Raw genomic sequence first — 288358 nt, forward strand, 5'->3', positions numbered from 1 at the left:
CACTGTGAGAATGCTTAGAATGCTGCTCAGTTAATCTTGCCCAAGTGTAACTATTTGTCATTTACTATCCATTAGATTAACCTTGAGGTTTATAGACATATTCTAGTTCTTAGAAATGAAGGAAACCATGAAGTGTATGTTACTCCGGGTCTAGCTTACTTTGCTTAATATAATTTATTCCAAGTCTTTCCATTTACTTATGAATGGGGAAATGGCATTCATCCACTGAGGAACATGTGGATTGATTCCATATATTAGTGATGGTAAATAATGCTGGAATGATCATAGTTGTGATGGTGGCTTTAGTGTGGGCTGCTTTGTGCTCATTTGGGTAAATGCCCAGGAGTGGGATTGCTGGGTCATAGGAAGCTCAATATTTAATCTTTTGAGGAACTTCCATACTGCTTTCCAGTACTGCATTGCTCTAGTTAGGAATTCCAGTACTATATTGAAGAGATATGGAGATAGTGGACATCCTTGTCTCATTCTTGATTTTAGTATAAATGTTTTTTTAACTTTTAATCATTAAGTAAAGTACTGGCTGCATGTTTGTCATATATAGCTTTTTTTATATTGAGGAATATTTCATGGATTCCTAGATTCTTCAGAGATTTTATCATAAAGGGGGCTGGAATCTTGTCAAAATATTTTTCTGTATTTGTGAGCTGATCGTGTGAATCTTGTCCTTGCTCCTGTTGATGTGTTGAATTATATTAATTGACTTGTATATATTGACCCAGCTTTGCATCCCTTGAATGAATCCTACTTGATCACAGTATACATTTTTTTTTGCTTAGTTATTGAAGTTGATTGACCAGAATTTGATTGAGGAGATTTGCTTTGATATTCATTAGAGATGAGTCTGCGAGTCTCTTTCTTTGATGAGTTATTATCTGGCATTGCGAAGAGAAATGTGCTGCCTTCACAGAATGATTTTGGTACTGGCTTTTCCCTTTGAATTTCATTGAAGAGTTTGAGGAGAATTAGAGTGATTCTCCTTTGAAAGGCTTTTAAAATTTGTCTGTGAATATATCAGTTCCTCAACTTCACTTGAATGAGAGGTCTTTTATTGCCATTTTCTAGTCCTTAATTTTTATGGATGTGTTTATTTGGTTTAAATCCTCTTGTTTTAGATTGATTATACTAATATGCACTAAGACTTCTTCCATTTCTTTCAGGTTCTCCAATTTGTTAGCATAAAGTTTTCCAAAGTGTTACCTTACAATATTCTGAAATGTGCTTGTTTCTGTTGTTATGTCCTCATTTTCTTTTATTTTTATTGTAATTGTGATGTACAGAGGGGTTGCAGTTACATAAGTCAGGTAATTAGCACATGTGTTTTTGAACAGTATTGCCACTTACCTCATTTTCTCCCAGTATTTTTTTTTCTTTTTCTGAGATGAATGTATATTCTGATTGTGCTAGGAGAAATAGCTTGTAGATGTCTGTTAAGTCTAGTTGGTAAATGCAGTTATTTTTATCTGAAGATGATCTGTTGAATTTTGGCTGGTAGATATATCCAGACACGACAGCGATTGTTTCGAAGTCACCAACAATCAATGTGTTTTTAATCGATGGGTGTTTTTAGGGTTAGTAGTATTTGTTTGATGAATTTGGGTGGTCTGGCATTTGGGGTATGGATATTTTGAACCGTTATATCCTCCTGTAAGAGACATTACATTATTAATATGTAATGTACTTTCTTGACTCTTCTTACTAATTATAATTTGAAGATAATTTTTATTTGATGTTTATATTGCTACTCCAGACTGTTTATGGGGCCTGGATGCTTGAAAGGTTTTATTTCAGCCTTTCACTTTCAAAATTTATATGTTTTTGTGGCCAATTTGTGTCTTTTGAAGACAGCAGATGGAAGATATATAGGTCTTGTTTTTTTTGATCCAACTAGTTAATCGGTGTCGTTTAATTGGAAAGTTAAGTCCATTAATATTGAGCATTAGGACTGAGGAGTGTTTGGTAATTTCTACCATTTTATCCACCTTCTTATTTTTTTTTTTTTCCAGATTTATGTCTTCTCTGGAAAGGGGCCTTTCCATTGCCACCATCCTGCTTTTTGTTGGTTTTCTCTGTATAGGATGTCTTTAAGTATTGTATGTAGGATGGGTTTGGTAGGTATTTTTCCTTTTTATGGATAGTTTTTATTTGTCCCTCAGTTATGACGGAGACTTTTTCTGGGTTCCCAATTCTTATTTGTAAGATGTTTGCCTTTAAGGCATATCATACTTCATTACAGGCTATTCTTTCTTTCATGGTCTAGGCTGAGAAATCTGCAGTTATTCTGAATGATTTTCCCTTAAAAAGTAGTCAATCTTTTCTCTCTGACAGCTTTAAGAGTCCTTTTCTTGGTCTCCATTTATCTTGTGTAGATTACAATGTGTCATGTCAGAGAGGTGTTTTTTTTCATGGTATATTCTGTTTGGAGTTCTAAAGTATTCTCATATCTGAATGGGCCTATCCTTTTGGATGTTTGGGAAGTTCTCTGCTAGAATTCTGTTAAATATATTTCCTATCACTTTATTTCCCTCTCTTTACCTTCCTCAATATCTGTCAGTCTTAAATAAGGTGCTCTGATTTAGTCCTGAAGTTCTTGCAAGCTGTTTCTTGTTTCTTGGATTTGTTCTAGATAATTGTCCCCTGTTTTTCTGGAATATCTAATCTGTCTTGGATTCCTGATACACTGTCTTATATTTCACCTATTTTGTTGTCTAAAGTTTCTAATTTGGTTTATATTTCCCTGTCTTTTAATTGGCCATTTTTGATGGCTTCTATCACTTCATTGGAGCTTTCTTTTAGGTCTTGTATAGACTTCTTCCTTGACATAATTTTCTGTATCTTCTCTCATTTGGCTTAGTGACTATTTTTTCATTGAACTCTCTTTCTTTCTCTTGGAACTATTTTAGCATTTTCTTTGTGGACTCTATGAATTCCTCTAATAATCTTTGGTTAATCTCATTATTCTTACATATAGTTTTGTGTAGCATTTCTACCTTTTCTTTAAACATATTTATCAGTAATGTTTTTAAAATATTTTTTTCTTTATTGTCAAAGTGAAGTACAGAGGGCTTATATGCAGATACCGTGATAGCAAGGGTAAAACCATGGGAAGGGAATACGAGAGGAAAAAAAAAAAAGAAAAAGAAATAAAAGGGTACTGTTTCACATGGCATGTTGAAAATGATTACAACAATGATATACCACTTGTTTCCATAACAGGGAGTTCATGTCACTTAGCATCACTTTATGTGTTCAAAGGGGTATAGCTAGGGCTATTGTGATCTTTTGAGCACTGTCTTCTAGATCCCTCACTGTATGTTTTATTGCCTGGTTCTTTTCTGTAGAAGTTGAGGTTCTTTGACTTGCCATTTATCTTGTGTTTCTATCTTTGGTCTGCCCGTTTGGACATGTTTTTAATTTTAATGTTTGATGGGCTCTCATCTTCCAAATGTATTGTTCTCTGTGTTCTTGATTGAGAGCTCATTAATGGTTTGATAATCTGTTGGGATTTGTTTCTCTTGGGTCAGATTTTGTTGAGAGAATTACGTGTAGGTTTAGAGTTTAGTCATGTTGATACACTGCAATGATAACACTTGCTACCAGTGTTACTTTGGACTGTCCACAGCTGGTGAATTGTCTCTGCATCTGACATAGCTGGATTGGCTGTGTTCTCATTTCTATTTTTTCCTGTGCAGGCTTTTTAAATTCGGGACTAAAGCCCATTGGTTTGGATACTGCTGCCATGAGGCACCACGTTACTGGGCATCTCTTTGCAGATTTCTGTCTTATGCAAGCAGTTTATAATCTTATTTAGTGAATATCTCTGCACAATTATAGCTTACTTGGTATGATTCTCCAGACATGGAGTGCCTGCTGGGCCCCAAAACTCTTCTTTGTATGAGAGAGCTTAGGTTGCTTCCTACTATCTTTCTCAATTTTTATACACCCTCTCCGAAATTACGGTAGTGATTATTTTCTTTTTCACATAAAATTTCTCTTAAGAAAGGGAGGAAAAGACATGCCACATCATGAAGAGATGAATCACCATAGAAAACTGGTGAGTAGCCAACCAAAAATGTGCAAAAAAATGATAGTGATTATTTGTATGAAATATTTTAAGTTATTGGATGAGAATGTACTACCAATTGGTCATTTTGAGGTTTAAAATTTTTTAACAAAATTACTCTACAGAAAATATTACATGTGGGCCTGGGAATATGGCCTAGTGGCAAGAGTGCTTGCCTCGTATACATGAAGCCCTGGGTTCAATTCCTCAGCACCACATATATAGAAAATGGCCAGAAGTGACGCTGTGGTTCAAGGGGCAGAGTACTAGGCTTGAGCAAAGAGAAGCCAGGGACAGTTTTCAGAGGAAAAAAAAAAAAAGAAAATGTTACATGAGGTTATATTTCATGTAGAAATATACTATAATTAATTTCTTCCAGTCTTTACCAAAATGACTAACCAATGAAAGCTCCAATTGTTGCATGATAGTTTGAGTCCTCATAATCTTAAATATTTGCAAAATAAATCAGTTAAAATTTGTGGACTGGGTGCCAGTGGCTCATACTGGTAATCCTATCTACTCAGGAAGCTGATACCTGGAAGAATCACATTTCAAGTTCACCACAGAGAAGGAAAGTCTACAAGACTTCAATTAACCCCACAAAAATGCTAGATTAGAGGGCTTTAATAACAAATCTAAAGAAGATCATGAGGCATTGAGTTCAAGGATTTGTTTTTCTTTGTAATTTTATAAATTGCTTGTGTTTCTATTAATGTTTAAAATTTAACCATTGATTTATAAAAGTTATTTATCTTCATGCTATCTGATTTTTATTTCATTTTTTATTTTTGTAGTAAAAATTTATTTCATAATGCATTAAAATAAATCTGTTTATTTATTTCAAATTTTATGTCTTTCTTAGAATATTCCTCCCAACTATAAAATTACATACATGTTCCCATATATTCTTCCCTTCATTGTACTAATTAATGTTTACATTTGTTTGTTTACATTAATACATTTGACTTTTTCTTTTAAATGTAACACGTGGGCTTTATATTATGAGCTATTTTTTAAATTTTTTGCCAAGTAATAACTCCTTTTTAGTAATTTGAAATGCTGCAGTCATCAAATACTAAATTTGTTAATGTATAATTTTATTTTAAAACTTCCTGATCTTTTCTTCATTACTTAAGTACAATCACTTAGAAGTATAATCACAAATAAAATATAAAATTATTTTACATGCCAGGCATCTAGCATAACCAAAAGAATTTTTAAAAAGAAAAATTTGCAGAACTCAAGTTTTTCAATTAAAACTCACTGAAAAGCTATAGTAACTAGACAATTTCAAAATTATTCTCTCAGTTTTTCAATGATACTTCGATTAAACTTGTCTTGCACTGTACGACTTGAGATATCTCTGTAGAATCTTTTCACTTTGATTATTTTTAAAGTAGGGTCTTGATTTATTCCTAGGTTAGACAGGGTTGCAAATCCCTACTCATGTTTCCATTTGTGTCTAGGAATGACAGCACTATACCCAGCCATTATGCCTCCCTGCAGCTCATATAAGTGGTTCACATCACAATACTCAGTCAGTGCTTGAGATAGTCATAAAAAACTTTTTTCCAGGTAGCCTCAAACCACAATTCTCTGATCTAAACCTCCCACAAACTGGATTATAGAGTTGTGCTACTATGAATGCGATATTTATTAATATTTGACTCGATTTCCTGGATTTTATATATCTGACCCAGGAATTCTACTCCTAAGTATATATACAACAAAATTGAACACACATATTCTGAAAGAAACTTATACACAAATTTCCAAAGAACCATTACTCAAAATACATAACATGAAAACAACAAAAAGCTCTATCAAAAAATAAATGCAGGGGCTGGGGATATAGCCTAGTGGTAAGAGCACTTGCCTTGTATATATGAAGCCCTGGGTTCGATTCCCCAGCACCACGTATACAGAAAATGGCCAGAAGTGGCGCTGTGACTCAAGTGGCAGAGTGCTAGCCTTGAGCAAAAAAAAGCCAGGGACAGTGCTCAGGCCCTGAGTCCAAGGCCCAGGAATGGCCAAAAAAAAAAAAAAAAAAAAAAATGCAGAAACAAAATGTAAGATGCTCCTATAATGGAATATCCATCAGTGTCACTTACATACTCTACTAATATAAAAATATTGCTGTTATCTAAAGCAAAAAAACAAAAAGCCAGACACAAAAGACCACATCATTTATGATTGTATTTATAAAAAACATCCAGAATATGCCAATCCACAGAAATATGACTTAAAAAAATACTTGATAGCTAGGGATGCTGGATTACTCAAGATGTATAACATTTGTTTATGTTTATGCCATAGTTGAGGTGATAAGGCATTACATAGAAGTGTGTTTTCAATATTATGAATATACTAAAAACTACTGAATTGTGTACTTTAAAATAGTTAAATGAAAATTTAACACTGTGAATTTTACATGAACTAAAGGCATATTAAAATATAAATTTTATAGAAATACAATTATTTCTGATTGTGAGATTTAATATTCTCAAAAAAATTAAGTCCCACAAATTCAGTATATGTCAATATAATCTGGCTAAAATCATTACAAAGTTCTTTTAAGAAGACAAATGAGTTTAAACTTTATAATATAAATACTTCAGATTATACAGAATAAAGTATAAAACTGAAGAATAGTATGAGAATTTAGTCTTTAGTATTTTTCTGAATGATGTATAAAATAAATGTAATATTAGTAATTGAACAAATAAAACTAGACATGGAACATTAGAAGTAGATCTGGTCGTCTAGCCAATATAAAATGAAAAAGTATCATGCTGAATCTAATAAAAAGGGACGACTCAATAAATGATTCTGACACAACTGCTTATTTTTCATTAAATAATGATTGTTGGCTTCTTATATAATATAAAAAGTTCATAAATGTTTAAGGAATTTTTTTAAATGAAAATATAGATCTTAAAATTGAATTCAGAAATGGAAGAAATCTTAGCAAAGACAGGAAAGCCAAAAGCTGCAGAGATTTGTTAAGGGTAAATGTGTATGCTTGAACACGTAGGTACAAAATGATGCCTTAGTGAAGTCAAGTATATATTAGACAAATAAAAACTTGTATTCCCAATCAAAATTATGTCAGCAAGACATTTACTATAATTTTTCCAACTCTTTTTTTTTGGCCAATGTCTACACAATTACATGTCAGATGTTACAAATTGATCCTCTGTAGTGAATTTGAATAACTTTTAGTATAATTATTGTCATTCGAAATTGATGTCTGAATTGCTTATTTATAGTCTTTCCCAAATTTCTTATTTTTCTCTTTAGTGTTAATTTATGTCTTGTTTAAATAATTTGAATAAGAAATACAAGTTTATTGTTATAAAACAATATTGCCTTGTAAAAGACACTGAAGGAAATGTCTATACACCAATAGAAATGGTGTTTCTACACAGGAAGTTAATTGTGCATGGCTGATGATCTTCCTCTTGCAGTGACATAGTATTCACGTTCCTGGAGCTAAGACAATTTGTGAAAAAAATGGAGAAGAAATTTTAAGGAAAATAAGAAGAAATCATGAAAAACCTGAAAGCAGAGATGTAAGTTGTTCCAAATAATTCAAATCTATTCATCTCTAGTAATATTAAAATTCACTTTAAATTTAATAGTGAAATGCCATTTTAGGATTCAATCTTTTAGAATTAACAAGAATTCAGAATAGAGCAAGCATTTATTAGTTGTGTTGTTATAATATAAATACTTATTTATATATTGTATTTATATAATATAAATACAATGAACCTGACAATAATTTGAACACTTACCAAAAAAAGAACTTATACTCAATTAACATGAGTGTTTTTTTAAAGGTACCTATTTATATGAAGAAATATCTATGGCAAATTGTTTAATGAAAATAAAGATGCAGAAAGTATACAGTAAGACATCTTCATAAAATGATATTAAAACTCTTGCATTATATGTTTGTGTTTGGATATGATTTTATAATATGAGAACTATGAAATTATGCATAGTATTTATGAATATTTTACAAGATTTAGAGAAAATATAATTTAAGATATACTTGGGAGAGTATGGAGTGGTAATCCTAAAGTCAAAGAAGACATTATTTTTCTACAGAAGCATAAATTTTATATATTGTAATATCATTTCATTTATATATAAATATACAATTATTTCTTTAAATACTTACGTATAACTACTTAAAATTCTAAAAATGCAAATTATCTTTGATGAGGTTTTTTCTTAAATATTAAAATCATCTGGAAAAGATGAACAAGAACTTGTTGATTCTTCTTGTTCAAGAATGATAATTTCCTTCAATTAGTCTAGTCTATCCTGCTATGGTATGTTTTCCCTTGTAGCTTTTTTACCTCTGATGTAGGTTGTTCACATTTTTTGTTGATATAGTTTAGAAGCTGTAATTTTTTCATGATTCTTCCTTCGAACATTATATCCTTATTTTGTAATTAAAAATTAAAATTCAAAAGAAATTAACTGGAAACAAAATAATATAGCATTAGATTTATAGGACAGCTACATGCATACAAACTGTAGATGATTTAGTATTTATCATTCTTGTCTTTGAAAATCCAAGTTATTGGAGGAGAATTTTAAGAACTATAGCTATGACTACTTTATAATCAACATAATTCTATTTAACTGTTTTAAAATCTTTATTCCAGTGTTCAATATAAACCAGAGCTCAGGATTTGGCTAGAATTATCAACAGAAAATGAATTCAGTTTGGAAGCACATGGTATGTGGATTCCCTTCCTCATAATGGGATTAATCTTGATGTTTCAGGATCTTTTATCAAATGGACCAGACAAAGGAATAAGTCTGATGCTTTTCCTTTCTTTCTTTCCTTGAGAGTCTGTCATCCCAATGGAAAATTATTTATCTTACTAGGTTTCTTTTTGCCGATCTGATAAACAAGGAGGAAATTATTCATTCACATGAAGATTTTTAACAAAGTTTTAATAAAAAAATATTTTCCTCCATAATTTTCTCCTCTACAGCTTCTGGGATTTGGGCTCTGACCCTGCAATTACTTTATTAACATTTGATACAAAAGCTTTATGGTGATTATGGAACCAGATAGCTCAGTGAAAATGACTGTGACTGACAAGAAATCCAAATGTGATGAACACTATGTATTTCTTTTTATTCCCATTACTTTATTGTCAAAGTGATATACAGATGGGTTCAGTTTCATACATAAGGCAGTGAGTAGATATCTTACCCAACTTGTTATCTCCTCCCTCATTTCCCCCGCCAGCCTCCCCATTTCCTTCTCCTCCCATGAGTTGTGCAGTTACTTTACACCATATAGTTTTGTAAGTATTGCTGTTGCATTGGTTTGTCTTTTTATCCTTTGTCTCTAGATTTTGCTACTCCCTTTATCTTCCCTAGTTCCAATACATGCATATATATAATATCCTGGGTACTTAATCAGTTACAGTGATATCAGGGGTAAAAACACGGGAAAGAAATACAAAAGAAAAAGGGCATAATTTCACATGGCATATTGAAAATAACAATGATATACCATGTGTTTCCATAACTTGGAATTCATTATATTTAGCATCATCTTATGTGTTCATGTGTACATAGCTATTGAGCTATTGTGTTCTTCTGCTAGGATAATCCTAGACGTGTACTAGCTTTTCCCAATGAGGAAATCCATAGAGTCTATGTTTCTTTGGGTCTGGCACACTTCTCTTAGTATGTTTGCCATGTCCTTCCATTTCCTTACAAATGGGGAAATGTCATTTTTTCTGATACAGGCATAAAATTCCTTTGTGTATATATACCATATTTTCTTGATCCACTCATCTACTGAGGGGCATCTCAGTTGGTTCCATATTTTAGTGATGACATATTGTGCTGTGATGAACATAATTGTGCTGGTGGCTTTAGTGTGGTCTTGTTTGTAATCTTTTGGGTAGAGCCCAAAAGTGGGGCTGCTGGGTCATAGGGGAGATCTATGTGTACAGCTTCTGGGGAACCTCCATCCTGCTTTCCAGAGTGGTTGAAGAATTTTACACTCCTACCAACAGAATAGTAGGATTCCCCTTTGGCCATATCCCCTCCAGCATTTGATATTATTAGTTTTCCTGTTAATGGACATTCTTACTGGGGTGAGGTAGAATCACAGTGTTGTTTTGATTTGCATTTATTTTTAAATTTATTTCTTATTTTTTTCCTCAAAAGCATTGTGCCAGAAGGCAGAGCTAAAGGTTGCACCACACAGGGAGGGGGATTGATGAATAAGGAGACAGCAGGGAAGTGGCCTTAGAGAAGATTATTGTCGGGCAAGGCCTAAGAGAAGTAAGAATTCCCATCAAGGCATGAGTCCTCAGATGTCCTTCACTGCTACAGAACCATTATCAGGCACATCAGGGAAACAGTCCCCTAGTAGCCTGTCTGCTGCTCCAGTGAGTACACACAGAGGACCTACACAATAAGGAAAAACTTGACTGGCCCACAGATTAATGAGTGTTGTGCAACAAGCATGGGATCCAAGTGCAAAAGAAGGAAGCTTCTAAAGCAGAAGCAGAACGGAAGTGGACAAATAATCTATAACCAGCCCTGCTCTCAACACATATATAACTCCAATCCAAATACAAGGAAATACAAGTGATCCCTAGTTCTCCAGGCCTTGGTACTCTGAGCAAGCGAAAGTTTGGCCATTAGGCTATCACCCAACCCAGTGTGGTAAAAGACTAGCTTCCCATACTAAACAAAAATTAAAGCAATTTATGGCCACTAATCACACATTTCAGAAGAAATTTAAAGGAATCCTACACACAGAGAGAAAGACAAATGTAACCAGGAGAAAATAATGAAATAAATCCCACTAGTTGAGCAAACAAAGAGTAGGAAGGAACCACTTTAAAAAAAATTGTGGAATTACAGGTTGCCAGTGGCTCACACTTGTAATCCTAGCTACTCAAGGGGCTGAGATCTGATCATTGGATGTGGTGCTGTGGCTCAAGTGGTAGAGTGGTATCCTTGAGTTGAGGAGCTCAGGCCCCAGGGCCAAAAAAAGGCTGAATTTACTTTTATAGATCAAAAAGGTAAGCATGTATAAACACACAGGATTTACATTTGTAAATAGCACATGTTTTTGATTGTGAAACCATCTGAGGGGACTGATCAGTAGGAGAGAATATTAAAAGGGTAAACAATTCCAAAATACATTGGGCAAACTGTATAGGAAGATAGCAAAATGCAACTCACTGAAAGTAACAGTGCGTAGTAGAATGAGAAAGTGAAATTAAATCAAGGGGGAGTCTAAAGGCATAGTTCAAGTGCTAGAGTGAAAAAGTAAATGAAGGGGTTGATCTGACTAAGGTGAAATAAGATATGTAAAGTAATAGTGAAGCCCCTAGCACCAATTAGTACACACTTTGTAAAATGAAAGACAGGAAGGGATGTGAAACTGCTGTAAGAAACAAGAAAAATAACTCTCTGTTTTTCATCATCCATTTGCAATGTTTACAAGTTTTTCCAAGTATTATTCTGTCAAAATCTTAGATACTAATTGTTAGGAAACCGAGACACAAGGATATTAGTATAAAGAAAGAGCAGAAAATGATCTGAACAGTCCAGATGAACTTTATAAAAAGTTGAAGAGGAACACCTGTGCAGTCAGGAGACACAAGGCATGGCCTGATTTGCATTTCTTTTATGGCCAGAGATGTAGAGGATTTCTCATGTGTCTCTTGGTCATTTCATCTCCTCTTCACAGAAGTCTCTGTTATCTACTATGTAATTGAGTTTACTATTAAAAGAGTTATGGAAGTATATATACATATATATTGACATAGTTTTTCATTTATATCTTCAAATGCTTTTTTATACTTTACTTCTAAGACAAAGCTTGTATTTTAAGGAGAATTATATAGTCACCATTAACAATGTCTTTTCTAAAGCATTGTGAAAATCAGTTCCTTTTATGTCAAGAAAAAAATATATCACTTGGTTTAGGTTTTATATCATTGAATTTATAGAATAAATAAAATTCTGAGTTTTGAATGGAAAAGATAAAAAAAGAAGTCTCTTTTTAGGTCTTTAGCCCATTTTTGAGAGGGTTGTTAGTTCTTTGTGGATTTGTTTTGGAGGAATTTAATTTTATGAGTTCTAGATATGAGGCCTTTGTCTGTTGTATGCCCAGTAAAGATCTTCTCCCAATCTGTGGGCATTTTATCTTGCAAGCTATGTCTTTTGCCATGCAGAACCTCTATAGTTTGCTGCAATTCCATTTGTCCAACCTTTCTTTAATTTGTTGTGTTTCTGGGCCTTTATTAAGAAAGTTTCACAAATGAAGCAGTGGTACTCACTGGACACTGTTGAAAAGGAAGGATAAAAATTGTGGGTGGGGATGGGAGGGAAATGCTGGGACAGAGAGATGCATGGGGTGATATTGTCCAAAAAGAAATATAATATTTCTATGACGTTTGTAATTGTAATTCCTCTGTACATCACCTTTACAATAATAATAAAACAAAGCAAAAAAAAGAAAGAAAAAAAGAAAGTTTCACCCTGTGCCAAGGAGCCCGAGTGTTTTTCCTATTCCTTCCTGTTATATTTTCAGGGTATCTGATTTTACCTCAAGATCTTTGATCCATTTGTAATTGATTTCAAAGTTAGATCATTCTATATTACATTTAAACAGCGAATTGATTCATTTAAAGCAAAAAAGGTCATCTGTTTTCCAAAATTTGGGGGAACATTTTAGTTTCCTGTAGCAAAAATATACCTCTTTGAATTTGCCGATATATGCACTGAATATGACCAATTAAATACTTCCAATGTAGACATTCATTCCAATGTTGCTGTCCTTTCTCTTGTTTTCTCCTGCATTCATTATCACCATCATTTAGAAATATTGTTTTAATTTTCAATATACTACTGATAAACACTTGTATACATGAGATCCACTTGACGAAGTTTTCTCATGGTTATTTGCCTTTGTCTATGAGAAAGCCTTATAGAACAAAACCAAAATGTTGATATAAATACACTTGATTCTTGAGACTTCTTTTGCCAAAAAAGAATGTCACTTTGTGCTGGCCAATTTGGCATTGTTTGCAACATGGATTCCCAACCATCAGAGTTGGGAGAAACTGTGCTAACTCTTGTTTACAATTCAGACAACAGCTAATAGGCATTAGCAGCTATGAGTCTCCATTGACCTTGGTTACATTCAAGCCTATGTCCAAAGAAAGCTTCTCTCATTTTTACTCTCTCAAATAATGACTTAAAAAAAAAACAACCTTTGTTTTATTCATCTGCATCTCTGTCTGGCACGGTCCTTTCATTGATTTCTAGTTGATATTAGTCCAATTAGTGACTCGTTATACTGAAAAATCTAGGACAGCATTAAGCCCCTTGATTGTATTTCTTTTTTACTGAATAATAAATTGAGACTCTTGAAAGGAGACATGTTGTACATAATCTGGAGGAAAAAAGAAGTCCCCGCACATTTTGATACTTTGCTGTAGGTGGCCAGTTTTGTTTCTCATGGCAAAATCTGATCCACATGTCCTGTTCGCTCTTAAGAAACTGCTGTAAATTGCCTATAGAGTTGAACTTCATTGTAGTTTTGTTGGGAATATGGAAAAAGAAGAAAGCCACAGAACTGCTCATTCAGGCTTGGGAAGATCTGGATGATTCTACACAAGTAAAACTGACTTGAAATATATGTATGAACACATTGCTCCTAGTTCAATATTAGCTGACTGAATGCTATATACAAGATAGTCTTTCTACAAACCAGGGATGAAATTCTTTAGTTTCACAACATATTTCATAAATGCATTTCAGTTTCGGAATGAACATATAGATTCCAAATGTCATTTGCATATAACCTATTCTTTGATTTTTTTGAAAAGTTAATTTTTGTTTCTATAATTAAAGTCCTTGTATCAATCAGTGATTCATGTTGAGTAGCATCTGAACCATTTGCCATTAAAGAAAGAGAAAGGTTTATTTGTGTTTTAACAAAACTGGTGTAGGAAAAAAGAGATAAAATATTAAATAGTTTTAGTGCTCTGTGCAAAGTATCAGAGTTATTATGACTGAGAGCTGAGCTAGAACTATTATATCTTGATATTCACCTGTGTCTCCTTACACTAAAATCCTATGCCTGATTTTCTTAGCACTTAGCATTTTTTTCTAGCTTTAACTTTCTGGAAGTCATTGTGTCAGGAATTTGAAATATTGAAATTTCCGTTTTATGATCAGGCATACTATTCTCACAGGATTTCATGGACATTAGTTATAAGCTAAAGTCTTACTATGCATAAAGACATGACAAATATCAGAAATAAATGAAGTGATAGAATAGAAAACTCAGAGTGCTTTGAAGGCAAAGATTATGCAAGAATGTAGGAAGACTTGCCATATATTCTGCCATTGGGAAAATGAGATTGAAGTGCACATTGATGACTAAACAAATGTTATAGGCTGACAAAAAGTATATGGATCTTAGAACTTATTGATTGCAACCAGAGTATGCATAATTACATTATCTAAATTATGATGAAAATTTACCTGAATTATGATCAATTGGCACAAAAATGTTGTTCAGTACATTTCAGGGTCTTCAATAAAACTTATAGCCAGTAAGTGAAACCTTTTAACTGAATCTATGACAAGATAATAAACATTAAATAAATGGATAACCATTGTATTTATTTGGGAACAGCTCTCTTGACCAAATAAGGAGGTTTGAAATACCCCAGATCATTTATGTGAAACCATAAAATAGATAAGGATTCACTAGTCCTACTCAAAAGTTTCATGTGATTTCAATTTTAAAGAAGTACTGCTTTGCTATCTGAAAAATAATTTTGAAAGAACACAACTCTTTTGATCATTAATGACTTTCTAGAAAAAAAGGATCTTAAATCACTGATGCTATGTGTTTCTTATTATGATTTGAATCTGTATTTCCATGAATAACAATTCATTTAAGCCATCTTCAAATATTTACTAGCCATTTTTATTTTTTCCTGGTAAAGATCCATTTCAAATATTTAGCTTATTTTCTTATGAATTATTGCCTTTTTTGTTGACTTGTAGAAGTTATATGTATATCCTGTGTTCTTGTCTTTCAGTTTTATGCATGATAAATTACTTCTACCATACTTTGAATTATTTAACCTCTTTGTTAATGTTATTTGGTAAGCAGAAATTGGTAAATTCTACCAAATATAGTAAGTCAACTACATAGAATATATTTATTAGATTATTTTAATGATTTTATTTACTGTTTAAATTGCATAAGTAAAGGACATAAGAGTTAAGTCCGCTGGGCTCTTGAGGTTCATGCCAGTAATCCCAACTACTCAGGAGGCTGAGATTTTAGGACCATAGTTCAAAGCCAGTCCAGGCAGGAAAGGCTGTGAGACTCTTATCTCCAATTAAACTCCATTAAACCAGAAGTGGTTTGTGGTTCAAAGTGATAAAGCATTAGCCTTGAGCAAAAGAGCTCAGGGACAATGCCCAGGCCCTGAGTTTCAAGACCAACAAACAATGAGAAAAAAAGAGAAGAAAAACATGTTAGGACAAAATAATCGTTTTTCAGCACTGCTTGTCTGCCCATACAAGGTCAAGTATAATGAGGCCTTTTTTTTTTTTAGACTTTCACGTCTCTGTGCATACATATGTATGTATGTGTTGGACAGTGTGTCTGTAAAGAGAAGTAGTATGAGGAATGACTAGAAGGTCAGATATTTTACTCAGCTATGTGGATGCAGATATAATTAACCATGTAGTACTACACAGGTAGGTTTAACTTTCCTTTGTAATATGATCTTGTGTAAAGTAAAGATAACACTAGAAGCTACTTCCCAAAACAGTTTAAAAAGATAAATGCCTAAACCTGTGCTAAATATTCCCTATAAGGGAGTCACAGCAGAGGATCACAGGAGCCCAATAGCTATACCCTTATGAACACATAAGATAATGCTAAGTGAAATGAACTCCATGTTATGGAAATGATTGTTATATCACAGTTGTAACTACTTTCAGCGTGCCATATGTAACTGTAGCCTCTATTATTGATGATATTCCTGTATCACCTTCCTGTGGTTGTACCTACACTATCTCTGTATCTTATCTGAGTATATTGGAAACCAGGTATACTGGTATTAGAACCAGGAAATTGGAAGGGAATACCAAAATCGAGAGACAGGGTAAAAAATGACAACTACCAAAGCAATACTTACAAACTGTTTGGTGAAAATGAACTGAACAACTCATGGGGGGGAAGGGAAAGGGAGAGGTGGGAGGGGGGAATGAGGGATGAGGTAACAAACAGTACAAGAAATGTATCCAATGCCTAACGTATGAAACTGTAACCTCTCTGAAATTCAGTTTGAGATAGATAGATAGATAGATAGATAGATAGATAGATAGATAGATAGATAGATAGATAGATAAATGGATGTAGGACTCACTGAGCACAGTGCCAAATCTACTGACAAAGAAAATAACATTTGACACTTTTCAATTATAATGTGCCAAGTACTTGTCATGTAGTGAATTTAACCATTTTAATTATGGAATCTAATTTTCAGACCAATAAATCAAGGCATGAACTGTTGCATATCTTTCACAGAATGTCATCATCCATAAATAGCAGGATTAGCTTAGGATGTTCAAGTGGTCTAGCTCTAGTGTTCACACAATTGACAAGCTCTTCACTATCAAAAGTGCTCAGTAGACCCACCACAAACATCTAAGGCCAATAATTCTAGCTACTCAGGAGGCTCAGTTTTGAGTATTATGATTAAATGCCACCAAGGCAGATGAAACCAAGAGACTCTGATCTCCAAAAGCCAGCAAAATGTCCCAAATATAGGCATAGATCAAGTAGTAGAATGTCTTCCATGAGTGAAAAAGTTGAGTGAAAACATGAGGCCCTGTATTCAAGTCCCAGAATCAGTACCAAAACAAAAGTGCTCAGAAGATTGTAGTTGACATTATATACATATCAAAATATATGACTTATTATGGTCTTATTGCATAACTGACATCAGAATAAACCATATTATCATGTCACTTTCTTTCATTGTTGTATCTATTACACACTATATAAAATATTACATATTGTAACATTTTTGTCAGTACTTCAGTTTTTCAACATCTAGATGTATTCCAAAGTATAGTTGCCTATGGTACATATAAAATGTCATCACTGATAGACATTTAGGTTGTTTTTATACTTTTTCTATTGCAACGAGACAGTGATCATCTGTATATTCATTGTGTATATATGTGTGCATAAGCAGGTGCACTCTAGTAATAGAAATTTCTTGGCAAAGGATATGGTGTTCAAGTATTTGCTCAGGTAGGGCATCCCTTAGTAAACAAAGTTTTATAGTTAGCATGAATTTTTCATTATAAATCTTGATACATTTATTTTCCATAACTAGATTTTGTTGAATATAATATTTTCTTCTCTCTGCTATGGTCCAAATGCCTAGCTTGGCAAATATCTTTTCATTTCTTTTACTTATAAGATGTCTCTCTAACAAATCCCATAATATATTTAGAAAAGAATTTTGTGAGCCTCCTATTTCCATTCTTTTTTCTTGAAACTAACCTCAAAATGTCTATCATTTCATTTATTTTATTGCTAAATTATATTCTCTCATTTGTTTTTCTTTTTACATCGACAATATTGGTGCAGTGCAGCCTCTATGTCTGCTCACCCTCCCCTTACTTTATAAGCAAGATATCAATCATTTGAGCAGCAGCATAAAATATTTATCTGCTCAAGAAATAGGGTTTTATTATGGAAGACTGTAAAGAATTCTGTGGATTGTATTTAAACAGAGATTTTCTGAGGCAGTTGAGAAAAACATTGTATGGAGTGATTAGACCTGGTCCTTTTCTATTGTTTTATTATCTTTAAGAAATTGTAAAAACTAGTTACCATTTAACAAAACAGTTTATGAATGAAACATATTTTGATTAATGTCACCTCTTTCAATTTTCTCACCCATCCTTCCATCAACAACCCCTTCCTTCATGTTTCTAATTTTGCAGGATATACATTGAATTCTTAACCACATTCTTCCCCTCTTCTCTTTGTTTGCCTACCCTTTCCTCCTTTAGGCCTAGTTCTTTTAATCTTTTTAAATGACTGAGGGTTCTACAAAGTAGTGCAACAAAATAATGTACCACAACTTGTTTCTCAGCGATACACCATCTTGAATCAAACTGCTGGCCAGGCAAGTAAATTCTCTTCTGATTTTATCCCTGCTAGCTTCCACTTTCCTACTAGTTTTCATTTTTTATCAAAAGTTTAATTTACCTTCAAAATCTTCTTAGCATTTGTAAGAGGCATTTGTTTGTGAGACACATTGTACATTTTGAGGTGAGCTAGACAGTAACTTTCATCTCTAAATACACTTTAGCAATGTGGGAATTTCGTTGATGTAATGGGGAGACCAGATCTGCCCAGTGCCATTAATAGCTGTGGAGGGACTTCAGGTTGACTCCAGCTCAGATTAGAGCAGAAGCCAACTCCATCTCCACTAAGCCCTCCCCCACCCTATTCAGGGAAGCTCCCTTTACTATGTAGATTGACTACCTGAGGCCTGGGAGCTTCAAGGGAACCTGTGTCCTCCTCTTTATTATGATAAGTTATGTAGATTAACCACCTGAGGCTTGGGAGCTTCAAGGAAACCAGCTATGAATAGGCATATCCGCCTGCATCATGTGTGCCCCACCAAATCCATGCGTCAATTCTAACTAGAATGATAGGTTAGTTCAAATAAATATTATGAGACAGACTGTAACTCTATTGGCCACCTGCGTGCGGCCTAGCATGCTCTGTAAGGGTTGTATCTTCATTGGTCACCTGCGTGTGACAAGTTTGTCTGTGATGTTTGCCTTATAACCAGGCTGGAAGGCCACACGGGGGCGGTCCCAGCTCCCAAGTCTGGGCCGCCCAGGTGTGTACAAGCCCAGCTCCCGAGTCTGGGCTCCACACGTGGTTGGCAGTTTCGGCTCCCGAGTCCGGGCTGCGACCAAGGCCTGTCGGTTCACTTTTTGTTCACTTTTTACTTCCCCAATAAAACTGTCTTTTTGTCACCTTGTAGCTGGAGACTGTGTGGTGGACTCTTGGGAGAACCAGGAATCCCTTCCCTTGGGGGGAACCCTGTTTCATTGTAGCGAACCCCCACTCTACTTCAGTTGAATTCCTTTGCAAAACATGTCTCTAGGTTGAGTAGGTGAGTTTTTTTTTCTTTTAACAACAGGTATAGTTTCAGTAGGATAGTCTTTCATGCAAGTCTTATACAAGAATGTTTGTAGTTTTTTTCATAGAATAATGCTATCCTTCAAGAAGAGCAGCCAAACCTATTAATAGTGATAAAGAGAATGAGTTGCTGTATAAACAACAGCATGTAATTATAGTAAGTTTTGTAAAGCTGTACCATTTTTTATTGAACCAAAGTTTGTATGGTCTGCTTAAATACTCAGTGTAAATGTGGCTCAAGCTGGATGTTGTACATTGCTGATGTACATTTGGAGCTCTCAGTGTACTCTAAGATTTCTAATTTTTATCCCAATCCAATGTGTAGGCAAGCTACCCAATTTTGAAATGGCTATATTTGGAGGATGCTATGTGAAAATAAGCACATTCCAGTCTTTATTGTTCATATATTTCCTCTGTTGTGATTTCCTTGTCCCTCAGGGAAAATAGATAGGTACAATGCTAAGTTACCTATTCATAGTTCCTTACCTATGTTCATATTACTTTCTAGTACCATTAAGGAAAAGGTTTGCTGATCCTAAGACAGTAATTTCAAAAAACATAATTGCCTGTCCTGATAAGTTGTTCTAATATATGTGAGTTTCAAAAGGAGTTCATTTTTAACTGCTTTGAAATTTTAGAGCAATTTTATATTCATGAAAAATAATGGAAAATATACAGATTTCCCTCAGTTTCTCCCATTGTTAACAAATTGTGTCATATCGGTACATTGGTCAAAACTGACCTGAAAGCCTTACAATTAGGAAAAGATTCACCCTCTCAAATCTTTTAAGTTTAAATGAGTAGTGTCTTCAAATCTTGATATTCCTATTCTTCATATTCAAATCACTATTCTTTGTGAAACAGGTATAAAAAGAGATTTGAGGAGAAAAGTCTCCAAAAAAAGCTGGAACAACATGCCATTCTGTGCTTCTTTTCCCTTTAACTTTACTCTAGTCTGTTAGACCGAGACAGCAGTCTGGGATGTCTAGGGCTACATACACTACTATTCAATCTGCCTCGAAAAGAATTAAAAACAGTAAGTGGATGCATAAGACCATACCAAAGAGAGTGAGTTTTAAATATTTACCCGTTCCAATAAAAGCTACAGTTTCTTCTAAAGGTGTGGGTTTTATCTGTATCAGAAAAATTACCTTGTGGAAGAGATTTCTAATTAAGAGAATGCTGTAGATACTTTCATGAAGTATGGTATACAATAAACTTTACTCTTTCCAATCTGTTATGAAATGAAGAAATAAACTATTTTTCAAATTCTGGTGGTTTATTTTGTTATAATAATATTTTTTAAATTTAAGAGCAGAAATATTATTTTATTGGCAATATTTTCTCTATATACCAATAGCATGAAGTTCAGGAGATAATCCAAAAATGAGGAGAGCTTCACCCAAACAAAATAGTGTTGTAAATTACTTCTAGCATCTTTAATACAATCTTGTTTCTCTCCTGGAATGTTGATGTCTTTGGAAAGCCTTGTTCATTGGAATGATATATTTTTTTATTGGTTTGGTGTTTCTACATGTAGCCACTGTCTACTTACTATAACATCTATGATTTGTTCTAATAGGTTTGAATTGACCTTGTGGAACAGTCAAAACAATTCTCTCTCTCTCTCTCTCTCTCTCTCTCTCTCTCTTTCCCTCCCTTACTCTCTTTCTCTTGGCTCATACACTCAACACTTTCTTTTATTAGGGCTAAAATAACTTCAGTTATGATCTGTAAATGAATCCTTAAGGAATTTTTTTTACAAATCATCAAAAAACGATCATATCTAGCAAATTTGTAATTTCATTTTTATTGTTAATACATTTTCTTTTTCATGAAGGGAACTATGCCTAACAGTGTTGATTATATGGTATTGTATGAGTCAGCATTAGGTTCAAATCCAGAATATATAACCTTGTTTTTAATACTCAACTGTACAGTAAGTAGAGCAATAGTAATTTTATTAGCATGTTTTTATCAGAATAAATAAGGTTACTGATGTGGGATGACTAACTCTAACACAACTAACATTCATATATTGTGGTTAGTCAAGTAACCATTTTGTTGGAACAATCTATACTTACTTGTCACATTTCATTACAACAAATAATTTATTCATTGTACTTTACATTTAAAGTGTATTTATATTTTAAATGCATCACATCTAAGGAAGAAAAGATGGATTGAGAAAAGTTCATCCTCTCTGAGTAGAATTAGTAGTAATGAGAATACATATGATACACATTAAGGATTAGGGCAAGCAATGAATGTTGTTGACAAGACTCAACTGGGAAAATTAAATCTCATTGTACATGCATATTTATTACAAACACAATTTTGGTTTTCTAAAGGTTTGGCTTTAGCCTTTATTTTTTTATTTACAGCTAAACAATTTAGTAATTGATTAAAGTATATAATGTATTACATTAGCTTTCTTACCTTTCCCAATTTTACCTCTAGTTCACATTATACTCTATGGAAATAAAAGGGACATTATTTGCAAGAATATAGGGAAAACAAAACCCCGGCTATTATCTTATTTCAAATATACCAAAAAAGTGTAAATGAACTAAAAATTTTCTTGTTAGACAAAAGATAACTGCAAGTGATGACAAAAAGCAGAGAAAACATAAATGGAAGATGAGATCACAAGGTCTTTGATAGAGAACACTGTAATTAGTTTTCCACCACAACAGATGTCCTGCCAAAGTCATGATATATCATAAAATGGCTTTCTAGAACACATAATCATAAGCCAACTAAGTTTTAATGAAAGGCTACATTCTTCCCTAAGATGTTCAATGAACAGTTGCTAAAAAAGTAGACCTTTAACTTACCTTCCCAGGCAGTAAACCATGAATTACTGTTAGAAAGTAATTCTGGAAACGTCCCTCCCTTTTAGGTTGGTGGCTCAACTGAGAAAATCCAAACCCCTTCCACTACAATAAAACTTGTGCAGGCAATTAACCGTCGCTAAAATATGGAACCAACCCAGATGCTCTTCAGTAGATGAGTGGGTCAAGAAAATATGGTATATATACACAATCGAATTCTACACCTCTATCAGAAAGAATAACATTTCCTCATTTATAAAGAAATGGAAGGACTTGGCAAACATCATACTAAATGAAGTGAGCCAGACCCAAAGAAACATAGACTCTATGGATTTCCTCATAATTATTACACGTCTAGGATTATCCTAGCAGAAGAACACAATAGCTCAATAGGTATGTACATATGAACACATAAGATGATGCTAAGTGTAATGAACTCCAAGTTATGGATACAAGTGGTTTATCACTGTTGTTATTTTCAACATACCATGTGAATTTTTGCCCTTTTACTTTTACTTTCTTTCCTGTGGCTTAACCTCTGATGTCACTGTAACTTATTTTAGTACCCTGGATGTTGTATATATGTGTATTGGAACTAGGAAAGGGAAGGGGAATACCAAAATCGAGAGACAAATGATAAAAAGACAAACCAAAGCAACAGCAATGCTTACAAAACTATACAGTGTAAACCAACTGCACTACTCAATGGGGAGGGACAGTAGGGAGGGGGAAGGTGGGGAAGAAATGAGGGAGGAGGCAACAAGTTGGATAATAAATGTATGCATTTCCCTATATATGAAATTGTAACCCCTCTCTACATCACTTTGACAATGAAGAAATGAAAAAAAAAACCTTGTGCTGGGTGAAAATAATTGTTAAACTTATCCTAGAGATGACCTCCTTTCAATTTATTGAATGCATGTTATTTCCCTAATCAACTTTCCTATCACTTTCAGCACATTTTGTGTCTTGTGTGAATTCTTCTTTTATTGGACACAAGAACCAGGTCAGATTGCTGCACTGAATTTCCTGTAACATTATCAAATAGTCTTTGTTTTGTAGGACATTTTTCAAACTCCCACTATGATACTATATTATCGTGGATTTTTCATAAAGTTCTTACTATTGTAGTTGTGATAAAAAGCCATCAAATCTATTCAGTAGCCTAGGTTTTGAGAGAAATTGTCAGCATTAACAGTTACTTGCACGAATACATTGCTATAGTGTGAAATAAACAACTATTTTGAGTCCCAAAACTTAGGAATTATATGTCAAGAATGTGCCTGGAATACTACAAAAATAATTTAGGTATGATATTCTAAATAATAGTTAAAATAGTTAAGCTCCATGGCATCATGTAAAGAAGAAAAGAAATGGGTGTGCTTCTGAAACATATCAACAACATTGACTTTTTGTTGTTCATTGAAATCACAAGTAAACTTAAATTGCGCTTGATTTGGTAAGACAAACTATCTCTCTCTCTCTTTCCATTTTTAAATGTGTCTACATTATGGGGGTAATGTGCAGTGATTTTTTTTTATTTTTTAAAGGTAACACTTGTGCAATTAAATAAACCACAATATTTAGACCCTTGAATGTGAGAATTTCAGAAAATAAGGGTGCATGGAAAAGAGAGCACTTTTAACAAACTCCAGTTTTGAAAAATTTTTCTCTCCTTCCACTTTGGGATGAAGAACATTGAAATGTTGGCTTTCCCGTCAAAATAAATCACAAAAATATGACATTAGGCAAGGTGAAGTCAGTTTTGGCTGTCAGCCTAAGAAAATCCATTACAACACTAATTGATGTCATTAATGGGAGTCTGTCCAAGGGAAGTAAGCATTCAGGTAAATATTGTAGAATATATATTGGACATATCATAAGCATCAAGTCCTTTTAGTACATAGTGTAGTCAGAGAAACCCCAGTGTTGCCACACAATCTGAATCCCCACATTCTATTTAGTGTCTGCTAAATGTTTTGAACATGTGAGTGTAATTCAGCTGCTAATTGTGGTTGTTTATCATTTGCTATAAAAGTATAAAAAATAGAAAGAGGTATTCACATGGTAATTACCACTCATTGTTTCAAAAGAAAAAGCTCTGAAGCAATTTACCTATTCTTACTAAGCAGATATTAACATGGCAGTTTCACCATGACTTTATTGAAAAACTATGATCTTGGCAATATTTCCTTATTAGTGTGCTATGACAGTTTGAACCACTGTCAAAACATGGTGCGTGTTGAAATATCCTTAGTTCCTTCACCCCAAGGACTTGCTTTTTTGCTAAAATATTTGTTTCTAAAATTACTACATTCAGCTTGTTTCTGCAATTCAGAGACAAAGCCAAATACTTCCAATGAGGACCCATCACCAATAGAATAGGTCAATCAAGATTGGGGAGAAAACTTCCAAAACACTTGCATTAGATGTCCTGGTCTGAATTATTGAAAATCATTTATAATAATGAAATTATAAATTATATGATAAATGAAAGCATTTAAAAATAAACTATTTGCTGCATACAGGAAAAAGAAGATATGAGGTCAACAAATTGTTCTCTAACTCATAGAAATATTTCTTAAATTAATAAAGTTATGGATTAAATGTTCCAGCATTCATCAAAATATTCATCTACACATATCCAGAAAATAGACATCCTCTTTGCAAGAAATTTTTATCATGTAAGCCTTTTGATACCAAAATACTTCTGGGTTTTTAAGGTCTAAAACAAACTGGAAATATTCAGCCCATTCATAACAAATTGAATTTGGAGCCACGTTATCTCCTAGATACTACTTCAATTCCCTTTACCTCTGCCATTTGTTTCTTAACCTTAATATTCTATTTTTTATTTCTGTAAAAGTTGACAAAGTTGTTTCATAAATATTTACTTGTAAATTCGTCTTACATTAGTCAGAAGACTGAGATCTTTGTTACTGAAATAACAGTATATGGCCACTTTAATCCCTGGTAGTGAGAGATTTGAGTCACACTGAAAATGTTTTTGTGGTCTGTTTATGCTTCCAGACTAACTACAAATAGTATAAATTGCCCAGGTCATATTCTTAAGCAATTTTGGCTATTGCATGTGGGATTTTTTTAGATGATTCATTAGTATGTTTCTTCTAGCTGTCTGGCAAGATTAAGAATAGCTTTGGAGTTGCAATGTGAGAAAGTAATTCATTTTACAACAATAAATGTTCTTTCTGATAAAATGAAAGGGAGAACTATACATGTGTTAAATGAATTGGTGACAACCAGTTCTAATTTAACTAGTTTAAGGTTCCAAAATCACCTGAATTATTCACAATATCTGTCTTTGCTACCAGGGGATAGCAACTAATTGTTTAATGTTTATATTTTAGCTCAAAATACAAGGTTCTAAAGGATCTTAATTCAATCTAGCATTGGACAATGGTAAAGCAATAGAAAGTTGATGTGTTAACTCTAACATTTCTTTGTGAACTACATGTTTGATACCCTGTTCCTTAAGGCATGTTAGACAGTTTTCATCAAGAATTGTTTTTAGGGGGCTGGGGATGTGGCCTAGTGGCAAGAGAGCTTGCCTCCCATACATGAAGCCCTCGGTTCGATTCCCCAGCACCACATATACAGAAAATGGCCAGAAGTGGCGCTGTGGCTCAAGTGGCAGAGTGCTAGCCTTGAGCAAAAAGAAGCCAGGGACAGTGCTCAGGCCCTGAGTCCAAGGCCCAAGACTGGCCAAAAAAAAAAAAAAAAAAAAAGAATTGTTTTTAATTAATATGTACTATTAGCATACAATTATACAAGGGGTATCCTTGTAGCATTATTACAAATGTAGGCATCATACTTTATTCAAATTTACCCTATTCATCACTCTCCGTCAACTTCCTTTTAGGTCCTTAATATGATTTTAACATGTCACATTGTTCTATTTCTCAATGAAAGTGCTCTAATCCTCAATTATCACTCCTATTAGCCATCTCCCTTCCTACTGATAGCTGCTCTCAAACAATTCTATTTTATTTTCTTGTCATTATTTATCATTTATTAACTGTACAAAGGAGGTTCACAATGGAATTTCGCATTTGTGTAGATTATACTTTAGTCAAAAGTCACCACTCTAGTTTCTCTATTTCCCAGTCCTTTTACCCTATTGCTTATCAGCTTTGAGTATCCTCATGCCTTCTTCATATATCCAATGTATTTTCATGTTGTTCATCCATCCTTCATCTGTTCTTCCCCCCATTTTCTCTACTTCCATCCATTTTCCTGTGAAATAAATAATAAATTTTGTTTATGGATGAGTAATATTACATGGTGATATACATACATACACACATAGATATTCATATACATATATATATATTCTCTACATGTATTGGGTCTAACGTGTATATGTAGCCAAATATTGTTATTGCATGTCTGTAATTTTTTTAATTTTAAAATGTTGTTTTTGTCCTTAAGTACTTGTACATAGGAGTTGACATTACATAAAATAGTTTGTCAATATAATACATCTTGATCAATGTCACCTACTTCTTGTATCATTCTTCCCAATCCCTACCAACTCCACCCCTTTACCTCACTTTTCTTAATTTTATAGGATATAGATTGAGTTCTTGTATGCATTCTTCTTTCCTTCTCTTGTTCATTCCTCTCCCTCCACTTCTTTCAAGTACCCATTTCCTGATATTTATTTTGTTCAACATTAACTTTGCCTTTCTAAAGACCTGCTTTTCAGTTTTCAGTTGAATCTACCACATTTCAGTTAGTACATTTGTGTTTAATTATATGTCATATAATGTATTTACTTACAAGTTCATAAGCAAATTATAGCTTCCACATATGAGGGAAAACATGCAACCTTTGTCTCTCTGGGTCTGACTTATTTCACTTATCATAATTTTTCCATGTCTTTCCATTTGCTTACAAATGATAAAATGTTATTCCTTCTAATGGATAAGTAAAATTCCTACATTTTTGTTTCTTTATTACATTTTCTTTTATCTTTCAATTTATTTGTAATATTACCTTTGAGTAGATGTACAAAGAAGTTGTCATGCAACAAAGCAGTTTATGAATACAATGAATTTTAAGCAATGCCACCCTTTTCAAAATTTCCTTGGATCCCTTCCCTATTTACCCCTTCCCTCATGCTTCTCCATTCATCCATTGAGGGTCATTGAGACTGATTTCATATCTTGGCTATGGTGAATAGTGCTTCATGATTGTGATGGTGAGTTTACCATATCCTAGTTGATAAACTTTTGGATAAATGCCCAAGAGTAAAATTGATGGATCATACGGTAGTTCTATATTTAGTTTTGAGGAACCTCTATACTGCTTTACAGAGTGGTTGATCAAATTTATATTCCAACAAAGAATTTATTACGGTTCTTTTTTACCCATATCTTTTCCACCATCTTTTATTGTTTGTGTTATAGAGGATGGAAATTCTTCTTGGATTGAAGTGGAATCTGAATGTTGTTTTGACTTACATTTCCTTTATAGCCAGATATTCAGAGTTTATGTATGTTTTATTTTTACTTCTGAGAGGTCTGTTTCTCTCTTTAGCTCATTTATTAACTGGGCTGTTGATTATTTGATGATTTGGTTTTTCATAGCTCTGCAGATATGTTATATTCTGGATATGAGACCACAGTCTGATGTTTAGCTGGAAAAAAAAAGTCTTCTCTCTGGGGGTGGGAGGCATGGATCAGTCAGTAGAGGATTAGTAAGCGAGCAAAAGCATTAGGTACCAACTTCAAATTCTGGCCTAGGGCAAAAGGGGGGAGAGAGACTCTTATTCTGTAGAATTTTTTTTTTTAGCTTATTAGCTAGGTCCTTTACCATGCAGAAACTTTTTTAGTTTGCTTCAATTCGATTTATCAAGTCTTTCATTCGTTTACTTTTTGCATCTGGATCTTTACTCAGAAATTTCATACCTGCGCAAGAGTCCTGATATTTCTCAAACTCATTCCTGTAAGACTTTCATGGTATCTAGTTTTACCCTGAGGTTTTTTATCTATTTGGAATTGATAATTGGTGCATGGCAATAGATAGGGATCCAGTTTCAGTTTCCTGCATGTAGATAACCAGTTTTTCTATCACAATCCATTAAAGAGGCTGTCTTTCTTCCAGTTTATGGGTGTTTTCTTGGTTACCTTATTAAATGTTAGATTGTTATAAGTCTTTTTGTATATTTCTAGATGCTCTATTTTGATCCCTTGGTCATCAGCCCTGTTTTGTGGCAGTGGCAAGCTGTTTCTATTACTCTAGCTCTGTATTAGAGTTTGGAGCTCTTTCTGCTGATAATTGTTTTTGGAATTCAGTGCCATTTGTGGTTCCATATGAATTTGTTGACTGTCTTCTGTACCTCAGTGAGGAATGATATTTGGGTTTTGATGGATAGTGCCTTAAATTTATAGATTGCTTTGGGTGGAATTGCTGTTTTAACAATACTATTTCTGCCAATCCAGGAACATAGAAGGTTTTCCCACTTCTTTATATCTTCCTTGATTTCCTTTTCCAAATTTTTATATTTTTTATTGTAGATGATGTTGCTTATAATCTTAATTTTAGCCAGTCTGATTAGGGTGAGATGAAATCTTGGAGTTTTTCTAATTTGCATTTCCTTTATGGCTAAATATGTTTAAAGTTGTTTCATGTATGTATTTCCCATTTTTCTTTTAAGCAATATCTATTCAGTTCATTTGGCTATATATTAATTTGGCTACTTGTTCTTATTTTCACACTTTTTATAATATGTATGTTAATCTTTTGTTCACTGGATAGACGGCAAACATTTTCCCCACATGTGTGCATTGTCTGAGTTCTGATAATTGTTTCTTTAACTTTGTAAAATGTTTGATGCAGACCCACTTATCAGTTCTTGCTTAATATTCTGGGAACTTCAATTGTGATCAGAAAGAAATTACATGTTATTATATATTCTAGAGTTTTCTCATAGTGGTTTAAACGTTTCAATTATTACCTGGAAGGATAATTGATTCATTAGAAGTTTATATTTTACACTGTCAGAGGTATGAGTCTACTTTCAATTTTGTGGGTAGATTGCTGGTTTCCCCAACACTCTTTGTCAGCTTTTTATTTCTATACATTTTTATTTCAGTCAAGTGTTTTACATGTCACCTTTAGTTTTATTGAAGAGTCTTCTCATTGATCTTTTGAGCTCCTTGTTTGAAAATTCATCCCTTTCACTTGCACTCTGTATTTCTTTTTAAAATTTTCCTTTGTTTTCAAAGTGAAGTGCAGAGGGTTTACAGTTTCATACGTAAGACAGTGAGTACATTTCTTGTTCAACTTATCTCCTCCCTCATTTTTCCCACGCATCTTCCCTCTCCTTTTCCTCCCCCCCCCCCCCCATGAATTGTACAGTTGGTTACACCAAATGTTTTTTAAGTACTGCTTTTGGAATCGTTTGCCTTTTTATCCTTTGTCTCTCGATTTTGATATTCTCTCTCACTTCTCTAGTTCAAATGCACATATATACAGTATCCAGGGTACTCAGATGACATACAGTGATAGCACGGGTACAACCACAGGAAAGAAATACTAGAGAAACAACAACAATAAAAAAACGGTACAGCATGTTGAAAATAATTACAACAGTGATATAAAACTTGTTTCCATAAGGTGGAGTTCATTTCACTTAGCATCATCTTATGTGTTCATAGGGGAATAGCTATTGGGCTATTGTGATCTTCTGCTATGACTAGCCTAATTATGTACTAGTTATTTCCTATGAGGGAAACCATAGAGTCCATGTTTCTTTGGGTCTGGCTCATTTCACTTAGTATAATTTTTTCCAAATTCTTCCATTTCCTTACGACTAGGGTAATGTCATTCTTTCTGATAGAGGCATAGTATTCCATTGTGTATATGTACCATATAAATAAAACGTTCTTATATCCATGAAAGTTAGTTAACTAAGGCATAAACAATTATTCTGTTAAAAAATAACCTTATTCTTTTGGTTATACCATGTGATATAACATAGCACAAGCCTTTAATATGTAATTTCCTTCTGTGTACTCTTGCTTTCCTCCATTCTTGACTCCATTTAAAAATATTTTTAAAAATTAATTAATTTACTTATTGTCAAAGTGATAAACAGAGGGGTTACAGTTTCATATGGAAAGCAATGAGTAGATTTCTCACCAAGCTTGTTCCCTCCTCCCTCATTTTTCTCCTATCTTCCCTCCTCCCAAGATTTACAGTTGGCTTACAGCATATTGTCTTGTTAAGTATTGCTGTGGCATTGGTTTGCCTTTTGCTTTTTGTCTCTCCATTTTGATGTTCCCCTTCCCACATTTAGTTCCAATGAATGTATATACAATACCCATGGCACCAAAATCAGTTACAGTGACATCAGGGGTAAAACCATGGAGGATAAAGATAAAAGAAAAACATGGGGCTGGGGATATGGCCTAGTGGCAAGAGTGCCTGCCTCATATACATGAGGCCTTGGGTTCGATTCCCCAGCACCACATATACAGAAAATGGCCAGAAGTGGAGCTGTGGCTCAAGTGGCAGAGTGCTAGCCTTGAGCAAAAAGAAGCCAGGGACAGTGCTCAGGCCCTGAGTCCAAGCCCCAGGACTGGCCAAAAAAAAAAAAAAAAGAAAAGAAAAACATGCAATTTCACATGGTATGTTGGAAACTACAACAGCAATAATAAACCACTTATTTCCATAACTTGAAATTCACTTCATTTAGCATTATCTTATGTTTTCATATGTACTAGCAAGTGACCTATTGTGATCTTCTGATAGGCCATACAACAGACAAGTTCCTCATGTCTAAAATGTACTTAGAACTCAGCAAATTAAATTCCCCCAAAAGAAATCTTCAAAGAAACAACTTCCCCCTTAATAAATAGGCTAAAGACAAAGAGAGACTTCTCTGAAGAGGAAATGAGAATGGCCAAGAGACGCATGAAGAAGTGCTCATCATCACCGGCCATAAACGAGATGCAAATCAAAATAACATTGATATTCAGCCTCACCCAGTAAGAATGGCCATTATGAAGAAAATTAATAAAAACAGATGCTGGTGGGGCTGTGTCCAATAGGGAACACCCATTCGCTGTTGTTGAGAGTATAGACTTGTTCAATTACTATGGAAAGCTGTTTGGAGGTTCCTCAAATGGCTAAAAATAGAGCTCTCCTATGCTAAACATAGAGCTCTCCTATGACCCAGCAGCCCAGCTTTTGGGCATTTACTCAAAGGACTACGAGCAAGACCACACTAAAGCTACCAGCACAACTATGCTCATTGCAGCACAATTTACTATAGCTAAAATATGGAACCAACTCAGATGCCCCTCAGTAGATGAATGCGTCAAGAAAATGTGGTACATATACACAATGGAATTCTATGATTCTATCAGAAAGAGCAACATTGCCTCATTCATAAGGAAATGGAAATACTTTTTTAAAAAGTCATATTCAGTGAAGTGAGCCCAGATTCAAAAAAACATAGACTCTTGACCACATTTTTATATTTGATCATCTTATTCTGTATTCTTTTTTTTTCTGACTTTATGCCATTTCACTACTATGTTGTTGATATTCTCAGGTTCTGTGATTCTAGAAAAAGGTAATTATTGTCCTCTATAACTAAATTCCTTTTATTCTCAGGACAAAACTTCTGAACATAAAGAAATATAAATGTTTCTTATTCAATAAAAGCAAAAGTAACTGGATTAAAATTCATTTTTTACTTCTCACATAAGCATTCTGAGGACAAGTTGTCCAGAGCTTATGTTGCCTGACTGATTTTCAGAGACCCATGTTCCTTGTATCTTCATATTCAGCCATTGTCAACATGGCTACTTGGACTATTGACACTAAATTCAATATTAACTAATTAAATGAAGAGAGAGAGTTAGGAAGCTTATTTCTCTTCTTAGTAGCATAACCCAAAACTTTTTCTCTTTAGCTTTTTTCAACTCTCATAGTTGGGACTTAGTCACAAGACACACCTTATGAAAAGAGCTGCTGATAAATGGAACTCTGTGCTAGTTTAGCTAACATTTCAAACATGTAATATTGAATGAATGATTAGTTTTATCTCTAGTATCGGATCAAAGAATTTCCCTGGAATTTTGTATGTTGTATTTGAAATATGGATCCTTGGTCCATAACTACAGTTTCCTCAGTCCAAAACTGTGTTATATAACAACAGTTTCCTTCACATGGAAGGATTAACTTGGGAAATTCATGCTGACTCATCAAAAGAGATGTGAGAATACTGAAAACACTTTGAATTATGGAGTCAAAGAATGAGATACAGAACATTGGGTTTAGTCATTTAATCTTTCTACTTTCTAAGTCATCCTTACAGTATTACAGTGAACATTCAAAGAGGTAATGTGTATAAAAGGCTCTGCCGGTTGGAAAACCATTAAAATGCTTTTAGCTTTTCGATTTTCAGTAGCATTTTACAATTGCTTCTTGACAGAATTGTCGTCCAGATATCTTCCTGATTTGTCCTTGTAATCAATGATTTCCTTCTCTAAAGCCTAAACACTTAGCTCTCACCTCCTTATTGTTGGTTCAGTTACATTTTTGCCAGTCCTGGGGCTCCAACTTAGGTCATGATTACAGTTCCTGTGATTCTTTACTCAAGGCGAGTGCTCTAACACTTGAGCTATAGTTCTACCTTCAGCTTATTTGTAGTTAATTGGAGAGAGGAGCCTCACCTAATTTGCTGCTGCATTTCCTTAGAACAATAATCTTCAGATCTCAGCCTCCTGTGAAACTAAGATTATGAACACCTGGGCTAGGCTACATTTTAAATCATGCAACCCCAAAGAGATTAAAATGCTAAATACAAAGGACTTAATGGAGTTATGATTGCCATTTGCCTTCAAGTGATAGAATGGCATGATGTTTTTCATGTGACACTTAGCATCCTGTGCCCTGTATGAACCCTACTTTTAGCCTATTTAATTAAGGCTCAAGTCTGTGGTATTTATTATGTTTTCTTTTAATCTCTAATTCCATTTCGGGGTCATTTTGTATTCACTTCAACTGTTTAGCATAACTAATTTTGGCCATAAACAATTTCTTGTCAAATTATAGCAATTCTGGTGGTAAATGTAGCAACATGTTCCCAATAAGAGAAGAGAAACTTTAGTTCATAGAAGTTCACCTTGGAAATTTCAGAAAATAGATTTTTCAATAAGCTAGTTCCCATTATGACGGTGAGACCCTTATATAAGAAAGGTCATGTATGTAATATTTAGTGTTGCACATTAAAAGAAATAATGTATTCTATGGATAATACCTTATTGAAAAGCTGGTTATGGATTTAAAGGATGTTACCTAATAGTTTTTCACATTTTATTAAAATAAGGATTACAGTAAAAAATGTATGACAACTACTGAAGGTTTCTTTGCTATACAGGTTAGTGATGTAGAATATATATATATATATATATATATATATATATATGTATGTATGTATATATTTATATATATATATATATTTTTTTTTGCCAGTCCTGGGGCTTGGACTCAGGGCCTGAGCACTGTCCCTGGCTTCTTTTTGCTCAAGGCTAGCAATCTGCCACATGAGAAACAGCGCCACTTCTGGCCATTTTCTATATATGTGGTGCTGGGGAATTGAACCCAGGGCTTCATGTATACGAGTCAAGCACTCTTGCCACCAGGCCACATTTCAAGCCCCTATAAATATTTTTTTCAATAAATTAGAAACACGAGTGCGGGGGAAGTAACATCTAATGAAAACTTACTATTCATAATTTACTAAACTGTTATATTTACATGGATTTAATAAAAATGCACCAGCATCAACAGGTCATAAAAAAAATCATACATCATGATCAAACTGGATTCATCCCAGGGATGCAAAGTTGGTTCAATATATGCAAGTCAATTAATGTAATCCACCACATCAACTGAAGCAAGGTAAAGAACTACATGCTTATATCACTCAATGCAGAAAAAGCATTTGATAAAATCCAGCACCCATTTATGCTAAAAGCCCTGGAAAAAACTGGGATTCCAGGGAACATTCCTGAATATAATCAAGGCAGTTTATGACAAACCAACAGCAAGCATAACTCTAAATGGTGAAAAACTAAAGCCATTCCCTTTAAAATCAAGAACAAGGCAGAGATGTCCACTCTCTCCCCTTCTCTTCAACATAGTACTAGAATTACTAGCCAGAGCAATTAGGCAAGAAGAAAATATAAAGGAGATCCAAATAGGAAAAGATGAAGTTAAACTTTCTCTCTTTGCAGATGACATGATAATATACCTAAAGAACCCCATAAACTCTACCCTCAAGCTACTAGATCTGATCCAAAACTTTGGAAAAGTTGCAGGACATAAAATAAACCCTCAAAAATCAACGGATTTTCTCTATGCTAACGACCCGAAGACTGAGGCTGAAATCAGGAAAGCAATTCCTTTTGCAATAGCCCCAGAAAACATAAAATACCTAGGAATAACCTTAACCAAAGAAGTGAAAGACCTCTACGATGAGAACTTTAAAAACATGAAAAATGAAATTAAGATAGAACTAAGGAAATGGAAAATCCTCCCATGCTCCTGGATTGAGAGGATTAATATAATCAAAATGGCAATATTGCCAAAGGCGATCTACAAACTCAATGCAATCCCCATCAATATCCCAACACCATTTTTTAATGAGATAGAGGAATCAATCCTGAAATTCATATGGAACAATAAAAGACCCAGAAGAGCAAAAACAATCCTAAGCAGAAAGAACAGTGCTAGAGGAATTACAATACCCAAATTCAAGCTGTATTATAAAGCTACAGTAATAAAAAAAACAGCTTGGTATTGGCAACAGAAAAGGCTTGAAGACCAATGGAACACAATTGAAGACCAAGAAATGAACCCACAGAACTATGCCTACTTAATCTTTGATAAAGGAGCTAAAACTATAGTCTGGAAGAAAGATAGCCTCTTTAACAAATGGTGCTGACAAAACTGGTTCAACACATGCAACAAACTAAAACTAGATCCTTATATATCACCCTGCACCAAAATCAATTCCAAATGGATCAAAGGTCTCGAAATCAAAACAGATACTAAAACTTTAGTGAAAACACTAAAGGAAGGAGTAGGAGAAACACTTGGGCTCCTTGGCACTGGATGGAACTTCCTCAACAAAGACCCAGAAAAGCTACAAATCAAAGAAAGGTTGGACAAATGGGACTATATCAAACTACAGAGCTTCTGCACGGCAAAGGACATAGCTCGCAAGATAAACAGAAAGCCCACAGATTGGGGAAGATCTTTACCGGCCATTCAACAGACAAAGGCCTCATATCTAAAATATATGCAGAACTAAAAAAATTACCTTCCTCCAAAACAAAACCACTAAGAACAAATAGCCCCCTCATCAAGTGAGCTAGAGACTTAAAAAGAGACTTCTCAGATGAGGAAATGAGAATGGCCAAGAGGCATATGAAAAAGTGCTCTAAAGCACTCGCCATAAAAGAAATGCAAATCAAAACAACATTGAGATTCTCCCTCACCCCAATAAGAATGTCCTATATCAAGAAAACTAACAATAACAATTGTGGCCAAAAGGGAACCCTACTTCATTGTTGGTGGGAATGTAAACTGGTTCAGCCACTCTGAAAAGCAGTATGGAGATTCCTCAGAATGCTAGACATAGGACTCGCCTATGACCCAGCAGCCCCACTTTTGGGTATCTATTCAAAAGACCACAAACATAATCACACTAAAACTACCAGCACAACATTGTTCATCGCAGCAGAATTTGTCATAGCTAGAATCTGGAACCAACCCAGATTCCCCTCAGTAGATGAGTGGATCAGGAAAATGTGGTACATAAACACAGTGGAATTTTATGCTTCTATCAGAAAGAATAACATTGCTCCATTTGTAAGGAAATGGAAGGACTTGGAAAAAGTTATACTAAGTGAAGTGAGCCAGACCCAAAGAAACATGGACTATATGGTCTCCCTTACAGGGAATAATTAGCACAGGTTTAGGCAAGTCACAGCAGAGGATCACTAGAGCCCAGTAGATATACCCTTATGAACACATAAGATAATGCTAAGTGAAAAGAACTCCTTGTTATGGAAACGATTGTTATATCACAGTTGTAAGTACTTTCAACGTGCCTTATGTAACTGTAGCCTCTATTATTAATGATATTCCTGTATCACCTTCCTGTGGTTGTACCTACACTATCTCCGTACCTTATTTGAGCATATCGGAAACTGTCTATACTGGTATTAGAAACAGGAAATTGGAAGGGAATACCAAAATCGAGAGACACAGAGTAAAAAAAGACAAACAACTACAAAAGCAATACTTACAAACTATTTGATGAAAATGAACTGAACAACTGAACAACTCGTGCGGGGGGGGAGGTGGACGGGAAAGAGGAAGGGGGGAGGGGGGAATGAGGGACGAGGTAACAAACAGTACAAGAAATGTTTCCAATGCCTAATGTATGAAACTGTAAACTCTCTGTAATTCAGTTTGATAATAAAATTATATATATATATATATATATATATATATATATATATATATATATAAACTAACTGGGTGTGAGACCAGACTAAATCAATGAAAAGAAAGCTTGACTTATGAAAAAAATGCACCAGCAACTAGGTATTATTACTCTCCATTTCCTTCATAAATAAAATAGAATTTAAATAGATTAAGCATATTGCTTAAGTTACAAAGGTAGCAGGATCAGTAAAACTCCAGTCTAACTGCTTCAAACATCATTTGATCTTGTGAAAGATGCTACTTTCCTGAGAAATGAAGGTACAACATATGTGTGTTTCAAAATAATTATTGTTTCATAACAAGATATAATTTACAACATGTTTTCTGTTTTTGCAATAGAACTATGAAGTTTGGATAATGTCAAAACATGAAGTACAGTCTTAGCATTTTATACTATGGTCTAAGCTTGATATAGAAGTTTTCAGAGACAATTAAGTTTTGTCAAAATATAGACTAAATATTATTTTTTAAATATATACATTAGATTATAAATGGATCTTCCAAAAATGATTTGTTGGTCACTGTGTAACAGAATTATCTGAACATAGTCTTATAACTAGCTGTAGAAACTGTGAAAAATAAAAAAAATATGCCTGGTTTATTTTTTCAATCGATGATGAGGATTGAACCCAAGGAATCATACAAACAGATCATGACAAGTACACTGAAGAATTTTAACCACTATGTTCCAGTAAGGAATGCTATTGAGGTGGGTGATCTTTCGTTATTCCAGTTCATGTATGAAGTGTTTGGGGGAAAATGTTAGCTTATTTCACCTGTGCATCCAGGCCATTATTATTCAGATATATAATTACCTATAGAAAATATTTTCACTAATCATTCAAGAATGTAAATTGTACTAATCTAAGTGTTAAATTTTGAACCATAATTTTCAACTCTAAATGATTCAGTATTTATTTTCTTGATTTTAAAATCAAACTTCTTTAACCTTTATAAAAGGTTAAAAATGGTATAAAAATAATGAACAATTTTAGGTGGGGAAGACAGTGTGAACTCAGAGCATTCAGAGATCAATTCCAAAGCCAGGGAATCCTGAAAATCCCTCCCAACTTCCCCGTCTTATTCCTAGGGTAAACGCCTGCTTCATCCTGTTGTATGAACATATGGCATGCGAAGTTTACATGATAAAGCTCTGATCAAGTAATTTTACATGTCTTATAATAGTTGAAGAAAAAAATTAAAAATGTTCCATTTCTGTACTTGCAAAGCTGGAATCAAGGCTTCCCTGTTTGGTTGAGCTACTCTGTTGAATTAGGTTAGAATTGACTTTAAATCATGTTTCCATTCTGGATGAATTGTACATTTGGTTAACAGTGACTATTGGTTGGATGAAAGAGTAAATGAAATGAGATTTAAAACACTCAAACCTGTACCCATGTCTAGAGTACAAAACAACAGCCATCGTGGCTGTATTAATTTGGTGTATCTAGGGCATTAACACACTTCAATGTGCCTTTCAGTGCAAAAATCTAAATTATGCATAATATGAGACACGTAATGACTACAAGCATATTCAACTTTCTTTAACAGGGTTTTTCTACTTGCTTATGTAATAAGAACAGGGTGAAAAGTTTGTAAAAGTAATTTGATCCTCTAGTCACTGCTGATCCTTGCCCATGATAACAAAATGCCCTTCTCTTATAGGGACAAGAAAGGTCTAAATTGAAAGTGTTCAATGATGTATTCAAATACACAAAGGTTATTTACAACATTATTTAGCTAAAAGTATCAAACTTAAGTAGAGTTGTATATGGAAGCAATTACTTTGTATTTTAGGGTTCAGATAAAAATGGGAACATTGAGTCTGGTTGGTGCTATCTTGGCCACATGGTGGATGGTGGGGTCTGGTATCTTGTCTTCATGATGGGAGAAGGTGACCCCCAAGTTGATTGGTGTGCAGTGGGGGTAAGGGCCAGGATTTACATAATAGGTTACTAACCTGGTCCAGTGCCTGGGACAGGAGTTTCCTGTGACCCTGTCCCCAAACCTCACACTATTTAGGCCCACACCAGATTAGCCGCCATTATACCATGCCACTTGTCTCTGCATTTGTGTCCTGTGTCATTTGTTTTCTCTGGTCAGCACTGTGTCCCACTTCAGTTCTCAGTTGGAGCTGACTTGGTTTATTGGTACTGTTTTTGTTCTTTCTTTTTTCTATGTTCTTCCTGGGTTAGTTTCACCATTCAGTAGAGAGTTCTGGATATGGTTGTATAGGAGGTGCCCACTCATTGTGGGATAGGCCCTAGCTCAACCGGCTTTGGATTCTGTGTTTGTCTTGGTCTTGGCACTTGTTCTGTTTGGTCTTGTGTTTCTACGGTGGAAATGAGAGCCTGATATGTCTCCTCTGACAGGAGACAAACAGGAGTGCAGGCCACTGAGGGCTTGGTTCAAAAACTAGCTAATCTTAGCAAATTAAAAATTGTAAAGTGCTTTTGTCTGAAATTGGTACAGGACAGTCAGCCCACCAAATGGGCTAAAAGATTAGTTTCAGATAACCACCTCCTTTCAATTAAAGGTATTCAAAAGGTCCACTGATATGCTAATCGAATGTGAGCCCTGAAGAAATGGGGCTGGGAGATGATCTGTTAAATTTGTTAGCAAAGTTTTGTTTTACACCCTGGTCATCTGTAAAAGTAAGAAATCTGCTTGTTTGTTGGCAAAAACAACAACAAGAAAATGATCTCTTGCCACTGGAAATTCCAGAAAATATACAGCTGATATTGGTTTTGTGTGCTTTAAAATTGTTGTACACAACTGTGTGTGTGTGTGTGTGTGTGTGTGTGTGTGTGTGTGTGTAGACATGTTTAGCATAAAAACCCGGCATGTAGGGAAGGATGGGTGGGTTTATGCTTAAGTCAAAAAAAAAAAGGGGGTAAATGTGTGGGGTTAAGCTTAAACTAAAAAAAAAAATGGTCTTCAGGTTTGTGGATTACCAAACATCCTAAAGTATTATTACATTGTTTTAATGAAGAACTTTAGTTAAAAGATTTTCTAAGGATTCTTTAATTTGCAAATCAAGAAAATATGGTATTTTAATGAATAAGACTATTTACACTAATCAGGTTACCTTGTTTAGCAAAAAGCATTGAAGACTTGGGATTTATTTTCTCCCATTGATAAAATTTGTTGCCACATATTAGAAATTTAAATGTGAAGATTTATCAATACCAAAGACATTGCCCATTCTGTGTGAAACTGCTTCAGTTTCTTAGTCAGGAACCAAGAGAAAAAGAATATGGAAGGCTTAGGATGGGCATGTAGGCCAACCTTTGGGGGTGAGGGGTGATCTGGCAAAAGGTGCAGCTCAGCCACCCCAGTTATGGTGGGACAATCGGTGGGGGGAAGGCTCAGGCATGGTTGGACAGGCCCTAAGGGGTGTCCATACATGGTGGGACAGACCCTGGAGGTATCAACACATGGTGGACAAGCTCCAGGACAGACCCACACATGGTGAAAGCTGGTATGCTGGCACAAAGGCAGTTCCTGTAACCCTAAGGAGGCAGATGGGTATATGCCCATTCAGTAGGATGGGCTGGGTGGTCCATCTTCATCCTATCTCTTTTTGTTGCAGATCAGCTCTGGAAAGCTGATGGTAAAGTGTATGATGTGATTATTATTTCTAAAACTGCCACTTGGGCTATATTAAAAATTGAAAGGGCTTTAAAGCAGGGTTAAAAAGAAAAAAAAGTTAATATATGATGTAATTTGGTTTCTGTGCTATTTTGCAATTGGATATATTCTTTTAAATGTATAATGATGCTAAGTCTGTATTCTTGGTGCAGGAACAGTGCATGTAATGCTTGCATTAAAAAACTCTCAGTTGAGTTCTAATGTTTTTTTTTCTTTATAGTCAAAGTGAAGTACAGAGGGGTTACAGTTTCATCCCTAAGGCAGTGAGTACCTTTCTTATCCAACTTGTTACCTCCTCATTCATTTTCCCCCACCTCTCCCTTCCCCCTTTCCCTCTTCCCCCCATGAATTGTACAGTTGTGTACAAGAAATGGTTTTGTAAATATTGCTTTTGGAGTCATTTTTCTTTTTATCCTTTGTCTCTTGATTTTTGTATTCCCTTTCCCTTCCCTAGTTCTAAAACACACATATATATAGTATCCAGGGTACTAAGATAAGATACTGTGATAGCAGGGGTAAAACCATGGGAAGGGAATATGAGAGAAAAAAAGAAAGAAAAAAATTGGTCCTGTTTCACATGGAATGTTGAAAATAATTACAACAACGATATACGTCACTCGTTTCTATAACGTGGAGTTCATTTCACTTAGCATCACCTTATGTGTTCAAAGAGGTATAGCTATTGGGCTATTGTGATCTTCTGCTTTGACAAAAAATGTACTAATAATTCCCTATGATGGAAACCAAAGGTTTGCTAGGAATGAACTCAGGCAGCCAGGGGATAAACAGGTTAAAACAGGCTTCCAGAGTTAATGGGTGATGCCTAGTTCCCTAGGTTTCAAAGGGTTAACTCAAATGCAAATGAAAGCTAAATTAAAATGTTAAGCAGAACTTAATAAAAGATTTTGGGAAAAAAATCTGAAAGAGGTTTGTGGATATAAAATTTGGAAGTAAAAGTGTCTTAAATGTTTGTTTCAAAGTGAAAAAGGAAAAAAAATAGGACTATGAAAATGATTGTTATTTGCTATTTCAGTTTTCCCTTAGAGCTCTCCTATAAGTTTCCAGCAGGCCCACAGAGATGGATGATTCTCACAAGTTTGTCAAATGCAACCCTGGCCTTTAATAAATTCCAGGTAAGGCTGTGCTTAAAGATTACTGCCAATGTCAACCTTGTTGCTTTTAATTACAGGAAAGTGGTCTTTTATAAAGACTCATTGATTTGAGGGCTGTGTTCAAATCCAGCCCAGGAAGGGAAAGGGTCTTATGAGACTCTTGCCTCTAATTGGCCAGAAGAGTGCTGGAAAATGCAGAACTTGAGCTGTGGCTCAAAGAGAGACAGCACTAGCCTTGAGCTGGACAGCTGAAGGACAGTGCTTGGGCCCTGAGTTCAAGTCCAGCCACCAACCAAGGGAAATGCCAATGAGTCATTTATTCCAGCATGAAGAAGGCACTCCTGGGACACTGACAATGATGGAACATCCAGAGGCATTTGGAATACACTGCTAGGATGACAGAGATAGTATCAGATCCTGGAGTCACTTGTCCTTTTCCATTCAAAAGTAATCAGAGCTGGGTGGTCATTGGAAAAATAGATTGTAAGCATCCTTTCATTTTTTAAAAAAGTATTTGATTATCAATGTGATATACAGAGGGGTTAAAGTTACATACATAAGTTAGTGAATACATTTCTTGTCATATTTGTTACTCTTCCCTCATGTTCTCCCACCTTCCCTCCATCCCATCCTCCCCTCTCCCAGACTGGTACAGTTAATTTCCAACACATTGTCTTCAGAGTATCACTGGTACATTGGTTTGCCCTTTTTCTCATCATTTGGAAGTTCCACTTCCCTTCCATTCCCTAGCTCAGATAAATGTATATAAAATACCCAGGGTACCAAAATCAATTACAGTGACAACAGGGGATAAAACATAAGAAAGAAAAGCAAACCAAAAAGGAAGAAAGAAACAAAGAAAGAAAGAAAGAAAGAAAGAAAGAAAGAAAGAAAGAAAGAAAGAAAGAAAGAAAGAAAGAAAGGAAGGAAGAAAGAAAGAAAGAAAGAAAGAAAGAAAGAAAGAAAGAAAGAAAGAAAGAAAGAAAGAAAGAAAGAAAGGAAGGAAGGAAGGAAGGAAGGAAGGAAGGAAGGAAGGAAAGAAGGAAGGAAAGAAGGAAGGAAGAAAGAGTGATTTTCTCATAGTACATTAAAAATAACAACAATGGAAAACTTCTTGTTTCCATATCTTGGAGTACATTTCACTTAGCTTCATCTTATATGATCATATGTACATAGTTTCTGAGCTATTGTGATCATCTGCTAGGACTATCCTAGACATATACTAATTATTACCAATGAGGGAAACTATGGAATCTGTGTTTCCTTGGGTATGGCTCACGTCACTTAATATGATTTTTCCCAAAACTTTCCAATTCCTTAGAAATTGTGCTATGTCATTTTTTCTAATGGAAGAATAGAATTGCATCATATATATATATATAATTTTCTTGATCCATTCATGTGCTAACAGGGATCTGGGTTGGTTCCGTATTTTAGTGATGGTAAATAATGCTGCCATGAATATGGTTGTGCTGGTAGTTTTAGTTGGGCCTTGTTTAGTTTATCCTTTTGGGAAATGCCCAGAAGTGGGTTTGCTAGGTCATAGTGGAACCCTATGGTTGGCCTTTTGAGAAACCTCCATACTGCTTTCCAGAGTGGTTGAACAAGTTTACCCCTCTGCCAAAAATGTAGTAACTTTCCCTTTTGGCGTCTTCCCTGTCAGAATCTGTTGTTATTATTTTTCTTGATAACGGCCTTCTTACTGTGTTGAGGGTTTGTAAAGTTCTTGTAATTTGCATTTCTTTTATGGTCAGAGATTTTGAGAATTTCTTCCTTGTCTATTGGCCATTCTCATTTCTTCTTCAGAGATGTCTCTCTTTAAGTCTTTAGCCGACTTATTAATGGGGCAGTTCTTTACTTGAGAACTTGTTTTAGAGGGACTTAATTTTTTTTGTCTGTCTACTTTGTAACAGCTAGTCATTCATGATAGTGGGTAGTAAAAAGCTAAAGTTGTCAAATGTGGTAGAGGTAGTTTAAAATCCCAACCCCTTTTATGTTCTCAAAGCCTTAATTGGCAGCAAATTTTGGGATGGCACCAGCCACATAGATTGTCTTTTCAGGAATAGAAGTTCATGTGCCAGGCTCAGGTCGCCTCCCCTGACACGGGAGGTCAGGCTCTACTCTACTCTAATTGCTCCCTTTCTCACCCTCTCCCCTGGTCACCTGACACACAGGTAAGGCCAGAGTGGAATGGGGGGCTCAGGAAAGACCTCAGGTGCACGCGGCCGTACGAGATCGCTTTACCTCCCTCCTTACCCTTGAACAAAGCCAGGCATACGTGGATCTCGGAGACGCTTCAAGAGCAAATCTGATTTAATAAGGGAGTGGCTAGCAGTTGATATAGTAGGGGTGATGAGAAAAGGGGTGATCGACCAGAGAGCTGGCGATAGGCTGGCGAGCTTGTCATAGGACCCCCTCATGAGCTAACATCACTTGCTTAGCACCACCCCAGGGGCAAAAAGCCCGTGAGAATGGGGAGCACATGGGCTGGTGAGAAAGTTGGGTGGCTGTTTGCACAGCCAGTTCTGGTTCCGGACCCAGAGAATTGTTGCCTGCTTCCTCATTCCCCCAGGGCTGGGGGAAGGGCGGCATCTCGGGAGCGTTCTCCATTGCCCTTCCCCCTCAAGGCCAAAGCTGAACCCCAACATTCATGGACCTGACATCATGCCCCTGTTGATAGCCATCTAAAAGCCTGCATAGGTAACTTATGCATTGTTGGGGTGACAAGAGAGCAGCTTCCCCAGGCAGCCAGGAAAAGGCTTTTGCAAAATAGTTTTAAACAAGCTATACTATTGCCCAAGGGAAGGTATGTGCAGTTGATAAATGTTAAATACTGTATGTACTTTTCAGTTTGGAATAAGTATTACTAATAATGACATCTGATCCTGGAAATTTCTTGTTAGAATAGGCTAAGGTTTTAGGTCCCTGGCTAGGCAGGGTAAGTGTCCCTAAGTCAGCTTTAAGAAATTATAGCAGGCAGACCTTTGGTCATCATCCCCCTTCACCCTTTAGCATCAAGGGACTAGAGTGATTTTTGAAAAAAAAAAGAGGCAGGAGAAATTAAAGAAAGAGGCACAGAAAACTGTGATAACAATTGTGCAAGTGTGCAAATGGCACTTGTGAGAGATGGTTACAGCCTCAAGCCTTCTATGTCTGTTTAGGAAATCCTAGACTTAGTTATAAAAAATCTGGTTACCAAAAGTTGTCACCCTGGTAAATTACCCAGGGTCCACTGCCTAAACACTGCTTTAAGTCAGTGGGATGCCAGCCTGCAAAAGCCAGTGTACTCAGAGAAAGCAACCAGGAAAATATTGGGAGATTTCTCTGAAGTTAAGCCTCAGTGTAAGCTTCTTTAACCAATCTGTGTAGAAATGTGCACGCAACCCAGCAGGAGGTATGACAATCCATTGGATAGATGCTGGGAGACACTGCTGCTGTCCAGAACTTCTCTTCCAATCTGGAGATTTTATTTGGGTAACGTTTAAGTATGGCCTAACATTCATCTGGAGGGGTTCAACATAGTCATCCTGACTACCTCCATCATGGTGAAAATAGATGGGACTCCTGCCTGACTCCATCTCACACAGCTTATTCCTGGTGAAGGTGGCTTTTGATCTGTGAAACCTAAGATATTGTTCTGGGGAGAAAGGAATATGGGGCCGCCACATTAGGGAGGCACCCCAACTCACTCCAACTGAATAGTGAGCTGGGAACTCCAGCACACAACACACCATCAAGAATCCAGCAAACCCAACAACCAGAAGCAACAGAGGAACTCAGGAAATGAAAAAGAACAAAAAAAGAAGAGCCTATAACCTGCACGGAGCCGGAAAAAACTCCGGGGTACCCCTCCCCCACCCACTGACCCTGGCCCGAACAGGGCCAGGCTGGGAAAGGGGACCCGACGCAAGCAAACCAACTGCAGAAAAGTCATGCCAGGAGTGCAGAGTCCAGACAGCAGGAGCTCCACGGACCCCAGGACTGAGTATAGACCAACAGAGACACTGGAGCTGCAAGACCAAATGGCCAAGATCAGACATAAGCAGCAGGGTAACTGGGCGGTGCAGACGGGGAGAACCGGGGCCACCACCACCAAATGACCTATCTCCGCACCCCAGAACCACAGCCCCTGAAAGCCCACAATGGCGCCAGATGCTCACACAACCCAGGACCAGTAAGTTCCCCATTACCCGCCCCCCATGGGGGACCAGATCTAGCAGAGACCCAAAACCTACAATGAAGCTAGATCTCCCTCCCTCCTCCTCCCTACCTCGAGGGAACAAAGAAGCAAGCCACAAATCAGGTGGCAAAAGGTCCCTACAGACTCTGGGAGGACACAGGAGCTAGCAAGGGCGGAGCAATGCAAAAGCAGCAGAGGAGCCTGAGCCGGGCTGCACCAGCCCCGCCCCCTCCTCAACAGGGGCCCGGGGACCAGTGGGCATTGGAAGCGCCACCTGAGGCGCCTGGTCCTCGCAAACTTTTTGAACAGCAGTCACAGGCTCACTGGGCCCAAAAACATACCCCCCGGCAGCTGAGGTACAGAGTCTGTGGGCACCAACCTGCACCCGGACACTTGGCCCAGCTGGGGCTCACGCATACCACCACCCACAGCAAACTCGAGAGAGGGCACAAGCATCCTCCAACAGCTCGGGGCAACACACCCCCAGAGGAAGCACTAGAGTGCACACGCACTTGCCCCTCCCCCCCCCGAGGCCCAGCATGGGCCAGCGTGCTAGCCCTCCAGCAAGAGGAACTCCTTCCCAAACCTCCACAGTAGCATTGTACAGGTGGGCAAGGCCCCGAGTGGCAGCGACAGCTCTGGTAGGCGCACTTTACACAGGTGGGCAGGGCCCCCCAGTGGCAGCGCCCGCTGTGCTAGGCATATCTCACACAGGTGGGTGGGCCGCCCCTCAACACCATCCCCGGAGCAACCCACACAGGTGGGCGAGCCCCCTCTCAGCGGCAAATCTTAATCTGAGAGGTGAGCTCCTCTGACCAAGGTACTGAGTAGAAAAAAAAAACAAAGAAGAGAAAACTCTTCACACCACACTGAATCAGCAACCCACAAACCCCCACCAGGGGCATGGTAAGGTCAGCACAACACAGCAGCAGGTCACTATCCTGCAGAGAAAGACACAGAACCTACCCACCCCCAAGTGCAGTGAGGGTGACCACCCCAGCAACAACCAAGATGGTCATGCTCACCCATTGGGCAGTAAGGCTCAACAGCCAAACTCAAACCCAGAGCCAGGACACAAACAAGTCTGCCACTGACGGACCAGCGGGTACCAGCACAAAGCCAACCCAAGGAAACCACCTACAAATCTCCAGATGCGCAAATCACAAAGAAATATTGCATACTACATGAAAGGGTAAGCCAACTTGCCAGATCCAAAAAGCAGTACAACCAAAGAAGAGATGGAGAATAAAAAAGCAGCCGAGGCTACGATAGTAGAAATGATGAATAGCCTCAGACACAAAATCACAAAACAATTCCAGGAGTTTAGAGTGGAAGTCTTGAAGGACCGTCAGGAAACCAAGAAAGAAATGGAAGCAAAAATGGATACAGTGCAAACTTCCGTTAAAGAAGACCTCAACATCCTGAGAAGCTAAATGCACGAAAAATTAGATTTAAAATACAACTCTTTAAAGGAAGAAATTTTCATGATCAGAGCTGATCTGGCAACCATAAATAGCTCCCGGACATCCATAAACTCCACACTTGAATCCACAGCACAAAGAACTGACAATATTGAAGGCAGAATCTCTCTCTTGAATGATGATGCAGCCAACAAGGTCCAGAAAATTACCACACTCCAAGAAACGGTAAAGTTCCAGGGCAGACTAATCCAGGAGCTAGTGGACAAAGACAAGAGATATAATGTGCACATAGTTGGAATAGAAGAAGGAGCCGAATACCAGAGCAGAGGTCTACAACATATTTTCAATAAAGTGATTGCAAAAAACTTCCCCAATCTCACGAGGGACCTCACACAGGTAACTGAAGCCAACAGGACTCCTGGCAGACCACACCCTAGAAAATCCTCGCCCAGGAACATAATAATTAAGACTACAGATCTCAAGGATAAAGAGCAAATATTGAATGCAGCCAAAGCAAAGAAAGAAATTTATTACAATGGGAAAAGGATCCGAATAACAGCAGACCTCTCCACACAAACCTACCACGCGCGAAGAGAATGGAAGAACACCATCCAAGTCCTACAGGCCAACAACTGCCAACCCAGAATAAAATATCCAGCGAAGCTAGAGTTCATATTTGAGGGAAAAACCAGATCTTCCCATAGCAAAGAGGATCTAAAGGAGTATGTGAATAAAAAACCAGCCCTACAGCGAATTCTAAGACGGGAACCCCACCCAACAGAAATCGTACGGGACACACAGACAGAAACAGAAAGAAACTACAATAGCCAGAACCCAACAAAAAGATCAGCTCACTAAAGACAAAAAAAAAAAAAAGAGGAAAAACAGCCTGACAGGAAAATGGAAGGGGAAAAAACACTCTTATCCTTGATCTCTTTGAATATAAACGGTATAAACTCTCTGATAAAGAGGAACAGACTGGCAGAGTGGATCCACAAACAAAAAGTGGCCATCTGTTGTCTACAAGAGACCCATCTTAGAGCAAGGGATAAAAACAAGCTTCGAATGAAAGGATGGAGCAAGATCTTCCAAGCAAACGCAACCACTAAAACGGCAAGAGTAGCCATTCTGATCTCAGACAAGCTGGACTTCTCATTAAAATCAACTCAAAAAGACAAAGGACACTACATTTTAATACAAGGAAAAATCCAGAATCAAGACATCACGGTGATAAATGTATACTCACCGATGAAAAGAGGGCCTACATATGTCAAACATATGCTCACAGAATTACAGAACAAGATAGACCCAAACACAATCATAGTGGGTAACTTTAATACCCCACTCTCTCCAAGAGACAGATCCAACACCCAGAGAATAAGCAAGGGAGCTGAGGACCTAAGTAACACCATATCCCAAATGGATGTGACAGATCTACACAGAATTTTCCACCCTACAGAGACCCAAGACACTTTCTTCTCAGCAGCCCATGGATCATACTCCAAAATAGACCATGTCATAGCCCACACAAAGAACCTCAGCAAATACAAAAGTATCGACGTCATCCCATGTATTATATATGACCACAGTGGAATAAAGGTAACCCTCAATAACAACGGTTACCACAGAGGCTATACACATTCTTGGAGGCTAAACCCCTCACTGTTATCTAACACTTGGGCCACAGACCAAAGTAAAGATGAAATTAATGAATTCATAAGCCACAATGACAGTGAAAATACAACACAAGGAAACTATGGGATACAGCTAAAGCAGTACTGAGGGGCAAGATCATTGCCCTCGGCACTCACATTAAAAGAATGAAAGCAGAGCAGGTAAATAACCTCACGATGAATCTAAAAACTAGAGAAACAAGAAATGATCGAATCAAAAATGATTATGAGGAGAGAGATCACAAAGATTAAAGAAGAAATAAACCTGATTGAAAATAGAAAGACCATTCAACAAATAAATAAGACTAAAAGCTGGTTCTTTGGGAAAATAAATAAAATTTACAGACCCCTCGCAAGACTTACCAAAAAAAGAGAAGAGACTCATATATGTAAAATCAGGGACTCCACCGGGAAAATTACAACAAATACACACGATATTCAAAAAATCATAAGGAACTATTTCCAGAACCTCTACTCAGTAAAAAACAATAATTTTACAGAAATGTATCAATTCTTAGAGAAGTATAAACTGCCCAAACTGAACCAAGAAGAAATAAATCAACTAAATAAACCAATAACTTATAGCAAAATACAGGGGATAATCAAGAGCCTCCTAACAAAGAAAAGCTCAGGCCCAGATGGATTCACCAACGAATTCTATAAAAACTTTAGTGAGGAACTAATACCAATACTCCTCAAACTCGTCCATGAATTAGAAACAGAGGGAGAATCCAAAACTCATTCTATGAAGCTAATATTATACTCATTCCCAAACCAGGCAAAGACCCAACAAAAAATCAGAACTACAGACCAATATCACTAATGAACACAGACGCAAAGCTCCTCAATAAAATATTACCTAACAGGATCCAGAAACTGATCAAGAAAATTATACATCATGACCAAGTAGGCTTCATCCCACAGTCACAAGGATGGTTCAACATCCGTAAATCAATCTAGGTAATTCACCACATAAACAGAACTAAAATCAAGAATTACATTGTTATCTCAGTCGATGCCCAAAAAGCCTTTGACAAAATACAACATCCATACTTATTAAAAGCTTTGGAGAGAACAGGAATAGATGGAACATTCCTCAAAACAATAAAAGCCATATACAACAGACCAACCGCTAACATCATATTAAATGGGGAGAAACTAAAATCATTCTCCTAAACTCAGGAACAAACAAGGATGTCCACTCTCCCCACTTTTATTCAATATAGTGCTGGAACCCCTAGCCATAGCAATGAGACAAGAGGAGGACATAAAAGGGATCCACATCAGCAGAAAGAAATCAAGCTATCCCTATCCGTAGATGACGTGATCTTATATCTGAAGGACCAAAAAACTCAGTCCCCAAACTCCTACACCTAATAAACCATTTTGGCAAAGTAGCAGGATACAAAATCAATCCACAAAAGTCAGCCGCTTTTCTGTACACCAGCAATATACAAGCAGAAAAGGAAATTATGGAAATAATTCCTTTTACAGTAGCCAAAAAAAGAGTAAAGTACATAGGGATCAACCTAACCAAAGATGTGACGGACCTATTTAATGAGAACTATAAAAATCTAGTAAAGGAAATCAAAGAAGACACAAGGAGATGGAAAGACCTCCCATGCTCGTGGGTAGGCAGAATCAATATAGTGAAAATGGCCATGTTGCCCAAATTGTCATACAAATTTAATGCAGTCCCGATCAAAATCCCAGCTACATTCTTCACTGAAATAGAGAAAGCAACCCATAAATTCATATGGAACAGCAAAAGACCTAGAATAGCCGAAGCAATTCTAGGCAAAAAAAGCAGTGTAGGAGGTATCACAATACCAGACTTCAAGCTCTACTATAGAGCCATCATAACAAAAACAGCCTGGTATTGGTATAAAAACAGACCTGAAGACCAATGGATTAGAATTGAAGACCCAGAAATAAAACCGCACTCTTACAGTCAGCTGATATTCGACAAAGGAGCTAAAGACATACAATGGAATAAACATAGCCTCTTCAACTACTGGTGCTAGGAGAACTGGGTAGCCATATGCAGAAAACTCAAAGTAGACCCAAGCCTATCACCATGCACCAAGATCAACTCAAAATGGATCAAGAACCTCAACATCAGATCTGAATCCTTGAAACTACTGAAGGACAGAGTAGGAAAGACACTATAACTTATAGGTACAGGAAGGAACTTCCTGAATAGCGTCCCAGGGGCACAACAAATAGGGGTAAGACTCGACAAATGGGACTACTACAAATTATAAAGTTTCTGCACAGCTAAGGACATAGCCACCAAAACAGAAAGACAGCCAACCATATGGGAAAGGATTTTTACCAGCACAGCAACAAAGGCCTAATATCTTTCATCTACAGAGAACTAAAAAAACTAAGCCCCTCCAAGCCCAGTAAACCAATTAGGAAATGGGCAAAGGAGCTAAAGATAGACTTCACAAGTGAAGAGATAAAAATGGCAAATAAATATAAAAGGAAATGTTCAACATCCCTGGTAGTAAAGGAAATGCAAATAAAAACAACCCTGAGATACCACCTCACTCCAGTTAGAATGGTCTATACTCTGAACTCAGGCAACAACAAATGCTGGAGGGGGTGCGGGGAAAGAGGAACCCTCCTCCATTTTTGGTGGGAGTGCAAATTTGTACAACCACTTTGGAGAACAGTATGGAGGTTTCTCAAAAAGCTCAATATAGACCTAACCTATGACCCAGCCATACCACTCCTAGGCATCTATCCTGAACAGCAGTTCCCAAGATATCAAAAAGACATTTGTACTTCCATGTTTATCACTGCACAATTCACAATAGCCAAAATATGGAAACAACCCAGATGCCCCTCCACAGATGAATTGATCCAAAAAATATGGTACCTATACACAATGGAATACTACACAGAGATTAGAAATGGTGAAATATTGGCATTCGCAGGGAAATGTTCAGAACTTGAACAAATAATGTTGAGTGAGACAAGCCTAGAACACAGAAAACAAAGGGGCATGATCTCCCTGATATATGACTGTTAAGGTGGGGGGAGGGGAGACAGTAGAGACCAGGTCTGTGAAACCAAAAACTTCTTGTCAAATGATATTTCCCACAGGTTTGGTTCAGCTACCTTACACTATGTAACTAAAACCAAACAACTACTCAACATATAAAGGTCAAAAATTGACCTCTCAGTGGATCACAATTGCTCAAAAGCTATGTATGTACGTTCATATAAGACTATTGTAGACATATTGTCTATTGCCGACATGATATTTAAAGCCCTAGGCCAATTTTCTTCGACGTAGGCCACGTGGCTATTGTATATGTTCTTGGTACATTGTATATTGTATATATGTCTACCGACCTAGGGAAGGGAAAGAAAAACAGGATGTAAGATATCACAAGTAATGTACACACTGCTCTACTATGTAACTGTACCCTTTTTCACAACACCTTGTCAAAAAAAAACCTTTTCTTTAATTAATAAATTAATTACCAAAAAACAAAAAGATATTGTTCTGGGACATTCTTTCTGTAATAAATAGATTTGTAAATCTTACCACAGGACTTGGGAGAGGCTATTTATGTTGTTATGCTAATAAGACTAGAAAAGGGTCTGTTGTAAACTTTTGGCCCAATGCAGCTCTTTCACTGGGAAATCAATGATTTGATTTCGTGTACATAAGAGCAGTGAGCTACAAAGTGAGAAGATCAGGATTGGCTGGCACAATCTTGGCCACATGTTGGATGATAGGTTCTGGCATCTTATCTTAGAGTGGGAGGTGAAGCTCTCCACCCCCAAGGTAATGAGCATGTCTGAATCCCTGGAGGAAGAGGTGCAGGGCTTGGATGATAGGTTACTAAACTTGTCAGTACAGGGCCTGGTACAGGAGTTTTCTGTGACTCTGTCCCCTGCCCCTCACACTGCTTAGGCCTGGACCAGCTCAGCCACCATTATGCTATGCCACATGTCTCTTTGTTTGTGCCCTGTCTCTGGGTTCTTCTCGTTAACCATGGCATCACACTTCAGCGCTCCATTGAGGCTGAAATGGTTTGTTTGTATTGCCTTTGTTCTTTCTTGTCTCTGTGATCTTCACGAGTCAGTTTTGTAAGTGTTAAGTGTATTTGATGGCTGCCTATATTCAATTGGCTGCCTACAGACTGCTAGTACTCCAATAAAGACTCCAAAATTTGACCTCTCAAAATGTAGCTTCTCCATTTCCTCTGTATCTCGCTACTGAATTTACTATACAAGATCTTTTCTTAACACCAAGTACTTTACCCCATGCTACCATAAAAATAATGTACATTGTCTTTTCTAGTTTCTCTTTGGTTTATACAAATTATAGAGAAATCAGAGTCTTACACAAAATGGAACTATAGATGCTATTCCAGAAAGTGCATCAAGAAAATTATATGACCCAAATGCAATGAACTCATAAATAGCTAGCAAGATTCATAGTGACAATGTAGTAGCTGTTTTTGCCCGGTTTTCTTTTTGTTTGACTTTTTAGATTTGCTAAATTTGATTTTAATAGCATTTATAATGTTCAGTAAGCTGTTTCATTTTAATATTTACAACATATATACAGTATATGTTCATTAAATGTATCCTATGCTATTCTTTCTTATGACCTCATTGGTTCTTCCTCAATTTGAACAGTTTGTACTAGAATACATTGTTTACATTTCAAATATGTGTGTGCATATGTGTACAATGCACATTTACCTCTTCTCACCCTCTCCTTTTCCTTTCTCCCCATCTACTGATTGCCCCGGCTTACAAATAGTCCCCCTTTATAATAATGTCCTATTATATGTATCTTTAGTTCTAACTTCTGCATGGGAGTGTGTGTGTGTGTGTGTGTGTGTGTGTGTGTGTGTGTGTGTCTTTCTGAGCTTAGCTTCTCTTGCTATGACAATCTCTAGTTCTACATAATTTCCTAAAAGTGACACAATTTCATTATTGATTAATAATACTGAAATTCCTATATGCTAATATAAATATTTAAATCCTTCTAAAGATTCACCAGTCATTCTAATATGTGTGAACTTGGACTCTGAGGTTATTTGATATGTACTGTTTTTTTCACCTTTCCTGAAACCCTTTTCCCCCCCTTTCCCTCCCTGGTAGGAGAGTTGACCTCAAGGTCTGGATCTCTTGCTTGGCTTGTTCAATCATAGCTGACACTCTACTATTTGAACCATCCCTCTACCATAGTATGTTGCTTGCCATTCTGAAAATGGAATCTCAAAGAATTTTTTATTTTGGTTTGACTAGCTTTGAAATATGATCCACCTGTCTCAGCACCCTTCATAATTAGGATTACAGGCACAAGCCACTGGCACCCAGCTTCTCTGAATTTTTAACCACATAAATGAATTCTTCACTTTTCTCTGAACTGGAGAATTGCATTCAATTGAAACCTAAATCAACTCCATTTTTCTACCATTATTGTTATTGTTATTGTTATTATTACTATTAAATACTATATATTCAGGTGAAGATAACAAAATAGGCACAGAAGTTATTCCCAGTAGTTTATATAGATTGTGGTAAAGCTAGACATTCTTCCTAATAGTACCAATATATTTGGTTAGGTAAATGGCAAAGTATAGCTGTATATGTGACATAAGATAAAGACATGATATTCTTACCTACAGATGGGGTGGGCCAAAATGAACAAGTAAATTTACTCTGAAGCTTTTAATAAAAAGCTTTACTCCCCTTCTTTGTGGGTGGCAAGGTAGTCTGACAAGCTTTATTCTGGTATTCAGTATAGATTTTGACATTAAAACAGAAAGATATGATGACATTTCTAAGTGTACCAACATTCAAATTTTGTAGGTAAACAACAAGAATTGCAAAAGGACAAGGAGAGAATGTGTAAAGAGCATAAGTGTGTACATACTTTCTAATAAATGACAACCTACTGTCCCTTGGTTTTCTTCCTTTTAAGATGTTTATTTTAATATCAAAGAGTATAAATAGTCTTCTGTGAAGTAACCCATAGTGTTTTGGTTTGTACTCATATTAGAGATAGTGTACTTGAAGACACCAAAAACAGTAAAAATTTTGTATAAAAGACTTCTGTTATATGCACAAGACAACTTCTTTTCCCAGAACAATCAAGAACATTGATAACTGCAAGTCAGCTTGTTACTGAAAGACAGAAAGCTGACAACCTAGCAACTTTAGTTTTCTTCGGGCTATAGATAGCCAAAAGGACATAACTAGAACTCAAAGATTGTTTCTGTCTTTCTTCTTATTTTTTGTTTAGGAATTCAGCCAGGCTCTTTTATTATGATTAAAGAAATATCTTTAAGTAATTGTATAAAGCAGTTGTGATTTAACAATTCAGTTTATAAATGCAACACAGTTTGGTCAATCAGACAGGCTTATCTCTAAGTTCTATTATGCTTGTTTTTTCCTTTGTCATTACCACTACTTGAGGTCTCTGTTCAACTCTGTAAATTAGTTAAGCTAGGCTTGAGCCCCCATCTCAGGTCTGTCAATTACAAATTACGCAGCTTGGGAAAAGATGTATCTTAGCCCACGTGCAGAGCCCAGAAGTATAGTAGAGTTGTAGGGAAATCTTAATCAATGAGTGATGGATACTGATAGATGAATAAATCCTCTCATCCTTCCTTGTAGGAGGATACTCTGATATGTGAACCTTACAAAGCTGTGGCCAACTCGAGAATGTGCTACTTTCTTTTTGTTGTTCCTGCTATGCTGCTCTTCATCCTTCACTGTTGCTTTTTTCCCCTATAATAGAAATATTGTTGAAGTGATGTACAGAAGGGACATAATCACATAAGTTAGATAATGGGTGCATTTCTTTCTGCATAGTGTTACCCCATTCCTCATAATGGTGACTTTTCACTTGTTATTCTTTAACCAGATGTAGCACCTTTGAATGATGAGAGAAAAGTGTGGCAGGAGCCCATCCAAACTGTCCCATTGAGTTTTGAGGGCAAATATTTACAATGGTAAAAATAAAATTATGTGTTGGAAGTATGTGAGGAAGAAACTTATTTAAAAAAATACATTTTTAAAAAATAAAAAGACAAAAATCTCACAGAAATTCTGTGCAGTGATAGGTTCTATAATGATAACCAGTCTGTGATAACTTGTACTTTCATTTTTAGTTTTATTAGCTCTTGTTTATCTTCAGAAGATGGGGTTATGAGGTGATAGTGGTCATATATAGAGATAAAGACTCTTCCCATAATAATTATACTTTATTCACTTAACTTAGATATATGCATTTTGAAAATAATATCCAGACTGAAAAGAACTCCAAAGGTAAGGCAGCAAAGGACCTCCTCTTAATTGGTCTTATACTATTTAGAAGACCCTATATTCTTTACCTAATGTATGGTATATATATACATCTGACAGAAGCTGAGAGGAGGGCACAGAAAGCGTGGAAAGCCGATGAAAAAAATTACAGTATAGGGGACCCAACATCTGCAATGGACATTAAAGAAAACCAACTAAGCAACTCAAGGGAACATGCAGGAGAAAAGAAATGAGAGAAAAAGAAGCAACTCTCTGCTTAGGATTGTTTTTGCTATTCGTGGTCTTTAAAGTTCCATATGAATTTCTGGATTTCATTACACTTAAAAATGTTGTTGGGATATTAATGGGTATCGCATTGAATTTATAGATAGCCTTTGGCAATAGTGTCATTTTTACTATATTAATCTTCCCAATACAGGAGCATGGGAGGCTTTTCCATTTCCTTAGGTCTGCCTTAATTTTGTTTTTCATGTTTTTAAAGTTCTCATCATAGAGGTCTGTCTTTCACTGCTTTGTTTAAAGGTATTCCTAGGTATTCTGTTTTTTGAGGCTATTCCAAAAAGAAGTTGCTATCCTGATTTCAGCCTTGGTCTTCGCATTATTAGTATATAGAAAGGCCATTGATTTTTGAGGGTTTATTTTATATCCTGCTATTGTCCCAAAGTTTTGGAGCATGGGAGTAGAGTCTATGGGGTTCTAAAGTATAGGATCATGACATCTGCGAAGAGAGAAAGTTTAACTTCATCATTACCTATTGGATCCCCTTTTTGTTTACTTCTTGCCTAATTGCTCTGGCTAGGAATTCTACTACTTTGTTGAAGAGGAAGGGAGACAGCGGAAATCCCTGTCTTCCTCCTAATTTGAAAGGGAATGGCTTAGCTTTTCACTCTTTAGAATTATGCTTGCTGTTGGTTTGATATTCACTGCCTTTATTATATTCAGAAGGGTTCCATGGAATCCCAATTTTTCCAGGACTCTTAGCATAAAGGGGCCTGTATTTTATCAAATGCCTTTTCCGCATCTAGGGATATAACCATGTGATTCTTTATCTTGCTCCAGTTGATGTGGTGGATTACATTAATTGACTTGTGTAAATTGAACCAACTTTGCATCCCTGGGATGAATCCAGATTGATCATGGTGTATGCTTTTTTTGATGACCTGTTGAAGACCACTGGAAAGAATTTTGATGAGAATTTTTGCATCAATGTTCATCAGCGAAATCGGTCTATAGTTATTTTTCCATAATGAGTCCCTGCCTGGTTTGTGAATGAGGGTTATACTGGCTTCATAGATTGTGTTTAGTAGTGAACTTTCTCTTTTAATTTCATTGACATGTTTGAAAAATATTGGTTTGAGTTCTGTTTTGAAGGCGTTGTAGAATTCTGCTGTGAATCCATCTGGAACTGGGCTTTTTTTGATGGGAGATCTCTTATTGCTGTTTCTACTTCAATGCTGGATATGGGTCTGTTTAGAAGGTTTAAATCTTCATGGTTGAGTTTGGGGATATGAATTTTTTTCTAGGAAATCATCCATTTCTTCCAGGTTCTTGAATTTGTTGGCATAAACGTTTGTAAAATAGTGCCTTATTGTGTTCTGAATTTTGGTAGCTTCTGTGGTGATGTTACCTGTTTCATCTCTGATCTTGTTTATTTGAGTGTGCTGCCTTTGTTTTCTGGTAAGGTTTGCTAGGTGTCTGTCTATCTTGTTATTTTTTCAAAGAACCAACTAAGAGGAAAGAATAGTGGTGGAAGAATTACAATACCAAACTTCAAGCTGTATTATGAAGCTATAGTAATAAAAACAGCTTGCTATTGGCACTGGAACAGGCCTGAAGACCAATGGAACAGAATTGAAGACCCAGAAATGAACCCGCAGAACTATACCTACTTAATCTTTGATAAAGGAGCTAAAAATGCAGGATGGAAGAAAGATAGCCTCTTTAACAAAAGCTCCTGGAAAAACTGGTTCAACACCTGCAACAAACCTAAACTAGACCATTATATATCACTCTGCACCAAAATCAATTCCAAATGGATCAAAGACCTCAAAATTAAAGCATATACCCTGAAAACACTAAAAGGAACAAGAGGAGAAACACTAGGGCTTCTTGGCACAGGAGAAACTTCTTTAACAAAGACCCAGAAATGCTACAAAGCAAGAAAAGGAAGGACAAATGGGACTGCATCAAACTACAGAGTTTCTGCAGGGCAGAGTACATAGTTCACAAGATAAACAGAAATCCCACAGAATGGGAAAAGATCTTTACCGGCCATACAGTGGACAAAGGCCTCATATCTAAAATATATGCAGAACCAAAAAAATTAAATTCCTCCAAAACAAAACCGCAAAAAACCAACAGCCCCCTAAAAAAGTGTGATAAAGACTTAAGAAGAGACTTCTCTGATGAGGAAATGAGAATGGCCAAGAGACAGATGAAAAAGTGTTCTAAATCACTGGACATAAAAGAAATGCAAATCAAAACAACATTGAGATTCCACTTCAACCAGGTAAGAATGTCCATTGTCAAGAAAACTAAGAATAACAAATTTTGGAGGAGATATCGCCAAAAGGGAACCTACTTCATAGTTGGTGGGAATGTAAACTTGTTCAGCCACTCTGGAAAAAGGTTTGGCTATTTCTCAGAAACCTAAAGAGATAGCTCACCTGTGACCCAGCAGCCCCACTTTGGGGCATCTAACCAAAAGACCACAAACAAGAACAAACTAAAGCCACCAGCACAACAATGTTCATCACAGCACAATTTGTCATAGCTAAAATATGGAACCAACCCAGATGCCACTCAGTAGATGAATGGATCAGGAAAATGTGGTACATATACACAAGTAATTTTATGCTTCTATCACAAAGAATGAATTTGCCCCATTCAAAAATTAATGGAAGATCTTGGAAAAAAGTATACTAAGTGAAGAGAGCCAGACCTGAAGAAACATAGACTCATAAATGATCTCCTATCCAAGAAAAGCCCAGGTCCAGACGGATTCACTGCAGAATTCTACAAGGCCTTCAAGACAGAACTCACACCAATATTTCTTAAACTCGTCAATGAAATTGAAAGAGAATGTTCACTAGCAGACTCATTCTATGAAGCCAGTATAACCCTCATCCCAAAACCAGGCAGGAACTCATCATGGAAAGAGGACTACAGACCGATCTCCCTGATGAACATAGATGCAAAACTTCTCAACAAAATTCTGGCCAATCAACTTCAACAGGTTATCAAAAAAATCATACACCACGATCAAACTGGATTCATCCCAGGGACGCAAAGTTGGTATAATATATGCAAGTCAATTAATGTAATCCACCACATCAACTGGAGCACGCTAAAGAACCACATGGTTTTATCGTTGGATGCGGAAAAAGCGTTTGATAAAATCCAGCACCCATTTATGCTAAAAGCCCTGGAAAAACTGGGATTCCAGGGAACATTCCTAAATATAATCAAGGCAGTTTATGATAAACCAACAGCAAGCATAACTCTAAATGGTGAAAAACTAAAGCCATTCCCTTTAAAATCAGGAACAAGGCAGGGATGTCCACTCTCCCACCTGCTCTTCAACATAGTACTAGAATTCCTAGCCAGAGCAATTAGGCAAGAAGAAAATATAAAGGGGATCCAAATAGGAAAAGATGAAGTTAAACTTTCTATCTTCACAGATGATCTGATCCTATACCTAAAAAATCCCCTAGACTCTACACCCAAGCTACTAGAGCTGATCCAAAACTTTGGCAAAGTTGCAGGATATAAAATAAAACTTCAAAAATCAACGGCCTTTCTCTATGCTAACTACCTGAAGACCGAGGCTGAAATCAGGAAAGCAAATCCTTTTGCAATAGCCCCCCAAAACATAAAATACCTAGGAATAACCTTAACCAAGGAAGTGAAAGACCTCTTTGATGAGAAATTTAAAAGCTTGAAAAACGAAATTAAGTCAGAACTATGGAAATGGAAAAACCTCCCATGCTCCTGGATTGGGAGGATTAATATAATCAAAATGGCAATATTGCCAAAGGCTATCTATAAATTAAATGCAATACCCATTAATATCCCAACACCATTTTTTAATGAAATAGAGGAAGCAATCCAGAAATTCATATGGAACAATAAAAGATCTAGAATAGCAAAAAAAACCCTAAGCAGAAAGAACAGTGCTGGAGGAATTAAAATACCCAAATTCAAGCTGTATTATAAAGCTATAGTAATAAAAACAGCTTGATATTGGCACCGGAATAGGCCTGAAGACCAATGGAACAGAATTGGAGACCCAGAAATGAACCCACAGAACTACACCTACTTAATCTTTGATAAAGGGGCTAAAACAATAGTATGGAAGAAAGATAGCCTCTTTAACAAGTTGTGCTGGCAAAACTGGTTCAACACATGCAACAAACTAAAACTAGATCCTTATATATCACCCTGCACCAAAATCAATTCCAAATGGATTAAAGACTTTGAAATCAAAACAGACACCCTGAAAACACTAAAGGAAGGAGTAGGAGAAACACTTGGGCTCCTTGGCACAGCACGGAACTTCCTTAACAAAAACCCAGAAAGGCTACAAATCAAAGAAAGGTTGGACAAATGGGAATGCATCAAACTGCAGAGCTTCCGCACGGCAAAGGACATAGCTCACAAGATAAACAGAAAGCCCACAGACTGGGAGACGATCTTTACTGGCCATTCAACTGACAAAGGCCTCATCTTTAAAATATATGCAGTACTGAAAAAATTACCCTCTTCCAAAACAAAACCGCAAAGAACCAATAGCCCCCTCATCAAGTGGGCTAAAGACTTACAAAGAGAATTCTCTGATGAAGAAATGAGAATGGCCAAGAGACATATGAAAAAGTGCTCTACATCACTAGCCATAAAATACATGCAAATCAAAACAACATTGAGTTTCCATCTCACCCCAGTAAGAATGTCATATATCAAGAAAACTAACAATAACAATTGTTGGAGGGGATGTGGCCAAAAGGGAACCCTACTTCATTGTTGGTGGGAATGTAAACTGGTTCAGCCCCGCTGGCAAGCAGTATGGAGATTCCTCAGAATGCTAAATATAGAACTCCCCTATGACCCAGCAGCCCCACTTTTGAGTATCTATCCAAAAGACCACAAACAAAATCACAGTAATGCCACCAGCACAACAATGTTCATTGCAGCACAATTTGTCATAGAGAGAATCTGGAACCAACCCAGATGCCCCTCAGTAGACAAATGGATCAGGAAAATGTGGTACATATACACAATGGAATTTTATGCCTCTATCAGAAAGAATGACATTGTCTCATTTGTAAGGAAATGGAAGGACTTGGAAAAAATTATACTAAGTGAAGTGAGCCAGACCCAAAGAAACATGGACTCTATGGTCTCCCTTATTGGGAATAACTAGTACAGGTTTAGGCAAGTCATAGCAGAGCATCACAAGGCCCAATATCTATACCCTTATGAACACCTAAGATGATGCTAAGTGAAATGAACTCCATGTTATGGAGACAATTGTTATATCATAGTTGTAACTACTTTCAATTGTCCCATGTGTATCTGTAGCTTCTATTATTGATGATGTTCTTGTATCACCTTCCTGTGGTTGTACCTACACTGTCTCTGTAATCTTATCTGAGTATATTGGAAACCGTGTATACTGGTATTGGAACAAGGAAATTGAAAGGAAATACCAAAATTGAGAGACACAGGGCAAAAAAGACAAACATCTACAAAAGCAATACTTGCAAAAACTATTTGGTGTAAATGAACTGAACACTTCACGGGGGGAAAGGGTAAGGGGGAGGGGGGAAGGGGGTATGAATGACAATGTAACAAACAGTACAAGAAATGTATCCAATGCCTAAGGTATGAAACTGTAACCTCTCCGTACATCAGTTTGATAATAAAAATTTGAAAAAAAAAAAAAAAGAAACATGGACTCTATGGTCTCCCTCATAGGTAATAATTAGCACAGGTTTAAACTAGTCATAGTAGAGGATTAGCAGAGCCTAATAGCTATGCCCTTATGAACACATAAGATGATGCTAAGTAAACTGAACTCCATGTTATGGAAACGACTGTTATATCACTGTTGTAATTACTATTAACATGCCATGTGAAACCGTAGCTTCCATTGTTGAGGATCCTCTTGTATCTCCTTCCTGTGGTTGTCTCCGTGCTATCACTGTATCTCATCTGAGTACCCTGGATACTGTATATACTGGTATGAGAACTAGGTAAGTGAAATGGAATATCAAAATCGAGAGACAAAGGATAAAAAGACAAACGACTACAAAAGCAATACTTGGAAAACCATTTGGTATAAACCAACTGAACACCTCATTGGGGGAGAGGGAAAGGGGGAGGTGGGCAGGGAGAATGAGGGAATAGATAACAAATAGTACAAGAAATCTACCAATGGCCTAAAGTATGAAAATGTAAAAAACAACAACAAAAAAAACCCGCGTAAAGCTAAGCTTGAAATAAAATTTGCCATAGAATTTTTGCAAAAAGAAAAGAAAGAATGCTTCTTATTCGTAGCTTTTAGCAACAGAAGTCCCTCTTAGAAAAGTGATAAAAAATTCCCATAAAATTATAGTGTTGTGTATTTTAATGACATTAAGACCACTATTATTAAAATTTGTAGTTAAAATAAAAAGAAATGAAAAAGAAGCAACTGATTACAGTAAGCCAAAGGAAAGAGATGTTCATAGCCTCCTGGCCTGGAAGGAATTGTTTTATTGCTAATATTCATAGTGTTCCTAATCAACGTAGACTAGAATGGCAATGTCCATCACTGGGAAGGTTACAAAATGATGAAAGCAAGGGGGGTTTGGGGGGAGGGAAGTTGGGAGAAAAATGAGGGTAACAAGTATGACAAGAAATATATTTAGACACATATATGCATTTTCACTACCTTAAGTATGCAACTGTCACCAATCTGTACATCATCCTGACAATAAAACACTCACACACACACACACACACACACACACACACGAGTATAAAACAGTGTTAAACAGTGTTAACATTTCAATAGTTTCATATCTTATTAGGATGAAATTCACACTACTCCCAGTAATCAGTTTATTCTGATAGACATCACATAAATTAAATGGAAATTTTCTAAATATGTTTATTTTTCACAGGTCAACTAAATTAGCAATTAAATATTTTCATATAGGCTCAACTTTTTCTTTAAATATAATATATTAATTTTCATCCTACTTTGGACATGTGTTCCTGGAAATAATTTTATATTTCTCATGTTGAATGTCATTTATACATATTATCTGAAGTAAATGGAATCCTCGACATTCAATAAAGGAATAAGAGAAGCTTTTTAAAATTCATACTAATAGTAGAATATTCACAACTTAAATATAAGTATACATGTATAAACATAACAATTATTGGTTTAAAATGATATATAGATCCACACAAATAGTGAGAAGGTTTTTTTCTTAAAGGAACAATGATAATTCAACAAAAATAATTTAAAATTAATGACCCAAGGACGACTAGATATCCATGTGCCAAAAACTAAATATAAACATATATATAAATTCTTTTGCAAAATAATTGCACACAGTAGATCACACCACTAAAATTAAAGTGTTAATTTCTAAAATTTTGTGAAGATATCAAAGAAGAAAATCTAAATAACCTTGGATTTGGCAACTCACTTCTTTTATTCTACATGCAGAATACAGTCAATGAAACCATGCATTGTAACTTGGACATCATTTTTATTTGGTGAAAGACAGTGTTAAAAGAATGAGAAATGTAAGGCACCAGCTATAAGAAAATGTCTGCAGAATACATATATAGAACCATTGGCATCCAAAATATACAAAGAAGATTTTCAACAAAATTTAAACAACAAAACCAGGTGACCCAATTAAAATATTGACAATAAATTCTTAACCAATACCACCCTACAAAGGTGAAAAACCAAGCATATAAAATAATAATAAATGTAATAAGGGAGTTTCAGATTAAATTAAGGGTAAAATACCACTATATGCATGATAGAACATCTGAACCCAAAATCACCATATCAATTGATGCTAAAGAGCTGGAGAATAAGAACTCGTATTCATGGTGGAAAACATAAAATGACACTGCCACTTTGTAGAACATCCTTCCAAGATATCTTGGTATACACACACACACACACACACACACACACACACACACACTCACATTGAATTTAAATTATCATACAATTTCAGTAATTACACATTTTAGAACTTACACAATGCATTGAAAATTTATTTTTATGTAAAACTCTATAAATAATACAGCAGTTTAACAATAGTCTATGCTTTCAGCAAAACCAAGATCTTTTACAGATGAGTAAACAAACAAACCGAGGTACATCTAAATGATGGAATATTATTAGCAATAAAAGTAAATGAGTTATCAAACTATGAAACAACATGAAGAAAGCTTAAATGAGTACTTGTTAGTAACAGCAGCCTGTATTGCAAAGGCTAAATTCTATATGATTTCAACTTTGCATTATGAAGTGGACTGAACTAGGAGTTTAGGCAAGAAGAAGAGATGAACATGTGGAACACAGAGGATCTGTGGGACAGGAAATTTTTCCATATGCTACTGTCATTTTAGATACATGACACTACATTTGTAAAAACCCATAGACTATATAACGCAATGTTGGATTTAGTTAATAACCTTAATGCATTAGAATTGGCTCATCAGTTTTAAGAAAATTATCACACTAATGCAAAGTGTCATTAATAACTAGTATTGGACATAGAAATGGTAGTGACAAAGTAATATATAATAAATCTCTATACTTTCCACTTGTTTTTTTCTCCAACACTAAAACTAGTCTGTCAATAAAAATATGTGCAATGTGCAAGAAGATCATTGCAAAAATTTCTTGCTCAGTCTATTTTTGCAATGGTAAGGTATAGCAAATAAACACACGCTGATCACATCTTTATAGTAACACATATTTGAAGTAAAAAGATGCTGTGAAAATTAATTAAAAATAGAAAATCTATTAAGTGGTCTGTTTGCAGTGGAAACATCTTTCTAGTATTTACAGCACAACTATTTAGTTCTATCTATCTGAAATTATATCTTTAAAAGTTTTAAATGCTGTAATTCCATACTTCATTTTCCTAATCACTTTATGCAATTATTGCATGGTAAACAGTAGAAGAAAATGATTTGATATATATATATATATATATATCATTGTCTCAATCACAAACTTCATTTTCATTTAACTCCTTCCTCAGTTGGTTTAGTTAGATCCATTTACTGCCCACTGCCTTTCATTTTAGGGACCACTGGTGCCATGTCCTTTCTCAGAAATTTTACCATGTATCCTTTGAAGACATTTTAAATTTAAATTCCATATTTTCCCACACTTCTGTACACATTTTAATGACAACATTTTCACTTATTTAAATCTGAGACTTTCTACACAAATGAATGAATGATACAGTGTGGCTGAACACTTGTTGAATTCTAAAAATAAACATATAATGTGTGATTATTAAAAATAAGCACATAATGCAATGATTATTTTCAAACTAAAGCTGATAAACGTATGCATGGATGAATGTGTTTATCCATTTCATGGTAAAATTTGAACTTTGAAAGAAAATTATGTTCTTTTTGTACTGCCGGATTTTACTCCTCCACTTATTTGGGGCTTTCTGTCATTTCTGAGATGACAGCATATACAATGGAATTCTACTCAACTCTGCTGAGGTGTAATTTCCTGGACTATTTCCCAAGGTGACATTGAATCAATATCTTCCCAACTCTAACTCCCATGTAGCTTGGGATAAGAGAGGCACACTACTGCAACCAACTGTGAGTTAAGGTGTTTCATGAATTTTTTTCCCTGGTAAATCTTAAAATGATATCCGTTCTCAAAATAAAGTAGGTAGGATTACAGATGTGAACCACTAGTTCTTAGCTTTAAGGACATTCTTTTTAAAAGGCACATACATTGCAAACATTCGTGCTACCCAAGTGAAGAGTACAATAGGTCATAAATTTTCTTAAAACTTTTAAAGTTAGTAAAAAAGCTATTCAATAAAGTATGTTTATCTTTTTCAATTGACTAATTCAACTTTATCAGAGCAAAATTATTTCTAAAGAACTAGGATTTGAAAACCTATCAAAGTCCAATTAATATTCCTAGTGAATTTATCAAGAAATTTTGTTTGTGATCCAGTAATGTCCAAGTAAGTAATAAAATGAAATGTAGTTCAAAAAACACTATTTATTTTTCCATAGTTGTTTTTATTACTTTCATTTAAAAAAATCAGTAATTGTTTTGTTGCAATAAACATTTCCATGTAGTAGAAGTTCCTATAACAATGATAATCAACAGCAAGGTCAGCGACTTCTCATGGAAAGAACCAAATCGTATGTACTTTCAGTTTTGCAGATTATCTCATCTCAGTTACAACTACTCATCTATAAATTTCTAATGTGAAAACAGTCACTGATAATATGCAATAAAGTGTCCTTCCTTAGAAGTCTTCCTTAGAAACATATTCTTTAATAGAATTCTATTAAAGATTAATTTATAAACACAGAAATACAAATTTAAAAATTCACATGTTGGAAAATATTCTTCCTTTGATTTCTTAAAACATATTTTATTATCTTTTAGTAGCCGTAAAATTGAGTTTAGCATTCAATAAATCCGTTTTTAAGTGCAATGCATCTTGATTGACGTCACCCCCCATCATTTCCAATATCCCTCTCAACATATCTCCCCCAAATGTTCTTAGTTTCATAGGATATCCACTGAATTATTATGAATTCATTCTTAGTCCTTCCTTTCTGTACTTACTTTACTCTCTTTTAGACACCCTAACTTTTAAAGGCAAGTATCCTTCTATTCATTTTATAAGAATGTTAGTTATTCTAAGGAATTGTGCCATTTTAATTTTCCCACCAAATAGGATACTTCAGTTAATTCATTTATGTGCATTTGCCTACAACTTTCTATGTATTGACTTGCACGTTTATAAATTAATTATAGCTTCTACATATGAGAGAGAACAGCCATACTTTAATAAATCATGCAAACGAGCTGGGGCTCCACATGCCGTTTGGGGGCCCACCAGGGGCTCTGCTGGCAGTTCAGTGGTCCCACTCAGGGCTACTCTGACAGTCCTCTGCAGGCAGTTCGGGGGTCCTAGCTGGAGCTCTGCAAGTAGTTCAGGGGACCCACCCGAGGCTCCAAGGACAGTTTGAGGATCTCACCAGGGGCCCTGCCCAGAGTTTGGAGGTCCCAACAGGGGCAACGTAGGCAGTTCAGGGACCCCACCCGGGGCTTTGCAAGGAGTTCAGGGGTCCTACCAGGGCCACCACCCAAAGTTCGGGCATCCCACCCAGGGCTCTATCCACAGTTTGGGAGTACTAGCTGGGGCTCCACCACCGACAGTTCGGGGGTCCCAGTTGGGGCTCCAACGGCAGTTTGGGAGTCTCAGCTGTGGTGCTCCAGGAAGCTCAGGGGACTCAGCTGGAGCCTGCTGACCACTATTGCCCGCCAGGGGGTCTCAGCCAGGGCCACCTCAGGCAGCTAGGGGTTGACCGAGGGAGACCACCGCCCACTGTCACTAGCCCAGGCATAGCAGCCGGGACTGCTACAGTCAGCCCAGAGGTTGCAACCAGAGACCGCCACCCGCTCTTGGCAGCTCAAGGGTCCCAGCCAGGCACCACAGGCCCCACTGCCTCTGAGGAAAAACGCTGCCACTGCCAATGCCTTGGGAGCAACAGACTGGTACAAAACAAACAAGAAAAACAGCATTCAATTGAAATCCCAAAGGAGAGACCTCAAAATGCTCTACCAATAATGCTGCAAAAAATGATAAATGAAAAGTTTGAATCTCTCCAGACGAGTATCATAGAGCCTGAGGAGGCAAATCAAAGAATAATTAATGAATGCAATGAATCTAATCGTAAGTTAATAGAGGACTTCATGGCCCCCACAAAAAGAATTATACATCAACTCCAACAAAAATAAAAACAGTCATATGAAAATATAGTTACTCAGCTAAAAGAGATTAGGGACAGCACCCAGAACAAAATTAATGAAGTAAGGAAGTACATACAGGACCTAAGAGAGAATTGTAGCAGAGATATGGAAGCCATCAAAAAGATCAATCAGAAGATAGAGAGATAAGAAAACAATTTGTAAGATTAGGGAACAGACTGGATGATGTGGAAGACTGAATCTCAGGAATTGAGGACAGCCTAGACATTATGGAAAAAGAACCAAAAACAATACAAAATCAATAAAAAAATCAAGACAGATCACTTCAGGAGCTTCAAGACACAATCAGGAAGCCCAATATTAGGCTTATAGGTATTGAAGGAAACCTAGAGAAAGAAGTTAATGGAATAGGCAACTTATTTAACAGAATATTAGCTGAGAACTTCCCAAACATCCAGAAGAACAGGACTGTCCAGATACAAAAAGCATTTAGGACCCCAAACAGACCCAGTCAGAACAGGACTTCCCATCCACACATTGTAGTCAAAAAAGGATCAATAGAGGGTAAAGGACAAATCCTTAAAGCCACTAGGGAAATGAGAACAATCACATATAAAGGAAAACCAATAAGAATTACCACACATTTCTCAGTGGAGACCATGAAAGCAAGGAGAGCCTGGAATGATGTTTTCCACATCCTAAAGAAAAATAACCTTCAACCAAGAATTCTGTATCCAGCTAAACTATCATTCATAGCCAAAAGTCAAATAAAAGTCATCCATAGCAAGGAAAAATTGAGCGAATATATCTCCACCAAACCAACATTACAGAATAAGCTCAAAGATGTCCTCCACATTGCAAAACACCAACACCACAATCCAGACAGGGAATGCATCCATAAATACAACTCCATATGAGTAAAGCAAAAAGGGAAGACACAGCCCACAAAGGTACAATGAAAGGAACAAGCAATCAACTCTCCATCCTACCTCTCAATGTTAATGGACTTAACTCTCCAGATAAACAACATAGATTGACAAGTAGGATCACAAAACAAGATCAATCTTTCTGTTGTCTTCAAGAGACTCATCCTGCCAGCACAAACAAATATATTCTAAAAGTGAAAGGATGGAATAAATTCTATCAAGCAAATGGTACCCTCAAGCAGGCCAGTGTTGCAATCTTAATATCAGATAAAATTTACTTCAAACTAAAAACAGTAAAAAGAGACAAAGAAGGTTACTACATACTAATAAAGGGATCTCTCCTACAGGAGGACATAACCATGCTAAACATCTACACAACAAATACAGGAGCTCCCAACTTCATCCAACAAACACTACTGACTAAAAACTCTCATAGACCCAAACACATGGATTGTAGGACACTTTAATACACCACTCTCACCTCAGGACAGATCAACTTTCCAAAAACTGAGCAAAGAAACCTCAGAACTAAACAACTGCATAGACCATCAAGACTTAACAGGCACCTACAGAATATTCCATCCAACAACACAAGAATACACATTCTTCTCAGCAGCACAGGGAACATTCTCCAAAATAGATCACATGTTAGGGTACAAAGCAAATATGTACGAATTCATAAACATTGAAATCATCCCTTGCATTCTCTCAGACCACAACGAAATAAAACTAGAACTCAATGCCAAAGGCCACAAAAGAAAACCCCACAACTCATGGACACTCAACAACACATTGACGACCCAACAAAGGATTATTGTTGAAATCAGAACAGAATTTCAAGTGTTTATGGAACTAAACCAAGATGAACACACAAATTACCACCTACTCTGTGACACAGCAAAGGCAGTACTCAGAAGAAATTTTACAGCCCTGAGGGCCTACACTAACAAATTGGAGAAATCTCAATTCAAGAACTTAGAAAAACAACTAAAATTCATTGAAAGAGAGCAACAAGCGAAACCCCAAACCAATTCATGGAAGGAAATAATTAAAATCAGAGGAGAATTAAATGACATGGAATCCAGAAAAACAAAACAAAACATAGAAAGAATCAACAAAACAAAGACTTGGTTCTATGAGAAAATTTACAAGTTAGACAGACCCCCGGCAAATCTGACAAAAAAAAAAACAAACAATCAAAGACCCTACACACAAATAAACAAGATCAGAGACAAAACAGGTAGCATCACCACAGAAACAACAAAGATCCATAATATAATAAGGGACTATTTGGTAAACTCATATGACAACAAATTTGAGGAAATGGAGAAATTCCTAACAAAAATTGATATGCCCAAACTTAACCAAAAAGATGTAAATCTACTAAGCAGATCCATATCCAGCAATGAAATTAAAACTGCAATAAGAGATCTACCTTCCAAGAAAAACCCAGGTCCGGATGGATTCACAGCAGAATTCTATGAGGCTTTCAAAACAGACCTCACACCAACACTCCTCAAAATCTTCATGAAATAGAGAGTAAAGCTCACTACCAAACACATTCTACCATGCTAGCCTATCAATAATCCCAAAACAAGAGAGGGACTCATGAAATAAAGAGAGCTATAGACCCATCTCCTTGATGAACATCAATGCAAATCTCCTCAACAAAATCTGGACAACTGACTTCAACAAGTCATCAAAAAATTCAAATACTATGATCAAACTGTATTCATTCCAGGGATGAAAAGTTGGTTCAATATATGCAAGTCAATTAATCTAATCCACCACATCAATGGGAGCAAGGTAAAGAATCACATGGTTATATCCCTAGATGCCGAAAAGGCATTCAATAAATCCCAGCACCCATTTATGACAAAAGCCCTGGAAAAACTGGGATTCCAGGGAACACTTCTGAATATAATAAAGGCAGTAAATGACAAACCAACAGCAAGCATAATTATAAAGGGTGAAAAGTTAAAGCCATTCCCTTTCAAATCAGGAGCAAGACAGGGATTTCCGCTGTCTCCCCTCCTCTTCAACATAGTACTAGAATTCCTAGCCTGAGAAATTAGGCAAGAAGAAAATACAAAGGGTATCCAAATAGGAAAAGATGAAGTTAAAATTTCTCTCTTCGCACATGGCATGATCCTATATCTAAAGAACCCCATAGACTCTACTTCCAAGCTACTAGATTTGATCCAAAACTTCGGGAAAGTAGCAGTATATAAAATAAATCCTCAAAAATCAATGGCTTTTATATATGCCAAAACTTGAAGAGAGAGGCTGAAATCAGAAAATCCTTTTGTTTTACAATAGTCTCCAAAAAAAAAAAAAAAAAAGAATACCCATGAATAACCTTAACCAAAGTAATGAAAGAACGCTATGATGAGAACTTTAAAAACCTGAAAAAGAAAATTAAGGCAGAACTTAAGAAATGGAAACACCTCACATGTTCCTAATTAGGAAGATTAACATCATGAAAATGGCAATATTACCAAAAGCTATCTACAAATTCAATGCTACACCCATCAATATCCCAACATCATTCTTCAATGAAATAGAGGGAGCAATTCAGAAATTCATATGGAACAATGAAAAAAACCTCGAAGAGCAAAAATGATCCTAAGTAGAAAGAACAATGCAGGAGGAATATCGATACCAAACATTAAATTGTACTATAAAGCTATAGTAATAAAAACAGCTTGGTACTGGTACAGGAACAGGCCTGAGGACAAATGGAACAGAACTATAGACCCAGAAATGAACTCACAAACCTATGGCTATGCAATCTTTGACAAAGAAGCTAAAAATATACGTTGGATCAAAGGCAGCCTCTTCAACAAATGGTGCGGGCAAAACTGGGTCAACATCTGTAACAAACTAAAACTAGACCCCTACTTATCACCCTGCACCAAAATCAACTCCAAATGGATGAAAGACCTGGAAATAAAATCAGACACCCTGAAAATTCTATAAAAAGAAGTAGGAGAAACTCTAGGACTCCTTGGCACTGGAAGAAACTTCCTCATCAAAAGCCCAGAAATCCAAAAAATCAACGAAAGGCTGGACAAGTGGGACTGTATCAAACTGCAGAGTTTCTGCAGGGCAAAGGATATAGTTTGAAGATAAATAGGAAGCCCTCAGATTGGATAAAGTTCTTTACCAGCCATACAATGGACAGGGGCCTGATATTTAAACCATACACAGAACTCAAAAAGTTAAATTCCTACAAAAAAAAACCCAAAAAACAAAAACAAAAACAAAAAACAAAACAAACAAAAAAAAAAAACAATCAAAGAACCAACAGCCCTCTCAACAAATGGGCTCAAGACCTAAAAAGAGACTTTTCGGAAGAGGAAATGGACAAGAGACACTTTAAAAAGTGCTCTACATCACTGGCCATAAAAGATATGCAAATCAAAACAACATTGAGATTCTACTTCACCCCAGTAAGAATGTCTAATATCAGGAAATCTAGTAAAAACAAATGTTTGAGAGAATGGGGCCAAAAGGGAACTCTACTACATTGTTGGCGGGAATGCAAACTTGTTCAACCCCTCAGGAAAGCAGTGTGGAGCTTCCAAAGAAGGCTAAACATAGAGCTCCCCTATGACCCAGAAGCCCCACTTTTGGGGATCTACCCAAAAGACTACAAGCAAGACCACACTAAAGCCACCATCTCAGCACAACTCATCATTTCTAAAACATGAAACCAACCGAGATATCCCTCTGAAGATGAGTGGATCAGGAAAATGTGGTACATATACACAATAGAATTCTATGCCTCCATCACAAGGAACGAGACTGCCCCATTCGTTAGGAAATGGATGGCTTTGAAAAAAATCATACTAAGTTAAGTGACCCAGACCCAAAGAAACATAAACCCTATTGAGTCCCTCATAGAGAATAGCTAGTACAGTTAAAGGCTAGTCATGGTAGAAGACCAAAATAACCCAATAGCTACACCCATATGACCACATAAGAAAATGCCAAGTAAAATGAACTCCATGTTACCGAAACAAGAGTTATACCACTGTTGTAATTATTCTCAACATGCCATGTAAAGTACTACTTTTTTTGCTCCTTTTCTTTGTCTGTTTGTTTGACTGAATCGTTTGTCTAATTTTATTTCTCTCCTAGTCCCTTCCTGTGGCTGTACCCTCTCTTCCGCTTTATCACATCTGAGTACCCTGGATACTGTTTGTACGGGTATTAGAAGTAGGGAAGGGAGAGGAAATACCAAAATCGAGAGACAAAGAACAAAAAGACAAACCATTCAAAATCAACACTTACAAAACCATTTGGTGTAAACCAACTTCACAACTCTTGGTGGGAGTGGGGAATTGGGATTAGAGGAATGAGGGAGGAGGTAACAGGAGCACAAGAAATATACTCACTGCCTTTCATATGAATCTGTAACCCCTCTGTATCCCACTTTGACAATAAAGAAAAAAAAGATCTGAAAAAAAAAAGAAATTGTGCTTTGCTTACAGCTCATTCAAAGATAAAAGATAGGATGTGAGGGTGATCTGGCTGCTACGGCGGTCACCCCATTGATAGCCAGGGTTGATTCAGCTGATCTGGCTGGCTAGGGGGGTGTCCCCTAACTCCCTCACCGTTCCATGTGCTTCCTTCCCGAAGCTGCGCGCTCGGTCAAAGAGGACGGCCATCCCCGATAGAGGAGGACTGGTCTTCTGTCAAGGGTGTATGAGTAGCTGTGCTTCCCTGCTAGAACCTCCAAAAAAGCTCTCAAAGAGAAAAGATAGATTGAATCTCGTTCACAGACTACATTTTTTGACTCCTGATCTAAAGACTCAATGAAGTTTGTTTTCAGAGTAAAAAATATTAAATTTTCTATTAAAACTACAATTATTGATAATGTAAATTTTTGAAAAATAAAATTCATTTTTCACATATATCTTCCCCTAAATAACAAAAATAATGAAATAAAAATAAAATTAATAACTTGTGAATATCAAGATTTAAATCTGACTTAAATTTAAGGTGAAATTGTTATGGTTTTAAACTTTCATTGAAAGACTTTGTAAAAATGGAAGGGCAGTTGTAGTGATGAACTATGTGTATTTAACATGACAGAATTTTCAGAAGTGTACATACAAAGTTAATATAATACAAAGCCCATTAGAAAATGTTCCTTGACTGCTACATAGGGTTTTTAAAATATTGTACTAATTTGTTAATATCTCTGGAATCATGAAATAAAATATCAAAGGAAGTAACAAAATAAGCACTGAACATTGTTGGAAACTACTGTGAACTAATCTCACTATAAAGTGTATTGTATTTATTCTAAACAGCAATAAGAATTTTATAACTTATTTTGTCTTTTCTCTCATTTTCTATTTTAAAATATTTCACCTATTGTGAAGCATTATATCTCTGATAGTAACTGCTCAAAATCTTTAGCTATGATGTAGTGGCTCAAGTGGTTATGCCTAGATAAACCCAAGTCTTTGACATCATAAAGGAGCCAAAGGGAGAGGAAGAAGAGAAGTTCAAATGGTGGAAGAAAGGAAGGAAAAGAAGGAGGAAGGAAGGGAGGAAGGAAGAAAGAAAGAAGCCTAACATAAAAAAAATGGAAACCAAGTATCCTATATAGAATGTGAATGCTACTAAATAGGTCAAGGCAATCTTTAATTTGGTCAGGTGGGTGAAGTGGAATCTCGTGATATACAACTCATAAGAAAAGTTTCTAGATGTTGATTCTTTGATTTTCTTTCTACTTTATGGGATATGCTGAGAAGGGCAGGTTACACTAAGTATTCACCATCCACCTGTGTCTGTAATGTACTGTTTTTTAGAACCCCTTCTTCATTCAAGGCAGTCAAGATGACTGTTCACTCAGCTGTGAATACCTTGCCCTAGAGGTCTACCCTCGTGTGTGTGTGTGTGTGTGTGTGTGTGTGTGTGTGTGTGTGTGTGTGTGAATTTGGATAGATATGGAGGAAATAATTACAAAATTTTATATGACTCCAGATGGCCATACTTCTTTAATTGACATATTAAGATTAGTGTTGTTTATTCTACTAATTTTCAAGTTTAAAATTGTGAAACTACCATAACACATCGTATCAACTAAATAGATTCCCTTTAAGGTTTTTATTTGTATTTCCATTCACTTTTCAGAAATGATGACATGGAACCATAAGTTATAGTTCACACATTACAAATATAACCTTAATACACCCCGAATAAATGTCAAACAAAAAGCAAAATATACAAATGAGATTGGACATAACCAATTTGAGCTTCAACAAAGAAATCTTCCCTTCATTCCTCTCCAAATCAGGAAAGACAGTGCTTCTGTTGTAGACAGATTTGAATTGCCACCAGTGGTAACTTTGAAGCATCTGAATTTAGTAGTTTTAAACAGCAAGTCAATCATAAAGTACAGAGGAAACTCATGGGAAAGGTTAGAGGAGTTCAGATTTGTGAATGTATTAAAACAACAGAAACAACCTCACATTGCTTATTTCAAGAGCATCTCAGAATAAATAGTCAAACCTAAGTGCCCTACAAATCTTAGGATTCTAAGTCTTGTCAAGAGCTGAGTGCTGGTGATTAGTATGGAAAAAAAAAACTAATTAGTCATATGCTTTACCAAATTAGGAAGCACTAATAAAAGATAAAGTTGTAACCAAAATAGTAAAGCTTCCACTGTAGACTACTTTGTAAAAATGACCCGTAAAAGAGAAATAACACTTAGGTGTAAAAATTGATTTTTTGGACGACTATTATAAGATCTTACAGAATTTTAAGAAATGTTTCAAAGAGCATGTCAAACTAAAGTTTGTAAAGTTTGAGAGGTAATGATTTTATTCTTTATAAAAAGCAATAACTCAAAAAATATTTGCCACCAGAAACATATAAAGAACCACCTAAATTTAACTATTATTTTGCATTATTTTTATTTCCCCAACAAACATTGATTGGAAAATTCTATAATAAAGACTATTTCTTGGCTTCACACCAGTGGCTCATGTTTGTAATCCTAGTTACTCAAAATTGTAATTCAAAGATAACCTGGAGAGAAATGTCCCATGATATTCTGTGTCTGAAATAACCAGTACAATACAAGATTAGAGGGATAGCTCACCTGGTAGAGTACCAACACATAAGATAAATGAAAAATAAAAACCAAGAAAAAGATCCTGAGTTCAAGCCCTAGTACCTGCACAAAAAAGAAAAAAAATATTTCTTTAGTAAGCAGAAAAAATCCTCAATATTTTATGAACATATACATAAACAATTACTTTGTTGTGTCAAAGTAAAAACTATTGTTCATTGTATATTAACCAGCCCAAGATTTTGATTTTTAGATCATACAAAGTATTGTAGCAGAAGCTGTGAGGTAAAAAAGAGTGTGTGAGATTCACCCCTATGGATCTTTAAACAAAGTCATTTTATGTTCATCGCAGAACAATTTGTCATAGCTAAAATATGGAACCAGCCCAGATGCCCCTCAGTAGAGGAATGGATCAGGAATATGTGGTACATATACACAATGGAATTTTATGCCTCTATCAGAAAGAATGACATTGCCCCATTCGTAAGGAAATGGAAGAACTTGGAAAAAATTATACTATGTGAAGTGAGCCAGACCCAAACAAACATGGACTTTATGGTCTCCCTCATAAGGAATAATTAGCACAGGTTTAGGCTAGTCGCAGCAGAGGATCACAAGAGCCCAATAGCTATGAATAGTTTATGAACACATAAGATGATGCTAAGTGAAATGAACTCCATTTTATGGAAATGAGTGTTATATCACTGTTGTAATTACTTTCAACATACCATGGGAAACCATAGCTTCTTTTTTTGATGATCTTCTTGTATCCACTTCCTGTGGTTGTCTCCGTGCTATCACTGTATCTCATCTGAGTACCCTGGATACTGTATATACTGGTATTAGAATTATGGAAGTGAAAGGGAATACCAAAACCGAGAGACAAAAGATAAAAAGACAAATGACTCCAAAAGCAATACTTACAAAACCATTTGGTGTAAACCATCTGAACAACTCATAGGGGGAGAGGGAAAGGGGGAGGGTGGAAGGTGATGTGAGGGAGGAAGTAACAAATAGTACAAGAAATGTACCCATTGCCTTACATATGAAACTGTAACCCCTCTGTACATCACTTTGACAATAAATAATTGTTATTAAAAAAGTTATTTTACCGTCAAATTTTTCATATCTTTATTTTTAAATAAATTATTTAGTTAATTTGCTACAATGCATTCCTCAGTGTCTTCAGTACAATATCCCCTGCTATATTTGTTTAGAACAGTGACACAGCAGACGAAATAAGAAGGTTAAGATGCATTTAAATGAGTTTGGCCCAATAACTTGTCCACTCTTTTTCTCTATACAAGTTCATTTCATTAGAAACTTAATTAGGAACCTTTCTTTTTAATGTTGAGAAAGGGCATTTTGAAATAACTAACTCTTCATGTAGGATTTTCAAATCTTATTAAATGTCTGATTTCCAGTTCCATGAAATTGACTTTTTATTTTTAATACACCTAGTAGAATGATATTATAAAAGCTTTTAAGGTAGCCAACGAATTTTCTGGAGTAGAATTCATGCTGTTGCAATCAGTCACTATTAATCTATGATTGTCATAATAATAAAATGAATTAATACAATAAACTTTTGGCTGTTAGATTAGATTAAAGAACAGTTTGCAGATCTCTATGATGAGAAACATGCATTTTTTTTCTAAAAATAATAGAATTTAATTGTACAAACTATGATCTACTAAATTTGTGTAGTGATTTGTAGTTGTAGTTATGCATTCTAAATGCTGAAGTATGAATGAGATTACAATCTAACTACAATTTACTGCATTCAGTAAAATGCTAAAGCATTCAAGTTTGAAATTATCTATGGAAAATATTGTTTATTCTCTGTATAAAATCTTACTCTATATAAATTTTGTCCTCAAAGATATAAGGGCTGTGACTGAGCAGACTGGCAAATATTTCAAATATTAATTTATTGCCTTCCCAAGCTATACTTGCAGAGCATACAGAGGAGCAGAGTAGGGACTCGTAACATAGAATCCGTGGTATTTGACAATTCTACTTTAATCTTTTCTAGTTTAAAATTGGAATATTTAAAGTCTAAATACATCGAAAAATATAGTTTGAACAAATAGTTTCATAAAGTAGATTTGATTTGAAAAATGGAGGGATTTTCATTCATTTTATTTTTCAGAAATAATTAGAAGTGGGAAGCAGTTTATTGAAAATACTGGAAAACACAAATGGTGCAAACTCCCCATAGGCAAGAGTGCTTTACAATTGTCTCACCCTGGTGTGAATCATAGCCTCATTAGCACAGGTGGTCCTGCCTTCCAAAAGCACATTTATCCCATAACCGTTGTACTTCATTATGTATATCTAATAATCTAGGTGGCAACAAAATCAGGTATTTTACATTTACAATAGCATTTCAAAATAGGAAATGAGCAATGCCATAAAACAATTTACACTTGGGATCGGTTGTGGTTAGTTGATGATTAAGATTTTCTGGTATACACAGAGTCAGATAAAATTATATGAAGCAGGGAGAAGTCTAAATGACCTCCCTCTACAGCCTTAACAACAAAAAGGGTCTAACTGATTAATATACAACCAACAGTCTATTTTCAAATATTTCAATTATTCTAAAAGAAAATTACCTGCTCTTTAGTGTATCATCTTTTTTTTTTTTTTTGGCCAGTCCTGGGCCTGGGACTCAGGGCCTGAGCACTGTCCCTGGCTTCTTTTTGCTCAAGGCTAGCACTCTGCCACTTGAGCCACAGCGCCGCCACTACTGGCCATTTTCTGTATATGTGGTGCTGGGGAATCGAACCCAGGGCCTCATGTCTACGTGGCAAGCACTCTTGCCACTAGGCCATATCCCCAGCCCTTAGTGTATCATCTTAAACCTGGAAGTGAAGAAGATAACAAAACAAATTATCGGGCAACAAAACGTATATTCAGACTCTGAGATTTATTATTTCACATTCCCAAATGTCAGCTTTGATTTCACATTTGCAAATTTTTGGTTTGTCATTTGACTGTCTTTATTGAGCCTCTGCAAAGTTTCTCCCATTTAGATATCTTGGAAGGGAATTCGTATTTTTTGTATTGTGATGCTTAAGGATTTTTTTTTAAGGACAGATATCCTTTGTCTCTGTGACCTTTTTATTGGTAAGACTTGAATTTCATTTTTAAACAAGCTTAGTTACCTCATTACAAGTCCCTGAAATCACACGCTCCCTGCACTTTTCTGCTTTGTAGTGCCAAAATCTTTATGCCTCACTGAAAACTGCATAGCATTAAACACATGTTGCTGATATATGTTCAAATTAGAGACGTAACAAACTATATGCTGAGAATCCACTAAACCACTGAAACAACAAACCTGCAGATCCAGAGTTAGTACCAGTAAATTACAATCAACAATATACTGCTCCCTCTGATGATAAAAGTGAAACAATTTATTTTAAAATGCTGACAATAACTCTTGAGCAATCAATGCCTTTCTCAGAAAAGGAAAATTGCACAGCTGTGACTAGTAATGTATACACATTGAAAAGGACAGATGAACTACAGATGTGAGCCCTTCAGTAAAGCCCAGGTACGAAAAGTCTTCTGGAGTGGAACTTAGATTGGATTCAGCAGTTAGCCCTTGAACTCTTTGTGTTATGTGCACTAAGCTTCTCACATTTGACAGCATGTTGTCTTGGAAGCTTGAAGGATGTCTAAAAATCAAATGCAAAACTCAACTGAGAAAAGCATGGCTTCTCCCCACTTGCTCTTTGGGGGGTGTTTTCTGGGGTTTGTGTGATAAAAACAGCAAAAAGATGATCTTATGTGGAATATAGAAGGAAAACATGCATTTCTGAAGAGGCAGGTACTTTTTAATGAAGAAATATAACTTCTGAAATATGAAAAGTAATACCTAAAAAGGAACAGACAAAAAAAAATCTCTCTAATGAAATTTGACTCTAAAAACATGCACGTATCTCATTCCATCTATTGTATGTGATTTGAAGTTGAGGATGGGGTCCGGAAAGTTAAACCTTAAGAAGTGACCTCAATGCAGAAAGTAAAGTTCACTAGTAGGAAGAGGTCACACAGATGTAGAACTGGGTAAAATGTTTAATGGAATATCCTTTGTCTATAGAATTTGTAAATAAGAAATATCTGATTTTGTGTTTACTGCGAGTTAGATTTCAAAAAAAAAGCATTCTAAGCAATTTGTTTCAATAAGGTTCATCTCCTTTTAATATCAAATTACTTTTTTTTCCCAAACTCAGTTTGGTTTTGACGTGTGTTATAACATCTACAAAAATTTGCAAATATTTCCAGTTTTGTGAAATTTACTTTCCAACTTGAAGTGTTCTCCGTTATCCCAAGCTAGATACTTCAAATTGTAACAGTTGATGCATCACTTTGCATAAATATGTCAAATAAATTTTTCAGATTTTAGTTTCATAGCTAAATGTCAATTTGTATTAGGAGTATAGAAATGACAAAAATGTGCATGATACCTCACATCAGAATTCAACAAGCAAACATCAAAATATTTAAATTATTTTTCCATGCAAAATGGATATGTATGAACCTGAAAGCTTTATAAATGGATAGTCTGAGTATTCAATGTTTGCTTGAACTAGCTCAAAAATGATACAGTTCTTTCATTGTTTCCATGTATAGTAAAAATATACCTTGTACCAGAGAATTTGACTAGCAAACCACCTTATTTTTATATGTCAGATTAGTATCATTGCTCTCTTCATGGCTCTATCACTTGTAAACTTGTAAAAAAAAAAAATGAGAGGGGAGAAGTGTTCCGAATTTTCAGAATCTGTGACCTTTAATCATTTAGTTGTTCTTTCATTTATGCTTTCGTTGATGCTTACTAAGTTATTATATTCATTCATGTAAAACTATAAAATGAGCTGAGTACTAATAGTTCACAGCCACCTGGGAGACTGAGATCTTGGAATCAAGATGCAAAGCTATTCAAGGCATAAAAATCACATATCTCATCTCCAATTTACCTGGGAAAATGTTACAATTGGATATATAACGCATCGTAGAGTCCCATCCTTGGAGGAAAATGCCACACCAAAGTGAGATGCTGTGAGATCAAGCATCAGTACTGGCACAAAAATGAACAAATAAAACCTGTAACATGAAAGAGTGTTTTTGTTCCTCTTATAATTTTCATGAAGAGACTGACAGACTGACAAGTAATTATAATTAGAAGGATTGGTTAGAATGCCATCATAAAAGTCTATGAAAGCTTGTGGACCTAAGCCATTGGATTTCATAAGAGTTCTGTGAGCCTGAACTTGAAAGTAGTGCATTATTCCAAGTATTTCCATTTCCTTATGAATAGTGCTATGTCATTCTTTCTGATAGAATAGAATTCCATTGTGTATATGTACCAAATTTTCTTCATCCATTCATCTGCTGAGGAGCATCTGTTGTTTCTTAGATATGGTAAATAATGCTGCAATGAACATAGTTGTGCCTTGTTCCTGATCATTTGTGTAACTGCTCATGAGTGGGTTTCCTGGATTAAAAGGGATCTTTATGTTTTGTCTTTAGAAGAACCTCCACACTGATTTTCAGACTGGTGAAACCAGTTCACATTCCCATCAACAATGTTCTCTTTTGGCCATATCCCTGACAGCATTTAGTATTGTTTTCTTGATAATGGTCATTCTAACTGCAGTGAAATAGAATCTAATTGTTATTTTGATTTTCATTTCTTTTATGCCCAGAGATGTTGAGCACTCCATCATGTGTCTATTGGCTATTCTTATTTCTGCTCTAGAGAAGTTTCTTTTTCTTTATCCAACATATTAGAGGGGTGGTTGTTTCTTTAAGGATTTGTTATCGAGTGGTTTAATTTTTTGAGCTGTAGGTATATTTTTTTATGAGGCCCTTGTCTGTTGTATAGCTAGTAAAGATCTTCCCTCATTCTTTGGATAACTATTTTGCTGTCTTTTGCCATGCAGGAGATCTGCATTTTAATGTAATCACATTTATTCAGCTTTTCTTTGATTTGTTGTATGTCTGGGTCTTTATTTAGGAAGATTTGACCTGTGCCAAGGAGCCCTAGTGTATCCCCTATCCTTTCCTGTGATATTTTCAGGGTATCTGCTATTTCCTTGACATCTTTGATCCATTTGGAGTTGATTCTGATGAGGATGATATATAAGGATCTCACTTCAGTTTTCTACGTGTGAGTAGCCAATTCTGCCAGCACCATTTGAAGAGGCTTTCTCCCATCTGAAATTTTGGCTTCCTTAAAGGTCATTAGCACCATCCAAAGAAACATAGGCTCCATGTTTTCCCTCATTTGTAATAATTAGTATATGTCTAGAGTAGTCCTAGTAAAGGATCCCAATAGCTGAATAGCTATGTACATATGATCATATAAAATGTTAATCAAAATGAACTCCATGATATGGAGAAAATAGATGCTATTTTTAATTTACTGTGTGAAATGCTTTCTTTCTTTTTACCCCTTTGGTTTAGTTCCTATTTAGACTGTTATTTTATTTTATTTTATTTTGGAACCCTGTGTGTTTTGATGTGTTTATCTTATTTGAAGAAGGGAAGGGAATCAAAAAATAGTGAGAAAAAGGACAAAGAGTGAACCAGTGCAATAGCCATACTCACAAGACACAATGTTGGAAATGAACTTGACAACTTGTGGAGAGGAGAGTTAGGGAGGAAGGAAAGGGAGAAAATGAGGGGGGGAGTAACACTGACAAGAAGTGTACTCTTTGCCTGACTTATGTAACTGTATAGCTTGACAATAAAATTAAATTAAAGGAAACAGATATATTGGGACTATGTATATGGCAAAATAAGGAGTTAGGAAGTTACCTTCTGTGCATTGGGAGGCCTTTATAAACTGTCATGAAAGGTATTTACATGATCAAACAAATATTTGAAAGGTCAATATTGAAATTATGTACAAAATGGCCTGGAAAAAGGAAAAGGTGAAATCTTAGTAGCATAAGGACAACATAAAAAGTTATTTTTAACACAATACAGAGCATAACAAAGCCAGTGGCAGTGAGAACACAGAAGGTCTATAAATTTGAGACATTTTTTATTCAGCAAATTGGTATGACTGACCCATCTGTGATTATGCAGAACTTTTGGGGAGACAGCAACAGATTGCAAAGGACTATGGGATGCTATTTAATAATGAACAAAAAAAGAGAGATATATGTATACATGGCAAAAGATAAGGCATTTGTTTTTACAGGTGCTGACTTTAATGCCTTTCAAAATTCATAGAGATGCCAAACAAGCACTTACAAATATTCCTTTTATCACTTTGCTTTGTCTTTGGTTCATTGATCAGAAAGTTCTGTTGTTGTAACAGTTATTTCTAATCAAAGGGAGTTTTTTTGGGGGGGGTTCTGTCTCTACTCATGAAAAATTACTTATTTAATTTCCCTTTTGTATTTACACCTTTTGGCTCAACAAAACACTGAGCACAAAATCATTTCTATTAACTCCCAGATTATTTTTTGAGTTTCTTTTTCCTTTAGGAACAATTTTAATGTTTCCCGGAGGACAACCTTTCCCAGTAAGTCAATTGATAGTTTATTACAGTCACATGGTGTTGATAGGTAATGCTATGACTCTTCAATAATTAAATACCTTCATGATTTTCTATGTCCCTCCTCATTTTGTAAATGTGAATATTAACTGTGCAGATCTCTAGGGAATCTCACTATTTCTAATTTTCCACATTAGAAATACCTATTTGTTTCCTTAATTAAAATCAGTCATCTAACTTTGCAAAGTAGGCTGTGTTTTGTGTGTGTACTGGTTCTGGGGTGTCAGGAGCCAAACTTGCAGCTAAATTCGTTCTGACCTCTGGCTGTGTTGTTATCACCAGGATATGCTAGGTGTAAGGACATTTGTTAGCTGGCATTTGTTCACAGCCACTAGCTGGAATTGTTTTCCTATGTCCTTTGCTATGTCCCCTTTGCTAAGTCCACTGGAGTACATTCCTATGTTAATCGACCTCATCCTGTATTTACTGTAATCAGATGTTGCAAACTTCAAAGCCTGTTTTGTTCTTGAATATTAGCAACCCTATGCTAGTCCGTGGTTCCTAAACTGCATATAAACTGGAACTTAAGAATAAACTTGGCTGCAGCCTTCAGTTACAATCTCAGACCCCCTGAATCCCATCTTTTGTCTCTTGTCTTCTCTTTTCTCTTATCTATCTTTCTTTTTTCTTTAATCCTTGCCCCCTCAATCAGGATTCCCTCTTTGCTGCCGGCTGGGCTGGCTCTACGGACTGGGGCTTGAAATCAGGAACTGGGCACTGTCCCTGAGTTTTTTTTTTTTTTTTTTTTTTTTTTTTTATGAAGGCTACCACCCTTCCACTTAAACCACAGCTCCATATCCAGCCTTTTGATGATTAATTGAAGATAAAAATATCACCGATTTTTCTGCTCTGGCTGGCTTTAAATTGAAATCCTCGTATCTCAGCCTTCTGAATAGCCAGGACAACCTTTGTTGCACACACATTTTTACACTTGAAAGAACCACATCAAATCATTCAAAGTTTGATTCCTGCTTTTTCCTCAATCTAATATTTGCTTGAGTGTTTGGTAATAGATATAAAGCATATTATTTCAAATGTTCACTTATTTGCTTAATGAAATTAGTAAATATCACTAGAATACAGAAAGCTTATTCTTGGATACGAAGGTATACAATAGTGATACATTACAAAAATGTTTCTCGTTTTCACTAATGATAAATTTGAATGACTGTGTTTTTCCTGATGCATAAGGTAAGGTGAAGGAATAAAACACCAAGTCTGAGAGCTTATAGAAATAATCAAAAAGTAAATTTGAGAAAAAAAAAAAGAAATAATCAAAAAGCAATGCGTAAAAATAAATAAATAGATTAAAAAGTTAGTGCTTTTGGATTTGATATTTTTTGGGGGGGGGATGAATTTGCTAAGATGCAGTGAAACACCACATTTTAAAAATGCCAGGTTGTTCTCTGCTAAATAGATTTTTAAGTAAGCTCTGTCTTTTTATTCTTTTTCACTCGCTTAGGGAAAAATCAACCTTTTTGAACATAGTACATATGGTTGCCTTGGCAACAAGCACAATAATAACATCTACAACATCCATGTGAGCCTTAATTATAACATTATAATAAAGTAGCACATGCTAATTATTTAGCAAAACACATGTATTAGTTGCTAGGGAGAATACTAACATTAACACATATCTTTTCAAATTAAAGCATCTACTTATCTACAAAAACAATTTCATGACGAATAAGGAACAATTCAACATTCTTCAATATTTGAGGAATGAAAAACAAAGTTAGTGGTTTTGCTTTTTTGTATATATTATATTTATTATTCAATTAATTACAGTATATCAGTGATAGGCTTACCTTAGTGGGAAAAGTTTTCATGTTTGTTTTTTTTCCAATATAAAAGTCGTTTCTGCTGTAAACAGCTTAAGGTATATTTTAACAAGGTAAGATTAGCATATAACATATAAAGAAATACCCAATAGTAACATCTGATTGTTTAAAAAAATCTAAACAAAGTGTTTATTTGAAATATTAGCCTTGATTTTGATGCATAAGACCATATGCAAATCTCATAGCTTGAACCCATAACAAATTTTTGGCTAGTTGCAACAGATTATCAGCCATATTTTTTACATGTTCTCTTCCGCTTCAAACTAGCAATGATGGACCAAAACCCTCTTGTGCTTTTTATCTCTGACTTTTGTGACTACCCGAAGATAATTCTCTCCTTTGAAAGTGCTCATCTGATTGTGTCAGGATCAAGACACTCACCTATCTTACTATCAACTGATGAGACTTTTATTAAATCCAGAAACTCTATTGAGGATTTTATTTAAATTAATATTTATTTTAAAGATCACTGTTAATTTGTAGAACTTGGATCTTGAATGTCTATATTTACTATGCTTTCTACCACACTATAGAACATTAGAGAAGGATGGAACTAATTTAAAAAATGACCATGATTGTAATGGAACTTAGATTTATGAAGAAGCATCAGACATGTCATTCTAAATAGGAAATCGCATTAACCAAAGCACAGAGACACAGACAACCAACAGACTGTTGGCCTACTCTAGATAAGAGAAGGTTTGCAGTAATTTATTTATTTTGTGGATTCATTCTATTTACTTTATATCTTGAAAAAAAGTCAGTGATCTCTTTTCTTAACCATTCAAACCAAATACTCTGGACCCATAGGCTCTATTCCTAGAATATATAGCATGGAATTCCATAAAGGATTAACATTTCCTAAAATCAGTTTCTGTATATTTATATGGAGAAACTATCCATTGAGTTTTAAATCCTTATATGACATTCTCCCTTTGTGGAAAAGGAAAACAGATCTATCTACTCTATATTTATTTATTTATTGTCAGTCATGGGGCTTGAACTCTGAGCCTGGGCATTGTCAGCTCAAGGCTAGTAGTACTCTACCATTTTGAGCCACAGCATCACTTCCAATGCTGGTTAATGGGAAATAAGAATCTCATAGACTTTCCTGCCTTCACTGGCTTTGGACCGTTTTCTTCAGGTCTCAGCCTCCTGAGTAGCTAGGATTAAAGGCTTGAGCCACCAGCGCACACCTTGAATTTTTTTTGTATCTATTGTTTGAATCTATATATTCATGCATTTGATCATTGATAGAGAATGCATAACTAGTTGTGGAAATGAACATCTGTAATATCACTTGACAACTGATGCAGGAAGATAGTGTTCAGGACCAACCTAGGATATATAGGGTTAGCTGGAGAGTTTAGGAGAGAGTTTGCTGAATTTGTCCCTTTGTACATGGTTTAGTTACTTGAAATTCCTTTAATGCTATATAAAACTTTTGCTAGAAGCATATGTGCATATTTCTATCTGTGTGTCTAATTCTGAATCATGAGTTATTGTGACCAAGTAGAAAATAAACTTTATAACTAAATGACTTAAACAATTTAATTAACCTGGTGAGTCTTTATTTAATAACATAATACTTTAATACAGAAAGGAAAGTACTAGCTTACATTAGTGCATATCAGTATTACTCTATCTTTTATAATATGGGATTCCATTAACATTCATAGTCTATTCATATCCAACTTTGGGGACTAAAGGTAGTTTTTGTCTTGTACATATGTATAGCTCATTGCTATTTGAATTTTAAAATATTAACAAATCTACATGCCTTAATTGAATGTGAAAAACTGGTAAGAATATTTCAGGAAGGTGAACAACAACATTCATCATTCTCCCTCTTCTTGCCACCCATGTTGGACACACCAGTATGGCTACCACTCTAACATTTTCAAATTAGACAGTCACTTTAACAATAGTAGCATGCTTTCCAGGTAATTAGAGAAAGACAGCATTCAGAACATAAGAAGTACTTATGACACAAAGACAGATGGATTACAGTTTGTTTTAGCTTTCTATTTATCCATATGTACTATCTTTCATTTAATCAAAAATAATTACCGGACCATTTACTCTGTGCCAATCAGTGTTTGAGCAACATAAAGATGAACATGATATGCTTCCTATTATTAAAACTCTTCTACATTTGTAGGGAAAACGTATACCTATCCAATTGTACTCACACAAATAACTGCAACATTATTGATATTTAATATAAAATATTGATATTTATTAGGTGTTTTAATGATTTAATATAAGGAAGTGATATTTTCTTGAAAACTACTGTATGAGAACATCTTGAGTGTTTATGTGATGTGCAGATTCTTGTTTTGCATTTTTCCACCAGCGTGTTTTACCAGCTTGTGTCACTCTCACATATCACTATGTGATACAACCTAAATAAGACAAATTCTTATCCTTAAGGTGTTTACAGTTCAGTGAATGTATGAAATATTCCAAAGAATGTGATGCAGTGAAGATAGCCCTGAATTAGTGGTCTCTAAACCTCATATAAGTGTAAGACTCACTATGTATGACACTGGAAAATTGTGAAAACTAATTTAATTATTTCTATACCTCAAAACTACAAATCCAAATAGTACAGTAAATGACAGCGATATGCATTCTTGCTCACTTAAACATATTTTCTAGGCCTTCTTTTGTTTACATAAGGCCCTGTCTATGGTGGTGTTTGAAAAGGAAAACGTCCCTGGAGAGCTAATCCATTATGTCAATATCACATTAGTGGCTTTTTTCTTCCCTGATAAAAAGGCCAGAGTAACAGAGAGAAACAGAAAGGTGATTGAGAGGGAGGGTGCACTGAGGGCTTTCAGAAAGGAAGTCCCTTTATATTATGTTATTTCCTAGGTCTTCATGCTACATTTCTATACTAAATTGCACTATTTTAAGTGGAATCATTTTAACTGAGTATCATTCTACATTTCTACATTTAATTTACTACATTCTCAATCCACTGATACATATCTATTTAATTTTTCTTCTTAGTAGCCAAATTGCTTATATAAATTTATGTGATACTTTAGCTGAAATGCTTTCTTGTATCTGGAAATAAATTATAGACATAGATATATACATTATAAATACTTTGAAAAATATTCTGAAAATATACTTTAGACAATTTATTTCATTATGAGTAATGGACATAAGGATTTTAAATAAAAATAATAAAGTTAAAAAGTCTTCTGTTTGGTTTTAAATACAGCACATATTTTTTCTATGCCTTGCTGTTTGGAAATTGAGATAATATTTAATTAATTTCCAATGTCTCCTTATGCCTAATAAAATATCAAATGAATATATAGTAGTACATTTTACTAAAATTTTATAATTCTAGAGTTAAATATGTTTTTCTTTATAATTTGTTTTTGTCAAAATTGCTTTCTTTATAACTTTTTTGTTTCTCCTCTACTTTCTAAACAAGTAATGAAATATTGTTTAAAAATAGCACTCTATACACCTATCGAGCAAATAATAGCAATCTTGTCATCGGAATTTCAAAATAGAAAGCCATATGATAATTTTCTTCATTCTTATAATGACAAGTGAACCCTTAGAGTGTTGTAAATACAGATTTGGCATGGTGCTCTTAGGTAACAATTATCTTCCTTTTTTGTTTTTTGGGTCCTCAGATATGCTATTTCATATATTTGCCTCTATTCTTTAAAAATATAGAATCGTTCTTACATTAGTGGAGAATATTAAGAATTCATTGGATTTAAATTTAGACCTGAAAAGAGAACTACAGAAGATGTAAATAGTAAATGTATCCTTGAGCATGAATTTGTGTATATAATATTTATATAACTATATCATTATACTAAATGATTACCAATTATATATTACTGTAGTGAAATCAACTTAATATTTATCTTAAGACATAAAACATATAATGTAGTGAAATGACATATTTCATTATCATGGTTTTATACAATTATATTTCAGTAAATATACTTTGAAAAGAAATTGAATATACTTTTTATTATTTCAACATTTTATACTATGTTCCCCAAATAAAAGGGAGTAGAAGGAATCAATGTGTGGAAGAATCAAAAGAACTATTAACAGATTTTAGGTTATGATAAAATACTTTCACATGTAATATATATTTTGTAAGTAATGAGTACCATAACTTAAAAAATAATGTTTATCCAGATACCTTACACCTATAATCTTAACTACGCAGGAGTCTAAGATATGAGGATGGTGATACAAAGACAGCCAGGGAAGGAAACCTTGTGAGACTATTATCTCCAATTAACAATTAAAAACAAAACAGAGGTAGAGCTGTGGCTCAAGTGATCAACAACTAGCCTTGAGCAAAACAGCTCAGAATCCAGAATCCAGGCCCTGAGTTCAAGTTCCAGGACAGTACTCCTCTCTGTCTCTCCCTCTCCCTCCCCCCCTCTAATACACACACACACACACACACACACACACACACACACACACATACATGGTCTTCTATTTCATGTTTCATGTGATAAATTATTTTGGTCTAGTGGACCTTGTGCCTTTTCTAATGAATCATATGACCATGTTTGTAATTTTAGATTGTTAAAAAGAATACAGATAAAGTTCTAGGCCCCTAAAAATATGTTCAGCAATACAACTTAATTTTGTATATGCTATACTTTGATAACCTTATGAATTGTAGTTACAAATGATTTTAATACAATTATTAAATCCAATGGGCAAATAAGATCCTTTAATATAGACCAACAAAAGAATAAAAAAATGTTAAAATTTGATATGGTTACTTAGCTTCAGTTATATCAAGTGACTTGTGGAAACAAGTACATTTTAGTTACTCTAGGAGATAAAAGCACCATTTTCAGTATTCTACAGATAACTTTCAAGAAATTTTACCAATGTTTAATTTTAAAAAATGGATAGAAAATCAGCATCATTTTTCTTCTATATTTATTTCATTTTTATTTATTTTTATCTTGAAGTGGTTGTACAAGGTGTTCAAATTTAACATGTCCATTTATGTGTAAAGTGCACATTGATAAGAGTCACCCATTCATCATCATCCCCACAACTTCTACCCCTTGTCCTACCAGACACCTCAATTTCCCACATTCTTTCTCGCATATATACTTTGGGTATGATGGCTGTATTCATTAATTGTTTCTTTTCCATCGTATGTTCCTTCCATTAGTCCCCTCCTGTTCAAAGCATATTTTTTCTTCCTAATACTCATTTTGTTACACTGTCTGGTAATTGTCCAACAGGATTATACTGGATTTTCACTCCTGCATATACTATATTGTAGTTAGCTTGATCGTGTTTATGTGCCTCTGCCACAGTATGTTTGCTGTAAATCCACATATTAGAGAAAGCTTCACTCCTTGTATTTCTAGCCTGGCTTATGTCACTCAGTATGAATTTTTCCTATATCATTCCTTTTCTGGAAAAGACATGATTTTTTTTTTTTTTTGGCCAGTCCTGGGGCTTGGACTCAGGGCCTGAGCACTGTCACTAGCTTCTTCTTGCTCAAGGGTAGCACTCTGCCACTTGAGCCACAGTGCCAGTTCTGGCCATTTTCTGTATATGTGGTGCTGGGGAACCGAACCCAGGGCCTCATGTATACGAGGCAAGCACTCTTGCCACTAGGCGATATCCCCAGCCCTGGAAAAGACATGATTTTATTCTTCCTGATGGCTGAATAAAATTTTATTGTTTATACATCTTTTTTTATTCATTCATCCATTTTAGGCCATCTGGGTATTCCTATAACTTGGCTGTCATGAATAGTGCTGCCATGTTCTGTCTTGCAATCTTTCAGATAAACTCCCAAGCATAGTATCTTTAAATCACACAGTAGTATTTTTTAAAGTTTTTTTTTTTTTTAAAGAATCTCCAAACTGGAAATCGACATCTTTCAATTTAGCTAGGTGCTGAAATCATTTCATTATATGAGGTACTTGTCTCAAAATTTGATTAGGAGCTCTTATTATCTGTATATGAAATTTTTCTCAGTTCCTAAATAAAAGATATAAAATAACTGGATAAATGTAAACAATCCTATTTTAAAATCCATAAACATGTGAAGGACTAGTTGCAACCATTCAGACTCACATGAGAAAAGCCAAATAATAGGCAGAATAAAAACCAGAAACAACGTCATACTTTAGAATGTTAACCCTATTTCTGAACACAGAGTGGAATCCTTATAGGAATTTGGTGCAATATTACTGAAGAAGGCAGTAAACATTAAGGGAATAGACATGAAGTTAAAGGTGACATGAAGTTAAAGGTCTTATATGATCATATAAGTTGAGGATAAGAAAAACAACTCCAGGAGAAGGGCACAGGAGGATTCTATTGTTGACAGTACATTTAAAGTTCTAGGTGAATTTCCTTTGGTGTATGCTACGTGGTTACTGTGTATGATTTTGGTACACTGGGTATTGTATATGCCTACCTGATTTAGGGAAGGGAAAGAAAAACAAGGGTGTAAGATATCACAAGAAATGTACTCACTGCCTTATTATGTAATTGTACCCCTTTTGCACAACACCTTATCAACAAAATTTAATTAATAAAAAAATTGGGGGAACAAAACGAAAAAAACGGTGACTGCAAAGAAAAAGATTTTCAATAGCTAGTGGTTATTATTAGTGTCTAAATATTTGAAGAGATTTTGAAGGGTTTTATAAAAATATGTTCTAACTTTAAGCATACAATAAACTATAAATGATATAAACTATACATGATATAATATTTTAATGCTGTTTAGAGTGTGTTCCAATTGGGAAAGGCAAAAATAAATAAATAAATATATGTATTTCTATATAGATATAGATATAAATATAAATATATCCGTGAATTTTCTTTTTTAGGTCTGACCTTCTTTCCTTTTATCCCTTCCTCCTATTATCCCTCCTTCCCATCTTTCTTTCTTTACACTCTCTATTATTTCCATGAACAAATATACTTGAAATTTTTCTATATTCCAAGCAATATGTTATACATTAAGAATGGAAATGGTTCATCTCTTCATAGATTTTGCAGTCTTACAGGGATGGAAGACAGAATGCCATAGAACTATGAAGACATTGTGAATAACTATAATATGAGAGCACATCTAAAAGCTGAGGCTCTTATGTTCACCATTTTTTTTCTGGTTCAGTGAGTCCAAAATAAACCCTTAAGTTTTTAAAAATATTACAATTTATACCATATTTACAAATGCCTTTGTTCCAATGACGTAATATATTTTCTAAAAATAAAAGTATAAATTGTGCTTCTTATTTTTTCTTTATTACCATGCATCTGGTAGGCCAGTATTCCATAATATTCATAATTGAAATTTTTTTCCAAAGACTAATTATTGCCAGAACCTGCTCATTTTAATGTGTTATAATAGAGAACGACACACAAAAGTGAATGTTGTAGAATTGTGATATCATGTCCTCCATGCTCTTTTAACAAATTATTAACTAAGGATATTGTATGTCCTGACTCATATAAAATCAGAACAAGTACTAGAGTCAAAGTTTACCAAATAAGATCGCTTTCTCTCCAATGCATGCTGATGCTTTCGTTCCCAGTCCACATATTCTTTTTTTTTTTTTTTCAAATTTTTATTATCAAACTGATGTACAGAGAGGTTACAGTTTCATACGTTAGGCATTGGATACATTTCTTGGACTGTTTGTTACCTTGTCCCTCATACCCCCCTCCCGCCTCCCCCTTTCCCTTCCCCCCAGCCCCTGGAGGTGTTCAGTTCACTTACACCAAACAGTTTTGCAAGTATTGCTTTTGTAGTTGTTTGTCTTTTTTTACCCTGTGTCTCTCAAATTTGGTATTCCCTTTCAATTTCCTGCATCCAATACCAGTATACACAGTTTCCAAGATACTCAGATAAGATTACAGAGATAGTGTAGGTACAACCACAGAAAGGTGATACAAGAACATCTAGGCAGTAAGTCAGGAGGTCTAGGCAGTAAGTCAGGAGGGTAAGTTGGAGGTAGTAAAGAGAATAGAGTAAAATGTATTGGTGGGTGGTGTGGTGATTTTGGTTTAGTTTCAGTAACATGGATATGTGGAGAAGAGTAGAATCAGTAGAAAGAACAAGGTTAAAATGATAGACAATGGAGAGTTAGCAGAAAAGAGTGGAGGTGCTATTCATAGGAAAGTAATTTTTAAAGAAAGAGAATGCAAAGAGAGAAATAAAGTAAAAATACTGGAAGACAGATGCACAAAACAGAGAAACATTATTTAAAAATGAAAAAAAAATAAAAAAGAACAATCCAAGCAAACAAACAAACAAAAAACTTGATAAAACAAACCAGTAAAAATGGAAAACAAACAAACAAAAAAACAAAAAAACAAACAACGTTTCAGAAGTGAAAAAATTAAAAAGAAAAAAATTTTTTTTTTAAAGTTTAAAAAAATGTTTGAAAAGAAAAAAAAATGGAGTCCTACTTGTTTGGGTAGTCTTTCCCCAGTCTCTGGTTTCCTTGCAATGGTCTACAGGCTATTTTGCTGATTGGATGGTTTGACTTGATTTCAGTTTGCAAGGTGTGGGTCTGTTCTGACCCTTCTCCTCTGTTGGTGCAATCCTGGGTCTCTGTGGTTCGCACAGCTTGCAGGCAGGCCTTGGGCGTCCTCTGTAGATGAGGACATGAGCAGTCTCGGGAACTGTGGCTCCTCTGTCTGCTGTGGGGCCACTGCCTTTGATGCCTGGCTTTGAATAGGCTGTGGACTCAGCAGGGCAGGGCGCCTCTGGGCTGTTTTACCCGGCTGACAGTTGCTTGCCTGGGGGAGGTGGCCTCCTTGGAGGAGGTGGCTATGGAATGCAGCTCCGTTTTGGGCTGGGAATTGGGCTTCCTCTGTGACGGGACCATTTAGCTGTCCCAGGAACTGTTTGTTCCCCTGTCTGGTGTTTCTGTGCTGCCGGTAGCTGCTGGCCGCTTTTGCTTTAAATTTAGAAATTCCAGCAGGCAGGACGGGGCCCCTCTGGCTAAGCTGAGGCCCAGGACTCGCCTCCCACCAGGGCAGGGGGCGTTCTCCTGGCTCTCACTGGTCGGTCCCTCTTGCCCTTTTCAAAGATGGCTCCTTTGACCTCGCTTTCCCCAGGCCCGCTTTAATTTCAATCTGGTCTGACCCTATGCCAGTGGCAAAGATGGCGCTTTCCTCTGGCAGTGGGGGAAGGGCTGATGTCCAGAAGCTGCTCTGTGGGCGCGAGTGAGAATATCTTTCATGGGGTACTCATGCTTTCTCTGTGATTTCAGTTCGTCCGTGCTCAGCCGCCGTCTGGAGGATTTCTCCCTGGTCTACGCTGTGTGCCTTAGCCGCACAGAGTGCAGGTTGTTCTGCTGGGCGCTGTGCCGGGTGCTGTGCTGGCGCCGGCACTGTTGTGGCGGCAGGATGCTGCCAGGAGCTCAAATCTGTGTTTTCAGACGAGCAAAGTCGATTTTTCCTTCCTGGCCAGAATCCCTGTACTGTTAGAACTTACTCTGGCTGTCTTTCCAGGAGTAAAAGTTTCTATGGGGTGAGAAAACTGCGATGTCGGAGGGAGCTCAGCTAGGGCTCTGCTGCTCCTCCGCTGTCTTCCCGGACCACATATTCTTTTGTTTTCCCCAGGGATGGTTTTCTCATATTTTTGTGAGTACTGGATATACTGTAGAACATTCACAACATCATGTTTCCCCTGTGCAAATAATAATACAGAATATTTCAAAGAAATATTTTATCATTATTTTTGAAATTCTTATATTATAATACTATTTATGCTTTTTTCTTCAAAATATTAATGTTAAATTTAGAAGAAAATGCAGGAAGTCACAGAAAGTGTTATAACACGCTAAAGGTTATATACTCATCTTTTTTAGTTTACATAGATTAACATCAGTTTTTCTAGTTTTAATAGAAGCAGTACTGAAATTAATGAAAAGCATTTTTTGCTTGCAACATAGAATTGACCATACTTCCAAACTTAAAGTTGATTTGTAAGATTTTAAAGCAAAAATATGTTGCAATACAGTAGTAAATATAAAATTTAAGTGTCTCAGTTTAATAGGACAAAATTGACATAAAATATACCACATTATAGATTTAAAAGCAATTCTAGGGCTGGGGATATAGCCTAGTGGCAAGAGTGCCTGCCTCGGATACATGAGGCCCTAGGTTCGATTCCCCAGCACCACATATACAGAAAACGGCCAGAAGCGGCGCTGTGGCTCAAGGGGCAGAGTGCTAGCCTTGAGCGGGAAGAAGCCAGGGACAGTGCTCAGGCCCTGAGTCCAAGGCCCAGGACTGGCCAAAAAAAAAAAAAAAAAAAAAAAGCAATTCTAAAATTATTTATTATATTATTAAAGCCTCTTGATATCTATGCAAAATCATCCTGTAAGTTCCTTGTGGGCATCTTTATTTTCCAGATAGTGTGGGTAAGGTTCAGTGACACTAAAGTTATTTCATATTATGTAGCTAAGGCAGGATTAGTACATAAATCTTCTGAACTGTGAATCAGCATACTTCGTTATTAATACTTTAACTGAAAAATATACATCATCTAAGTTGTCATATTCCAATTGCACATGTTACAATTGGTTGAAAAAATATTAATCGAAGTGGAAAAAATACATAAATCAAAATATTTATGTAAGTACTCTATTGAGGCGAATCCATAAGCTTCCAGTAGAGAACTATCACATATGCACGCTTTTTAAGGGGCCTCAGAGTGGAAGGGAAACTTGTTGCTGTATTCTGAATGTCAGTGTCCTTACAAAATTCATATGCTTGAACATAATCACCAAGGTGATTTTATTAAAAGGTAGTGCCTCTAGGAATTGAACAAAACTCTTAGGAATGGGATTTTCCTCCTCTATAAAGACTTCAGAGAACATGTTTACCACTTCTTCCATGTAAGCAACAATGAGGGGAAAGTATGCTGGAGCCTTGATCCTAGGCTTATCTATATGCTAAATCATGAGAAATGCATTTCTGCTGTTAATATTGCACCAAGTCGAGAAAGGACTTCTGGGAAGACGGCAGAGAAGCAGCACAGCCCTAGCTGAGCTCCCTCTGACATCACAGTTTTCCCATCCAAAAGAAACTTTTACCCCTAGAAAGATATTAAAAGTAAGTTATAACAGTATAGGGATTGTGGCCAGGAAGGAAAAATTGACTTTGCTTGGCTGAAAACTCAGATTTGAGCTCTGGGCGGCATCCCGCCACCATGCCAGTGCCGGCGCCGGCACAGCATCCCACACTCTGAGCAGCTAAAGCACTCAACAGAGACCAGGGAAAAATACTCCAAAAGGTGGCATTCAGACAAATCACAGGCTGAGCATGGATGGGCTGAAATCACAGAGAAAGCATGAGTAACCCCACGAAAGTCACTCTCACTCACGCCCACAGAGCAGCTCCTCCCTTACCGCCAGAGCAAAGCGCTATCTTTGACACTGGCATAGGGTCAGACCAGACTGGAGCTAAAGCCCACCTGGGGAAAGCGAGGACAAAGCGGCCATCTTTGAGAAGGGCAAGAGGGACCGACCAGTGAGAGCCAGCTCCACCCAGGAGTACGACCACTGGCCAGGCTGGGGCGGGGGACTTGTCCTGGGCCTCAGCTCAGCTAGAGGTGGCCTGCCCAGACCGCCGGAATTCCTCAAGGAAACTGTGGTACATATACACAATGGAATTTTATGCCTCTATCAGAAAGAATGACATTGTCCCATTTGTAAGGAAATGGAAGGAATTGGAAAAAAATATACTAAGTGAAGTGAGACAGACCCAAAGAAACATGGGCTCTATGGTCTCCCTTATTGGGAATAATTAGAACAGGTTTAGGTAAGTCATAGGGGAGCATCACAAGGCCCAATAGCTATACCCTTATGAACACATAAGATGATGCTAAGTGAAATGAACTCTATGTTATGGAGACAATTGTTATATCACAGTTATAACTACTTTCAACGTCCCATGTGTATCTGTAGCTTCTATTATTGATGATGTTCTTGTATCACCTTCCTGTGGTTGTACCTACACTATCTCTGTAATCTTATCTGAGTGTATTGGAAACCGTGTATACTGGTATTGGAACTAGGAAATTGAAAAGGATTACCAAAATTGAGAGACACAGGGTAAAAAAAGAAAAACAACTACAAAAGCAATACTTGCAAAACTGTTTGGTGTAAGTGAACTGAACACCTTATGGGGGAAAGGGAAAGGGGGAGGCGGGAGGGGGTTATGAGGGACAAGGTAACAAACAGTACAAGAAATGTAACCAATGCCTAACGTATGAAACTGTAGCCTCTCTGTACATCAGTTTGATAATAAAAATTAAAGAAAAAAATAAAAATAAATAAAAATAAAAATTTGAAAAAAAAGATAACAAAACAAAAAAATTAGTTTCCTATGAATAACACCTCCACTCTTTTCTGTTAACTCTCCATCGTCTATCATTCTAACCTTGTTCTTTCTACTGATTCTACCCTTATTGGGAATAATTAGTACTGGTTTAGGCAAGTCACAGCAGAGGATCACAGGAGCCCAATAGCTATACCCTTACAAACCCGTAAGATAATACTAAGTGAAATGAACTCCATGTTATGGAAACAATTGTTGTAACTACTTTCAACATGCCATATGTAATTGATCTTCTTATATCACCTTCCTGTGGTTGTACCTACACTTTGTATCTCATCTGAGTATATTGGAAACCGGGTATACTGGTATTAGAACTAGGAAATTGGAAGTGAATACCAAAATCGAGAGACACAGGGTAAAAAAATGACAAACAATTACAAAAGCAATGCTCTCAAAACTGTTTGGTGTAAATGAACTGAACAACTCATGGGGGAGGGGAAGGGAATGGGGAGGGGAGAGGAGGGAATGAGGGAAAAGGTAACAAACAGTACAAGAAATGTATCCAATGTCTAATGTATGAAACTGTAACTTCTCTGTAATTCAGTTTGATAATATATATACATATATATATACATATATATATATATATATATATATATATATTCATCTAAGTCTTTCAGTGAGAGTATTGAGGAGATATTTTTTGGATGTATGAAATTCCCTATTACCCCATGATTCCTAGAGAGAAGTTCAGCATTGTAGTTTGGGGACCTGGTTGATTTTAATACTGGGATGTGATGTTACATTAGGTTTTGTTTCCTTGTTTTATTTAATAGCTTGAGTTCATAACCACAAAAGACAAGTACTTTGACATACATATCTCTAAAATACTGAGACCCAATAGTAGACATACTTGGAAAAACAGAAGGCTTAGGTGCTCACTGTTTTTTTCTCCTTCCTTTAGAATTCACTTAGAATCAATCATCCGGGACAGGTTTAAATTTCCTTTGGCTCTTTATTTTTAGAATGCATTTTGATTGTTACTGTAAAGGTGATGTACAGAGGGGTTACAGTTACGTAAGTCAGAGTACATTTATAGGTGTATATTTCTTCGTGCACAATGTCACTCCTTCCCTCATGTTCTCCCAGTTTTGTCCTCCCACAGTTCATTTTCATCACAGTGTCTCTTAAACACTGCTGCTCAACTTTTCATCTTTTGTCCCACCATTTCTTTTCTCCCCATAATCCTCCCAAATACAATAAAAGAACAAACAAGACAAAAATAAAAACCCAGGCTTCAGTTTACATTCCCACCAACATTGAAGTTCAGCCACTCTGGCAAGCAATATGGAGATTCCTCAGAAGGCTCAATATAGAACTCCCCTATGACCCAGCAGCCCCACTTTTGGGTATCTATCCAAAAGCCCACAAACAAAATCACAGTAATGCCACCAGCACAACAATGTTCATCGCAGCACAATTTGTCATAGCGAGAATCTGGAACCAACCCAGATGCCCCTCCATAGATGAATGGATCAGGAAAATGTGGTACATATACACAATGGAATTTTATGCCTCTATCAGAAAGAATGACATTGTTCCATTTGTAAGGAAATGGAAGGACTTGGAAAATGTTATACTAAGTGAAGTGAGCCAGACCCAAAGAAACATGGACTCTATGGCCTCCCTTATTGGGAATAATTAGTACAGGTTTAGGCAAGCCATAGCAGAGCATCACAAGGCCCAATAGCTATACCCTTATGAACACATAAGATGATGCCAAGTTAAATGAACTCCATGTTATGGAAACAATTGTTATATCACATTTGTAACTACTTTCAATGTCCTATGTGTATGTGTAGTTTCTATTATTGATGATGTTCTTGTATCACCTTCCTGTGGTTGTACCTACACTATCTCGCTAATCTTATCTGAGTATATTGGAAACCGTGTTTACTGGTATTGGAAGTAGGAAATTCAAAGGGAATACCAAATTTGAGAGACACAGGGTAAAAAAAGAGAAACAACTACAAAAGCAATACTTGCAAAACTGTTTGGTGTAAGTGAACTGAACACCTCGGGGGGAGGGAAAGGGGGGGGAGGGAGGGAGGCATGAGGGACAAGGTAACAAACAGTACAAGAAATGTATCCAATGCCCAACGTATGAAACTGTAACCTCTCTGTACATCAGTTTGATAATAAAAATTTGAAAAAAAAAAAAACCCCAGGCTTCAGTGTCTCACACTGATAATCCTAGCTACTCAGGAGGCTGAGATGTGATGATTGCAGTTCAAAAGCAGCCAAAACAGGAAAGTCAATGAGACCCTCATAGAAAATGCTGGAAGTAGCTCTGTGGCTCATGTAGTAAATCACTAGAATTTAGCAAGGTAATTTCAGGAATAACACTCAGGTAGAGTGAAAAACATCAATCAATCAATAAGACAGGCACCTGTCACTCACACCTATAATACGAGCTATTCATGCGGCTGAGATCTGAGGGTTGCAGTTCGAAGCCAACCTTGGCAGTATAGTTCATGAGAATCTTATCTCTAATTAACCACCACAAAATTGGAAGTGGCACACTGGCTCAAGGGGTAGAAGTCTAGCCCTTATCCCAAGAGTTGATGGGAAAGTGGCACTCTGGCTCAAGGGGTAGAGGTCTATCCTTTATCTGAAGTGTTCAGGGACAGTGCCCAGGCCCAGGATTTAAGCCCCATGACCAAGATTAAAAAAAAAAAGGGAGAAAAAGAAGAAGTAAAAGAACATAAAAACAGCAACAAAGAAAAAATGATTTTTTTCCATTTCTTAGAGTTCATTTCATTAAACATTATTTTCTATGATCAGGTTTATGCACATAGCTATTTTGCCTTTGTGATCCTCTCCTTGGAATATGCTCCCCTTTGGTCTCACTGTGTGTGATTATCTAGATGCCCATATAATTTATCAGGTTCCAGTGTATTTTTTTATATTGAGTGTGTTTTTTGGTAGGTATATTGTGACTACCACAAATAAAGAAAAGCATGTAACCTAAAAAAAATTGCAACAAGTCAGAGCATTTTATCTTGACAGCCAAAATAGACTAAGAAAGCTATGTATTCTTCCCCATGCAATCTAACACATTCCGGAATATGTAGATTGAAGTTGGAGAAAAATTTGATTAAGACAGAGACAAATAAATATCTGGACAGACAAAACTGTTGACAATGTAACAGTCTTATCAAGAATGACAAGTAGAAATAATAATGTGAAAAAACAGGGGCTGGGGATATAGCCTAGTGGCAAGAGTGCCTGCCTCGGATACACGAGGCCCTAGGTTCGATTCCCCAGCACCACATATACAGAAAATGGCCAGAAGCGGCGCTGTGGCTCAAGTGGCGGAGTGCTAGCCTTGAGCGGGAAGAAGCCAGGGACAGTGCTCAGGCCCTGAGTCCAAGGCCCAGGACTGGCCAAAAAAAAAAAAAAAAAAAAAAAAAAACCAAATACACAAACTCACAGTGCTCTCAGTCTCCTTTTGAAATTCCAGTTGAAATTCATCAACAACTATTTAGGGAATCTGCTTCTTGTATGTTAGGGGCATAATTAATTAAATGAGTAGGTGCTACTCAGGGAGTGTGAGGGGATTCTGTGAAAAAGTAACATTTTTGCGTTCTCGCTTGCCAGTGATATAACTTTTTATTGGAAGAAAAGTAAAAGGAGGGCTGGGGATATGGCCTAGTGGCAAGAGTGCTCGCCTCGTATACAGGAGGTCCTAGGTTCAATTCCAGCACCACATATACAGAAAATGGCCAGAGGTGGCGCTGTGGCTCAAGTGGCAGAGTGCTAGCCTTGAGCAAAAACAAGCCAGGGACAGTGCTCAGGCCCTGAGTCCAAACTCAGGACTGGCCAAAAAAACAAAACAAAACAAAAAGAAAAGTAAAAGGAAGGAAAGCATAGAAAGGATGAGGGATAAAGAAGGAAAAGAGAGAGGGGAAGAGATGATTCTACGAATTCCAAAACATCAAGCAAATTTTGAGCATGTAAATTTCCTGATGATCTTGTCATGTGTGAGCTAAATGGTAACCAATGCAGAACTGCTAACCAGCTTAGTGAAAATCAAAGTGAGAAAAACAAATCAATTGGCCCAACATCAGGATGTCCAGTATCCTGTCTACATAACCATGTAACAAAATGGGTTTGTTCACACCATTTTTCTCCAAGACCTCAAAATTTTCTTATAAAGACGGCATATATGTCTGCATTTTGAATATTCTATAACTGAATTAAACGACTACTGGCTGGGTGCCCATGGCTCATTCGCCATTAATAATCCAGAAGTAATAGAGGACTAGCCTTGAGCAAAAAAGCTCAGGGACAGCACCCAGATCATGAGTTCTAGCCCCCGGGATCAGCATGAGAGAGAGAGAGAGAGAGAGAGAGAGAGAGAGAGAGAGAGAGAGAGAGAGAGAGCGCTTATGGATCACATGGATGACATCTACTGAGTTAATAGTAAATCAGTGCTCCATATTGGTGTTTTCTTAGTGCTGCTCCTTTCAGTGGTATAATTAAATGTGTTACACAGTTAACTGAATAATAATAAAATAAAAACTGACACCCGTTTAACCACTGAATCTTCATAGAACTATGGATAGATGACCTTAAATCTATCTGAAGTATATATCTAAGAAATTCAGTTTATATGAGTCTGGCCTCTCACAATATTGCTAAGTCAATAAAGATTCTCACTAAGTTCTCTTTTGCCTCTTTCATGATCATTTCTCACTCTACCCTGGACTTTAATCTTGGTATCCCATGTAAGGTTCTTGCTTACACACTTTGAATTATTCCTCAATCTAGAGAAGTATACGATTGGAGTTTCATGCATTATGTAACTGAGGAACAGACCCCCATAAATCATAGCAAAATGGTCTACTCCAGGCTTTTTACACCTATTGGTTCTTTTACTATTTCCTACACATCTGAGCTGATAGTAATGGTGATTGTACTAATCACTAACAGTGTGACTTCAGGCAAATCACTTCAGATCTTTGAGCTTTTTTCCTCTATGATAGTTGAATTAGCTTAAAATCCTTTGATTATTATGATTCATTTTTACATAGCTTATTTTATTAAACCACATGACATCAAGGGCTGTCCTAAAAGTTTGTAGGTAATGTTTAGGCATAGGATCTATGATTGGGCATACTTACATAAATCCTAATGTTTCAATTTCTGACACATTGAAAGCTAGTTAGGCATCAGAAGCCCTTGAACAAGGTTTACTTCTCATTACTGAACAGAGAATTAAAGAAACCCACTAATCCTTCTCATTGTTTCATTTCAATTGCACACTCCAAAGTGCAAACTGCAGGGGCAAATTTATAATCTGAAAGCAAGATACTCATTACTGGAAGTTTAGGTAGAGAATCCCCGAAAGTCCTGTAATTAGTCTTCCACAAACATGTTCATAAAATTGTTAGATATTCATTTTTGAAAAGAATGTCTGACAAGGGACACAACACACAGTTCATATTCAGTAATGAATTTGATATACAGTTTTCAGGAACCCACAGCAAATGACAATATGAGTCTATTTACAAGATCTCTGTTTTTCTTATTTTCAGTCTATGCAGATGATGGATATCTGGTTTTATATGGAAACGTTTGACAAAATTAAAGCTATCTTCTAAGAGAAAAGCATGCTGCTACATGTAAGTTTTGAATATTCCTTTTGCAAGCAGTGATGTCTAAAATTAATACTGTAAAAAGTAACGCATAAAAGATGGCAACGAATTTGCTGATGAGAATAAAACATTGAGTAAAATAAGAGCTCTTCTCTGCTATTTAGGTATAATTAATCATAGAATAACTATTAGAGAGCATATAGCTGAAGAAACCCTAAGACATGAAAGAGCAATCAATATTTAAGTGTAACATTTTTAATACAACTGAAAATTAAAATGAGAATCTAAAACCAAAAACACATAGAATATATCCTGGAACAGTGTTGTTATCTTTAATGTAAAAGTAACTACTGGAAATCAATAAGGTACAGGTGATCCTTCACAGAACTGGCAAAAAAGTGAAGGAAAATACAACAAAGAAAACTATTACATGACCAATAAATTAATAAAAAATATCAGGAACTATCCCAATGATACCATGTCTTAAAGAATACAACTTATATAATTTTTTACAGGGAAACAAACATTATCAACCAAAATTTGGAACATAATTTGGATTAAGTATTATCTTTCTGCAATATTTGTGATTTATTAAAATCTGTTAGAAGCAGGAGGATGAGGTCTGAGGAATGTGCTGCAAAGCAAATCTACATAGGAAGTCCATGAGAATTTATATCCAATTGAACAGTAAAAAAAACCCTGAAGTGGAGCAGTGGCTCAAGTGGAAGAGCACAAGCCCTGAGCAAAATTGCTCAGGGACAGTGCCTAGGCCTTATGCCCAGGATGGCCACACAAACACATGGTACACATACATACACACACACACACACACACACACACACACACGCACACACACACAAACACTATAGAATTTTTATGCCCTTTTAAAATATATTAATTTATGCTAAGTACATAATGTATGTGCACCAACTGTTATAACAAGAAGAATTTGCAGTGTTATTTTTTTTTTCGTTTTTATTGTCAAAGTGAAGTACAGAGAGGTTACAGGTTCATAAATTAGGCATTGGATACATTTCTTGTATTCTTTGCTACCTCCTCCCTCATTCCCTCCTCCCCTTCCCCCTTTCCCTCTCTCCCCAAGAGGTGTTCAGAGGGTTTATACCAAAAAGTTTTACATGTATTGTTTCTGGGGTCATTTGTCTTTTATCCTGTGTCTCGATTTTGTTATTCCCTTTCACTTTCCTAGTTCTAATACCAGTATATACAGTTTCCAATGTACTCAGATAAGATACACTGATAGTGCAGGTACAACTACAGGAAGGGGATACAAGAGGATCCTCAACAATAGAAGCTACGGTTTCGCATGTTATGTTGAAAGTAATTACAACAGTGATATATCATTCATTTCCATAACATAAAGTTCATTTCATTTAGCATTATCTTATGCATTCATAGGAGCATAGCTATTAGGCTCTTGTGACCCTCTGCTGTAACTAGCCTAAACCTGTGCTAATTATTCCCTATGAGGAAGACCACGGAGTCCATGTTTCTTTGGATCTGGCTCACTTCACTTAGTAAAATTTTTTCCAAGTCCTTCCCTTTCCTTACAAATGGGGCAATATTATTCCTTCGGATAGAGGCATAAAATTCCATTGTGTATATGTACCACATTTTCCTGATCCATTCATCTACTGAGGGGCATCTGGGTTGTTTCCATATTTTAGCTATGACAAATTGTGCTGCGATGAACATTGTTGTGCTGGTAGCTTTAGTGTTTTCTTGTTTGTAGTCTTTTGGGTAGTTGCTCAAAAGTGGGGCTGCTGGGTCATAGGGGAGTTGTATGTTTAGCCTTCTGAGGAATCTCCATTCCACTTTCCAGAGTGGCTGAAACAGTTTACATTCCCACCAACAATGAAGTAGGATTCCCTTTTGGCCACATCCCCTCCAACATTTATTATTGTTAGTTTCTTGATATAGGACCTTCTTACTGGGATGAGATGGATTCTCAATATTCGATAAAATCCAGCAGCCATTTATGATAAAAGCCCTGGAAAAATTGGGATTCCAGGGAACACTCCTGAATATAATAAAGGCAGTAAATGACAAACCAACAGCAAGCATAATTCTAAAGTGTGAAAAGCTAAAGCCATTCCCTTTCAAATCAGGAGCAAGACAGGGATTTCCGCTGTCTCCCTTCCTCTTCAACACAGTACTAGAATTCCTAGCCTGAGCAGTTAGGCAAGAAGAAAATATAAAGGGGATCCAAATAGGAAAAGATGAAGTTAAACTTTCTCTCTTTACAGATGACATGATCCTAAACCCAAAAGAACCCCTTAGACTCTACCCCCAAGCTACTAGAACTGATCCAAAATTTTGGCAAAGTTACAGGATATAAAATAAACCCTCAAAAATCAACCGACTTTCTATATGCTAATGACCCAAAGACGAGGCTGAAATCAGGAAAGCAATTCCTTTGGCAACTGCCTCAAAAAAAAACATGAAATTCCTAGGAATATCCTTAACCAAAGTAGTGAAAGACCTCTCTGATGAGAAATTTATAAACATGAAAATCAAATTTAAGGCATAACTAAGGAAATGAAAAAGCACCCTATGCTCCTGGATTTGGAGGATTAATATAGTTAAAATGGTAATATTGCCAAAGGCTATCTACAAATTCAATGCAATACCCATTAATACCTCAACACCATTTTTCAATGAAATAGCGGAAGCAATCCAGAAATTTATATGGGACAATAAAAGACCCAGAATAGCAAAAACAATCCTAAGCAGAAAGAACAGTGCTGAAGGAATTATAATATCCAACTTCAAGCTGTATTATAAAGCTATAGTAATAAAAACAGCTTGGTATTGGCACCGGAACAGGCCTGAAGATCAATGGAACAGAATTGAAGACCCAGAAATTAACCCACAGAATTATGCCTACTTAATCTTTGATAAAGTATCTAAACAAATAGGATGGAAGAAAGATAGCCTCTTTAACAAATGGTGCTGTCAAAACTGGTTCAACACCTGCAACAAAATGAAACTAGATCCTTATATATCACCCTGCACCAAAATCAATTCTGAATGGATCAAAGACCTTGAAATTAAAACAGATACCCTGAAAACACTAAAACAAAGAGTAGGAGAAACCCTTGGGCTCCCTGGCACACGACGGAACTTCCTTAACAATGACTCAGCAATGCTACAAATCAAAGAAAGGTTGGACAAATGGGACTGCAAAAAACTTCAGAGCTTCTGTAGGTCAAAGGATATAGCTCGCAAGATAAACAGAGCCCACAGTTTGGGAAAAGATCTTTACCAGCCATACAATGGACAAACTCCTCATATCTAAAATATATGCAGAACTAAAAAAATTACCTTCCTCCAAAAAAAAAAAAAAAACTGCAAAGAACCAATAGCCCCCTCATCAAGTGGGCTAGAGACTTAAAAAGAGACTTCTCTGATGAGGAAATGAGAATGGCCAAAAGACCATATGAAAAAGTGCTCTACATCACTGGCCATAAAAGAAATGCCAATCAAAACAACAATGAGATTGCATCTCACCCCAGTAAGTATGCAGTGTTATTTATGACACTGAAAAGCAAGAAATTATCCAGTAATAGGGTACTAAGTAAATATATATATATATGTTAATCCTACAAATAACATAGTAATCATTTGATATGATGTTGATGAGAAATATTTAATGATGTGGAATATTTGTGACAAAAATTAATTATAAGATAATTGTGATTAATAACTTTTTTATGTATATACATACATATTCACACACCCATTTTTATATGTACCTCATGAATAAAAAACTGCAGTTAATTTGGATAAGATGATTACAGAGGTATTAATTCTTTAAGTTTTGTTATTTTTAATGTTTACTAGAATAATTATTCTTGGGGTTTAAAAAAATTAACACAGGGTTTCCCTGTGTAGTTGAGGCTGGTCTCAAACTCTTCATGTAGTCCATGGGGACTCAAACTTGTGAGCCTACTGCTTCAGCTTTACAAGTGTTAAGATTGCAGGCATATGCCACTGTGTTTCACTCAAGATATTTTTATTGTTATAAAAATATTTAAAAGTCTTGTATTTGAAGACTACAAAATGGAAGCATTAGGAAGGTGTATTTTTAGAGCATTATGTATTTAAATCACTCTAATAGATAGAATTAATTAAATTAAAATAAAACTGCAATTGTTTCTATTAAGAATGGTTATAGTGAGTAATGAAATTAACAAATATTTGTCACTGAAAACTACAAAGAATAAAAAATGTCAGCCATCCAGTTTATACTCTAGAAATCAGTTTGATCTTGGTTAATATTTTACCAATATTTTTAAATGTCAGTTAACATTCTATACATATACATTCACTTAATTGATTTCCAATTATTAGTTCTGTAAACTATCACCATTTTTATTTGCCATGAAAATACTTGTAATGATCATCCATAGAGATTATTGTTTGCTTAGTATCAGAATTATTGCTCAAACTTTCCAAATTGTTCTTGAGAAGTTTTGTATTCATTAACAAACCTTTGTAATTTCATTGTGTCTGTTGTTGTTTCTCCACACCCCATACACATTTAAGATTACCAAGCCTCAGTTCCTTTGCCAGATTCAAAACTAGGATGAGTTTTTTTCCTCATATTTTCCTTTGAAAATTTTCAGATTCATTTTCTTTGTTCTTTGATTCATTTATTTTAATGATATTCTTACTTTATATTGAGAAATTATATTTGGTAAGATTAATATTAAGAACACTCAGTAGAAAATTGGGTGAGGTATACAAGGAACCAAACTAAATGACAATTGAATATATAAGTGGGAGTCAATATTCACCAGAACATTTTGAATTTCTGAAATTCTGTTCTATGGAATCTCCACTTCTTTAATTAAGTTTCAAATATTGTGTGTCAATATGTTACATTTTATTTTATTTTAAATGTTTCTATACTGCTTTCTGATTGTGACATTATTTATGTTGGCTTCTCAAGATAATTCTGTGCTTTGGCTTTTTATTTACTCTATTAATATGATTGATTCAGTCAAGGATATACAGAGTTCTGTGATGTTCTCTCAGTGTCAAAAACCAGAGTAAGGTGGAAGGTAGGGGAAAAATGAGGGAGGAAGAAACGAACAAGAAATGTACTCACTGCCTCTCATATAAATCTGTAGCCCCTCTGTATCACACTTTAACAATAAAGAAAAAAAGCTAGAGTGAGCAATTTGATACAGATGGGAACATTAAACTGTTCAGTGCATAGCCACATCCTCGCAATATATAAAAATCCAAAAAGCAAACAAAAACTAGTGTGTAAGGTAGGATTTGTGAGAAGCGTTTGATCCAAATTATGGGATAAAGTTACTAGTTCTATTATCTTTAATTATATTGATGCTATTCACTATTAAAAGAAGAGTGACATGTGAGCATTGCACTCAGAAGGGAATCATGATAAATATCAATAATGAAATGCTCATATGAAATTTGAGGAGTGTTGAATTTTCTGCAGCTTCCCATTACTGCGCCTAGAACTTAGGGCCCCAAAAGTCTTGCTTGGTTTTTATCCCCTCAAACCCAGTGCTTGTCCACTTGAGTCACAGCCCCACTTCTGACTTTTTGGTTGTTAATTGGACAGAAGAGTATCATGGACTTTGGGTTCAACCAGGATCCTCACACCTCAGCCAACTGAGTAGCTAGGATTAAAGGTGTGAGCCACAGGAGCCTGGCTGCACTGTTTTGATATGGTAGCAAGTTTCCATCCCTTGTCATTATACACGATGAAAAGTTCTGATTGTTTCTTCAGGTAAAGATCAAAAAAGATTCTGTAAGAAAGAATTGAGAATGGATTTATAGGTGAGGTTCAGGTAGGGTAAAACAATGTGATCTGCATTCTAAATAAGAATGTTAACTTTTATAAATTACAAGGCAACTATATTTAATGACTGAATTACTGATGACAAAAAGGTGCTAAAATATTTCTTTCCTGATTTTCCTGACTTTTATTTATTGTACAAAGAACCAATAGAGGACTTCTCCAGGCTCTCATTGTTAAGAGCTACTCAGAAGAGAACAGCTATGCAAAGAAGATCATTCTAAAACTTTATCAGGACCATAATTTAAAAACTTTGCTGAGTATGGTTTCAAAAACATTCAATGGAACTAGAATAATTCACCATTTTGTAATAACAGTCTGAAAAGCAGTCACACTGTACTAGACTTGAGAAAAAACCTCAACATGACAGGAAAATGACACAAATTGAAACACTAAATAAAATATTTTCTATTCCTTTAGTTCCCATTTTGTCCTTTATTAGAAGCTCACCTATTGTATTATGCTTCCATTACTGACCAGTTATAAATGTGTAACTGCTCACGATACACCACTGAATGGACTTTGTAAAGACGCAGTAGATGGACTAGGACAAAATAATAGAGATGTGGTAAAAAGATGAGAGAAAGGAAGGGAAATGCCTGTTCAGGGCCTATCAGATACAAAGGGTGCTTTTACATCCAAAATATGTCTCATCAACAGGTGTAAAACAGATATAAAAATTTAAAGAATATATATCGTTAGTTCCAAATGTATGTAAAAGTAAATAACTAACTTCCTCTCAGGGGCACCCTTATAGATAAGAAAGTCAATAGCAATTTAGAAAGTCTTATATAGATGACTTTGTAATATTCCCTCTTTCCCCACGAACTTCTCATGCTATTTTCCTCTCTGATCTGTAACACATACTGTTACAATATCTGCATCTTAATTTATAAGAGAAATATCTTTAGAGTCAATGTTTTTAAAGAATGGTTTATTAATCACAGGAATATTGTATAAATGGTGCACCAATTCCATGATTTTATTCAAAGAAAACCCTAAAGCTCAAAGAAGGAAAGTGAATTTCCCAAAGTCCCTTCAAGTAGACTTGTTACCTATGGGCTAGGTAAAGGCTAAGCGAGTTCTAGCCACACTCTCAAGGAAAGAATCAAAATCAAGCGTACCACTAGCTCCCATGAGCTTATCTGATTAGTTAGGTTTTATATTACAGGAGAGAAACATTTTAAAGAAGAAATGCAAGACAAATAAAACAAAAGGAAGCATCTGAGTTTGGGGAAAACTGGTCAAAAAGCAAACTTGGAAGCCTAATCGAGTCTCAGAAGAAGGACACAGCAGCAATATATAGGAGATGCTGGCTGATCATAAACAGAAGGTAATAGAGATTTGTCATTGTCAGCTTTGCTTTAAATTGTTCTTTAGCCTTGGTTCACAAACAGAAAAATGGAGCTAAATATACAATTATTTTCCTCTATTAAGAAAAAGATCTTGACAGATTTCAATATGCACAGAATATTAGGTAATGTGTAGAGAGCATAATGCAACCGTTACTTTTGATTTGTAGACCATTCATCCTTTCCCATTTGCCCTTTCTTTTTGACCACTTTCATTAGGTTGCTAAGTTCACATTTCATTTTTTCATATTTGCATTGGTACGAAAACATGAAAATACACAAAAAGGAATAATTTTTTTCAGAGTTTTGGTGGGGTAAGTTAAGGTCGATTTGTTCAGCATTAATTCTGAATGTCCTTGTTTTTATGAAGTTAAGTCTTAACCTTAATATAAAAATTTAAATGTAGGTTTGACTGACAAGGAAATGTTATTTACAACCCCAAGAAGATACAGATTCAATGCACAGTAAAGTGAATTTCCTATTTGATTTAATGATGCTTTGAATTAAAGTAAAAAGAACATATGTCAACACCTTGATCCATTGATCATTCAAGTTCAGTTTATGGCTAACATATTGTCATTTCATGTGGATACTGGCCTAATACATATTTAATAAATAACAGAAACTACCTCTTTGTAATAAAAACTATCTATATGACTGCAAAGGCCTTCTAGGTAGCTACTCTCTCTCTCTCTCTCTCTCTCTCTGTGTGTATTTTTATAGATTTAGTGATATATTTTAAACTTGTGCAAACATTTCTATTCTTTGTCCAGTCATAAGAAAACCTTAGTAAGGAATTGTGACATTGTTTCCTTATAGTAAAACCTGGAATTTCGCTTCCAATCTGTATGGTTTGTTTTTCCTCAAAGTACTCCCCATTGATCCCACTTTCACATGCCATCTGAAAGATCATTGCTAACTTCCAGTCTCAATGTATATATAACTTATGCCATTTCTTTTACCCAACCAAGGGACTGCTACTATCGCTTATTTTTCAATCACCTCTTCTATATGTGACCTTCACTATTATCTGAGAATCAGATTCGTGTTTCCCAATGTGTCACTCATATCTTCAAGCAGATATTCTACTTGTTCTCAACAATGTACCACCATCTTTCTTTCTTTTTTTTTTTTTCAGTTAATACTAACAATCTTTTTGCAAGTCACTGGGGCTTTGAGCACTTCAGTCTATTCTCCTTTCACTCCCTGGCCCTTCATATGCAATCAATTTCTAAGTGCTCTTGATCCGACTTCCTCAATATCTCCTGCATCTCTCTTCTTTTTATTTCCACTGCCAACACGCTTATTTAAGACTCTCATTACCTTTCATCCCAGGCGACTTTAATAGCTTTCTAATTGGTCTCTCACCATTTATTCCCCTTCATTCTACTATATGCTACACACAGCAAGAGAAAGATCTCCTAAGATAAATCAGATCAAGTTACTACCTTTCTCAAAACCTTTCTATACATGTCTATTGACAATGGGCTGACTTGACTCTGTCACTTAAGTTCTTCCATTACACATAGTCAAACTTCAATCTACTTTATTCTTCTATGTCAAATTCACTGAAACTTGAATGAAACTGTTTTTTTTTTCCTCATTTTTTTCTTTATTGTCAAAGTGTGATACAGAGCGGTTACAGATTCATATGAAATGCAGTGAGTACATTTCTTGTTCTACTTGTTATCTCGTCCCTCATTTCTCCCCTCACCCCTCTACCTTCTCCTCTCCCCCCAAAAGTTGTGCAGTTGGTTTACACCAAGTGGTTTTGAAGTATTGCTTTTTGAATGGTTTGTCTTTTTTGTCCTTTCCCTCTCGATTTTGGCATTCCCTCTCCCTTCCACAGTTCTATTACACGTGTAGACAGTATCCAGGGTACACGAATGTAGTACAGTGGTAGCAAGGGTACAGCCACAGGAAGGGACTACAAGAGAAACAAAACTAGACAAACGATTCAGTCAAACAAACAGACAAGGAAAAAGAGAAAAAAGTAGTACGAGTTCACATGGCACATTGAGAATAATTACAACAGTGGTATAACTCTTGTTTCGGAAACGTGAAGTTCATTTCACTTAGCATCTTCTTATGTGGTCATATGGGTGTAGCTATTGGGGTATTTTGGTCTTCTATCATGACTAGACAATTCCTGTGCTAGCTATTCTCTATGAGGAACACAATAGGGTTTATGTTTCTTTGGGTCTGTGTCACTTCACTTAGTAGGATTTTTTAAAAAATTCTTTCCATTTCCATACGAATGGGGCAGTCTCCTTCCTTCTGTTGGAGGCACAGAATTCCATTGTGTATATGTACAACATTTTTCTGATCCCCTCGACTACCTCTGAGGGGCATCTACGTGGGTTCCATGTGTTAGCGATGACAAATTTTCCTGCAATGAACATAGTTGTGCTGGTGGCTTTAGTATGGTTTTGCTTGTAGTCTTTTGGTTAGATGCTCAAAAGTGGGGCTGCTGACTTGAAGGGGAGCTCTATATTTAGCTTTCTTAGAAACCACCACACTGCTTTCCAGAGGGGTTGAACAAGTTTGCATTCCCACCAACAATGTAGTAGGGTTCCCTTTTGGGCACATCCTCTCCAGCACATGTTTTGTTTTGTTTTGTTTTTCAATTTATTGTCAAAGTGATGTACAGAGAGGTTATAGTTTCATATGTTAGGCCTAGAGTACATTTCTTTTTTTCCTTTTTTTTTTTTTTTTTTTTTTTTTGGCCAGTCCTGGGGCTTGGACTCAGGGCCTGAGCACTGTCCCTGGCTTCTTCCTGCTCAAGGCTAGCACTCTGCTACTTGAGCCACAGCGCCACTTCTGGCCATTTTCTGTATATGTGGTGCTGGGGAATCGAACCTAGGGCCTCATGTATACGAGGCAAGCACTCTTGCCACTAGGCCATATCCCCAGCCCTAGAGTACATTTCTTGTACTATTTATTTGTTATCTCATCCCTCATTCCCCCCCACTCTGCCTTTCCATCTCCTCCCATGAGTTGTTCAGTTGGTTTATACCAAATGGTTTAGCAAGAATTGCTTTTGGAATCGTTTGTCTTTTTATCATTTGTCTCTCGATTTTGATATTCCCTTTCACTTCCCTAGTTCTAATACCAGTATATACAGTTTCCAATGTACTCAGAAAAGATACAGTGATAGTGCAGGTACAACCACAGGAAGGGGATACAAAAGGATCATCAACAATGGAAGCTACGGTTTCACATGGCACATTGAAAGTAATTACAACAGTGATATAACAGTATTTCCATAACATGGAGTTCATTTCACTTAGCATCATCTTATGCGTTCATAAGGGTATAGCTATTGGGCTCTAGTGATCCTCTGCTGTGACCAGCCTAAACCTGTGCTAATTATTCCCCATGAGGGAGACAATAGAGTCCATGTTTCTTTGGGTCTGGCTCACTTCACTTAGTAAAATTTTTTCCAAGTCCTTCCATTTCCTTACAAATGGGGCAATGTCATGATTTCTGATAGAGTCATAAAATTCCATTGTGTATATGTACCACATTTTCCTGATCCATTCGTCTACTGAGGGGCATCTGGGTTGGTTCCATACATTTTAGCTACAACAAATTGTGCTGCGATGAACATTTCTGTGCTGGTGGCTTTAGTGTGTTCTTGTTTGTAGTTTTTTGGGTAGATGCCCAAAAGTGGGGCTGCTGGGTCATAGGGGAGCTCGATGTTTAGCCTACTGAGGAGTCTCCATACCGTTTTCCAGAGTGGCTGAAGAAGTTTATATTCCTGCCAACAATGAAGTAGGATTCCCTTTTGGCCACATCCCCTCCAACATTTGTTATTGTTAGTTTCCTTGATGAAGGACATTCTTACTGGGGAGAGGTGGAATCTCAATGTTGTTTTTATTTACATTTCTTTTAGGGCTAGTGATGTAGAGCACTTTTTCATATATGTCTTGGCCATTCTCATTTCGTCATCAGAGAAGTATATTTTTAAGTCTTTAGCCCACTTTTTGAGGGAGCTGTTGGTTCTTTGCAGTTTTGTTTTGGAGGAATTTAATTTTTTTAGTTCTGAATATATTTTAGATAGGGGGCCTTTGTCCATTGTATGGCCGGTAAAGATCTTTTCACAATTTGTGGGCTTTCTGTTTATCTGTGAACTATGTCCTTTGCCCTGCAGAAACTCTGCAGTTTGATGCAGTCCCATTTGTCCTTCCTTTCCTTTGTTTTGTAGCACCTCTGGGTCTTTGTTTAGGAAGTTTTGTCCTGTGCCAAGGTACCCAAGTGTTTCTCCTACTGTTTCTTTTAATATTTTCAGGGTATCTGCTTTAATTTCGAGGTCTTTGATCCATTTGGAATTGATTTTTTTTGCAGGGTGGCATATAAAAACTAGTTTAGGTTTCTTGCAGGTGTTGAACTACTTTTGCCAGCACCATTTGTTAAAGAAGTTATCTTTCTTCCATCCTATTTTTTAAGCCCCTTTATGAAAGATTAATTAGGCATAGTTCTGTAGGTTCATTTCTGGGTCTTCAATTCTGTTCCATTGGTTTTCAGGCCTGTTCCGGTGCCAATACCTAGCCTTTTTTATTTTTATTTTTATTTTTTAGATGGTTTTCAATATACTCAGATAAGATTACAGAGATAGTGTAGATACAGCCACAGGAAGGTGATACAAGAACATCATCAATTGCAGAAGCTACAGGTACACATTGGACGTTGAAAGTAGTTACAACTGTGATATAACAATCATTTCCATATCATGGAGTTCATTTCACTTAGCATCGTCTTATGTGATCATAAGGGTATAGCTATTAGGCTCTTGTGATCCTCTGCTGTGACTTGCCTAAACCTGTGCTAATTATTCCCAGTAAGGGAGACCATAGAGTCCATGTTTCTTTGGGTCTGGCTCACTTCACTTAGTATAATTTTTTCCAAGTCCTTCCATTTCCTTACAAATGGGGCAATGTCATGATTTCTGATAGAGGCATAAAATTCCATTGTGTATATGTACCACATTTTCCTGATCCATTCGTCTACTGAGGGGCATCTGGGTTGGTTCCAGATTCTACCTAGCCTTTTTATTTTATTACTATAGCTTTTTAATACAGCTTGAAGTTGGGTATTGAAATTCCTCCAGCATTGTTCTTTCTGCTTTGGATTGTTTATGCTATTCGGGGACTTTTACTGTTCCATATTAATTTCTGGATGGCTTCCTCTATTTCATTTAAAAATGGTGTTTGGATATTAATGAGTATTGCATTGAATTTGTAGATAACCTTTGGTAATATTGCCATTTTGAATATATTAATCCTCCCAATCCAGGAGCATGGCAGGTTTTCCCCTTTCCTTAATTTCGTTTTTCATGTTTTTAAGTTCTCATCTTAGAGAACTATCACTTCTTTGGTTAAGGTTATTCCTGGGTACTTTATGTTTTTTGATGCTATTGCAAAAGGAGTTGCTTTCCTTATTTCTGCCTCCGTCTTGGGAGCAGAGTCTATGGGTTTCTTCAGGTATAGGGTCATATCATCTGTGAAGAGAGAAAATTTAACTTCTTCTTTTTCTTTTTTCAATCCTCTTTATGTTTTTTTTTTTTTTCTCGTCTAATTGCTCAGGCTAGGAATTCTAGTACTATGTTGAAGAGCAGGGGAGACAGCGGACATTCCTGTCTTGCTTCTGGTTTTTAAGGGAATGGCTTCAACTTTTCACCGTTTAGAATTAGGGTTGCTTTTGGTTTGTCATAGACTTCCTTTATCATATTCAGAAGTGTTCCCTGGAATCCCAATTTTTCCAGGGCTTTTATCATAAGTGGGTGCTGGATTTTATCGAACGCCTGTTCCACATCTATCAAAATCGCAGCACACCCAAATTATCAGGATCCCAGATGAAACAGGTAACAGCACCACAGAAACAACCTAAATTCAGAACACAATAACGGAGTATTTTGCAAACAAATTTGAGAACTTGGAAGAAATGGACGACTTCCTAGAAAAAATTGATATCCCCCAACTCAACCATGAAGATTTAAATCTTTTAAACAGACCCATATCCAGCATTGAAATAGAAACAGCAATAAGTGACCTCACATCCAAGAAAAGCCCAGGTCCGGATGGATTCACAGCAGCATTTGTTATTATTAGATTTTCTGATAAAAGACATTCTTACCGGGGTGAGGTGGAATCTCAGTGTTGTTTTGATTTGCATTTCTTTTATGGCCAGTGATGTAGAGCACTTTTTCATGTGACTCTTGGTCATTCTCATTTCCTCGTCAGAGAAGTCTCTTTTTAGGTCTTGAGCCCATTTGTTGAGAGGGCTGTTGGTTCTTTGATTGTTTTTTTTGGAGGAATTTACCTTTTTGAGTTCTGTGTATATTTTTGATATCAGGCCTTTGTCCATTGTATGGTTGGTGAAGATTCTTTCCTAATCTGTGGGCTTTCTATTAATCCTGGAAGCTATATCTTTTTCCCTGAAGAAGCTCTGCAGTTTATTATAGTCCCACTTGTCAAGCCTTCCTTTGATTTGTTGCATTTCTCTGCCTTTGTTGAGGAAGTTTCTTCCAGTGCCAAGTAGTCCTAGAGTTTCTCCTATTTCTTCTTGTAGAATTTTCAGGGTGTCTGATTTTATTTCCACATCTTTCATCCATTTGTAGTTGATTTTGGTGCAGGGTGATAGATAGGGGTGTAGTTTTAGTTAGTTACAGGTGTTGACCCAGTTTTGCCAGCACCATTTGTTGTAGAGGCTATCTGTGTTCCAGCTTATATTTTTAGCTTCTTTGTCAACCATTAGGTAGCCATAGGTCTTTGGGTTAGTTTCTGGGTCTTTAGTTCTGTTACATTGGTCCTCAGGCCTGTTCCTGTGCCAGTCTCAAGCTGTTTTTATTACTATAGCTTTGTAGTACAATTTAAAGTTTGGTAATGATAATCCTCTTGTCCTCATTCTTTCTACCTAGGATTGTTTTTGCTATGCGGGATTTTTTATTGTTCCATATGAATTTCTGAATTGTTTCATCTTGTTGGGATATTGATGGGTATTGCATTGTATCTGCAGATAGTTTTTGGTAATATTACCATTTTCAAGATGTTGATCCATTTCCTTAATTTTGCCTTAATTTCCTTTTTTAAGTTGTTAAAGTTCTAATCATAGAGATCTTTCACTTCTTTGGTTAAGGTTATTCCTAGGTATTTTATGTTATTTGTGGCTATTGTAAAAGGTGTTGCTTTTCTGATTTCAGCCTTGCCCTTCAGGTTGTTAGCGTACATAAAAGCCATTGATTTTTGAGGATTTATTTTATATCCTGCTACTGTCCAAAAGTTTTAGATCAGCTTTAGTAGCTTAGGAGTAGAGTCTATGGGCTTCTTTAGGTATAGGATCATGTCATCTGGGAAGAGAGAAAGTTTAACTTCATCTTTTCCTGTTTGGATCCCCTTTATGTTTTTTCTTGCCTAATTGCTCTGGCTAGGAATTCTAGTACTATGTTGAAGAGGAGAGGAGAGAGTGGACATCCCTGTCTTGCTCCTGATTTTAAGGGGTATGGCTTTAGGGCTCTGCTGCTCCTCTGCCATCTTCTTCCATCTCTCCAAACAAAACTGTTTTGGAAAATGACCTATGCTGCCTAGTCATTTGCTTTATCATCTTGTACTTTCCTGCATTTTGTGCTTTCTCTATAGCCTGCCCTACTGTTCCTTAAATCCACACAGAAATAGTACGCATTTTTAAGGTTAATTTCAAATTTACTTCATTCTGAATTTTGAAACCTAAATCTAAAGAAGCTTCTTTTTGAGAAAGCCAAGACTAGTATACATGGACACAATAGAGTTGATATAGATCCATGTAGAAAAATATTTATGTGAATAGTAATTCAAAATCAAACACTAAGCCCAGGTTCCACAACAACACATTCGGTTAATAACTACCAGGATTCTACTTCTCCTTTTATCTGTGTCCATGCTAGATTCAACACATGTGACTCTAGATTGGAGTATAATTGATCCTAGTGAACTTAGTTGACAAACATTAATCTCATGAACTGTCGTTGATCTGGGTGTTTTCTAATTCCTGCTAATTCATTTATTATTGTGTACTAATCACATTTGGGCCTTAGTTAAGTTTTAGAATATATTTCTCTGTTTTCCACTATGCATCCATAATGTGTTTCTTTTATTTTTCCCTAGTAGGCAACAAAATATAATTTTTTGTCACAAAATTATGTCTGTGTGGTTCCATCCCCAGAATTTCTATATGGAAAAGATATAAAGGTAGCAATCTAGTTAAAAGTATGGGCCTGAAATGGTTGTAGCTCAGAAACTTACATTTCCATACCACATTATTTTACTCAGATTGCATATTTGATAGTTTTACAGATATTTCATGAGTTTTAAAAGGACTCTTAAACTCTATCAAGCCTTCCTTTGTCACATAAAGTGTATTTTGTCTATGTATGTGTGTGTATGTATATATATATATATATATATATATACATATATATATGGGTGTGTGTGGAATATATATATATATTCTGCATATATAGCAAATAAATCAGTAACTAAGTGTACATAGACCATTGTAGACACTAATTAATAAAATTAACCAGATATGATTATCTTTACAGCATGTAAACTTCTAAGATTTCTCCTTTGTTCCTTATGGTTTATAATTTTCTCCTTTTCTTTCCTTTTCTTCTTCCTCCTCTCTCCATTTTCATGTTACAAAAATGGGTTCTTTAAAATTCTCAGTTGTGGTACATTTTTTTGGTGATTACTCAAATGTTTTTGGTATGCAGGTTGTGTACCATTAAACAAAATCTCGACTTCCCTGCTATGCACTGATTTTAGCACAAGTTTTTGTTTGTTTGTTTGATGCCAGTGTTAGAGCTTGACCTCATGGCATAGGCACTGTCCCTTTTCTTTTTTGCTCATGGCTAGTACTCTCCAATTTGAGCTACAAATCTACTTCCAGCATTTAGTTGGTTAACTGGAGATCAGAGTCTCATGGACTTTCCTACCTGGGCTGGCTTTGAACCACAATTCTGAGACCTCAGTCTCCTGAGTAACTAGGATTAAAGACAGGAGCTAATAGTTCCTGGTGTAACTGAAGGTTTAGTCATACTATTTTTGCTTTAATGTAGAGTGGGAAAATGGTTGGAGAACAAGAATAATAAGGCAGCAATATCAAAATTTTGTTTGTGTTTTTATCTTGTGTAGTGTAGATCCCTTTAGCAGTACTGAATATTTGCTCAAGTGAATGAGATTAATTGAAATCAGGGACATAGAATAGGAAGGCTGATCTGTCTCTGCTATAATTTTGTGATTTAAACAATAATATTAGAAATTACTCTTTGTTCTTGAGCAAATTAAGAATCCTGTGCAATGAAATGGCACAAAGATTCATTTCACTAGTATTAACATCTCCAGTAACTCTCAATACTGTCTCTTTAAGATTCTGGTAGTATAGATGGATATAGATTTACTATCATTGTATCAACTGTGAAATTATAGAATCTTAACACCCTAATATGGTTCAATAAAGATTTGAAGAAATAATTTTGGTGTCATTTGGACATCCTATTATCTTCTCAATAGTTGGCATCAGGATAATGTTTTCTTTTTACTCATATGCTCTAGGAAGAAAAACAAAAATTGGAACAGGTTTCCTAGCAAAGTGATGATTGTTTAAAAATTTTAAGCAAATTTTCCCCATTTTACCTACTGTCTAGGGAACATTTAAGTACCTAGCTACTAACTGTACAATGCTGCATTCTGAAAATATTTTCTTCAGTAAGTACAGGTTTTCTTTTCAGTGAGTGTATTTATCTTAAAAAGGAAAAACACTGGTTCAAATAACTAGAAGTCCAGAGAAAGACGAATTTTCAAGGCAGATGTAATTTATTTAATGTTAGGAGCTCTGGCTTTAGTACTTCGTGAGTGTCATATCTTGGCTGTCCTTTTTGGGGAGTGTTGGCTGCATTCTCAGGTTGATATTGAAATAGCTATAGCAGTCTGAGCTTCATATCCAGCCATGATAATGTGCAGAATGAAAAAAAAATTATGTGCATTTCTTTGTGTGGCCATCTTTGGTTTTCAATTTGTTACTTGTTTTTAAACTAATCCTTGATAACATGGGATTTTTAAAAAAGGTCTAGGTCAAAGAGAATTAGATGGTCATCATTAAGGAAGTCCACAAAATCCTACAGAAATGAAAGACTTACAACCTAGCACTGTCTTCATATTGAAGGAATGTACAATCTACATTAATATGTTGCTTACTGTGTTTAGAGCCCATTTTCTTGTTATAGTTAACACTATCTTGGTGCCTCTTTAAGACTAAAATTTTCTCTTCTGCCCTTAGTCTGCTTCCTGTAGAAAATCATAATATCCTGAAAGGAAGTATGAATTTATGTTGAGAAATTGATTAAAATGGAATAACACAATAGAAATTATTTGTCTGATACTAAGTAAATGTATTTTTAACATTTATAAAACAATTTTTATTGTCAAAGTGAAGTACAGAGGGGTTACAGTTTCATATGTAAGGCAGTGAGTACATTTGTTGTTCAACTTATTACATCCTCCCTCAGTTTTCCCTCGCCTCCCCCTCCCCCTTAACCTCTCCCTCCCTAGTGTTGTACACTTGGTTTACACCAAATGGTTTTTAAGTATTACTTTTGGAATCGTTTATATTTTTATCCTTTGTCTCTCTATTTTGGTATTCCCTAGCTCCACATTATGAAAACAAATGTTGTATCACTGTTGTATTTATTTTCAGCATGCCATGTGAAACCATACCTTTTTTTTCCTATCTCATATTTTCTTCCTGAGGTTTGACCACCACTATCACTGTATCTCATCTTAGTACCCTGGATACTGTATATACATGTATTTTTTTTCTTTTTTTTCAAATTTTTATTATCAAACTGATGAACAGAGAGGTTACAGTTTCATACGTTAGGCATTGGATACATTTCTTGTAATGTTTGTTACCTTGTCCCTCATACCCCCCACCATCCTCCCCCTTTCCCTTCCCCCTGCCCGGAGGTGTTCAGTTCACTTACACCAAACAGTTTTGCAAGTATTGCTTTTGTAGTTGTTTGTCTATTTTTACCCTGTGTCTCCCAAATTTGGTATTCCATTTCAATTTCCTGCATCCAATACCAGTATACACGATTTCCAAGATACTAAGATAAGATTACAGAGATAGTGTAGGTACAAGCACAGGAAGGTGATACAAGAACATCATCAATAATAGAAGCTACATATAAACATGGGACGTTGAAAGTAGTTACAACTCTGATATAACAATTGTTTCCATAACATGGAGTTCATTTCACTTAGCATCATCTTATGTGTTCATAAGGGTATAGCTATTGGGACTTGTGTTGCTCTGCTATGACTTGCCTAAACCTGTACTAATTATTTCCAATAAGGGAGACCATAGAGTCCATGTTTCTTTGGGTCTTGCTCACTTCACTTAGTATAACTTTTTACAAGTCCTTCCATTTCCTTACAAATGGGACAATGTCATTCTTTCTGATAGATGCATAAATTTCCATTGTGTATATGGACCACATTTTCCTGATCCATTCCTCTACTGAGGGGCATCTGGGATGGTTCCAGATTCTCGCTGTGACAAATTGTGCTGCGATGAACATTGTTGTGCTGGTGGCATTACGGTGATTTTGTTTGCGGTCTTTTGGATAGATACCCAAAAGTGGGGCTGCTGGGTCATAGGGGAGTTCTATATTTAGCCTTCTGAGGAATCTCAATACTGCTTGCCAGACTGGCATTCTTACTGGGGTGAGATGGAATCTCAATGTTGTTTTGATTTGCATTTCTTTTATGGCCAGTGATGTAGAGCACTTTTTCATATGTCTCTTGGCCATTCTCATTTCCTCATCAGAGAAGTCTCTTTGTAAGTCTTTAGCACACTTGATGAGGGGGCTATTGGTTCTTTCTGGTTTTGTTATGAAGAAGGTAATTTTTTTAGTTCTGCATATATTTTAGATATGAGGCCTTTGTCTGTTGAATGTCCGGTAAAGATCTTCTCCCAGTCTGTGGGCTTTCTGTTTATCTTGCGAGCTATGTCCTTTGCCGTGCAGAAGCTCTGCAGTTTAATGCAGTCCCACTTGTCCGACCTTTCTTTTTTTTTTTTTTTTTTTTTTTTTGGCCAGTCCTGGGCCTTGGACTCAGGGCCTGAGCACTGTCCCTGGCTTCTTCCCGCTGAAGGCTAGCACTCTGCCACTTGAGCCACAGCGCCGCTTCTGGCCGTTTTCTGTATATGTGGTACTGGGGAATCGAACCTAGGGCCTCGTGTATCCGAGGCAGGCACTCTTGCCACTAGGCTATATCCCCAGCCCCACCGACCTTTCTTTGATTTGTAGCCTTTCTTGGTCTTTGTTAAGGAAGTTCCGTCCTGCGCCAAGGAGCCCAATTGTTTCTCCTACTCCTTCCTTAATGTTTTCAGGGTGTCTGTTTTGATTTCGAGGTCTTTAATCCATTTGGAATTGATTTTGGTGCAGGGTGATATATAAGGATCTAGTTTTAGCTTGTTGCATGTGTTGAACCAGTTTTGCCAGCACAACTTGTAAAGATGCTATCTTTCTTCCATACTATTTTTTTTAGCCCCTTTATCAAAGATTAAGTAGGCGTAGTTCTGTGGGTTCATTTCTGGGTCTTCAATTCTGTTCCATTGATCTTCAGGCCTGTTCTGGTGCCAATACCAAGCTGTTTTTATTACTATAGCTTTATAATACAGCTTGAAGTTGGGTATTGTAATTCCTCCAGCACTGTTCTTTCTGCTTAGGAGTGTTTTTGCTATTCTAGGTCTTTTATTGTTCCATATGAATTTCTGGATTACTTCCTCTATTTCACTAAAAATTAGTGTTGGGATATTAATGGGTATTGCATTGAATTTGTAGTTAGCCTTTGGCAATATTGCCATTTTGATTATATTAATCCTCCCAATCCAGGAGCATGGGAGGTTTTTCCATTTCCTTAGTTTTGACTTAATTTCGTTTTTCAAGCTTTTAAAGTTCCCATCAACGAGGTCTTTCTCTTCTTTGGCTAAGGTTATTCCTAGATATTTTATGTTTTTGGGAGCTATTGCAAAAGGAGTTGCTTTCCTGATTTCAGCCTCGGTCTTCGGGTAGTAAGCATAGAGAAAAGCCGTTGATTTTTGAAGGTTTATTTTATATCCTGCAACTTTGCCAAAGTTTTGGATCAGCTCTAGTAGCTTGGGGGTAGAGTCTATGGGAGTCTTTAGGTATAGGATCATGCCGTCTGCGAAGAGAGAAAGTTTAACTTCATATTTTCCTATTTGGATCCCCTTTATGTTTTCTTCTTGCCTAATTGCTCTGGCTAGAAATTCTAGTACTATGTTGAAGAGCAGGGGAGAGAGTAGACATCCCTGCCTTGTTCCTGATTTTAAAGGGAATGGTTTTAGTTTTTCACCATTTAGAGTTATACATGCTGTTGGTTTACCATAAACTGCCTTGATTATATTCAGGAATGTTCACTGGAATCCCAGTTTTTCCAGGGCGTTTATCATAAGTGGGTGCTGGATTTTATCGAATGCTTTTTCTGCATCCAGATATAAAACCATGTGGTTCTTTACCTTGCTCCGCTTGATGTGGTGGATTACATTAATTGACTTGCGTATATTAAACCAAATTTGCATCCCTGGGATGAATCCAGTTTGATCGTGGTGTATGATTTTTTTGGTGAGCTGTTGATGTCGATTGGCCAGAATTTTGTTGAGTGTTTTTGCGTCTATGTTCATCAGGTAGATTGGTCTGTAGTCCTCTTTCCATGATGAGTCCCTGCCTGGTTTTGGGATGAGGGTTATACTGGCTTCATAGAATGAGTCTGATAATGAACGTTCTCTTTCAATTTCATTGAAGAGTTAGAGAAATGTTGGTGTGAGTTCTGTTTTGAAGGTCTTGTAGAATTGTGCAGTGAATCCGTCTGGACCTGGGCTTTTCTTGGTTGGGAGATCTTTTATTGCCGTTTCTATTTCAATACTGGATCTATTGGGATCTTTATTATTTTCCCTGTAGAGTACATCTTTGAATATTTTCTGTAAAGCTGGTTTGGTGGAGATATATTGTTTCTGTTTTTCCTTACTGTGGACGACTTTTATTTGACCTTCGGGTATGAATGAGAGTTTTGCTGGGTACAGAATTCTTGGTTGGTAGCTATTTTTATTTAGTGTTTGGTATACTTCATTCCAGGCTCTCCTTGCTTTCATGGTCTCTGCTGAGAAGTCTGGGGAGATTCTGATTGCTTTTCTGTTATATGTGATTGTTTTCTTCCCCTAACAGCTTTAAGGATTCTTTCCTTGTATTCTACTGATCCTGTTTTGATCCCAATGTGTCAGTGGGATGTCCTATTCTGGTCTAGTCGGTTTGGGGTTCTAAATGCTTCTTGTATCTGTATAGGCCTTTCCTTCTGGATATTTGGGAAGTTCTCAGCTAATATTCTGTTAAATAGAATGCCTATCCCATTAACCTGTTTCTCCAAGTTTTCCTCAATACCTATTACCCTTAAATTGGGCTTCCTTATTGTGTCTTGATTCTCCTGTAGCGATCTGTTTTGTTGATTCGACTGGATTTGTATTGATTTTTGATCTTTCTCCATAGAATCTAAGGAATCTTCAGCTCCTGAGATTCGATCCTCTTCTTCCGTTAGTCGGGACTGTAGGCTAACTACTTGATTTTGAATCTCTTTTCCTTCTGACTGGTCTTTCCTGATGGTTTCCATGTCATTTCTTAGGTCTTGTATGGACTTCTTTTCTTCATAAACTTCATTACTTTGGTTTTGAGTGTTGTCTCTCAAATCTTTAAACTGGGTAGCTATCTTTTCATTTGGCTCTTGAAGTTCATTAATCTTTCTATTTGTGGATGCCATGAAATTCTCCATTAATTTTTGCTTTGCCTCCTCACACTCTAGAATAATTGACTGAAGAGATTCAAACTTTTCATTTATCATGTTTATCAGTAGACTTTGTAGAGCATTTTTGGGGTTCTCTTCTATGTCTTTGATTGACTGCTCTGCTTCCTGCTTGTTTTGAGTTGGGGATAAGACTTCATTGTTTGCCATCATTCTTGTGTTCCTTCTGCCCATTTGGATTGGGAATGCCAGTCTACCAGCACCTGTGGGCACCGTTAAGACCCAAAGCAGCCCTTACCAAGCACTGTTGGGTAAATCTTACAAGTTCACAATTATATACAGATGCCTTTTATATCTGTCTATAAAATTAGATTTGGTGTTCCTAAAGAATACAATTCAATATAACAACTGATCCTAGGCCCTGTGTTCAGTAGTTACTTATTTACTGTTACAACCCTATATGCAATTCTTGTTCTTATATTAAGTTCTTTTAGGACTGGCTTTCTTTATGAACCCCTTTGAGTCACTTGGATTAAGCTGGAAAACCCTCTATCCAATAACCGGGAGTCAATGGAACCTGGAGTTCTAGGCAGTAAGCCAGGTGGGTAAGTTGGAGGTAGTAAAGAGAATAGAGTAAAATGTATTGGGGGGAGGGTGGTGATTTTGGTTTGGTTTCAGTGACGTGGATATGTGGAGAAGAGTAGAATCAGTAGAAAGAATATTGATAAAATGATAGACAATGGAGAGTTAGCAGAAAAGAGTGGAGGTGTAATTCATAGGAAAGTAATTTTTAAAGAAAGAGAATGCAAAGAGAGAAATAAAGTAAAAATACTGGAAGACAGATGCACAAAACAGAGAAAAAATTATTTAAAAATGAAAAAATTAAAAAGAAAAAAAAAACAGAAAAGGAACAATCTAAACAAACAAAAAAAAACCTTGATAAACAAACCAGTAAAAATGGAAAACAAACAAACAAACAAACAAAAAACCAGAAATGAAATGAAATCAGAAATGAAAAAATAAAAAGAATTTTTTTTTAAAAGTTTAAAAAATGTTTGAAATGAAAAAAGAGAAAAAATGGAGTCCTACTTGTTTGGGTAGTTTTTCCCCAGTCTCTGGTTTCCTTGCAATGGTCTGCAGTCTATTTTCCTGATTGGCTGGTTTGACTTGATTTCAGTTTGCAAGGTGTGGGTCTGTTCTGACCCTTCTCCCCTGTTGGTGCAATCCTGGGTCTTTGTGGTTAGCACAGCTTGCAGGCAGGCCTTGGGCATCCTCTGTAGATGGGGACATGAGCAGTCTCAGGAACTGTGGCTCCTCTGTCTGCTGTGGGGCCACTGCCTTTGATGCCTGGCTTTGAATAGGCTGTGGACTCAGCAGGGCAAGGCGCCTCTGGGATGTTTTACCTGGCTGAAAGTTGTTTGCCTGGGGGAGGTGGCCTCCTTGGAGGAGGTGGCAATGGAATGCAGCTCCGTTTTAGGCTGGGAATTGGGCTTCCTCTTTGACAGAACCATTTAGCTGTTCCAGGAACTGTTTGTTCCCCTGTCTGGTGTTTCTGTGCTGCCTGTAGCTGCTGGCCGCTTTTGCTTTAAATTTAGAAATTCCGGCAGGCAGGACGGGGCCCCTCTGGCTAAGCTGAGGCCCAGGACTCGCCTCCCACCAGGGCAGGGGGCGTTCTCCTGGGCGGAGCTGGCTCTCACTGGTCGGTCCCTCTTGCCCTTTTCAAAGATGGCTACTTTGACCTCGCTTTCCCCAGGCCGGCTTTAATTTCAATCTGGTCTGAACCTATGCCAGTGGCAAAGATGGCGCTTTGCTCTGGCAGTGGGGGAAGGGCTGCCTTCCAGAAGCTGCTCTGTGGGAGCGAGTGAGAATATCTTTTGTGGGTTACTCCATCTGGATGATTTCTCCCTGGTCTACGCTGTGTGCTTTAGCAGCGCGGAGTACAGGTTGCTGTGCCAGGCGCTGTGCTGGCACCGGTACTGGTGTCGCGGCGGGACGCTGCCCGGAGCTCAAATCTGTGTTTTCAGATGAGCACAGTCAATTTTTCCTTCCTGGCCAGAATCCCTGTCCTGTTAGAACTTACTATGGCTGCCTTTCTAGGAGTAAATTTTCTATTGGGTGAGAAAACTGCGATTTCGGAGGGAGCTCAGCCAAGGCTCTGCTGCTCCTCTGCCGTCTTACCGGAAGTCGCTGTATGTACATGTATTATAAACAATTTCATTTGAAGTTTCTTCTGCTTCCCTCTACTTTTCCAGGTGGCCAAATTAATAATAATTAACAATTATTATAGTGATATCCAATGATCCAATGAATTATGCAGAATTTCTAGTCATAGTTTCCTACACTATAAAATGTAAAAAATCATTTTAAATTCATAGCTTCTTTATTATTCTTTAAATATTAGTTTCCTTCCCTCTGTCATTCATGTTTTTCTTTGGCCTTTACTTTGCCATTAAACTTTGAAAGCAATGATGTTAACTGAAATAATAGCTTCCATTGATAAACGTACCTGCAGATACGTGTCCTCAGCCATTAAGAGGTATCCTAAACCATTCTTTTTCCTAATCTGGTTGGACTTCTCAATCTATTTCTACAATCTAGGCCATTAAACAGGAAGTTGCCAGCTTCCTCATTTTCTCTTCAATTGCTCTATATACTTGAACACTCTTTTTACTGCTTTCTGTTTGACTGCTACAAAAATACATATCCTGAAACACCAAGGGTCTTTCATATATTGATAAGCAGTAGTACCAGGTTTCATTTGTAATAGAGTTTGTGACTTTGGAAGAAAAGTATTCAGTGATTGTTGAAGTGAATTATGTTATAAATTCAAAGACAAGATAAAATATTAAAACATATTTTCTAAAAAAAAATACATATCCTGATCAATTTATTTTGCCAATCTTTCCTTAACACAATGTTTGGTGTATTCTTAATAGCAAGGTAATTTTTACTTTTTAACCTTCCATGGCTTTGAGTAAATTAGGTGTCAACAAATAATTATTCTTTTTTTAAAATGGATAGAAACATTTCTGCTGTAGAAATTACTTTCATCCACTGGCAATGGTAAGCATACAGATAGCTAATTGTGTTGCTATGCTATAGAACATATCCTTTCATTTAGAAATAGTTCAACAGAAAATTTTAAAACTGAACTCTCAGCATATAAAGAAAGCTTTGGGGTGATTAGATTCTTAAATGTCAAGGTAACATTGATGAGAATCACTTTATTTATTTGGAATATCATTAGCATAGTAATTTTGTAAGATTAATATTCTGCTAAATTGTCTCAAAGATTTGAGATAACTCTTCTAATTTTATGGGAAATTTTTACCAATATTAAATCTCTTATGAAAAACACATATTAATGTACCAGTCAAGATAAATACGTTTGAATAGATAAGCATTGTGTTACAAAGGAGTTCTATCACATTTGAACCTGATATAATGAGTAATGTAGCATTTAAACTTGATACAATGAATAATGAAACATTTCACCAGTACAGATGATACACTATGTCATTAAAATACATTGAAATTTGAAAAGATCAACATTGAAATCATCAAAGACACCCATTCAGAGATTACAAAAATAAAGCCTGAATTACTTTCCATGCTCTGCTGGAGCAAGAGACAGAAGCTTCTTGCATCAGTTGTTCATTGAATCCTATTGGAAAAGTCTGAATAACTTACTTCTCCTGTAGTTGCCCTATACTGTACTACAAAATGGAAGTCCTGATGAAAGGAAACCTTCCTAACTTGACATGTTAATGGCCCACTGTTAATTTTGAATAGATTTTATGACATCATTTATTTTTCATTAGTGTTTCACTGCATTCCTAAGACTGTTAACAAGTAAATATAAAGTTGAAGCTGTAAATCAAGAATTAAAATGAGAAAAGTAATTCTAGTGTCATATAATAGTATATTGTTTCCATTTCAATAAAAGACTCAGTACAAGTCTTTGCTACATACATTCAAATTTCAAGTGTGTATGACAACTTTTTCCTGCTTTCATCAATTATTTCTAGTCTTCCTCTGAACTTTTTGTGTGGATTTTTAAGTATTTTCCCCTTAACATATACAAGATGTCTAATTCAACATTCCTAGTATCTGTGTTTTCATACTCAATAATGTTAGATTGCAAAATTAAAGTGCTACTGCTATCATCAAATTCTTTGTTAATTGCTTTCTTGAATCAGAGTTGAAAGAAAGATATATGATCCTCCTCCAGGTCAGTAGGTACAAGGAAATTTAAACAATATATTTAAAGGTGGCAAATATAACTAGCATAAGTTTTTTTTATTAAACTTCATCAAGTTCCAGGAAAAAGGATACTTAAGCTTTCAGAATTGATAAAAATTTCAGCTGGCAAAGTCCTGTATAAAAAATCAGTCCAAATATGTTAATTATTAAAACAAAAACAAAAAACTAGCTGCATTGGCACTGCAAAGAATTGCAGCCCTAATTTATGCCTTCTTTCATTATGACCTAGTATGTTTTTGTGTTTTGTTTTGTTTTATGCCAGTCCTGGGGCTTGAACTCAGGGCCAGACCATTGTCCCTGGTTTCTTTTTGCTCAAGGATAGCACTCTAGCACTTGAGCCACAGCGCCACTTCTGGCTTTTTCTATATATGTGGTGCTGTGAAATCAAACCCAGAGCTTCATGTATATGAGTCGAGCACTTTACCACTAGGCCATATTCCCAGCCCCAATAGGTGTACGCCAAGATTTTTTTATTCATTATCAAAAATGCTAAAAATTCTTATTAAAATTGGTGATTGCTAAAAAAAAATCACTGACTGGATAGTGTTTGTATACAAGTTGGCTATCTTATTAAATAGTAAAAGTTAAATTTCAAAATATTTTGGAGAGTCACTATGACAGATTCATTAGTTAATATAGAGATGCATTTATGAAGTACAAACAAAACTATGACTGAAACTACTAGTTTCCTAAACTGATGAGCATGTGAATGAACAAAACACTACCAGATAAAAAGAACAATTATCGTCTTACATATGTCACCCAAAAAAATTCCTTTCCAATTTTAATTTATATTTTTGTTTTTAGTTACATGAAACGTTTCATTTTTTTTTTCTTTTCACAACTGCTACATTTAGATAAGAACTGTTGAAGTCTTACTGGTTTTCAGCTACACAGATTAATGACTACATTGTCAGTATTGAGTGCATGTCTTTGTGAGTTTCACAGATTCCAAACAGCAGATGAAATTATCCAGCAATTGCAAAATGGACATAATTAGGTGATCCTCCTCCCTACAGTCTCTCATATTGATTGGATCACAAGACAAGCCCCATAACACTTGGATTTTTGTGTTAGAGAGACAGAATCTTGCTCATTTCTTTTGCCCAATCTGTGTTCAAACCACAGTCCTCCAAAACTGTTCCCCAAGAAGATAGAATTATAGACATGAGTCAGGTGGAGAAAATTTTTTTGTTAGTTCTGGACTTGGAACTCAGGGCCTCATACTAGCAAGACAGATAAATGGCCACTTAAACCACAGGGCTAGACCTAAAAAATCTTTACTTTTATGTAATAATGTTCATCTAGTTATATAAGACAATCCTTTAAAAGAATTTTTTAGTTCCAAATAGCATTACACTTAGTTAACCTGTTTAAACTCAAATAAGATAATCTCAGTGACTGACAGAGGGAAAAATTTGTTTTTGCAAAAACATTTTTGGTGACAACACGCTCAGTCATTTTTTTCTATTTGCAAAATGTTTCCATCCTAAATCTTTCTGGAATTTGTTCTGCAATGCCTGGTTATTTGCTAATTTACCTTCTCTCTATTCGCTAATGCAGCAGACATGAGAAGTGTCTATGTAGTGAAAGTATAGTCATTTTGTGAATTTTATTATTCCTTCTCCTTTTCCCCCCATATAATTGCTTCCTTCTCCTTTTGCTTGATAAAATTTTTCATTTCCTATCTCAATTCCACCAATAATGAATAAAGTCTGCACCTCCATGGATGCTAATGGTGACTCAATTTTAAACAAGATGAGAGCTAAGAATTTTTAACGTATCTGCAAGTTTTTGTTTAATGCTTAGAAGTTTGTTTATGCAAGATAATGGGTAAATATGGAACTAAAATGGAAAAATCTGCCAAAGGAATTACATTAGAAATATTTTCTTAAACCTGCAATTCATTTATGAAAAGCAAGGTGAAAACAGACCGTGGCATAGATTGTAGTATTGACCATTATCTAACCAATGAAGTCAAATTTCAGTTTTCCAAATGAAATTAATTTGAATAAACTGATGGCCAAAAGAAAAGGAAAGACTTGTTATGTATATTCAAGACTCGCCAAATGACCACATTTAGCTGACTCATTTGGGGGAAGAATGACTGTTTTGTGAAGTTCTAGTGTAGATTTTAATTCAAAAGAAGAAAGACAAAATGTACTTATATCATGTTTTCTAGGTGTTTTCTTCTGGATTAAATTGAGGTTGTTAGGATCTTCAGGGAAATGTGAGGACTAATACTTTTTCATCTGCTGGTACACTTTATGATCCATAGGAAAAATGTTATATAGCAATGAAAAGTATTCTTATCAGTAAAATACTTAGTGTCACTTTAAGACATACAGTTCTCTGCATACTTCATGCAAATAAATTCTAATTTTTCAATAAGAAATGAACTATTTAAAATGATATTGAAGGACATTGATTGACCTAATTAGATATAAAACTTAGGGACTAGAGTCACCAAGATTATATGATCTCATGCCCTAAGTAATGTATTCAGTGTTTTTATTATTATTGTATGATAATTCCCTCAGCTTTTTCTGGAAGTAACTCTCTCTGGGCAAGTAATCGGTGGTTTTTCATGAATGTTTTAGTAGCCCTCAGAAAAATAAAAGCTTCTGGAATAAATGCCATCTACTATGAAGACTATTTCAACTGCATTTATATCTATAACAGATTTCCCTAGTTGACCAATTAAGCACTACGTATAAAGGTCTTTCTAAAGTTATTTGAACAAAAGGACAAAAGTTATGGTTCATTGTTCTCATCTCAAACAGTCTCTAATAATATATGTTGCATACATCATATATATATGAAGATTATATATGCATATCTTGTTTAAATTGTCATTAAATATAATGTGTAGAATTTGATTTTTATTCTTTAGCACTAGAAAAAAAATTCTTTTGTAAATTTTGCTTTTTAAATCTACAGACCAATTATAACTACTGAATTTATATCAACAATGACCATGATCACAGCTGAAATACTTAGGCTTGAATAATTAACAAAATTAAGTAACAATGCAAGATATATTGAATTAATTTCTCTTTATGGTATATCTGTTCTTGAAACCAGACAAATTTAATTAAATTGTTTTTTTATTCATGAGAGCTTGTTTGACTCTTCTAAGAGAACAGTGCAATTACTTATATATCACTGAATAAAGAATGTTAGTCAAATATTTATAACAAGTTTAAGAACCTAGATTTTTCCAAGGTACATATATTTTAAGGTAAGTCATTTCAATGGTTAACATATACTTATTGGTCACTTAGCTTCTATTTAATTAATCACAAGCAATATAATGATTTTCTTTTAAATTAGTGTATTTCACATATTATATCACCATAAAAGTATTTAAGATATTGGGGCATATGGAAATTCCAGAGTTATGTTGATTTGGTAGTATGGATCTCAGGCATGACAGATAAATGAAGTGACAGGAAAATGAAAAAAAAATACATATTGAAAGACTTCACTCAGGTGTTGAGACAGAACTGGAAAATACAAACTGAAAAATCAAAGCAGTTAGCTTTCCACCATTGCCTGTTCTTTTTAGATATTAAACAACTAGAGAGATTGAAAGAAGCTATCAGAATTTATTTTCTCCTTTATGATATGAAGAAGCTGTGATATCCTCGAATAGATAAACAGGCAAAAAAATGAAAGGGCATCGTGTCTGGCAAGTGATAGTCCTAAAAATCACAGCTACTCTCCATGTGTTTTAAGAAATGGACTCCACAGAGTCCACCGTTTCTAATTATCAGGAGTTTATAGAAGATGTGACCAGTATAGCACCCCTAGTTCAGAAAATAAAAGACCACAAATAAAAACTACAATTTTGATTCTTCACTCCATTTTCTACCTAGCAGAGTGAATGTTTCTGTTTATTTTTCCAATTTCTCCCTAGTTTATCATGTTTTACTAACACAAATCTTTGCCTAAACTTAAACCTTGTGAAATGCTTCTTTTTATAACATCCTTTGATCAGAAAACATGGTAGAATTGAGATACACAATGAAATACACATTGTGTTCCTGTGTATGCAAAATGAAAAGTTGACCAATCATCTCATCCTTTTACTTCCTCCATTAACAGATTTAGATCTAGGTTAAAATATATTGATGTGAAGCTGAGAAATCCCAGAATTACAGTAAGGGTAAGATGGGGGCAATTATAAGTCAAGAATATTTTTAATTAATACTAGTAATTAATATAATTATTACATGTGCAAATATTAAAGAACCCACCACATAGAGTATATTGCATGGAGTAGGGACTTGTTACGTAATTTATGAATGAATGAATGAATGAATGAAAGAATGAGCAAACTACACATTAGCATTAATCACAGTCTTACATTTGGCATATATCTACATTGTAAATGATTAATCAAGATTACCCAATTTATGTGTATGTGTAAAGTACTAGTTATGGCAAGTATTAAAAGAGTTTTTTTTTTTTTTTTTTTTTTTGGCCAGTCCTGGGCCTTGGACTCAGGGCCTGAGCACTGTCCCTGGCTTCTTCCCGCTCAAGGCTAGCACTCTGCCACTTGAGCCACAGCGCCACTTCTGGCCGTTTTCTGTATATGTGGTGCTGGGGAATCGAACCTAGGGCCTCGTGTATCCGAGGCAGGCACTCTTGCCACTAGGCTATATCCCCAGCCCAGTTATAATACTCTTATAAACAGTATCCAGGGTTCTCAGATTAGATACAGTGGTAGCTGGGGTACAACCAGAGGAAGGGAATATAAGAGAAACAAAACTAAACAAACCAATCAAACAGACAACGGACAAGGAAAAACAGAAAAAACAAGTACGAGTTCACATGGCATTTTGAAAATAATTACAACAGTGGTATTGTTACTTTTTGATAGAAGCAAATTATCTTAAGGAAGGAAGCCTTTTTCCATGACATAACTGCAGTTCTATGAGGTGGAATGGATATACTTTGGAGATTATAAGAGGTAGTACTCCATTCCCAACAAGAATGATGTTTATCCACCCACTAGAAATTTTAGTTTGCAAATTGTCAAGTGATAAAATGAGGGGAAATTCAATTATTGTAATGGCCAATAGTTAAACATTAAATGATTATTGAGTGCCATTAGTAAAGGAACTTGCACCACAGGATATTTGATGCCTTCCAATTGGCAATTTTTTTAACGGCCATAAACGGATCAGGTACTTTAACATAGAAGAAATGGATTCCTCAGAACGAAAATATTTGGTCAATAACTATTTTAATTTTACATTATTTTCTTGAATGTTATTTTTGTTTTTTCACAACATGAAATCTTTAATATAAATGTTCACTCATAGTAGAAGTCAATACTAAAAAACATATAACTCTCATATTTCAATTTCAAAAAAGCTTATTATGCTTTGTTTTGCATTTACCTCAAAGTGACAGTCTCCAATGGTCCTAATCACAGAAGCCTGGCACAAAAGATAACAGCCTGGTGCTGCTACAGGATGGCAGCCAAAACATTTTGTAGTTTGCATAGGCAGACAGCCTGCCCTGTGGCCCTAGTTTGGCTAAATCTTTGCAACTCAACATTTAGCCACCATTGTTCATATTTTCTTTTTCTGTTGTTGTTCATATTTTCTTCAAGGAGAGTTCTCTTTTTCTAAGTAAAAGATGATAACTTTCAGAGAAACAGTAATCATTTTTTCATGCGACATTGTAGTCAAAAGCCATCATCAATAATATAAAAGGAAGAATAAAGTGGAAATCCAGACTCAGAGAGCTGCTAAGATCCATCTGCCTGCTGTCTTTAAGAGACACATCTTGCCCACAAAAATAAACATATTCTGAAAGTGAAATGCTAGAGTAAAATCTATCAAGCAAACAGCTCCCATAAACAGTCCAGAAGTGTAATCCTAATATCAGATAAAATAGACTTCAACAATGAAGTATGGTTCCCTTTTGGCCACATCCCCTCCAACATTATTGTTAGCTTTCTTGATAATGGACATTCTTACTGGGGTGAGGTGGAATCTCAATGTTGTTTTGATTTGCATTTCTTTTATGGCCAGTGATGTAGAGCACTTTTTCATATGTCTCTTGGCTATTCTCATGTCCTCATCCAAGAAGTCTCTTTTTAAATTTTTAGCCCACTTGTTGAGGGGGCTGTTGGTTCTTTGTGGGTTTTTTTTGGAGGAATTTAATTTTTTAGTTCTCCATATGTTTTAGATATGAGGCCTTTGTCCGTTGTATGGCCAGTCTACTTCATTGTTGGTGGAAATGTAAACTGGTTCAGCCACTCTGGAAAATGTTATGGAGAGTCCTCAGAAGGCTAAATATAGAGCTCCCCTATGACCCAGGAGTCACACTTTTGGGCATCCACCCAAAAGACCACAAACAACAACATACTAAAGCCACCAGCACAACAATGTTCATGGCAGCACAATTTGTCATAGTTCAAATATGGAACCAACCCAGATGTCCCTAAGTAAATGAATGTATCAGGAAAATGTGGTACATATACACAATGGAATTTTATTCCTCTATCACAAAGAATGATATTGCCCCATTCGTAAAGAAATGGAAGAACTTGGGAAAACTTACACTAAGTGAAGTGAGCCAGACCCAAAGAAACATGGACACTGTGGGCTCCTTCATAGGGAATAATTAGCACAGGTTTAGGCTAGTAACAGCAGAGGATCACAAGAGCCTAAGAGCTATGCCCTTATGAATGCATAAGATGATGTTAAGTGAAATGAACTCCATGTTATGGAAATGATTGTTATATCACTTTTGTAATTACTTTCAACATGCCATGGGAAACCGTAGCTTCTATTGTTGATGATCCTCTTGTATCCCCTTCCTGTGGTTGTACATGCACTATCACTGTATCTTATCTGAGTACATTGGAACCTGTATATACTGGTATTAGAACTAGAAAAGTGAAAAGGAATATCAAAATCGAGAGACAAAGGATAAAAAGACAAACGACTACAGAAGCAATGCTTGCAAAACCATTTGGCATAAACCAACTAAACAACTCATGGGCAAGAGGGAAAGGGGGAGGGGGGAGGGGAGAATGAGGGAGAGGGTAACAAACAGTACAAGAAATGTACCCAAGGCCTAACGTATGAAACTGTAACCTTACTGTACATCACTTTGACAATAAATAAGGAAAAAAAAAACCATTAAGATTAACTATGAAAAAAAAAAGACTTCAAACCAAAATTCACAAGATGAGATTTAGAAAAGGACATTACATACTAATAAAGAGATCTCTCCTATAGGAGGATATACCAATCCTTAATATCTACAAACTAAATGCTAGAGCATGCAACTTCATCAAACCAACACTTCTTAACTTAAAATTGTGCATATATCCTAAAACATTGATTGCTAGATACCTTAACACACCACTGCCTCTGGATAGACTAGCGCAGCAAAAACTCAATAGAGGGGCTGAGGATATGGCCTAGTGGCAAGAGTGCCTGCCTCATATACATGAGGCCCTGGGTTCGATTCCCCAGCACCACATATACAGAAAATGGCCAGAAGTAGCGCTGTGGCTCAAGTGGCAGTGCTAGCCTTGAGCAAAAAGAAGCCAGGGACAGTGCTCAGGCCCTGAGTCCAAGCCCCAGGACTGGCCAAAAAAAAAAAAAAAAACTCAATAGAGAAACCTAAGAACTAAACATCATAGAGGAACTAATTTGAGAAGACAACTAGAGAATATTTCACCCATTAGGATCAGAACACTCCCTTATCTCAGCAGCAAATGGAACATTCTCCAAAATAGTTCACATTTTAGGTCATAAAACAACTGTTCAAATTAAGAAATATTGAAATTATTTCTTGCATTCTCTCAGAACTCAAGGGAATAAAATACTGAATGCACCCTGAGGAAATCCTGTAACTCATAGTGAATGAATAACACATTGTTGAATCAATAGTAGGTCATTAATAAGTTCAGATATCCTGAAAATATTACAGAGAGGGATAAGGAAAGCACAAGAGCTCCTTGGCACAGGTCAAAATTTTCTAAGTACAGATCCAGAAACACAACAAATCAAAGAAAGCCTTGGTAAATGGGACTAGATTATAATTCAGAGTACCTGCATGTCAAAGGACATAGCTAGCAAGATAGATAGAAAACACACACATTGGTTTACAAGGACCTCATATTTAAGATATACAGTTAAGTTACTCAGTTAAAAAATTAAATCCCACATAAAAAAGGTCTGAAGAAACAACAGTACCATTAGTAAGTGAGCTACAGATTAAAAAGAGGCAAATCAAATCAAAACAACATTGAGATTCCAAATCACCCACGTTAGAATGGCTTTTATGAAGAAAATTAATAGCAGATGCTGATGGGGATGTGGCCAAACAGAAACACTACCACACTACTGGAGGGAATGGAAACTTGTTTAACCACTCTGGAAAGCAGTATGGAGATTCCTCAAAAGACTAAACATAGAGCTTTCCTATGAGTCAGCAATCCCACTACTGGCCATTTACCCAAATGCTAAAGCTACCAACACAATCATGTTTATTTCAGTATTATTTAGCATAGTTTAGATATGGAATTAGCCCAGATTCCTTTCAGTAAATGTATGGACCTAGAAAATGTGGTATATATACACTATGGAATCTATGATTCCTTAAGAAAAATGGCATTGTGTCATTTATAAGGAAATGGAAAGACTTGGAAAAAATTATATTAACCAAAGCAAGGCAAACTCAATGAAAGTAGGTTGCATGGTTTTCCTCATTTGTAATAACTAGAACATGTCCCAGATATTGTTAGCAAAGTATCATAACATCTCAATAGCTAGGTGAATATGACTGAATAGAACAATGCTTATCAAAATGAACTCCAAGATATTGCGACAATAAGTTTTTTCAGAAGTACTGTTTTCAGTAATTTCCTTTTGCATTTTTCACCATTGTTTCATTCTCTGTTGTGTTTTATTTCTGTACCCTTTGTCATATATGTGTGTGTGTGTAGTGTGTGTGTGTGTGTGTGTGTGTGTGTGTGTGTGTGTGTGTGTGCTTTAGGTAAAGTAAGGGGAATCATAGAAATGATGGGACAAATGGTGAGCCAGTGCAACATTGATACTCACTAGACACTATGTTGGAAATGAAATTTACAACTTGTGAGGGAAGGAAAGTTGGGGGTACAGTGGGAGAAAAGGAGAGAGTAATATCATTCACAATCTAATGTACTCATAACCCTACTTTTGTAAGTGTATTACCTCTGAATATCACGTTTATAATAAGATTTAAATGGAGAAAGAAAAAAAAAGAAAAACATTGCACATTGAAAAGATAATCAATAAATATATCAGTTTCTCTAAGAAAATGTTTTTCAATATTCCATACATATTCTGCATATATGTTGTTGGTATTTTAAATTCATGTAAAATGATGTATAATACAAAAATAATGATTGTAAATATTTGTCAAAATTTTTAAATGCCAGCCTCTGTACCTGTCAGACTCCTTTGTCCCAAACTATGAGCAGTATATGAAGGTGACGTTTCATGATATTGGGGCTATAATTAACGCTATTGGTATATACTTTCAATAGTGTGAGAAAAACACACAAAAAGGTGTTAAGACCAAGACAAAAGAGAGAAAGTCATCTTGTAAACTCCAAGATAGTGAAAGCAACGCTATCTGTAATCTTCACATCAAGGCCAAGGAATTTATCTTTTTTTTTTTTCAGTTGAAGTAATGAAAACTCAGAGGAGGCAAATGACTTATTTATAAGGACTGTAGCAGTTAGAAAAGGTGTAATCCAGGTTTCAAACTCAGACACATATTACTTGAAAGACTATGCAATGATATGTATTTGACATATATGTATACAACATCATATAAATAGATAAAAAGTCTAATCTAGCTTGATACAATTGAATAGTGTCTTGACACATGAAAGCTGACAATAATAAATGAGTTTTCAATATTGGAAACAAAGCAGAGTAGGTTCTTATTTGACAAGACTTTTTACATCACTAACAGCATTAATATCTCAGGATATCCTTGATCACATTGTAACACTTATTTCAAGATTACTGTTCCCTGGAAATTAAATACTGTTCTCAGCATTGACACTGGCTATAGACTGCATTACATTAACTTTAAAAATTATTTTCAGTGATATTCCTTTACCGTAGAACTTAGTTCTTAGGAACATTTCATTGTAGAACAAATCACAATCAACCACAGAAATAATGTACAAACCCACTTAAATGAGCCAATTCTACTATAAAAAAATACCATCTGTTATTTACAAAATGATATTAGGGAATTAGTCTAGACAGCACACCAAAAAGTGGTGGAATTTTCTAACATTTTCAAAAAGCAGAGAACCTTTGAAATATTTTATTTTTTTAATTTTTTGACTTTTTTTTTTTTTTTTTTTTTTTTTTTTGGCCAGTCCTGGGCCTTGGACTCAGGGCCTGAGGAGCACTGTCCCTGGCTTCTTCCGGCTCAAGGCTAGCACTCTGCCACTTGAGCCACAGCGCCGCTTCTGGCCGTTTTCTGTATATGTGGTGCTGGGGAACCGAACCTAGGGCCTCATGTATACGAGGCAGGCACTCTTGCCACTAGGCTATATCCCCAGCCCTGAAATATTTTAAACTTAAGACAGTTTATCTAAATACTAACAGCTCGTTTACAAACAACTTTGTTTTGCATGTAATTGTTATCAGTTCCATGTAACTTTTCATTATTCCCATCTGTATAAAACACTTATGAAATATTATGAAATAATTCTTTGTGTGCCAGAGGATTTTCCCTTAGTGGCTGGCACTAGATACCTTTTTGTAGTGAATGTTTGTCATCATTTACATTGTCAGTATTTTTTTTTCTTCCTGTGAGATATTTCATAATGATCTAAATTGTACCTGGATAAAATCTGCTATCTAAATTGCCATCTTAGAAAGAATTCTGTCTCAAAAAAAATCTCAATTTGAATCTAATGAGCTGAATTATGTGTGTATGTGTGTGTGTGTGTGTGTGTGTGTTTGTGTACGTGTGTGTGTATATATGTAAAGTAATGGTTTATAAATAGCTCCAAGTCTCTATTGCAAGCTTATTCATAACTAAAACTTTGGGTTAATTATGGTATAGATGCCATTGTTGATGGGAAGATTGTTATCACATTAATTTCCTAATTACTTCTGTCAACTAATGCCAGGACATCTCAATTGCTGTTTACATCTTAGGAAATTGATCATTTCAGAAAAGTTGTGGATAAGTATTTTTTTCAGTTTTTTTTTTATAAATTTGGCATAATTCACCTAAGTGAATGTTTTCTGAAGAGTTACAGTTTATCTTAAAACTTTGAACATTGACTCAGGCTGTCTTCCCATAGTTAAAGTGGAAGAGAATCAATGCACTGTGGGCTTCCTTTGCTGCTTTGTGTGATAAACACTGTCTAACAAGTCTGGAAAAATCCATTTTGATGCTACTTCTCCAATTAGACCTGTTAAATAGGCTTTGAATGACTAAAGTTGGCCTTAGATTTATGCAGCGATACATTTTTGAGGTACCATTTTAAAGCAAACTATAGTACTATTAACATTAGTTTCTGAAAAATACCTTTTTTAGCATGTCTGACTATAAGCAAATGAAATTGTAATAGCTTTCTTGAGATCAGTGTAAGCTGATTAACCTCTAGCTATCCATTTTTGAAAAATTTCTTCATTCAGTTGAAGATGATGTATATTTGTATATAAATAAGCTATGATATTAGTATATATCCTGAGAATGCCTTTGAATAGGTGCAATTAATTACAAGATTCTGAGGGAAAAGGTTGTATCCATTTAAAACTTATTCACTGAGACTATCTGTTGCCATGTTTAAAACTGTGAGATAGGTTCTCCAAAAGGTGAAATGTGATTAGACAGTACATCCATATTTGTTATCTATGCTGAGAAACAATATCTACACAAAATATAGAAAAGTGAAGCATAAACAAAATATCAAAAAGAAAATGATTGTAGCCCTTGGAAAATTTCAGATTTTTTCTTCATTTCTAAAGTAGATATGAAATATAAAATAATATTACAAATGCTTTTTGGTATGACTTGATGAATTCTAATGAAAAAAATTGCTGTATGATGAAATAAAATTTAGTTGGTCAAATCACCTTTGCTCACAAACATAGCAATTGCCAATACTTTCCTAGGCTTGATCAGTAAATTCTTTCAGCATTGTGATTTGAAAGTGCCAGATTAAAACCTAGACCACTTTTAAGCTATTGCCACCATGACTATATTGTTGGTAAAAATCTTTATTTTCCAAAGATAGTTATGTGAAAAACTGTATTGTTGCTTTAATATTTAACCATTATGGATATTATTCAAAATAACTATAGATAACCTACTTGAGTGGCAGAAGAGGAGAGAAAAAAGCTTGAAAGTTAGAAAGAGTGAAGTATTTTTTTAAAAACTGTTAAATCTTTACATCTAATATGGTAAAACAATCTCACTTCATACATCTATCAAATATAGATTCCTTTTCAGTATAAAACTTGATGTTTTCAAAAGAAACACTATTCCTCTAGATGTAATCTTATACTTCAAGCAAATGGTATCTGCTCCTAGTACTATACATCATGAATGTATGAGCGACCACATGATTTCTAATTTAAAAAACATAAGGAATATCAAAATTGAGAGACAAAGGATAAAAAGACAAATGCTTACAAAAGCAGGACTGACAAAACCTTTTGGTGTAAACCAACTGAACAACTCATGGGGGGAAGAGGAAGAGGGGGAGTGGGGAGGCAGGGAGTGGGGAAATTAGGGAGGTAGTAACAAGTTGAACAAGAAATGTACTCACTGCCTTACATATGAAACTATAACCCATAACTTCACTTTGACAATAAAGGGAAAAAATAAATAAGAATGAAAAAAGAACAGAAAGAAAGAAAAGAAAAAAAGAGAAAAGAAAAAAAAAGAAACATCATAATTTATGGCCAGAGAGAAAAGTCTTGATATGGTGATGGCATTTGTAAACTTTGAAAAGATATTTAAAGGTGGAAATTCTATGACCCATATTTACACTTTTTCATTTCCTGGACTGAACTCTATAGACTAATGTTCATTTTTTTCCCAGCATTTTTGGCCATGTGATTCTTCACTGTAATCAGTGATAAGTAAGCAATGTGTTTTGCACCTGACTGCATTTTTTGCCAACATGAATTGCAAAACTATACTAGCTAACAATGGACTACTTTTTATTGAACATTGCCCATAATTTTGGTAACTTATTGAAGCTTATGTAAACCTCAGTAATATTATTAGATAATTTCTTAGTAACATATGGCCTTTGCCTCTGAAACTAGGATATACAGTGGTGTGTGGCATGAATCAATTTTATTCAGTAATAAAATCCTTATAGCCAGTATAAATATAGTATGGACTAAATGTAAATGTTGTAGGTTTAGATAAAAGTTTGGACAAAGGGTGAACAAATGCAGCAGTGATACACATTTGACATTGTACTGAAAGAGAACTATACAACTTGGGGGGGGGGGGTAGGAGATCCAGGAAGGAAAACCTGGGAGAAAACAAAGGAAGAGATGACATTGTTCAAAAATAAATATAATCATTACCTGACTTATGTAACTATAACCCCTTCGTACATCACCTTTTCAGTATAACAAAATTAAATAAAATGTGGCCCAAAGGGTACCCTAATACACTATTAGTGGGAAATTAAACTTGTTCAACCATTCTGGAAAGCAGTATGAAGATTCATCAAACACTTAACTATAGAACTACCATGCAATCCAGCAATTCCACTCCATGCATTTATCCAAAAGAACAAAAACTAGGCGATAGAAAAGTCGCCAGAAAAAACATGATCATACCATAGCCAAGGTGTGGAGTTACCTCAGATGCCCCTCAGTGGATGAATGGATCAAGAAAACGTGGAGTATATACACAAGTAAATTTTTCTTCCATAAAAAATAACAGTTAAAATTTTTAAATTTTGATTAATGATCATAGCATCTCTTTTTGAGGATCACAACCAAGAAAGCATGCTCTATCACAATATAGGAGTGTGAAATCATATTTCCTTCACTGTGAAAAAATGACTGAAATAATTTAGAGGGTAGAAAGGTTCATTTTGGCTCACAGCTTCAATGGCTCATGATCACTTGATTCTTTATTTTGCCGATCCTATGGTGAGACAGAACATCATGGTGGGAGAGTATTGTGGGATAGAGAAGCAAGAGTTTGTGATGGTAGGCTTCCTTCTTCTGCTTTTGTTCCTGCCACTGCAGCAGTCTGTTGGATAATGCCATCCACATCCAAGTCTGTTTTTTGTCCCTCAGTCATGTACCACAAACCAATCCTCTCTGAAAATGCCCTCACAGAATCTCCCAGAAGTGAACTATGTTACTCTTTTATAAAATTCTCAATCCAATCAAACTGAAAACCAAGATTAATAATACTAACCTTGAAAAAGAATGATTATTCTTATTCTTCCCTTACTTATGATGACCAAATGTGTAGTTCAAAGGAATTGGAGATAGAGGATGCAACACATTTCTGGTTGAATAGGATTCATAGAGCAGCTTGCTCTTAGCTGTCAAAAACCATAAAATGAATATAATACTGAAAAAACTTGCTATCTTTAATAGCCTATAGTATAGAAGATATTTCTAACTTGTCTATGACTAAACAAGCACATATCAACTCATGTAGCAATCACAGAGACCTTCACATGTTTTGCAAACGAAGAAATAAGAATGTTAGAAAAAGAAAAGAATGTTAGTTAAATTTCATACCATCACAGACCAAGAATTCATTCCCTTCTGACATTTTGCTTTATTCCTGTAATTTTCTTAATTGATCTTACACATGCTTATAGTTTTTTTCCTCTATTTGGGCATTGAGGAATGTGGAATGAGAGGCAGTTTCTTGGTTCCTTGTTTAAAATGAAAATTTGTACTCAGCATTTTATGAGAAAAATCTTTTTTCCCTTTGTGCTTTGAAGTTGTTAGGAAGTTGAACTTGTGACTACTAAGTCCTGTAACAGAACCATTTACTTTTAACCCACTGTTAATGCAATTATTATTTTATTTTAAGAAAAAATAACAAGTCTATTTTTTCTGAATAATTATTTGTTTATTGTCAAAGTGATGTACAGAGGGGTTATAGTTTCATAGGTACATTTCTTGTTCAACATTTTACCTCCTCCCACATTTTCCACCTTCCCCCTCCACCTTTCATTCTCCCCACCATGAGTTGTTCAGTTGGCTTACACCAAAAGGCTATGTAAGTTTATAAAAAAACAACTCTACTTGGAAAAGGTACAGCAATAAAATTAATTCTGATTTAAGTAGTAGAGGTGTTGTTTTCCTTGTTATTATTTTTATTGCTTTGTTGCACTTCTAATTGGTTAGAAAATGAAAATATGGCTCAATATCTTTAATGTAGACATGCTTGCAAGAGGAAATTGCTCCAATGTTTAGGAAGGATTCAATGAACACATGTAAAAATTACAGCAGAATGTCTTTTGTTGGAGGTGGAATTACTCTACTCTTTTACCATAGTAACTGTTTTCAATTAAGTTAATTGTTCTCTAATAGGCTGATTTATAATTATTTTAGTCATTCAAATGTATTCCTATTTGATAACGTCATAATAATCAAGTCATACACAACATGAGTTAGCATTCCAGAGTGTTAATGCATTGTCATCTAATGCTTTGTGTTCACCATAGCTTTCTTTATTCAGTAAGGAAATGTCTGAGCAGCAAAGAGAAAATGATTGCATACTGAGAATCTTGTAGTAGCATGAATTGCAATAAAAACTTACAATAAAGCAGAAATCAATGACACAGCACAGCGATATAAACAAGAAAAGAGGTATGTAATTCCCAGTTGGCCTGGCCTTAGCTGTTCCCAGGAATAGTTTGACAAATGAGAGTGAAAAACCATCTAGAAAGCTTTCTTTTCTTCGGCAGTCCAGGGGATTGAACTCAGGGCCTGAGCACTGTCCCTGGCTTCTTTTTGCTCAAGGCTAGTACTCTACCACTTGAACCACAGTGCCACTTCTGGTGTTTTCTATATATGTGGTGCTGAAGAATCAAACCCAGGGCTTCATGTACACAAGGCAAGCACTCTTGCCACGAGGCCATAGTCCCAGCTCCGTAGAAAGCTTTCTTACTTATATAGTTACAATCATTTCTAAATTTCCTCAATAAAATATAATCATATAATCATCCAATAGACATAATTCTCAACATGAGTTGAGTAGAGTTCAGGTAAAGTTGTGAAAGAGTTTCCTTTTAAAAAAAAATGTAAATATTGAATTGAAATATAATATCAACAAGGAAAAAAATAAAATTGTTGAGAACTTCCACACTGATACAAAATATTGTATTTTGTATTTAAATATACTATATTTCCCTTAAAATGTGTTTGCAAATTATGAAATACAAATAAGCAAACAAAAACAATCTCCTAAATAATTATCATCTCATCTTTTGAAATACATCCAATTAGCATTTTAATCTGCAAATATTCAGTAATTTATACATTACGGTGCTTCAAAAATGAGACCACATTTTTCATATTGTCGTAACTTGATATTTTCACTTTGGCCTGGGTTATAAACATCATTGATTTCATTCAACCAAATCACTTTTATTGACTACTTATTTTTATATGTACACCAATAATAAACTGTTATCCAGGAAAGTATGTGAAACAATATGACAAATAGTATGGAGAAACTTACATAAAGTTTAAAAGAGTTCCACTTACTCCAAGTTCACTGAAAACTACTGAGTTTGTGATAGCAGTAGCATGACTTTGTAAACTTTAGCTTCAGAATTTCTGCTTTGCCATTGGGACAGATATTGGATCATTTGGTATCACCAACACATAAATTACTTTAAGATGCATGTACTATAAGAGTCATTTATATTTCATGTATTCTATAGTTACATTATTTATGAAGGTTTGATTCGGCAGATTACTTAAAAAAGTTTATTATTAAACTTTGTCATCTTGAGTAGGTTGAGAAGCTCCTTAGAAAATAAGTAAACCACACTTCTGGATTTCTGTGTGGGTATTTTCATTTAGGATTATCTAAGCAAGGGAATATCTCCCTTGATTTTGGGTGTCCAGATGGGGATCTAGATGGAAAAAAAGAAGAAAGAAAAAATGTCTACTAGTGTAGACATTTTATCTCTGCCTTCTGACCACGACGAGGTAAACTGCTAAATTCCATCACCTCCTCATTCAAATGAAGGACTAAAATTGTTTTGTCACAATTAGTTTTTAACACAGAAATTTGGCGTCATTGTTGTGAGTGCCTGATAATGTAGTTCATAACCCTGTTGAATTTACTTGTGGGAGGAATCTGAAAGTTAAGAGAAGTATGCTAGAGACATTCTAAAATATTAGTAGGGCTTAATGAGTGATTCTGTGGGAGAGCACAAATTCTGTTAGGAGTAGGATAGTAAACATGAGGTTCATGAACTTTGAAATGGAAAGAAGGATTCTATTGGATTAGAAGCTTTTCATGTTACATTTTGGCAAAGAATTAGTCTACAGTTGTTCATGTCTTAAGACATTGAGAGGCTTAATTTAAAATGATTCACTAATTACTTTAGTAAAAGAAATTTCAGGACATCCCAGCATTCAGTCTGTTGCATGGTTATTGTACTTGTGTTTTTCCAGGCTTTCAGTGAAATTTAAGAAAAGAAAAAAAAACAGAGAAAAGATGAAAAATGTTCAGTTTTCCCAGAAAAGGAGCACATTTAATGTTGATCCCAAAGGACGAATGGTTGACATATTAGTTGCAATAAAAAGAAGCAAAGAACTTTGCCTAGAGACAATAAGAAAGATGATCCAAATGCATCCCAAAAATTAACAAGACCCAATTGATCACAGGCTCGAGTAAGCAGAAGTATATTTGAAACACTTTCCCTTGAGATGAAAGCACTTTCAGGGTGCCTTGGTCACACAGGATCACCTAGGACAGTGTTTCCCTAGGTTCAGCCTCCCAAGTACTCAGAGGCTTCTGTACCCATTTTCATATAAAAGAATGATCATGTAAGCTACCACTGGCAAAGCAGTATTAACAATGTTTCCCAAGACGTTTGGAGGTCACTCTTTGTGAACATGTGCTCCAACTGCCAGACATTGACCTACAAGATTTAATGTTTTCCTGTTGAGTTTCAAATATTGGTTGGTTAAATCTTTCCTGCTACTCTCCTCTTTCTTCTTTGAATGGAGAAAGGGAAAGAGTTACTCTGTGCCATTATACCTAAGGAGTGTGTGTGTGTGTGTGTGTGTGTGTATGCATGTACACATATGTATGTGTATATATATGCATACACACATATATATGTGTGTGCATGTGTGTATATATATGTGCATGTATAATCACACATATATATGTATATTTCTTTACAGTGGCTCATACCTTATAGTTTACCTGAGTCTAAGAAATTTGAACTTGGTCCATTGAACAAGGTAGTAATTATTGAGACTGTTAAGTACATACTCTTGTAGCTGGAATAAATAAATGAAACTTTTGTGGCCCGAGGTGGAATAAGTGGAATAAGTGTTATGATTTAATAGTACATGTTTGGATGTCACTTTGATGAGCAGTGAATTTGTAATGATTAGTCTTGATTGTCAACCTGATTGAACAAAGAAGTGTCTGTTAGGTTCCTAAAGTACATCTCTGGGTTTTTAGGAGAGTGAATTTCCATGAAAGATTATTAAAGAGAGAAAGACTCATCTTGGATGTAGATGACACAAGTTCATATTCTGGGGGAACATATGTAACGAAAGGAGAGAGAGTGAAAAGAAAGTCAGGTAGTTCTGGCTGTCTATCTACTTTCTGACCACAATAATATGAGCTACTTTGCTATAAGATTCTTTCCCCATCATGAAAGTCTGAAATCTTTGAACTCTAAACCAGAATAAATCATTCCTCTCTTAAGGTTATTTTTTTCTTACTGTTTTTTTTCTAATTTAACTTTATTGTAAAGTTGGTGTACAGAGGCGTTATGGTTACATACATAAGTAATGAGTATATTTCTTGTAGAAGCTCATCCTTCATTTTTCTCCCACTTTCTTTCCTCCCTGACTCCCCTCCCCTACAAGTTGTAAAGTTCATTTCCAACGTAGTGCCTTGTTAGTATTACTATTGCATTGGTTCACCCTTTGTCCTTTGTCTCACCATTTTGATATTCCCCTTCCCTTTCCCAAATCAGAGGAATGTATATATAAAATGCTGGGAACCAAAATAAATAAAAAAACAGTGACAACAGGGGAGAAACAGTAAAAAAAACACGAAGGAAAAAAATCACTTCATACAGTACACTTAAAACAACAACAAGGAAAATCCTCTTTTTTCCATATCTTGGGGTTCATTTCGATTAGTATCGTTTTATATGATCATATATACATAGATATTGAGCTATGAGGGTTCTCTGCTAGAACTATCCTAGACATATATTAATAATTGCAAATGTGGGAAACCATGGAGCCTATGTTTGTTTGGGTCTGGCTTACTTCACTTAATACAAGTTTTTCCAAGTCTTTCCACTTCCTTACAAATGGGACATTGTCATTCTTTTTGATGGAAGCATAGAATTCCATTGTGTATATATACCACAATTTCTTGATTCATTCATCTACTGAGAGGCATCTAGGTTGGTTCCATAGTTTAGCTATGGTAAATAATGCTGCAAAGAACGTAGCTGTGCTGGTGGCTTGAATGTGGCCTTGTTTGTGTCAGTTTGGGTACATGCCCAGGAGTGATTTTGCGGGATATATAAAGTAGTTCTATGTTTAGTCTTTGGAGGAAACTCTATCCTGCTTTCCAGAGTGGTTGAACAGGTTACATCCCCATCAACTGTATAGTAGCATTTCCATTTGTCCACATCCCCACTAGCATATGTTATTAATTGTTTGATTGATAATGACCATACTAACAGGGGTGAAGTATAATCTCAGTGTTGTATTGATTTGGTTTTCTTTTAGGGCCAGAGACATTGAATTCTTCTCCATGCATCTATTGGCTATTCTTACTTCCTGTCTGGAGAAATCTCTTTTTAATTTTTTATTCCATTTATTAATAAGGTAGTTGCCTCTTTGAGGAATTTTTATTAGAGTTTTAATTTTTTGAGCTCCATCAATATTTTTTATATGAGACCCATGACTATTGTATAGCTAGTGAAGATCTCCCAACCTGTGGGCCTTCTATTTATCTGTTTAGCTATGTCTTTTGTCATACAGAACCTCTACAGTTTGATGCAATCCCATTTATCCAGCCTTTCTTGGCTTTGTTGTGTTCCTGGATCTTTATTTAGGAAGTTTTGATCGGAGGTAAGGAGCCTTAGTTTATCCCCTATCCCTTCCTGCAATATTTTAAAGGTATATGTTATTACTTTGAGATGTTTGATCCAATTGGAGTTGTATCTGGTGCAGGGTGAGAGGTCATGATATAACTTCAGTTTTCTACACATGTATAGCCAGGTCTGCCAGTACCATTTGCTGAAGAGACTGACTTTCTTTTATTTGATAATTTTAGCCCCCTCATCAAATATTATGTGACCATAGGTCTGTGGGTTCATATCTGCATCTTCAGTTCTATTCCACAGGTCCTCAGGCCTATTTATGCGTTGGTACCAAGTTGGTTTTTTTTTAATAACTACAGATTTATAATAGAATTTGAAGTTTCGAATTGATATTCATCCAACACTGTTTTTCCTGCTAAGCACTGTTTTGGCTATTCAGGGTCTTCTATTATTCTGTATGCATTTTGGATTTCCTCTAAGAATGATTTTGGGATACTGATGGGTACTGCAGTGAATTTGTACATACCTTTGGACAATATTGCCATTTTCACAATTTTAATCCTCTGAAGCCAGAAGCATGGGAGTTTTCTCCATGCCCCTAGATCAGCTTTAATTTCCTTTTACAAAGAGGTCTTTCAATTCTTTGGTTAAGTTATTTCCTAGGGGATTGTTTTCTGATTTCAGCTTCTCTTCAGCTTTGCTCTTCTTATTTTTGGCATACACAAAAGTTACTGATTTTGTGGATTAATTTTTTACCCTGCTACTTTGGAAAAGATTTGTATCTGCTCATATAAGTTGGGAGAGAAGTCTGTGGGGTTCTTTAAATACAGGATTATGTCATCTGCAAAGAGGGAATGTTTTACTTGTTTCCCTATTTGGATCCACTTTATGTTTGTCTCTTGCCTCATTGCTTGCTAGGAATTTAGCACTATATTAAAGAGGGGTGTGGAGATGATGGGTATCCTTGTCTCATTCTTGATTTAGAGAGAATGCTTTTAACTTTTCACTGCTAAGTATAATTCTGACATGGGTTTTCATATGTAGCCTTTATTATATTGAGGAATTTCCCATGTATTCTGTGTTTCTTGGATTTGTTTTCCATAAGTGACTGTTCTTTCTCTATAGAGTCTAGGCTACTTTCAATTCCAGAGATTCTACCTTCTGCCTTGCCTAGTCTATTGTGAATACTTCCTACTTTTTAAAATATTCTCTCCTTCTAATTGTTCATTTTTTATGGTTTATATTTCTATGTTGAAGTTTCTTTTAGATCTTCTATGGACTCCTTTACTTCACTGATTTGGATTTCAAATCCTTTAGCTAAGTGGCTATACTTGCACTGGATTCCCTTTCCTTCTGTTGGAATTCAGCTTTCTGTTTGTGGATTCCATGAATTTCTCTATTCTTCAGTAAGCATCATCAAGATTAAGCGCAGCCATATTCAGGCTTTAAATTTTCTATACGGTGTGTTTACCAGTATTATTTGTAGAGCATATTGAAAACTATCCTGTAAGTTTTTCACTGACTGCTTTTTTTTCTTGTTTTATTTGAGTGGGATTTAAAGTTCCTTGACTTGCCATTTTTCTTGAATTTCTATGGCTTGTTCTCCCCATTTGGGAAATGAAAGCAAATCCAATCTATACCAGAATACAATTTTAAGACAAGCAGCAAAAGGAGCCCTGTAATTGCACAGATGTTAGAGATTCACAATGCTAGATATGTATTTTCACTCTATCTCTCCCTTTTTGGAAATGAAAGAAAATCCAATTCCACAACAGAACACAATTTTAAGACAAGCAGCAACTCAGAACCCTGTAGTTGCACAGATATTAGTGGTTCAAAATCAAAGAGAGAGATTTTCACCATCTCTCTCTCTTTTTTTTTGGCCAGTCCTGGGCCTTGGACTCAGGGCCTGAGCACTGTCCCTGGCTTCTTCCCGCTCAAGGCTAGCACTCCGCCACTTGAGCCACAGTGCCGCTTCTGGCCGTTTTCTGTATATGTGGTGCTGGGGAATCGAACCTAGGGCCTCGTGTATCCGAGGCAGGCACTCTTGCCACTAGGCTATATCCCCACCCCTCTCTCTCTCTTTTATATGAAAGCAGATCCAATAATATCACAGAACACAGTTTTAAAGCAAAAATCAACTCCAAGCCCTGTATTTGCACTGAGTTTAGAGGTTCAAAATCATTGATAGGTATTCCCTTATCTATTGTTATTTTTCTTTCTTAGGGAGGGCTATTGTGTTTTAGGAATAGGGATTATATATTGTTGTAGTCAGAGGTGAAATTAAAATAAAGATTAAGAGATTTAACGAAAAATAGGAGGAGAAAATAAGAGTAGACTGATGTTGAGAGGAAAGAACAGAAGGAAGAAAATGAAAAGCTAAATTCTGAAAAAGAAAAAAGGTGGAGACATATAAAAATAAAAAATATTTTAAAAATTGTATATGTACAAGGTAAGAATACTAAAATTAAACAGACTAAGATTGTGAGATAAAGTATCAAATTATCAAACTATAGTGTGAAGCAAGTGTGCATTCAATTAAGTAGGCAGCCTAGTAATCACTGTAGGCTGTGTATCTAGGAATGAACAGAACAGTGGTAAGGAAAAAAAAACAAAATAAGGAAGAGAGAAGAAAAAAATGAAAAAAGAAAAGAAAATTTTAATATTAAAAATAGAAAAAATTATATTAGGAAAAAAATTCTTCATCTTGTTTATGTCTCCCCTATGTCCACTATTCACTCTCTTGGTGGATCCTTTTATTTCTTTGCAGTGGCTAGTTTTTCTTGTGGCTTAGTTGTTTTCTCAAATCAGTTTGTTTGAGCAGACCAAAAAACATTCTGCTTTATAGACTTGGGGTTTTTGTGTCCTTCCAGGATAATTTAGTAGGAGAGTGATTTGCTTTCTGTGAAATCCAGGGAGTTAGTGGCTGATTTCTGTAGCTTGGAGTGGCTTGAGTGAGCTTGAGTATGGGTAGGGTTGTGTCCTGTCTGGAATCAGTGGATTTTTCGGGAAGGCTGTCTCCTGATACTCTCTTTTGGCCCAACCTGGAGCTGCTCTAGGCTTTTTTCTTTTTTCCTAAATAATTACTTATTTATTGTCAAAGTGATGTACAGAGGGGTTACAGTTTCCTACATAAGGCAGTGGGTACATTTCTTGTACAATTTGTTACCTACTCCCACATTCCCCCATCCCCCTTCCCCCTTTCCCTCTCCGCCCATGAGTTGTTCAGTTGGTTTACACCAAATGGTTTTGTAAGTATTGTAAGTATTCGGAGACGTTTGTCTTTTTTTTTTAATTTTTATTATAAAACTGATGTACAGAGAAGTTACAGTTTCATACGTTAGGCATTGGATACATTTCTTGTACTGTTTGTTACCTTGTCCCTCATACCCCCCTCCCCCTTCCCCCTGTCCCCCCCTGAGGTGTTCATTTGACTTACACCAAACAGTTTTGCAAGAATTGCTTTTGTTGTTGTTTCTCGTATTTTACCCTTTGTCTCTCAATTTTGGTATTCCCTTTGAATTCTAATACCAGTACACACTGTTTCCCATACACTCAGATAAGATTACAGAGATAGTGTAGATACAGTCACAAGAAGGTGATACACGAACATCATCAATAGGAGAAACTACAGATACACATGGGATGTTGAAAGTAGTTACAACTCTGATATAACAATCATTTTCATAAAATGGAGTTCATTTCACGTAGCATCATCTTATGTGATCATAGGGGTATAGCTATTGGGCTCTTGTGATCCTCTGTTGTGACTTGCCTAACCCTGTTCTAATTATTCCCAATAAGGGAGACCATAGAGTCCATGTTTCTTTGGGTCTGGCTCACTTCACTTAGTATAATTTTTTCCAAGTCCTTCCATTTCCTTACAAATGGGGCAATGTCATTCTTTCTGATAGAGGCATAAAATTCCATTGTGTATATGTACCACATTTCCCTGAGCCATTCGTCTACGAAGGGGCATCTGGGTTGGTTCCAGATTCTCGCTATGACAAATTGAGCTGCAATGAACATTGTTGTGCTGGTGGCTTTACTTTAATTTTGTTTGTAGTTTTTTGGATAAATACCCAAAGGTGGGGTTGCTGGGTCGTAGGGGAGTTCTATATTTAGCCTTCTGAGGAATCTCCATACTGCTTGCAGAGTGGCTGAACCAGTTTACATTCCCACCAACAATGAAGTAGGATTCCCTATTGGCCACATCCCCTCCAACAACTGTTATTGTTAGTTTCCTTGATATATGACATTCTTACTGGGGTGAGATGGAATCTCAATGTTGTTTTGATTTGCATTTCCTTTATGACCAGTGATGTAGAGCACTTTTTCATATGTCTCTTGGCCATTCTCATTTCCTCATCAGAGAAGTCTCATTGTAGGTCTTTAGCCCACTTGATGAGGGGGCTATTGGTTCTTTGCGGTTTTGTTTTGGAAGAGGGTAATTTTTTCAGTACTGCATATATTTTAAAGATGAGGCCTTTGTCCGTTGAATGGCCAGTAAAGATCGTCTCCCAGTCTGTGGGCTTTCTGTTTATCTTGCGAGCTATGTCCTTTGCCGTGCGGAAGCTCGGCAGTTTGATGCAGTCCCATTTGTCCAACCTTTCTTTGATTTGTAGCCTTTCTGGGTCTTTGTTCAGGAAGTTCCGTCCTGCGCCAAGGAGCCCAAGTGTTTCTCCTACGTCTTCCTTTAGTGTTTTCAGGGTGTCTGTTTTGATTTCGAGCTCTTTAATCCATTTGGAATTGATTTTGGTGCAGGGTGATATATAAGGATCTAGTTTTAGTTTGTTGCATGTGTTGAGCCAGTTTTGCCAGCACAATTTGTTAAAGAGGCTATCTTTCTTCCAAACTGTTGTCTTAGCCCCTTTATCAAAGATTAAGTAGGCGTAGTTCTGTGGGTTCATTCCCGGGTCTTCAATTCTGTTCCATTGGTCTTCAGGCCTGTTCCGGTGCCAATACCAAGCTGTTTTTATCACTATAGCTTTATAATACAGCTTGAAGTTGGGTATTGTAATTCCTCCAGCACTGTTCTTTCTGCTTAGGATTGTTTTTGCTATTCTAGGTCTTCTATTATTCCATATGAATTTCTGGATTGCTTCCTCTATTTCATCAAAAAATGGTGTTGGGATATTAATGGGTATTGCATTGAATTTGTAGATAGCCTTTGGCAATATTGCCATTTTGATTATATTAATCCTCCCAATCCAGGAGCATGGGAGGTTTTTCCATTTCCTTAGTTCTGACTTAATTTCGTTTTTTAAGGTTTTAAAGTTCTCCTCAAAGAGGTCTTTCACTTCTTTGGTTAAGGTTATTCCTAGGTATTTTATGTATTTGGAGGCTATTGCAAAGGGGGTTGCTTTCCTGATATCAGCCTCGGTCTTCGAGTCGTTAGCATACAGAAAGGCCATTGATTTTTGAAGGTTTATTTTATATCCTGCAACTTTGCCAAAGTTTTGGATCAGCTCTAGTAGCTTGGGGGTAGAGTCTATGGGATTCTTTAGGTATAGGATCATGTCATCTGCGAAGAGAGAGAGTTTAACTTCATCTTTACCTACTTAGATCCCCTATATATTTTCTTCTTGCCTAATTGCTCTGACTAGGAATTCTAGTACTATGTTGAAGAGCAGGGGAGAGACTGGACATCCCTGCCTTGTTCCTGATTTTAAAGGGAATGGCTTTAGTTTTTCACCATTTAGAGTTATGCTTGCTGTTGGTTTGTCATAAACTGCCTTGATTATATTCAGGAATGTTCCCTGGAATCCCAGTTTTTCCAGGGCTTTTAGCATAAGTGGGTGCTGGATTTTATCAAATGCTTTTTCCGCATCCAGAGATAACACCATGTGGTTCTTTACCTTGCTCCGCTTGATGTGGTGGATTACATTAATTGACTTGCGTATATTAAACCAGCTTTGCACCCCTGGGATGAATCCAGTTTGATCGTGGTGTATGATTTTTTTGATGATCTGTTGAAGTCGATTGGCCAGAATTTTGTTGAGAATTTTTGCGTCTATGTTCATCAGGGAGATCGGTCTATAGTCCTCTTTCCATGATGAGTCCCTGCCTGGTTTGGGGATGAGGGTTAAACTGGCTTCATAGAATGAGTCTGGAAGTGAACGTTCTCTTTCAATTTCATTGAAGAGTTTGAGAAATATTGGTGTGAGTTCTGTTTTGAAGGTCTTGTAGAATTCTGCAGTGAATCCGTCTGGACCTGGGCTTTTCTTGGATGGGAGATAATTTATTTCCATTTCTATTTCAATACTGGATATGGGTCTGTTTAGGAGGTTTAAATCTTCATGGTTCAGTTTGGGGATATGAAATTTTTCTAGGAAATCGTCCATTTCTTCCAAGTTCTCGAATTTGTTGGCATAAAGGTTTGCAGAATAGTCCCTTATTATTTTCTGAATTTCGGTTATTTCTGTGGTGATGTTACCTGTTTTATCTCTTATCCTGTTTATTTGAGTGTGCTGCCTTTGTTTTTTGGTCAGGTTTGCCAGGGTTCTGTCTATCTTGATTTTTTCAAAGAACCAACTCTTTGTTTTGTTGATTCTTTCGATGTTTTTTTTTTTATCTCTGATTTATTTCTGATTTGATTTTAATTATTTGCTTCCGTCTATTGACTTGGGGTTTGGCTTGTTGTTCTCTCTCAAGGAAATTAAGGTGCGCCCTTAAATTATTTAGTTGCTGTTTCTCCAGTTTGTTGATGTATGCACTCAGAGATATAAATTTTTCTCTGAGTACTGCCTTTGCTGTGTCCCAAAGGAGCTGGTACTTTGTATCCTCAACTTGGTTGAATTCCATAAACATTTGAATTTCCGTTTTAATTTCTTCAATGACCCTCTGATGGTTCAGCAGTGTGTTGTTTAGTCTCCATGAATTGTAGCAATTTCTGTGGTGGCTTGTTGAGTTGAGCTCTAATTTTCTTCCGTTGTGGTCTGAGAGAATGCAGGGAATGGTTTTGATACTTCTGAATTTGTACATATTTTCTTGTGCCTTAAGATGTGATCTATTTTGGAGAATGTTCCATGTGCTGCCGAAAAGATTGTATAATCTGTCCTTGTTGGGTGGAATATTCTGTAGGTGTCGATTAAGTCTAGTTGGTCTATGCAATTGTTTAGTTCTGTGGTTTCTTTGTTCAGTTCTTGGCGTGTTGATCTGTCCAGAGGTGATAGTGGAGTGTTAAAGTCCCCAACTATCAATGTGTTTGGGTCTATGAGTGATTTTAGAGCCAGTAGTGTTTGTTTGATGAAGTTGGGTGCTCCTGCATTTGGTGTGTAGATATTTAGAATGGTTATTTCTTCCTGTAGGAGATATCCTTTTCCTAGTATGTAGTAACCTTCTTTGTCTCTGCTTACCTTTTTTAATTTGAAGTCAATTTTGTCTGATACTTGGATTGCAACTCCAGCCTGCTTATGGGGGCCATTTGCTTGATAAATTTGTTTCCAGCCTTTCACTTTTAGAAGATGTTTACTTTTGCTGGATAGATGTGTCTCTTGGAGGCAGCAGAAAGATGGATCTTGATTTTTGATCCAACTTATGAACCTATGTCGTTTGATTGGAGAATTAAGTCCATTAATGTTGACAGTTAGGATTGAGAGATGATCGTTTGTTCCTTTCATTATCACTATCTTGTTTAAAGCTGTGTCTTCCCATTTCTTGATCTGATGTTTACTAATTAGGGTTCATTTCTCTGTCTGTATTGGGATCTTGATTATTTTCCCTGTATAGTACATCTTTAAGGATTTTGTTTAAAGCTGGTTTGGTGGAGACATATTGTTTCAGTTTTTCCTTATTGTGGAAGACTTTTATTTGACCTTCAGCTATGAAGGAGAGTTTGGCTGGGTACAGAATTCTTGGTTGGTAGTTATTTTTATTTAGAGTTTGGTATACTTCATTCCAGGCTCTCCTTGCTTTCATGGTCTCTGCTGAGAAGTCTGGGGTAATTCTGATTGCTTTTCCTTTATATGTGATTGTTTTCTTTGTCCTAACAGCTTTGAGAATTTTTTCCTTGCACTCTGCTGAAGCTGTTTTGATCAAAATGTGTCGGTGGGATGTCCTATTCTGGTCTGGTCGATTTGGGGTTCTAAATGATTCTTGTATCTGTATAGGCCTTTCCTTCTGGATATTTGGGAAGTTCTCAGCTAATATTCTGTTAAATAGGTTGCCTATCCCATTAACCTCTTTCTCCAAGTTTTCCTCAATAGCTATTATCCTTAAATTGGGCTTCCTGATCGGGTCTTGAATCTCCTGTAGCGATCTCTTTTGTTGATTGGACTGGATTTGTATTGTTTTTTGATCTTTCTCCATAGAATCTAAGGAATCTTCAGCTCCCGAAATTTGATCCTCTGCTTCAGTTAGTCGGGACTGTAGGCTAGTTACTTGATTTTGAATCTTTTTTGCTTCTGACTGATCTTTCCTGATAATTTCCATGTCATTTCTTAGGTCTTGTATGGACTTCTTTACTTCATTAACTTCATTACTTTGGTTTTGAGAGTTGTCTCTCAAATCTTTAATCTGGTTAGCTATCTTTTCATTTGACTCTTGAAGTTCATTTATCTTTCTATTTGTGGATGCCATGAAATTCTCCATTAATTTTTGCTTTGCCTCCTCACGCTCTAGAATAATTGACTGAAGAGATTAGAACTTTTCATTTATCATCTTTATCAGTAGAGTTTGTAGAGCATTTTGAGGGTTCTCTTCTATGTCTTTGATTGGCTGCTCTGCTTCCTGCTTGTTTTGAGTGGGAGATAAGGCTTCATTGTTTGCTATCTTTCTTGTGTTTCTTCTGCCCATATGAATTGGGGATGCTAGTCTACCAGCACCTGTGAGCACCTTTTAAGACCCAACGCAGCCCTTACCAAGCACTGTTGTGTAAATCTTACAAGTTCAAATTATGTACAGATACCCTGTATACCTGTCTATAAAATTAGATTTGGTGTTCCTAAAGAATAAAATCTCAATATAACAACTGATCCTGCGCCCTGTATTCAGTAGTTACTTATTTACTGTTACAACCCTATACGCAATTCTTGTTTTTATATTAAGATCTTTTAGGACTGGCTTTCTCTATGAACCCCTTTGATTCACTCTTATTAAGCTGGGATACCCTCTATCCAATAACCAGGAGTCATTGGAGACTGGAGGTCCAGGCAGTAAGTCAGGAGGGTAAGTTGGAGGTAGTAAAGAGAATAGAGTAAAATGTATTGGAGCGGGGAGGTGGTGATTTTGGTTTAGTTTCAGTGACGTGGAAGTGTCGAGAAGAGTAGAATCAGTAGAGAGAATAAGGTTGCAATGATAGATAATGGAGAGTTAGCAGAAAAGAGTGGAGGTGTTCTTCATAGGAAAGTAAGTTTTAAAGAAAGAGAACGCAGAGAGAGAAATAAAGTAAAAGTAGTGGGAGACAGATGCACACAACGGAGAATAATTATTTAAAAAAGAAGATAAAATAAAAAGGAAAAAAAAATTTAAAAAATCAGCAAAGGAACAACCCAAACAAACAGAAAAGAAAAAAAAAACTTGATAAAACAAACTGGTAAAAATAGAAAACATGGGGAAAATAAAGAAAGACGACGTTTCCGAATTGAAAAAAAAATTTTTTTTTTTAAAGTTTAAGAAATGTTGAAAAGATAAGGAAAAAAAAATGGAGTCTTCTTTGTTTGGGTCGTGTTTCCCCAGTCTCTGTTTGCCTTATGATGGTCTGTAGTCTATATTCCTTATTTTCTGGGTTTGGCAGAATTCAGCTTGCTCCTCTGTTTGCTGCAGGGCCCTGGCCTTTACAGATTGCCTTTGAATAGGCTGTGAACTCAGCAGGGAGGGGCGCCTCTGGCCTCTTTTCCCCAGCTGAGAGGTGCTTGCCTGTGCCAGGTTTCTGCCTCCTGCACCGGGTGGCCTCTTTTGCGGAGGTGGCTTTGGAAAGCAGCTCCTTTTCGGGCTGGGAATTGGGCTTCCTCTGTGACGGGACCGTTTAACTGTCTCAGGATCCTCAGTCTGGTGTTTCCCTGCCACTGGGAGCTGGTGGCTGTTTTCGCTTTAAATTTAGAAGTTCCGGCGGGCAGGGCCGGGCACCTCTGGCTAAGCCCAGGCCCAGGGCACACCTCCCACATAGGCAGGAGGCGTTCTCCTGGGCAGAGTTGGCTCTCACTGATTGTTCCCTCTTGCCCTTTTCAAAGATGGCTAATTTGACCTCGCTTTTCCCAGGCCCGCTTTGGTTTCAATCTGGTCTGACCCTATGCCAGTGGCAAAGATGGCGCTTTGCTCTGGCAGTGGGGGCAGGGCTGCCTTGCCGGAGTTGCTCTGTGGTCGCGAGTGAGAATATCTTTCGTGGGTACTCACGCTTTCTCAGCGATTTCAGGTCGTCCGTCCTCAAGCGCCGGCGGGTCTCCGCTGTGTGCTTTACCTCCGTGGAGTGCAGGTTGCTGTGATGGGCACTGTGCCAATGCCGCCGACACTGGCGGGGCGGTGGGACACCTCCCAGAGCTAGAATCTGTGTTTTCAGATGTGCAATGTCGGTTTTTCCTTCCTGGCCAGAATCCTTGTACTGTTACAACTTAGGCTGGTTGTATTTCTAGTGGTAAAAGTTTCTATGGGGTGAGAAATCTGCGGTGCTGGAGGGAGCTGAGCTATTGCACTGCAGCTGCTCTGGTGTCTTCCCGGAAGTGCCGACGTTTGTCTTTTTATCCTTTGTCTCTCGATTTTGATATTCCCTTTCCCTACCTTTGTTTTAATACCAGTATATACCGTATGCAGGGTACTCAGATGAGATACAGTAATAGCATGGATACAACCATAGGAAGGGGATACAAGAGGATCATCAATAAAAGAAGCTATGGCTTCACATGGCATGTTAAAAGTAATTACAACAGTGATATAACACTCATTTCCATAACATGGAGTTCATTTCACTTAGCATCATCTTATGTGTTCATAAGGGCATAGCTATTGGGCTTTTGTGATCCTCTGCTGTGACTCTCCTAGACCTGTACTAATTATTCTCTATGAGGGAAACCATAGGGTCCATGTTTCTTTGGGTCTGGCTCATTTCAGTTAGTATAATTTTTCCCAAGTCCTTCTATTTTCTTATGAATGGGGCATTCTCTAGGCTTTTATAGCTTATCCAGTTCTTTTTTTCTTTCTATTTTTCCAGTGAGATTTTACAGATGATTTTGTTTTTTTAAGTCCTGCAGTGGGCTAAGCTGTGGTTTTACCTGCTATCTGAATGAATTGTCTTTGTTAACTGCAGAGGATGGGCCTGCCTCTTGCTGAGTTTCCCTAGCTGTAGCTGGGTGTAGCTGCTTCTCATTCGTCAGATTCCTTTTCCGTGTTGAAAAATGGACCCACAGTCACTGCTTCTCAGGCCCCAATTATCTGCTAGCTTCTCAAGCAGAATCTAAGTCAGTATCAAAGATGGTGATATTCTCAGGTGGAGATGGGGTAGGAGGGCATTTTACCTTCCACAAGCTGTCCTGTGGCACGGAGTGAGTATGTCTTTTGTGGGGTACTCACACTTTCCCTTGGTTTTTCAGTCCATCCATTATCTGTGTCTATCTATGGTCAGTAGCATGTGGATTTCTGTTCCTGGTCATCCAGTTCACACTGAAGAAGTGAAAAGGTGCATACACTATGTTACTGGTGCCTTTGTGCCAGCTCTGTCTGGTCATTGCTTCTGCTGGCTCTGTTGTGTACTCATATAGATCTTCTTAAGCAGGTTGCCTGAATTTTTCCTCTCTGGGAAAAAAAATTTGTAATGTTATGGCTGATCACTTGGTGTGAGTCTCTAGATGTGGACTTTTCCCTGAAAAAACTGGTTTCTTGGAGAGAGCTCAGTTAGACCCCAGCTGCAACTTTTTCATCTTTGGCTCATCTTCTTAAGTTTTCTTCTTTTTAAATTACAGCTAGTTTTTCACAGTGGGGTAAAGGTTAAAATACTTTTCAAATATCTACCAAGGGACTACTTTGACTTTTTAAACAATATCCTTCATGATATTCGAATGAGTCTGATTTTTCTCAAGTCAAAATCTTATTGTTGTGGGGCTGGGAATATGGCCTAGTGGCAAGAGTGCTTGACTCCTATACATGATTTCCCAGCACCACATATATAGAAAATGTCCAGAAGTGGCACTGTGGCTCAAGTGGCAGAGTGCTAGCCTTGAGCACAGAGAAGCCAGGGACAGTGCTCAGGCCCTGAGTCCAAGGCCCAGGACTGGCCAATATATATATATGTCCTGTGTCTAGTAGCCCTAGTATGTCCCCTACATTTTCCTGTCAAAGTTTCCTTTGTCTATGGCCTTACATTGAGGTCTTTGATCCATTTTTAATTTATTCTGGTGCAAGCTACCATATGGTTGAGCATTTCCATTCCTCAGTATTTATCCAATTGAGCAAAAATAAGGGCACACTAAAGTGACCAGCACAGCCATGTTTATTGCATTGTTATTTACCATAGCCAAGAAATGAAATTAGCACAGATCTCCCACATGTATGAATGGATAAAAAATGTGGTGTATATTCACAAGGGAATTCTATTCATTTATCAGAAAGAACGACATTGTACCATTAATAAGGAAATGCAAAGGCTTGGAAAAAAGTTATATTAAGTGAAGTAAGCCAGACCCAGAGAAACACAGGTTGGTGGTTTTCCTCATTTATTTGGGATCTAGAAGTTGTGTACATGGCTATAAGTAAACACACTGGTGGTATTTAAGTATTTATAAATAAACTAACTTCAGTATTATAGACTTTATGGAGATTGTAAGGAATATAATTCTTTACAAAGATGAGGTCAAAGCCCAACAAAATAAGTACCAGGAAATGAGTACTTTCAAGGGAAGGGAAAGAAGAGAAGGGTAGAAGAATGAGCAAGAGAAAAGAATAGAACAAAGACAAAATGCATTGCATATACTACAGAATTGAGAAAAATAAGGGAAGAAGTGCTCCAAAGAGGGGTGAAAATGTTGAAGGGATGAAACAGATTAAGATGTATTGTATACAGATATTCCTTTATTATATGGCAAAAATTCAATAAATAACCAAAACGTTATGAAAAGTGATGGAAAAGGTGGAGTGGGAGGGGTGGGCAAAGTATTGACAGCGGTAACATTGATGCAAAGATACTGTGTTCAAAAATGTATCAAGTTATTTACACAAGTACTTAAAGAAAATAAAAATATTCAAAGAATGTAAAATCCTGAATTTAAAAAATTCAGATAAATTCTAACCATTTCCAAACTGTAGTTATTTCTCTTTTTCTTAAATATCATTTTAAACATATCAAAACATTTAAATTTGTGTTTCTTGTCCTTTCACTATGCCAGTTTCACCATACTTTGTTGGTATTTACATGAATCATGTACACTCAGACCTCAGAATATGATCATGTTTGGAAATCAGGTCTTTGAAACTTTAATTTGTTATGGATCTCTGCATGAAGTGGTTCCTGATTCAAGTTAGGCCCTAATTTTAATCCATGGCAGAACCTTATAATAAGGAGAGAAACACAGAGTTGTAGAAGAGAAGAAAATATGAAGATGTGGTCCCAAGCCAAGGAATGTCAAGAATTGTCTTTAACCATCAGAAGGTAGGCATGAGGTATGAAAAACTAAAAATAATACAGATAAATGCATAAGTGAAGTGCTACAAGTGGACATGTGATACTTGGCTTCAAATACACTTAAAAATAAACTTTTTTTGTTTTTGTTTTTGTTTTGCCAGTCCTGAATCTTGAGACTCACCACTTGAGCCCTGTCCCTGACTTCTTTTTGCTTAAGGCTACCACTCTGCCTCTTGATCCACAGCACCAATTCTAGCTTGTTCTGTTTATGTTGTGCTGATAAATCAAACCCTGGGCTTCATAGATGCTAAGCAAGTACTCTACCACTAAGCTGCATCCCCAGCTCACAATAAACTTTTGACCTTATACAAGCTGTATTTCTTTTTCACAGCACAGTGTACACAGAGACCCCAGCAGTTCAAAACTAGATGCATGCTGTAATTACATACTAACAGCTGTAGTTACCATTAGAGCTGAGCATTCCAATTCCATAGAAAACCACCAGCCATATCACTCATAAAACTTCTGTATATCTAGAACTTCTTTATTCTTGTCCTCTCCCACTCTTTCCTTGTGGAATGGTATGCATTTTTCTTTAAATTACTCATCACTTTTATCCCAAGATAAATTTCTTTATCTGCAGTAATCTAAAATTTCCACAAATAATGCAATCACTCTTCCCAAATGGTGTTTTTTGCTTTAAAACATTTGAAGTCTGTTGTCCTGAAAACATATTACAAGCTCTTTGAAATACGTGTCTCTAAAATTGCACATCTGATCAATCTAAATAAAGTTTTTATTTGGTTGCTTGCTCTGTTTCTTTTGTGAATTCAGAGAGGTTTGGGATCATTTTTTCTCACTCTCCAAACTGATCCCACTAGGATAACAATAGTTTGAAATTCTGGTTTTCTGAATCATTAGAGGATATATGCCTATTATTTTAAGCTTCAAATCTATGGTACATTGTCACAGCAACCACAAGGAATGCATCAAAATGCTGCTAATTTCAATCCTTCCAATAATTCATTTGGCTTCAATTCCTGTGTTTGTCTATAACATATGTATCCTCTACACTTAATAATAGTCGATATCAGTAATTAATAATAACAATCTACCCAATCACTGCTTATTAATATTTGTGGTGTTATAGGTATGCCCTATGCTTCACATGAAACAAAACAAAAATGTAAAAAGAAAGAAGAAAAAGGCCAGTTTCAAAATGAATTTAACCATCAGTCTTGACATGTCTCTGAGCTGAGCTCATCAGATTTTTGTTCCTTTTTCTAATGTTACTAAATTTTGTATAAAGGAATGGTATGTTCCATGTGTTTATTGTCAGATATGAAGCTGAGCTCTAGTGAGATTAGCTAAGTATGTTATCTAATACTTGATTTTGTGAAGTGTTTTTTTTTTACTAGAAGAATATAAAGAAAACTTTTGTTGATGACCTGATGCTCAAACAAGTCTTTAGTGTTATTTTATCCACGTGAACATTCACCATCTTGTTGAAAATCAACATATTTAATATTAGTGCAAACTTTTCATTGAGACAACTCATCTTAATAGTCAATGTAATGTTTATAGTTGTGAAATGACTCTTCAATGTAAATTCCAAACAGAGTAGTAATGTTCAAAGACTTTTTTTTTCAAAAGTATTTTCTGAAGTAAATAAACACATAAGTTAAATTTAAATCATGGAATTTAATCACCTTTTTCCTATGTTAAGAATAAATAGTATTTGTATCTCAAATATACAGAATTCATAATGGATGCTTCTCTAATGTATAGATACCAATTTTGCAAATAAACCTGATATAATATAGCTGTTTTGAGAGCAAAATGTATTATCTCTTGTCTGTGGATCATAATTCCAGATTTGCCACAGTTGCCAACTTCTGAATCTCAAGGACTCTCACAAAGCTACAATCAAGTTATCAGTAGAGATATTTCAAGATTCTGTAAAGACAGGGTAATTTTCCAATCAGACTAACAGAGATGTTGAAATGCTGCAGATCTTTGTGGGCTATTGGTGAATAAATCAGTTTTCCACGTCTTGAAGGACCTTCCAAACAGCAGCTCAAAAGTGACAACTATGGTCTTTCAGAGTATCTGGGAAAGACAACATGAATGTAAGGGTTCCCAAGCACACAGGTCTTAGTAATCTATTTTCATCAGTGACAAACCATCACCACAATTACAGTATTCAGTTGTTTAGAAGCAAATCACTTGTTGTAGCCCAAATTGAAAGAGAAAGGATGAGATGACAGGAATATCTAGAGGAAGGGACCTTCGGAAGCCAACATAGATAACATGTCATCGAGTTAAGAGCAATTTACCATTTTTGGAGCTATTATACTGTTGTATATAAATGTATGCATATTTTAAGAGCATTCATCTCATAATTATTAAATACATGTGACTGACTTCACTTTAGTAGTTCAATACTATTTTTTGCATGGGTTCTCGTTCTAGGGCTTGAACTCAGGGTTTGGGCACTGTCCACTAGCTTCTGTGCTCAAGAATAGTGATCTACCACTTAAGACACTGATCCTCTTCAAACTTTTTAGTAGTTGCTGCAGGTAAGAGTCTAATGGACTTTCCTGCCTGGGCTAGTTTTGTACCATCATCCTCAGATCTCAGTCTCTTGAGTAAGTAGGATTATAGGCATAAGCCATTGGCATTGTATCAATGCCAACATTTTAAACTCGATTTTTTTTTGTATAGAACATTTTAAATTATCTCTGTAATAGTTTTGAGTAACAGCTTAACATTGGGAAATTGACAATTGCCTCATCTTCTGTTATATATATTTCTACTTTTTTTTTTTTGGCCAGTCCTGGGGCTTGGACTCAGGGCCTGAGCACTGTCCCTGGCTTCTTTTTGCTCAAGGCTAGCACTCTGCCACTTGAGCCACAGCGCCACTTCTGGCCATTTTCTGTATATGTGGTGCTGGGGAATTGAACCCAAGGCCTCATGTATATGAGACAGGCACTCTTGCCACTAGGCCATAACCCCAGCCCCTCTACTTTTTTTAAAAAGTAGAAATTTCTCACTTTTTAAAGAAATCAATTCTTCACTTTTTTTTTTTTTTTTTTTTTTTTAGTGAAACTGATTCCTCACTTCAGAGAAAACAATTAGGTCACTCAAAGAAAGGACCAAACCATGAGTAAAATTTTTAACATTAAGAAATTTTTGGGTACTCCTCAAACTCTTCCGCAAGATAGAAACAGAGGGAGAAATCCCAAACTCATTCTACGAGGCTAATATCATACTCATTCCCAAACCAGGCAAAGACCCAACACAAAAGAGAACTACAGACCAATATCACTAATGAACACAGACACAAAGCTCCTCATTAAAATATTAGCAAACAGGATCCAGAAACTGATCAAGAAAATTATACATCATGACCAACTAGGCTTCATCCCACAGTCACAAGGATGGTTCAACATCCGTAAATCAATCAAGGTAATTCACCACATGAACAGAACTAAAATCAAGAATCACATTGTTATCTCAGTCGATGCCCAAAAAGCCTTTGACAAAATACAACATCCATACTTATTAAAAGCTTTGGAGAGAACAGGAATAGATGGAAAATTCCTTAAAACAATAAAAGCCATATACAAAAGACCAACTGCTAACATCATATTAAATGGAGAGAAAATTAAATCATTCCCCCTAAACTCAGGAACAAGACAAGGATGCCCACTCTCTCCACTTCTTTTCAGCATAGTGCTGGAATCCCTAGCCATAGCAATAAGGCAAGAGGAGGACATCAAAGGCATCCACATCGGCAAGGAAGAAATCAAGTTATCCCTATTCTCAGATGACATGATCTTATATCTGAAGGACCCAAAAAAACTCAGTCCCCAAACTCCTACACCTAATAAACCATTTTGGCAAAGTAGCAGGATACAAAATCAATCCACAAAAGTCAGCAGCTTTTCTGTACACCAGCAATATACAAACAGAAAAGGAAATTAGGGAAACAATTCCATTTACAGTAGCCAAAAAAAGAATAAAGTACCTAGGGATCAACTTAACCAAGGATGTGACGCACCTATTTAATGAAAACTATAAAAATCTAATAAGGGAAATCAAAGAAGACACAAGGAGATAGAAAGTCCTCCCATGTTCATGGGTAGGCAGAATCAATATAGTGAAAATGGCCATATTGTCCAAATTCTTATACAAATTCAATGCAATCCTTATCAAAATCCCAGTCACATTCTTCACTGAAATAGAGAAAGCAATCCATAAATTCATATGGAACAGAAAAAGACCTAGAACAGCCAAAGCAATTCTAGGCAAAAAAAGCAGTGCAGGAGGTATCACAATACCAGACTTCAAGCTCTACTACAGGGCTATCATAACAAAAACATCCTGGTATTGATATAAAAACAGATCGGAAGACCAATGGATTACAATTGAAGATCCAGAAATAAAACCGCACTCTTAAAGTCAGCTGATACTCAACAAAGGAGCTAAAGACATACAATGGAATAAACATAGCCTCTTCAACTGCTGGTATGGGAAGAACTGGGCAGCTATATGCAGAAAACTCAAAGTAGACCCAAGCCTATCAACATGCACCAAGAACAACTCAAAATGGATCAAGGACCTCAAGATGGGAATCCTTGAAACTACTGAAGGACAGAGTAGGAAAGATGCTAGAACTTATAGGCACAGGACGGAACTTCCTGAATATAGTCTCGGGGCACAACAAATAGGGGAGAGACTCGACAAATGGGACTACTATAAATTAAAAAGTTTCTGCACAGCTAAGGACATAGCCACCAAAACAGAAAGACAGCCAAGCATATGGGAAAGGATCTTTACCAGCACAGCAACAGACAAAGGCCTAATATCTGTCATCTACAGAGAACTCAAAAAACTAAGCCCCTCCAAGCCCAATAAACCAATTAGGAAAGGGGCAAAGGAGCTAAAGAGAGACTTCACAAGAGAAGAAATAAAAATGGAAAAGAAACATATGAGGAAATGTTCAACATCCCTGGTAGTAAAGGAAATGCAAATAAAAACAACCGTGAGATACCACCTCACCCCAGTTTGAATGGTCTATACTCTGAACTCAGGCAACCACAAATGCTGCAGGGAGTGCGGGGAAAGGGGAACCCTTCTTCATTTTTGGTGGGAGTGCAAATTAGTACAACCACTTTGGAGAACAGCCTGGAGGTATCTCAAAAAGCTCAATATATACCTACCCTATGACCCAGCCATACCACTCCTAGGCATCTATCATAAACAACAAGTCCCAAGATATCAAAAAGACATTTGTGCTTCCATGTTTATCATGGCACAATTCACAACAGCCAAAATATGGAAACAACCCAGATGCCCTCCACAGATGAATGGATCCAAAAAATATGGTACCTTTACACAATGGAATACTACATAGCGATTAGGAATGGTGAAGTATTGCTATTCGCAGGGAAATGGTCAGAACTCGAACAAATAATGTTGAGCGAGACAAGCCTAGAAAACAAAACAAAGGGGCATGATCTGCCTGATATATGACTGTTAAGAAAGGGAGACGGAGACACAGTAGAGACCAGGTCTGTGAAACCAAAAACTGCTTGTCAAATGGTATTTCCCACAGGACTGGGGCAGCGACCCAACAGTAGGTAACTAAAACCAAACAACTACTCAACATATAAAGGTCAAAAATTGACCTCTCAGTGGAATACAATAGCTCAAAAGCTATGTATGTACGTTCATGTAAGACTACTAACTACAAAAGCAATACTTACAAAACTGTTTGGTGTAAGTGAACTGAACACCTCAGGGGGGGAAGGGTAAGGGGGAGGGGGCAGGGGGGTATGAGGGACAAGGTAACAAGTACAAGAACTGTATCCAATGTCTAACGTATGAAACTGTAACCTCTCTGTACATCAGTTTGATAATAAAAATTTGAAGAAAAAAAAAAGACTACTGTAGACATATTGTCTAATATCGACATTACATTTAAAGCCCTAGGCGAATTTTCTTGGGTTGGCCACGTGGCTACTGTATATGTTCTTGATACATTGTATATTGTATATATGTCTACCTGACCTAGAGAAGGGACAGAAAAACAGGGTGTAAGATATCACAAGAAATGTACGCACTGCCCTACTATGTAACTGTACCCTTTTTGCACAATAACTTTTCAAAAAATATTTGTGTTCAATTAATAAATAAATTAAATTTTTTTAAGAAAGAAATTTTGGGGGGGTGGGATATGGCCTAGTGGTAAAGTGCTCGCCTTGTATACATGAAGCCCTGGGTTCGATTCCTCAGCACCACATATGTGGAAAAAGCCAGAAGTGGCGCTGTGGCTCAAGTGGTGGAGTGCTAGCCTTGAGCAAAAAGAAGCCAGGGATAGTGCTCAGGCCCTGAGTCTAAGCCCCAGGACTGGCCAAAAAAAAAAAAAGAAAGGAAAATAAAAAGAAATTTGTGTTCATTTTAGATCAAACCTTAATTTTAATGACAACAAATGATAAGCATAGTCTGTAGAATCATGCAAACTTCACATACCTTTCCTGACTAAGATGTCAGTCAACTCAGCCAGTTATAAAATTTCCATACACTTTTCAGAATGCATTTCACATTATTCATCTAATGCAAAGTTGGATCATGCATGGCTTTGCTGTCACTCCTCATGGCTTCAACTTTGAACCTATAATTTATATCAATTCACTCACTACAGAGTTTAAATTAAGCTCACCTCATAAACTATGACATCTCCTTACTGAGGCTAAAAACAAGTAGTCTGATTAATCTTGTATAACAGCTTATCTTGTTTTAATTTTTATTTTTGGTCAGTAGTGGGGATTGAACTCAAGGCCTTGGTATGTCCCTGAGCTCTTCAGCTTAAGAGTAGTACTCTACCACTTTAGCCACTGCACCACTTCCAGTTGTCTGGTGGTTAATTGGAGATAAGTGTCTCACAGGCTTTCCTACTTGGGCTGGCTTTGAACCAGTATCCTCAAGTCTCAGCCTCCTGAGTAGTTAGGATTACAGGCATGAGCCACTGGTGCCTGGCAGAGCTTATCTTATAAAAAATTCTTAGGAATAATTTGAATCCCGGTTGCATAAATATAGTTTTCTGTTTAGTGTTTATACCTCTTCTAACTCTAATGATGGTCCTAGGTTTAACTGGATGTCTCATAATGTTTGATAAATCTTGCTTTATGGAAAACTAGTCTTCACATATATTTACATCAGTGCCTATTTTTTTTTATTTCACAACTCAGTCAAGCTCCTTCTGCTACTTATGAAATGTACTGCTAATATTTCCACTGACATGTTTTCCAGAGTGCATGCTAGGTGAATTTTTGTGAGTTTTTTCTGATCAAGGTAAAAAATAAAGATTCGTTAAGAAATATTCTGTTGCTTGACAATGTTATGACAAATATGAATATCAGTAGTAGAAAGGACAAAAACATTTACCTGTGGAATGACAAATCTTTATAAATATGAAAGTTAAACCTGATGATGAAGTTTCTGGAGAGAAAAACACACATAAAATGCATAAAGGGCAAAAATGCACCTCTACAACAAAGCTTAAAGATTATGTTGCCAGATTAGTAATAAGCAAGAGATATATACAAATAACCTGATGCAAGAGAATTGATCAAGTTTGGTTAGGAAACTTAACAAGTGATTAAATCAAAAGTGTCATTGTGTTAGAATTAAAACACTACCAGAAAATAGAATGAAATCATGAGCAATTGGTATATTAAGGCAGAAAAGAGAAAGTCAAAATATTCAAATCATAATAAATAAAACATTAGTGGCAGAAACTCATTGGAAAAGGATATGGTAGATATAAGTAATATGTAATCAATAAACATTGTTTAAACGCATACTGTTTTACCAGTATTTACTAAGAAATTTACTACAACAATATAAAAATACAACCTACAATGTGAGAAACATATGAGGCTGGTGCTGTACAAAGTCCCTTTACATTTTATTTTACTTAGTCTACCAGTGATAAAAGTCAGTTTTCAGAGATTTCTGCCAAATAAAATGGTCAAAGAGAGCAGTTATACTTATGCCACAGGAGGCTGTAGAACAATTAGTAAGATTAAACATTGATGAAATCCAATACTTGGAGAACTAAATCCTAGCTCTTAATAAAGTCGCATTGCATTCAGTACCCATGCTTAATTAAAGAGCTATTCTCTGAAATAATTTGAAAATGAAGAAAAATAGAAACATAAGAGCTTGTAAATTTAAAGGTTTTCATAAATCACATAAATAATGAATAAATAAATGTGTTGAGTATTCAGAATGGTATCTGGTAAAAATTCTAATGCATGTCCATTATTACTTAGTGCCAGTGCTACTCACTTGCCAAATAAACACTATCAATACATCCCTCAAATAAGCATAGTAGTGCAAGTACATATATGATCGTGTGATCATACATGACACAATATTCTCCAAATATATTTGTTCCTTAATAATACCTTAGAAATAATTCTATGAGAGTAGAGATTAACATCATATTTTCTGTAAATGATTGTATTTTTCCTATTATCTTTAATATGAATGCACACAACCATACTTAACAATGTCCATAATCATAGACTTAAATTTGTCAGCATTTTTCTCCAGTATAAACATTTTTGCAATGAAAAACTGTGGAAATGGCTCTTGGCAAATATACTCAAATACATATCTACCTGGGATATTATCCTACAAAAGGAATTGTTGGATTCAAGAGGATGCACTTTTAAAGTTTAGATAGATGCCATATTTACCTTCAAAAGACTTCCAATGTATGCTATCAATATATGATGATATTTGTTTCCTGAAACTTAGCACTACTAGACTATTATATATTCACTATTTTTTTCTGTCTTAGTCTCCTGTCAGTCTCTTTGATTGAGTACTTTTCCTATTCCGAGATTCGTTTTTTTTTAATTATATATAAACAAAAACAATGGTGTCTTATTTCATTTGTTTTAATTACATAACTTCTTTTAGAGTCTAAATGTTTAATATTTTGCATTATCATCTGTCCATATATTTTTAACTTTTGGATTCATTTTTTGTTTTTGCAAAAGTGATGTACAGAGGGGTTACAATTGCATAATTTGGGTAATGAGTACATTTCTATTTGAACAGTGTCACCCTTTCCCTCACTTTCTCCCAGTTTTCCCCTCATGTCCCCTCTCTACTTGTATGGTTCATTGTATCTTAAGAACGTATTCTTTGTTTCAAAAGGTACTTTCTGTAGTTCTTACATTATAAAAATGTTTTCATCATGTTGAATTATTATACCTTCAAATTCTTTCTACTTGTGCTATGAGAGATGAATCTTTCATTGCCAAATAGTTATCTACAGCCAATCAATAAGTTTTATTAAAGGGGCCAGTTTCCCACTGATGTTTTGAAATGAACTTTTTCAGTGTTTTAAAATCACAAATAATGTTAAATGATGCTTAATTCATAAATAATTATATTTGTTTATGGACTTTCTTCTATTCTAATTATCTTATATTTTAAATATAATGGTGCAAGTCTCAATACCATTTTAAATATTTTAGTTATACCTTTGTATTTTCTGTGCCAAGTGAACATTAGACTAAAAAATTTAAGAATCCTCTTGAGGTTTTTATTTTAATGTAATGCATTTATACACATTTTTTGCCTGTCCTGGGGCTTTGGACTCATTGCCTGAGCATGGTCCCTGGCTTCTTGTTGCTCAAAGCTAGCCCTCTACCTCTTGAGCCACAGCGTCAGGTCTGGCTTCTTCTGTTTATGTGGTGCTGAGGAATGGAACCCAGGGCTTCATGCATGCTAGACAAGCACTCTACCACTAAGCCACATCCCTAGTCCCCATTTATACACATTTTATGATTTCTTGAGACTTGCTTTTTCTTATTTTCAAATGGATAAAATTTCTATATTAGCAATTTGACATTAGAAATAAAGGAAGAACACATGAAACACCGAAGGGTGACAGTGCTTTCACATTTTTTAAGCTTAATGAGGTGACTCAAAGATTACTTTTTATTCTCCTTACTGTATGTACTCTGTATTTGAGAAGCTATGATATGGAAAATTTAAGTTCCCAAACAAAAACAATGACAAAAATAATAAATTCTTTTAGGAAGCACCCATATTTTACTTTACATTTCCTTACATTTCTTTTTCTTATTCTCTGTTCTATCTACAAAGATCATTCAGACCCCAATTATCAAGCACATAGTGTGTACTATTCTGCTCGATCTTATCTACTTAATGCCAAAATAATTGCAAAAAGCAAGACCTAAATACCATTTTGTGAAGAAGAATTTTTATAAACCTAAAGTAAGAAGAATGAAAGATACTTTCTGGGAGGGAAGAGGGAAAATTTTTATGGAAGTAATTATTGAAGTGTTAGAGGTACATCTCAGTGGTAAAGCACTTAACATATTCAAAATTCTAGGTTTACTCTGGAAAGAAATATGGAGGTTCTTCAAAAGGCTAAACATAGAGCTCCCCTATGACCCAGAAACACCATTTTTTGCCATTTTCCCAAAAGATCACAAGCAAGACCCTACTAAAGCTACCTGCACAACCGTCTGCATGGCAGCACAATTTACCATAACTAAAATATGTAACCAACACAAATGCCCCTCAGTAGATAAATGAAATTGTGGAATATATGGAATTCTACACTTTTAGCAAAAAGAATGACATTAACCCATTCATGGGAACACTTGGAACAAATCATATAATGTGAAATGAGCCAGACCCCAAAATATAGACTCTATGTTTTTCCTCATTGGTAATAATTAGTAAATATCTAGAGGAGTCCTAACAGAAGATCAATAGCTATGTATAGCTCAATAGTTATGTACATATGATAATTATTCCTTTTTCTTTTGTTTTTCCTTTCATATGGTTTTATCCTCTTGTCAGTGTACATGATTTTGATACCCTTGGTATTGTGCATACATTTACCTGAACTAGGGAATGGAAAGTGGAACTTCAAAATGGTGACACAAATGATAAAAGGTAAACCAATGAAACCACAATACTTACAAGATAATATGCTGTAAACCAACTGTAAAACTCACGGAGAGGGGGATTTGAGGGAAGGTGGGAGAAAAATGAGGGAGTAGGTAACAAGTTTGACAAGAAATGTACTCACTGCCTTACCTATGTAGCTGTAACCCCTTTGTATATCATCTTGACAATAAAAAAAGGCTCAAGGCTTAATCCACAGCATCTCACAAAGAAAAAGCAAACCCAGAAATCATGTTTGATATTAACTTCAAAAGGAAATGTTATGTATGACATGAGACTGTGTTGTTCTGACATTTGGAACTATCATAGAGGACAGCCTGTAATTCATTTATTAAAACAGTTGTGAACCATAAGCTACTAATGAGAACAAAAGTGGAAGAAAGTCAAAATATCATTTCAATTTATTAATAATGGTCTCAAATAATATTATGACACGTATTAGGCATTATTTTAACTAAAATGAATGTTTTTATATTTATTTTATAGGGGTAAGATCAATTGTTCTCTAATTTTTATTTTGAAGTTTGGAAAATTCATTTGGAATTATTTAGAAATAACTAAATATTATATAACATGCTATCCTGTTTTTGTTCTAAAATGAAATCCAAGAAGTTCTAAAAATATCCAATGTTTTCTGGGGCTGGGGATATGGCCTAGTGGCAAGAGTGCTTGCCTCGTATACATGAGGCCCTGGGTTCAATTCCCCAGCACCACATATACAGAAAACGGCAAGAAGTGGCACTGTGGCTCAAGTGGCAGAGTGCTAGCCTTGAGTAAAAAGAAGCCAGGGACAGTGCTCAGGCCCTGAGTCCAAGCCCCAGGACTGGCAAAAAAAAATATCCAATGTTTTGATGGGAAATATAAATATTTATATTTATATTTATACTTATAAATATAAATATTTTTGGCTAGATAATGAGGTCAGTTTTTTAAATGAAGAGATTCAGATCTCAATATTTCAATAAATTCTTTGAAATATTCATAGGATTGAGTTTCTGATAATATTAAGCAGGGGGGTAGAAAAACAGCTAAATTAGAGGATAGTCATTGTTTACTGAAAACATGTTCAGCCCTATACTTAGAGATTTATATGTGCCCAAATTGCATGAGCCCTTTCTAACTTGTCAACAAATACCATGTTTCTTCCTACCACTATTAAATAGTAAATTTTTTATGTAACTAACAAATATAATAGATTATCTCAAAAAAACTGACAAGAAAAAAATATTAGTTTCACTATAGAAAACAAAGTTGAATGCAATTAGTTTGAGGTCGTTTTTTATTCACGTCTATTTTATCTAGCCAACAGAGTATTGGAAGAATTATTGCTGGGGATACCAATTACAGAATAGGTTCCAAAGCAAATACTTAAATTTATGGTTTTGGTGGATGAAAACCTTAATCTGCAACTTGAGGCTAAAGTATTGCTATTCAATAGTCACATCATCATTTATATGCATGAATACGTATATACACTGTACTTCTATGTGTATATATAGATATGTGTAGGTATGCACATATACATACATACATATATACATATAGATGTATTATCATGAACTTACATGCATGTCAAATATAGCAAATGTATTAATTTAAACTCATTTAATAAATGACATATAACCTGATTTATCTATTTAGTGTATGTGAATTTGTATGTTCACCAAGAATAGACTTCATAATACTACATAGCTTCTAATTTTTCTCTGGTACAAATCAGTCAATATAATCAGTCATATTAAGGACAATTTTCCAAAAGCTATAAAATTAATCCAAGTATAAGTACATTGTAGAATTTTTGGTATTATTTTATAATTCTTTCCTGTATAAAATATCTTTTACATAATTGAAATAATTTCTTATATTGAATTTTATAATCATTAAAAGTAACATATTGTAAATATTCCTATGTTCCTATGTAATGTTCATAATTATGAATTTTATTAAGGATATATGCATAAATCTCTTAATATATCAATATATAAAATAAATTTTAAAGAGGGAAGATGGAGCCGTCACAATAAGGAGTCATCCCAACTGGCTCCAACCAAATAGTGAGCTGGGAACTCCAACATCCAATGCCCCATCAAGAGACCAGCAAACCCAACAACCAAAACAAACAGAGAAACACAGGAAATGTAAAAGAACAAAGAAAGAAAAGCCTATAACCTGCACGGAGCGGGAAAATCTCTGGGTTGCTGACCCTGGCCTGAAGAAGGCAAGGCTGAGAAAGCAGACTCAGTGTCAGTAAATGGGACCACAGACTGTCAACCAACAAAGAAACAACAGCTGAAAAGTCCCGCTGGGAGTGCAGAGTCCAGACAGGAGGAACTCCTCCTCGGGCCCCAGACTGCATGCAGACAGGACCCAGACAGACGGCAGTGCAGGACTGAACAGCTGGGACCAGACAACAACAGCAGGGGAACCAGGCAGCACAGATGGGGAGACCCTGACTGTGAGAGCCTAGACTGCCTCCGCCAAATGATAGATAGGCACACCTCAGCCCAGAATAGCCCAGAGCAGCACGGGACAAACACACAATCCAGGACCAGTAAGTTCCCCATTGCACCCCCCCCCCCAAAGGGGGATCAGCTCTAGCAGAGACACAAAACTTCATGTAGAGCTCAGCACAAGGGAACAAAGAAGCTAGAGCTCCTTCGCTCCCCCTCCCTATCCCGAGGGAACAAAAGAGTTTCATATCTGGCAGCTCTAGGACCCTACAGCTCCTAGGAGGACACTGGAGCTAGCAGCGGGTAGAACAGCACCCAACAAAGTGGCTGGGAGACACCTTAGGCCTGCATTCCCCAAAGTCCCAGCTTGGGAGCCTGAATCTGTCCGCACCAGCCCCCAGCAGGGACCAAGGGACTGGTAGGCATTTGAACGCCACCTGAGGTGCACTGGTCCACACAGAATTTTTGAAAAACAGTCACAGGCCTACTGGTGTGCAATACCAGCCCAGCAGGGTCACCTGGGCCCGAGCACATGCCCCCCCATTCACAGCTGAGGCAAAGAGAACCTGTGGGGACAATCTACGCCCAGACACTGGTACCTGCTGGGGACCATGCATACCGCCCCCACAGTAGATTTGTGAGAGGGCACAAGCACTCTCCAACAATCCAGGGCAGCACACCACGAACAGAAGCACAAGAGTGCACACACAAGCACCCCCCAGAGGGCCAGTGTGGGTCTGCATGCTAGCCCTCCAAGCAGGAGGATCTCACGCCCAATGCCACGCGGGAGTGTACAAGGCCCACTCCGCACAGGTGGACAGGGACCCCCAACGGCAACACCCGCTCTGATAGGTGCACTATGCAGGGGTGGGTGAGCCTCCCCTCAACAGCAACACCTGCTCTGACAGGAATACTCCACACAGGTGGGAGAGCCGCCCCTCAGCGGCAATACTCAATCTGAGAGGTGAGCTCTCTTGATCCACAACTAGAGGGGAAAGAATCAAAGAAGCGAAAAGTCTACATGCCACGCTGAATCAGCTACCCACAAACCCACAAAAGGGGCGCACAAGGGTCAGCACAACACAGCAGCAGAGAAAGACACAGAACCTACACACCTCTAACTGCGGTGAAGGTGACCACCTTGGCAACAACTGAGATAGTCGTGCTCACCCATAGGGCAGTAAGGTTCAACAGCCAAACTTAAACACAGAGCCAGGATACAAACAAGTCCTCACTGACCGACCAGAGGGAAACAGCACAAAGCCAAGCCAAGGTCACCACCTACAGACCCCTGAAAGTACAAAATCTCCAGATGTGTAAAACAAAAAGAAGTATTATAAATTTCATGAAAGGTCAAGCCAACTCGTCAGCTCCAAAAAGTAGTACGACCAAGGAGGAGATGGAGAATAAAAAAACAACAGAGACTAAGATAGAACAAATGACCAAAAGCCTCAGCACTGAATTCAGAAAATAATTACAGGAGTTTAGAATGGAAGTCTAGAAGGACCTTCAGTAAGTCAAGAAAGAAAGGGAAGGAAAAATTGATACAGTCTACTCCTCTGTTAAAGAAGACCTTAACATCTTGAGAAACGAAATGCATGGAAAAATAGATTCAAGGATTCTTTCCTTGGACTCTATTGAGCCTGTTTTGATCACAATGTGTCAGTGGGATTTCTTGTTCTGGTCCGGTCAGTTTGGGGTTCTAAATGCTTCTTGTATCTGTATAGGTCTATCATTCTGGATATTTGGGAAGTTCTCAGCTAATATTCTGTTAAATTGGTTGCCTATTCCATTAAATTATTTCTCCAGGTTTTCCTCAATACCTATTGTCCTTAAATTGGGCTTCCTGATTGTGTCTTGGATCTCCTGGAGTGATCTGTTTTGTTGATTGGATTGGTTTTGTATTGATTTTTTATCTTTCTCCATAGATTCTAGGAAATCTTCAGCTCCTGAGATTTGATCCTATACTACACCTAGTCGTGACTGTAGACTAGCTACTTGATTTCAAACCTCTTTTCCTTCTGACTGGTCATTTCTGATGATTTCCATGTCATCTCTTAAGTCGTGCATGGACTTCTTTACCTCATTAACTTCATTAAATAGGTTTTGAGTGCTGTCTCTCAAATCTTTTAGCTCGGTAGCTATTTTTTCATTTGGCTCTTGAAGTTCATTTATCTTTCTATTTGTGGAGAGCATGAAATTCTCCATTAATTTTTGCTTTGCCTCCTCACCATCTAGAAGAGTTGACTGAAGAGATTCAAACTTTTCATTTTTATCAGTAGAATTTGCAGAGCATTTTGAGGGTTCTCTTCTATGTCTTTGATTGACTGCTCTTCTTCCTACTTATTTTGAGTGGGAGATAAGACTCCATTATTTGCCATCTTTCTTGTCTTTCTTCTGCCCATTTGGATTGGGAATGCCAATCTACAAGCACCCTGTGAGCACCATTTAAGATCCATAGCACACCTTACCAAGCACTGTTGTGTAAATCTTAGAAGTACACAATTATATATAGATACCTTGTATACCTGTATATAAAATTAGATTTGGTGTTCCTAAAGAATACAATTTCAATATGACAACCAACCCTGAGCCCTGTATTCAGCAGTTACTTATTTACTGTTACAGCCCTATGAGCAATTCTTGTTCTTATGTTAAGTTCTTTTTGGACTGGCTTTCTCTATGAACTGCATTGATTCACTCGGATTAAGCAGGGATACCCTCTATCCAATAACCAGGAGTCAATGGAATCTGGATGTCCTGGAAGTAAGTCAGGAGTGTAAGTAAGAGGTAGTGAAGAGAATAGAATAAAATGTATGGGGGGGGGGGTGTTGATTGTGGTTTAGTTTCAATGATGAAGAAATGTGGAGAAGAGTAGAATCAGTAGAAACAACAAGGTTTAAATGATAGACAATGGAGAGTTAGCAGAAAAGAGTGGAGGTGTTATCCATAGGGAAGAAATCTTTAAAGAAAGAGAATTTAAAGAGAGGAAATAAAAAAAAAATACTGGAAGACAGATGCACAAAACAGAGAAAAATTATATAAAAAAAAATAAAAAACAGAAAAACGAAGAACCAAAGGGGGTGAAAAAAAAAGTGATAAAACAAACAGGTAAAAATGGAAAACAAAGAAACCAACTACATTTTACATATGAAAAAGAAGGGAAAAAATCTTAAAAAATGTTCTGAAAAGAAAATAAATGGAGTCTTCCGTGTTTGGGTGGGCTTTCTAGAGTCTCTGGTTCCCTTGGGATTGTCTCCAGTCTATTTTGCTGTTTCTCTGGTTTGACTTGCTTTCAGTTAGCAGTGGGTGGATCTTTTCTGTCCCTCCCTCCCTGTTAGTGAAATCCTGGAACTCAAATTCTTAAAGCTGTTAGGAAGAAGAAAACAATCAGATATAAAGGAAAAGCAATCAGAGTGACTCCAGATTACTCAGCACAGAAGATGAAAGCAAGGAGAACCTGGAATGAGGTATGCCTAACCCTAAATAAAAATAATATCAACCAAGAATACTGGACCCAGCTAAACTCTCATACATAGCCAAAGGTCAAATAAAAGTCTTCCACAATAAGGAAAAACTGAAACAATATATCTCCAACAAACCAGCTTTACAGAAAATCCTTAAAGATGTACTGTACATGGAATATAACCAAGATCCCAATACAGACAGAGAAATGAACCCTAAATAGTAAAAGAGAATATTAGGTCAAGAAATGGGAAGACACAGATTTTAACAAGATAGGTACAATGAAAGGAACAAACAATCTTCTCTCAATATTAACTCTCAACATTAATGGACTTAATTCTCCAATCCAACGACACAGGCTCATAAGTTGGATCAAAAATCAAGATCCATCTTTCTGCTGCCTCCAACAGACTCATCAATCCAGCAAAAGTAAACATCTTCTAAAAGAGAAAGGCTGGAAACAAATCTATCAAGCAAATGGCCCCCATAAGCAGGCCGGAGTTGCAATCCTAGTATCAGACAAAATCGACTTCAAATTAAAAAAGGTAAGAAGAGACAAATAAGGCTACTACATACTAGTAAAGGGATCTCTCCTACAGGAAGATATAACCATTCTAAATATCCACACACCAAATGCAGGAGCACCCAACTTCATCAAAAAACACTACTGACTCTAAAAACACTCATAGACCCAAACACCTTGACAGTTGGGGACATTAACACTCCACTATCACGTCTGGACAGATCAACACGCCAAAAACTGAACAAAAAAACCACAGAACTAAATAACTGCATAGACAAACTAGACTTAACCGACATCTACAGAATATTCCATCCAGCAACAACAGAATACACATTCTTTTCAGCAGCACATGGAACATTCTCCAAAATAGATCACATCTTAGGGCACAAATAAAATCTGTACAAATTCAGAAGAATCAAAAACAGGTCCTGCATTCTCTCAGACCACAACGGAATAAAATTAGAGTGCAACTCAAATAGCCACTACAGAAAATCCTACAATACATGGAAACTAAACAACCCACTGCTGAACCACCACTGGTTCGTTGAGGAAATTAGAACAGAAATTCAAATATTTATGGAATTCAACCAAGATGAGGACACTATTTACCAGCTCCTTAGGGACAAAGCAAAGGCAATACTCAGAGGGAAATTTATATCTCTGAGTGCCTACACCACCAAACTGGAGAAACAGCAACTCAACAACTTAAGGAAGCACCTTAATCTCCTCGAAAGAGAACAACAAGCCAAACCCAAAGTCAATAGACGGAAGCAAATAATTAAAATCAAATCAGAATTAAATGAATTAGAGACAAAAAAAACCTTCGAAAGAATCAATAAAAAAAAGAGTTGGTTCTTTGAAAAAATTAACAAGACATACAGACCCCCTAGCAAACCTGAACATAAAATAAAAGCAGCAAGCCCAAATGAACAAGATCAGAGATGAAACTGGTAACATCACCACAGAAACAACCAAAATTAAGAACACAATAAGGGACTATTTTGCAAACCTTTATGCTAACAAATTCAAGAACCTGGAAGAAATGGATGATTTCCTAAAAAAATTGATATCCCCAATCTCTACCATGAAGATTTAAACTTTTTGAACAGACCCATATCCAGCATTGAAATAGAAACAGCAATAAGTGATCTCCCATCCAAGGAAAGCCCAGGTCCAGACGGATTCAATGCATAATTCTACAAGGCCTTCAAAACAGAACACACACCAATATTTCTCAAACTCTTCAATGAAATTGAAAGTGAAAATTCACTACCAGACACATTCTATGAAGCCAGTATAACCCTCATCCCAAAACCAGGCAAGGACTCATCACAGAAGGAGAACTATAGACCGATTTCCTTGATGAAAATAGACAGAAAAATTCTCAAAAAAAATTCTAGCCAATCAACTTAAACAGGTCATCAAAAAAAATCATACACCACGAACAAACTCAATTAGTGTAATCCACCAGATCAACCGGAGCAAGATAAAGAACCATATGGTTATATCTCTGGATGCAGAAAAGGCATTGGATAAAATCCATCACCCATTTAGGTTAAAACCCCTGGAAAAACGGGGATCCAGGGAACACTCATGAATATAATAAAGGCAGTCTATGACAAACCAACAGCACGCATAATGCTAAATGGTGAAAAACTAAAGACATTCCCTTTGAAATCAGGAGCAAGTCAAGGATGTCAGCTCTCTCCCCTTCTCTTCAACATAGTATTAAAATTCCTAGCCAGAGCAATTAGGCAAGAAGAAAATGTAAAGGGGATCCAAATAGGAAAAGATGAAGTTAAACTTTCTCTCTTCGCAGATGACATGATCTTATACCTAAAGAACCCCATTGACTCTACTCCCAAGCTAGTAGAGCTGATCCAAAACTTTGGCAAAGTTGCAGGATATAAAAAACAAACCCTCAAAAATCAATGGCATTTCTATATGCTAATGACCCGAACTCCGAGGTTGAAATCAGGAATGCAACTCCTTTGGCAATAGCCTCCAAAAATATAAAATACCTAGGAATAACCTTAACCAAAGAAGTGAAAGACCTCTATGATGAGGAATTTAAAAACATGAAAAACGAAATTAAGGCATAACTAAGTAAATGGAAAAACCTCCCATGCTCCTGGAATGGGAGGATTAATATAATCAAAATGACAATATTGCCAAAGGCTATCTACAAATTCAATACAATACCCATTAATATCCCAACACCATTTTTTAATGAAATAGACGAAGCAATCTAGACATTCGTATGGAACTATAAAACACTCAGAAGAGCAAAAAACAATCCTTAGCCGAAAAAAGTGCTACAGGAATTACAATACCAAACTTCAAGCTGTATTATAAGACTATAGTAATAAAAACAGCTTGGTACTGGCACTGGAACAGGCCTGAAGACCAATGGAACACAACTGAAGACCCAGAAATGAACCCACAGAACTATGCCTACATAATCTTTGAAAAAGGAGCTGAAAAAATAGAAGGGAAGACAGACAGCCTCTTTAACAAATGGTGCTGGCAAAACTAGTTCAACACATGCAATATACTAAAACTAGATCCTTATATATTGCCCTGCAACAAAATCAATTCCAAATGGACCAAAGACCTAGAAATTAAAACAGATAACCTGAAAACATTAAAGGAAGGAGTAGGAGAAACATTTTGGACCCTTGGCACAAGACGGAACTTCCTTAACAAAGACCCAACAATGTGACAAATAAAAGAAAGGATGGACAAATGGGACTGCATCAAACTGCAGGGCTTCTGCAGGGCAAAGGACATAGATCGCAAGATAAAAAAAAAGCCCACAGATTGGGAAAACATCTTTACCTGCCACACAACGGACAAAGGCCTCAAATCTAAAATATATTCTGAACTAAAAAAATTACATTCCTCCAAAACAAAACCACAAAGAACCAGTAGCTCCATCAAAAAGTGGGCTAAAGACTTAAAAAGAGACTTCTCTGATGAGGAAAAGAGAATGGCCAAGAGACAAATGAAAAATGCTCTATATCACTGACCATAAAAGAAATGCAAATCAAAACAATATTGAGATTCCTCCTCACCCAGGTAAGAATGTCCTTTTTTCAAGAAAACTAACAATGACAAATGTTGGAAGGGATGTGGCCAAAATGGAACCCTACTTCATTGTTGATGGGAATGTAAACTGGTCTACCCACTCGGGACAGCGCTATGGACATTCCTCAGAAGGCTAAACATAGAACTCCCCTATGACCCAGCAGCCCCACTTTTGGGCATCTACCCAAAAGACTACAAACATGAACACACTAAAGCCACCAGCACAACAACGTTCATCACAGCACAATTTGTCATAGCTAAAATATGGAAACAACCCAGATGTCCCTCAGTAGACGAATGGATCAGGAATATGTGGTACATATACACAATGGAATTTTATGCCTCTTTCAGAAAAAATGACATTGCCTCATTTATAAGGAAATGGAAGGACTTGGAAAAAGTTATACTAAGTTAAGTGAGCCAGACCCAAGGAATCATGGACTCTATCGTCTCCCTCATAGGGAATAATTAGCACAGGTTTAGGCTAGTCACAGCAGAGGATCACACCAGCCCAGTAGCTATATCCTATATATATGGTGCTAAGTGAAGTGAACTCCATGTTATGGAAATGAGTGTTATATCACTGTTGTAATTACTTGCAACATGCAATGTGAAACCGTAGCTTCTATTATTGATGATGCTCTTGTATGCCCTTCCTGTAGTCGTACCTTCACTATCTCTGTATCTTATCTGTGTACATTGGAAACTGTGTATACAGGTATTAGAACTAGAAAACTGTAAGAGAATACAAAAATCGAGAGACACAGGGTAAAAAAGACAAACAGTTACAAAAGCAATACCTGCAAAACTGTTTAGTGTAAATCTACTGAACAAGTCAGGCGGGGAAAGGGAGTGGGGGTGGGGGTAGGGGAGAATAGGGGAAGAGGTAACAAACAGTACAATAAATGTATCCGATGCCTAACACATGAAACTGTAATCGCTCCTTGTATCAGTTTGACAATAAAAAAGTAAATAAATAAATAAATGAAATGACTAATTAAAAAAAGAATAAGTTTACAGAAATCGATCAATTCTTAGAGAAATATAAACTCCCTAAACTGAATCAAGAAGAAATAAATCTACTAAACAAACCAATAACTTACAATGAGATACACAGGGTAATCATGAGCCTCCCAACAAAGAAAAGCCCAGGCCCGGGTGGAATTCAACAATGAATTCTATAAAACCTTTAGTGAGGAGCTAATACCAATACTCCTCAACTCTTCTGTGAAATAGAAACAGAGGGAGAATCCAAAACTCATTCTATAAAGCTAATATTATACTCATCCCTAAACCAGGCAAAGACCCAACAAAAAATCAGAACTACAGCCCAATATCACTAATGAACACAGACGCAAAGCTCCTCAACAAAATATTAGCTAACAGGATCCAGAAACTGATCAAGAAAATTATACATCATGATCAAGTAGGCTTCATCCCACAGACACAAGGATGGTTCAACATCCATAAATTGATAAATGTAATTCACCACATGAACAGAGCTAAGACCAAGAATCACATCGTCACCTCAGTTCCTGCCCAAAAAGCCTTTGACAAAATACAACATCCATACATGTTAAAAACCATGGAGAAAACAGGAATAGACAATAAAAGCCATATACAACAGACCAACTGCTAATATCATATTAAATAAGGAGAAACTAAAACCATTCGCCCTAAACTCAGGAACAAGGCAAGGATGCCCACTCTCCCCACCTCTTTTCAACATGGTGCTTGAATCCCTAGCCATAGCAATGAGGCAAGAGGGGGACACCAAAGGGATCCACATTGTCAAAGAAGAAATCAAACTATCCCTATTCGCAGTTGACATGATCTTCTATCTGAAGGACCCAAAAAACTCAGTCCCCAAACTCCTGGACTTAATAAACCATTTTGGCAAAGTAGCAGAATACAAAATCAACCCACAAAGTCAGCAGCTTTTCTTTACACTAGCAATGTACAAGCAGAAAAGGAAATCATGGAAATAATATCATTGACAATAGCTAAAAAAATAAAAAAATAAAAAAATAAAAAAAATAATAAATTACTTAGGGATCAACCTAACTAAAGACGTGAATGACCTATTTAATCAGAACTATAAAAATCTAGAAAGGGAAATCAAAGAGGACACAAGGAGATGGAAAGACCTCCCATGCTCATGGGAAGGCAGAATCAATAGAGTGAAAAAGGTCATGTTGCCCAAATTGTTATACAGATTCAAAGCAATACCCATCAAGATCCCTGGTACATTCTTCACTGAAATTGAGAAAGCAACCCATCAATTCATATGGAAAAGCAAAGGACCTAGAATAGCCAAAGCAATTCTAGGCAAAAACAGCAGTGCAGGAGGTATCACAATACCAGATTTCAAGCTCTATTATAGAGCCTTCATAACAAAAACAGCGTGGTATTGGTATAAAAACAGACCTGAAGACCAATGGAATAGAAGACCCAGAAATAAAGCTGCATTCTTACAATCAGCTGATATTCAACAAAGGAGCTAAAGACATTCAAGGAAAAAAACATAGCCTCTTCAAATACTGGTGCTGGGAATACTGGGCAACCATATGTAGAAAACTCAAAGTAGATCCTAGCCAATCACCATGCACCAAGATCAACTCAAAATGGATCAAGGACCTCAACATCAGACCTGAATCTTTGAAACTGCTGAAGAACAGAGTAGGAAAGACTCTAGAACTTATAGGCACAGGAAGGAAGTTTCTGAATATAGTCCCAGGGGCACAACAGATAGGGGAGAGTCTCGATAAATGGGACTACTAAAAAATAAAAAGTTCTGCACAACTAAAGACATAGCCACCAAACTAGAAAGACAGCCAACCATACGGGAAAGGATGTTCACCAGCACAGCAAACTAAAAAAACTAACCCCCTCCAAGCTTAGCAAACTAATTATTAAATGGGCAAAGGAGCTAAAGAAAGACATCACAGAAGATATAAAAATGGCAATGAAACATATGAGGAAATGTTCAACATCACTGGCAGTAAGGTAACACAAATAAAAACAACTCTGAGATACCACCTCACTCCAGTTAGAATGCTTTATACTCTGAACTCAGGCAACCACAAATGCTGGAGGGAATGTGGGGAAAGAGGAACCCTTCTCTACTGTTGATAAGAGTGCAAATTAGTACAACCACTTTGAGAACAGTATGGAGGTTCCTCTAAAATCTCAACATAGACCTACCCTATGACTCAGCCATACCACTCCTAGGCAGCTATCCTGAACAACAGTTCTCAGGATATCAAAAAGACATCAGTGTTTATCGCTGCACAATTCACAATAGACAAAATATGGAAACAATCCAGATGCCCCTCTACAGATTAATGGATCCAAAAAATGTGGTACCTATACACAATGGAATACTACATAGTGATTAGAAATGATAAAATATTGGTATTCTCAGGGAAATGGTCAGAACTTGAACAAATAATGTTGAGCGAGACAAACCTAGAACACAGAAACAAAGGGGCATGATTTCCTTGATATATGACTGTTCGGGGGGCGGGGGAGGTAGGGGCGGGACAGTAGAGACCAGGTCTGCGAAACAAAAAACTTCTTGTCAAATGGTATTTTCCACAGGTTTGGGTCAGCGACCTTACATTATGTAACTAAAACCAAACAACTGCTAAACATAAAATGGTCTAAAATAGACATCTCAGTGGATCACAATAGCTCAAAAGCTATATATGTATGATTATATAAGACAAGGATAAGCAAACTCTATTGTTGACATTATATTTAAAGTTCTAGGTGAATTTCCTTTGGCGTATGGCACGTAGCTACTGTAAATGTTTTTTTACACTGGGTATTGTATATGTGCCTACCTGATCTAGGGAAGGGAAAGAAAAACGAGGATGTAAGATATCACAAGAAATTTACTCACTACCCTGTTATGTAACTGTACTCATTTTGCACAACACCCCGTCAACAAAATTTAATGTATAAAAAATAAAATAAAATAAAATAAATTTTAAATCACCAACCTACCCCAGTCACCTATTATTTTAAATGTATGTTTCCAATTCCTTTCTTACAGTCTCAGAACTACAAAGAAGTTGTCCATTTATATAGTTTATTACCATTATGGAATATCCTTTGGAGATTTATTTTACAGTAAGAAATTCTTGATCATAAGAAAAGAATACTTTACATGGATTTGCATACAAGGCACTTACCTGATTGCTATACATCCTACATCTCTTCTCAATTATAAGTGCAGGATATATAATAATGTTGACAGCATTGTACATTGTTATTTCAAAATATTGGTTGCATATAAGTGATCATGATTTCTATAGTACCTAACATAATGAATTCCTCAGAAGTAGGGAACATACAGTAATATTTGAATGAATAAGAGGTATCTCATTATGAGAAGTTAAGATTTGTGGCATTCAGGAGAAAAGTGTATATGAGTCAAAATACGTAAAAGAAATGTCCAACTCTGATGAAGAATTTTAAAGACATTAAAGTGGTCTGAAGACAATAAGAGATGTCATACATTTAATGTGTTTATGACAACATCTGATAAATATTGTTATACAATTTTAAAAATAAGATTAATTTGCATATTTTTGTGAGTTATACTTATTGCTGCCTTCTTGCAGATGGAGAAAGTGAGATAAAATGTACTAAATAAATCATTCTATGCACGTACTGGAAGCAAGAAGTTAAATTCAGAAACCATAATTTTAACAATTACACCAACATACCTTCAATTAAAGAGAGCATATGTAAGGGAAAACGTAAGCAAAAGAGTAAAATAAGAAATTAGTCAGCAGTCAGGAAGCTTTGAGATAGACAAAGGATAACTTGCCTGTTTTATATCTAATATTTTAAGCCAAGTTTCATATCAATTCGTCTCCAACATACCTATGCAGAAGAGTAGCCTGGTTAGTGTTTGAGTAAGAGGAAATAAAATATAATGTACAGGTAATGTAAATAATGCTTTGTGAATTCAGTTTACTCCACTCACCAAAATTTTTTGCAGCCTATGTGCCAAATTTTTTTTTAATTTTTAGATATATATTTTTAATTTTTATTTTATTGTCAAATCGATGTACAGATAGGTTAGAGTTTCATACATTAGGCCTTGCGTACATTTCTTGTACTGATGTTACCTCCTCCCTCATTCCCCACTCCCCCTTTCCCTCTCCCACCATGAGTTGTGCAGTTGGTTTACACCAAATGATTTTACAAGTATTGCTTTTGGAGTCATTTGTCTTTTTAATCCTTTGTCTTTCAATTTTGATATTCCCTTTCACTTCCCTAGTTCTAATACCTGTATATACAATATCCAGTGTATTCAGATAAGATACAGTAATAGCCTGAGTACAACCTCTGGAAGGAATACAAGAGGATCATTAACCAAAGAAGCTAAGGTTTCACGTGGCATGTTGAAAGTAATTACAAGAGTGCTATAACAGTCGTTTCCATAACATGGAGTTCATTTCACTTAGCATCATCTTATGCGTTCATAGGGACATAGCTATTAGGCTCTTGTGATCCTCTGTGGTTACTAGCCTAAACCTGTGCTAATTATTTCCTATGAGAGAAACCATAGAGTCCATGTTTTTTTGGGTCTTGCTCACTTCACTTAGTATAATTTTTCCCAAGTCCTTCCATTTCCTTATGAATGAGGCAATGCCATTCCTTCTGATAGAGGCATGAAATTCCATTGTGTATATGTACCACATATTCCTGATCCATTTGTCTACTGAGAGGAATCTGAGTTGGTTCCATATTTTAGCTATGACAAATTCTACTGCTATGAACTTTGTTGTGCTGGTGGCCTTAGTGTGTTCTTGTTTGTGGTCCAAAGTTTCTTTTAAAGTGATGAGGACACACACACACACACACACACACACACACACGCACACACACTCCCTCAGAAATTCCCCCATAGACCTTATATTCTACAGAGTAAGAGCTAGGGATATCAACTAGTAAATAAATAGTGTGTGTGTATGAATACAGAGTATGCTCAATGGTGGCAAGTACTAAAGGAAAACAGTGAAGCAAGGATGTGAGTTTTGAGCCTAAAGGATGACAATTGTTATCGTTTCAATATGAAATGTCCCTCAGGAGTTCTTGGATTGGTTGCTAGGTGATAGACTTTTGAAAATTGATTACACTCTAAGGAGTTTGGTTGATTTACAAAATGTTCCCATTATTGTAAGGTGGTGAAAGTACAGTAGGAAGTGGTGTCTAGTAAAGAAAGTCATCTACTGGGGTATGTCTTTGAATAATGTGTTCACTCTCCTGCCACTTTTTGTCTATTGGTCATTCTCTATGATATACTGGTTCATTATAAGTCAAAAGCACAAATTCAAGATACAATGGACTGAAATTATAAACCAAAAAAATAGTTTCCGTTCTTAAGTTGTTTGTCTCAAGTATTTTGTCGAAGTGACCAAAAATTGATTAATATGTAAACCTGGTACCCGAGTAATGGGGATGTCACCATTGGTTTACAAGCTTTTAGAGCTAGTTCGTGAGAACTAGTTATTCTCCTGTTCCACTATCCATTTCTTCCTTTTCTTTAGTACATTAGTATACTGTTTAAAATATCTTCTTGGTACTATATAATAATTCAATTTATTTATTATTTATTTATACACAATCTATGTTTATAGTCACCACTTTATTCATCAAAGAGCTCACATCAACTCTCATTTTGGAGGATGAGGATTTTATACTTGGCTTGAGATATTGACAGACTTTAAATATTGCTGCTGCCAGCCAGCATTCAATGATTCAAGATGCACAATTTTCATAGAACTATTTTTTACTGAAAAAAGTAATTTCACAGATAAAGTTTGCCTTTTAAGAAGATCTGATAAAGGGTGAAGGTTGTGAAACATTATTTTCTGTGGGAAAAAACATATTTTGTCATATTTTGATTAGGTGTAGAGTAACAATGTCTGACTCTCTATTTTAAAGATTCTGCAAAAATACTAATACTTCTTGGCAGCTTACGCAGGTCACAGCTCAAGTGAGCTGTTAGCAGAGCTCTCAGGAGAAAGGAATTATGTCATGCTTCCCCTTTTCCAACATATAAGAATTCAAATATTCCGGAAGTGATTTTTTTTATTGGAATTGGTATTGACAGTAACACAGAAATTGAAAAATATTTTACTATGATTAAGTTTCTTTTTTAGTTGGGAGTTTAATATACTCAGGCCACTTGTTTTTTAAATATAGAAAAAAGTTTTAAGATTTTCATTGGTCATGAGGCTATTTTCTTTATGAAAGCAAGAAAAAAACATAGTCATTTCTCTCAAAAACCTCATAGTTTTCATTTCTTTGTCATAGTGAAGCAAGTGCTACTTGTTTCATATTCAGCAAGAGACGTACTAGTATGTTTTCTGATTGAAACTTATCTGAATTCATCTTTAAGAAAAAACTTGATTTAAATGCCAAACAAATTGATTCTTAATGTCAGTCAGAATTTAGGATAGATCATGATGCATAACACACTCATCATTTTAGCTTATGAAATAGGGGGGGAAAGTGAAATAATTTTGTACATGCTATGAAGCATAAAAGTTCTGTACAGCCACATTGAAAGAAAAATGTATTTTATCTGGAAACAATATGTAGACATGTAAAATAACACGAAGAGGCTGATTATGGCCAAATATTTGTATGCTTCAAATTCTTGTCAACCTGTTCGGATAGATAATTGATAAAATATGTACACTGACAAACATAAAAGGAAGACCTATAAATTAGAAATTGAACAAAAACCTTATCTCCCAAATCCAATTCAAAGAAAATGTGACAAAGTTTTATAAGTGCAAGAAAGCCTTCTCATACATTTTTGTAGAAAGTTCCTCATACACTGGGTTAGAAGAGTTATGGAAATGAGTATGAGTGAAACAACAAAGAAACCACTTTTAAAACTTCAGTAATAATATGTAGCTGTAGATATTCAATGAAAGGAATGGTGAAGACACTGACCATCTCAACGGACTGGAAATTATCCCAAACTGTAACTCTGTGAAAAAGATACAGGGAACAATGAATATATCCATGCTGTCGGTGATTTTGCTCAAAGTTAAATAATAATATTATAGAAAATATGGTATAGCTGGTTGGTTGTCTGACCATTGAATGAATACGTGTGTGCTGACCATTGTCCTTCTATTTTCTGAGTCTTGCAATTTGTCTCTATCTTTGCATATGGATGATATAAGCTGAGCACAATGTGAGTACTCAATATTTTCCAAGTAATTAAATTATTTTAAAAATCGATCAGAAATTTAGACAGTATTTTCACTTATTTACCAAAGAAGGTTGCTGATAAGACCAATCATCACTTGGAATATGTTAGACACATACAAAGCTTATTATATGTTAACATTGTAGAAGTCTCAATAACCCTAGGAAGGACTTACTCTTATCATCAAACAAATGGGAAACCAGAGGCACAGGGAAGTTATGTAGTTGCTTCAAAGTCACATAAGGACTCCATATTTAGCTTGTATATCATAGTGAAATTCTTTGGGTACAGTAAATATGCAGATTTAAAACTACAAGTATCCTGTATCCTTGCATTTATCAGAATAATATACCCATAACCTAAAACTCTAAAGTTGACATGAGACACGAAGGCTTCTTAAAACTAACCCTGTGTTCTGTGGATTTATATTTCTTACACTTAACAAGAGTTCAACAAAGCACATTTATGATTTGATCAGCCATTATATGTTTACATAAACTCTTTTTGACTTAGGGGATTGTCTAATTACAAAGTCTGTACCTGGAAAAGGTGGTTACTTTGAGTAGTCTGCCTATGTATTTTTGTCAACAATAATAACAATGTAATACTCCTTAAAGACACACTTGAACTCTGTGTGTGTGTGTGTGTGTGTGCGTGCACGCGTGCGCGAGCACATGCACAGGTCCTGAGGCTTGAACTCAGGGCTTGAACTCTGTCACAGCATTTTTGCTCAAGCTAGTATTCTATGAGTCACAGCTCCACTTCTGCTTTTTTTATTTTTGTAACTTACAGATGAAAATCTTATGTACTTTTGTTCCGTGGCTGCATTTGCATCACAATATTCAGATCTCAGCCTCCTGAAGAGCTAGGATTATAGGACATAGCCACCAGGACTTGGCTTAAAACCAGTGTCAATCAAAGTAAAAATGGAACACTCAAAACTACATAGGCAGTGGATTGACATGTAGCATTTTTCTTTATAATTTTTGTTTATTCAAAGACTTTTTTATCTTTGTAGACCTGACTATAACAAGGTGAATGTGGGACTATATTTTATTCACATGAAAATGTCAAGACACATAAAAAAGCAATAAAATTATTGTAGAAACACTAAGAGAATTTGTAATAGAATGTTGAAGGTTCCTTGTTTCTCTGATGTTCATTGTCTGCAGTTGAAGTAAATGAAAAACAAAAACAGGATATTTTTCATTTTTCTGTGCTTTAATAAATAAGAAACAATCTTAGATGCCACTTATCAAACTGGAAACATTATTCAAATGATAATCATCAATATTTTTCTTTTCCTCAATATAAAGATAAAAGGAAGGCCTTCACTTCTGTATTCTAAAAGAATGCTGAAGTGAAAGGATCTCATTTTTTTCATCTTTGATTCTCAAGTATTTAATACCTCTTTCAATACTTTTCTACTGGATTCAACTGTAAGGTTTGTTGGAAATTAACTGTACAACTCAGTGGAATTGAGGAAGGAAGGTGGGAGAAAAATGATAGAATGCATAACAAATATGACAAGAAATGTACTCACTACCTTACATATGTAACTGTAACCCCTATGTACAGCACCTTGACAATAAAATTAAAAAAGAATAACAAGTGTATTGTTTAAACAATCTCAATGAGGACTACATTGAATGTACCAAAAGAATAAACATCAAAGAGAAAATATGAAGCATTATGAGGAGAAATTTCTTGTTTCTGAGGATGATAATCCAAAGAAACATGGACTCTGTGGTTTCCCTCATAGGGAATAATTAGTGCATTTTTAGGCTAGTCATAGCAGATGATCACAACAGCCTAATAGCTATGCCCTTATGAACACATAAGATGATGCTAAGTGAAATGAACTCCACAGTATGGAAACGAGTGTTATATCATTGTTGTAATTATTTTCAACATGCCATGTGAAACCTTACTTTTTTTTCTCTTGTATGCCCTACCTATGGATTTACCCCTGCTATCACTCTATCTCATCTTAGTACCCTGCATACTGTATATACATGTATTAGAACTTGGGAAGGGAAAGGGAATACCAATATTGAGCGATAAACTATAAAAAGAAAAATGATTCCAAAAGCAATACTTACAAAACCATTTGTTGTAAACCAACCATACATTTCATGGGAGGTAGAGGAAAAGGGGGAGGAGGGAGGCGGGGGAAAATGAGGGAGGAGGTAACAAGTTGAACAAGAAATGTACTCACTGCCTTACATATGAAACTATAACCCCTCTGTACTTCACTTTGACTATAAAGGGGAAAAAAGTAGAGCCAAAACAAAACAAACAAAAAAAAGTGTTCACTCACTAAAGTGTATTTTTAAAGGAATAAATAATCAGAGTCTATAACTAGAAAAACACAGAATGTTAGATATAAATTCAAACCTAGTAAAATACTTGTAACTGTGGAATGCTCTATTCTCTATTGTATAACTAATTGAATTAAAAGACGTTAAAAAAAGATGTGTAGTTTCTGTATTACATAGCTAAGACATGACATTTCTAGGAAAAATCGTGCATATCGGTGTACATTGGTATGTACCAATTTTGTAATTTCATATCAAATCATTGCTATATCAATTTCACTTATAATATAAAAATAATCTATCATGTAAGAATAGTTTGTCCCTTTGATGCTTCAGTAAACAGAAAGTTTTTTTTAAGGAAATATGAACATCCATTCCATTTGCTTTTTTCTCTTGCTCTTAAGATTGCAATACTTTTTATACCTTTGTATAGGTATCAATCACATCAACACTATTGAATTTATTCTTCAACATATCAATAGTTATAAAATCAGTATTATTTTGTCCATTTTGCATGAGAAAATTATAGGACAGGTAGTCTTGTGGCAAGGCAGAATGAGAATCTAGTTTCCCAGTAGTCAGATCCAATGTTCTTTTTCTAATAAAACTCTGGTTCAACCTTTCTGGTTGAGTGTTTGCACATTGGGTTTATCATGTATCTAACAGAAGAGAAATGCTATTTTTTAAATGAGTTACCATAACAAAAACCAAAGAAAAAGCAAACCAACACACACTCGTGTCAAAAATTTAACCAATTATTTTCATAAGTTAAATAATAATGTAATAATAAATAATACATAATTATACCCTGAAAATTCTTCTGATTATATTTTAAATATTTTCTTTCAGAACAGCATTGTTCCCAAGGAGCAGGGAGAACCCACAATTATTGAGGACTTTAACTTCTTTCTTTATTTCATCACAGAAAATGAGAGTAATGATCTATAACTAACTCCTTACTTGATCTTTAGTAATATTTCTTAGAGATATTTTGTGAAATTTCTATCAGTATAAGTTGTAAAGTTGTCAAAATAAAGACATAACTTTTAAGGAAGAGTGATGCTAATTATAACCATGAGAGAAGTCAAATATAAATAACGATAATTGTTATAATTATTTTAACCATAATTTATGGTAATATAGAAATGATAATAATAAACTTATTCATGACAATGATTATTATTTCTACCATAAAACAAGATATGTAGAGTATGCTAGTTGACAAGTACTATTCTGAGTGCCTTTTTATTCTCCATGTAGACTATGGTTTTGATCCAGTGGACTAGGGGACAAGATTTTTTTTTTTGCCTCTACAAAGTGGAATAGAGGATTTGAGTTGAAAACCTTACATAAGTCCTTATCTTTCAGTTACTATATACAACTTTAATAAAAGGTAACATTTATAGAAATGTTATCTACCTACAAAGGGGATGATCAGAAAACTTCCATTGTCATCTTTTTTTAAAATGAAGAAATAATAATACTAGTGCTTTAATTCTCTGCCAGCTGTTGGGGTTAAATTTATCACTATATGCAAGGTTTGTGAATCTCCAAGCAATAACAAGATGAAAAATCTGAGATGATAATAATCCACAGCACCTGAGAGAAGCAGCTCTTGGTGCTATTTGGTAAGGTACATGTTCAAGCCAGGCTTCCCATTTTTCTTACAGATCAAATCAAGCTTAATATAAACAACTAAGTGAAAAATACAAAATAGGAGAAGATTCTTTCAAATTTAAATATGTCAATACAAATGCCAATTAAAAATTTAAACCTTTATATAATTTCCACTGTTAAAATAATCAAATAAAAATAAATATATAAAAAATTATTTAGGATTTATAAAATCCGATGTCAAAGTAAGTCAAAAAAGTATAACATGGTTAAAAAAAAGTAGACAAAATGCTGAAATATGCTCTAAAACAACAGACTTCAAGTAGAGGAAAATGAACTCCAAATAAAAGATTATTAATAATTGGTATTTTAAACAAGGAGTTAGTGAACTGATATTAAATCCACACTGCCAAATATTTTCATTAACTTTTATTCAAAAGTGACTGTGCTTATTTTAATTATCAGTTTTATGTATTATCTTAACCAGTTCATATGCTGCCCATATATTCGATTAACCTTTTTCTGGATATATGTATATTTCTTAATTAAACTTTATTTGAATTTGTAGAGGGAGTCAAACAGATTGCCCACCCTAAAGTAGACAGGCTTCAGCCAATCAGACAAATATGTGAAAAAAAACAATGCTGAATCTTCCTCAAATAAGATGAAATTCTTCCTATCTTTGTTCCCTCTCTTTCTTCAGACTTTAAGTGAAATATTGGCCTTTCTTTGACCTCGAGTCCTTTAGCCTTCATATGGACTCTACATGATCAGACAGGCTAGAATCCTTGACTGCAGAACTTGGGACTCTAAAGTTTTCATAATTATGTGAAACATTTTCATTAAGTATATTTATTTGTGTACACATACAGATACATATAATTATCTTATTTATTGAACCCTGACTGATTCACACATTAATTTATATATTGTATATTATTGCTTTTGCAGTACAACTGCAGAACTGAATAACTGGAACACAATAGAATGGTTCACACCTTTGATCTAAACTCATATGGGATACCAAATTGTGGTGATGATAAGATAATACAGTGCAACAACAAGCATTAGAGTTATTGAAAGGAGGTGAATTCTTAGTTATCAATAATATCTAGAAGAGAGAATGTTAACTAATAAGTGATTTTTAAAAATCAAACTTAAACAGCCAGGTGCTGGTGTCTCACACCTGTAACCCTAGCTACCCAAGAGGGTGATATCTGAGAACGGTGGTTCAAAACCAGCTTCAGCAGGAAAGATTTTTATTTCCAATAAACTACTCAGAAAAATACCAGAAATATTGATGTGGCTCCATTGGGCATGTGCTAGCCTTGGATGATGAGAGGCTCAGGGACAGAGGCCAAGCCCTGAGTTCAAGGTCCAGGACCAGATAAAATTAGATTTAACCAAGTAAACTTTATACTGTACAAGTGCAATCATGAGAATAAGGACAAGATATAATTTTGAAAATTCTAAAAGAGAAATAACTAAAAATACATTTTTATTTGTTTTCCTTTCCTTTTCTTTTTTTTCCTTCTTTATTGGCAAAGTGAAATACACAGGGGTTACACAGCTCTATATGTAAGGCAGTGAGTGAATTTCTTGTTCAACTTGATACCTCCTCCCTCATTTTTCCCCTTCTCCCCTTTTCCCCATTCCCTCTCCCTCCCATGAGTTGTACAGTTGGTTTATATCAAATGGGTTTGTAAGTATTACTTTTGGAATCTTGGGCTCTTGATTTTGGTATTCCCTTTCTCGTCCCTATTTCTAATACATGTATATAAAGAATCCACGGTACTAAGAAGAGATAGACTGATAGCAGGGTAAATCCACAGGAAGGGAATATGAGAGGAAAAAAAAGCTTTGGTTTCACATGACATGTTGAAAATAATTACAACAAAGACATAACACTTGTTTCCATAAGGTGGAGTTCATTTCACTTAGCATCATCTTATGTATTCATGAGGGCATAGCCATTGAGCTATTGTGATCTTCTGATACGATTTACATAAACACAAACTAATTATTCCCTATGAGGGAAACCAAAGTCCATGTTTCTTTGGGTCTGGCTCACTTCACTTAGTATGATTTTTTTTCCTAGTCTTTCCATTTTGTTATGAATGGGGCAGTGCTGTTTTTCCTGATAGAAGCTTAGAAATCCATTGTGTATATATACCATAGTTTCCTGATCCACTCGTCTACTGAGTGGCATCAGGGTTGGTTCCATATTTTAGCAGTGACAAATTATGATACGGTGAACCTAGTTGTGCTGGCGGCTTTAGTGTTGTCTTGCTTGTAATCTTTTGGGTAGATGCCCAAAAGTGTGTCTGCTAGGTCATAGGGGAGCTGTATGCTTAGCCTTCTGAGGAACATCCTCACTGCTTTCCAGAGTGGTTGAACAAGTTTACATTCCTACCAACAACGTAGTAGTGTTTCCTTTTGGCCACATCTCCCCCCCCCCCAGCATTTGTTATTATTGGCTTTCCTGATAATGGATATTCATACTGGGATGAGGTGCAATCTCAGTGTTGTTTTGATTGGCATTTCTTGTATGGCCAGTGATGTAGAGCACTTCTTCATGTGTCTCTTGGCCATTCTTATTTCCTCTTCAAAGGAGTCTCTTCTTAGGTCTTTAGCCCACGTTTTTAGGGGGCTGTTGGTTCCTTGATTATCTGACTTGGAGGAATTTAACTTTTTGAGTTCTGCATATATTTTAGGTATGAGGCCTTTGTCCATTTTATGGCTATTAAAGATCTTCTCCCAATCTGTGGGCTTTCTGTTTATCTTGTAATCTATGTCTTTTGCTGTGTAGAAGCTCGGTAGTTTGATGCAGTCCCATTTTTCCAATCTTTCTTAGATTTTTTTTTTTTACTTTTGGGGGCCCTTATTAAGGAAGTTTCATCCTGTGGCAAGGAGCCCTTTTTATTTTATTTTTTGACATTTTGTCATCCTATGAGTCATTCGCTGTCCATAAGTTCACAATCCTCCTTTCTCAGAGTCTCACATACTCAGGTAATAAGCAGGTGCCACCATGCTCATCTAGCAATAGCACTTTAAAACTGAAAATTAAAAATGATAAACAAAGAAAAATGGTGAGTTTGAAAGCATAAAATAAGAGAAATGAGTCTAAATTTTCTTTCATTGCCACGGTACAAATGGACTAACCTATCTATTAAATACTTAATATTGCTTTAGTGCATTAAAAAATTTAACTGCAATCTCAGTATAGAAGAACTTGGAAATAAAGTCCAACAAAATATTGACCATAAGAAAGGCTGCTATAGTTTTAGTATTAGTATGAAGGATTTTGAGGAAAAATTGATATAGGAAAACAGAGTTACTATGAAATGCAAAAGTACATTTGTCAAGAAAATATTGAAATTTTAAAGTATCATACATGTAATAATATGACTCAATGTATATGAAATTAAACTAAAATTATTCTGAGAACCATGTTCCCAATTACAGAGGAGAATTTTTTCAAACAATTGTTTTGGTATATGATAAATCAAGTAGAATGACACTATTAATAAAAACAAGGGATATATGAATAGTAAAACTAAGGAATTCAACTTCATAAATTTACATAGAACAACATAACCAAATAGTGGATAATATATTTATCTCAAGCACACATGGTCTATAGAAACTGACAATAAAATAATAAAAAATAATGCTCCAACAGATTTGTGAACATAGTTTTAACTGATTTCATTTTCAGCAATGTCACATTAAAGTTAGAAATTAACTAAATAACAATAACACTATAGTTCTGAAAATTAAAAAAAAAATGTACTGGTATGTAACACATGTTTCAAAGAACCATAATGGAAAATAGAAAAAGAATAGTACTCAGAAGCAATTAAATACCACTTATAAAAATATGTGAGATTCACCCCAGCAAGAATGTCATATATCAAGAAAACTAATAATAACAATTGTTGGAGGGGATGTGGCCAAAAGGGAACCCTACTTCATTGTTGGTGGGAATGTAAACTGGTTCAGCCACTCTGGCAAGCAGTATGGAGATTCCTCAGAAGGCTCAATATAGAACTCCCCTATGACCCAGCAGCCCCACTTTTGGGAAAGACCACAAACAAAATTACAGTAATGCCACCAGCACAACAATGTTCATTGCAGCACAATTTGTCATAGCGAGAATATGGAACCAACCCAGATGCCCCTCCATAGATGAATGGATCAGGAAAATGTGGTACATATACACAATGGAATTTTATGCCTCTATCAGAAAGAATGACATTGTCCCATTTGTAAGGAAATGGAAGGACTTGGAAAAACTTATACTAAGTGAAGTGAGCCAGACCCAAAGAAACATGGATGCTATGGTCTCCCTTATTGGGACTAATTAGTACAGGTTTAGGCAAGTCATAGCAGAGCATCATAAGGCCCAATAGCTATACCCTTATGAACACATAAGATGATGCTAAGTGAAATGAACTCCATGTTATGGAAACAATTGTTATATCAGAGTTGTAACTACTTTCAACGTCCTATGTGTATCTGTAGCTTCTATTACTGATGATGTTCTGGTATCACCTTCCTGTGGTTGTACCTACACTATCTCTGTAATCTTATCTGAGTATATTGGAAACCATGTTTACTGGTATTGGAAGTAGGAAATTCAAAGGGAATACCAAATTTGAGAGACACATGGTAAAAAAAAAAAAAGAGAAACAACTACAAAAGTAATACTTGCAAAACTGTTTGGTGTAAGTGAACTGAACACCTCTGGGGGGGGGGGGGGAAGGGAAAGGGGGGAGGGAGGGGGGTATGAGGGACAAGGTAACAAACAGTACAAGAAATGTATCCAATGCCTAACGTATGAAACTGTAACCTCTCTGTACATCAGTTTGATAATAAAAATTTGAATTAAAAAAAAAAAACCAAAAGATTCAGAGTTATCATCTGACTCTGTACTTCCAGGAAGAGAGAGCTTGTACTTGGCAAAGGACAGAGAAAAGACATTTTCTAAAAAAATGTGAGATTCACGTAGAATAGACTTTAGAGAAATTTTTACACCGGAAAGGCTCATAATAAGACTAGAGGCTGAAAAATCACTATAATTCATATCAAATTTGAAGAAAATAATTTAAAAAATCGAGAATAACAGATTGAAGGACTGTTTGGACCAGACAATAATAAATATATACATAGTAACACCTGAACTTCAAAGCTCAATGCAATAGAAAGAAAAAGCAAGAAGTTATTCTTTGAAAATTACTAATAGATATGACTTTTGCCAAACCTGTCATACTAAGAAAAATAATAAACATGTACAAGCAATATTAGGAATAAAGTAAGATGTAATTAGTTATTCAGTAGAGGTTAAGACAAGTGGGGACAACTGTCAAAATTCTACAAACTGAGATAAAATTGACAAATTCATATAAAACCATAACTTTAAATATGAGTCAAAACACACACAAACTAGAGTGGACTTATGAGCATTAAAATAATAAATCAGTAGTTAAAAGTCATCCAGCCATCACCCTGCCACACCAATCAATGAGACAAATATTTCTACATATCTACTAGCAACCATTTTTAATGGATAATTTAAAATATTGATGCACTTTCCACATGATACAAGAGTACAAAATTGTTACCAACTATTTTCTGTTACTGTTCCTGTTAATTTTTTTTTGACATGAGTCTGCTAAATTTCCAAGTTGAATTAGGATTCATGATGATCCTAGCTCAGCCTTCGAGTGCTTGGATTGTAAGTGAATTCCATTAGACACAACTCCAAAGTATTTTTCAGGTAAGTTTAATTCTAAGACAGAAACCAGATGAAGAAATGTTAAGGAAGGAAAATTCTTGACTAATATAACTAGTAAAACTCATTGTGAAACACTTTAGTGCAGATGTCCCATCCCCACATAAATACACATTAATAAAGATGCAAGTATCTCCCACATATATGTAAGTAGTTGAGGTAATCTCATTGGTGTAATGTATTTGACATTTGAAAATCTACTCGAAAGATGATCATTACTAATTTATTAATGGAGAAAAGCTATCATAACTTCATTAAAGGCAGAAACATTATTTAACAAAAATTTCACATCCAGTTAGCAAATTGAAAATAGAAAAGCACACTGGTACTTGCAAGATATGTTGGAAATAAACTTTACAACTTGGGGGTGTGTTGGGGGGAAAACGGCAAGAAATGTACTCATTACCTTACATATGCAACTGTAACTCCTCTGTTCATCACTTTGACAATAAAATTAGATTTAAAAAGGAAAAGAACTACCCCATTCTCATAAATAGAATTTATTAAAAATCATGGTAGACTTCATACTGAATAGTATATTATCACAAGTTTTATGTTCAAGAGAAAGTGAGGAAGGGATATCTGTTACACCCCTTTCCATCAATATTATATTATTTCTCTGAAGTGGTAAGATGATCAGTTACAGGAGAGAAAAAATAGTTTCTTAACTCTCAGTCAAGAAGATATACACAAAGAAAATACAAAATAATTCATTAAAAGTATTAATAAAAATTTAGAAAGGCCTGTAAGTATATGATCAATATGCTAAAATACATATCGAGTTACTAGCAACAAATAGTTATAAAATGTAATGTTAAAAGAAAGTCATTTAAAATCATAATGAAAGATATGTTGTACCTAGAAATAATTTCAGTAGATGTGCAAGTCATCTTAAACAGAAAATTTCAAAACTTAATTGAAACATATAAAAGAAAAACTGCACAGTTTCAAGGAAAATATTTCAATGGTCTGGGAAATTCAATATCATAAAGATATAAATTTTATTCCATAAACTTCAATCATTTGGATTCCAATCAAAATTGTAACAGGGCTTTTACAGACAGAAGATATATTATAAAACTTTTATGATGAATTACTCAGGATTTTGGAAGTTGCACAACCGTTTTCGTCAAACTGAGAAAATGAGAAATGCCAGTGGTGTCATTTAGATCAAAGAATTAAGAAGTATGAGATCCCAAAGTGTAGTACCATTTGGAAGTCTAAAAGTCTAGAACCTGGAGCACTGATATGTAAGAAAAGAAAATGAATATCACAGACAAAATACAAACATTTTTAATTTCTTTCTGGTAAGGAATTAGGGACGCTTTTTTAGTCCTTTCTTTCTTAAAAAAAATTTATTGTCAAAGTGATGTACAGAGGGGTTACAGTTGCATACATAAGGCAGCGAGTATATTTCTTATCCAACGTGTTACCTCTGCCTTCTTTCTTCTCCCACCTCCTCCCTCCCCATTTCACCCCCACCAAGCACAATTTGTTAGTGCTAAAAAATGGAACCAACCGAGATGCCTCCCAGTAGATGAATGGATCAAGAAAATGTGGTACATATACACAATGGAATTCTATGCCTCTACCAGAAAGAATGGCATTGCACAATTTGTAAGGAAATGGAAGGACTTGGAAAAAAATCATACAAGGTTAAGTGAGCCACATCCAAAGAAACATAGACTGTCCTTGTTAAGAACAATTAGTACATGTCCAGAATAACCCTAGCAGAAGATCACAATAGCTCAATAGCTAGTACATATGTATACATAAGATGATTCCACGTGAAATAAACTCCAAGTTATGGAAGCAAGTAGTTATCATTGTCATTGTTATTTTCAACATACCATGTGAAATTATGACATTTTCTTTTGTCTTTCTTCCCTTGAGTTTTCCCCCCATGTCACTGTTACTGATCTTGGTACTGATCTTGGTATTGTAACCTCACAAGGGAAGAGACACATCAAAATGGAGAGACAAAGGACCAAACGAATGGAACAGCAATACTTACATAATCATATGCTGTAAACCAACTGTATAAACAAATTTTTTCTTTCTCTTTTTGTTCTTTCTGAGTTCTTCGTGAATTGAATGACAAGCACCAGCACTGTTGTGGACAATCTCTTTTACTCATTCTATCAATTTAAATGCTAAGCTTATCTAGAAACATTCTTACAAACACAAGTTTTTCCATATGATATAGTAAATCCTTAGCCCAGTAAAGCTGACACATAAAATGAATCACCATATATGGACATATAACATGCCAAGGGTATATGACACTCATATGAAGAACAAATTGGAAGAATTTCCCTAACAGATATCCAAATGTAATAAGGCTGCTTTTATTACACCAGTGTGGTATTGGCTCAGGTTTGGGAAATAGACTAATTAGATGAAAACTTAAAATCCACAAATACAGGTATTACAACAAAAACTTGAAAAGTGAATCATTAAATTCATAGTGCTAAGAAAATGAACATCTATATAATTTGTTTATTTTTTCCTCTATTGTCAAAGTGATGTATGGAGGAGTTACAGTTTCATATGTAAGGAAGTGAGTACATTTCTTGTATAAAATTTTACAGTAAATTTCTATAAAACCACACAAAAGTAAATTTCAATAACATTTACACTTAAATATAACAAGTGAAACTTCAAAGCTTTAAAGATACAGAAATATGCATGTACTTATAAGCATATTCATCACTTGAGTAATTATTTTTAATTTTTAATGTTGTTATAAAGATGACGTACAGAGGGGATAGAGTTACGTAAATCAGATAAAGAGTACATTGCTTCTTGGACAGTGTCACTCCTTACCTTGCATTTTCCTGGTTATAAGGTGATCTTTTAAAACTGTTAATCAGTAATCCCTGTAAAACTGTTAGTGTTAGATCGGTTTAATATAGACGTGTGTGTGTGTGTGTGTGTGTGTGTGTGTGTGTGTGTGTGTGTGTGTGTGCATACGCACCTGTACTTGCTGGTGAGTGTCCGGATCCTCAGCCTTGAACTCAGGTCCTGGACACTGAGCAGTTTTTGCTCAAGGCTAGTGCTCTACAACTTGAGCCACATCTCCGTTTCTGGCTTTTTGGTGGTTAATTGGAGATACAATTCTCACAGTCTTTTTCCTGCACGGGCTAACTTCAAACCATGAGCTTCAGATCACAGCCTCATGAGAGGCTAGAATTATAGGTATGGCCATGGGTGCCAAGTTTAGATATAGACTGGAACACATATTAAACACTTATATATGGAGCCATGGGTTAGTACATAGCATATATTTTCTAGCTATGCCAACTCAAAGGGCCTATAAGCAATAGTACTCTGCTAGCAATGAGAAAATTCAGTACATAGATCTTGATTTATAATATCATACTCTAAAGAAGGGAAGGCAAGCTCCTGGAAGAAAATGGTTAATTCTAAGAGTGAAGAACTACAACATAAAGAGGATATAGAGTGAAACCTTACTCCTAGAGTCTGCAACACTTGGGTAATTAATTTTTTAGAAGATGAAAGATAAATCTTTACAGGGTTTACAAATATCTTCATTTGAAACAAATCAACAGGCCAAGAAAAATATTTTACATGATAAAACAAAAATGTAAAGCAAAATGGTGTACATGATAATGCAAACAGTAAAGGAAAATGCACCAGTACCAACATCTCAAATCTGTAAAAAAAATTACAAGATAATAAGAGTTCAATACAAGTAGAAAAAGAAGCTATACATATTATATATTATATATACATACATAATTCAAAACTCTAAACAGACCATAGTGTGCAAAGATTCTCAATGTCATTGTTATTCAAGGCAATATAATAAAGCCGGTCTACAAAAATATATACTATATTTCATTAACCATAATTAAAAATATAAGTCTGACAATATTAATTAGTGCTGAGTATGTAATGTATTATAAACACAAATACAATATATATAAAAAATAATTCGGTAAAATATATGTTTGAAGACATACATATCCTATGACCCAGAAAGTCCATCTCCAACATATTTTAAAACATCTCTGCATACATGTGCCACTTGGCCTGTAATCCTAGAAGTCAAAAGACAAGAATGATACTGAGCTAGAATTTTTTTCAGAAAAAAATTAAGAAATACTTGTCATACTGATTTTTCTGATGAGTATAAAGTAGAAAGGGGAATGAGGGAGGAGTTAACAAACAATACAAGAAATGTACCCAAGGCCTAACATATGAAACTGTAACCTCTCTCGATTTTGATATTCCCTTTCACTTTCCTAGTTCTAATACCAGTATATACACTTTCCAATGTACTCAGATAAGATTTGTCATAGCTAGAATTTGGAACCAACCCAGATGCCCCTCAGTAGACGAATGGATCAGGAAAATGTGGTACATATGCACAAAGGAATTTTATGCCTCTATCAGAAAGAATGACATGGCCCCATTCTTAAGGAAAGGGAAGGACTTGGAAAAAGTTATACTAAGTGAAGTGAGCCAGCCCCAAAGAAACATGGACTCTATGGTCTCCCTCATAGGGAATAATTAGCATAGGCTTAGGCTAGTTACAGCAGAGGATCACAACAGCCCTATAGCCCTTATGAACACATAAGATGATGCTAAGTGAAGTGATATCCATGTTATGGAAACGACTGTCACATCACTGTTGTAATTACTTTCAACATGCGATGTGAAATGGTAGCCTCTATTATTGATGATCCTCTGGTATCCCCTTCCTATGGTTGTACCTGCACTATCTGTGTATCTTATCTGAGTACATTGGAAACCGTGTATACTGGTATTAGAACTAGGAAATACAAAGGGAATACCAAAATCGAGAGACACGGGGTAAAAAAAGACAAACAACTACAAAGGCAATATTTGCAAAACTGTTTGGTATAACTGAACTAAACAACTCATGGGGGAAAAAGGGAAGGGAGGAGGGGGGAGGGGGAATGAGGGAGAAGGTAACAAACAATACCAGAAATGTATCCAATGTCTAACGTATAAAAGTGTAACCTCTCTGTACCTCAGTTTGAAAATAAAAAATTTAACAACAACAAAAAAGATACAGTGATAGTGTGAGTACAACCACAGGGATGGGATACAAGAGGATCATCAACAATAGAAGCTATGGTTTCACATGGCATGTTAAAAGTAATCACTACAGTGATATAACAGTCGTTTCCATATACACAATGGAATTTTATGCCTCTATCAGAAAGAATGACATTGCCCCATTTGTACGGAAATGGCTAGACTTTGAAAAAATTATATTAAGTGAAGTGAGCCAGACCCAAAGAAACATGGACTCTATGGTCTCCCACATAGGGAATAATTAGCACAGGTTTAGGCTAGTTACAGCAGAGGATCACAAGAGCCCAATAGCTATGCCCTATGAATGCATAAGATAATGCTAAGTGAAATGAACTCCATGTTATGGCACTATGTCTTAATACTTTCTTGTTGATGATTTAGATTTCTGTTTCTTTAAGTGACAGAGAACATTGAAAACAGAACATTGAGCTCACAAAGAAAAAGGAACACCACCTTTCAGGCAAAATCTCTCCCATTGTATTTTATGATTCTATGAAACAAATAACCCACTGGCCTACTAGACTGAATACATTATTGAAATCGACATACTAATATTTCTTGTCTTTCCTTATTAGGCATGCTTTTCAGTAAATATTTGTGCTTTTACCGTTTTGAATGTATCTGTAAATGCTTCTCACTTCTTCCAAACCCTGCATCCTGCCCCACCGCACTTGTTTATATGGATTCATATTCAAGAGATATAAAGTTCTAATTTACAAGGAAAATTCAAAGATGAGCTCAGATAACAAACATTAAAGATTTTTATTCATTGGCTGTCCTATTATTCCTAGCTATGTTATATTGCTTAACAGTATAATATTATATACTTAATACTATTATGAACATTTGCAAAAAATATAAAGGGTATATCTTTCATTTATTAAAAATGTCGGCTTTACATTATTGACATTCCATAATTTCCATCCATATGAAGATCATGATTCATTATGTTTTTAATATAATCATGGAATTATGAAATAATTACCACTATATAAATACAAAAATTTCCTATCATATATATATATATATATATATATATATATATATATATATATGTTTTTTTGTTTTTTTTTTTTGCCAGTCCTGGGGCTTGGACTCAGGGCCTGAGCACTGTCCGCCCTGGCTTCTTTGTGCTCAAGGCTAGTACTCTGCCACTTGAGCCACAGCGCCCCCTCTGGCCATTTTCTGTATATGTGGTGCTGGGGAATTGAACCCAGGCCCTCATGTATAGGAGGCAAGCACTCTTGCCACTAGGCCATATCCTCAGCCCACCCTATCATATATTTTTTAAAGCACTTATCCATTAGCAATTATTTCCTGTTACTTCCAGAGTCCAACCTTACGTAAGTATTAATTCATTTTCTTATCCGTAAACTTTTACATTTTGTTTCAATGAAATGACACTATTTTGCTTTTTAAATCAGGCTTCTATTATTTTGAATTCACCTCTATTTTGTAAAAAAAACTTTCAGTGTCTTATTCTCCTTCCTGTAAAATAACATTTCATTGTATAGACACCAACCGTGTTTATTTTTTGCTGCATTCATCAGTAGCTGGACATTGAAACTGCTTTCTATTTTGAATTGTCTGAGTAAAGACTCTATGAATATTAATGTACAAGTTTTTGCATGAACATATGTTTTCAGTTCCTTTGGAGCTATAACTAGGATTAAAATATTCAGATAATATTCTAATTTTGTACTTAACTTTGTGAGAAACTCCCAAAATGTCTTTCAAAGCCGGATTCTTTTTAAAAATCTTTATTTTTTAAAATTGATTTTATTGTTAATGTGAAGTAGAGAGGGGTTATAGTTGCATAAGTAAGATAGTGAGTACATTTCTTGTAAAACTTGAAACCTCCTCCCTCATTTTTCTCCTACCTTCCCTCCTTCCCCATCCCAAGTTATACAGCTAGTGTACAACATATTGTCTTGTAAGTATTGCTGCTGCATTGATTCACCTTTTATCCTTTGCCTCATCATTTTTATGTTCCTTTTTCCTTCCTTAATTCATAGAAGCATATATACAAGACCCAGGTTACCAAAGTCAAATACAGTGACAACATGGGCTGAACCATAGAGAAGAAAAATGCAAGAAAAATGAAGTAATTTCACAAAGTACATTAAAAATAACAACGACAATGGAAAACCATTTGTTACCGTATTTTGGAGTACATTTGGCTTAGCATCATCTTTTTTGGTCTTATGTACATTGTCATTAAGCTATTATGATCTTCTATAAGGACTATCCTAGACGTTTGCTAATTATTACCAATGAGGGAACACATAATCTATGTTTCTTTGGGTCTGGTTCACTTCACTTTGTGTGATTTTTTCCAAGTCTTTCCACTTCCTTATGAATGGAGCAAAGTCCTTCTTTCTGATAGAAGTATAGAATTTGATTTTGTATATATACTACATTTACTTTATCCATGAATATATTGAGGGGGCATCTGGGTTGGTTCCTTATTTTACCTATGGTAAATAAAACATCTTTAAAGAACCACTATCATCAGAATGGTATTGTTCAAATTATTCTTAGTGTCTTACGAAACCTACTATCTAAAAATACACCTCAGGATACTTAGCCTAATTTCCTTTCCTAATTTCAACTTAGTATGTGTTTGACTAACTTTGTCATATGTTTGATCTTTTGCAAGGAGTATCTGTAAGAATTGAGGTATTACATATTCTTGTCTATAGTGATTATATTGTACTTCAAATATGTTTAGTCTCAAGTGAAAATTCACCTTCATAGAAGATATTTTATATTCAACAAAATTCAAAACAAAAGATTGTAAATTTATTTCTTTCAATAAGAGAATCAGATCAACTTTTGGTGGATTGAAATAAAACAAAATAGGGATTTTTAAATCCCATTTAGACATTTAATGATTTATGCAATTTATTCTTTAAAGTTATTCTTCCATTTAACTGGTCTCATTCTCAGAGGTTCTCTCTCAAACATGCCAGATAACTTTGATAATTTATCTCTCAAAATGCTGAAAAATCCTCAACAGGACAGATTCACATAAATCTTATGCTAGGTCTAACAACACAACCAAAAAGATGTAACTACTTTTTTCTGTGTTTAAAAGTTAGTTAAATATCCCTTAAATAAATTCAATTTAATCTTGGGCTTTCACTTTTTCTGGGACTCTTGTCAGATCAATGTTGTTAACACTGCCTGTATTCAAGGGATTGCCAAAACTATAATCCTGAGAGTTATTCAAACACTTGCACATGTTCAGTGTTTCCCACTTATTTGTATTAAGTGAGAGTTTCATCATTTTTAGGACTATGATATGGTATCTGGGAAAGTAAAACTAATCTCAAATAAATCAAATACCTTGCTTATGAAAAATTAATACATTGTTATGGAGAGGCAGCTAAGTGATTAGAGGCAAAAATGAGGTAAGTTATTTTGTTCCTTTCAGGTGCCTTGAAAATCAGACTATGTCCATTCTTACTTTGAGAGACTTGGAAATTAGAGGTCAAAGTGGAGAATAATGGAGATGGAAACAACAAAAGATGACACAGACAAAAGTAGAGGGTTGAAATGTATTGGCTGAAATCATATTTCTTCCTCAAGCGAGCATGAAATGAAATACATAAAAGCAAAAAAAAAAATGAGATGCTGCCCTCTTCACATTCTTCCACTCAAAATCTTTCATAATATGTAGATTAGCTTACTGATAATCTTTTTATCTTTGAATGCATAGCTCACCAAAATGGTAGCCCAGTTATTAGCAATTGTATACTGTGCTATATCAATGAAGTCATTTAGTTGGAAGGACTTTCTATGGAGATCACAATATCCTTTTATTATTTATTTATTTGTATTATTTCCATATCAAAGCTTGGACTTGAGGCCTCATGCTCACTCTGCTTGCTTGTTGATGCCTGGCACACTACCACATTTGGGGAACCCTAGGGCCCTGTGGAAACTATGAATTAATGCACGGAGAATAAATGATGCTAGCAGAAATCTCTAGTAGTGTGATTGCTTAAACTTCCTGTGTTTTCCTTTCTACAATAATAATGTCAAAAGGAATGATTGCCTACTTTATAGCTCCCAAGATCGGTTACCAAACTACTTACCTTACTGCTTCCTGACATCCTGTTGTCTTCATCCTGAAATGTGCCCTCTGAAATGTACCCTTTGTATCCCTTAATCTATCCCTGAGACGATCTGACTCTGAGGGTGGTGAAGAAATGACACTGAATGAGCATGAATTCATCTGTTGCTCCAGTATCTACTGGACAGAACCAAGACTGTTTATGCCATGCCTTCGAGCTTTTCACTGATTATTTTGGAGATGGGGTTTTGGGAGGTTTTCTGTCCTTGCTGGCTTGGAACCATGATAATCCCAATCTGAACCTTCTGAGAAAGATTAAAATATGAGCCACTCATGCCAACTTTACAATGTCATTTACAGTGAGTTGTGGATTTCTGGTGTTTTCTAAGATCTTTGTCTCGTTTGATACAAGTCTTCTATTTCTGCATGCCAAATCACCCTATGCTTAGTGACTTAAAACAAAATACATTTATTATTTCTGACTATTTGAAAACTAGATATTAGGGCACAACTTAGATGGAATTTTTGCTGTGGAGTTTCACCAGGTAGCAATGTACATGTTAAATAGGGCTGCAGTCTCTTCAGAAAAAGGCACACTCCCAAGTTCTCTAGGGTTTTTGAAGAATTCACATTCTTACTGCTTCAGGATTAATGGTTTATTTCAATACAGTGAGTCCTCAGTGTAAACAGACTACTCACATAAACTTCTCCAACATAACCACTTATTTCATGGAAGTGTGCTTCTTTGAAGCCAGTAAAAGAGAGAGAGAGAGAGAGAGAGAGAGAGAGAGAGAGAGAGAGAGAGAGAGAGAGCAAGAGTAGCAAGATGAAGGTTTATATAATGAAATTTATTTGAAGGACTGACATTCCATTACTTATGTCATATTCAATTTCCTAGAAGCAAATCATAGTTTGTTTCCACATTTAAAGAAAGAAGATTACACAAAGGTGTAAACCCCAGGAGGCAAATAGCTTAGTGTGCAAACATTAGACTCTGTCCACCATATTTTCTATTTCAGGTACAATTCATTATATTAGTTACAAAGTGTCTATTTATGGTCTAGGATAATAATAAGGAAAAAATTCCTTACTTCCATTTGTATTAAATAAGGATTTGAGAGACTATCGGAGAATCATGAAAGCCTAGTTAAATCCAAGCTGTACAGAAACATAATAAACACTTGAGAATCCAGCTATCTAATTCTGGGCTTCTGTCTATATCTAGGAAGCATATCAGAACTACATAAGGTGGTAAAAGTTGATCCTTATGGATTTATTATTGATTATAACAATACCAGACTGATTCTGTAAATCATATATAGTGAAAAATTGACAATATAAAATCTACACAATAAATAGTCACACAACTATACTTTTATGCCTCTGCTGAATTGAGTTGCATACTTCATCCAAGTATATGATTTGAAAAGGAAATATTGAACTGTTCCACTGTGCATCCCACTAAACTTTACCTCAGAGACAACTTGTATAAATTCTATAATAGTTTATATCACTGTAGGTGTCAGAAATCAAATTTATTTTTGTCGGAGTCCTTCGCCCCCAGGGCTCTCCTGGCCAGTGGGAGAGGCGGGGAGCGCACCCCAACGGGCAAGCCAAGAAAAGGAGAAGAGTCTGTGAACCACCCACACCCAGCCCCCCTTTGCCAGAGGACAATCAGACGGCCAGGGAGAAAGTTCACACAGTCTCAAGTTTATTCAGGGAGGAATCACACTTTTAAGGGCTAGAGAGTGGCAGGAAGGGGAGGGGTGTAGCGCACCTAGCTAGGGGCTATGAGAGGCGGCCTGAGCTGTCCGTCAAGGGTAGAGGGCTGAGGGACCACCCTAAGGGTCAGCCTAAGTCTACATCACAGCCCACAGGACTGCCTCCGGGTTCACCACCACCTGCCATCTTGGCCACACGTGGCCCCAAGACTGAGAAACAGGCGGAGCCAGCTAGTGGACTTCCATGTATGCCCCACATATTTTCTTTTCTGTTATACACATCCCCCTCCCATTTTCACCTGGACTTGTCCGTCTTTATTATTTCATCACATTTCAACTCCATTTCATGTTATAGTGAAACATGCCAAGATGTAATTATAGATGGATGCAATTACTTTGTTCACATTAACTATTATACTCCTCCCATTCCTGTTTTAAAAAACTTTGATAACAGGTAAATTTGAAATTATCTCAAGACCCCATCCACACTGCAACAGGACAAAAGTGACTGTACCAGTAGAAAAAGAGTTAGAAATAAATTATACAACACTGAAAATGTGTATTTTATATTTACATACTAAGTTAATAGTGTTACTTATAGGATCAAACATTTGTTGCTATTTCCTATTGATTTTTAGAGAGACTGGAGGGATGTATGACTCGGAAGAAAGAATAACATCAGTCAGTAATTTTTTTTAATATTGTTATAACAAAAATATGAAACATGAGTAAATAAAGAGTCGGCTTATTGGACATTTCCACATTTTTAGATGGGACAATCAGGTTGTGCAAGTGTGGAGAGCCACATTCAGCTTGTATGGTTGTTTGGGGGGGTTGCAATTCACATAGGCCACAATTCACTGTAAATTATTCTATGTGGACCTGTGCAATTTTGAAGGATTGGTCATATAATCATAATAAAAAAATGTAAAAATCAATCTCACCTTCACATGCTGCTCCAGAATGGTTACTTGGTAGCATGTTGAATTTCTAGCCAATGATCTTCAATGAAGGATATGAGAGCTAGCTCACTGAGTTTGTAAATTATGTCAAATGCAGCAGCATGGATTATTATTTTTGCTATTTCTCCTCTTCTGCCCTAGAATTCTACACTAGTTCAAGGCTTAGGAAAGCTTTGGAAAATATCTCCTAACTTTCCAGCAATGGGGATTTAATTAATGCTGATATTTCATTTCCTCTTTCAATCTCAAAGGCATTATTAACAACCTTTTTGCTGGTTTAATTTGCTACCACAATCCTGGAAAGTTTACACAGGGACAATTTCCCCTAGCAAAATGCATCTGCAAAATCCGTATTAAATCAGTTTGCCTAACAATGTGATGTTTTTAGTATTGTAGTTCCCTACATTGATATTTTCCATAGGTAAGAGAGGAAACCACAACATTTAAAAACCTTTCTGAACAAATTTTATACAATGTAAGTAGACTTAACTGTCCTTTTGCTGTGCTTTCTTACTTCAGGTTATCTTTGATAAGAAAGTACTATGCTTATCTGAAAATGTATAAAACAGCAGAGCAAACACTGAAGTGAATATTTCATTAAAGGTAATGAGAGTTTAGATTTGAATAACCTTTCTTATATCTTGATGATTTGATCCTAAATTTGATAGACTTAACTCATAACTTGATACAATATTGTAAAAGTGATCCCAGCACTGAATCCTTTTATCTCCCTCTCCAAAATGAGACATGAACACTCACATGCAAACAACACACACACACACACACACACACACACACACACATATACACACACAATCAATGTTTATTAGATATTTTGTCAGTTTCATTCCTATCGGTGTTTCATGCTTCAACTCTTTGGTCAACAAGGATTTGATGATTAATTGTAGAATGTGAAGAGTCATTATATAATCTCCACCACATATTTCACTTTAACAGATGAGGAAATATGCTTACTTCTGGTAGATGATTTGTCCAAAGCAGTATTGTTTGGAGCACAATGGTATGATATACTAAACCCGTTTTCAATCAGCCTCCATTTTCATTCTGCATACCTTACCACACATAATGAAACAAGACCATGCTATAACTACTTTAGAAGATAATACTAAAAGAAATATTTAAGTAGAGGTCCTAGACATTTGTTTATATATATATATATATATATATATATATATATATATATATATATACACACATATATATATATAATGAATGTATCCTTGTTTTCCAAACTGTCCTGCACTTGACATTGTACCTTGTAAAAAACAAAACAAAACTATGAGAGATAGATATCACACACACACACACACACACACATATATATATATATATGTATATATATATATACATATATATATATATATATATATATATATGGCTTACTTGATAGTACAGGCTATTCCAAGTGCTTTATATAGGACAAATCATTTAATCCTGGCAGAAACTGTCATTATCCCCAGTTCATAACTGAAAAAAAGTGCAAGGCATGAAGATTCTAAGTCACTTACTCAAGGAAAAAATTACTAAGAGATTGTCATGACATTTGACATCAAATGACGGAATATCTAGTCTTCATTTAGTAATATTATCCAGGATATTTTTATAGATCAAATCATTATACTCATTACATCCAGAACAAAATAATATTTCAAGAAAAATATGGTATCCTAACAAATGAGGAAAATTAGGCATAACTTAAAAATGCTTTAAAATAATTTTAAGAAAATTCAATAGAACTTTAAGTAATAATCAGTTTAAAACTACTATGAAAAATGAATAATAGAAAATGGATGCTATATTCTTACATTTAACTAAAATAGGACTTTAGTTGAATACTGAAAATGTTTTGTTGAGCTTTTATATTTTATACTTAAGAAGAATGTGTGATTTTCTTTAATTCCAGTGTTTCTCTAATAAATGGAATTCCATGAAATCAGTATGCAATTTCTGAGATCTCTGGTATAGCTGTACTCACAGTTGTAGTGATCATATGCTTTGACTCTCAATTTTACCTATATACTTATACACTCCTAAGTGTATCTTTAACCTAGGTCTTATTCCTGAACTTTAATTCATATTTCCAATATCTTACTTTATAAGTCAACCACATAAATGTCTATTAATTAACTCCAACAAAATATGTAGAAAGTTGATACTATAATTTTTACCTGTACTTATTCTTCTACATTTTTTCATATCTCTGTAATTGGCACTACTATCTAGTTGCTAAAGCAAAGCGTGCTATTTTTGTTAAATGTTATGTTAGTGAAACATTTATATTTAGCCAAAATTTATGTTTTGTTAAAATGCTAGTCATGTTAGCCAAACAGAAATGCCTAATACATCAGTTCCTTATAGAGTCTTGTTCTCACGTAAAATTTCCTGGGCACTCTTTAATATCTCCATTTCTATGAGTATTGTGTTTTGTGGGCTCCCATCAGAATAACTCAATGGGCTATCATCATGGCAATCTGGGTCGTTCCTGGACTATATCTCCAAATTTTCCAAATTATTCTATTATTTGGTACACAGTACTTTGTCAGATTTGTTTGAGTTCCACATGAGTGCAAGAACATAGAGTATCGAGTATGATATTATCAAGAGTGAAAGTGATTCAACTATGATAACCAAGAATAAAAGAGAGCACACAAGAAAGAGACAGAAAGAGACACAGATAGGAAAGAAAGTAGGAGGAAAGAAAGAAATGAAGGGAAAAAATAAAAGAGAAAAAGTGAAAGAAAAGAAATGCACAGTAATAACTCTTGTTTGGTTTCTTCAAGGTGCCTAGGCTACATGTGCCTACAAGTTAGTCTGTTCCTGGCACCCTAAAATTAAGTTATGTGTCTTTTTATAGCTTTGAAGGTATTTTGACTTCTCTACTGTAGCATGTTGTAATTTATTGCAGTTCCTCGTTTTTATATCTTCTTCCCTAATTGTTAGCTCTTTCCATTATAAAAATTACTACTAGTTACTGAAAATTCACTGTGAGTAGGCCCTATTCTAAGCAAGTCACATGTTGTACATTTCTTATATGTCATATTAGTAATAATTAATCAATAGATTTTACATTTGATCAAACTGAGACTCATAGATGTGTGTTTTACCCAAATCTCCATAAGTAATTAACAAATAGAAAATTTAAATCTTACTGAATCTAGGCTCTTAGGTTTACTGAATCTTTAACGGCAAGATTATTTCTAGGCTGCTTCAGTGATATTGTCACAGATTAAAATAATAGATAGAAGTATGCAATAATACATTTGTAGAGGGAAAAAACTTTCATGTAAAAAAGCACCTGTTACTATGTAGATAGTTTGATGCTGTTCCAAAGTAAGTAGAATGTAACTGGTTGTTGAATGAAATCTTCCTGAAATTGAAATTTATGCAGATACTAAAATTAGCCCATTTTCTGGTTCCATTCACTCAAATGAACATTATTTACATAAAACACTTCAGATTTTGAGTGATCAAGGGGGAAGACGGCAGAGGAGCGGCTGAGCCCTTGCAGAGCTCCTTCCGATATCGTAGTTTTCTCACCTCATAGAAACTGTTTCTCCGAGAAAGGCAGCCAAAGTAAGTTCTAACAGTACAGGGATTCTGAACAGGAAGGAAAAATCGACTTTGCTGGTCTGAAAACACAGATTTGAGCTCCGGGCGGTGTCCCGCTGCCGCGCCAGCACTGGCTCCGGCACAGTGCCAGGCACAGCCCCCCCCCCCCCGCACTCCGCCGCACAGCTAAAGCGTTAAATACTCCAGACGGCAGCTGAGCACGGAGGACCTGACATCGCAGAGACAGCGTGAGTACCCCAAAAGTTATCCTCACTTGTGCCCACAGTCCAGCTTCTGGTAGGCATCCCTGTCCCCACTGCCAGAGCAAAGCACCATCTTTGCCACTGGCATAGGGTCAGACCAGACTGGAACTGAAGTGGGCCTGGGGAAAGCGAGGTCAAAAAAGCCATCTTTGAAAAGGGCAGGAGGGGCGGAATCAGTGAGAACCAGCTCCGCCCAGAAGAACGCCCCCTGCCCTGGCGGGAGGCTAGTCCGGGGCTTATCCAGAGATGCCCCGCCCTGCCCGCCAGAATTTCTAAACTTAAAGCAAAAGCTGCGAGCAGCTACCAGGGGCACGGAAACAACAGACAGAGGAACAAACAGTTCCGGGGTCAGCTAAACGGTCCCGTCACAGAGGAAGCTAATTCCCAGCCCAAAACGGAGCTGCATTCCATAGCTACCTATGCCAAGGAGGCCGCCTCCCTCAGGCAAGCAACTCTCAGTGGAGCAAAACAGGCCAGAGGTGCCCCGCTCTACTGAGTTCAAAGCCTAGTCAAGTCCAGGCATCAAAGGCAGCTGCCCCACAGCAGACAGAGGAGCCACAGTTCCTGTGACTGCTCACATCCCCATCGACAGAGGACGCCCAAGGCCTGCCTGCAAGCTGTGCGAACCTCAGAGACCCGCGATTGCACCAACAGGGGAGAAGGTCAGAACAGAACCACCCCTTGCCAACTGAAATCAAGTCAAACCAGCCAATCAGGAAAATAGACTGCAGTCCATTGCAGGGAAACCAGAGACTGGTTTCTTTTTCTTTTCAAACATTTTTTTAAACTTTTCTTTTAAATTTTCTTTTTAATTTTTTCACACCTGAAACATCATTGGCTGTTTTTTTTTTGTTTTTTTGTTTTTTTGGTTTGTTTGTTTTTTGTTTGTTTTCCATTTTTACTGGTTTGTTTTATCAAGTTTTTTTGTGTTTGTTTATTTGTTTGGGTTGTTCCTTTTCTGTTATTTTCCTTTTTATTTACTTATGCTTCCTTTTTAAAAAATTTTTCTCTGTTTTGTGTATCTGTCTTCCAGTATTTTTACTTCATTTCTCTCGTTGCGTCCTCTTCCTTTAAAAATTACTTTCCTATAAATAACACCTACACCGGGGCTGGGGATATAGCCTAGTGGCAAGAGTGCCTGCCTCGGATACACGAGGCCCTAGGTTCGATTCCCCAGCACCACATATACAGAAAACGGCCAGAAGCGGCGCTGTGGCTCAAGTGGCAGAGTGCTAGCCTTGAGCGGGAAGAAGCCAGGGACAGTGCTCAGGCCCTGAGTCCAAGGCCCAGGACTGGCCAAAAAAAAAAAAAAAAAAAAAAAAAAAAAAAAAACACCTACACCCTTTTCTGTTAACTCTCCAGTGTCTGTCATTTTATCAATGTTCTTTCTACTGATTCTACTCTTCTCCACATTTCCACGTCACTGAAACTAAACCAAAATCACCACCACCCCCCCAATACACTTTACTCTATTCTCTTTACTACCTCCAACTTACCCTCCTGACTTACTGCCTGGACCTCCAGGTTCCATTGACTCCTGGTTATTGGATAGAGGGTATCCCAGCTTAATACGAGTGAAGCAAAGGGGTTCATAGAGAAAGCCAGTCCTAAAAGAACTTAATATAAAAACAAGAATTGCGTATAAGGTTGTAACAGTAAATAAGTAACTACTGAATACAGGGCCCAGGATCGGATGTTATATTGAAATTGTATTCTTTAGGAACACCAAATCTAACTTTATAGACAGGTATACAAGTTATCTGTATATAATTGTGAAATTGTAAGATTTATACAACAGTGCTTGGTAAGGGCGGCTTTGGGTCTTAAACAGTGCTCACAGGTGCTGGTAGACTGGCATTCCCAATTCAAATGGGCAGAAGAAACACAAGAATGATGGCAAACAATGAAGTCTTATCCCCCACTCAAAACAAGCAGGAAGCAGAGCAGTCAATCAAAAACATAGAAGAAAACCCCCAAAATGCTCTACAAAGTTTACTGATAAACATGATAAATGAAAAGTTTGAATTTCTTCAGTCAATTATGTTAGAGCGTGAGGAGGCAAAGCAAAAATTAATGGAGAATTTCATGGCATCCACAAATAGAAAGATAAGTGAGCTTCAAGAGTCAAATGAAAAGATAGCTACCCAACTTAAAGATTTGAGAGACAACACTCAAAACCAAAGTAATGAAGTTAATGAAGTAAAGAAGTCCATACAGGACCTAAGAAATGACATGGAAATCATCAGGAAAGACCAGTCAGAAGGAAAAGAGATTCGAAATCAAGTAGCTAGCCTACAGTCCCGACTAACTGAAGCAGAGGATCGAATCTCAGGAGCTGATGATTCCTTAGATTCTATGGAGAAAGATCAAAAATCAATACAAATCCAGTCCAAGCAACAAAACAGATCGCTACAGGAGATTCAAGACACAATCAGGAAGCCCAATTTAAGGATAATAGGTATTGAGGAAAACTTGGAGAAAGAGGTTAATGGGATAGGCAACCCATTTAACAGAATATTAGCTGAGAACTTCCCAAACATCCAGAAGGAAAGGCCTATACAGATACAAGAAGCATTTAGAACCCCAAATCGACCAGACCAGAATAGGACTTCCCACCGACACATTGTGATCAAAACAGCTTCAGCAGAGTGCAAGGAAAAAATACTCAAAGCTGTTAGGACAAAGAAAACAATCACATATAAAGTAAAAGCAATCAGAATTACCCCAGACTTCTCAGCAGAGACCATGAAAGCAAGGAGAGCCTGGAATGAAGTATACCAAACTCTAAATAAAAATAACTACCAACCAAGAATTCTGTACCCCGCCAAACTCTCCTTCATAGCCGAAGGTCAAATAAAAGACTTCCACAATAAGGAAAAACTGAAACAATATATCTCCACCAAACCAGCTTTACACAAAATCCTTAAAGATGTACTACACAGGGAAAATAATCAAGATCCCAACACAGACAGAGAAATGAACCCTAATTAGTAAACACTAGATCAAGAAATGTGAAGACACAGCTTTAAACAAGATAGTGATAATGAAAGGAACAAACGATCACCTCTCAATCCTAACTGTCAACATTAATGGACTTAATTCTCCAATGAAACGACATAGGCTCATAAGTTGGATCAAAAATCAAGATCCAGCTTTCTGCTGCCTCCAAGAGACACATCTATCCAGCAAAAGTAAACATGTTCTAAAAGTGAAAGGCTGGAAACAAATCTATCAAGCAAATGGCCCCCATAAGCAGGCTGGAGTTGCAATCTAGTATCAGACAAAATTGACTTCAAATTAAAAAAGGTAAGAAGAGACAAAGAAGGTTACTACATAATAGTAAAATGATCTCTCCAACAGGAAGAAATAACCATCCTAAATATCTACACGCCAAATGCAGGAGCACCCAACTTCATCAAACAAACACTACTGGCTCTAAAAACATTCACAGACCCAAATACAATGATAGTGGGGGACTTTAACACTCCACTATCACCTCTGGACAGATCAACACGCCAAGAACTGAACAAAGAAACCACAGAACTAAACAATTGCATAGACAACTAGACTTAATCGACATCTAAAGAATATTCCACCCAGCAAGGACAGAATACACATTCTTTTTGGCAGCACATGGAACATTCTCCAAAGTAGATCACATCTTAGGGCACAAAGAAAATCTGTACAAATTCAGAAGTATCAAAATCATTCCCTGCATTCTTTCAGACCACAATGGAATAAAATTAGAGCTCAACTCATTCAGCCACCACAGAAAATCGCACAATTCATGGAGACTAAAGAACACACTGCTGAACCATCAGTGGATCATTGAAGAAATTAAAACAGAAATTCAAATGTTTATGGACTTCAACCAAGTTGAGGACACAAAGTACCAGCTCCTTTGGGACACAGCAAAGGCAGTACTCAGAGGAAAATTTATATCTCTGAGTACATACATCAACAAACTGGAGAAACAGCAACTCAGTAATTTAAGGAAGCACCTTAATTTTCTGGAGAGAGAACAGCAAGCCAAACCCCAAGTCAATAGACGGAAGCAAATAATTAAAATCAAATCAGAATTAAATCAATTAGAGACAAAAAAAACCATCGAAAGAATCAACAAAACAAAGAGTTGGTTCTTTGAAAAAATCAACAAGATAGACAGACCCCTGGCAAACCTGACCAAAGAACGAAGGCAGCACACTCAAATAAACAAGATAAGAGATGAAACAGGTAGCATCACCACAGAAATAACCGAAATTCAGAAAATAATAAGGGACTATTTTGCAAACCTTTATGCCAACAAATTCGAGAACTTGGAAGAAATGGATGATTTCCTAGAAAAAATTGATACCCCCAAACTCAACTATGAAGACTTAAACCTTCTAAGCAGACCCATATCCAGTATTGAAATAGAAACAGCAATAAATGATCTCCCATCCAAGAAAAGCCCAGGTCCAGACGGATTCACCGCAGAATTCTACAAGGCCTTCAAAACAGAACTCACTCCAATATTTCTCAAACTCTTCAATGAAATTGAAAGAGAACGTTCACTACCAGACTCATTTTATGAAGCCAGTATAACCCTCATCCCAAAACCAGGCAGAGGCTCATCACGGAAAGAGGACTACAGACCAATCTCCCTGATGAACATAGATGCAAAAATTCTCAACAAAATTCTGGCCAATCGACTTCAACAGGTCATCAAAAAAATCATACACCACGATCAAACTGGATTCATCCCAGGGATGCAAAGCTGGTTTAATATACGCAAGTCAATTAATGTAATCCACCACATCAACCACAGCAAGGTAAAGAACCACATGGTTTTATCGCTGGATGCGGAAAAAGCGTTCGCTAAAATCCAGCACCCATTTATGCTAAAAGCCCTGGAAAAACTGGGATTCCAGGGAACATTCCTGAATATAATCAAGGCAGTTTATGACAAACCAACAGCAAGCATAACTCTAAATGGTGAAAAACTAAAGCCATTCCCTTTAAAATCAGGAACAAGGCAGGGATGTCCACTCTCTCCCCTGCTCTTCAACATAGTACTAGAATTCCTAGCCAGAGCAATTAGGCAAGAAGAGAATATAAAGGGGATCCAAATAGGAAAAGATGAAGTTAAACTTTCTCTCTTCGCAGATGACATGATCCTATACCTAAAGAATCCCATAGACTCTACCCCCAAGCTACTAGAGCTGATCCAAAACTTTGGCAAAGTTGCAGGATATAAAATAAACCTTCAAAAATCAACGGCCTTTCTCTATGCTAACAACCCGAAGACCGAGGCTGAAATCAGGAAAGCAACTCCTTTTGCAATAGCCCCCCAAAACATAAAATACCTAGGAATAACCTTAACCAAAGAAGTGAAAGACCTCTTTGAAGAGAACTTTAAAAGCTTGAAAAATGAAATTAAGTCAGAACTAAGAAAATGGAAAAACCTCCAATGCTCCTGGATTGAGAGGATTAATATAATCAAAATGGCAATATTGCCAAAGGCTATCTACAAATTCAATGCAGTACCCATTAATATCCCAACACCATTCTTTAATGAAATAGAGGAAGCAATCCAGAAATTCATATGGAACAATAAAAGACCCAGAATAGCAAAAACAATCCTAAGCAGAAAGAACAGTGCTGGAGGAATTACAATACCCAACTTCAAGCTGTATTATAAAGCTATAGTAATAAAAACAGCTTGGTATTGGCACCGGAACAGGCCTGAAGGCCAATGGAACAGAATTGGAGACCCAGAAATGAACCCACAGAACTACACCTACTTAATCTTTGATAAAGGAGCTAAAACAATAGTATGGAAGAAAGATAACCTCTTTAACAAGTGGTGCTGGCAAAACTGGCTCAACACATGCAACAAACTAAAACTAGATCTTTATATATCACCCTGCACCAAAATCAATTCCAAATGGATTGAAGACCTTGAAATCAAAACAGGCACCCTGAAAACACTAAAGGAAGGAGTAGGAGAAACACTTGGGCTCCTTGGCACAGGACAGAACTTCCTTAACAAAGACCCTGAAAGGCTACAAATCAAAGAAAGGTTGGACAAATGGGACTGCATCAAACTGCAGAGCTTCTGCACGGCAAAGGACATAGCTCGCAAGATAAACAGAAAGCCCACAGACTGGGAGAAGATCTTTACCGGACATTCAACAGACAAAGGCTTCATCTCTAAAATATATGCAGAACTAAAAAAATTACCTTCTTCCAAAACAAAACCGCAAAGAACCAATAGCCCCCTCATCAAGTGGGCTAAAGACTTACAAAGAAACTTCTCTGATGAGGAAATGAGAATGGCCAAGAGACATATGAAAAAATGCTCTACATCATTGGCCATAAAGGAAATGCAAATCAAAACAACATTGAGATTCCATCTCACCCCAGCAAGAATGTCATATATCAAGAAAACTAATACTAACAATTGTTGGAGGGGATGTGGCCAAAAGGGAACCCTACTTCATTGTTGGTGGGAATGTAAACTGGTTCAGCCACTCTGGCAAGCAGTATGGGCATTCCTCAGAAGGCTCAGTATAGAACTCCCCTATGACCCAGCAGCCCCACTGTTGGGTATCTATCCAAAAGCCCACAAACAAAATCACAGTAATGCCACCAGCACAACAATATTCATCGCAGCACAATTTGTCATAGCTAGAATCTGGAACCAACCCAGATGCCCCTCCATAGATGAATGGATCAGGAAAATGTGGTACATATACACAATGGAATTTTATGCCTCTATCAGAAACAATGACATTGTTCCATTTGTACGGAAATGGAAGGACTTGGAAAAAGTTATACTAAGTGAAGTGAGCCAGACCCAAAGAAACATGGACTCTATGGCCTCCCTTATTGGGAATAATTAGTACAGGTTTAGGCAAGCCATAGCAGAGCATCACAAGGCCCAATAGCTATACCCTTATGAACACCTAAGATGATGCTAAGTGAAATGAACTCCATGTTATGGAAACAAGTGATATATCACAGTTGTAACTACTTTCAACGTCCTATGTGTATGTGTAGTTTCTATTATTGATGATGTTCTTGTATCACCTTCCTATGGTTGTACCTACACTATCTCTGTAATCTTATCTGAGTATATTGGAAACCATGTTTACTGGTATTGGAATTAGGAAATTCAAAGGGAATACCAAATTTGAGAGACACAGGGTAAAAAAAGAGAAATAACTACAAAAGCAATACTTGCAAAACTGTTTGGTGTAAATGAACTGAACACCTGGGGGGGGAGGGAAAAGGGTGGAGGGAGGGGGGCATGAGGGACAAGGCAACAAACAGTACAAGAAATGTATCCAATGCCCAACGTATGATACTGTAACCTCTCTGTACATTAGTTTGATAATAAAAATTTGAGAAAAAAAAAAAAACTTCAGATTTTGTTTTCCCAATTCAAACATTCAGGACATGGAAACAGCACATTCAACAAAGACCATTACTGAGAGCAAATCTAGGTCAGAGGTCAGAGCAATTATAAGTGCTAGATTCGATGAGACGAACAGAGGAGGGAAGACTGAACTGATATTTACTTTGATTGATAGTAGTTGAATTTATATGAGCTTTATATATCAAAAACATAAAAGGAAAAGGGTATACAAATCCTAAACTGGGGCTTCTCCAGTTTTCAATTTCCTCTGAAAAAGTTTGTTGTTAGGTAGACTTGGTATTGAGTATAGACCCATAGACACTACACATGCGCAGACGCACAAGTACATGCACCCCCACACACATATACATTCATACATACACACACATATGTATACATATATATATACATATATAGAGAGAGAGACAGACAGACAGAGACAGAGGGACAATACACTTTTGTAAAATAAATATGCTTATATTTCTGAATATTATTCTCAGATAATGTCTAATCTTAAATACTAACTTTGATATTTTCTATAGATTTGAAAAAATGATTAGTTATGTTGGTACTCCATGATTTATTGTCAGTTTCAATACTTGGCAACATTTTATAGGCTCTCATACTGAGCTTGATAGTACCCTGGAGAGACAGGATTATCCAGTGAAATATATCATTGGATGCCATCCAGAGGGAAGATCAGAGGATCCCTCGAGTTTTCTTCACTCAAAAAACTGCCTAATATACTTTACACAAAGCTTTCAGTAATGTTTAAATGTCTACATAATTTAATTTATGATTGCATGAGCTATTGCCCTGAAATCATTAAATAGACTACCAAAAAACTCACAATGATCAGGCCATATAACTTACAAGGGCCCTGGGACTTTTGTGACTTTAAAAAACAAGTTGTGAAAGAAATCTATTTTCTCCAAAGGGGACCTAGAAAGGGTATCCAAGTACCTCTAAATATCAAACAGAGCTAGATACTTTTTTTAAAAAAATTTATTATCTTTAAGTAGTCATGCAAAGGAGTTGCCATTTCACAAAGCAGCTTTGGAATACAAGGCATCTTGATCAATATCACTCCAACATTCTCTCCTGTCCATATATTAACCACTTCCTCACTCCATTTAAGATTTCATGGTATACATTGAATTCTTGACTGCATCCTCCCCTTCTCCCCTTTATTCAGCATCCATATTAAGAAAGAATGAAAGTAGTTTTCCATATTAGAAATTGTGTATATGCAGGTTCATGCCTATGTGTTCTTTCTTCTTACTCAACAAAGATGACATGTTATAAAATTATTCATCAATAGACATGATAGTTTGCAGTTATTATTAAATGAAGCTTTGTAAATTACAGATTAACATATGAACTGAAGCAAAGAACATATGTAACTCATAGGGATAACATTTTTCAAAGTTGTTACAAGATGACCAATTCCGTTTTTTAGTTGTAGCTATAACCAAACTCACCTCTCTACCATTTTTTCTTACAAGCTTTTCTTAAAGCAGTTTGAACAGCTTTCATTAGTCTATTTTTATTTATTTAGATAAAATACATTGAACATATTCAACTTCCTTCACACTCACTTTGTGATCTCTACAATGTTTATGGGACATATTTGCGTGATAGATTTTATTCGTCTTTCACTTTTAGAAAATATTCCTGTGGGCAAGATGTTTTGTTGCAGACAGTAGACAGATGGATCTCGTGACCTTCCACCTTACCTATTAGTCTGAAATTGGGTCTTCTCATTGAGGCCTCATTTCTTGTAACTAGGATTTTTTTTCCAGAATAATTGACTGTTATTTCCCTATAATATCTAGCCTATCTTCAATTCCAGGGATTATGTCTTCTATATCATCTAATCTTTCAATCCTTTATTTTTTTATTTTTCTGCTTTCTACCTGGTTATTTTTTATGGCTTCAATCACTATATTGAAACGTTTAGTCTTGTATAGATTTCTTTACTTTCTTGATTTGATAATCTGTGTTGTCTCTCATATTCTTCAGGTGAATGACTTTTTTCATTAAGCTCCTCTTCTTTTCCTTGAAATTCATTTAGCTTTCGGTTTATGGAGTCAATGAATTCTTCTAATAACTTTTGGTTAATCTCATCTTGCTCATGCATAGACTAGTGCAGGCTTTCTGTCTTTTCATTCAACATATTTATCAGCAAAGTTTCTAAAGCATTTTGAGAACTATCCTCTACATCTTTAATCGAGTGGTCTATTGCTTGGTTGGTTCTTGTATGTGTTGAGGTTCCTTAAATTGCCATTTTTCATGAGCTTCTAAGGTTTGGTCTGCCCATATGGAAACAAAAGCAAATTCAAAATCAAGACAGAACACAATTTAAAGTCAACAACCAACCCAGAGCCCTATAACTACACAGACTTTAAATCAGAAATTTTAAATCACAGATGCGTACTCCCCTTTCTAAATAGTTTTTGTTGCAGATGGGTCTTGGCGCAGAAAAAGAGATTATATATACTTCTAGCCAGTGAGCAACTCTGCTGTTAGGAATAAATCAATCTGAACCAAAAAGATAATACAGTGAACTACTAAACAACATCAAAATGGAAACAACTACAGTCTAACTTACAGACAAATAATTAGAGCTATACAGACTAAAGAAATGGAAGGAGGAGAGAGGGATAAGAAATAAAGGAAAACAAGTTAAAGTGAAATTAGAATAGCAAGAGATAGGTTGAAAAATAAAGCAAACAGTAAATAAGAATAGCAGAATGAAGGAAATGACAAGAAAGGATCAGAAGGAAGAAACTAAGACCTAAAATCTAAATTATATATATATACACACAGATATATGTATATATACAAATACATATATATATATATACTATATCTAATAATAAGTCATATATATTATACATGATATATATATATAAGTCATATGTATTATAAAATCTGAATAATAAAATATTGAAATAGAAAATTGAGCAGTCAAAAATATAGCCAACATTACATATGAACACAACTAAGGAAAAGGCCTAGTCATCACCGTAGAGTGTTACTAGAAATAAACATCTACAAAGAAAGAAAAGTCTGTTTGACTGATTTAGATAAATGCTATATTCATTTATTTTTCAGAAATTAAAGATGCTATTAACTTAATGTCCTTGGATGATCCTTCATTGATCACTAAAATATAGAAACAAATTAAGACGGACTTTACAAATCAAATTAATTGTCTCTTAAATAGCCTCCCCTCAAATTTACTATGTAATTGTTAGATTGGAATAGTGAGAAATTTCTTCAGTGTGTCTTATAAGCAGTAATAAATGTTATTTACAATGTGAATTAAGTCACAGATTGTAAAATTTGTAATACACAAGCTACATTTACTATGTACACTTCAACTTGACGACTGGTTCAGTTAATTCTTAGAGTAAATGACAGGTAGGGATGCCCTCCAGAGAGAGAGAGAGAGAGAGAGAGAGAGAGAGAGAGAGAGAGAGAGAGAGAGAGAGAGAGACTGAATGAGTTAAAGGAGGTAACTGAAAGAAAGAAGGAAGGAAATAGCTCCTGAATCCCTAAAAAAAACTACTTTCTGAAGCAATTAACTATACCTGGGTGAAATTCCACTGTTAATAAATAAATAGATCAACTTTACAATACTTCTGACATTGTTTTTGAGCAAATATTCTTAGTATGCACCAAAGAAGCAGATTTGATATTGTCTTGGTCTTGTAACAGTTGATAGTGTAACTAGTTTAGGATATAGTTCGAATTGACCAGTGGATCCAAGAACGAAACTGAGCTCTGAAGTGTGATATATCTCTCATTGTCCTTCTAGGCGCCAGATGTTGATGACAGTAATTCTTCCAACAATTCTTTTTTGCAAGAAAAAGAACAATGCTAGTCTATGGTTTTAACTGAAACAAAATAAAAGTCTTATTTCATTCAGTAAAGGAATAAAGAACATGTGAGGGCCACAAAGTGGAGATGAGTCATTATTTCTGTAGGCATTCAATAATAGTACCTGGCACCTTTCTCATGTCAACAAAGTCTTATCTCTTGCCCAATCTAGGAGCATCTCCAGTCAATAAAAGAAGTTTACTACTTCTCTATGATTCTAAAGAGTATAAGATCAATAGGTTTTCCCTAGGCTTGATGTAAAAAGAAGAATTTTGGGTGGGGAACAAAAGTACTTTATTTTATTTCTAGGTTTCAAAATCTCTTCAGATGCCAAAGCATTAGGCTATGCTTCTTCTCAGTTGAAACTTAATGTGATTTATATAAAGCACTAGCTGACGGTTTTTTCCATTCAAGATATTAGATGTATATATATTCTTACTCTAGGAAAGAGTTTTTAAAAACAAATCTACTTGATTTTGTGATTGTGGATTAAACTATTAGAAATATTTAGTTCAAGTGGTACAAGTACTGAACCATAAAGCCAAAAGTAGAATGATATCATATTTTGATAATAATGGATTGATCAAAAAATATCTAAGGAACTATGGATGAAACTAAAGTGAATTTAAACTTACATTTACACAGTTTACATTACATAGACTGGAAATGCTTTTAAAATTTGCAGCTCTGTTTAATATTTGTAACCAATTATACTAAATTTAAGATAATATGTAATGTAAAATACATTTGGATAAATTTCATCCAGTCTTACTTGCTTTGCTCTCCTCCAGTCCATTTCTGCTCTGAAAAAAAGAGTAAAAAAAGAGTAAAATTTCATAGATAGATAGATAGATAGATAGATAGATAGATAGATAGATAGATAGATAGATAGATAGATAGACTGACCTCCACCCAGTTGTCCCAGGCCCATTCAGGCATCAGGCAAAACCCCAGGTATGTGCTGACCTGCACTGTTGTGCAGGCAGGGAAATTCACCTAAACCCAGCTGGAAACAATCCATTGTGGGTCCACGGAAAAGACACCAACTTCCTAGACATAGTGGCGCTTTCAATATCCTCTGCCTCTTTGCTCAGACCCCATAGAATTCTGGTCCCAAATTCATCCCTGTACAACCTGCAAAACCGCGGGAAGGACTGTGCCCCTCGCTTTTCCTCAATAAGCAGTCCTCGCCTGTTGATGGTCAAGTCTGACCTATTCCTTTCCTGTTTTCCTCCATTTTCCCAACATACGCATGTATGTATGTATGTACACATGCATGTATATATATATATGTATAATAAAAGTTTACTGCTCATATTGGACAACCATGAATTTCTCTGAAGTTCCACTTTCATGTTTCTTTCATAAGCATGATCTTTTCACTTGAAACAATCTTTCTTTTCCTCTTCCTCAACCCACTTGGTTAATTCCTGTACTTACTTCAGGTATGATATGAAATATTTCCTTGGTTTCCTCACCTGGAACAGTTGGACACCTCTTCTTTATACCAAATGCTCCTCTTTAGTATTTTAACATTTTCTATAAAACAGGGTCTAATAAGCCAGATTACATTCAATCTCACTGCATAGCTCAGGCTAGCCTCTAACACACAATCTTCTTTCCTCTCAAGTGTACCACACCTGACAACCACTACATTTTCAGTTTATGTTAAAAATCATGCGTTGTTGTTATATAGCTATAATTATTCAATATATGCATATTTATATTATTTTCCCCTTGAAAGCTGTTATGCCGTCTTCAAAAGCATTGTTTCTCATGGTGGCCCAATAGTTCATTAATTGGGTGGTATCATAGAGTACTATTGATTTCTTTATCAGTGGCTTCTAGTTATCCATTCTTATAAATTACTACCCACAAACACATTGTGCTTCAGATGATTTCCCAAAAGGAAATTTGTTGAATTATAATAACTTTTAAGAATCATAGTAATTATTTCTCAATTATGTTCCCGAAGTATTTTACTTCAATTGATGACATAAAAATCAACATGTTTTCATACACCTTTGATAGCACTCAGCAATGCCATTTTTGAAATAATTGTTAATTTGATAAGACGGTAATTATATTTTACGGTTTTAATGTAATGCTTTATATGAGTGGTAAGTTCAAACATTTTTTAATGAATTTTTTATACACCCTCTGTAAATTGTCATCAGACTTTAAACTTTTTCAAAGTTCCAAAAGGATATCTCTCATATGTTAATATTTATAAGTTTTTTTCTTTTATGACTTAAGGAGGCTTTATACACATATATGTATATATAATTAGAGATAGATACAGATATTAGATGTACACAAAAAATATACACACAGGCAGAGTGCAATATTGCATTTAATAATACTGATTTGATCTGAGTTAAATAGTCTTTACAAAGTAAAATGATTTACTTTTTCTAACTAAAGCACTGATACAACATGTGTGCTTATAAACCACTGGGGAAATTTGGACTGAAAATTTCAGTAGGGAAATACTGTCAAGGTAAAAAAGGGCCCCTTGGAGTCATTTAGTCTTTATGATTGCATCCTCAAAAGGAATCTAGGGAATGAATGTGTGTGAGTGGCTAGAAAGGGAAGCAGGAAAAATGAAAATAGTAGTGAATAATTTAATTACAATAATAGCTGTTACCAAAATAAATCAGTACTTTAGAAATACTGAGTTTTTTTTTAATTTTACCCAAATTATGTTACTAGATTCAGGAACTTTTCATAGGTATTATTGTCCTATGCTATTAAAATGAATTACATGGTATTTTTCAACTTTGCATTCATTGTTATTTGATGTTTAGTTTAGGATCTCTTCCTATCTAAGTTAGCTAGGAATCACCAGCAACTACTGTAAAAACAGAGACAGAAAACAGCAAGCAAGGGGCTTTTAAGATATTTAATTGACTGTTTGACATGTATTCTAGGCATATGACAGGTAATAATTAAGACTTCTTAATTAGTTTCTGAATATTGGAATGAGGAACTGTGGCAAAACTGAATACTACTAATGAAAGACTGAATTACTATAATCAAAACATTCTCTTCTTCTCACCATGTAAAAGGCTTCTACACAATAAGTGAACTGCCTTTCTTTCTGTGTAAGAGAAATAAGACTTGAATTGGCACAGTAATTAGAACCAATGTTCTGGCCTAATTCTTATAATTAAAAGTATTCAGTAATGTTAGAAACGAACTTAAAAAAATTACAGGTGGAATTTCTCACGTAAATGCAAGATTCTATGGTGGAGTAAGCAGTATGTTAGATATATTGGTGCAAGTATTTAATTACTACCTGAAAGGGGTTGACATCCTGTATGCAAGGTAAAATAGAAAAATTACTAAAAAATAAATAAATCTGGAAAACACAGTATTATGCATTATTTATTTGTTCTGAAACTGGCAACTGTTTATATTAGCACAAAGGTAACTCAACTTTTTCATTATCTCTTAAACCTAATATTATAACTCAAGTATTTTATGTTCCCATTAAGATAGAGTGTATACACCTTAAGTGATATACTGACCTTTATATCCAAATTTCTAATACTGATGCAATATGTTTACTTTATATGTTTGATATTTATTATCCAATTATCTGTTTTAAATAGCTATCAGAATCAATGAACACCCCTGAGAAATTTGCCAATGCTTATTTTTTCCTGTTGCTCAATTTTAATGCAGTGTTAAAATCTGTCTGTACATACATGTGTAGTTCCTTTCTTTAAGGACAAACAGCTAGGATTAATGTGACTATTAAAAGGTAGCAACTGCCAAACTCAAGACATGAAGACCAGAAAAGAAATGGAGTTCTCAGGGGAGCCTTGTCCCACAGCATGTAGAATTTGAAAGCAAAGCAAATGGAGTCCAGGAGAAAGACAGCTCATAATGGTTATTTTAATGATTAAATGGAAATCAAATGAGAGATTATTGACTGTGGAAAGTGCTAAGAAACTTTTATGGTGTCACAGAGAGGAAAGGAGAACTTCAGAAAGTTTTATGAACTCAGTTTTCTTAATCAGTAAGTTGTCATCAAGAACCATAATGCTTGAATTCAAGAAGCTATGTATAGCATACTGATGGCAGAGACACAGATCGCTGGTTAACCCACTAGAGTATCAGAAAGGGCAGCCACCAGGGAACATGTGGCCGATTCATGCAACCAGACAGAGACAGGTGGCAGATAGCTTGAACTGGATACTTTGTGTTTTACTTCTGAACTTATTCAAAATAACTATAATAAAATGCCTATATCGTCTTTGCTTTGTTGTTTTTTTTTTCCTTTTGACCAAGCCTTGGTAAGTGGTAGTATTATATCACGAAGCTCATTCTCAATTTTGCTTTGATATTTGAATTTCCCTATTTATTTCGACCCTTAGAGCCATGATCTTCCTCTGAGAATGCATAGGACAATGTCTAATGATGTCCTATTTAGTTTTTTTTCTTTTATCTGCACTGACTGTTGTATGCAAAGTCATCCAAGTCAAACCCATGCTAAACAGCCCAGTGGCCTGGCTGTGGAAATATGTAAAACAAAGGGGCAGCCATGTCAATGCAGATGTATTGCAAGTGAATTAAGTAGGTAAACACGCCTGCTGTAATATATCTTATTTATTGGTTGAGAAACATAAAAATCCAATATTATCCATCAAAGACAGACAAGTATATAACCTATACAAGTTTCAGCTACTTTTTTTTATTTGCAGGTAATCTAATTTTTGTGGCTGTTTAGTTTTGCATTTAAGAAAAAAACAATGTCAGAAGCTGTATTTCTTCTACAACTATAGGAAACCAGATTTCCAGTCTGAGCATGCCTTTCTTATCTGGTGCTTTTGACACAATATTTAACTAGTACAGAACAGTGTATACAATTATAACCTTTAGGACTCTTTATAATAAAAGATAAGTTAAAATGATTTGTAAAAAGATGCCTTAGATAATAACTAAAAAGAGTCTATTTTAGGCCAGAAATTCTGTTGGGGTCTTCTGAAATTATTGTTATTTTACTGCAGCATTATCTTAAGAAAGGAGAAAATCAAGAAAATCTGGTGCTGATGATTCTTGGACTTTCCATTTCCAGTGGCATATGGGTAAGACAAGAATCATTGTAAGAATCAATTCTTCTCAAAAAGTAAGTCCAGGTCCAGTGCTGGTGGTTCGTACCTATAATCCTAGCTGCTCAGGTGGCCAATATATGAATTACAGTTTAAAGCCAGCCTGAGGCAGAAAGAAAGTTTGTGAGATTTTTTTATGATATTCATATCATTTTTATATCTTTTCTTAAAATTTCATTGTCAAAGTGATGTACAGAGGTGTTACAGTTTCAAATGTTTGTCAGTGAGTGCATTTTTGGTCAAACTTGTTACCTATCCTCTCATTTGTCTCCCACCTTCCCTCTTCCTCAACCACCCACCCCAGATGTACAGTTAGTTGGTTTACAGCATGTTTTTTTTTTAAGTATTGCTGTTTCATTGGTTCACCCTTTACCATTTGCCTCTCCAATTTAATATTCCCCTTCCTTTCTCTGTGAGACTCTTATGTACAACTAACAACCAAAAAGCCAAAAGTAGAATTGTGGCTCAAGAAGTAGAAGGCCAGCCTTCAGCACAAACATTCAGGGACAGTGCCCGGGGCCTGAGTTCAAACTCCAGGATAGGCAGAAATAAACCTAGTTACACAAGTTTTTCCAAACGAAGTTGAAGTTTTTTTCTAACATTTTTTTCAGTCTATTATAAAATACAGCCTATTATGAAATTGGATATATATATATATATGTATATGCCATGTTAGTTAAACTTATTTGATATTGAATCTCCTTGCCCTTTCTTTTACTGAGTATCTTTTGTTAAAGTGACCAGAGAGACAGGCTTTTGCACAATTGGAAGCATGAGAATTCTTCTTTATTATATTGAAACAGAAACTATACAAACACAAACAATAGTCAAGGCAAGGCACAAATCTATACAGATAAAAAGAGAGAATGTAGCTTGAGTATCTACTTTCTATCACAACATTTCCAAATGTGTGTTTTCCAGGTTGCTTAATTGGAATGACACTGTTAAGTTGTGCATAAATAAAATATTTTCAACAAATGAGCTTACACAAAGCTCAGAAAGACCAAGTTGAGATTTGTCTAAAAAAATATTTCCTAGAATGCTTTCAAAAGGAGGCATTTGGAAAAACTTGTATACTTAGGTGTATTTCTGCCTATCCTAAAGTTTGAACTCAAGTCCTGGGCACTTGTAAAAATATTTCCATTCAGGGATTTTCTGATTAGTTCATTTGGGCTGCTTTATACCTTAGACTAGATACTTTATGTTTCAAAGAAACTGTATGACTCATTTTTCTAGAAATTGATTCATTTTTTAACGAGGGCTCCTTCCTCATAGATGGCACTTTCTCCAAGTTTTCATGTGGTGAAAAGGGCTAACAAGATCTTTGGTCCTATTTCATAAAAGATCAGTGTTCATAGCTCAAGAAAACGTGCTATATATACACAATGGAATTCTATGCTTCTATCAGAAAGAATGATATTGCCCCATTTGTAAGGAAATGAAGGACTTGGAAAGAATCATAATAAGTGAACGGAGCCAGACCCCCAAAAATAGACCCAGGTGAAATTATGACGTTTTTTGTCTTTCTTCCCCATGGTTTTACCACTGATGTCTGTGTAACTGATTTTGGTACCCTGGGTATTGCTTATATGTTTATTGGAACTAGGGAAGGGAGGGAAACATCAAAATGGAGATACAAAGGGTAAACAGTGAACCAATTCAACAGCAATATTTAGAAGACAAAATGCTGTAAACCAACTGTACAACTCTGTGGGGGGGGGAGGTGGGAGAAAAATGAGGGAGGTGTTAACAAGTTAGGTAAGGAATGTACTCACTGCCTTACATATGAAACTGTAACCACTCTGTATATCGCTTTGACAATAAATACATTAAATTAAAAATATAACATTAAAATAAAGGATGAAAAAATATTTGTGAGGATAGCATGACTTCATTATTTCTTACAAAACTTCAGTGCTGAACAGCATCCTCATATAGGTATAAACATACAAAGTTTGGTTGTACAAAGAATCAAATCATTGTGCATTCTGTATTATTGAAAAGTATGTTCTTTTTTTCTCATTTACTGTCAAAGTGATGTACACAGACATTACAGTTTCATACATTAGGCATTGGATAATTTCTTGTACTGTGTGTTACCTCCTCCCACATTCCCCCTCCCCCCTCCTCCTTTCCCTCTCCCCCCATGAGTTCACTTGGTTTACACCAGTTTTGCAAGTATTGATTTTGTAGTCGTTTGTCTTTTTATCCTGTGTCTCTCGATTTTGGTATTCCCTTTCAGTTTCCTAGTTCTCATACGAGTATATACAGTTTCCAATGTACTCAGATAAGATACAGTGATAGTGCAGGTACAACCAGAGGAAGGGGATACAAGAGGATCATCAACAATAGAAGCTACGGTTTCACATGGCATGTTGAAAGTAATTATAACAGTGATATATCACTCATTTCCATAACATGGAGTTCATTTCACTTAGCAGTATCTTATGCATTCATAGGGGCATAGCTATTAGGCTCTTGGTTCTTTACAGTCAAATATGTTCTAACACCCTGCTAATACCTGGCTAGTCAAGGAGTAATAAACTTGAAGCCCAATGTCAAACAGAGTAGTGGTCCTGACCAAATTTTGATCTGATAGGTCCACAATCAGAGTATTACTGGTCTCTGTGTCATTTCATAGTAATGCAATAGATATGGCTCTACTTCATTCTAATGTGGAATTTATGCAAAATCCCGATTCTTGTGCCATAGATAAGATGGCGATATCCAAATATTTTGTCCTTGGTCTACCTGGAAAATGTTTGGTAGTGATAGCTGAGAATTATTTAAGAATGTTTTGTTTTGCCAAATACTGAGGTTTTAATAAGATTTTGAAGAGAACTGTAGGTTTCTTAGGTATTAGTGGACTTGGAATACGTATTTGGGAAATTCTATGTGGTCTTACTAAAGAGATAGAATGATTCCTGCTATTGCCAAGTGAGATCCATTACTTCAATGTATTATTAATTTCTACAAACCCATATATTATCCTTACAAAGGATTTATTTTTAGTCTTACTGGCTCAATTTTATTTCTGTAACCTGCAATGAAAAAACCTCAACTAATATAAAGTTTGAATTTCTTAGAAGAGGGTTATAGCACGTATAGCTTGACAAAATTGGTTGATCAATGAACGCTTACCTTATCAAAGATCTTCCTGTCAAAGCAATGCTATATCCTATATGCTTTGACACATGTTAAAGTAATTGATTTAGTAGTGTTGTGAGTTTCCTGTTGGATACAAAGTGAGGACTGGGTTTCAAGCCCAGTTTTGGGCTTCCATAACAGCCTATATTCACAGAATTATGTAGACTCAGTTGTGACACACATAATTATATTGGATAAATAAAGACCTGATAGTTTTAGTTATGTCTGTGGAATAAGTCAGGGTTCCACACCAATGATGTTGTGCTATGTGCACAAGATATGGCTTTCCCGTGCACCTTCAGTGTTTACAAGGAGACCAACATTCTACAACACTCTGAGGTGATCATTCTATGGCTACAGATAAAGATAAACATAAATGTCATTAATTGAATTGGCTAGTAATACTCATTTCTCAATGTCTGGAAGATCATGAGAACGCAGGCAAACCGGTGAGAATGCAGTGGAATGGCTGCAGACATGCTTACAATCTAAATTTGCTCATTTTAAATAAACTGTCACTTTGAATAAGTTATTTTACTTTAAATCTGTTTCTAGTCCTATCAAATGTCCAACAAAATTTAAGCTCATTAGTTTAGTTTTCTAAACATTTTTATGAGGTTGAAATCATTCAGTTTCATTTCCATTTTGTAGAAACCTAGGTTTGGCAGCACTGAGAACAGTGCTAAGGTTGTCCAATAGAGAGGAGTACCAGGAAATAAACCCAGAATATCTGAACCCAATGCCTGACTAACGCAAGTACTTTGTATTCAAGCATTCTTTTTCCCTCTCGTAAATAACACCAGTGCAACCAGGATTAAATAAGGAGAAACCTGGATTATCTGCATCATTTAAAGTGGAATGAAGGAATGGTGGAATCTGAGTAGGATTTGTGCTTGTAATTTGAACTAAGAATTGAAATCAGTATAGATGTGGTTTTGTAGGAAATAACAGGTACAGATAATATGCTGGAAATCTGACATGTAAAAATTGGATGAAATAATTTGTTTCAATGAAGGGAAAAATTTGTACTAAAATGTGATGGAAACAGCCCAGATACACTTCAATGCACAAATGGATCAAGATAATGTCATAAACACACACACACACACACACACACACACACACACACACACACACACACACCAGAATGTTACTCATCAATCATTTGTATGGAAATGAATAGAACTTGAAAAAATATTTTCAGAGAAGGAAAGCTCAAAGAAGCAAAGCATGCATTACTTTTTTCTCATATGTGGAAGGTACATCTAAATGATATATGTAGCCATATACATATCCACCAACATATTAACTAAAGTGAGGTCTGTGGAGGGGATAATTCCAATGGTTAACTCCTTTCAAATATTAACCTGCAGTTTAAAAAAAATGAATACAAGAAAGGTGGAATATGTGTTTGGAGTAGTATAAAAGGGCAGGGACAAATAAGTAAAGAGATAAAGGGCAGGTGAATACAGTCATTATATTCAGGGTAAGTATGCGAAAGTGGAACTAGGAAAATTGAGGGGATAGGTAATATTTTTAGATGTAGGAGAATGTTGAAAAGGTTGACATCAATCTAGATGCACTCTACTCATAAATAAGTGTGATGAACTGACACCCTTCTGAACAACCACATAAACAGAATTTTAACAATAAAATTAAAAAAATACAATAGCAAAATTTTTATTGTGCCTTTTTATTGTGCTTTTTTTCTTATTTATTGTAGAAGTGATGTACACAGAGGTTATACTTTCATATGTTAGGCCTTGGGTACATTTTTGTACTGTTTGTTACCTCCTCCCTCATTCCCCTATCGCCCTTCCCCCTTTCCCTCTCCCCACATGAGTTGATCAGTTGGTTTACACCAAACAGTTTTTCAAGTATTGTTTTTGGAGTCATTTATCTTTTTGTCCTTTTTCTCTCAATTTTGATATTCTCTGTCACTTCCCTAGTTCTAATACCAGTATATGCAGTTTCCAATATACTCAGATAAGATACAGTGATAGTGTGGGTACAACCACAGGAAGGGGATACAAGAGGTTCATCAACAATGGAATCTTTGGTTTCACATGTCATGTTGAAAGTAATTACGATAGTGATATAACAATCATTTCCATAACATGAAGTTCATTTCACTTAGCATTATCTTATGCATTCATAAGGGCATAGCTATTAGGCTCTTGTGATCCTCTGCTGTGACTAGCCTAAACCTGTGCTAATTATTCCCTATGAGGGAGACCATAGATTCCATGTTTCTTTGGATCTGACTCACTTCACTTAGTATAATTTTTTCCAGGTCCTTCCATTTCCTTACGAATGGGGCAATGTCATTCTTTCTGATACAGGCATAAAATTCCATTATGTATATGTACCACATTTCCTTGATCCATATGTCTACTGAGGGGAATGTAAACTGGTTCAGCCACTCTGAAAAGGGGTATGGAGATTCCTCAGGAGACTAAACATAGAGCTCCTCCATGACCCAGCAGCCCCAATTTTGGACATCTACACAAAAGACCACAAACAAGAACACACTAAAGCCACCAGCACAACAATATTCATCGCAGCACAATTTGTCATAGCTAAAATATGGAACCAACCCAGATGCCCCTCAGTAGACAATATCAAATTTTTATAAGGTATAAAAACAGTAAGGAATTGCTAGATTGAGACATGGCCAGGAATGAAGATCCTTATCCCTCTCTGTCAATAGAGAAGCTAACATTTACTGAAGGTACTCTGCAGGAACCACCAGCTTAATCATTTTACTTACATAAAATTATCTAACACTCAAATCTACTCCATCTAGTTGGCAAAGTTATTAGATGTGTTTCACCATAGAGAAAAATATAGTACATGGGAATTAAATTATTTGTATGGTTACTGAATGTGTAAGAGCCAGAATTCAAACTTAATAATTAAAGTTCAAGCTCTAATCTGTACCAGTATTCTGTAGCCTAGGTTTGCTTTACAGAAACTATGGTGCTCTCATTGGTGCTTTCATAACATTTTTGTTAGCAAATCTATATTTCTTTGTTATGGAATTGAGAGATTCCCTATAGATCTAGAAATCCTCTAGCAAACTACAAGCTTGACTATCAGCATCATTTTTCCATTCTCCCTAAGTGGACACCTCTCTTTTACACATGAACTGTATTTTTTCCCTACTTACAATGGCCTTTCACAGTTTATCCATGTATTCAAATTCCTAGATTCAGATTTAAAAGGGAGCTATTGCCTCATAGAAGAGTTTCCCTAGTCTTTTCAACTGAATATTGATTCAAAATCACTCATTTCCTCAGTTTATTATTTCAATATATGTTGATTATTATAACTTTAGCAAACCATTTCATAAATAGTATTGAACCTATGTGTTTTGTGCATGCATCTTTCCATTAAATGAATTTGTAGGTTCTGCATAGACTAACAATTCATTGGATATTCATCACATAGAATTAGTGAAAATAGGAAAGTAGTTCTAAAACAATATGGGAGATTTTTCCCTTTCTCCCTATGCTCTTAGAAACTTAAGTTCAAACTGTTAATACCTTTTCCCAATCTGACAGTAATATCAGTGTTGAAAAAGTGAGACACTTCTTATGAAAATTAGGCCATTGGTTCAAAAAACAACAGAACTCAGCTAAGAGATAAGTATAGATTAATCATGGCGTTCTAAACAACAATTTTAATTATACTGTGCCTTACAGAGATTGTTTATTGCATAATTACTGGAAATGGCAAGTGTCCAAAAATAACCTTTCCTTTTAATATAGTAATGAACTTGCACAAGCAAAGATATTTGTTTGGCAAGTGGACAATGGAGATTATTTCCGTTTATGCTTAGTGGAATGAAATCTGTTGGTCCTTACCAATTCAGCCAAGGTTCTGTCCGCTAAAAGCAAAACATTCATGTCTCTGTAGCTAAACAAAACTGGATTATTGCTTTTGGGAAATATCATTATGGAAATGCCCATAGTTCTTGTTTATCATGAATGACTGCTGGAGCATATCTCTTGGTAAAAGAAAAATTGTACAAGCTAAGATAGGAGAGATAAATTTGTACAATGTAGAAGTCTTATTTGTGTGAATGTGAGTATATATTGAAGATGTTATGGTATTTCTGTCTGGAAACATCTTATGCTACAGTGGAGTATTTCCTCTGTCACATTCCATTCTTTTGTGTACTTGGGTTCAGATAGTACTTGACATTTTTCAAACCCTCAATAATATGTACTAAGGACTGTTCATAATTTCTGCCTTCATACATCCTATTCTTAAGTAGTTACAAGGAGTAATTGTTTAATTGACTGAAGTATTTGAAATAAAAAGAACATTTAGTTTAAGGGCCTGAGAGATGGTTAAAATGTAACTGAAATTTCAGAGGAAGGGTTAAAGCTGAATTAAACAATTAGCATTTGAGTCACTATTAATTTACCTAATTAAACAAGATATTATAATAGACAAAATGTAAGGGAACAAGAATTTAAACAGAAGCCATTAGATCTGAGTTCTAGGTTCAATGCTATATCTAATTAGTTGCTTGATAAAAACAGCACAATAACTTATTGCCCTCACACATAAAAGTAAGTGCTGTGGAAATTCTATTCAAGCTTTATTAATAATATTCATAAGGGTGAAAAGTCATATAAAATATGCATTCAGAAAAGGGAAGTGACTAGATTACAGAATATAAATGATTCATTATGCTATCATTTATTTTCAAAAGCACAAAAATTTCTCATAAAGCATTAGAAATGAGGGAGCAGTTTCATCAGTTTATGTAGATATTTCCCAATAGATATCCCATTATCCTCTGAGTAAATTACTTAGTCCCACTAAACTAAGTTTATATAAAATAGGTATGTAGTCCAACTAAAATAAATAAAAATTTTAAAGCATTTACTGTATAGCAAATAAGAAATAATATTCAGGGCCATTAAAATATTAAGAATAAGATTGATTGTGTCAGACTACCGGAGTTTAAATCCTGGATCTCCTACTTATTGCTGTGTGAACTTCAGCAATTTATTTATACTTGATAAGGTTTGATTTTCTCTTCCAAAATGTAAAGATGATGGTACACACCTGATATGTTTATTGAGAATGTTAAATGCATGTAAACCAAGCTTGGCATAAAATATGCTAAATGTGATTCATTTATTGAACAAAAGTTTCTGGAATACCACCAAATATTTGTGGAACACTTACCTTTGTACAATGGTAAACCAAGGAGGAAAAATGCTCTTAACATTATAGATCTAAACTTCGAATTGAGAAGATAGACAACACATGAACAAACAAGTAGCATCAGATATAAATGCAGTGCAGAATCTAAAGCATTTAAAAGGTTGAGCAGGAGGACTACAGGAGCAGAACACTATCCATTTTCCCTGGGAGTTTTGGAGAAATCTTCTCTAAACATGTGTACTTGATCAGAAAGATAAAAGATTCAAAAGGAGACAGCCATAAAAATAATTGAAGAAATATTTAAGGCCAAAGGAGCAAGAAATACCAGGCTGCCAATAATGGAAAAATAAATGTTGTCATAAGAGAAGAGAAACAACTATGTGGCTGGAAAATTGTGAATGACTGGGAATAAAAGGAATAAAGAGGATATCAGATAGGTAAACAGGGCCATATCATGTTGGGGTGTGTCAAGTGCTGGCTAATATTGTTGTTATTGTTAGGCTCAAGGAGGCTTTGTTATTGAAGTAATATTTTATCCCATTTAATAAATCCTTTTAAGATCCCACAAAGCAGAAATTCAAGACAATAATAATAGCAATACTATCTGACTATATTATTTGACCTTTCACAAAGTGATTTTCACATACATGATCTCATTTGCTTTTTACAACAACCCTGCAAGTCAGATAATTATTAGTATCTTTCTTTTGAGGAGATAGGCTAACAGAAGGTAAAGCACTTGCAAAGCAAGACAGGAGGGTTGTGAGACATATGGGACTCAATGTCTGACTCTGGATTGTAACTTTATTTTTGTTATATCACTCTGACTTGCTGGACAGATAACAAAAGTATAAAATAGTATATTTGAAGATTCACTGAAGATTCACAATATTTGGTGTTCTTTGGTATAAGATTGTGTAATATGTGAGTATTGCTTATTCTCACTCTCTATTGTATTCCATTATTTCAAGGATAAAGTAGACTTATGATAGGCAACACCTGAATTTGATTGAACAAAAAGATAATCTTATTTAAGAAGAATTATACAATTCAAGCACAGAGCTACTAGAGCTTGGCATTAATCCATTCTATATGTAACATTTATTAAGATGTATAGAATGTTGACCAAGTTTATTGTGAAAAAGACGATATGGGATCAGACTGTTCCTTTGTCTTTCACTTGTCTTAGGTTAGAGATTGATTTCTAAATAAAAAATTTCCAAGATAGTACAGGTATATCAAGACATCACATTTTTCTGCATAAGTTTGTGTAATTATTATGTCAGTTAAAAATCAATCAAGCCCAATAATACACAGAAATTTCTAAAATAGAGAAAAAAATTTTAAAAGGTCAATTTATTTTACCCAAGAATCAGTGTTTTGTTTCTTTTTCTTTTATTCTCTGATATCCAAATAACCAAGTTATTTTAAAATCTTTATTGAAGAGATGATGAGCATGAGGTTACAGTTACATAATAAGGTAATGATTACACATTTGTTTTTAAACACTGTTACCCCATGCTTCATCTTCTCCTTCTTACCCCTTCCTACTTCACTCAGTCCAAGTTGTAAGGTTCATATCCAACCTAGCTTCAAGTCAGTATCATTGTTGCATTAGGTCATCCTTTGACCTGCTACTTCTGTGATTCCCTTTCCATTCCCCTGGCAGAATAATCTTATATACAAGATGCAAGGTACAGAAAGCTAAGAGAAATAAAAGAAAAGGAATAAAAACTACATAGAGAACATAATAAGAACATCTTGTTTCCATATCTTGGAGTTCATGTTGATACACTTCAGTATATATATTCCTATGCATTAAGGAATTGGGTTGGCAAACAACTAAGTTTTATGACTTCCTTTGTCTGTTCTGTGCCCTTATTTGAGACAATCTTAATCATATTAATGCTGTTAATGTTTTACAAATAAATCTAGTTTTCTATTGTGAACTATAAAACACTAAAATTGATAAGTCTATTGATATACTGTTTGAATAATATGAGCAATAGAATTATTAGATGATTAATATAGTAAGGTCTATAAAATGTATGGATAGAGATGCATCCTTCAAGAAAGTACAAGTGAAATTTTACTAATATACAGGAGTGTTAGAATGTATTTCTATTCAGTTTGATGCACTTTGATAATCTTATATTTAAAATTTTATTGTCCTTATGAAAATCCCTATTGAACAAAGTCTCTAGCTTATAAAGCTTCAGAAATTACTATAATAATACAAATAACTTCTGAAAATTTAGCATCTTAAGCTGGATGACTTATCTCTCTTTTGAATTCTAATTATAGTACTTGAATAGAAATTGACTTAGAGAGGTGACTTTTCTTCTGTATTAAAAATATATTATTTGGGGCTGGGAATATGGCCTAGTGGCAAGAGTGTTTGCCTCGTATACATGAAGCCCAGGGTTCAATTCCCCAGCACCACATATGTGGAAAATGGCCAGAAATGGTGTTGTGGCTCAAGTGGTAGAGTGGTAACCTTGAGCAAAGAGAAGCCAGAGACAGTTCTCAGGCCATAAGTCCACGCCCAGGACTGGCAAAAAAAAAAAAAAAAAAAAAAAAAAGAAAAATATGTTACTGCAAATTCAACACTATACAAAAGATTGTAGGACACAGTTTCTTCATTAAATAATGTAAAATGATTGCTCCAAGGACTTTAGTTTTCTTTTCCTGCACTGTCTTTCTCTAGGTTTTGGCATCAGTGTAATTCTGAAACTGTAAATTCAATTAAGACATGTTTATCCTCTTCTTGATCCATTAAATATAGAATCAACCTGTAAAGCCATCTAGTCCTGGGATTTTGCTGATGTTTTATGGATTGCAAGTAAAATTTCTTATTTTTAATATACTTATTCAGATTTTCTATTTCTTCCTTATTCATTTTTGGTAAATTGTTTGCAAGTAATTTATGACAATTATCCATTTTGTTGGTGTATTTGTTAATATACAATAGATAATAGTATTCTTTCATGGTTTGATGTTTCTAAAGTCAATCAAACATACATTTCATATCTGATTTTAGTAATATGTCTTCTGTTTTTTTCTTGGCAAATCTAATAAAGTTTTTTCATTTTGCTAACAATTAAATAAAGTTCTTTTCCATTTTTAATCCTGCTTAGACTTAATCTTGGTCCTTGTGTACGTTACGCAGGTGTTCTACTCCATGAACTATATTTTAGATACATGAATTTGCTTGCAATTCTCTATTTTTGTCTCCACTACATTCCTTATTATTTCTCTCCTTCTGCTAACTTTGGAATTAGGTTCTCGTCTTTTTCTAGTGTCTTCAATTAAACACTCAGCATTTACTTGCATCTCAAGGAGTCTGACAAACATCATATATGTTTGCCAGGAAATGCATGTTACTTGAGAAAGACAGAGGAGGATAATAAAAGGAAAACAAAACACCAGACAGGTAAAGGTCAAGTGAAATCTAGGAATATTGATCTTTATACATATAAAGAAGCAAGGATTTCTGAGATAATGTGCTAAAAAAAGCACTAGTGAAGGATGAAAACCCTCCAACATGACTGTAATCAGAAGCAAAAAGGAAAACCTCAGAGACATCCATTTGTGCAACAGTTGGCACATTGCAAAATTAGCTTAAGATGGGAGATCTGCGTACTACATAACAAACATATTTGACAAGGATTTCTTCACCTCCTAGCTTCCTCAATAGTGTAATGGAAGGAAACCATATCAGGAGAGACCTGAGAGTCAAGCCTTTCATTGAGAGTAGGGAAACCTGAATTATTATTATATTTGCAAAGCCCATCCATTCGCTGAGCAATTGACCAAATATTCCAACTTCTTGGAACCAGGATAGTCCCAAGAAATTGGCTTGAAGTTGGAATCACATTTAATATTTGCATGAGTAGGAAGTGGGAAGCTGAGTATATATTGCAACTTCAAATCTAGTAAGAGAGAACAGCTGTGTGTGAATACGAGCAGTAATGCTAGGATTGAAAAGTCTGTGAGCAGGACATACAGAAGCATTCAGAACCATATAATTTGCACACAAGCAAATACTACTTTTGTCTGACTGCCTTTTTCTTTTTCAAATTTTTATTATCAAACTGATGTACAGAGAGGTAACAGTTTCATACATTAGGCATTGGATACATTTCTTGTACTGTTTGTTACCTTGTACCTCATACCCCTTCCCCCCTCCACCTTACCCTTTCCTCCCTTGAGGTGTTCAGTTCACTTACACCAAACAGTATTGCAAGTATTGCTTTTGTAGTTGTTTGTCATTTTTTACCCTGTGTCTCTAAATTTTGGTATTCCTTTTCAATTTCCTACTTCCAATACCAGTATACACGCTTTCCAATATACTCAGATAAGATTACAGAGATAGTGTAGGTACAAACACAGGAAGGTGATACAAGAACATCATCAATAATAGAAGCTAAAGATACACATGGGACTTTGAAAGTAGTTATAACTGTGATATAACAATTGTCTCCATAACATGGAGTTCATTTCACTTAGCATCATCTTATGTGTTCATAAGGGTATAGCTATTGGGCCTTGTGATGCTCTGCTATGACTTGCCTAAACCTATACTAATTATTCCCAATAAGGGAGACCATAGAGTCCATGTTCTTTGGGTCTGGCTCACTTCACTTAGTATAATTTTTTCCAAGTCCTTCCATTTCCTTACAAATGGGACAATGTCATTCTTTCTGATAGAGGCATAAAATTCCATTGTGAATATGTACCACATTTTCCTGATCCATTCATCTACTGAGGGACATCTGGGTTGGTTCCAGATTCTCACTATGACAAATTGTACTGCAACGAACATTGTTGTGCTGGTGGCATTACTGTGATTTTGTTTGTGGTCTTTTGGATAGATACCCAAAAGTGGGGCTGCTGGGTCAGAGGGGAGTTCTATATTTAGCCTTCTGAGGAAGCTCCATACTGATTGCCAGAGTGGCTGAACCACGTTACATGCCCACCAAAAATGAAGTAGGGTTCCCTTTTGGCCACATCCCCTCCAACAATTGTTATTGTTAGTTATATTGATATATGACATTCTTACTGGGGTGAGATGGAATCTCAATGTTGTTTTGATTTGCATTTCTTTTATGGACAGTGATGTAGAGCGTTTTTTCATATGTCTCCTGACCATTTTCATTTCCTCATCAGAGAAGTTTCTTGGTAATTCTTTAGCCCACTTGATGAGGGGGCTATTGGTTCTTTGCGGTTTTGTTTTGGAAGAAGGAAATTTTTTAGTTCTGCATATATTTTAGAAATGAGGCCTTTGTCCATTGAATGGCCAGTAAAGATCTTCTCCCAGTCTGTGGGCTTTCTGTTTATCTTGCGAGCTATGTACTTTGCTGTGAAGAAGCTCTGAAGTTTGATACAGTCCCATTTGTCTAACCTTTCTTTGATTTGTAGCCTTTCTGGGTCTTTGTTAAGGAAGTTCCGTCCTGTGCCAAGGAGCGCAAGTGTTTCTCCTACTCCTTCTTTCGTGTTTTCAGGGTGTCTGTTTTGATTTCGAGGTCTTTAATCCATTTGGAATTGATTTTGGTGCAGGGTGATATATAAGGATCTAGTTTTAGTTTGTTGCATGTGTTGAGCCAGTTTTGCCAGCACCACTTGTTAAAGAGGTTATCTTTCTTCCAAACTATTGTTTTAGCTCCTTTATCAAAGATTAAGAAGGCATAGTTCTGTGGGTTCATTTCTGGGTCTTCAATTCTGGTCCATTGTTCTTCAGGCCTGTACCAGTGCCAATACCAAGCTGTTTTTATTACTATAGCCTTATAATACAGCTTGAAGTTGGGTATTGTAATTCCTCCAGCACTGTTCTTTCTGTTTAGGATTGTTTTTGCTATTCTGGGTCTTTTATTTTTCCATATGAATTTCTGGATTGCTTCCTCTATTTCATTAAAAAATGGTGTTGTGATACTAATGGGTACTGCATTGAATTTGTAGATAGCCTTAGGCAATATTGCCATTTTGATTATGTTAATCCTCCCAATCCAGGAGCATGGGAGGTTTTCCCATTTCCTTAGTTCTGACTTAATTTCGTTTTTCAAGGTTTTAAAGTTATCATCAAAGAGGTCTTGCACTTCTTTGGTTAAGGTTATTCCTACGTATTTTATGTTTTAGGGGGCTATTGCAAAAGGAGTTGCTTTCCTGATTTCATCCTCGGTCTTTGGGTCGTTAGCATACTGAAAGGCCATTGATTTTTGAAGTTTTATTTTATATCCTGCAACTTTGTCAAAGTTTTGGATCAGCTCTAGTAGCTTGGGGGTAGAGTCTATGGGATTCTTTAGGTATAGGATCATGTCATCTGCGAAGAGAGAAAGTTTAACTTCATCTTTTCCTATTTGGATCCCCTTTATATTTTCTTCTTGCCTAATTACTCTGGCTAAGAATTCTATTACTATGTTGAAGAGCAGGGGAGAGAGTGGACATCCCTGCCTTGTTCCTGATTTTAAAGGGAATGGCTTTAGTTTTTCCCCATTTAGAGTTATGCTTACTGTTGGTTTGTCATAAACTGCCTTGATTATATTCAGGAATGTTCCCTGGAATCGCAGTTTTTCCAGGGCTTTTAGCATAAATGGGTGCTGGATTTTATCGAACGCTTTTTCAGCATCCAGAGATAAAATCACGTGGTTCTTTAGCTTGATCCGGTTGATGTGGTTGACTACATTAATTGACTTGCGTATATTAAACCAACATTGCATCCCTGGGATGAATCCAGTTTGATCGTGATGTATGATTTTTTGATAACCTGTTGAAGTTGATTGGCCAGAATTTTGTTGAGAATTTTTGCGTCTATGTTCATCAGGGAAATCGGTCTGTAGTCCTCTTTCCGTGATGAGTCCCTGACTGGTTTTGGGATGAGGGTTATACTGGCTTCATAGAATGAGTCTGGTAGTGAACGTTCTATTTCAATTTCATTGAAGAGTTTGAGAAATACTGGTGTGAGTTCTGTTTTGAAGGTCTTGTAGAATTCTGCAGTGAATCTGTCTGGACCTGGGCTTTTCTTGGATGAGAGATCATTTATTGCTGTTTCTATTTCAATACTGGATATGATCTGTTTAGAAGGTTCAAATCTTCATGGTTGAGTTTGGGGATATGAAATTTTTTCTAGGAAATCATCCATTTCTTCCAAGTTCTCGAATTTGTTGGCATAAAGGTTTGCAAAATAGTCCCTTATTATTTTCTGAATTTTGGTTATTTCTGTGGTGATGTTACCTGTTTCATCTCTTATCTTGTTTATTTGAGTCTGCTGCCTTCGTTTCTTGGTCAGGTTTGCCAGGGGTCTGTCTATCTTGTTGATTTTTTCAAAGAACCAACTCTTTGTTTTGTTGATTCTTTCGATGTTTTTTTTTGTCTCTACTTGATTTAGTTTTGATTTGATTTTAATTATTTGCTTCTGTCTATTGACATGGGGTTTGGCTTGTTGTTCTCTCTCAAGGAAATTAAGGTGCTTCTTTAAATTATTGAGTTGCTGTTTCTCCAGTTTGTTGAAGTATGCACTCAGAGATATAAATTTTCCTCTGAGTATTGCCTTTGCTGTGTCCCAAAGGAGCTGATACTTTGTGTCCTCAACTTGGTTGAAGTCCATAAACATTTGAATTTCCGTTTTAATTTCTTCAATGACCCTCTGATGGTTCAGCAGTGTGTTGTTTAGTCTCCATGAATTGTAGGATTTTCTGTGTTGGCAGATTGAGTTGAGCTCTAATTTTATTCCATTGGTCTGAGAGAATGCAGGGAATGGTTTTGATACTTCTGAATTTGTACAGATTTTCTTTGTGCCTTATGATATGATCTATTTTGGAGGATGTTCCATGTGCTGCCGAAATGAATGTGTATTCTGTTGTTGCTGGGTGGAATATTCTGTAGATGTCAGTTAAGTGTAGTTGGTCTATGCAATTATTTAATTCTGTGGTTTCTTTGTTCAGTTTTTGTCTTGTTGATTTGTCCAGAGGTGATAGTGGGGTGTTAAAGTCCCCAACTATCAATGGAGAGTTAGCAGAAAAGAGTGGAGGTGTTATTCATAGCAAAGTAATTTTTAAAGCAAGAGAACGCAAAGAGAGAAATAAAGTAAACATAGTGGAAGACAGATGCACAAAACAGAGAAAAATTATTTAAAAAATAAAATAATAAAAAAATAAAAATAAAAAAAAAACAGAAAAGGAACAACCCAAACAAACAGCAAAGAAAAAAATCTTGATAAAACAAACAGGTAAAAATGGAAAACAAAACAAACAAACAAACAAAAAAACCGATGATGTTTCAGAAGTGAAAAAAATAAAAAATAAATAAATAAAAATAAATGGAGTCCTCCTTGTTTGGGTGGTCATTCCCCAGTCTCTGGTTTCCTCATGATGGTCTACAGTCTATTTTGCTGCTTGGCTGTGTTTGACTTGATTTCAGTTTGCAGGGGGTGGTTCTGTTCTGATCCTTCACCTCTGTTGGTGCAATCCTGGGTCTCTGTGGTTTGGACAGCTTGCTGGCAGTCCTTGGCTTCCTCTGTAGATGGGGACTTGAGGAGTCTCAGGAGCCGTAGCTCATCTGTCTGCTGTGGGTCTGCTGCCTTTAATGCCTGGCTATGAAAAGGCTGTGGACTCAGCAGAGAGGGGCGCCTCTGGCCTGTTGTATCCGACTGAGAGTTGCTTGCCTGGGGGAGGCTACTCACTCCTGGGAGGGGCGACATCCTTGGTGGAGGTGGCTATGGAGTGCAGCTCAGGTTCAGGCTGGTAATTGGGCTTCTTCTGTGATGGGACTGTTTAACTTTCTCAGGAACTGTTTGTTCCCCTGTCTGGTGTTTCCATGCCACCGGGAGCTGCTCGCTGCATTCGCTTTAAATTTAGAAATTCCGGTGGGCAGGGTGGGGCACCTCTGGCTGAGCCGTGGCCCAGGATGTGCCTCCCACCTGGGCAGGGGGCGTTCTCCTGGACAGAGCTGGCTCTCACTGGTCGGTCCCTCTTGCCCTTTCCAAAGATGGCTACTTTGCCCTCTTTCCCCAGGCCCGCTTTAGTTCCAATCTGGTCTGACCCAATGCCAGTGGCAAAGATGGCGCTTTGTTCTGGCGGTGGAGGAAGGGCTGCCTTCCAGAAGCTGCTCTGTGGGCGCGAGTGGGAATATCTTTCATGGGGTACTCACGCTTTCTCTGCGATTTCAGGTCATCCGTGCTCAGCCGCCATCTGGAGTATTTCTCCCTGGTCTATGCTGTGTGCTTTAGCTGCATGGATTGCGGTTTGCTGTGCTGGGCGCTGTGCCGGCGCTGGCACTGGCACGGCGGTGGGACACTGCCCGGAGCTCAAATCTGTGTTTTCAGATGAGCAAAGTCGATTTTTCCTTCCTGGCCAGAATCCCTGTACTGTTAGAACTTACTCTGGCTGTCTTTCTAGGCGTAAAAGTTTCTATGGGGTGATAAAACTATGGTGTCGGAGGGAGCGCACCTAGTGCTCTGCAGCTCCTCTGCTCTTTCTTCTCTATCTCTGACTGCCTTTTTCATTTAGAGAAGACTAGACAGATTTAATGTAAAAGAGAAGATGCTTGGTAATTTCTTATACCACACCCACTACAGCAGAGGACCACTGACATAAGGAGACCTCCAATGTGGGAAGGCATTCCTCAGGCTCAACTGATGAGAAAAGGATTGAAGGTGGCTGTTGTACTCCTGACATGGGTATGACTCATGGAAAACTACTGACAGGAATTCAGCCTAACAGTATGAAGTCTGAGAAAAAGCTGCAATTTTAGGGCTTTACAGAGAAATTAGCTGATGCCCACTCCCAGAAAAATGCGAAATAACTCTGGAAAAAGGAAATACCCTGGTAGGGGGGAAAACAAAGTTTACCAAACTGTTCTGAGAAAGAAGTATTGCCTGGGGACTCTTCTTTCCTTCCTTTATTCCTTCATTCAGTTCCTTTTTTCCTTCCTTCATTCATTTTTTCCTTTTTACTTAATTTTCATTTCTTTGTCTTTCTCTATAACTCTATGTAATACATTCTTATTTCCATCCACACTTTAATTGTACAAGAAGTTCCATTTTGACATGTCCATAATCTGTATACAATATTCCTTGACCAGACTCACCTACACTGTCACTGTATATTCTACTTCATCCTCCCTCCACAATTGCGAGGTCAGTCTCAAAAAGCATCCTGAACCAATTTCATACATGTGCATGATGTATTTTGATTATGCTCACAGTTTCCATTCAGCCTCTGCACTTTTCACTAGTGCCCATACCATGGAAAAGATTGTTTGTCATCCTTGTCATTTAATGTTTTAGTGTATGCTAACTGTTCAAAAAGCCTTTATCATGGTATTTTGCACATGCATATAATATGCACACACACATACACATGTATATGTAACCTGCTTTAACTAAATTGATTCTCTTTCTTACCCTTGCTTTTCCTATCCTCCTTACTCTAATCTTTTAGCTCTCAGTGACACTAATGTTGATATCACAATATCTGCATTCACAAGGTGCAATGTATTTTGGTATTTTTCATCTTCTAGGATTTTCTTTCCTATACTCTTCCTCTAATGTTTTCAAACAGTTCCAGAATTATAAACTTTTCTTGCTACAGAAACATATGTAGATGAATAGATAGATATTATCCTGTTTGTGTTTACATATACTTTGTTTTCATCTTTGAAGTCTAGTATCCACATATGAAAGAAAATGTGAACTTTGGCCTCTGACTTTGGATAAATATGCTTAACCAGATACTATCCATTTCCACCCATGATTATCTTAAAAACTATTATTTCTTACACTTTTCTATGTATCTGCCCTCTCTTTTCTATCTTGTTTTCACTCTTTGCTGTCCCATTTACACTTTTTGTACCAGTAGGGATTTGAACTCAGGGCATGGGTCATGTCCGACAGGTTGCTCTACTCCTCGAGCCACAGCTATATTATCTACCTTTTTTGGAAGCTAATTCAAGATAAGAGCCTAACAGACTAGCTATCTTTGAACTGGATCCTCAGATATCATGCTCCTGGATAGCAAAAATTATAAGCATAAGCCACTGTTGTCAAGCACACCTTCTTTTAATTAGCTATTATCAAATTTAGCTTTAGTAATTCCAAAACATCTAGCCAATACTGTAATGTTGCTAGTCCTTCGTTATTGCATTTTAAAAGACTTGTTCTATTTCCAATACATTTTAATGCTATCTCCATCCTGTGCTCCAAGATATAGTACAGATCATGACCTCAAGGGAAGTATATAGCCTAAGAACTTTGTTCAACATTTGTAAAAGATATATACCTTTTATACCTGTCTATAAAATTAGATTTGGTGTTCCTAAAGAATACAATTTCAATATAACAACCGATCCTGGGCCCTGTATTCGGTAGTTACTTATTTACTGTTACAACCCTATGAGCATAGTTCTTTGTGTTCATTTCTGGGTCTTCAATTCTGTTCCATTGGTCTTCAGGCCTGTTCCAGTGCCAATACCAAGCTGTTTCTATTGCTATAGCTTTATTATATAGCGTGAAGTTTGGTATTGTAATTCCTCCAGCACTGTTCTTTCTGCTTAGGATTGTTTTGGTATTCATAGTCTTTTATTGGTCCATATGAATTTCTGGATTGTTTCCACTATTTCATTTAAAAATGGTGTTGGGATCCTAATGGGTGTTGCATTGAATTTGTAGATAGCCTATGGCAATAATGCCATTTTGAGTATATTAATCCTCCCAATCCAAGAGAGTGGGAGGGGATGTGGCCAAAAGGCAACCACACTTCATTGTTGGTGGGAATGTAAACTTGTTCAGCCACTCTGGACAGTGGTATGGAGATTTCTCAGAAGACTAAACATAGAGCTCCCCTATGACCCAGCAGCCTCACTTTTGGGCATCTACCCAAAAGACTACAAACAAGAACACACTAAAGCCACCAGCACAGCAATGTTCATCCCAGCACAATTTTTCATAGCTAAAATATGGAAGCCTGATGCCCCTCAGTAGACGAATGGATCAGGAATATGTGGTACATATACACAATGGAATTTTATGCCTCTATCAGAAAGAATGACAATGCCCCATTAATAAGGAAATGGAAGGACTTGAAAAAAATTATAGTAAGTGAAGTGAGCCAGACCCAAAGAAACATGGACTCTATGGTCTCCCTCATTCAGAATAATTAGCACAAGTTTAGGCTAGTCACAGAAGAGGATCACAGGAGCCTAATAGCTATGCCCTTATGAATGCATAAAATGATGCTAAGTGAAATGAACTCCATGTTATGGAAATGAGTGTTATATTACTGTTGTAATTACTTTCAACATGACATGTGAAACGAAAGCTTCTATTGTTAATGATCCTCTTGTATCCCCTTCCTGTTGTTGTACCCGCACTATCACTGTATCTCATCTGAGTACACTGGATACTGTATATACTGTATAGAACTAGGAAAGTGAAAGGAACTATCAAAATCGAGAGACAAAGGACAAAAAGACAATGACTTATGAACACAAAAGATGTGCTAAACGACTGTTATATTACTGTTGTAATTAATTTCAACATGCGATGTGAAACCATTGCCTCTATTGTTGATGATCCTCTTCTATCCCCTCTCTGTGGTTGTACCTGCACTATCTCTGTATATTATCTGAGTACATTGGAAACCGTGTACACAGGTATTAGAACAAGGAAACTGAAAGGGAATACCAAAATCGAGAGACACAGGGTTAAAAAAAAAAAAAGATTACAAGAGCAATACTTGCAAAACTCTTTGGTTTAAACCAACTGAACAGCTCATGTGGGGAAAGGAAATGGGGGAGAGGGAGGGGGGAATGAGGGAGGAGGTAACAAACAGTACAAGAAATGTGTCCAGTGCCTAACATATGAAACTGTAACCACTCTGTATATCACTTTGACAATAAAAAAATAAATTAAAAAAAAGACAAACGACTACAAAAGCAATACTTGTAAAACTGTTTGGTGTAAACCAACTGAACAATTCATGGGGGGAGAGGGAAAGGAAGAGGGGCAAGGGGGGAATGAGGGAGGAGGTAACAAACAGTACAAGAATTGTACCCAACACCTAACGTATGAAACTGTAACGTCTCTGTACATCACTTTGACAATAAATAAGAAAAAAAAAGAACATATCCAGAAAGTCAGCGTTGTATTGGAGGCACTCACAAATTTGAAAAATGAAAATGAAAACCATATGTATCAAATGAAAAATAATGGCAAATCATTAATCGACTAGAGTAAGCAAAAACAAGTGGTATATCAGTGTTGTAGTTATTGTAAACATGCCATTTGAAATCATACCTTTTTCTTGTCATATTCCCTTCCGTTTGTTTTACTCTTGCTATTACTGTAACCAATCTTAGTACGCCAGATACTGCATATTGGAACTAGGGAAGGGAAAGGGAATAAGAAAATATAGAGACAAAGTATAAAAAGACAAATGATTCCAAATCCAATACTTACATAAACAATTCATGTAAATCAACTATACTACTCATGGGGCTGGAGGGAATTGGGGAGGGTATAGATCAGGGAAAATGAGGGAGGAGGTATCACGTTGGATAAGAAATGTACTTGTCTTACATATGAAACTCTAACCTCTGTGTACTTCACTTTGACAATAAAAATCATGAAGTAAAAAAATTAATAAGTAGGAACTTCCGGAAAGACAGCAGAGGAGCTGCAGAGCATGAGCTGAGCTCGCTCCGACATGGCAGTTTTCTCACCCCATAGAAATTTTTACTCCTAGAAAGACAGCCAGAGTAAGTACTAACAGTACAGGGATTCTGGCCAGGAAGGAAAAAATCGACTATGCTCGTCTGAAAACAAAGATTTGAGCTCCATGCAGCGTCCCACTGCTGCCCCAGTGCCCGCGCCGGCACAGTGCCTGGCACAACAACCCGCAATCCACGCAGCTAATGCGAACAGCATAGACCAGGGAGAAATACTCCAGATGGCGGCTGAGCACGGACGACCTGAAATCGCAGAGAAAGCGTGCTGGTAGACTGGCATTACCAATTCAAATGGGCAGAAAGAACACAAGAAAGATGGAACACAATGAAGACTTATCCCCCACTCAAAACAAGCAGGAAGCAGAGCAGTCAATCAAAGACATAGAAGAGAACCCCCAAAATGCTCTAAAAAGTCTACTGATAAACATGATAAATGAAAAGTTTGAATCTCTTCAGTCAATTATTCTAGAGCATGAGGAGACAAAGCAAAAATTAATGGAGAATTTCATGGCAACCACAAATAGAAAGATAAATGAACTTCAAGAGTCAAATGAAAAGATAGCTAACCAGCTTAAAGATTTGAGAGACAACACTCAAAACCAAAGTAATGAAGTTAATGAAGTAAAGAAGTCCATACAAGACCTAAGAAATGACATGGAAATCATCAGTAAAGACCAGTCAGAAGGAAAAGAGATTCGAAATCAAGTAGCTACCCTACAGTCCCGACTAACTGAAGCAGAGGATCAAATTTGAGGAGCTGAAGATTCCTTAGATTCTATGGAGAAAGATCAAAAAGCATAATAGGAATTGAGGAAAACATGGAGAAAGAGGTTAATGGGATAGGTAACCTATTTAACAGAATATTAGCTGAGAACTTCCCAAATATCCAGAAGGAAAGGTCTATACAGATACAAGAAGCATTTAGAACCCCAAACCGACCAGACCAGAATAGGACATCCCACCGACACATTGTGATCAAAACAGGATCATTAGAGTCCAAGGAAAGAATCCTTAAAGCTTAAGGAGAAGAAAACAATCACATATAAAGGAAAAGCAATCAGAATTACCCCAGACTTCTCAGCAGAGACCATGAAAGCAAGGAGATCGTGGAATGAAGAATACCAAACACTAAATAAAAATAACTACCAACCAAGAATTCTACACCCAGCCAAACTCTCATTCCTAGCCGAACATCAAATAAAAGTCTTCCACAGTAAGGAAAAACTGAAACAATATATCTCCACCAAACCAGCTTTAGAGAAAATCTTCAAAGATGTACTATACAGGGAAAATAATCAAGATCCCAATACAGACAGAGATATGAACCCTAAATAGTAAACATCAGATCAAGAAATGGGAAGACACAGTTTAAACAAGATAGCTATAATGAAAGGAACAAACGATCATCTCTCAATCCTAACTCTCAACATTAATGGACTTAATTCTCCAATCAAACGACATAGGCTCATAAGTTGGATCAAAAATCAAGATCCAGCTTTCTGCTGCCTCCAAGAGACACATCTTTCCTGCAAAAGTAAACACCTTCTAAAAGTGAAAGGCTAGACTCAAATCTATCAAGCAAATGGACCCCATAAGCAGGCTGGAGTTGCAATCCTAGTATCAGACAAAATTGACTTCAAATTAAAAAAGGTAAGAAGAGAAAAAGAAGGTTACTACATACTAGTAAAGGGATCTCTCATACAGGAAGATATAACCATTTTAAATATCTACACACCAAATGCAGGAGCACCCAACTTCATCAAACAACACTACTGACTCTAAAATCACTCATAGACCCAAACACATTGATTGTTGGGAACGTTAACACTCCACTATCACCTCTGGACAGATCAACAAGACAAAAACTGAACAAAGAAACCACAGAAGTAAATAATTGCATAGACCAACTAGACTTAACCAACATCTACAGAATATTACACATGGCAACAACTGAATACACATTCTTCTCCACAGCACATGGAACAGTCTCCAAAACAGATCACATCTTAAGGCACAAAGAAAATCTGTACAAATTCAGAAGTATCAAAACCATTATCTGCATTCTCTCAGACCACAATGGAATAAAATTAGAGCTCAACTCAAACAGCCACCACAGAAAATCCTCCAATTCATGGAGACTAAACAACACACTGCTGAACCATCAGAGGGTCATTGAAGAAATTAAAACGGAAATTCAAATGTCTATGGAATTCAACCAAGTTGAGGATACAAAGTACCAGCTCCTTTGGGACACAGCAAAGGCAGTACTCACAGGAAATTTTATATCTCTGAGTGCATATATCAACAAACTGGAGAAACAGCAACTCAATAACTTAAGGAAGCACCTTAATTTCCTTGAGAGAGAAAAACAAGCCAAATCCCAAGTCAATAGACAGAAGCAAATAAATAAAATCAAATCAGAATTAAATCAATTAGAGATGAAAAAAACCATCGAAACAATCAACAAAACAAAGAGTTGGTTCTTTGAAAAAATCAACAAGATAGACAGACCCCTGGCAAACCTGACCAAAGAACGAAGGCAGCACACTCAAATAAACAAGATAAGAGATGAAACAGGTAACATCACCACAGAAATAACCAAAATTCAGAAAATAATAAGGGACTATTTTGCAAACCTTTATGCCAACAAATTCGAGAACTTGGAAGAAATGCATGATTTCCTAGAAAAAATTCATATCCCCAAACTTAACCATGAAGTTTTAAACCTTCTAAACAGACCCATAGCCAGTATTGAAATAGAAACGGCAATAAATGAACTCCCATCCAAGAAAAGCCCAGGTCCAGAGGGATTCACTGCAGAATTCTACAAGGCCTTCAAACAGAACTCACACCAATATTTCTCAAACTCTTCAATGAAAGTGAAAGAGAACGTTCACTACCAGACTCATTCTATGAAGCCAGTATAACCCTCATCCCAAAACCAGTCAGGGACTCATCACGGAAAGAGGACTACAGACCGATTTCCCTGATGAACATAGATGCAAAAATTCTCAACAAAATTCTGGCCAATTGACTTCAACAGGTTATCAAAAAAATCATACACCACGATTAAACTGGATTCATTCCAGGGATGCAAAGTTGGTTTAATATACGCAAGTCAATTAATGTAATCCACCACATCAAGCAGAGCAAGGTAAAGAACCACAAGGTTTTATCTCTGGATGCGGAAAAAGCATTCAATAAAATCCAGCACCCATTTAGGCTAAAAGCCCTGGAAATACTGGGATTCCAGGGAACATTCCTAAATATAATCAAGGCAGCTTATGACAAACCAACAGCAAGCATAACTATAAATGGAGAAAAACTAAAGCCATTCCCTTTAAAATCAGGAACAAGGCAGGGATATCCAGTCTCTCCCTGGCTCTTCCACATAGTACTAGACTTCCTAGCCAGAGCAATCAGGCAAGAAGAAAATATAAAGGGGATCCAAATAGGAAAAGATGAAGTTAAACTTTCTCTCTTCGCAGATGACATGATCCTATACCTAAAGAATCCCATAGACTCCACCCCCAAGCTACTAGAATTGATCCAAAACTTTGGCAAAGTTGCAGGATATAAAATAAACCCTCAGAAATCAACGGCCTTTCAGTATGCTAATGACCTGAAGACCGAGGCTGAAATTAGGAAAGCAAATCCTTTTGCAATAGCCCCTAAAAATAAAATACCATTTTTTAATGAAATAGAGGAAGCAATCCAGAAATTCATATGGAAAAATAAAAGACAATGAATAGCAAAAACAATCCTAAGCAGAAAGAACAGTGCTGGAGGAATTACAATTCCCAACATCAAGCTGTATTATAAAGCTATAGTAATAAAAACAGCTTGGTATTAGCACCAGAATAGGCCTGAAGACCAATGGAACAGAATTGAAGCCCCAGAAATGAACCCACAGAACTACGCCTACTTAATCTTTGATTAAGAACCTAAAACAATAGTTTGGAAAAAAGATAGCCTCTTTAACAAATGGTGCTGGCAAAACTGGCTCAACACATGCAACAAACTAAAACTAAATCCTTATATATCACCCTGCACCAAAATCAATTCGAAATGGATTAAAGACCTCGGAATCAAAGCAGACACCCTGAAAACACTAAAGGAAGGAGTAGGAGAAACACTTGGGCTCCTTGGCGCAAGAAAGAACCTCCTTAACAATGATCCAGAAAGGCTACAAATCAAAGAAAAGTTGGACAAATGGGACTGCATCAAACTGCAGAGCTTCTGCATGGCAAAGGACATAGCTCTCAAGATAAACAGAAAGCCCACAGACTGGGAGAAGATCTTTACCAGCCATTCAACGGACAAAGGCCTCATATCTAAGATATATGCAGAACTAAAAAAATTTCCTTCTTCCAAAACAAAACCGCAAAGAACCAATAGCCTCTTCATCAAGTGCGCTAAAGACTTACAAAGAGTCTTCTCTGATGAGGAAATGAGAATGGCCAAGAGACATATGAAAAAGTGCTCTACATCACTGTCCACAAAAGAAATGCAAATGAAAACAACATTGAGATTCTATCTCACCCCAGTAAGAATGTCATATATCAAGAAAACTAACAATAACAATTGTTGGAGGGGATGTGGCCAAAGGAACCCTTCTTCATTGTTGGTGGAAATATAAACTGGTTCAGCCACTCTGGCAATCAGTATGGAGCTTCCTCAGAAGGCTAAATATAGAACTCCCCTATGACCCAGCAGCCCCACTTTTGGGTATCTATCCAAAAGACCACAAACAAAATCACAGTAATGCCACCAGCACAACAATGTTCATTGCAGCACAATTTGTCATAGCGAGAATCTGGAACCAACCCAGATGCTCCTCAGTAGACGAATGGATCAGGAAAATGTGGTACATATACACAATGGAATTTTATGCCTCTATCAGAAAGAATGACATTGTCCCATTTGTAAGGAAATGGAAGGACTTGGAAAAAATTATACTAAGTGAAATGAACCAGACCCAAAGAAACATGGACTCTATGGCCTCCCTTATTGGGAATAATTTGTACAGGTTTAGGCAAGTCATAGCAGAGCATCACAAGGCCCAATAGCTATACCCTTATAAACATATAAGATAATGCTAAGAGAAATGAACTCCATGTTATGGAAACAATTGTTATATTATAGTTGTAACTACTTTCAACATCCCATTTGTATCTGTAGCTTCTATTGTTGATGATGTTCTTGTATCACCTTCCTGTGTTTGTACCTACACTATCTCTGTAATCTTATCTGTGTATATTGGAAACCGTGTATACTGGTATTGGAAGTAGGAAATTGAAAGGGAATACTAAATTTGAGAGACACAGGGTAAAAAAAAGACTAACAACTACAAAAGCAATACTTGCAAAACTGTTTGGTGTAAGTGAACTGAACACCTCTGGGGCGGCGGGAAGGAAAGGGGTAGGAGGGAGGGGGGTATGAGGGACAAGGCAACAAACAGTACAAGAAATGTATCCAATGCCTAACGTATGAATCTGTAACCTCTCTGTACATCAGTTTGATAATAAAAATTTGAAAAAAAAATATCAGGGTCTTCAAAGTAATAAAATTGACTAGACAGCATTGGTTTCTCTTAGCAAGAACATTATTTCTTTATTGAAATATGTTTTACTCATATACAAGGTCAATGTTTTCGTATAGCATGTTCACTTCATCTCTTGATTAATTAAAATACTACTACAATGTAAGTTTTTGGAATATCTGTAAGAACAGAAGGCATTTGTGTATGTCCAGTACAGAAAGAATTTTCCTTAATATTTCCAATCCATACTTTCTGAATCTATACATATAGAACCAACAGATTAAGGTGGGAAGAATGAGTAGTAAGATTAAATTCAGGCAGGTTCATGCCTGTGTTTTGAGCTCCTCAGGATGCTGAGATTTGAAACCTGCGATGTTGGTTTGGAGACAGCCTGGGCAGAGACTATTATTTCCCATTTTTCATTAAAATGCCAGGAGTGTAACTATGGTGATAGAGCGCTAGTCTTTAGCAAATAAAGCTCAAGAACAGCTTCCGAGTCTTGAGTTCAAGCCCCAGGATCAGCACCAAAAAAAGAGTAAATAATATTTAAATAATATCCATCTGAAAGTGAAAATCTCAAACGTCAGTCTAAGTTGTAATATTCTTTTTCATGTTATTTTCTTCAAACTTAATACTATTTACCTATGTATTTCCTCCTCCGCAAACACAGTAACTGATTTCATGTGCATCTAAGAGGGACTATTCTTTACTTCTCAGGGCAGAGGAGACTATCAAAAGGCAAAGTGTGGCAAATCAGACGCTACCATGGTCTCACAAGAGAGCAAGAGGATCTACTAGAACGTTAATGAGTTTGAAAATTTTTGGAAAAGCATTTCCAGAATCCCATTTAAAAAAGTTTCATTACAGAAATATTTTAAGTCTTTGTTGCCAGATGGACTGAAATGTAAGCCATTGCAAGAACACAGAGAACAGATATATTGTGAGATTTTATTTAAAGAAACAGAATCAGAGCTCAAATATACTTTTCAAACGATGTCTAATCTAATTCTATTCTTTATCAGAAAGGAGAGATTATATTATGACAATTAGTGACTTAGGAAACAGGATCATAAGCCAAGCATCCTCCTCATATTTCAGTGCTCTTTCCACCCCATCTCATTCCATCCCATCGCATCCCATCACAATGCATGTTTTAAATGTTTTGAGACAGCACCAAATACCCATTTTTATTTGTAGATTCCTTACATGAGACTTTGGCACTTTGAGACTACACTCTCAAACTTAACCTCCCTTTCTCCTAAAGTTATCAGTTTGCTTTTGCTTTTTAAAAGAGTCTTCAATCAATATGCTTAACTACCCTCAAAGAGATACATACTTACTTTTTTAAATTTAATTTTATTGTCAAGGTCATTTACAGAGGGGTTACAGTGACATACTCAACATAGTGGGTACATTTTTCATACTTTCTTATCTCAACAAATAGAATAAAAACACACAGAGCAGAAATCATTCCATTTTGTGGAGTTGCATTGTCCTCTTCTCCAACTAATGCTATCTGACATAGACATTGCAATTCACTACATCATGCAGAAAATGTAAGAGGACAGTTTAACTGAAAAGCAAACTATGTTTTTTTTGTTTTGTACTTTAGAAATATGAGTGAAATGGAAAGCACTATGTAGATGTGTGTTCTGGTCAGCCACATTATATTTATTTTTGGCAGCATTTATTCAGAGGCTCAGAGTCACAAACAAGTACTTTCTTGTTATCATAAATGTGGTATGTACTCAGTTCATTATCTCCTTCCTATGTTCTCTTTGTCTATTCCAAAGCAATCATTTTGCCACACCATGCCTAATGGACCATTAAATCATGAAATTGATACAGATCTTGTATATAGATTTTGCCAAGGAAAAGGGAAAGTGTTCACAATTTTTATTTTAAAAAATGGACAATTTATCATTGATTTTAGGAGCGTGAGGATAATGATACTGAAAATGTGCCACTCAAACAATCAAGCTAGAAACATCTTGTAGAACAAGATAGTAATTTGTCCTTAGTCCTTCTCAAGTCTGTAAATTTAGAAATGGCCTCAAAAACCTGTAAATAGTATAAGGGAAACTATGTCACATTTCCAGTACTTGTTATAAATTGGGTAATAAATATTTATTTAATAATCATGCTCAAGATGATCGAGTTGATATTTTGATCGAATCCATAGAATCAGACATCAAAAATAACCTGAAGGCATTAAGCATAATCGATAGCATAGTCATTGAACTGAATCTAAAAAGAACTTGTCTAAAGAAATATTACAATGCCTCAAATACAACAGAATAGAAGTAGAGGAAAGACTATGTTTATCACAGAATTGAAAAAAATATGAGATAAAGCCAGCCTACATATTGCAAGAATATGATAGGGATGCAAATGAAGCTAATACAACCTTAGGCTACTCTAGAAGAACATTGGAGTCCTGTGCTCCAGAGTTGAAGTCCTAGTCTAGTTGTTAGCAGAATACACATATTGTCTAAAATCACTTTTACTAATAATCCAATTGTCCAATTTCAGCTTCTGTAAGATGGAATTTGCTTTTACAAGTTTTGGCATCCATTCAGGGATGCTAAAAATGAAGTTATAATTATACTGAAATTGAGACAAAGACTTGAGACAGACCAGTCAGAGAAATTCCTAAGGAAACTAAGGAAAAAGAAACTCTTAGAAAAACCAGTCATGCTATCTTTCATAATGCACAGCTCCTTTGAAAAGTGCCACTTAAAAATTCAACTGTTTCAGATACACATTTGTCTATTGTATATCTAAAAATATTTAAAAATCCCCAAAATATGGTAAAAGGGAAACAACCTTCTCTTAATACAAAAGCATTCAGAAAAGCAGTATAGTATAGTTCTGATGAAGCAGCCACATTGGCAAAATTATAGCAGGAACGTGGTAATCACTCAGCATGTTATTCCAAAAGACTCAACATGTTAACAGAAGAGAATGAAAGGTGATAGGAAAACTTGAAATCATATCATTGTAGGAAAAGGCTAGGCAAATCTAGAGAACTTACTTGCACGGACAGAAAAGAAGACTGATGTTAGAGATTATGTGTAACTTCAATTACACTTATTCTGTAAAATTAGTATTCCAACCTAGACTTAGTAAAACCAGTGTTCCAAAGATACAAATTTTAAATGGTTACTTTGGAAATAAATAATCAATATGAATTTAGCAAACTATTTTTTTTTTTTTTTTTTTTTTGGCCAATCCTGGGCCTTGGACTCCGGGCCTGAGCACTGTCCCTGGCTTCTTCCCGCTCAAGGCTAGCACTCCGCCACTTGAGCCACAGCGCCGCTTCTGGCCGTTTTCTGTATATGTGGTGCTGGGGAATCGAACCTAGGGCCTCGTGTATCCGAGGCAGGCACTCTTGCCACTAGGCTATATCCCCAGCCCTTTAGCAAACTATTTAAATCATTTGTGTTTGAAGTTTATTTTAAATAAATACATAAAACATAAAAATATACATATTGATGGTTTTGATGTACAAATGAATTACACATTTTGTGCAACATTTATATCAGGGTAAACAAGGTCATCTCTCCAATATTTATGCATGTTAATTGTGAAAATATTCAGTATCTTTCTTCCAGCTTTTTGAAGTGCATAGTGCAATTCAATTATCTATAGTTACTACTGTTCATAGCACAACAGAACTTCCTTCTCTGTGACTATAACTTAATACTCATTAATTGAATTTTCCCCATTTTTCCTTTCCTCTTTTTCTTCCCAGCCACTGGTAACTATCTTACTACTTTAAATTTCAATGAGATCAATTGATTATATCCCATATATGAGTAACGTCTTGCATTATTTGTTCTTGCCTGCCTTATTTCACTTTATCTCCTATTCCAGAAATGCTGTTGCAAATGGCAGGGTTTTTATTCTTTTTATAGCTAGATAGTATTCTAGTGATTACTTGTATTGCCTTTTTTATCCTTTCATCAGTTAATAGATGCATAGGTATTTTTTTCAGCTTCTTGTATATTGTGAATAGTACTCCAAAACATGAAAGTATAGATTTCTTTTTAAAATATGTATTTATTTACATTTCATATATAAACAGAAGTACAACTGATGGATCATATGGTAATTCTGTTTTATTTTAAGTGAGGAATCCCATACTATTTCTCAAAATGATGGCACTAGGGTACATTAGCACTAACAGTGTGTAAAGGTAATTTTTCCTCCATAAGCCAGCAGTTAGTAATCTATTGTCTTTTTAATGAGTAACAATTCTAATTATTGCTGCATTTTTGTTTTACATTTCCCTGATAACCAGTGATGTTCAACATTTTTCATATACCTGTGGCCATTTATATATCCACCTAGGTCTACTACCTACTTTTAAATGGATTTTTCTACAGATGAGTTTTTTGAGTTCCTTGCCTATAATTTACATATTTGATGCTAAATTTTATATCACTAAGTTTTTGTATAAAGCAACTGTGGAACCACAATTTATGAACATTCTCCTGAGAGTTGACACTAAATGTCTATCTTAGCTTATTAATATCTTTCCCTCTACAAATGTAATCCACCCATAATTACTTCAAGTCCTATTTATTTCTAAATTTCCTTTTCAAAATAAAGTATTGTGAACTATAATTTAGATTTTGGAAATTAGGTTTGTGAAATGTTCACTTGCCCAAATGATGACAAGAGGAAAAAAGAGATACATTTCTCATCAAATCAGGTACAATGTCCTGTATCTATTGGTGACAAATTATTACAGGATTAACTACTTAGTTTCTCAGTCCAAAATGCAATAAAATATTGCAATAGAAATTTGGTAAATGGAAGGATGCATTGTGTGTACATTCACCATCATAATAAACTCCATAGTCAGTAGTACTGAGAGAAAGAATAACCATAAAGAGCAGTTTTCAGCATGAGTTAGCAGTTCATTTATGCAAATAAGCCAATGTCAGTAACATCACTGTGCATACATTTTTCAAGACATAGGAATTTGTATAAATCAACAGGTATCAAAAATACTAGTTATACTGAATTATTAATGAGTACATTCTTTAAAATGTTAACGGGAGACTTTATTCATTTTAGAACATTTTTCTTAAACACTGAATTAAAAAAATCAGGACAATTGCGAGATAATCACATCATATGCACATTGGAAAATAATTTATATTGAGTGCCCCAGTGCCAGTCGAGATATGAGATAACTTTTTCTACATTTGATCTTGCATTTCACTCTTCAACATTATTTCACTTCGGTTTATAAAATGAGGTATGTTGTCTATACACAGTTAGTTTTACTCAATTTAGTATCCTAAGGTTTCATAATTGTTACTGATAATATGATGTGATTGAGAGTGGGAAGATAGAAACACATTTGCACTCCCATTTTTCATCAAAATATCCCAGGAAATATGGATGCAAGAACTGTGTGTGTAGTGAATACATTGATTATTCCTTATCTGAAATACTTAGAGACTTGTTCATTTTTTCATTGACTCATTTTCTTAAATGTTCAATTTTAATCATGTTTCCACCATATTTAGGTATTTCTTAATAGCAATCACCATAAAAATAGATTTCCTGATTTCCATTGACCTTTATAAGAATGTAAGGAATGTATCCTTGATTTTTTTCAATTTTATTTTTATAACTAAACTTTTTCCTTTATTGTCGAAGTATGGTGCAGAGGGGTTACAGATTCATATGTAAGGCAGTGAGTACATTTCTTGTTCAACTTGTTACCTCCTCCCTCATTCCCCATCCCCTTATCCTCTTCCCCCCAAGTTGTGCAGTTGATTTACACCAAATGGTTTAGTAGGTATTGCTTTTGGAATGGTTTGTCTTTTTGTCCTTTGTCTCTCAATTTTGGTATTCACTTTCCATTCCCCAGTTCTAATACCTGTATAAACAGTATTCAGGGTATTCGGGTGAGATACAGTGATAGCGGAAGTACAACCACAGGAAGGGGATAAAAGAGAAACAAAACAACAAAGCAATTGAACAAGCAAACAGACAAGAAAAATAATAAAAAAAATTACAAAAGGTATGGTTTCACATGGGATGATGATAACAGCTACAACAGTGGTATAACTCTTGTATGTGTAACATAGAGTTCATTTCACTTGCCATCATCTTATCCGATCATATGGGTGTATCTATTGGGGTATATTGATCTTCTACCATGACTGGCCTAATCATGTACCAGCTATTTCCTATGAGGGACACCATAGGGTTTATGCTTTTTGGGTCTGGGTCACTTCACTTAGTATGATTTTTTCTAAGTCCTTCCATTTCCCTACGAATGGGGCAGTGTCATTCCTTCTGATGGAGGCATTTTATTTTTGCTCTTCCTGCCTAAGGTGGTTATAGCTCATGAGGGGTATAGTTACTCCAGCAACTCAGAGAACATCTTCCACCTGCCTGAAGCCATAGTTCAATTCAGTCATGGGATGCAGGAAGTCCTGCTCTGTCCACCTTGCTTTACCTTAAAATGTTTGCCTCATGCTGGAGGCTGCTCATCCCCCACTGTCACAGCCTAGATTTTATGGCACATCCAGGATCAGGCTGTGGGAGATTTAAGTAGCAGCTGGTCACATCTTGCTGTTGCTGTGGAAAGGTACAGACAACTGAAAAATTCATTTTGTATATTCTCTTGAAAATTGCTGGCAAATTTCTGCTCATGTGAGGATTCTGGAAAGATAGATTGAATTTATTCCATACTTTTCTGTAATGGTAAATTTGTAGGTGGTACATCCCCATGTAATGAAGTGCACCTGCACTGTTGAGTCGAGAAGCTAAGAAACTGTAGTAAAATCAACAGCTAGCATTTGATGTTAGGACAAATCACTAGATTTACCAATTCACTCAAAAAGTCTAAGAAATGTCTATAGGTCTGTGTTTGCATATGTGTGTGCACACGCGCGTGCACATATTTTATGTACATTTTATTTTATTTTTTCTTATTTATTGTCAAAGTGATGTACACAGAGGTTACAGTTTCATACGTTAGGCATTGGATACATTTCTTGTACTGTTTGTTACCTACTCCCTCATCCCCCCTCCCCCTCCCCCTTTCCCTCTCCCCCCAGGAGTTGTTCAGTTGGTTTATACCAAACAATTTTGCAAGTATTGCTTTTGTAGTTCTTTGTCTTTTTATCCTGTGTCTCTCGATTTTGGTATTCCCTTTCACTTTCCTAGCTGTAATACCATTATATGCGGCTTCCAATATACTCAGATAAGGTACAGTGATAGTGCAGGTGCAACCACAGGAAGGGGATACAAGACGATCATCAACAATAGAAGCTACGGTTTCACATGCATGTTGAAAGTAATTACAACAGTAATATAACACTCGTTTCCATAACATGGAGTTCATTTCACTTAGCATTACCTTATGAATTCACAGGGGCAAAGCTATTAGGCTCTCGTGATCCTATGCTGTGACTAGCTTAAACCTGTGCTAATTATTGCCTATGAGGGAGACCATAGAGTCCATGTTTCTTTGGGGCTGGCTCACTTCACTTAATATAATTTTTTCCAAGTCCTTCCATTTCCTTATTAATGGGGCAATGTCATTCTTTCTGAAAGAGGCATAAAATTCCATTGTGTATATGTACCACATATTCCTGATCCATTCGTCTACTGAGGGGCATCTGGGTTGTTTCCATATGACAAATTGTGCTGTGATGAACATTGTAGTGCTGGTGGCTTTAGTGTGTTCTTGTTTGTAGTCTTTTGGGTAGATGACCAAAAGTGGGGTTGCTGGGTCATAGGGGAGCTCTATGATTTTCTTCTGAGAAATCTCCATACCGCTGTCCAGAGTGGCTGAACCAGTTTACATTCCCACCAACAATGAAGTATGGTTGCCTTTTGGCCACATTCCCTCCCATGCTCCTGGATTGGGAGGATTAATATACTCAAAATGGCAATATTGCCAAAGGCTATCTACAAATTCAATGCAATATCCATTTATATCCATCATCATTTTTAATGAAATAGAGGAAGCAATCCAGAAATTCATATGGAAAAATAAAAGACAATGAATAGCAAAAACAATCCTAAGCAGAAAGAACAGTGTGGGAGAAATTACAATACCAAACTTCACCCTATATTATAAAGCTATAATAATAGAAAGAGCTTGGTATTGGCACTCGAACAGGCCTGAAGACCAATGGAATAGAATTGAAGACCCAGAAATGAACCCACAGAACTATGCCTACTTTATCTTTGATAAAGGAGCTAAAAAATAGGATGGAAGAAAGATAGCCTCTTTCACAAATGCTGCTGGCAAAACTGGCTCAACACATGCAACAAACTAAAACTAGATCCTTATATATCACCCTGCACCAAAATCAATTCCAAATGGATCAAATTAAAACAGATACCCTGAAAACACTAAAAGAAATACTAGGAGAAACACTTGGGTTCCTTGGCACAGGAAGGAACTTCCTTAACAAAGACCCAGAAATGCGACAAATCAAAGAAAGTATGGACAAATGGGACTCCATCAAACTACAGAGCTTCTGCAGGGCAAAGGACGTAGCTCACAAAATAAACAGAAAGCCCACAGTTTGGGAAAATATCTTTACCAGCCTTACAATGGACAAAGGCCTCATATGTAAAATGTATGCAGATCTAAAATAATTATATTCTTCCAAAACAAAACCGCAAAGAACCAGTATCCCCCTCAACAAGTGAGCTAAAGACTTAAAAAGAGACTTCTCTGATGAGGAAATGAGAATGACCAAGAGACATATGAAAAAGTGCTCTACAGCACTGGCCATAAAAGAAATGCAAATCAAAACAACATTGAGAATCCACCTCACCCCAGTAAGAATGTCCTATATCATGAAAACTAACAATAATAAATGTTGGAGGGGATGTGGCCAAAAAGGATCCCTACTTCATTGTTAGTGGGAATGTCAACTGGTTCAGCCACTCTGGCAAGTGGTATGGAGATTCCTCAGAACGCTAAACATAGAGCCCCCCTATGACCCAGCAGCCCCACTTTGGGGCATCTACACAAAAAACACAAACAAGAACACACTAAAGCGTGCACAGATTTTAAACCCAGAAAAGAAGTTATCACATTTCTTGATTGCCTTATTCGGTATCTCACTATTTAGGCAGCATTGAATCTGCATTTGAGAAGACACTGCTATTGTCAGCTTTGTCTTTTATCTAAAATGTACAATTGATGTCCTGACTCCTTTGTACTCACTAATTACCCTATGCTGGTTTTTCAAGGATACGGACATTAATTAGCTCTAGTGTCCTAAACTAATTTTAAATTAGGTCATTACATTGTATACCCTGCAGTTTCTGCTGGGAAACATGTTCTTCACTTCCTGTCTATAACTGATGGCCAGCTGTTAAATAGCTTCCAGGTTTTCCCTAGAGATGGTTACACATCAGAAATTATTCCTTTATTGGATGTTTGCAGAATTTTCAAGGAAAGGGGAGCTATATTAATAGCATTGTTATTACTTACTATTATCAATAACAACTCTCTTCAGTGTATCATGCTTTACAAATCTGTAAGCAAATGAAAATGTCGCAAGATGTTTCTCTATAATTGCAGATGTTTTGTTAGATTTTTTGCCTAAAAGTAATTTGTACTTTTCAAGCCCATATCAAGTTATTACCAAATACATTTATGCTTTAAGAAAAGAATTTTAAATTCATCTTGATTGGAGATTTCATCAAGTGTGTGGGCACAAATTGAATGCAAGGAAGTAACCTAAAACCTCTTAAGAACAGCATTATAAATGCTTTTCAAAATCTCGATCAATCCAGTAGATAAAATATTCACTATTGATGAAAGAAAATGTACTTTGAAAATCCATCTGTCTTGTGAAATACTCATCTCTCCTTATTCATGAAAATCTTTCAGAGAAAATCTATCGTGAAATATACTCAATATATGTTTTCCCTATACTTGATATCCATTTTAATGGTCACATACATGTTCCAAAAATTATCAACGTTATATGATTATACAATAGATAATAATAGTCACATACACATTCCAAAAAATTAAGTACTTTATATCATATCATCTGTTATTTTAAATACTTCAGATCAGTGTCTTTCAGATTTGACTTTTTGTTATGGTTCTTGCTATATTTACCAATATATAATGACATATACTGGGGAGAGGACCCAAGTCTAAATACAAAAATCTTTTATGTTTCAAATACACTTTTTACCAACAGTCGGAGTATAAGTATATATACAATTTTAGTGCATCTTCATTTTAACTGGAATTTATCAATTTAAGTAAAGTATAGAATTTTTCACTTTTGGAATCATCTTCATATTCCAAAGGTTTTGGATCATTTCAGTTTATTTTTATTTTCAAATTTAAAGATGTTCAAGCCACATAAGCAATCTTACTCTATAAGAAGTCTCATCTATTTTATAAAATTGTACTTGTTATACCTGACATTTTGACAGTTGTTGAGGTTGTGACAGTTTCCGAAATGCAATCTGCACACTGACAAAATGTATGTTCATGTTTATAAAGCTACATGATTACTTTTGTCAATACCAGTGTTTGCAGGACTATGAAGTTGTTCCTTCATATCTTCACGATGCTAGGGAAATGCTACCATTTGAGCCAAACCCTTAGCCCTTTTTGCTTTTTAAAAGTTATTTATTTTTGAGATAGGATCTCTTGCTTTCATCTCAAAAGTCCTTGGATTATATTCCTCCTACTTCCATTTCCTGAGTAGCTAGGATGGTGTGAGCCAGTATGCTTGTTTTCTGTGTTTGTTCTGGTTCGGGGGCTTGAACTCAGGGCCTGGACTCTGTTCCTGAGCTTCTCTGTGCTCAAGGCTACTGTTCTACCACTTGAGTCATAGCATCACTTCTAGTCTTTTCTGAATAGCTTATTGGAGATAAGAGATGGACTTTCCTGCCCAGGCTGGCTTTAAACCATGATCTGCAGATCTCAACATGCTGAGTAGCTGGGTTTACTGGCATGAGCCACTGGAACCCAGCTGTCTGGCATTGTCTCTTTCCTCTCTCTCTCTGTCTCTCTCTGTCTCTCCGTCTCTCTGTCTCTCTGTCTCTCTCTCTCTCTCTCTGTGTGTGTGTGTGTGTGTGTGTGTGTGTGTGTGTGTGTGTGTTTTGGTTATAGGGCTTGAACACAGGTCCCACATGCTGTCTCTGACCTTTTTTGCTCAATGTTAGAGCTCTTCCAGTTGTGCCCCAGTTCTACTTCTGGCTTTATGCTAGTTAATTGGACTTAACAATCTCATGAATTTGTTGACCCAGGCTGGCTTCAAACCATGATGCACAGACATCATGCTCCTGAGAAGCTAGGATTTCAAGTGACAGCCACCAGTTCTGGGCATGTCTGGCATTTATGACATAAGAATATATGTAACATCCTCAGGGAGAAGAGGCACTTTAAAGATGATTCAGTCTAATTATTCATTATCTGAATATAATCTTTGCACATAGCATTTAAGAATAGATTCATGATAGATATCGTTCTATATGAATCATTCTATTACTTTTGTATTGTACTTAATTCACACCCCATGATTTAGCTATGGTTGAAGCTTTGATAACTTTTTATTAATGTTGTTATTATAAATATTCCTGTTTCTTTAAAAACTCTTTGTAGATGTCAAAACCATTTCAAAAAGATGGAAACCATGCAACCTATTTTCTGGGTGGTCTGGCTTATTTCACTTAATATAATTTTTTACAGATCTTTCCATTTCCTTACCAAAGGGGCCATGCCATTCTTTCCGATGGAAGCATAAAATTGCACTGTGTCTATATACCACATTTTCCTTATGCATTTTTTGTCAATTGTGGAGCGTGTTGGTTCCATATCTTACCTATGGTAAACAATACTTCAATTAATATGGTTGTGCTGCTCCCTTTAGTTTGGCCTAGTTTACAGTCATTTGGCTAAATGCTCAGGAGTGTTTAGTCTTTTAAGGAACCTCCTTCAAGCTTTCCAGAGGTATTTAACAAGTTTATATTCCCACCAACAATGTAATGCTGTTCCCTTTTGGCCACATCCCCACCAGTATTTGTTTTTTCTTGATAATGACCATTCTAACTAGGGTGAGGTGGAATCTTAACGTTGTTTTGATTTCCACCTCTTTTATAGCCAGAGATGTTGAATATCTCTTCACGTGTCAATTGTCCAATCTTAGTTTTTCTTCAGAGAAGTCTCTCTTTAAATCTTTATCTGATTTATTAGTTGGGTTACTGTAGTTACCCTCATCTGTAATAATTAGAATGTGCCTATAAATCTACAAGTAAATCCAATGAATATGAAAACACAAAAAATTATACCTGGTCATGATAAATTAAATAGGATTCTAAACATTCACACAGTGAGACCAAAGGAGGATATGCTTAGGATAAGATCACAAGGGCTCAAAAGCTATGTGAATATAATCATATGAAGTGATTCTTATTGAAATGAGCTCCTAGAAATGGAAACAAGAGGGTTTTTTTGTGCAATTTGCAGTTCTTTTTTTCTTTTTCTTCCATTTTTCTGCCTTTTTTCACTGTTTTGTTTCATTTTGTCGTTGTACCACTGTAAGTTTATCTGATTTGCAGAGGAGAAGGGGAAGCACAAAAATGGTGTGACAAAGGATGAATTAATTCAGCAGACGATGGTGGAAATGAACTACACAACTTAGGTCAGGGGAGGGTCAGGAGAGAAAATCCTGAGAAAAAATGAGAGGGCAACATTGTTCAAAATAAATGTACTCACTACCCAAATTATGTAACTTCAAACCCTATGTACATAACCTTTACAATAAATTATTTTTAAATTATTTTTAATTATTATTATTTTAATTATTATTTTTAATTATTATTTTTAATTATTATTATTTTTAATTATTATTTTTAATTATTTTCTTCAAGAAAAAGATTATGCTTCATCTCTCATTTTGCTTTTGATAGGGGACTTCACTATGTAGCCCAACCTGTTTGGGAAATCATAGTCCTCCTAACTCAGCCTCCAAAGAAATCATAAAAGTCATTTAATATTGCACTTAAGAATCAATTTTAATGCCTTTATTTTTAGTCTTTACTATTTCCTAAACTACAGCAATTTATCTTATTTACTTCATAATAATACATCATTTAGTTTTTCTTAAAACTGTCCATTATTTCTGATATTCTGGGATTATTTCAATGCATGTGTAGTCATTTAAGTCATTTGTTTGTTCAATAACCATTTTTGTTTCCCTTTCTATCCCAGAGGAACTTTAAAGGTCACAAATATGATGTAAGTCCCTCAAAGACTTATCATTCTAGGAGAGAAAGATGAAACAATAATAACAACAGAGAAAAGTACATGTGAACTTGAGGAAAAGAACTATGTTGTTGCTTGGAGATGAATAAATTAGGTTAGGAACTTTCCACACTATTATTCCAAAGAAAAGCTTTCTCTTGTTTGGAAGAATTCATTTAAAATCTTGTGATGATATTATGATGGATTACTTTGTCATTTTTAACTTCTTTGTGAAGTAAGCGTGTAGTGCGGCTGCTCAGAAAGACTGCTTAATTCAATGATTACTTTGTGATATGAGGCCAAGTACTAATGTGTACAATTCCGTTAGGAAGGTTATCTCCCATAAGATTCTCCATGCCCCAAATTCCTGTGATATTCATATCCCTTAGAAATCATTTGACAATTCCAAAGTTAATCTAGAAAAGTCTTAGTGTATGAACTATATAGTTACTGGTCAAGCCAATGAATTTGTAATCACACTAATATCTTCAGATCAGAGTATCTTTCAGTTCAGCTTAATTTTGCTTTAAAAATAATTTGTAGAGGAGCAGATCAAACATGTACAAGTTGCTGGTCAACCTGCTATATCTCAGCTAATGTGCTTCCATTTATTACAACTTATTATGATAAGAAAATAATAAGTACCAGCAATCGTTAGTCAATCTGATAAAAGAAATAAAATCTCACTGGAACTGAATGACAATACTGTATTTCATTTATTTCCTGAAATCCATTAACATCTTTCATATGAACAGCTCACTGAATTTTTTATTGAGTGCACATTTCCTTTATTATAATTTACTGCATCACATGCCATATTAAATACACTCTACATTCAAGGAGAAGTTAGGTGGCCCAGAAATTAAATAGCTATCATGTCTAAATAACTCTCTGGAAAAAGGAGACCATTGAGCAGTGATCTTAGTTTTGATAAAATAGTTGTATAGAATAATGCTTAACGTTTTATTCTTGAAAGAGAAAAACATCTAATTTCAAAAGTGATTAATAGGAAATTGTCAAATCTTATATTCTTAACATTCAATTAAATGTCCTTCCTTCTTTTACTTCATTCAGATTAAAGCAACTAGTCCTTGTTTCCTGTGCAAAAAGATAATTTCTTTACAAAATAACACAATTCAAAACACTTTTTTCACTTGAAATTATAATAGCAAATTTCTCTGTGTAGTATCATTTAGGCTTATACTGTAATTACTCTAAAATTATTCTTATTTTTGTTTTGTTATTCTAAGATGGATATGTTCTTTCTTGAATCTGTCTCATACATGTACGAGGTTGGCCTCCATCTTGTGATCTTCCTGCCTCAGATTTCCTTGCAGTGCGCTTATAGATGCCTGGATAAACCGGATATATTAAGAGATAAAGTATCTGTGGACTATCACAGCAGTCATTAAGTATCTTCTGGAAATATGTATTAGTGCTTTTGGAACATATTCAGAAAAGGTGTTATATATGTCCAAAGGGAATGTCTATTTTATTCTGCAAAAATAGAAAGGAAAATATTGACAATAGGAATCACAATAATGTTAGAAAAAGAAATTCACCCACTAATGAAATTATATAGGATCATAAAACAATGTGTTCAAAAATAGAAGTGTGGCTAATTGGGTGTTTGTCTATTTTACATGATTACAAAATAATCAAATAAAAATTTGCCATTTATGAAACTTGTCTTGTTGGTGAAGTGAGTGTATTGTATTGTCATATTGAAGACAGAATATGAATTATGAATTCTGACCAGAGGTTGGATAGACTTATCAAAAGTTAGAGGAAAATGTTGAATGAGCAAGAATGTACCAAAAATTATTTTTATCAATGTCAAATAATGTTTGTGGAAGTGAATTATTCATACCTACATTTCATGTAAAGATGATTATGGTGGAATCCAATTAATTGGCAAGTTATAATTATCACCTCTGAGGAGTTCATTTTTTATAAAACCATGATACTGTATGATACAGATGACTGAATTTACATCAAGAAAGACAATCCCTACAGGATTCCAGGAGAAATACATTTTTCATAAATGAGAATATGCAGAAGAGGTAGGACATTATACTTTCACATTATTTGGGAAAATGTTGAAATCAATATCATTTTTCAGCCATTAAAAGCTTAGTGATACATGCTTTCTATACAGTAATGCTGTAATGTAATAATTTTGGCATTTTTCCCACTTCCTTTTACTCCAGAAGTATGACTCCATGTGGTGGATGATGAAATTTCCCTGGGAAAAGGTCCGTCACAAAATAGTTTGTAAGAGTTAGGAACAAATTTGTGAATTACAGGTAAACACCAATATATTAATTATTTTGAAAAGCACAGTTATTTAATTGGGGGCCCAACTAAGAATTATTCAACTCTCTTTTTCTGTACTCTGTCTGTTCCCTCCCATCTGCACACACACACACACACACACACACACACACACACACACACACACACACACTGCCCTAAATATACTTCAAGTCATTAAGCTAATTAGAATTTCCATTGCTAGTGTAGATAAATAGTTCTAACTCTCCCTGCAGTTTTGAAGTAGTGAAGTAGTGTTATTATTCTGGTACTGATTCCCCCTACCCCCAAGAAAAAAAATAAGTTAATCATGTGACAAGAGTATCACAGAAACAATAGATACCTCAATTTTGAGACCCAAGTACAAAATACTACAATGTTCAAGAGATTGGAAAACTGATTTTATATGTGTGGGTGTTTTCAGAGGCCACTCAACGGGATCGATTCTGTTGCAAGCAGTAAGAATAAACTAAAATTGGACTAATCAAAAGAGAAAACACTGAAATCCTGGAGTTTACAAAGTATATTGGAGACAAAATAAATGGAAGAAGCACAAAAACCAGGACTTCCCAGTCTAAAAATAAGTTGTCATAGGGATAATCATACTTGGGTTAGCTGGGAATTTTCGTTTTGGAATACCTAACATAGTCCAAAAAAGAATCACATTTCTTCACATTTCTTTGGAATATTTGGTGTAATATTTATATTTGTCATAGAAAGACAAAACTATACTAGTAAAAATAGAATAGAGATTTTCGGTAAACCAGTAAAAGTGTTATAATCCAAGAAGTAGTGGCTTGAATAAAGAACATAGAGTAGTAACTAGCAATTACTAGGGTTTTTTTGCTGCATTTTCTATAATTATCTTATTTAATTGTTACAGCACCCAAATAGGTAAAAACATTCCACTTTACAACTGAGTAAACGGACATAATTTCTTTGCAAAAAAGTTTCCAAAATGATTGGGGATCTGAAGCCACACAGGGTTGCTTTAAAATTATATTACTCGTCAAGCAACACATTAGAGTAAATCTGAGGCTATGACATTTAAAGAAAATCTTTTAAAATAATTTTAGAATAATATATGTTAAAATAAAAATACATTACATCCTTAGTATTTATGTGAAAGTTTCATGACCAACCGAAGTAACTCAGGAGTGAGAATGACTTCAAACCATATAATTGTGTTAAATCTCAAAACTTCAATGTGCTTCACAGGAAGAAATCCATTTTACTTCGTGGCCCAGTGACCACATATTTTTATTTATACAAGTGAAAGACTATTTACATTATCATATGTAATATATTTTATATTCTATCACCTTTTAAAAAGTGCCTGCCACTGGCTAGAAAACTGATTTCTGAATCCATTAACATTTACAGTCTCCAATGTGAAAAATACTTCGACAATGATGGCTTTAGCAGCTATTCCTACTTCTTTTTTGCTCCTAATTACAATTGGATTTTTCTAACTACTCAAACTGAAAGAAAAAAATAAAGCTTTAATTCTAGAAGTTTGTGGACAAGATTCTTTCTCCTAGAAAGTAGGTTTTAGTAGTTCCAGAGCAATTTTTCTTCTGACTCAACGTTCTTTAAGTCAGTTTGTCTACTTCTCTAGAAGATACTAGTTTTAGGTCTACCATTGTAGGTATGGAAGTTACAAGATGGGAATGAACACAGTCAACAAAATTTAATAAAACTATTAAATAAACACCTCAACATGGGGGGGAAAATCCAGTAGTCACAACAAACACTGTTGATCAATTAGCATCAACAGTAGTGTGTAAAACTATTATGTAGATAGTACTTATATTGGAAAAATTAGAGCAGCCTGTGTTACTATATTTACCTATGTGATAATTTATTGATGGCCTTAAAATTTCCATGAGATTTTCCATGAGATTTCCATGAGAGAGAGAGAGAGAGTGAATATATATATATATATATATATATATATATATATATATATATATATGATTCTTACTGAAAGTAGGAAAGTTCATAATACCAAGGTGAAGTTGGTCTTCTCAGACCCCGGTCAAATAAATAAATGCATGAATGACTGAGAATCAAGAAATTATGTATATCTATTGAGCTATTCTAATCTTCTACTATGTCTATACTAGTTGTGTACTAATTCTTCCCAATGAGGTAAACCACTGAATCTATTTTATTTTGGGTTTGGCTTGCTTCACATAGTATAATTTTTTTCCAAGACCTTCCATTTATTTACGAATGGGGAAATGTCATTGATTCTGATAGAAGCACAGAATTCCATTGTGTATATGTACCACATTTTCTTGTCAATATCCATATAAACACATAAGATGATGCTAAGCGAAATACACTCCCAGTTACAGAAACAAGTGGTTTGTCATTGTTGTTGATATTTTCAACATATCATGTGAAATTATACCCTTTTTCTTTTGTCTTTCTTTACCATGGTTTTACCCCTGTTATCACTGTAAGTGATTTTAGTATCCTGGATATTTTATAAAAATGTATTGGAACTAGGGAAAGGAAAGGAAATACCAAAATCAAGAGACAAATGATAAAAAGACAAACCAATGTAACAGCAATACTTACAAAACTATATGGTGTAAACCAACTATACAATTCATGGGGGAGGGAAATGGGGAGAGGGGAGGTGGGGGAAAATGAAGAAGGAGGTTAACAAGTTGGATAAGAAATGTACTTAGTGCATTATGTATGAAACTGCAACCCCTCTGTACATCACTTTAACAATAAAGAAATGAAAAAAAGGAAATTATGAAGACGAAATGTATGTTTGCATAACTAAGGTACTTTCTTAAGAACTTTGTAAAAGCCCTAATGATATTTATTTTTATTTTTATGCACTCCATTTTCTTGGTGCTTTGCACTATCTATAGCTTTATGGAGCAATTTTGGTCTTTAATATTCCTGAACACTATAATAAATTGACCAAGATACCTTTATAGATCATATTATTTTTTTTTCAAATTTTTATTATCAAAATGATGTACAGAGAGGTTACAGTTTCATACGTTAGGCATTGGATACATTTCTTGTACTGTTTGTTACCTAGTCCCTCATTCCCCCCTCTCTCCTCCTCCTTTCCCTTTCCGCCCATGAGGTGTTCAATTCACTTACACCAAACAGTTTTGCAAGTATTGCTTTTGTAGTTGTTTGTCTTTTTTAGTCCTGTGTCTCTCGATTTTGGTATTCTCTTTCAATTTCCTAGTTCTAATATCAGTAGAGACGGTTTCCAATATACTCAGATAAGATTACAGAGATAGTGTAGATACAACCACAGGAAGGTGATACAAGAACATCATCAATAGTAGAAGCTACAGATACACATGGGATGTTGAAAGTAGTTACAACTGTGATATAACAATCGTTTCCATAACATGGAGTTCATTTCACTTAGCATCATCTTATGTGATCATAAGGGTATAGCTATTGGGCTCTTGTGATCCTCTGCTGTGACTTGCCTAAACCTGTGCTAATTATTCCCAATAAGGGAGACCATAGAGTCCATGTTTCTTTGGGTCTGGCTCACTTCACTTAGTATAATTTTTTCCAAGTCTTCTCTGATGAGGAAATGAGAATGGCCAAGAGACATGTGAAAAAGTGATCTACATCACTGGCCATAAAAGAAATGCAAATCAAAACAACATTGAGATTCCATCTCACCCCAGTAAGATTGTCGTATATCAAGAAAACTAACAACAACAATTGTTGGAGGGGATGTAGCCAAAAGGGAACCCTACTTCATTGTTGGTGGGAATGTAAACTGGTTCAGCCACTCTGCCAAGCAGTTTGGAGATTCCTCAGAAGGCTAAATATAGTACTCCACTATGACCCAGCAACCCCACTTTTGGGTATCTATCCAAAAAACCACAAACAAAATCACAGTAAAGCCACCAGCACAACAATGTTCATTGCAGCGCAATTTGTCATAGCTAGAATCTGGAACCCACCCAGATGCCCTTCAGTAGATGAATGGATCAGGAAAATGTGGTACATATACAGAATGGAATTTTATGCCTCAGTCAGAAAAAATAGACCATATTCTTAACAGTGTCATCTCCATCAATTAATTGATGTCAGTTCCTCCCTTGGGTGTCAAGGCCAATGCATTTTATATTCCAATGTTAAAAAATTATTTTGACTCACTTGTACACACACACACAAAAGCTATAAATATTATATTCCAATGTCTTAAATGAATTTCTTTCTTGTAGTCTTTAAAAACTTCTCTTTGATTCAATTATAACCACAGTTGACTTTAGTATGAGTTGTTCTTGTTTTGCAAATTTTGTTAATATAAACCACAATCGTTTTTAGGAGACAAATAGATCCTTTACAAACTTCCAGGTGATCAATTCATTGAAAACTATTCATTTTCCTTTTAGGTTTATCTTCCCTAGCTTACCTTTTTGTTTAAATATTTTTGTTATAATTATGTCATTGTCAAAGGAATCACTGTTCAACGAAGCAGTTTATAAGGAGTCTTGGTCTATGTCACCCCTGTTGATATTCTCGCCCTTCTCTAGCTTGTTGTTGAAAAACTGAAACACAACATGACTGATTATAAAGCATTGGTACTGCACTTATACTATAAATTTTACAAGATTTATTTAGAGGGTATTGGTGTTTGAATTTATGACCTTGTACTTGTCCTCTACCACTTGAGTCACATGTCCAGCCCTTTTTGCTTTAATTATTTTCTCCAACACAGTCTTGGTTTTGCCTAGGGCTGGCTTCAAAGCATGTTAACTCTAGACTAGGCTACATTAAGATGTTATGCAAGTTAGGTATGTTTAATAGTTTTGACTCACTGTATTTTGAATTTTCAATGAGTTTATTGAGATGTAATCCCATCATAAGAAGCATTTACATATAAAAGGAAATAAATGACCTCTTTCATAAACAATAAACATTTACAAGTACAGTACAGATAAATCTTGCATCTGAGTCTTAGCATAAGATTATTTCTTAAAAAATAGAAACTTGAAAAATTAAGCCTTACCTGTAATAATTGCCTCAAACTTTCTTTTGCCTTGAACTTTTACTCTTATAAATACCATCTTCGTGAAGGACAGTATGCATATAAGACAGTAAGAGATTCATTGCCTGCTTAGCTACAAGAATCTGACAAAAATCTCCAATGATCACTATATAAAATAATAGTATACTATTAGAAATCATTTATATGAATGATTGTCTGCCTTTCAATATTAACTGAAGTTTTAGACTAAAAAAAGGGAAGTAAAAATCATTTCTCACACATTAACATGCATTACTCTACTATAAAGAGAATTTCCAACTCATTTAATGAAGATGATCCAATTTTATTTGTTTAGGGAATAAGGATTCATTATTTTCACTCTTGGGATACAGCACCTTCTGGTGTTAGCATCTGGCAGATTATGTCAGCATCTGCCAAAAGTTGTTTGTGAATTGGAGAAATATTGACAACTTCATGAACATCTGTGATTGTCATACTTGTCCTAAGATATATACCCTGAACTTCCTCAAATGTAAGGCAAATCAATGTAAAACACATTTTAGTCATTTCATTATTGTCATTTTAGTTCTAAATTGTACTCTTCCTATATTCTTCATAAATATATATGTATATTATACAAAATTATTTTAGAATAGATTTAGACTTTTATAATTATGGCATAGATAGTGCAGAGAGCTTCACTTTCCTGCAAATCCAGTTTCCTCTGTCTCTTACACTAGAATGGTATATTTGTTATAACTAATTGGTATTGAGCATTTTCTTTCATTTAAAATTATAATTTTGTTGTTAAAGTATTTCTACAGAGGTTAAAATTCAATATATCATGTGTGAGTACAATACATCTTGATCATTATTACTCATCCCATCATTATCTCCCCATCTCAATGACCGCACCCATCCCTTCAATTTTCCTAGCTTTAGTTTGACATATATATATATATATATATATATTAAATAGTGTGACTATATTTTCACCATATTTGACCCCTCATATACAAGGTTCTTAGTATTCATTTTGTTAGTCTGAATGTTAGTTGCTCAGAAGAGTTACACAATTGGAATTCTCCCCTGCATGTACCATACTTTATAATATACATTTGTATACATGAATATATGACCATATATGTGTATATATACATATATATACATATATTTTTCAATTAGATATAACTTCTACATATGAGAGAAAACATGAATCCTTTGCCTCTATGGGCCTGGCTTACTTCACATAACATTTTTCTTCTGGTTACATCCACCAGTTTCTTGGCAAATATAGTTTTACTGTTTGATGAGTAAAATGGCAACAGATTCATGAAGAAATGCTCAATGTTTCTGACTACAAAATAAATGCAAACCAAACAACACTGAGATTCCACCTCACTCCAGTAAGAATGGCCAACATACATAAAAAATACAAACTATGTTTATCACAACACAATTTACCATCACCAAAAACATGGAACCATCCCAGATGCCTCTCGGTAGATGAATGGATTGAGAAAATGTGGTAAATATGAAATTCTATGCTTCTGTTAGAATGACTTGGCCCCATTCGTGAGAAAATGGAAAGACTTGGAAAAAAATCATACTAAATGAACTGAGCCAGGCCCAAAGAAACATAAAGTCTATGGTTTCACTCTTTGAAACAGTACTTGTCCAAGATAGTCCTAGCAGAGGAGCACAATAGGTCAGTATCAATGAACATATGATCACATAAGATGAAGCTAAGCGAAATGAACTACAAGATTTGGAAATAGTTTGTCTTTGTTGTTATTTTCAAAGTATGATATGAAATTAAGCCTTTTTCTTTTGTCTTTCCTCCTCATGGCTCTACCCCTTATGTCACTGTAACTGACTTTGGTACCCTGGGTATTGTATATATTTTTATCTGAACTAGGGAAGGGAAAGGAAACATCAAAATGGGGAGAAAAAGGGTAAAAGGTGAACCAATGCAACAGCAGTATTTATAAGACAATATGCTGTAAAGCAATTGTACAACTCTGCAGAGGGTGTGGAGTAAACTGGGGAGGGGGGAAGGTGGGAGAAAAATGAAGGAGGAGTTAATAAGTTTGATAAGAAATGTACACACACAGGAGCCCAACAGCTATACCCTTATGAACACATAAGATGATGCTACGTGAAATGAACTCCATGTTATGGAAACGATTGTTATATCACTGTTGTAACTACTTTCAACGTGCCATATGTAACTGGAGCCTCTATTATTGATGATATTCCTGTATCACCTTCCTGTGGTTGTACCTACACTATCTCTGTATCTTATCTGAGTGTATTGGAAACCGGGTATACTGGTATTAGAACCAGGAAATTGGAAGGGGATTCCAAAATCGAAAGACACAGGGTTAAAAAAGACAAACAACTACAAAAGCAATACTTACAAACTGTTTGGTGAAAATGAACTGAACAACTCATGGGGGGGGGGGAAGGGAAAGGGCGAGGGGGGAGGAGGGAATGAGGGACAAGGTAACAAACGGTACAAGAAATGTATCCAATGCCTAATGTATGAAACTGTAACCTCTCTGTAATTCAGTTTGATAATAAATATATATATTTAAAAAAGAAATGTATTCACTGCCTTACATATGTAACTGTAACCTCTCTGTACATTACTTTGACAATAAATAAATAATAAAGAAATTAATTAATTAACTTGAAAATACAAAGAGGATCCCAGTTCCAAGCCACTCTGCTCAGAAATATCTTTCAGACACTTATAAGGAATTAACCCCCTGAAAACAAGAAGTGGCATTGTGGTTCAAAGTGTTAGAGCTCAAGCCTTGAGCAGAAGCACTCTACGATATCACTCAGACTCTGGGTCCCAGCCCCACGTTGACAAAAAAAAAAAAAAATACAAATAAAAAGAAATGTCATGAGCACAGGGGAAGGAAACCTCATTCATGGCAATGTTAACTGTGGCAATGATTGTGGAGAGTATTTTGGAGATTTCTACAAAAATCTAAGAACGTAAGAGCCCTATTATCCATCAATACCACTCGAGCATTTTCATTAACTGAAATCTATCCTTAATTCAGATTTCTGTAGTTTTCACTGGCTGTTCTTTTTCTGTTCAAAATGTTGATTTATTTAAATTCACATAGCTCCTTAGACTTCTCTTGGCTATTAAATTGTATTAGACAATCCTTCTTTCTTATGACTTTCAGGATTTTGAGTAATTATCAGATGTTTTGTAGCATTTCATCTGTTCAGGTTTGTCTGATCTTTAAATGTTACCAACAGATTGAGATTATGTGGTTTTTGTAGGACATAATATAATATAATTATAATATGATATGAAGGTTACGTATTAGCAATGTGACTCACCTACACTCTAGGAGTGGGAACTTTTTCTTTCTCCTTAAGAGTAGAGAATCTACATAATTTGTTTGGAATGCTTTAGAAACCTCCCTTTCTTACCCTTATATTTCAACTTTAACAGTGGGAGATCTTACTTCAACTATCCATTATCCATTTATTTGATCATTTCTATTGTTAGTTTAGAAATTTTAATCTTCTAAAAAGCCTACAGTAATAGTTCATAATTTCAATTTATAATTAATTAATGATAAATAATATAAAGCATTTTTCATGCAAGTTTTCCATCTGTATACAATTATTGAGAAAGTATTTATTCAAATAACTTGCCCCCACCACACATATAGGTTTTCTTTTTTTCTTTTGAGAATTCTATTATGTAACATAGATTGGCCTCAAACTTACAATTCTTCTGTGTCAGCCTCTTTATTGAAGAGATAACAACACTGGGACTCCAGGTCCATACATTTTATAGCCATTTTTAATTAGGTTTTTGGAATTATTACTGAGTTATCAGTTTATTTTGTATTTTAGAGATAAATCTTTTATCATGTAAATGCTGTAAAAATATTTTCTCACAGGTGACTTATGTTTTCATTCTCTTAATAATTTCCTAAACAAAGTACATTTTTATTTTAATAAAGTCTAATCTCAAAGATTTCATGTGTGGAATATGATAGTGGTTTTCAATTTTAAAATATACCAAAAAGGTACAAGGTTTGTGTTGATTATGTCCTCTGTTTTCTTTTTAAAATTATATACACACATTCACACAAATTTTTATACATAGCATTATTATGCATTCTGAATTCTTCTTTCTAAAAGTTATATGATCTATGTGTCTAAGTTCACTTGTCTGCATAATGCTGCACCAACATGAAACTGAAATTTTTCAATTATTGAATTTGAAATAATAAAATTTTCCCCTCTTGAACAGTTTATTTTCCCTGTAATGACATTTGTTTTTTTGTCATAGTTCAGCTGGCTCTATCAGTATTGGTCTATTTCTGGCTTCTCTATTTTGTGTCATTTATCCATGTGGCTATTATTTTGCCAATAGAACGTTGTCTTGTTTTCTGGAGCCTGTAATAGGCCTTAAAACACGTTGGTGCAAGTCTTCTAACTTTATCTTCTTAAGGTTTTTGTTGACTATCATAGGCCTTTGACTTTTTAATGTAATCTCTATAATCAGCATATTAATATCCATAGAATATCTCATCAGAATTTTATCAAGTTTGCAATACATCTAAGCATAAATTTAAGTGCTATTTATATCATACCTGTATTGTATGATCCAATTCATTAACAAGGAATTGATCAAGATATATTCATAAAGATAATTTGAAAAATGAAAAAGAATCTCTTTCAACTTGCTTTCATTTTAAAATTTATATCACTTTTCATCATGACAAACATATAACTTTTTATTAAACTTACAATTATGTATTTGATTGGAAAAGGTGGACCAACCCAACAGTGATATTCACAAGACAATACGTTGGAAATTAATTGTACTACTTGAGGGTGGGGAGGAGTTGGTGGGGAGAGGGAATATGGGAGAAAAATGAGTGAGAGTGTAACAAGTATGACAAGAAATGTACTCACTACTTTATGTACATAACTGTAACCTCTCTGTGTATCAGACTGACAACAAAATCAAATAAAAATTATAAATCATATTTTAAGCTTCAAATTCTTACTAGCAGGTGGTAAAGCAATTGGCACTTGTATATTGATTTTGCATATGTGATATTACTTATTAAGTTTGAGATTTTAATCATAGTTGTTAATTCTTCAGAATTTTCTATGTGCGCATTCATATAGTGTATTTATATAGTTTCTTCCATCTTAATCTGTATATATTTTATTTCTTTTTCTTGTTTTACTATCCTAGCTAAGTCTTAGAGTAAGTTGTCTAATAAAACTGGTAAGAGAATGTTTGTGCTGTTCCTGTCCGAAAAAAAAATACAGTTTTTTAGTTCTATATTAGATGTATTTTATATATTTATTAATGAGCTAATATTTTCTGGGAAATTTTAGCATAAATTGATGCTAGATTTTTTCTAAATCTTTTATCTGTTGATGTTAGCATATACATTTTCTTCTTTAGATTGTTGATATGGTGGATTATACTGATGGGTTTCTGAATGTTGAAGTAAAGTTGTGTTTTGTAGTGATGCTGACAATTAAAATGGACTATCAAGTAACATAAATTCAAACACTGAGGCTGATAATGCTCTATACATATAACAGCATATTAAAATATCTGTTACTGCTATATTGAAGCTTTCAGTATACAATTTGGTGGATGCCACAAAAGTTCGAAAACATCTTGAGATATAGCAATGAAAATGCTGAATTTATATAGCAATGAAAGAGCTGAATTTACGCTTGAATCTCCTCTTGGATCTCCTACTGGTAATGAACAAGGAAATACTTTGGATTTCTGAGGTTTTGGTCTCCTGTAATATTGTAAAAAATGT

The sequence above is a fragment of the Perognathus longimembris genome, chromosome 28 (genome assembly GCF_023159225.1).
Source record: "Perognathus longimembris pacificus isolate PPM17 chromosome 28, ASM2315922v1, whole genome shotgun sequence".
Lineage (NCBI taxonomy): Eukaryota > Metazoa > Chordata > Mammalia > Rodentia > Heteromyidae > Perognathus > Perognathus longimembris.